The following is a 258,343-nucleotide window of genomic DNA, read 5'->3' as shown; positions in this document are numbered from 1 at the left end:
GGGATATTTAAAAGGAATACATTTATACACTTATAGAATTGCAAAATAAATCAACTATAAAAAAGAAATTAAGAGAATTGGTATGTTGATTACTTGTGTGTTTGCAAATAGGTGCCATTGTCCATGTTGAACAGGTCATTAAACTTGTTAACTATGCAGAGGCCTAGCTAAAAAAGGTGGCACATTAACTATGTGAATTTTAAATGGGCATTTTGTGCAGTTCATTAAAAGAAAATCATCTATGGATAGAAACCAGAAAACTTACCAAACACACAAAAAAATAAGCTGCTGCCATAATGACTATTTTCTACTGTAGGCTGCTTTGAAAATAATAATTCCCATACCCTTGCTTTGTAAGTTGATAATATCACTATGCATTTCTTACATTTTATAAATTTGATTTATGCAGATTTTGATACACTGTATGTTTCTGTAGAAATTGTATAATATTCAAATTTTATTAGGGATAAATTTGAGAAGCTTATGTATATCTTAATTCTGGGTTGCTTGTTTTTTAGGTGAGAAACCAAATAAAATACTGTATTTTAATCAATGGGCTTTTTTCAATATTTGTAATCATTTCTAAATCTAAACACTGAGCATTTAAAGGGATTTACTTGCTATTGTTTATAAGATTTACTCATCTAGATAAAATATTATAAATCAGAGTTTTAGGTTTTGTGTGGTTATGTGTTGGTTAGAATTCTGATACATGTGCTCAAAGCTCATTTATCTGTGAAAAAGAAATTTTATAAACTTATTTTTACTAATGGTTGTCTATGCATAGAATTTTTTAAAAGCATGTATCCAATTAATTCTAGCAACACTATTAATCAGCTGTTCTACTGGATGAGGGTAAGTCAAAAGTATTGCTATAAAATCATAGAAATTTTTATTAAACAAAATATCCAAATGCCAAACTATTAGTTCTCGACATATCTTCCATCTAAGTCTATATACTTCTGAAAGCATTTTTCCATGCCTCTGACCTTTCCATAAAGGATTTTGGGCTCTTTGCACCACACCAACACAGCAGGTTTGACATCCATCCCCAAGGGAGTTAAAACTTGTTTCTCCTCAGTGTTCTTGGGTTTGGGGAACCAGCAGAAAGATGAAGAGGCAAGATCAGGGCTGGCTGTAGAATGGAAGGGCTAAAGTTTTCCAGTGGGACTCAGAGCAGCTCCTGCTGTCCTCAAAGAATAATAATGGGGAAACTTCCTCAGCTCAACTTTCCTGGCCTTTTGCTTGCCAATAGCTTTGATTATTCTTAAACTTCTTTGTAAAAATCCCCATGATGGTGAGGGGGGGCGGGGGCAGAAATGGGTAGTGGGGGAACCAGGGCTCTAACCCAGCTAAGGGGAGGGTATTGTTTATATCTCCACAGGGAAAGAGGGACCAGACTTCTACCTGGTGCTCCAAGATGTGAATGCAGCATGCCAGCATGGAGTAGGGAACCAGTGGGAGGTCTGAGGGGCCGGCCCCAATCCCAACTACGTGGACACTTGCCCCTCCCCACAGAAGAATTTTTTTCAGAAGACAACACTGAATCTGAAACTCCGGGAGAGGGACATGTCTGATCAGAGCACACAGGAGCAAATGAAGGTGAAGTAAGAGAGAGTGGAGCGCATCCTGGCCCACCAATCCTTGAGGAAGATATTCCCACTCAGGGCAGCCAATCCACAGAGAAAATCATATGGTCAGCCCCACTATGAGACACGACATCCCTCACTGACCCATCAGCAAGGGGAACAAAGCAATTAAGTCCTCAGGGAATACCAAAAATAGACTTTGGGGCCAGGGTGTGGCACCCCATCAGACTTGTTCAGAAAACATTCCCAAAGGCCAACAAACAGTCCTTGAACTAAAAACAGGATTTTCTTTTTTGTTGTTGGGTGGAGTTTTTTTGTCGTTGGCTTTTTGTTGTTTTGTTTTCTTTTGTTGGCTTGGTTTGCTCTGTCTTGATTTTGTGCATGTTATCTCCACAGGTCTGTCTAAATAAGAGGCTGGATGAACAATCTGGAGGAGAAAATAACAGACCAACTGTTCCAGGGGGACATGTGAGAGGGGAAGTTGGGGGGAAGTGTAGTGGTGTTAACAAACCAGGGACAAAGGAACAACAAGTGATCCAAATAGGTAGTGCAGAGGCTGTGGAAGGCCTGCTAGGGTGCCATCAGGGCAATGAGAGGAATTACTGAAACCCAAATGAAGGCTGAGCCTGATAGTGGAACAAGAAGAAAGTAAAAGGAAATAGAGGAAAGAACTAGGAGGCAAAGGGCATTTATAAAGGTCTAAATACAGCCATGTACATATGTAAATATATTTATATATGAGGATGGGGAAATCTGCATATATTTATAGGTTTAATATTAAAGTAGCAGATGGACATTGGGCCTCCACTCAAGTACTCCCTCAATGCAAGAACACTTTATTCTATTAAACTGACATTCCATGATGCTCACCTTCCCAACACAATCACTGAAGACAAAGTGGGTGCATAAGCAAATGTGGTAAAGAAAGCTGATGGTGCCCAGCTATCAAAAGATACAGCATCTGGGGTCTTAAAGGCTTGAAGATAAACAAGCAGCCATCTAGCTCAGAAGCAACAAAGACCACACAGAAGAAGCACACCAGCCTGTGTGAACATGAGGTGTCGAAGGGATCAGGTATCAGACATCAAAGAACAAAATATCAAATCATTGTGAATGAGGGAGAGTGCAGACTGGGGAACCAAGACCCATCTGTAGGCAACTTGGACATTCCCTTACAGAAGTGTGGCCAAGAGGAGAGAAGCCAGTCGGTACAGTGTAGCAACAATGAAACATACAACTTTTCTCTAGTTCCTAAATACTTCCTCCCCACCCCTCCACCCCCACTATCATGATTCCAATTCTACCTTACAAATTCGGCTAGACCAGAGGATGTACACTGGTACAGATAGCAACTGGAAACAGGGAGTCCAGGACAGATGATTCCCTTCAGGACCAGTGGTGAGAGTGGAGATACCGGGAGGGTGGAGGGAGGGTAGGTTGGAAAGGGGGAACCAATTACAAGGACCTACATATGGCCTTCTCCCTGGGGGATGGGCAACAGAAAAGGGATGAAGGGAAACATCAGACAGTGTAAGCTATGGCAAAATAATTCATAACAAGGGTTCATGAAGAAGAGGGGAACAGGGAGGGAGGGGAAAATGAGCTGATACCAAGGGCTCAAGTAGAAAGCAAGTGTTTTGAGAATGATGGTGGCAGCAAATGAGCTTGACACCGTGGATGTATGTATGGATCGTGATGACACTGTACAAGCCCCCATTAAAATGATAAAATATATAAAGGCCCATGATCATTTTATGTCCTTCAAGAAAATCTAACAAGATTATGCCTTGGGAATTACCACCATCACCACCACCACCAAAAAAAGTTGGCACAGCCTTCTGGACTGCCAAAAGAACAAACATCTGTCTTGGAAGAAGTACAGCCAGAATGCTCCTGCCAAGTAAAGATGGTAAGACTTTCTGACATACTTTGGACATGTTGCCAGTATAGACAAGAAAAAAAAACAACCAAACTAATTGGCAGCAAGTCAATGTCAACTCATGACCCTTAGAACTGCCTCTGAGTTTCCATAAAATTCAGTGAGGGTAGAAAGCCCAGTCTTTCTCCCTCAGAGCAGGGAGTAGTTTTGAACTGCTGACCTTGAAGTCAGCAATCCAACTCTAAGCACTATGTCACCAGGGCTCCTTAGGAGAGATCAGTCTGGAAAATAACATGATTGGTAAAGTGAAAACAGGGAAGACTTTTGACTAGAAGGATTAACACAGCGACTAACAATGGCCTCAAAGGTAACAATCATGAGGATAGCCCGGAGCAGGCAGTGAGTGTGTCCTCCGAGTAGGAAGCTGCTGGCCAGCACCTTCTGAGCTGAATTCTCTGCCTTGCAGTCAACTGACCCAGCCAATCTCCTCAGAAACCACTGCTTTGATTGGGCCTTGTTCTCTGGATATTGTTGATAAATCTAAAATTCTTGCTCTGGTTATGATTCTTTCTATAAGATCATCTTTATAGCCTCTATGGTTTTTTGCCCCTATTGTTTTTACTGTTCAGTGTCATCAAGTCATTTCCAACTCTCAGAGACCCTTGTACAACAGAATGAAATAATACCTGGTCCTCCTGTGCCAGCCTCACAACTATTAATTTTGAGCCCATTGTTGCAGCCCTGTGTCCGTCCATCTTGTCAAGGGTCTTCCTCTTTTCTGCTGCCCTCTACCAAGTATGATGCCCTCCAGGAACTGCTGTCTCCTGAGAACATGTCCAAAGTACATGAGATGACGTCTACAGAGCATTCCTACCTCTAAGAAATATTCTGGCTATACCCCTCCCCCCCCCCAACAGATGTGTTTGTCCTTTCAGCAGTCCGTGGTGCGTGCAATATTCTTTGCCAGCACCAACTTTCACATGCATATGAGGCCACTGGAAATGTCAGGACTTGGATCAGGCACACCTTAGTCCTCAAAGTAACATCCTTGTTTTTCAACGGTCAAAAGGTTTTGTGCAGCAGATTTACCCAATACATGCATCATCTGATCATCTGACAGCTGCGTCCATAAGCAATGATTGTAGGTCCAAGCAAAACAAAATACTGGACAACATCAGTCATTTTTCCACTTGAGAGGATTTGGATTTTAAGTTGCAATCCACAGTGAAGGATGCAATCTTTGTGAGCAAATCCTTGATCTTTACCAGCAAAGATCTTTGATCTTTATCATAAAGTCTTCACTTTCAGCGAGCAGTTGTGCCTTCTGCATATTGTTAATAAGCCTTCCTGAAAGCCACATTCTTCATATAATCCAGTTTCTCTGATGATTTGCTCAGTATATAGATTGAATAAGAATGGTGAGAAGATACGACTCTGACACACACCTTTCCTGATTTTAAACCATGAAGTATTCCCTTGTTCTAGTTGCACAACTCTCTCTGGATCTGTGTACAAGTTCCACATAACACAATTGTTTTGGAATTCTCATTCATAAGGCTGTCTGTACTTTCTGATCCACAATCAAATGCCTCTGCACAGTCATTAAAACACAAGTAAATGTCTGGTATTCTCTGCTTTTAGCCAAGATCTATCTGACATCAGCATTGACACCCTTTGTTCCAAATTTCCGGAATACGGCCAGCATTTCTGGCAGTTCCCTGTCAATGTGCTGCCAAAAGCTCACTGAGGCCGAGATGTGTTTAAAAGTGGGAATATCAAACCATATGAGATCCCAAATTCAGTAGCTACATCAATAGTTAATTCTCCCACCCTTATTTGTATGTCAGGCAGTTTCTTCATTCAATGGGATTGATGGCGGTCTTCCTCTCTTGGGTCTCTCAAATCTTCATCACCTTCCCTAAAACACTTGCTCCATCTGAAAACATATTTTATTTGGGGAAGCATTCCCATAAATTTGTTGGAAAGCTTCCATGATTTGGGAAAATGTCCACTTTTGTTTAAAATTTTATATTTAGACCTGAAGGTACCCTAATGAGACTAAGACAAGTGTATTCATTGTATGAGAACTTGTCTGAAGCCATCTACTGGTCACAAAGACATGCTTAAATATATTTGTAATCCATGCATGTATGAACTGGAACTCCAGTAGCAATAGTTTTTGACTCACAATCACCTAGTACAATTCTCTACAATTTGACCGATCCAGTAGATGAAGAGAAGAGCACTCTTAAGGGAAATTAGAAAGAGACCACAGCAGTTTCTGGAACCACACACCATATATTACGAGACGCTCTGGCTGCTAATACATTCAAGTGGCTATGTTTGAGGAATGTTTTTTCTTTCCACTGGCTTGTCTATGACCATGTCTTCCAGTTCTCGGCTGCTATTCAGATAGGCTAAGAAACTGAAAACTAGGGCACCAGATCAGTAAATAAACCAAATAAAACTCACTGCTATCAAGTCAATTTTGACTCATAGAGACCCTATAAAGGCTGGGTAGAACTGCCCCTGTGAGTTTCCAAGACTCTCAACTCTTGAAAGGAGTAGAAAGCCTCCTTTTTCTTCGCTGGAGTGGCTGGTGGTTTCAAACTGCTGACCTTGTAGTTAGCAGCCCTACACATAACCAATCTGCCACCAGAGTTGCTAATGAGTACGTGGGGCTCACTTATTCCTTAAGGATCGTGTCGCATAAGAATCTTGGGTTATATCATTACTGGAAACATTGTCATAGCAGAAAAATATTTACATACAATTCAGTTAAAATATGTTAACTACCCAGCCAGAGTCAGGAACCTAGCAGGTCAACAGATAGAACACTAAAAGATGCCTATGATTTATAGGACTCAATTTGTGGCAAGAAAATGAACCAAAGTCAGAAAGAATGATTCTTGGTGATCACTGTCCCCTGAAATTAGATACAGTAGAAACCCAGTACTGGACCGCACCAGTACTCGGCATAGATTTTGACAAGAAATGACGAGAAAATTTTGCATTGGAGTTCGAACAAGACATCTGACACCAACCTGACACACGTGATTTTTGTAAACAAAACCAGTTTGTGTTTCGGTCACTCAGCGTTAGTTTGCGTTGCTAGTCCATGTTGTTTAAACCTTTTGTGGCTGTGTTCCAAGCGTTTTGCTATCATTTTCTTAATTTTTGTTGCTTTTTATATTGTTTTTAGATTTTAAAAAAACGTGGGTCCTGAGTTTTGTTTTGTTTTTCTGAGTGTTTTTTTTTTTTTTAAGAATCATCATGATAAGAAACAGGTTAACCGTGTTATTGATACTGGTAATGATAATTGAGTAAACCCTTTTAGAAAACAGTTAAGGAAACGCCAACAGCAGACACTTTAGAGAGTTTTGTTTTGTTTTTAAGTGAAAGCCAGCCATGTTCTAGTGAAAAAAGGCAAAGAGGGGAAAAATTCCTGAAAAACAGCTACCAGTTGATATTATGGAAGAAGATTCCCCTTCCAAACAATGACTCTCTCCACACCTCCTCTCCACATCCATGTCCACAGATCTAGATCTTCATCAGGCTCCAGGTATGGATCATATTGAAGTTATTAAAACTTTTTAATGTGTGTTTCTTATTTAAATTATATTATTATAAACTTATTCACTTTGAAATTGTGTAATATTTTGTATAAAAAGGCCAGGTTGGAGTAAAAACGTGGTGGTTGAGAATGGATTAATACGTTTCAGTTATTTCTTATGGGAAAAGTTGATTCAGAACTCAACTGCATCGCATCTCGACGTTCCTTCTAGAACAGATTAGCGGTGAGGTCCAGAGTTCTACATACTGTATTAAAGGATTGTCTTTGAAGTAGTTTCAGAAACTGCTTTTAAATTATGATTTTTAAAGATTTTTAAGTGTCCATAATTGAGCTAGTGGGTTTCAGTTTTCTGAACTAGCCTGGGACCCCATTGGAGCAGATGTAGGATGAAAAGGCTTATGTCCTCATCTGTTCTTCCAACCATGGTAGTGGATGGCAGATCCTGAAGTCGGAGTCCTAGTTCAAGTCTCTGTGCTGCTTATAAGTTACCTATTTGACCTGAGACAAGATATTTCACCTATGGCTGTTTCCTCATTTTAAAATGAAAAAAATATTAGTACTTGTAGAGTTGTTATTAGAGTTAAAATGCATTAATATACTAAAGGACTTCCTCTTCTGGCTATAGCCCATTATTTCTGCCGTCATAAGCCTAAAAAATTGGGTAAAAAACATGGACAATTGTTGCCAGAGGCAGGGTAACCAGCAAGCCAGACTGAAATTTGATAGAAGGGAAACACAACCAGGGAAACCTTCCCAACTCGGCTGCAAGGAAGCAGAGGTCAGCTTGGTGGTATAGCCAGCTTGAGGCAGAGAGGGTGATTTGGGGCAGCTGAGAGAGTCCTGGTGCCGTCGTGGATTAAGTGTTGTGCTACTAACAGCAAGATCAGCAGTTCAAAACCACCAGCTGCTCCTTGGGAAAAGATGAGGTTTTCTATTCCTTACAGTCTCAGAAACTCACATAGGCAGTTCAACTCTGCCTTATATAGATAGAGTCACTATGAGATGGAATTGACTGGGCAGTTGAGAGGCAGCTGAAATTTACTGGCCAGGATCCTGAAAAGGAGTGCATTTGAATCCCGGGAGACCTACAGAAATCTTTTTAATACTATTCAAAGTATCAAAAGCCCTAAGTGGATGTTAACAAACCCAGGGACATGGGAACAAGAAGTGACTGAAAATCGCTGGTGAGGAAGGTGTAGAGTTCTGGTAGGGCTTGATCAAGGCAATGTAACCAAGAAGAATTACTGAAACCCAGATGAAGGCTGACATAATAGTGGGACAAGAGGAAAGCAAAAGGAAATAGAGGAAAGAACTAGGAGGCAAAGGGCATTTATAGAGATCTAGCTATAGGCATGTACATATGTAAATATATTTATATGTGATGATGGGGAAATAGATCTATGTACATATATTTATAGGTCTGGTATTAAGGAAGCAGATGGACATTTGGCATCTACTCAAGTACTCCCTCAACACAAGAACACTATGTTCTAATAATCCAGCACTTTGAGATGCTCACCTTCCCTACACGATTACTAAAGACAAAATGGGTGCATAAGCAAATGGGGTGAAGAGCTGATGGTGCCCTGGCTATCAAAAGATACAGCGTCTGGGGTCTTAAAGGCTTGAAGATAAACAAGCGGCCATCTGGCTGAGAAACAACAAAGCGCACATGGAAGAAGCACGCCAGCCTGTGTGATCATGAGGTGTTGATGGGATCAGATATCAAGCATCAAAGATCCAGAGCAAAAAATTAAAATGTGAATGAGGGAGGTTGTGCGGAGTGGAGGCCCAAAGCCAATCTGTAAGCAATTGGACGTCCCCTTACAGAAGGATCATGGGGAGAAGACAGACCAGTCAGGTTGCATTATAGCACCAATGAAACATACAGCTCTTCTCTGGTTCTTTAATGCTTCCTCTCCCCCCTACCCCACTATCAATGCCCTAATTCTATCTTACAAATCTGGCTGGACCAGAGCATGTGCATGGGTACAGAGAAGAGCTGGAAGCACAGGGAATCCAGGGCAGATAAACTCCTCAGGACCAGTATTGAGACTGGCCATTCAGGAGGATAAGGGGGAGGTAGAGGGAGAAAGATGGAACCGATCACAATGTCCCTTCCTATAACCACCTCCTAAGGGGATGGACAACAAACAAGTGGGTGGGAGGGAGACATCAGACAGCACAAGACATGAAAAAATAATAATAATTTGTAAATTATCAAGGGTTCGTGGGGAAAGGAAAAAAATGAGGAGCTGATACCAAGGACTCAAGTAGAAAGAAAATGCTTTGAAAACGATGATGGCAACATATGTACAAATGTACTTGAGACAATGGATTTATATATGGATTATGATAAAGAGTTGTATGAGCCCCCAATAAATTTTTTATAAAAAACAGCAAAAGCCCTGGAAATAGCCTTAGTTTCATCAACAAAAACCAAACAAACAAAAAACAACCACTCGCTGCCATCAAGTAGATGCCAATTCATAGCCATCCTATAGGACAGGATAGCTGTGAGTTTACAAGATTCTTTTTTTTTTTAATTATTTTATTGGGGGCTCCATACATCGATTATATCAAGCATATTTGTATATATGTGACCATCATTTCCAAAACATTTTCTACTTGAGCCCTTGGTATAAGCTTCTTTTTTCCCTCCCTCCCCTGCCCTTGTGAATCCTCGATCAATTATATATTGTTATTATCTCATATCTTACACTTTTCATTTTCTCCCTTTGACCCATGTCTGTTATTTGTTCCCTTCTGGCGGGGGCTATATATCTAACCTTGTGATGAGTTCCCCCTCTTTCCCCCCTCACCCTCCCCAAACATTCCCCTTACCCTTATGATATCGCTATGCCCACTACTGTTCCTGAGGGGTTTATCTGTCCTGAATTCCATGTATTAGAGCTCTTACCTGTACCAATGTGCTCTCTGGTCTAGCCAGATTTTCAAGGTAAAACTGGGTCATGGTAGTGGCGGGGAGGAAGCATTCAGGAACTAGAGGAATGATATATGATTCATCAGTGCTATACTACACCTTGGTTGAATATCTCCTTTGGGGGGGATATCCAATTGTCTACAAATGGACTTTATGTCTCCACTTCAACCCCCCTCGTTAGCATCAATATAGTTATTTGTTTGGGCTTACTTGCTTCCCTGCTAGATGGCTGCTTGTTTAACTTCAAGCTTTTAAGACCCCAGACACTATTATCTTTTGATTCTTGGGCACCATCTGTTCTCTTCACCACATTTGTTTATGCACCCATTTTGTCTTCAGCAATTCTGTCGGGAAGGTGAGTATCAAAGAAAGCCAGGTTATTAGAACAAAGTGTTCTTGTGTTAACGAAGGCCTTAAGTAAAGGCCCAAAGTCCGTCTGCTATCTTAATGCTAAACAAATAATATGTACATTGGCCTATATCCATTTTGTTATAAATTAATATATATATACACATATACATACCTATAGCCATACCTCTATAAACAGCTTTTGCCTCCTTCCTTACAAAAGTAGAAAGCCCTGCCTTTCTCTTCCATCAACAAGAAAATGCATAAATTGTGGTATGAATCACACACTGGAATGTTACACAATAGTGAGCACAAATGAACTACCACACATACTCAAATATTAGCTGACCCGAGTATTAGCTGAGGTACCTAATTATTACCTGGGGAACCAGAAAAACTGATTGACTCAAGCATAAGCCTAGGGTGGGAAATGCAGGATGTGAATTAACACAGAGACCAGAGGGGAGAGACAGAGCGCAGCCACAGACACATCCTTACCATTTCCGCTGCCAGCGTAAGTGAATCACTATGAGTGCTTCTGTGAAAAGACTTCCTTCAGCAACCCTTTCTATACATCTCAAACACTAATATATATATATATATTAAAACACATTTGTGAGAGAGGCTAAGTAACTTGCTCAAATACACAAATTTAGTAGTTAGTATCAAGGGTAGAGTCCACTCAAAAGTAACAGTCCCAGTCCCCTGTGGTACAAATTAGTATTTGGTGTTGGGCAAAATCTCTTCAAAAGAACATGTTTCCCATGTGCTTGCCTCAATTTACTTTTCCTCTCTAGCCTATTCAAGAATCTCAAGTGAATACAACACCCATCATAGCAACTATATTAACTTTTACATATTAATAGGTATATATTTAGCTAGCATCTATTATTATTTACGTCACCCAGAAGTCTTAAATATTTTATTTGATCCTGGAAAAAGAACTGAGCGTACAAGCACATTCAGTTTACTTGCAGGTTAGACACCACAAATGAGGAAACTGAAGCTGAGGTTAATGACTTATCTGATTTTACCCCCCAAAAAGAAACAGAACTCTACTCTCCCGATTCCCATATTTCATCACTACACTTAATTTTTTAAAGTCATGCATTTTCCTTTGTTTGTATTTTAATGGGAAAATGTAGAGAACACACACACAAATGTGAATTATATATTCTTATTGCCCCTTCCTTGTCCTAAAGCCAAAAAAAAAAAAAAATACCTGCCACTGTGTCAATTCCAACACGTAGCCACCCCTGATCAACCTTTCCATGGAGCCTAACACTGACCTGACCACCATGCCACCAGAGTAGAGCTCCTACCTTTTCCTAAGAGAGTTCACACTAACAGTTACATCTTCCTGAATACTGCACCACAGATCATTTCCAGTTCTAAAATTTGATTGATTAAAAGGACTATTCTTTCTGTGTAATGTGAAAGTCTAATGATGTTCTGTCACCATTCTATTGGGATAGTTAACTCAGGATGAGGCCCACTAAGTGTGCACAACAAATTGTAAAGAACAAAGTCCCAGGAACAGGAGGTTCCATTAAAACTTGACGATACCGGGAGGGAAGTGGGGGGGGGGCGGGTGTAAAAGGGGGAACTGATCTAGGTGATCTACATATAACCTCCCTTCTGGGGGATGGGCAACAGGAAAGTGGGTGAAGGGAGACGCCGGGCAGTGTAAGTTAAGATAAAATAATAATTTATAAATTATTAAGGGTTCATGAGGGAGTGGGGAATGGGGAGGGAGAGGGAGGGAAAAAAGGAAAATGAGCTGATTCCAGGAACCCAAGCGGAAGGAGAATTTTGAGAATGATGAGGGCAACAAATGTATAAGGGTGCTTTACTTAATTGATGTATATATGGATTGTGATGAGTTGTATTTGCCCCAATAAAGTGATTTTTTTAAAAAAACCTTCAGAAACCTTCATCTTTTCTACAAAATAATATTAGATGTGCTTATAATCAGAGCAAAAAGTTAGACAACTGTAAAAATAATGCTCAACTGGAGTAAATTTTTATTTTAATGGGGGCTCATACAATTCTTATCACAATCCATATATACATCCATTGTGTCAAGAACATATGTACATTTGTTGCCATCATCATTCTCAAAACATTTGCCTTCTACTTGAGCCCTTAATATCTGCTGCTCATTTTCCCCCTTCCTCCCCACTCCCCCGTACCTCATGAACCCCTTATCATTCATAAATATTTTGTCATATGTTACACTGTCCAATGTCTCACCCTGCCTTCTTCTCTGCTGTCCCTCCCCCAGGGTGGAGGCTATATGTAGATTCCTATAATCAGTTCCCCCTCTCCACCCCACATTCTCTCCACCCTCCAGGCATTGCCACTCTCACCACTGGTCCTTAAGGAGTCATCTGTTCTGGATTCCCTGTGTTTCCAGTTGCTATCTGTACTTACGTACATCCTCTGGTCTAGTCTGATTTGTAAGGTAGAATTGGGATCATGATAGTGGGGGTGGAATAAATTTTTAAGAAATATATATGTCTTTTATCACCAGAAATGTGTATTGTGTGCTCAAAATGTGAAAAATCTTGTGACTGGGCCTGAGCCAGAATCTGCTTGATGACAGACCTGAGAACTCAAGATTATAAAGATCTATTTGCATAGGCATATTAACTTTAATAGAGGTTCATAACTAAGAAGCTATCTTTTTTATGGGGCAGCGTAAACACAGAACCCACTGCCACAAATTATGCAAATTTCCTATTTATGGGGAAATCGCAGGGGTCTGCACATTTGGAGCTGTTTTATTGCTGCTTAAAAGTGGCCTTTCTCTCTTTTCCCTCAGGTAGAGGCTATCACCAGCCAAATTCAAATTTTAAATTAAAAAGTTATGAATAGCCCCTCCAAGTGATTTTACTTACTTCTGTTGTAAGAAGCTATAGTGACACAACGGATTAAGTAGTGGGCAGCTAACCAGAAGGCTAGCAGCTCAACCCCACCAGTTGCTCTACAAGAGAAAGATGAGATTGTACCCTCCAGTACAGATTTAGTCTCAGAAACCCTAGAGTTCTACTCCATCCTATAAGGTGACCGTAAGTCAGAATCAACTTTATGGCAATGGCTTTGGTTGGGTACATTATAGAAGTGAAAAATTGGGCAGAAACTTTAATATATTTTCTTTGACCCCCAAATCTGAAGTCACTACCAGTATTTTTAAGCCAGCTGTATATACTTTTTTCTGGGTTTAGTTAAAATTAAATTTCTTGCTGTATCAAAGAACAAGAAATCATTGTGAATGGGGAGAGTGCAGAGTGGGACCAAAAGCCCATCTGTAGGCAACTGGACATGCCCTTACATAAGGGACGCAGCAAGGAGACAGCCAGTCAGGGTGCAGTGTAGCAACAAAGAAACACATAACTTTCCTCTAGTTCTTAAATGCTTCCCTCCCCGCAACTATCATGATCCCAATTCAACCTTACAAATCCAGCTAGAACAGAGGACGTACACTGGTACAGATAGTAACTGGAAACACAGGGAATCCAGGACAGATGAACCTTTCAGGACCAGTGGTGAGAGTAGAGACAGAGGGTAGAGGGAAGGTGGGGTAGAAAGGGGAAACCCACTACAAGGATCTACATACAGAAAAGTGGGTGAAGGGAGACGTTGGGAAGTATAAGACATGGCAAATTAATAATTTATAAATTATCAAGGGTTCATGGGGGGTGGCGAGGAAGAGGGAAAAATGAGGAACTGATACTAAGGGCTCAAGTAGCAAATGTTTTGATGAGGGCAATAAATGTACAAATGTGCATAAAAAAAGATGTATTCTATGAGGGCAACAAATGTGCTTGACACAGTGGATGAATGTATTGATTGTGATGAGTTGTACCAGCCCCAATAAAATGATTTAAAAAGAATTTTAATTTAAAAATCCTAAACCTTTTTTAATTTAGCAGCAGTTAAAATATATAGCCGTCCCTTTATCGTGGCTACTGAATTATCCACTACAAGATGTCCAAAGTTCTAGAAAAAGACCCATTTTTTCTTTCCTTCCATTTTCCCAACTTTTTGAAACTCCCTCATATTTGTAGATTTTTGGACAACAGGGTCACTAACCAGTTGCGTCACACCCACAAAGTCAATGTACATCTGAGCACAACTGCATTCTGATTTTCAATGGATAAATTTTCTGACGTGGATCACCAGGCAATTCTCCCAATGTGCCTCTGGAGGGCCTCAACCTCTAACCTTTCAGTTAGCAACTAACTGCATTAACCAATTGCAAGACCCAGGGACTTTCACTGGGGCTCGATTCTCAAAGCTTTCTTCCTTGTAATGCTTACTTCACCAAACCCAACCCTTTTCTGTGCAGCTTTTATAGCTCTTTGCCTATGTAGGTACCCCATGGAAATCTCATGAAGTTTGAAAAGTATAGAGCAATATATTATTTTAAAAGGATTGGATCTTATATAAAAATTAGTTTTGAAAAACATTTAGGTTTAAGGTCAAGCTACATTTGCACTATTCTAGGATGACATGCTAATGACTACAATAAAAGATAAAATACTTACAAAGATTGTCATCTGTTGAATAAATGCTTTCAAATATAAAAGGTTGTAGGGTCTACTCCGATACCCTTTTATAGATTAAGACAAAAAGTAGTGGCTGACATCTGGAAATAACTTCTGAGTCCCTATCTCACTCCTTACACAAAGATAAATCCCAGAAAACTTAATTTTTATTTTTAAAAGGCAGTTAGGAAGGACATTTAGTCTTTTAGTGAGATTTTCTAGTCATTAAAGAATTGATAAGCATCATTCACAAATCAAAAAGCAAATAAGGAAAAAAAACACACCTCTGTGTTCCCAAGGACCATTGTCCTTAACACATGATACTCACTCCTAGAGAAACTAGAAACCAAATTGCCATCAAGTCATTGCCAACTCAGAGGAACCCTAGACAGGGTAGTTTGCCCTGGTGGGTTCTGAACTAACTCTACAGGGGTACAAAGCCTTATCTTTCTCCTATGAACTATTACTAAAAAAGTTCAATGAGACAAGATTCTAGTGAAGAAAAATACAAATAGTTGTTAAGACACCACGTTTGTATTAGGAGAAATAGTTGTTAGAGAATGACTGTATTGGTGAGATGAGAAAACAGGCACGCTTCTCCATGGTGTGTATGGAGTCCTATTGAGTAACTTTGGCAGACTTAACAAAACATAAAAGCAGTTAGTGTAAGTGTAATACCTCCTTTGGCCACATTCCACTGAAATTTACGTTGTGTTCACATGTGTAAAACCACATAAAGGATATTCTGGCAGCAAAATTATACAAACAACTTATAGTTGTTTTCCAGGACTATGCAGCCAGCTGTTCAAGTGATAGTTGCTATAGGCTATTTCAAATAAAAACAAGGTGCTCCTCCATGTGTTATATACAAACCCATGATCATTTATGCATGGTTTTGAAAAAATAATTTATTGTACAAAATGTGTTTAAACATGTCTCTGCCACCAGTGGATAGCCGAAAACAAGTTCTCTCAGTAATAGTGTTAGTCTGGGTCAGGATACCTTCAAAAACGATCCACTGAAAACAGTGGCTTCCAGGGAATTGTCTCGCTTGTTAAATTCAATATTCATAAAATTATAGCAAAAGATTTTTGTACTCCAACGGGGTAATCTTGATTGTGACAGAGTAGTTACAGGGCCTTAAATTTTCAGAAAATGAAAGATTACACTGGTGAGAAAAAGGCCAAGGTTAAGCCAATTTTCCCCACAAAACACTTGCTCAAAGACAGCAAAGGCTGATCCTGCAGGAATTTCATTGAGATTTAACCCATCCAACCTACAACCCTGATCATGGTTGTAGTGTCCCAACTTGCAAAAAACAATGGAAAACAGCACCATTTAACTCCCTAGAGGATGCCTCAACAATGTTGTCTAGAAATGGGAAATTCTGCCTTCAGAAGTATATAGGCCTAGGTGGAAGATATCAAGAACCAAGTATCACATTTGGATCATTTTAATAAGTTTCTAATTTTGCAATATTTTCTCATACATACTTTACAAAATGATTCAACAAGCCAGATGGCAGTTTATACTAGTTTGTGGCAAAGCCTAGAGCATGGCAATCTTCTAAATCTTCAAATTTACTAACTCAAATCCTACTGTAAAGCTTCCCACGACTTACAGGAACAGCCGTTTCTCCCAGACTGGTGGGCTTAAACTTCTGACTAGGCAGATAGCAACCCAATGCCTAACACTGCATTGAAGACAACCTATAGAGCAGTACTCTTAATACCGGTCGCAAAGAATTGAACAAGTTAAAAAAAAAATCCTTCAAAATGTGTAGATCAAAGCTTTTAAATTTCAGCTAACTTCTGAAATTATGAATTTCATTTTAGTTTGTGAAAATCTTAATGAAAAGGATCTTAATCATAAAAGGTTTTATGATTAAGAGTATCTTTGGACAAACTTCCAGTAAATGACACTGCTTAAACAAAGTCTTGCCAACTATTACAAGAGAAATCAAGTTTCTATAGGATTGTTTTTATATTAAGACTTTGTAAGTAACCCAGGATCATCAGCTTATATGTAAAATTATAAAAGATCATTATTTTTCTCTAAGCAATTGTCCCCCAAAGCTTATCAGCAGAGCACCTTTGAAAACATGTTCAATATTATTTTCTTAGCTTGTGGTTCTTCAGAGTTCTAAGGTGTAAAACCAAATTTTAACAAGTGACCTAACTTACTTACCTTTTAATGTTATGTAAATATGCCTTCACTCTTAAATAACTAAACTTACTTCCACCAAATTCTTCACTATCACTTTACTCGTAGCTCATGCAGCTTTTAAAACTGTTTTAAAGCTTCAAAGGCTTTTCTTGCACATGAGGTTATGTAAGAACTATATACACCCGCTGTTCTAGCTTAAGTACAAATGTGAATTAAACACACTTAGGAATAGATCTTATTCATAACCAAGGCCTGTACCTCAAATATGGCTTGTTAGGCTCAAATGATCAATAAGAAATTCAAGTTTTTAAATTATGTGCTTTACATCAAATTAATGAGAAATTGTTTCAAATAATAAAGTGGAAAATCAATAGGCCTTGTGAGGAACTTATTGGCTAGTAAATGAACACGTTAGCTAAGAACTTGTTTGCTTTGACTCACTGCAAAATACCCATTTTTACAAAGCAAATTCTGTAACTAATTTTAAGGGGTACTTTGCATAACAAATTAGGAATTTTGGGGGGTGGATTTTCTATTAACTACCAAATGTTGGTTTTGTTTTTAAACACAATAAACTGTCTAAAAAGTATTAGTACAAAAAATATATATCATTCTAGGTAATAATTTTTAAATCAAAGGTGTTTAACATACTAAGACCAAGACGATAGAAATAATATACATAATTTTATTACAAAATTTTTTTAAAAAACAAAATGAAACATCCTAAAAACCCCAAAATTTACTATTGATGCTAATTCCTAGGAGTTTGCTGTGCTACCACACATAAGTCAAGAAATTAAAGAACCATTAAATATTTTAGAAACATTTAACATCAGAAGCTTTATGATCTAACTATGTAGTAGCCCCTCAAAAAGCTACAACCTGCATTTAAAAAAAAGTATTTCCTCTACCAAGAATCTTATCAAGCTATACAAAATTCTGTACAGTTTTTTATACTTAAGCTAATATTGAGCTGCACTTGAATTCACATTCTTAGCTAAACAATTGCCTGAGCACACACGCATACTCCATACATTATTACAGGATAGCCACTTATTCTTCATCTTCATCCTCTTCTTCCTCATCATCTTCATCCTCTTCCTCCTCCTCCTCTTCATCTTCTGGTTCATTCTTCTTCTTTGAACCTGTGGGCCTGCCAGGGCCCTTCTTTCCTGCTTCACTTTTGCCCTTGGCGCGGTATGCAGCAATATCCTAAAAATTGTCACACACACAAAAAAGCATCCGGTATCATTACTCAATTATGTAAACCAATTCAACAACCTAGACTATTGACTAATCACTTTGGTGAGCACTTGTTCCCTCTGAGACTTTAGAAAGCTAATGATGTAAGATGAGTTGCATTAGGTCAGTGCCCATATGTGCATCAATATCCACTTTCTTCATCCAGTTCTCCTGTAACATTACATCAAACTATTCAGCCGTCCATTTCGGAAGACTAAGAAAACTACAAATTAAATTCTATATATGCAGTTCACCAGTACAACAGAAATGAGGTTTCAATTAGCTTGTGTTGCTTAAGCATGTAATTTTCAGTAGGCTCTTTAAAAACATCTTTAGAAATCATTAAAACAAAATTGCTTAAGCTCCTCTACTTTTTAGTTTGCAAACTAGTTCTTATAAAGATCTACCCAAATTGTACTATCTCAGCCTAAGAAAAGTACCTTTTCATATTTCTCCTTTAGCTTGGCTGCTTTCTGTTCATAGGGTTGTTTATCTTTGGCTGATTGCTCAGACCACATTTCACCCAATTTTTTTGCAGTATCCCCAATGGACAAGCCTGGGTGTTCACTTTTGATCTTTGGGCGATGTTCGGAGCAGAACAGGAAGAAAGCAGATCTGAAGAGAGTGACAAAGTTAATTAACCACAGGGAAAAGGGCCAAGTGGCAATCTGGTTGATTCTAAAACAAACTTACGGCGGTCTTTTAGGGGCATTGGGATCTTTTTTCTTTCCCTTCTTATCGCCTTTGGGAGGCACGTAATTTTTCATCTCCCTGTCATAGCGTGCTTTGTCACTTTTTGCCATATCTTCAAACTTCGACTTCTCCTTTGCAGACATGGTCTGGGGGCAAAATTTCCGAAATACAGATTAATCGGATCCAAACAGAAACAAAATGGGTGACTCCGGGACGACAGCAGTTGCATTTGTCAATCTTAAGGTTTAAAAAAAAAAAAAAAAAGGCCCATAACCCAAAGGTGTGGCTGGCACTCAGCGGCCTGAAAACTGGAAGTTACCAGTTCCCTGCTTGCCTGTGGGGGGCGGGGGGGGGAGCCCAGCCCTGCCCAGCCCCCCACCGCGCCCCGCCTCACCTTCCATCTCTCAGAACACTTCTTGGAGAACTCGGCGAAGTTGACCGAGGAGTCCGGGTGCTTCTTCTTGTGCTCTTCCCGGCACGTCTGCACGAAGAAGGCGTACGAGGACATCTTGCCCCGCGGCTTGTTGGGGTCTCCTTTGCCCATCGTGACGCTCGGGCTGACTGGAGCAGGAGGCGGCGGTCGGCGCCAAGCCCGCGGCCGCAGGCGGGCGTGGCGGGGCCGCTTCCCGCCCAAACCCGCTCCCTGCCCCCCCACCCGCCCCGTGGCCTCGCCCCCGCCCCCGTCCCCCGCCCGGCCCGAACCGCCCGGCCCGCGTGACCCGTCGTCGCCAGCTGCGCCGGGGCCGAGTGGCCGGGCCCCGGGTCCGGGAGGGGGCCCGCCGCGGGCGCCCTGTACTCCTTCCTGACAGGAATGCTCCCCCCGCCCCCACGCCGCGCGCCCCGGCGCAGTCGCCCCTCAGACTTGTCGCCGCGCGAGCGACCCTCGCAAACGACGCGACCCGGGTCCGGACGTCCCCCTCGCCCTTCCGCCTGCTCCGGTGACCAGCCTTCCAGAGCCCTGGCCGGCACCCCAAATCCCGCTGGCCGGGCCGAACCGCAAGGGCCACTGCGCCGACTCCCAAGAGAGGGCCGGAGGGACAGGAGGGCAGCGGGCCCGTGATACCGAGGGGATACGCATCGATTCTTGCCTGGTGCGAGCCCAGAAGCTTCTCCTCAGTCCCGCGAGGCAGTCGGATCCGCCAGAGACGCTTCCTTCCACAGGCTCCGGCGTGAACTGGTTTATCGCTAACGCAATGCCCAGCCTCTTGTTTTGCAGACTTCTCCGCGCCACGGCAACTTGACGAGTCGGACCTCAGGCCACACCCCCAGCTCTCCCGATTGGTTCTGATGATTATTCAAACCCGTAAAGGCCCCGCCTTCTAGCCACAACTGCTTCCAATTGGCCGGTATCTCGCCAGGCCCGTCCCTCCTGCCTCAGCCTAGCAGGTTCGGTGGGTCGTCCAGGTCGTTAACTCCCAGACCCGTTAGAACCGGTCAGGAGAGGAATGTAGTGCTTGATTCTGATTGGTGGCAAGCAAAGGGTTTGAAAAATGGCGGGCCTGGCGCTGAATGGCCAGCGCGGGAAACTGGGGGAGTGGTTGGCTTGAAAGGGAAAGCCCCGCGAGATTTAAAAATACGAAGTCTGCAGGTTAGGCGTAGGGCCCGAGGGGCGTGTGGCGGCGACTGGACGTCGGGGCGCGGAGGTAACCAAAGCAGCCGGCGGGCCAGCCCCTCCCCCGGTCTCCCGCCAGGCGCCGTCTCTCCTCCACTCGCGGCCACTCAGCTGCGTTGTCTCCTGGGAGCTGTAGTCGCTCGGCCCTGTGACCCGCACCTTGCGGAGAAAAACAGGAACCGAGAGGGACTGAGTTGTTTGTCCTGTGGGCCGACTGCCCGGCTCGGCCCGGCCTCGCCGAGGCTGCGGGTGAAGCTCGGGGAAGCTGAAGAGGGGCGCGGGCGGGCCGCCGTCCCGCCTCTTGTGGGGCGTTGCTAACCGACCTCTAAGAGCCGGTGGCGTTTCCTCTGAAGGACCGACCCGCCCTCTCCGCTTTGTCTCGAACGTCGAGAGCGGAGGTAAACGCGGGCGGCCGAGGGCGGGGCGGCGGCGACTCCGTCGGGCTCGGCCGGGGAACCGCTCCGGAGGCCTGGTCGCCGTCCGCCACCGGGGGCGGCAATTTAGGAGTCACCTTGGTGGTTGCTACCGCGTTTCCCTTATTTGGGCTGGTCAGGTTTCTCTGTGCAATGTTAAGATACCGATGAGAATCCGATAAAAGCGCTAGATCCTCTCCCAGGCACCACCACCACCCCCCCCCCCCGGCTCCCCAACTTTTTAAGTTCAGCAAACAGTGCCGACAGCGAGGCTTCAGGTTCCCGCAAGCTCTGGTTTCAATCTGTTGGGGCGTCTGCCGAGAGCGCACCAACACTTTCCTCCGGATGGGACTTCCCTCGAAGTTTTAGTGTGCTGTTGCCGTGTGTGTGTTTACTTGTGAGGGTTTATTTGGTTATTGACTCCGAAGTTGTACTGACAGTTGGTTCCAACGTGGTGTTTGCCCTCGTGAAGTCGCTGCTAATTGGTTAGATCGTGCCCCTCTATTTCACACGTTGTGTGTGCTAAGTCCGTTCCGATTTAGAACTACGCCGTAGGGTTTCCTTTCAGGGAATTCCAGGTCTTTAGTTCCACAGATCCATTGATGCATTCAAACTGCCAACCTTTCCGTTCAGGGACAACCACTCAGCCATTGCACCACCAGGCCCATTATATTTGGTAACCATGCTCTTATATAAAAACCAGCAGCTATTTAAATTTACTAATAAAAACTAGGCTTTTAAGAAAATTATTTCCGTGAGCACAATTATATGGATCAATACTCTTGGTCTTTACTTTAACATTTTATATACATGAAGCTTTTATATCTGCAAAGCCTGTTACAGTATAAAAGTATGATATAAAAAATTTTAAATCCAAATTGAAAATTAGCTCATGATATTACTCAAATAGCAATAGCCAGGTCACTAATGTATTAGGTATTTTTAAAAGCTTTAATTGTGTACACCTTTTCAGAATGTATATGTATATCTAGCTATGGCAAAAATAAATTGTGTTTATATATTTTCATTGGGAAGTTACATTGAATCTGTTATGCATTAAGGCTGGCAGTAGAAATATATAGGTGGAAATTTGTGCCCTCAGAAATTTATAACCTGAGGAAAGAGAAACATGGGAAACAAGAATATAACATAGTTAACACTGTCCAGTCGGAGCATTAGATGACCGCCTAAGGCAGTTTGGACAGTAGAGAAGCCTGGGAAGATAGCATTTGCACTGAGTTGAGGATGTCAAGCAGGGAAAATAAAGGCTTAAAGGGTTTTGAAAAGCCTCCATTATTAGGGTCTACTAGAATTTCAGTATTACAGAAGCTCTAGTTGTGAGCAAGAGATGTTGGATGGGCAGGTAACTTAAAAAGGAGTTTACTCCTAGGCGAAAGAATCCTGAAAACTGGGATGAAAAAAAAAGTGGATGGATAGTGAAATCATTTGATTTACATATTAAATGGCTGTGGCTATGACAGGAAATGAGGTCAAGGCTAGTTAGAAATCTATTCATTATCATTATGAAGGCTCTAATGTAGAAAAAGAAGTAATGACATTAGATGTGAGAATTTCATATATTAATGCATGTATGGGAATTCATATATGAGGTAACAAACTTAAAGATAGGCTGGACAACCTTGTTTTTTCCAGGCCTTAAAAGCTTTCTATGGAGGCCTGGTGGTGTGGTTACACAGTGGGTGTGGTCATCATTGCCCAAGTTCAAAACCACTAGCTGTTCTGGGAGAAATACGGGCTTTCTACTCCCTTATACAGTTACAGTCTTACAGCCAATTTTTTTACCCTGTCTTATAGGGTAACTATGAATGAGTGGACATTGACTCACTGGAGTTTGGGGTTTTTTTTTTTATAAGCTTTCTCCCTTTGATAGTGTTCAGTATTACCACTTTTGTATTATTTGTTTCTGTGGAAAATATTACAGTTTTCCTAACCCCAACAGGTTTCTGAGTTTTGTAGGTGGCACAATGATTAAGTACTGGACTGCAAACCCTAAGATTAGTGTGGTTCAAACCCACCAATGCCTCTAAGGGAGAAAAGACCTAGTGATCTACTCCTGTAAATTACAGTTCAAAACCCTGTGAAGCAGTTCTGATCTACTGTAGGGTGGGACATGAGTGGGGACCAATTCCATGATGAACAACAACATACATACACATACATAGACTTCACCAAATGGAATTACAAGATAATGGAATTTTCACACAAACTTCGAAGCCCCCTCTTACTAGTGCTGTTGAATTGATTCATAATGATCCCAGGTGTGTCAGAATAGAAGCAAGCACCATAGGGTTTTCAATAGCAGGTTTGTCGGTGAGCCTGGCTGTATAGTGGTTATGCATGGGGCTGCTAACTGCAAGCTCAACAGTTCAAAGCCATAGCAACTCCGCAGCAGGAAGACCAGGTTTTCCACTTCTGTAAAGAGTTATCATCTTGGAAACCCACAGGGCCTGTTCTATAGGGTCACTGTGATTATCAACAGGATGGCAGTGAGTTTTGAGTGTACTTTAAAATAGTATTTGATGAGTTAGATAGCTGTCCAGTGGAATGAAATAAGTGGACCAAACTTTAAATTATTTGCTCATACATGGTATTCTATTAAAATAATCTCACTATGATTTGTTTTTAATTCTTTGCATGACACATGACACCAGTATATCACTTTGTTAGCCATGCTGCCTGAGTTCAGTATCCAGTGAAATGAACAGAATAGCACTTAGCATTAAACTAATTATGGATTATGATTGAAGCTGTTTTCAGAGTAGTCCCTGATTCTCGTCATGTTTATGACTGTTCTGTATATAAATTGGAGTTTAGCTGCAGCAGAATCAGCCTGGAAGGATTGGAATTTGCTAATTATTTAAATTTCTATAATTTACTAGGTCATTTATCCTAAAAATCTGGACTTCGGTCATCACTAGTTTGGGGTATCTTCATGGAAATGTGTGTGTGTGTGTGTGCGTGTGTGTGTGTGTGTGTATATATATATATATATATATATATATATATTCTCCCATCAAAAGACCTATTGACATATTGAGTAAATAATAAATTCTCACTTGCTGTTTATAATTAATTACCTCATACAGTTATAAAAAATTACCAGTAAGTATATTTATAGAAAGTTGCATAGGTAATGAGAAAAAAAAACACTCTGAACACACAGTTTCTCAAAGATAAAAAGTTTGAGTTTAGTATTTTTCAGTTTTAAAGACAGGGGAAAGTGAACTATATTACCAAGCAGACAATACCTACTTGTGGGTAGATCAGTGATTCTAAGGCAAACTATGCTCACAGTACTGCAATGAATTAGTTGAAGTGTTCCATCTAAGCATCAACTTTTACTCCAACAGAGTTACAGTGTCAGAAACCCATAAGACTGTTCTGTACTGTTTTATAGAGGCACTTCGAATCAGAATTGACTCAATAGTAGTGAATTTGAGCCTTCATTTTAATAACTTCTACCAAATGACAGGGTGAAACTCCAAATGAGGCATTTGGAGCCAACCATGGGGATTGAAAAACTTGTAAGGTACATGGCACCCTTTTGGAGCGGGGCTATGCATATAAGGTGTATGGAATCTTAAAAGGAAATTGGTCAACTTTGCCATCCCACTATGTATAAAATGAGCCATCTCAGAGGCAGATAGGGAATCTCACTACCATCACGCACAAAAAGCCAAGAGTGGAATGAGATCCAACACTGAACCTCCTTAGCCCTGGAGACAGCTATACTGTCAGAACTGATGGAAAGCAGTGGCAGAGATACAAGGCAGATTTGGAGAGAAGGTGGGTTGTCCAGCTTGTGGGTCAAAAATGCTGAATATCTTTGAATAGGAGACTTGGTAGCAGGGTGGAGTGACGTAGGACATTTGTCTAGAGAGGTTTCCCAAAGCATGGATCTAGAGTTAGGCTGTCTTTGGACCAAGGCTTACTGTTGGAGCAAGGTGACTGAACACATAATTGGCAGAACTAAAAGATTTTTAACTTTAAGACCCCAGATACTATATCTTTTGATAGCTGGGCACCATCAGCTCTCTTCACCTCATTTGTTATGTACCCGCTTTGTCTTCAGCGATGGTGTCAAGAAGGTGAGCATCTCAGAGTGCCAGATTATTAGAACAAAGTGTTCTTGTGTTGAGGGAGTACTTGAGTAGAGGCCCAATGTCCATCTGTTTCCTTAATACTAAACCTAAAAATATATGTATATAGATCTATTTACCCATTGTCATATACAAATATATTTACATATCTACATGCCTGCATTTAGATCTCTATTAGTGCCCTTTGCCTCCTAATTCTTTCCTATATTTCCTTTTACTTTCCTCTTGTCACACTATCATGTTCAGTCTTCATTTGGGTTTCAGAAATTCCTCTCGGGTACATTGCCCTTGATCAAGCCCTGCCAGACCTCCTACACCCTCCTTGCCATTGATGTTCAGTCACTTGTTCCCTTGACCCTGGATTTGTTAACACCCACTTCCTTTCCCCCGCCTCCCCAGTACCCATGTCCCCCCAGGACTGTTATCCTGTTGTTCATCTCTTCTGGATTGTTTATCCCCCCATCCCATCCAGATAGACATGCAGCAACCACAATATGCACAAACACAAGACCAAGCACAACAAAGCAACAATAGAAAATAAAACAATAGCTAGAACAACAACAAAAAGGTAACAACAACAAAAAAAAAAAGCCTAGAAATAGTTCAAGTTCTATTTGTTGTCTTTTACTAGTATTTTCCAGTTGAGTCTGATGGGGCACCATGCCCTGGTCCCACAATCTATTTTTGGTGTTCCCTGGGGACTTCATTGCTCTGCTCTCCTTACTGCTTGTTGCATGCCAGAAGATAAATAAGCAGTCATCTAGCTAAGAAACAACAAAACCCACTTGGAAAAAGCGCATCAGCCTATATGATCGTGAGGTGTTGATAAGATGAGTTCAGGTATCAGGCATCAAAGACCCAGAGCAAAAAATTATAATATGAATGAGGGGGGAGAGTGCAGAGTGGAGGTCCAAAGCCAATCTGTAAGCAATTGGCCTTCCCTTACAAAAGGATTGTGGGGAGAAGACGGGCCAGTCAGGGTGCAGTATAGCACCAATGAAACAGCTTTCCTCTAGTTCTTTAATGCTTCCTCCCCTCTTCCCCCACCCCACTATCATTACCCTAATTCTACCTTACAAATCTGCTTAGACCAGAGCATGTACATGGGTACAGATAAGAACTGGAAACGGAATATATGACAAATAAACTCCTCGGGACCAATATTGAGAGTAGCCATACCAGGAGGGTAAGGGGAAGGTGGGGAGAGAAAGTTGGAACTGATCACAAAGACCTACCTACTTATAACCCCCTCCCAGGAGCATAGACAACAGACAAGGGCCTGGGGGGAGACATCGGGCAGTGCAAGACATGAAAAAGTAATTTGTAAATTATCAAGGATTCATGAGGGAGGGAGGGGGTAAATGAGCTGATAACAAGGGCTCAAGTAGAAAGAAAATGCTTGGAAAACACTGATAGAAACATGTACAAATGCACTTGAGACAATGGATGGATGTATGGATTGTGATAAGAGTTGTACAATCCCTCAATAAAGGTTTTTTTAAAAAATATTTTTAACAGCTGCTCATCCAAGGGCCAGAGTGTGCCTAGAGACATGGCGGAGGAAGCTATCCTGATTAAAGAACCTTAGCCTAAGTGTTTCTCACCTGAATTGTAACTGCCATAATACACTCCAGAATCCCAAGTATTGTGGGTTCTGTGTGGCCATTGCAGTGGATTGCCAGGCCCAGCAGGGAAGTACAGTGTTCCATGGTAGAGATGGTTGATGTCTGGTGCTGAAAGGACGGAAAGATGGAGGCATGTCTGCCCTCCACCGCATAGGAATTTATTCAGCCTTGAGGTAATGGTGATAATGATTCTTCTCTTCCCCACTTGTGAAAGTAGAGGAGGCCAGACATTCCCGTCACCATTTTTGTACCTGCTTAATTCAGAGATTGAATTGATATAGTCTACAGAGTATTTTTCTGGAAAACAAAAGAAAAATTAAAAGATCTCACTTTGCTAACATTTAGAATGAAATGTAAAAGTTAATGTTTTTTTCAAAACACTAATGTAAATTAGAAATGTATCTGGAACCCTAATAAAGAGATTAGTCAATTTTGTTATCTCACTAAATATAAATGAGCCATTCCAGCGGCAGAAAGGGGAATCTCAGTACCGTGGAAGAAGAGCTAGCAGTGCGTGTGTGTATCTTTTGTGTCCAGGATCCTGCTCTGAAGCTCATTCCTGGAGATAGAAAGCTGTGATACCAGAAATGCCATTTGACATCCTCTAACTTCACAAGGGGAAGGTAAAGACTTACCATTGTCGACATCAACTACCCAAGGCAGATTTCTATACCACACTATAGTTTGACCTGCCTCCACCCTCCCATCATCCTGCCCAAGGCACTGCCTCTCAGCTGGGTTCAGTAGTTCACTGCCGTGGTCATACAGACCTCTCAATAACCCCCTTGTGGGGTTTATTAGGTTAACTGGTTACAATTCAGATAAAGTAATACTCAGAATGTATGTGTTTAGTCAGGTCTATTTCTGTGCTATGCTCACAGGCAGGAATGTCTCTGGCTCTCATCCTCTTGACGCGGCTTCTGCCCTGCTTGGGCAATGTTACAAAACATTAAGGCTGCTAATAAATACCCAAAGGGGATCTACTCCACTATAATCCTTAAAAAGAAGGCAGTCAGCTCCAAGTCTGTGGTTAGCAAGCCCAGCTCCCCTAATTAAGTACCTCGAGGTACCCTACTCCACAAGCCAGCCTCCTGCCCCCAAACACTCAGCTTTTCTAGTCTGGTGACATAGTAGTAACACATTCCACTGCTAATCTCAGTCAGCATTTTGAAACCATCAGCCCCTCTGTGGGAGAAAGGAATTTCTACTCTGTAAAAAGTTACATTCTCAGAAACTCACAGGAGCAGTTCTACCCTGTCCCACAAGGTCACTGAATCGGAACCGACTTGATGGCAGTGAATTTGTTTTCTTATAAATTCTGTGGGCTGGGAAGGTCACCATTCCATCTCATGCTCTCATTCCTGCGGCTGCTGCTGCTCCTTGGCCAATCCTCTTGTCTCAAGCTGTTTCCTGGATCAAGAAGTTTCAATACATAGAAATCTTGGGATCCAAAGGATTCACCCTGCTTCTGGCTCTTCTCATGCTAGTAGTGAGATTCCACCTGCCCTACTTCTAAGATGATTCATTTTATGCTTAGCAGGATAGCAACCACAATCCTTTTAATCATTCACAGCTGAATCAATATCTAATCACTATCTTCCCTTATGTTTTTACTCAGATCCATCAGGAAAATGAAGGCTATTTGGTGGGAGTATCAAAGACTATGCTAGAAGAACTAGATTAATTGCTGCATTAATATTTTTGTGTAACTTTTTGTGAATTTTAACAAATCCAGGTACCATCAGTCAGCTCAATCTCAGAATAACTCTTTATATGTCCAAGTAGAACTGCTCTGTGGGGTTTTCAATTGCCCATTTTTCAGGAGCAGATCACCAGGGCTTCCGAAGTGCCTATAGGTGGGCTCAAATGTCCAACCTTTTGGTTAACAGATGAGCTGGGACCCTCTAGTGTATCTAGGATAAGCCAAATATCAAAAAATTTACTTCCTATAAGCCCCCACTACAATTCAAGGTGAAAGGAAATATTGCAAAAGATCTGTTTTTAAAGCGTTCAAGAATTGTACACGCTACCAGAAGATAACTTGCTGAACTAAAATTCCAGTCCAAGAAGAGCTCTTCTTGGGTATGTAGATTTTGGGGGGACATTTGTAGACTTTAGACGTGGAATTTCTGAGAATCAATCCGACTTGGATCAGTCTGAAAGAAATCTACAAACCTAAAGAGAACCCACCAAACTTGTTAGTAGTGTACAGTTCACATGGTAAATGGGAGAGTAGAGGATGCCTAGTCATACATAACGACCTGCTTTTTCACATAGATATTTCCTGAGGATAGAGTGAAATCTCCCAAGGTTTCATTGTGTGCTAGGGGAGAAATATTGCTGACTTTTATTTCAATGTCCAGGTGAAATGCCAGAATTTAAAATGTTTCAGATAGACAAAAGCTGACAGAACTTATTGTCAGCAGTACTGCCTAAGGAAAGTGATTGTAGAAGTAAATGACTGCATGGACTTCAGAGGAGCGTAGAGGGAAATCCCAATGCAGGTAGCACTGTACCAAAGACCTCAGTATTGCCTATTTTCAAAGGTACTGATTGCAGTGTTTTATGGGGTTTTAAAGTATGTGGACTGAAATGTGTGACAACAGCACAAAGTAAAAGAAATAAAATTTAAAACTGGTGTACAGTTCATCTTTCAAGAAGTAGTTAATGATTATATTGAACTAATAAGCCCAATATGCTACTCCTTGATTTGAATTTGAGTTAGTTAATATGTATTTTTTCATGTATTATATATATTAAACATTTTTAAGTGTTAACAAATCTTTGTTTTAGTAGCTTATTCAATCGCTTTAGATAAAGTAAAATATTGCAAGAATTAAAATGTACAAATTGTACAACCTGTCAAATTACTTTTTAAAATTATAGACCATTTACAATGTTGTCCTTGGTTGCCATGGAACCAGTTCCAACTCATGGCAACCTTACGTTTAATAGAATATTGCTCACTTGGTCCCGTCTTCATGGTCCTTCACATGTTTGAGTCCAGAGTTAGTCTGTACCAAAAAGCCAGCATGCCGCCCCTCTGTCATGAGTGGTTTGTCTTGCTGTGGTGGTTTGCCTGATGTTGTGATGCTGGAAGCTTTCAAATACCAGAAGGGTCATTAAGACAAACCTAGGACTTGTGATCTCTTCCAAAAATTAGCCAATGAAAACCTTATGGATCATAACATTTTTGTACCCAAGCAATCGTGGGAATCCTACAGAAGAGGTCATTTTTTCCTTCCACAATTCGTCGTGTAGCTATGAATTGGACTAACTCGAGGCACCTAACATTTCCACTCTGCAAGTGGAAAATTAAGTCATCATTGTTAACTGGTTGAATTGGTCCCAAGTTGGGTGACCTTCATGTACAGCTGTAAGACAGGTGGTGGCCGCAAATCAGAACGATAAGCCCGATTAAACCTAGATATTTCACATAGAAATCAAGAAGTACACTATGAAACCACTGTTTTTATACATCGAAATTACATGTCCCCATTGCCACTGAGTCAATTTTGACTCAGAGTGGCCCTATACAACAGGGTTTCTAAGATTGTAAATCTTGATGGGAGCAGTCGCTGGTGGGTATGAACCATGGACCTTTCAGTTAACAGCTAAGTGTATACCCTCTATCCTACCATGTAAAGGCTCTTTACATTCAAAATAATCTAGAGAAATTTAAACCCTAGTAACGAGAACTGTGGAATACAAATGAAACTACAGGATCCTTTGAAAAGTGAATACAACTAATCTACAGAACTGGAATCCCTCGCTGTCTGATGCAAATGCTTAAGCACCTAAACGAATAACTTCATATACAAGAATTAGCACAAGCCCAGTTCCTATGGTGCAGAGATCAAATATATCCCAGATTTACACGTTCTTCACTATGCCACTCTATCTCTGACTCCAGCCGCTCTTCCCTCCCTCATTTGGGTTTAGCAATTTGTTGCAACTGTCTCAAAGAATTCACACTATACTAAGAGGTTTCGTAAGAAACGGTACAACTCAGGGTTAGAAGCATATAGGTAAAATCTCCCTCTGCAGGACCTCTCTCTTAGCTCTTCTGGATCATGCAGGCTTCCTCATGGCTCTACTGCCTGTCACCCAATTCTCTCCCAGGCCTCTTGTCTGCACTTTTACAGCCCTTGGTCAGTCTTACAAATCTATTATGAAGTTCCTTGCTTTTCTCTTCTTTCTTCTTTATGCTTCTCTTTGAGCCTGCAAAAGTTTAATGGGATTGGTTGCAAATAAGGGGTTTCAAAAAGTTTATGGGAAAACAAAAGATAAATTTTCCCATGAACATGTTAAATATCCATTATATAAAAACAACTCCTTGTCAGTTCCAAAGCCTGGCCCTTCCCTATGGGACCACATACTAACCAAATTCTGGCTTGGTAGGTCATAGACACTTCATTTGCATGTGCATGACTTGCAGGGTACACACCAATCACAGGGTAGGAAAAAAATCAAGTTTGCAACGTACTCAGGTATTGTTAATGATAAAAGTAGCAAAATCTTTGGGGTATAAACTAGGGAAATAGTAACATAACAGTTTAGGAGAAAAAATTTCTCATGCCATTTTTCAAAAAAATTTAAAAGGCGAAAGGCAACGTAAAGCAAATCATTTCACCATGGCATCTGACTACTACTAGACAAAAAATTGACACTTTAGACCTACCCAAGGTCCCTCAGAAGGCTTGGCAATCTATTTCAAAAACATGACAGCCTTGACTCTCAGAAATAGGGAAGGATACAAATACAGAGGAGTCACAAATGGACAAGTGGGATATACTGAAGATAAATCACCTTGTGTACATCGAAAGAATTCACCAAGAGAGTAATAAGAGCCCACAGACTGGGAAAACATCTTTAGCAATGACACATCAGACAAAGACCTTTTTACTAAAATATATAATACTTTGCAAGCTTACAATAAGAAACTAACTGCCCACTGAAGAGGTAGGCAAAGGACCTGAACAGAAGCTTCACAGGGCCAGAAATCGGAATGGCCAATAAACAGGAGAAAATGTTCCTGGTCATTAGCCATAAGAGAAATGCAAATGAAAACAACTATAAGATACCACCTAACACCCTCAAATATAGCCCAATTCAAAAAGTCAGAAAATAAGTGTTGGAGGGGCTGTGGGGAGATAGGAACTCTTGTCCACTGCTGGTGGGCCTTTATGGAAATCAATTTAGTGATATCTAAAGCAGATGGAAATTGAGCTACCATATAACCCAGCAATCCCCCTACTGGGCATATACCCAGAAGAGGCAAGAAACAAACCATGGACAGGCATCTGTTCTCCAGTGTCCATCGCAGCACAGTACACAATTGCAAGGAGTTGGAAACAACCCACATTTCCACTGACAGACGAATGGATCAAAAAATTGTGGTACACATGGAAGAAGCACACCAGCTTGGCTGACCATGAGGTGTAGAAGGGACCAGTTATTAGACATCAAAGAACTAAAAATCACATCAGTGGATGCTCACCTCCCTGATACGATCAATGAAGACAAACGTGTGCATAAGCAAATGTGGTAAAGAAAGCTGATGGTGCCCAACTATCAAAAGATACAGTATCTGGGGTCTTAAAGGCTCGAAGATAAACAAGTGGCCATCTAGCTCAGAAGCAACAAAGCCCACATGGAAGAAACACACCAGCCTGTGTGACCACGAGCTGTTGAAGAGATCAGGTATCAAGCATCAAGAAACAAAAGATCATATTGAAAATGTGGGTGAGTGCAAAGTGGAGACTTAAAGCCCAATGGTAGCCAACCGGACACCCCTTACCGAAGGGTTGTGGGGAGGAGATGAACCAGGCAGAGTGCAGGGTAGCAACGATGAAACATAACTTTCCTCTAGTTCTTAAATGCTTCCTCACCCCCACTATCATGATCCCAATTCTACCTTACAAATCTGGCTAGACCAGAGGATGTACATAGGTACAGATAGGAACTGGAAACGGAATCCAGGACAGATGACTCCTTCAGGACCAGTGGTGAGAGTGGCGATGCCTGGAGGGTAGAGAGAATGTGGGGTTGAAAGGGGGAACTGATTACAAAAATCTATGTACAGCCTCCTCCATGGGGGAGGGACAGCAGAGAAGGCGGGAGGAGACATTGGACAGTGTAATATATGACAAAATAATTTATGAATTATGAAGGGTTCATGAGTTAGGGGGCAGTGGGGAGGGAGGGGGAAAATGAGCATCAGATATTAAGGGCTCAAGTTGAAGGCAAATGTTTTGAGAATGATGATGTCAACAAATGTACATATGTTCTTGACACAATGGATGGATGGATGGATTGTGATAATAATTGTATGAGCCCCCAATAAAATTTTTTAATTGTACATACAGTGGAGTACTACGCGTCCCTAAATGCAGTGATGACCACATGAAGCACGTTGCCGCATGAGAAGGACTGAAGGGAATCATGCTAAGTGAAGGTAAGTCAAACAAAAGATCAAGTACGACATGAGTCCACTGAAGTGAGCTTTAAAACAACGGGGCGCAGGGAAGCTACTGTACGCGCACATCCCTGGGGAGAGGGCCAGCAACGATGATGGGCCAGCCCAATCTGGGACACGTACGGAAGCCAACTAAATAAAAGGGGAAAGAGAGAGAGAAAGACATGGGTAGGTGGGGAGCAGGGCACTAATCCACCCAAGGGGAGGATATTGTTTATATCTCCACAGGAGGAGAGAGACCACGCTTCAGGCCGATGTGCCAAGACAGGAATACAACATACCAGCATGTTCCAGAGAATCAATAGAGAGGTCTGCGGGGCCTGCCCCAAAACCAATTATGTGGACACCGCGCCCCCCTCCTCAGAAGAGTGCACTTCAGAGGACAGCACTGGGGCTACAGCTTGGGGAGAGAGGTACATTGGATTAGAGCACATGGGAGAAACACAAAAGGACATCCTAGCCCACTAACCCCCAAGGACAATGTTTCTGCTCAGGCCAGACAACACATGGGGAGAACCATAGGGCTGGCCCCACCACGGGACACTGTATCCCTCAGTGAGCCATGATGCTGTGGGGGACAGCACTGGAAATAGTGTGGGAATAGTGCACAGTCTGGCCCCATCATGCTGGGACGAGGCACTGCAGGCATGCAAGCGGAACAGCAGGGGGAGCAGAGTGATGAAACCCTGGGGAATACCAAAAATAGACTTGGGGGACAGTGTGGCACCCCATCAGACTCAACTGGAAAACACTCGTAGTGGCCAACAAACAGTGAACTAGTTATAGGTTTTTCTATTTTTGTCAATGGCTTTCTTTTTGTTACTATTTTGTTCTTGCTTTTTGCTGTTATTGTTTTGTTGGTTTTGACTTCCTTTGTTGTTTTATTTGGCTTTGCCTGATTTTTGCACTTATTAATGTATCTGCATGTCTATCTACATAAGTAGGCAGGATAAATAATTCAGAGATGAAAAGAACGGGACCGATGGTTCCAGGGGGATATGGGAGAATGGAAGGGGGAAGAAAGGAAGTGGGTGGGGGAGCCAACCCAGAGACAAGGGAACAGTAAGTGAACTAAAATCAATGTAAGGAAGGTTGTAGGATGCCTGGTGGGGTTCAATCAAGAGCAATGTAGCAGTGAGGAATTACTAAACCTGAATGAAGGCCAAACATGATGGTGGGAGAAGAGGGAAATAAAAGGGGAATAGAGGAAAAGAACCAGGAGGCAAAGGACATTTATAGAGGCCTACATACAGGCATGTCCATAAATATATGAGGGGAATAGAACTCTGTAGTCCTCTATATGTTAAGAATTAAGGTTGCAGATGCACATTGGACCTCTACTCAAGTACTCCTTTAACACGAGAACACATTGTTCTAACAATATAGCATTCTGTGATGCTCACCTTCCCAACACGATCATTGAAGACAAATGGATGCATAAGCAAATGTGAAGAAAGATGATCATGCCTGGCTATCAAACAACATGTCCATAGTATGGATGTTAGTCTGAGTACACTAGAGAAACAAATCCATGGACACACATATGTCTTTAAGAAAGAGATTTATATATAAGAGCAATTGAACATTGAGAAAACATCCCAGTCCAGATCAAGTCCATAAGTCCAATATTAGTCCATATGTCCAACACCAATCCAAAGTCCTCTTCAGACTCAGGAAACACATACAATGATGCTGAATGTAGAAGATCACAGGTCAGTGGGTAGACAGTCTTTGGATCCAGTGGCATTGGAAACATCTCAGCGCTGGCAGGGGTCTCTGCATCAGGGTGGGTCCATGAGTCTTGCCAGCTGCTATGTCTCCCAGGGTGTGAGCAGAGTCTCCCACTTCCAAGGAGGAAAGACCAAATTTTCCAGAATTCTTAGGAGAAGGCCATGCCCACACAGAAGCCTCATTGGCTGTGATCTGATTGCCAAGCTAGACTCCACCCCTACACTCTTAATCCTCAAATTGACAAATGATTATTTAACTACCACCGTGTGTAAGATGTAGTCTTGCCATCCTTGCCTCTAAGGAGCACTCTGGTCATACTTCTTCCAAGACAAATTGTTTGTCTTCTGACAGTCCACGTGATACTTTCAAAATTCTTTGCCAGCATCACAATTCAAATTCACCAGTTCTGTGGTTTTTTTAATTCAATGTCCAACTTTCACACACATATGAGACTATTGAAAATACCGTGTCAGGCGCACCTTAGTCCTCAAAGTAACATCCTCATTTTTCAGTACTCCATGAAGATCGGGTGTAGCAGATTTACCCGGGACAACACAGCTTTAGATCTCTAGACAGCTGTTTCCATGAGCACTGACAAGATCCTTGACAACTTCGATCTTTTCTCCATTTGTCATGATGATACCTATTGGTCCAGAAACAAACACACTGCCATCAAGTTGATTCTGACGCATAGTGACTATAGGACAAAGTAGCACTGCCCCTGTGGTTTCCATATCTGTGACTCCTAAGAGGAGTATAAAGCCCTGTCTTTCTCCTCAGAGGAGATGGTGGTTTTGAACTGCTGACATTTTGGTTACTAGCCTGATGCATAACCATTGCACTGCCAGGCCTCCTTACCTAGCTGTGAGCATTTTGGTCTTTTTTACATTGACTTGTAATCCATACTGCAGGCTGCAACCCTTGATGTTCATCAGCAAGTACTTCAAGTCCTCCTCACTTTTAGCAGGTAAGTTTGTGTCATCTGTGAATTGCAGGCTGTTAATAACCCTTCAATTCTGAAGCCACATTCTTCTTCATATAATCCACTTTCTCTGAATATCTTCTCATCACACAGATTGAATGATGGTGATAGGATACAGCCCTGACACACATCTCTCTTGATTTGAACCAGGGAAGCATTGCCCTATTCTGTTCGTTCAACTGCCTCTTGATCTTTGTCGAGGTTCTGCATGAGGACAGTGAAGTGTTTTGGAATTCTCATTCTCCTTTGTTAAGCTCTACTCAGTCGCAGGCCTTTTCATAGTCAATAAACATTTTCAAGCCTAGTGGATGACAAAACTGACCAATCCCATCGCTAGGGTCCCATGCACCTCATTGGCAATGTCTCCAAGGATGCCATGTAACACTTTATTTACATTTTAGCAAGTTTCTCAGCCTGGGAGGCCCACAAGCACCTCATAATTGTACAGTTCTACCCAGTCGTTTGGTAGAAATTACCAGGACTATAGCTCAAAAAAAGTCCTGTTCCATCGAGCCGATTTTGACTAATATTGACCCTAGATTGTTTCTGAGGCTGTAATTCTTTAGGTAACCAATAGCCTCATCTTTTCCCACAGAGCAGCTGGTGAATTTGACTCACGAACCTTGCAATTAGAAGCCCACTGGTGACGACAGCGGCACTGTAACTCCTGCTAGAAGGATGACATCAATAATTTACTTGCACCGCCCCCCCCAAGTTGAATTTCTGCATGCAATGGGGATCTTAATAAGCAAGGCTATGGTGAACAATAGGTTTTCTACACAAGCCCATCAGACATGAAGGACAGATCAATTATTTGCTGCTTTTACTGTTCCAGCTAGGTTTACATTTTAAAAATCTGTTCCCAGATTTCATGTGTGTTATAAAGCATTAATGTTTGACCTTCTACTGTTATTGCAGGCCTAATTAAAAAACATAGGTAATAAGTACAAAGGGGTACACCCCCCCAAAATAATGGAAGCTCTGCTGGGCGAGCATCAAGCAACTCGCTCTGAGTTGGTGCACCCAGGGGGGTTGCCTGGGGTGGTTATCTCTGGTCACAATTTTTTCATAAAAACAGTTTCGTTCTAACCTCATTTTTTTGTGATGGGCGATTTAAGAGAAGAGTGTGTGGTTGTGAAATTTGTTTCCTGCTTGTGGGGAGAGGGAGGGATGCCACAGAAACTGTTGTGATGTTGAACACAGCTTACAAGACAGCGCTGTGGGAAACACTCAAGTGTACGAGTGGTTTTCTTGTTTCAAAGAAGGTAAAATGTCCATGGTGATAAACCTTGTTCTGGATGTCTGTCAACTTCCTGAAAGGACAAAAATGGTGACTCAGTACATTTGGAGTTTGTGCCACCAGGTCAGAATGTAAATCACGCTTTCTATTTGGAAGTTCAGAAAAGATTGCATAGCATTGTATGACAAAAAAGGCCTGATTTGTGGCAGATGGGGGTCTGGTTTTGCCACCATGACAATGCACCTACTCACACAGCCATCTCATTGTGCCAGTTTGGGGGAAAAAAAACAAACCAGCATGCCTCTCTTCCCCTATGCACCTTACTCACTTGCCCTCGCTCCATGCAACTTCTTATTGTTTCTTCAAATGAAGGGGGACATGAAAGGACAGTGACTTGATGACATGGAGGAGGTAAAGGAAAAAACAAGGGAGGTGCTGTCAGCCATTCAAACAGATGAGTTTGAAAAATGTTTCCAAAAATGAAATTGGCAGATTTGACAAATGTATTAAGTGTAATAGAGAATACTTTGAAGGTGATAAGGTTGTTTTGTTAAAAAAAACTTTTTAAAAAAATACATAGCTTTTGGGGGGAAAATCCAGATTTGGGGAGAAACCCCCTCACATATTTAAATTCCATCCATTTGTATATTTATGTTCTTCATTACACATTGGCTTCAATCTTCATAGTAAGCAATGCAAAACCACCAGCAGGTCTTTGGGAGACAGATTGGGCCTTCTACTCCCATAAACAGTTCAGTCTCAGAAACGCACAATGGGGTCACTCTGAGTCAGCACATTGCCTCAATGGCAGTGCATAGAGCAGAAAGGAAGGGCACTGTAACAATACTAATCTCCTAGGTTCATGTAGCTGGTCCACAGACTCTTGAGGCTCTCTCATGATCAAATAGGAATTGAATTTGTTAATCCCATATGTCAAGATAATGGCTTTATTCAGCAACACTCAAGGTGTAGCTTCATCCATATGTTGGGAGTAGGTTTTTATTAATAAGTAATTATAGGAGCTCTTGTTACAAGGCTCTTCCATTGTTTTTGGATTGAGATTAAAAAAACTCAATGAAATTATTACAGAACCAAAAACTTAGAAAATATTAGCAAAGTACCTGGTAACAGGTTTGGAGGAGGCAGGGTAGTTTGAAAAGTACACTATTGTCTTATTTTCAGAACTGGGATGAGGGAAGAATAAACCAGATGAAAGGAAGACAGACTGATTACACTGAATGAAAAGAAAGCATTCCTTGGGAGAACATCTGGCTTTTTGAGAAGAAAGGTTTCAGGAAGTCAAACTAGAAAGATACGTAGTGCAAACTAAGATTATAGGCATCAGGATTAATTTGCATAAAAGGGAAGTGGAGGTGCACCTAGATGTAAATATCCTTAGAGAAAGTATGAGAGTATGGGACAATCTCTTTACTGTTATAAGATCAGAAAAATAATTAAAACCCAAATAAATCTAACATAAGAGATACAAAACCCTAAATGTGGGAAAAAGAATCAGGATCTAGGAATATAGAGTTAAGGTGCTAACTGGAAGGTTGGGGCTAGACTTGCAGAAGTTTTAATTAGTGTACTCTGATTTTTCCATGGGTATTTGATAATTGGAGTTGGGTTGTAAGCAAATGTGACATATCTCTGTGCTGTTGGGATTTTATTATTTTAATTTTCACTTATTTATATTATTTTACTAAGTTTTAGAATAGATTTATTTTGAAACCTTTATGGGTTAATTTGAGTTGTGTGTAGTGTGACTTGATCTAATTTGGGGTTCTAGTTGTTGTGAGGTGTTCTGACACAAAGGAGCCCAATGTTCAGCAGAGCACAACAGGGCCCAGACCTGGGTCATCTGGCTATTTGAACCCAATGTTGTAGCTACTGGATCAATTCAGCTCATTGAAAGTCTTCCTCTTTATCACTGACCATCTTTCGCACGCATGATATCCTTCTCCAGGGACTTGCCCCTCCTAATAATATGCCCAAGGTAGGGGTGACTAAGTCTTACCCAAGAGGCTGAAAATGGAGGATGGGGCTGTGCAGCGGCCAGAGGAAGGCTGGGGCAGCACAGAGACCCCCTCCTGTCGGTCCCGGGTTTCAGAACCAAGATGAGAGGTTGGAGATGGAGGCGCAGAAGGAGACAAGGCTCAGTCAGGAATGAGAAGTATAGAGAGGCTTTATTAAGGCGAGGGAAAGCTCCCGGACCAGTTCCACAACCCAACGAGTTAGGTCAGGGAAGTCGTGCCTGGTAGTGAGGCGGTGGGACATATATAGGGCTTGAGCCGAGGACGGATGTGCTGATAAGAGGGAGGGAGGCCTTCTGGTGCTGCAGTTGCAGGGTCTGAGTCAGGACATGGTCTGTGAGTAAATCATCCTGGAACACTGAGGGAAGGGGTTGTACAGACCCGGCCCAGAGTGATAAGCTCCTTGGAATGCTGGAGGCAGGGACTGCACAGTCCAGTTCTGGCCTTGTGAGGCGGGGGAAGTGACCGCCCAGTCCAGCTGGCTATCTTTCGGGAGAGCTGAGGGAAGCGGCAGCATGGTCCGGATCCGATTCAAACATCACCATCCTCACTTGTATGAGCATTTTGACTATACTTCCTGCAAGCCAGAGTTGTTTGTTCTTCTGGCAGTCTGTGGTACTTTCAGTATGTTTTGCCAAAACCATAAATCACCCCCATGTCAGTTATTCTCCAGTCTCCCTTATTCACTGTCTAGCATTCACATGCATATGAGGTGAGTAAAAATACATTGTTTGGGGCCAGGGTACCTCCGCCTCAAAGTGACATCCTTGCTCGTTAATACTTCAAAGAGTTCTGGTGCAGTACATTAAAAACCCAATACAATTTGTCCTTTAATTTCTCGACTGATATGTCCAGGAGCATTGATGATGAATCCAAGTAAATTAAGTCCTTAACAATGTCAACCTTTTCTCCGTTTATCATGATGTTGCTTATAGGTCCAGTTGTGAAGATTTTTTAAAAAATATTGAGTTGTAATCCATATTGAAGACTTTTGATCTTCATCTATAATTGCCTCAAGTCCTCCTCCTTGTCAGCAAGCAAGGTTGATATCATCTGCACATGCAGGTTGCTAATGAGCCTCCCTCTAATCTTTATGGCACATTATCCTTTATCTATACCAGTTTCTTGGATTATTTGTTCAGCATACAGATTGACATCAACTGCAGAATTCAGGGGTTCCCAAGATTACCCTTGGATTTGCTAATTCACTAGAAAGAGCCACAAAACTCACTAAAAGTGTTATAAAAAAGTAGGGATTAATCAATTTTCTTAAAAAAGAAAACCTAATGTCTAGCTACCTGCGTCTTATATTCGCTGTTGTTGTTAGTTGACAATCAGTCGGCCTCCAGCTGTTAGGGTTCTCACGCACAACAGAATGAAAAGTTGCCTGCCCCAGTACTCTCCCTGGTCAGACGGAATCAGACGGCTGTGATCCACAGGGCTTTCACTGGTTGGTTTTCATCAATATGTGCCAGGTGTTTCACCTAGCCCATCACAGTCTGGAAGTGCTTGTAAAACTTAGCATCGTGGCAACATGCAACGCTCCACTGAGAGACAGACAGATGGTGCCTGTGCCTGAGGTTCACTGGCCAGGAATTCAACCTAGTTCTCCTGAGTAGAAGATGAGAGTACTACTACCCCTGAACCATGAGTTATATATTTATAGTTATTCACCCAACACACTGCCATTGAGATGATTCGCAGTCCACATGACAGCGACCCTACATAGGGTTTCCAAGACTGTAAATCTTTCGAATAGCGGTTCTCAACCTGCGGGTCACCACCCCTTTGGGCGTTGAACGACCCTTTCACAGGGGTCACCGATTCATAGCAGTAGCAAAATGACAGTGATGAAGTAACAAGGAGAATAATTTTTATGGTTGGGAGGTCACCACCACATGAGCAACTGTAGTAAAAGGTCGTGGAATGAGGGAGGTATCATCTGTGGAGCGGCTGATGGTAATTTTACTTCATAACCATAATTGCTCCATTAACTTTTAAAAATGTATGTTGGAATGTTGGGTTATAAACATCATTTGTTTTATGATCATTTTTGGTAAAATTTGATCTTCTAAGGAAATTGTGCTGCTTTGCTCCATATTTGACGTCTTATATATTGAATGAATACTATATTTGTCTTCCTCATACTTGAATGAGTTGAATGTTCTTGGACTATTAACAGAAGATGGAAAGAAGGCCAGTTTAGCGAGCGCATCTCGAGGGCACTCTCCTGTACTGCTACACCCTCCCCGCAAACCCACTGCTATCCGGTGGATTCAGATGCACAATGACCCGATTAGAGAAAAGTACGACTGCCCCTTTGGATTTCCAAGGCTCTGAGCTTTATGGAAGCCAACTGCCACATTTTTCTCCCTCAGAGCTGCTGATCGGTTTGAACCTTTTGGTTCACAGTTCAGTACTTTAACCACTGTGCCACCAAGTCAAGGAATTTCTCCTCAATGTCTGCCAACTCTGTGAAGCCCATTTCCTCTGCCTCTCAGCAGCTAGCCTGTTTCTGCAGTTCATACAGGAGTCCTGGGCTTCCTCCATCCGTCACCCACAGCACAGACACAGACCTTGCCTCCCAAAGGATTCATCTCATTTTCAGAAAGGCACTTTCCTGGTGCTTACTAAGATTCTATCTCTGATTGAGCATTCTTTATTTCCCTTTTCCCTCTCTGCTGTTTGAACCCTATCTGATCTAAACCTAATTTACTGTCAGGGTCCAAAATCCTTCTCGCTTCTAACTCTTCCTCCAGGTATTCTCTTGACTTCTTACATGAGCTTATTGCCCAGTGCCCCTGGTCTCAGTTGACAAATGTAGCAGTTGTATGTAATTTTGGATTTGGGGGATATTCTTGGTCAATTATCTTTAAAAAATCAATTTCTGCACATTTATTCAATGTAAGGAGACCTTACATTAATGGCTAAGCAGTAGTAGACTACTGTGATGGTTAGATTCTATGTCAACTTGACACTCTTGGGTGAAGGTAGGGGTGGAGCCCAAACTATCAATCAGATCAAAACCTAATGACACCTTCTGGGGATATGACCTTTTCTATAAGAGTGAGACAGAGCAGAGTGGCGCTCACGTTGACCCTTTGCCTTCTGCTAGAACTAGATCCTATATCTGGTTCTTCTATCTCCCATTGCTTGCCTGCCAATCCCAGGAGCTGTCAGGGGACTACCAACTGTGGATTCATTCAGCCAACCTCAGATAAATTTACCTCTGCATCCACCAACCTGTGCAACCTCAGTCCCCTCCCTCACCATAGCCCGACTCTACCCTTGGCCCTGTTTCATCTCCCTACTTCCTGTCGGCTTCCAAAGATACACGAGTCAGGAGAAGCCTGACTTGAACCAGGCTGGACTCACTAATTTCTGTCTAAGTCATTTCTTGATATAAGTCTTTCTATGTACAAACACACAACTTCTCTAGTGATCCAAATTAATGTAACTGTTAATAGAAGGTTGGCCACTGGAACTCACACAGTGAGGTCTCTTCAGGTTCCTCTGATTTGCTTCTTTCAAGAACACAGCCCAACACCACTGGATCCAGAAGACTTCCAGCCCATTGGCCTGCGCTCTTCCTGCATTCAGCATCATTACATGTGTTGGGTGAGTCTGAAGAGGAATTTAGATTGGTATGGACATATGGGCTAATATCAGACTTATGGACTTGATCTGGACTGAGCCTAGATGTTTTCTCAATATTCAACTACTCTTGTATATAAACTTTCTTACACACACACACACAACAGATCACAGCCTAGGAAATCCCATGGGGCAGTTCTAGTCTGTCACCTGGTGTCTCCATGAATTAAAAATCAACCTGACAGCACCTAACAAAAATAGCACGTTTTCGTTCCTCTGGTTCCATCTAGATTTCAGAAAAGGGGTTCAACTTTTAGCAGCTTCCATACTCCTATAGAATACTGATGGATTTATTTTTGTTCCACATTTTCAAAAGATATGAAGAAATTCTCTTCAAGTATTATGACTACTCACTTCTGAAATGAACAAGAATGCTATTGTTATCAGAGGCCTCATTAAAGCCCATCGTATAAATTTTCACACCTGCTGTGACATGACATTAAGGCTGTGTCTGAAAAATAATACCGGGGGATAATTCTAATAAAAGATCATTCCAGACATACACTGCAGATAAGTACAATGTGAAGTGTAAGAGCCTCTGCTAGAAGCACCATTTTATTCTAGTATATTAAAAAGAAGGAACCCCGGTGGCATAGTGGGTTGCATGTTGTGCTGCAAACCTCAAGGTCAGTGGTTTGAAACCAAACACCGTTCTGCAGGAGAAGGTGAGGCATTCTACTCCTGTAAACAGTTACAGTCTCAGAAACCCACAGGCACATTCTTCCCTGCCCTTACAGGATCACTAAGAGAGTTGACTCAATGGCAGTAAGATTTCTTTCTTTTTTGATACCAAAAAGAGGTGTATAGCCAAAGTGTGTTTCCTAAACCCAGACAATCAAAACACTGTCCAGGACTTGGTGAGAGGATCTCATTCCAATCCACTTCAGACTAAGAATGAGAGGTGTCCCAAGATTCTTGATTTGGTTGTGAGGATCTTAAGTTACACTAATTTTTTTAATTGTGGAAGAATAGATATAACTTAAAATGTGTCTTTTAAGTCATTTTAAAATATATAATTCAGTGGCATTAGTTATATTTACAATGTTGTACAACCATCATTCCTATTTCCAAAATATTTTCATCACTCCAAAATGGAAACGCAGTCCTCATTAGACAATAATTTCCCATCCTTCCTCCTCTCAGCCTGAAGTAAAATTACTTTTGGCTCTATCCAGTTTTCTCTAACGCCTACGTGATTACGTGCGACCATGCTAATAAAATGTAGAGGACTTTTGCCATTCCTCTGGGTATAAGAGACACCTGATGGTGCAATGGTTACATATTAGGCTGCCAACCTCAAGGTCAACATTTGAAACTACTAGCTGTTCCGAAACACCTGGCTTTCTACTCCAGTAAAGAGTTACAATCTCAGAACTCCACCCAGCTCTATCCTGTCCCCTAGACTCCCTATGAGTTGGAATTGACTTGCTGGCCGGGAGTTGTGAGTTTCTGGGTGTGAGAGTGATCTCAGAAGCAGGAACAGAGACTCCCAAGAAAGAAGAGCTACCAATGGAGTGTGCGTGAGATCGCTGTCTGAAGTGGCAGAAGTTGCCCAGGAGTCCCACCGAGACAGAGCAGAGGAACTGAGCCTGTGTTAGGCTGGGTTGTCGAGAAACAAAACCGGTGACATTGGTACATGTATAAGAAAGACCTTCTACCCAAGATATGACCACCACCATGATTTCTGTCTCTTACTGCTCTTTTCTTACCATTTAAGAAAACGTATCTGTAAGCAGTATGTGTAATACTTTTATTAAGTAACAGCACTCAAAAGAAATATAACATGACCAACATGTATCATTTTGAATATTCTAGTAGCCACATTAAAAAGTTAGGTAAAGTGAATTCTAGTAACATTTTATTAACTCATGTAAAAATATAATTTCAACATGTAATAAACAAAAAGTATTAATAAACTATTTGTTTTTGTACATAGAGTTTAAATTTCAGTATAGTATATATGAGAATAAGTAAAATATTGCTATGTCATACAGATGTTTACTAAACAAGTGTATCAAAATATGAAGCTACTATTTCTCAACATATGTTCCATCTATGTCTATACCCTTTTGAAGGCAGTGTTTCCATCTCTCGAAACTTTTCCTGAGGAATTCTATATTCTTCAGTTTATATATGTCAAATAACAGTCTTGGTCTTGTTACCAGTAGGGCACTCAAAAGTCTCTCTGCTTGTCATTTCTTGTTCCACTGGCAAGAACGATTTCAGACAAGGGACAAAAGATTTCAGACAAGGGACAGAGTCAGAAAAAAAGGTTTAAGCATAAAGAATATGTTTGTTAAAAGGGGATACTTTGGGGGCGGAAATCCAAAGGGCCTTTAGCTAGTCTAAAAGGCCTAACAGAAAATGTAAAACTGTACCTTATATTCTGCCAATGGCTGACCCTCCCATCATAGGCTGTCATTCTGGTGGGCTTTCTGCTATTGACTGGTCCTCTGTAGTGTGTGTACTTCCTCTTTACATATGTGCATCCTAGCACCTCAGGCTTCATGCTGTGCTCTTGTCTCAGATCCCAAATTCAAGGGACTATTCATTGTGGGGGTAGTGTGAAAATCTTACCTTTCTTCCGCTGGTCATTTCATTATCTCCAATATCTCAGGGTCTCTTCCATTGATAAAGAAATGTATTTTCTTCTGCCAGTCACCTTCCTTTGTGCTGGAGGGGTCTGTGTAGAAGCCTGTCGTCACCTCTCTTAAGATTCCTCCCATCATTCACCTCTTCTCCCCTTGCCAGCCTCTGACTAGCTAACATCATCTTCAAGGGGCTCAACTTGTGCTAATTTACAATGTTCCTATTGTTGTTAGGGGCAACAACGTTGGTTCATGCTCACAGCTACCCTATCTGTGGTCCTGTGCTGTCCTCCGAATGGTTGTTTGAGCCCACTGTTGCAGCCACCATGTCAATCCATTTCCTTGAGGATCTTCCTCTTGTTCATTGCCCTTCCACGTTACCAAGCATAATATCCTTTTCCAGGGTCTTTCCTGATAATATGTCCAAAGTACATGAAATGAACTCTCACCATTCTTGCTTCTAAGGAGTATGCTGGCTTTGCTTCTTCCAAGACAAGATTTTTTTTTTTTTGGTTCTTTGGCATTATCAATATGGTACTTTCAATATTCCTTGCCAGAACCATAATTCAAATGCATTGATTCTTCTCTAGTCTTCATTATTCAACACCCAACTTTCACATACATATACGGTATTTGAAAATACCATGGCTTGGCTCAGGTGTAACTTAGTCCTCAAAATAATGTCCTTGCTCTTCATTAAAGAGATCTTAAGCAGCAAATTTACTCAATGCAACACATTATTTGATCTCTTGACTGCTGCCTTCATGAGCATTAATTGTGGATCCAAGCAAAATTAAATCTTTTTATGATTCCATTTATCATGATGTTACCTACTGGTCTAATAGAATTTGAATTTTCATTACATTGAGTTGTAATCCGTAGTGAAGGCTGCAATCATGATCTTTATCAGTAAGTTGCTTCAAGTCCTCTTCACTTTCAGCAAGTTAGGTTGTATCATGTGCACATGGCAGGTTGTTAACAAAGTCTTCTTCCAAATCCGATGTCACATTTTACTTCACATAGTCCAGCTTCTTGGACTGTACACACCCCTACAGATTGAATAAGTACCCTTAGAGGATATGTCTCTGATGCATATATGATGCATACTTTTCCTGGTTTAAAACCATGTTCTTTGGGTTTTGTTTGACAAGATCAGAACTAGGGGCCTGGGGTAAGAATTCCCAATGAAATGATCATAGGAAGGCCCTTACTGTGCTGAGTCAGAGGAAGAATGTTGTCATCATGAAAATCCTCAGTGCAACTTCCCAGGCCCTTTTTCTCTCCAGTGCAGTTTTCACTGCTCTAAACTTTTTTTTTTCCCCACAATTTAATGTGCCCTAGGCATGAAACAGCTCTGGCCACGATCTAGGCATCAAGCTAGGATGAACAAAGGGCTGCCAGTCTGCTCTGCCCCTGACTGATATAAGAGCACCACCACCAATCAGGTGTCTCTTTGCCCATAGCCAGGGGATTCTAAACTTTTTTTTAAATTAAATACTTTTATTGGGGGCTCTTACATCTATCACAATCCATATATTCATCCAGTGGGTCATGCACATTTGCACATATGCTGCCATCATCAGTTTCAAAGCATTCTCTTCCTACTTACGCCCCTGATATCAACTCCCTCTTTCTTCTCTCCTACCTGCCCTCCCTCACGAATCCTTGATAAGTTATAGATTATTTTCATATCTTACATCCTCTATCGACCCTCACTTTTCCATTGCTCGTCCCCGTGGGAGGGGCTTAATATGTTGATCCTTCTTGCTCTAAACGTTTTCTCAATACGCTGTAATCATCCTGTGTCCTTTGAGAAAATCTATCAAGATTATGCTTTTGGAATTTCAAAAACGGTCATCATAGCCTTCTAAGCCAACTTTTCTGCTTTGAATTCTTCTTTCAAATCATTACAACTGTTCTTAAAACACGATTCATGTAAAAACTAGGTGTATGAACAGCATTCCATAAACTTGTTCCAATGTTTCAATGATTTTCAAAGATTTTCACTTGAGTTTTGTTAAAAAACATTTTGATGAGCCCTGAGTCAAAATCATTTTCCTCTTGCACGCGCACACACACACACACACACACACACACACACCTTTTTTTTAAAAGCATCGTAATGAAACTAAGACGTGCATTGATGAGAGAGACCTTCTCTGTAGCTATCTACTGAGTAAAGAAACCTTTTAGGAGGTTTCGTAACCCTACTAAACAATGCTTTTTTACTGACTCCAGTACTTATACACATATCAATTCAGATGCCAGATTTAGTTTTCTTAAAAGTAGGAAAAATAGTCATATATCTAACTTGTTCCAAATATATTCAAGAAGGTCTCATTAACTGAATCATGTCAGTTCTTAAACTTAAATTATTTCCTTTTTCTGTCACAATAACTATAAACTGCTCCTTGGTTATATTCAAGCATGGTAGATCACACCCTTATTGGGCAGTGCAAAGTTTACAAGGCAAAGCACTCATTCAGCGTCTTTTTTCCCATTCAATTTAATAACTATTTTAGCTTTTTCTTTTTCTATAACCTAGAACTAAAATATAGAAGGATGACTTCGAACAGGAGCGTACATGGAATTTTCAAGGCATTAATAAAATCATCTTTCACTAAATGATAGTCTAGTAGTACTTTATGGGGTCAAAACCCTAGTAAAATAAAGTCAGTATCTTTGTATAAATACTGAAATTATGAAACAGGGCCACAAACCCACAGTCCATTGGGAATTATAGCCACTCTTTAGGACACTAGCGTAGCGCCCTACACGTCCTGAGATAGTCTTTACAGAGCGGACAGCCAGATCTTTCTCCCCAGAGCACTGGACGGCTCACACTGCTGATCCTGCGGTTCAGAGAAATGACTCACTGTAAGTTAATGTAAAAGGGCAGCTTTCATATTAGGCCCTCCCACCCTTCTGCCCCGCCCTTGGCAAGCACAGGCACGCACACACAAACACACGCACATGCACACGTGCATGCATGCACATCCACAGTAATGTGGCTCCCTTTCCCCTCTCAGGCGATCGAGCTCGGGCTGGGTAGCCTGGAGCACGGCAGCTGGCGCGGTACCAGCGGCGGTTTCACGTCCGCGCAGACTCTTCCCTGCTCCAGATCCACGAGAGGAGGGACTGGGGAGGTTGGGACGGTGGTGAAACGCAGCTTTGTTATTTGCCAGCTAGTCGGTAGCTCCGCGTCAGGAAGCGGCTGACTGCGCTCGAGAACAAAACGTGTTCCTGGTCGGAATCTGCAAGGGGTTCGCAAGGGTCCTCAGCGAGGCGTTCGTGAAGGGGGTCAAGGTCGAGGGATCGGAAGGAAGTTCTCCCCATTACTTCGTGAATGAACGGGGCTGCTATTCTCCTGAGTTGTTGGCTGCCGGACCTCCGAGAGCCAAAGAACACCAGGATGCCCGACTTCCTCCTCTAGGAACAGTCTCACCCCAAACTGTTCTCCTCAGCGCCAAAAGCGGCCCCGAAACTCCCCCCTTCCCCTGCCCCGCCCCCAGGTTACGCCTCCCGCCTCCTTTGGTGCTTTGCCGCCGGGGAGGTGCTCCGCCGCTAAAATCCCAAGATTAAACCACAGTGTAACTTTCCGGGAGAGACAAACGTGGAGAAAACACTACAACCCACCCACTACACATGTTTACCCGGTGTGTTTTGCTTGCTTGTTTGTTTGTTTTTTAAGCTCCGGAGATTCCGAGGCCCGCCTGTCGCCTCGCAATGCATGCTAGGAAGAGTAGTTCGTTCACCCCCTCCAGATGGGCGGGGCCTGGGAGGAAGCTGCGGTAGCGACGTAGCGGAGAACTACATATCCCGTGGTGCGCCGCGGCACAGCGGCCCGAGCGAGAGGGCCAGGCGCGCCTGCGCGGCTCTAGCGGCTGCAGGGAGGCGGAGGCACCGCGATCCAACTGCTGGAGCCTGTCCATGTGACAGTAGCAGGGTCGCTGTTCCAGGCGCCGCCCGCTCCCAGCCCCTACCCCAAGCACTGTCTGCTGTCCCGGAGCCAGGAGACACCAGCAGGTTCGGGACGCTCGCGATTTGGCGGCGCCACTGCCGGGACTCGGGGTGCAGAGTGAATTGCTACCGCTCGGGCAGGTGTTTGAGGGACCCAGCTGGGACCCCGGCATCCTCCCCCTGAGCAGCCAAGCGCGGGTTTCTGTCCGCGTCGGCGCCACGGAGCGCTGAGACATGAACGGCTTCACCCCTGAAGAGATGAGTCGCGGCGGGGACGCGGCCGCCGCCGTGGCCGCCGTCGTGGCTGCGGCCGCCGCCGCCGCCTCGGCGGGGAACGGGGCCGGAGCCGGGGCCGGGGCGGGCGCCGGGGCTGAGGTGCCGGGCGCCGGGGCGGTGTCGGCGGCCGGACCCCCGGGAGCGGCTGGGCCGGGCCCCGGGCAACTGTGCTGCCTGCGGGAGGATGGGGAGCGCTGCAGCCGGGCGGCCGGCAACGCGAGCTTCAGCAAGAGGATCCAGAAGAGCATCTCGCAGAAGAAGGTGAAGATCGAGCTGGACAAGAGCGTAAGTGCCGGCGGGACGGCCTGCCCTGCCCCCGCGGGGCTCCGGAGGGCCGAGCCCGGAGCTGGGGTGCTGGGCCGGGGCTGCCCGCCCCCTCCCTTCCCCTCCCCCTCCGCGGGCTTGCCACCAGTGCTGACCGGTTGTGGGGTCCGCGGCCGGAAGCAGCTCGCCGAGTCCCAGCAACTCCGACGGTCACCCCAACACGCGTACAGACAGCTACACCCCGACACGCGCGCGCGTGCCGCCCCGCCCCGGCCCCTCCGCGCGCCCCTGCCGCGCGCTCGGCCCCCTGCCTCCTTCCTCCTCCGCCACGGCCGGGAAGCAGACAAAGGGCATCGCCGCCCCGGGGCCGCGGGCAGGTTTCCTGCAGCCCCGCAGCCCGCTCCGGACCAGGCGCCTTTGTTTTGCGGCCGGAGCCGGTGTTTGGCCCCCAGGGAGCAGCTCGGAGGAGTCTCGGCTGGACTTTACGCCCCCGGAGCCGGACGCCCCGGTCCGTTCCCGGGCGCCGTGTGGAGCTCGCGAGCGGAGGGGTGCCGCACCCCAGGCCAGCAGGCGGGTGGGGGGCGCTGGCTGCGGCGGCCGAGCGTGCGAGCAGCTCGGAGCCCCAGCGGCGCGGCGCGGCCCGCCGCCTGGCAGCCATCAGGATTCCGTTTTCCCTGCTTTTTGTGCGTCCGCCCCCGGGACCGGCCGGGAGGCGCGGCGAGGCCACCAGGGCCACCTCGCGAGCTCCTGCGCCACGGTGTAAGAACACAGGAGGCCGGGCTAGCTCGCGCGCGCCCTGGGCGTCGTTTTAGGTTGCAGTTAGCCCGCAACAAAATCTTGCAAATCTACGCACCCCGTCCCGCTGGTCTTAGGAAAAGGCAGGAGCGGGCGACGTACGCGGGCTGCCTGTCCTGCGAGTTTTGGAAAAGTTCATTTGCGATGCTTTCCGCCTGCTGAAGGCACGCTGCAGGCGCGCTGCGGGCAGGATCCTCCCTCGGGTGAAGAGATTCCTTGGAGCTTGCTTGGATTGGAAACACGGCCTGGGGCTAATCCGGTGTCATTTCAAACTCAGAAGAAAAGTTTGAAATTTACCTCGGGTTAGGCTGTAACATTGAGAGCTCATCTGTAAGATGGGTGGCACTTTTGTACCGGAGGAGGGATAGTGTACATGAAGCTGAGAAGAAAAATCCGCACGCGTACATTAGACTACTGCTAACATACGCACTTAGCCAGAGAGAATATTGTAAAATAGATAGTAAAGTTGTGAGCATATTAGCAGTTAAAAAAATCCAGAAGGGAACTAATTAATTCAGTTCCCCCCTCGCTGCAATTTTGTTAACTGAACGGTGAATTGCCATCTCTTATTTCTCCGCCTCCCCCCTGCACTAACGGGCACCGCTCCCCTTCGAGCCCGGTCACAGTACCGCGGGTAGACTGCGCCTTCCACACCGTGGGGTGTTCGAACCTTCGTGTTTCGAGGATGGGGGAGGGGTGGAGGTTAAGCTTTTATCATCAGTAAGATGCATGACATTCGACGGGGAGCCTACAATTTGCTGATGTTATCCTCACATGTTCCCCTACAGATAGATGTTCAGAGATTAGGTTTATAAGAAAACTGATCATAAAAGGCAAGAATGATGAACATTTTCTTTTGAATATTTGACTTTTGTCAGCGCAGCTTAGGACCAAGTTGTTGGCATGGGACCTTTTCCTAAGTCCCACGTTGTCAGACTTGTGGGTTTTGACAAAATGAAGGGAAGCCTTAAAGACTCGACGTCATACGGCTTGTTTTTGACGGTTATTTTTAATACTGACGTTTCTCTTCATCAATATTCAGACATAATACTTGACAGTAATCTTAAACAGTGTGTGAAATCTTCTCTGTTGCAGGCAAGACATCTTTACATTTGTGATTATCATAAAAACGTAATTCAGAGTGTTCGAAACAGAAGAAAGAGAAAGGGAAGTGATGATGATGGAGGTGACTCACCTGTTCAAGATATTGATACTCCAGAGGTAGGTGCACGTTTGGGGGGGAGTGGGGAAGAGGTTGGTAGATGGAAGTTTTTGTATGTTAAATGTAAACCGTAAGTAGTCCATTTCCAAAGTTTAATAAAAATTTATCATCAACCTTTTAAATGTTGAAAACATTTGGAAAATATGAAAATGAAAACCAAATTAATTATCAATTAACATGCAGTTAAGTAATTTGACTTGTTACATTTTCATTTGATATTTTTATAGCTCTATTTTATAATCTCATTTCCCCCATTATTTACTGTTTATTTATTTTATTTTTTTACTGTTTATTATTGCATTTTATTTTTAACAGTTCTCTTGGCCTATAGTTTGCATATCATACAATTCAATAGCTCATTCATATTAAAGCGAGTTGTACCATCATCACCACAATCAATTTTAGAATATTATCTTCTTTCTTGTGCTCACTATTAGCTCCCTTACCCCCACCAACTTCTCCTGTCATACCCCCAATAAACTGTTAATGCAGTTACTGTCTCTACCGATTTACCTTTCCTGAATTTCATATACAGAAAAACAGAAAAAGCAAAGGACTCGCAATAATACAGCATAACAGAAAAACCTCAATAGAGAAGAAAGAAAATACTAAAAACTGAAACAAATTTAAAATGAGTCAAAAGGGGGATCAAATGACAAGCTTTAAATTTTAACCTGACTGCATCTGCAGTAAGATGTTTTCCAATGCACTCTGCACGACAGTGAGGCCATTCACAGCCCTGGTCTGGGGTCAGAGGGGGTTCACTGGTGGCTCATTCCAGGTGTGTCCCCTTCACTTTGTTTTTTAAAACTGAACAACTGTAAAATGGATCAGAAGGGATTCCTCCGCTTTTTAATATTTTTATCCCTAAAATAAATGTTTACTGCATTCACAATTTTAAATATGTAAGACCTTTTTTTATAATATTACATTTTTATTGTGCTGAAATGAAAATGTAATTATACATACTAGTAAGTTTTCAGCAATTTGTAAGAATTAATTCACACATGCTAATTCTTCCTAGGTTGATTTATACCAACTACAAGTAAATACACTGAGGAGATACAAAAGACACTTCAAGCTCCCAACCAGACCAGGACTTAATAAAGCACAACTTGTTGAAGTATGTATGAATTTTAAACTATTTAAACTTTGAATGAGCCTGTAGGCAAAAGCAATGAGTTAATATATGTTCATGAAATTATTAACAGTATCTATAACAATACATTTCAATCAGAGAGATGAAAGTTAGTAAAGTATCTACTTTGGAAGACTTCTCTATTAATGTTGGTATTCCATGCAGAAAATTCCTTTATATAATAACTACTTGATGGTGTGTGATCTTCTTTCCCGTTTCTAAAGCTGACTTCTGGAAACAGTGCAGTTTTCTATCCTTATTCTAGAAATAGATTCGTCTAAAAATGTCATTCACTCAGTACACATTTATAGAGCACTTAATCAAGGCATAGTAAAAAATAATAAATTTTAAAAATACTTAATGTACATAGTATAATTTATTATTTGAAATTTCTGGTGGAATAGATGAGCTCCTTTATAAATAGTGTTCCCATAACTTTCTGATTTAACTATTTTGGTATTGATCTTTTTTTCTGTTAGTTTTATGTGGAGAGTAGAATTGCTCCTTGGGATTTCCTTCCCTAGGCAAGAAAAATCTAATTTTTCCTTACATTCATTGTAGGACTAGTCTTTGGATTCTATAGTACCTTAACAATATAAATCCGTGTGATGAGCTGACAGTGACCGGAACGCTGAGTTTAAGCAGCAGTGATGGCCAGGTTGGCTCAGGAGCGGGCAGTAGCGCTTCTTTCTGCTTAGAGAGCTGCCTGCGGCGTCAAAACTCGATGGCACTAACAATGAAAACCATGTCGAGTTTCTCCAACTACATTTAAATGTATAAATAAACCTGGAATTTTTGATAATCCAACCACCTAGAAACAGCTATAGGATGTCAAGAGCTATTTCATTTTTTAATGAAAAATAACCATAATTCAAATACCCTTGAAAGCCATCGCTTGCTTGGTCAAAAAGGCAGATGTAGGAAAGTGCCCCCAGGTTTAGTTGACTGTCCCAAGTCTCTTCCTTGTGTAGATGGACTGTTTCTTTAAGAAGCTTTGCTTTCTGGATCTAGATGTGCACGTTGCACCCCAGTTTAGTCTAATGTACTTCTATGGGTGGATGTAGTGCACGTGTGAAGTTAGCACAGCAAAAGCGCGGTGAAGCAGAAAAACATCCTTCAGTGTTCTTCTCTTACCTCCTCTCAATTTCTCTTCATAATTTTTACTTAGCAACTTTTTTCAGAGACTCTTAAAAATACTGTCAATGAATGAATATAAATTATAATGGCTATATTTAAAAGATATGGCCTAGTTCTCTTACACCAAGAATATTTTGAACTTCATATTGATCTTTTTATGTGACTTGGACCTAAGCTATTACTGCATGATGCAGATGTTTTATTTCACTGATATTTAAGTGTGAAAGTAAAAATATTTGCTTCCTAATCTAAATTCAAATGATAAAATTTAAAATAAATTAAAAATGTGCTAATCAATGTATATTTGAGTGAGTTGAAGGTTCCTTTGAAATCATACTATTTCTTGTTCATAATATCTTGCTCTATTTTGTTAACTACAGTACTTTCTTCAGAGGCTACAGTTCTTGTTATATAACATTTTATTTTAATGAACCTATATATTTAACCTAGTTTGAAACCTGTTTAATACCTGTAATTGAATTTCCTCAAATTTTGCCCCCTTTGTAGATCGTTGGATGCCACTTTAGGTCTATTCCAGTGAATGAAAAGGACACCTTAACCTACTTCATTTACTCGGTGAGGAATGACAAGAACAAAGCAGATCTCAAGGTTGACAGTGGGGCGCACTAGAAGAGACGGAATTGAGACTGAGAGCTGGATGTTCAGATGCTGAGACTGCTCACTGTTTTTCACATGTAGAAATGTTTCTTGTGTATTTTTCCTACAGAGGTTTTTCTTTGTTTTTATTTTCCTTGCTTCTGAGTAATAATTAGGTGGAAACTCATGTAAAATGGGCTTTCCTAAATTGACATATTTTAAATAAAAAGTTATTGCTATTATTGTTGTTTCAGTGTATTTTATGGAATGGTGTTTCTTTTCAACTGAATTTTAGAGACTGGTATTAATTGCAATTAAATTATAAATGTTCTTTATTTTGTGCCCTCCACCTCCCCCTTTTTTTTAATTCTGAGTAATTAGCAGGTTAAAAGAATAAACCGATTGCTTCTCGGCCTTTTGGCTAAGATCAAATGTAAAAGAATAAATCAATATGGCACATTTGCTTTCTTTGGCGACAGTCTGAGTTGGGATTTAGGATACCCTACATAGCATTGTTTTTTTAAGTGTTTTATAGAGCTAGCAGATATGAAAAATCAACTTCCACTGGGATAGAATTTCTTAATTTCTTTTTAAAATTCTTACTACTTGATGAAGCATCAGAAAGAACAAACAGCTTTATTTAGCTGCCCACCTCCTTACAAAGAAGACAATGCACCAGCAGAGGTAAATGATACTTGTTTACCACGAAAGTAGTAAGAGCATAGAATTGGACAGTTGTTTAAGATTTGTCGTATGAAAATATACATATATACATCTATATATGGCATTAATCTAGAAAGTACTTCTTTAATGCCTGTAAAAAAAGTTGGAGAGATCTACAAAATTTTGATACTAATTTTTGCCACTCTTGATTTTTATTTGCTTTTAATGTTTCATTCTGTCAGTTTTATAGTAAAACATTTTTTAACTGTTCCCTTTTCTGAGTTTATATTGATTAGCCAAATCCTTACAGTCACATTTGTAGTTCGTAACATAAAAAACAAATCTGCTTCCTTGAACTGAGATACTGAGATTTTTAGGCTTTCAATAGATGGAACCAATATTGTAGCTCATTCAGGGTTTTTCAAGGTTGACAGTTTAGGCCTGGATAATTCTTTGTGTGGGAAGTTGTAGGATGTTTAGCAATGATAGCTACTCACTAAATGCCAGTAACCCCCCAAAGGTGTTATCTCTGCACATTGCAAATAGCCCACGGGGGCAAAATCTCCCTGGTTGAGAAGCCACTGTTATAAACTCTAAAGCACTGGTTCATTAGAAGGCAAGACCGTGTTTCTATTCTGAGTGTATTGACAGCTGAAAAATGAAGTGAACAATATGCATCTGGTCTATGTTCTTGCTGAGAGTTTTCTTAGGATTTTCTTACTGCTTTATTGACTGACAGGTTATAGGAATTGGTATAGACAGCTTATTTCTGGTGTCCCAACTAGCCAGGTGAGAAGTTGTTTTCTAGCTTACTGAAATGAATTATGTAGCTCTCAGATGTGGGGGTTGGTTTGAGTAAAGTGTGTACTATAAAGATCTAACTTTTAAATAAATACTGTAGCTAACATAAAAATGCACTCCATTTTGGGGGGGGGACTTGAAGTTATTTGGTTGCATTATAGGGTCTGAATGTAATTTGTTTAGTGATGGTGACTTAAGAGTTAAAGTGGTGGCTATGCAATGAAATAAAGTAATTCTAGAGCAATCTAAAACCTGACAATGAGCCCTTGTTAGTTGAGGACTTTTCAAACTTTTATCAGTGCTGGGAAAGTCGATTTTTATTTTAATTTTATGCTATTAGGCCTCTAAAATTATAACCTAACTAGAAGCCTTTCTACTCACTTATATTTGAAGAGAAAGTAAATAGAAATTTGTATTCACTATAGGGCAAATACCTGTAATACCCAATTGATGTATCTTTGGCTTCTGTAAATACCTGGAAATAGAGATTATATGTGTTCTTTTTTGCTGAAAATTATAAAATTCTTAGGCTTTGAATGCTACATCTATGCTATTCATTTATCTCTAAATACACTACCACACGAAGATGAGCACATTGTGAAACCATTCTATAGTGGTACTCTATAGTTTTTTGTAGGTTTTTTTTTTGTTTATTTATTTTTAATCGTTTTATTAGGGGCTCATACAACTCTTATCACAATCCTTACATACATCAATTGTGTCAAGCACACTTGTACATTCATTGCCCTCATCATTCTCAACACATTTGCTCGCCACTGAAGTCCCTGGCATCAGCTCCTCATGTTTCCTCTCCCTCCCTGTTCCCCCCGCTTCATGAATCCTTGATAATTCACAAATTATTTTTTTGTCACATCTTGCTCTGTCTGATGTTTCCCTTCACCCACTTTTCTGTTGTCCGTCCCCCAGGGAGGAAGTTATATGTAGATCCTTGTAATCGGTTCCCCCTTTCCAGCCCACCCTCCCTCTACCTTCCCAGTATCACCACTCACACCCCTGGTTCTAAAGGGATAATCCGCCCTGGACTCCCTGTGTTTGTAGTTCCTAACTGTACCAGTGTCCATTCTCTGGCCCAGCCAGACTTGCAAGGTAGAATGGGATCGTTCGTGATAGTGGGGAGGTGGGGGAAATGAATCATTAGGAATTAGAGGAAAGTTGTATGTTTCATTATAGTGGTACTCTATGGAGAAGTTTGTATTAATTTAATTTTGTACTGTTAGTTTTCCCTCAAAACTCAGATTAAAGCTTAAGTGTCAATTAAAAATTGATTTTAAAGTATATCAATTACTTTTCTTTTGGGGAAAATTATTTTAAAGCCCATAGTACATACAGGATTATTTACATTTTAAAAGCACCTGCCCTATAGATATATTTACAAATGGATGGTTTATGGTAAGAAATACCTGTTGGAAATTATAAAGAAAGTTACAAAAGGATCTATAAATGTTCTTACCTGCCCTTTCTCCAAATATTTGTTCATTGTTTTGGTTCTCCATGTCACTCCCAATTCTCTAAAATAATCTTTTAGGATCAGTAACTAGTCCTCGCAAATGCAAAATTTTCAAGGAACCCCTATGAATAATGATGAGGAAAATAAAAATTTTACCAAGTAAAGATAAGCTATTAGTAAGTATCACTTCAAAGTTGGACTCAGAACCATGAGATTCAAAATAAGAACAAAAAAAAAAATCGAAGTTAAATATACAGAAATTGTCATTTAGTAAACATTTAACAAATATGAGATATCTGAAAAATACAATAATGTGTCTCATTTAAACGTTTGTTTACGGAATAAGTAGATTAGTTGATACATTAAAAAACTGAGTCAATATTTCAAGGGTAAATTTTGCCACTTTTAAAACCTGATTCAATCTCACATTGACAATGTAACCTCAGACTAGCCTTGCATTTCTGTCCAGAGATCAGGATAATGCCATACCACATTTAGTTGTTATAAAACTGTTTTTAGATCAATGCCTGATACATAAATTCAAAACTGAACTGCCATCGAATTGATTCTGACTCAGAGACCCTGTAGTTGCCTGATACACAGCAAAACTTAAATAAGCAAAAGCTTAATTGTCTTTTCGTGGTAGCGGTGAAACAAATGGTGGATTCATTAATATTGAATGGAAGTTGCTGTTAAGAAAATTTACCAAGTCAGAAAAAGTCTAAGGTAAATTCTGTGAACATTCATGTTTTTACACTTAATAATTTCTCAAAACTCAGTGCAATGGAGTGGATTCTGACCCTAACAGGTCAGAGCGACTCTATAGGACAGAGTAGAATGGCCCCTATTGGTTCCGGAGGCTGTACATCTTTATAGGAGTAGAAAGCCTCATCCGTTTCCCAAGGAACGGTCGGTGGAATCAAACTGCCGACCTTGGGTTAGCAGCCTAGTGAGTAACCCACTGTCCCATGAGGCTAATGTGATTGAATTTCATATTACAATGTGACTTCCATAAAAAGCAATGCAGTGAAAAATCAATCTATATATTTCCATAGATAATGTATTAGCTTTTTTTTTTGAGTATTTTTCTCATTAGGTTTTAAATACACCTAGGGAACTTTTATTTTAAAATCATTGTTGCTTCACATACATATTTATGTTTGTGAAATAAAGATACTGCATCTTTAACATATTTATACCAAGTATAAAATGAAACAAGCTTATTGATAGGTTTCTATATTTACCTATCTCAGGCACTAGATAGGAGACATATTATTGAGTTAATCTGATTTTAATATTAACCAGTTCAGTAAAGGAAAAAAAGTCCAATCAAATCACATACTATGCTGATAATGCTATTATTTTTATTTCTTTTGACAGTTCTACTTCCTTATTAATTTGCTGTGGATTGTACCATTTAAAAACAGGTTCTGATTGTGTTTGTCTATATCTGATGAGGAGCTAGATTCTAACAACCTCAAAATTGTTTGATTCAAGTTATGAACACTGAGTGACCACATGTATAACAGCTACTGCTGAGTGTGGTCTTCACAAATGGATCAGGGACCCCAGAGGCTGTACTTCAACTAATTAATAGCATAGTTAGTCAGACAATGGTCTCTCTTAGCTTGACTGCCTGGTATGGTGCTTCTCAACCTTTCCCCACAACAATACTCTTCCGTCGCAGGCTTCACTTTTATATATCATGATTTACTTATCCTTATCACATGCATTAAAATGCAAGCTAGGCCCCAAAGAGTAGATGCATATTTCTTAAAGGTCTGGGAGGCATAATCCAAAGCTGACTTGAACTATCAAAACATATCTTTAGAGGCACTGATTTTATTTTTTAGATTAGTGTAGCTTGCAATTTTTCATTCCATTTCTTTTCTTGTTATTTTCAAGAAAAAAGTCTATCTATCCATGGTTTTGATGTGTGTGTGTGTGTGTGTGTGTGTGTGTGTGTGTGTGTGTGTGTGTGTGATTAAGAATGAGGATGTTTGAGGTGTGGTAGTTGAGAATTTTTCAGTTTTAGAAGTAGGAATATTGGAAAGAATATGGAATTTAGAATTAAAATTTTGTTCAAATTCTGCTTTGATTTTTAATACATATCTTATACTTGAGCTAGCATTTGATAGGTAGATCTGAGAACACTTACCTTGAAATTGCTTTTAAGAAGGTGAGATGAAAATATGCTTGAAGTACTTAGCACACATAATATATGTTCAAACATTGGCTATTTTTTCCTGTTTTACTAGAAAACTTGCTGCTTCCCTCCCAAGAATTTCAATATATACCTAGTTCATTAAGTCTTCATTTTCAATAACTATCAACTATGAACTCAAAGTTTTCGTCGGGATTGTGGCTGTACAGCTGAGAGAGAACAAACCAGTCTTACAGATTTTTGTGAACAACCTTGTGGATATTATTTTAAAAATGCAAAAAAAGTCCATAAGGAAAAATACATTTGAATTAACTTTTATTGTTGAATACAGTTTTACTTATCCTGGACAATTAAGAATCTATAGACTGTGACTGGTGGCATTGCAGAGAAATGACAAACACATTTGAATTGATAGAGTGTAATTTGTGGGAATTCAGGGGTGGTATTTTCCAGAATACATGAAGATTTTCAGGGTTTGTTGCAAGGGATCACAAAAGAAATCTTTGGTCCAAAGAAGATATCCCTGAAAGAAATTAGAATAATAATTAAATTCAGCTAGATGCTAGCGTATTTGTTAGTCTTTTCTGGGCTAGAAGTGGAGAGTAATTTCCAGTATTTCAGATATAATTACTCTTTTTAGGTGAATAAGGTACAAAGAGAATGAGTGAGAGGATTTTCTGCAGAAGCAACAGAATAAGAAGGCAATCAACTCGTCTGCTTTCTCATTAGTCATTAGTGATATGCTATAACTTACCAATAAAGTAAAGGAAAGACTAGGTAATTTCCAAATCTTTATAATCATATATTAAGTTTCCTTTGTGTAATATGGGTGGAGATGGGCTATGAAATATGCTCATCTGCAAGTAAGCAACAGAAGATTGGAAATTTCTTAGGAAAATAATTAAATACTATTCTAAATTTTATAAAGGAGTCAAAAAAACCCATTGAATTCGCCTCTGGTTGGAAAGATACTATAAGGTATCATGTAGAAAAATTCATAGAATTATGCTAAGACTAATTAGAAATATAATTATCAAGGTAAATCAGTTCCTACTGGGAAAATAGCATCCCCAAATAAAATTACTTTTACATGTCTAAGTTGCTGTTTTCAGTCTTAACACAGTTAATGACAAAATTATATCAAGATAAATACAAATCAATTTCAGTAATTTGGTTTCAAGTCATACAATTACCAATAAAGTAAACACAATATTTTAATATTAGATGGCATTTCATTTCTGTAGGTCAGGAAAAATACGGTCAATCCGCATGCTCTATTGATTCAAATTCTTAATTCCAAAGTTTAATACAGTGATTCTCAGCATCATTGGAGGGTTTGCTAAAAGAAGGTTAAAAAAAAAAGATTGCCAGGACCCACTCCTAAGGTGTCTGATTCATTAGGTGTAGGACGGGGCCCAAGGATTTGTACCTCAATATACAGTGAGGTGGTGTTGACTCTGGTCTTGTGGGAAACACAGTTTGAGAAGCAGTGGTTTGATAGGAGGAAAAAATATAGTTCAAGTCAGAAAACCTGAGTTCTAGTCCTGGAATGGATATTACCCAGCTATTTATGATAATGTGTTTACATTTTCCTTAGTTAGAAGGTGACTTCTTAATACCTCACAGGAGTCTTAAAAGAATAAAATATGATGACATGCATTGAAAGGCACTTGGATATGAAACATCCAAAATCATAATGCTTGAAAGAGTCTCCAGTAATCAGAGAAGGGTAATTTTAAAATCAAGAACTAAAAATATTTATTGGTGTATCTCCTATTGCTTATACTGAAAATATACCCGTTATTAACTAGCAGAATTGTAAGGCTTTGACTATTACTGAGCTCTTCTGTCCAGCTATTTGCAGGTAGTCTCTGACCAATGCTGTATTCTCATGACCACAAATTGCACTTCCAAACGTCCATTTTTAACCCCTTGATTGTAAGTAACATGTACTACATACAGTGTTGCAGTACATAGTTTGTTAATGTTATCCCCATGCTAACACTCAAAGACAAAGAGCAGATTTATGACACTGATTGCCAATGGCAGCAATGGGAAAAAGTCATTTCCCTTAATGTTAGAATAGCCTTAGAATTTGCTTATGGAATGAGATCCTGTTGGAAGTTGGGGATTACCTGTACTTGATTCCATCTAAAGCCTTTTATTAGTCTTCAAATTGGCTTAAGAGGGCAACCTGGAGATCCACTTCTGCTACCAGTAGATTCTTTTGGGGGGGGGGGGAATCTGTTTTCAATTCCCCATCATATTTTTGCACAAAAATATCTGATGGGAAACAGAATTTAATGGATTGGAGTGTTATTAATTTGGGATTTCATTTTACTAAACTCTACCAAACTTGATTTCTTAAAGGAAAATATTCAATAGCTTACACAATCGAATGAAATGATAGAACTCCTAGAAAACAGTTGGGTTCTTAAAGTATTTTACTAACAAGCATGATTAATTTCAGCAACTTCATTACGAAGGTGTCTTAAAAGTAGTTGATATATATATATATATATATATATATTTCATAGCAACACATTTCCTGATTGCATTTTCTTACTTTGGGCAGCAGAGCAACTCCCTGAAGTTGCAGTAACAGATCATCTCACATCCCTTCCCATTCCAGAAATGATCCTGAACATTGGCGTCAATCTGTGTCAGGTCAGCTCCTCCTTCTGGAAGGTTGTGGCAGTTGCCATCTTTGAGCATCTTTCTGTAGCAAGAGAGTCGGCTTGCAGGCATGGCTTGGCCTCCTAGCAGCAAAGTTAGGCCGACAATGAATGCAAGGCCCAGAAATTTCATTTTGATTTGGGCCCTGAGAAGAAAAACAAAAACGTGTCATTATTAGTCATGTTAACCTGAATGTAGATTCTCATATCATTCTCATGATCTCTTCGATAGAAAAAAATGGGGAGTTAGTCTCGAGTGTCTGCTTTTTGAATGCGTTTGTCAAATTGTAGTATAGTGACCACCTACAATAAACATCACTGGTAGCTTGGCTGGGTAAACACTGGGCTGTTAGCCTCAAGGTTGACAGTACAAACCCACGGAAGCTCTACAGAGAGCAGGTGAGGCTGCCTGCTCCCATAAAGAGTTAATCGCTGAACCCTTCAATGGGATCTCTGAGTCGGAATCGACTCCACCTCAGCGGGTAGGGTCTGACAAATCAACTCACTTACATTGAGTCGCTTCTGACTCCTAGTGGCCCTATGTGACAGAGTAGAACTGCCCCCGTGGCAGGTCCAAGACTTTAAATCTTTACAGGAACAGACAGCTTCATCTCTCCTCCGTGGTGTGACGGGTGAGTTCGAACTGCTGACTGTGTAGTTACTGCTCTATGTGTAGTCTAGGACGCCACCGGGGTTCCTGAAGCTCCACCACAGCAACATATTAAATGAGAAAAGTTGGGGGCATAAGAGCCAGAATCTGCATCTAATAAGTACCAAAGATATTTATTTAGTTTTTGTGTGTTTGATAGACAGTACTTGCTTTGTAAGATGGTATACATTCAGGGACATTGTTAAAACAGGTACCATCGCTGAGCGCAGTGATCCTTGAGTTTACATGTTTTACATCATGTTTTACATCATAGCAACATTGGGTCTCAAGCTGACAGAAACAAAAAGCCCATCGATGCTGACATGGACAGATGACATTCTAGATTCAGATTCACGTAAGTTTCAAAACTTTTCAGAGTTATTTTTTGGAACCCCTTCTTAGGACAAATTATTTAGTGATGCTATGGATTTTTACCCCAGGGAGGCTATTTTAGCTTAGCCTCGGTCGAAAAAAAGAAGCTAAAATTCCCCTCAATAATCATTCGGCTCCTTCTCGAGCATCCCTCATAATGGAGTGTTTATTGCTGACTAGGCCACCATAATCTGACACAGCTCCAACTGTGTCCCTTATTGTAAACTATTTTCTGTTGCTTCTTCCCACCAGCCTTACTTTATGTCTCTGGGGTTGGACCAAACAAGTCTAACTCCTTTTCCTCTTTAGTATCTGCGGACAACTATGGGATAGTTGATGAGCCTAGTGGTGTCGTAATTAAGGTACTCAGCTGCTAACCAAAAGGCCGACAATTAAAAACCAAAACAACCCAGCAGCTGAAACCAGCAGCCATTTCAAGAGAGAGACAGTCTGTTTTCCATGAAGATTTACAGCCGTGCAAGACTGGGAAGCGGCTCTGCTCTGTCCTACGCGGTGGCAATGAGTCAGAAATGCCTGACGACGGTGGGCTTTTGATTGTGGGATATTCATTAACTATCAGTCAGGCCTCTGGCTTCCATATTTAACACAAAGAAATTGGAAGCTCTTGTAATAAAAAAGGATAGCAAAATAGTGAATCAATATCAGAATCCATGGCCATCCAGATTCCATCTGCTGAGAGTCCCCAACAATCTTTCCTACTATGGAATATTTAAAAAAGGAAAAGAGATAAAATATAGTTCCTTTTACATACTTACTTAGAAATAAAACAGTATTGGGGGAGTAAATTTTAGTATGAGATTTACAGTTGTTACATGCATCTGAAAAATCAATCATTTTAGGTAAAATAGTGAGTTTTTCAAAAAACACAGTGAGTTATTTAATATGCCCATCTACTTCGTAACTCCCACCAAAGGACTCTCTCCTTATAGATCTGGGTAAGAAAGTAGAGGAAGATTTTGATAGGATGATGATCAGCTGTGAGTGATTGTTAACCAGGATTAAATGTGACTGCCATCCTGCTGAGTATAAAACAAACCATCCCAGAAAAGGAAGGGCAATCTTGCTACAAGCAAGGGAGAAGAGCCAGGGGTAGGGCATATCTTGTGGACCCTACGATTCCTGAGCACGGAGCCTCTTTGATTCAGAAGACAGCTGTGACATCAGGAGTGGCAGAGGAGTAACAGCAGCAGAACCGAGATCCAAACCACGGAGCAGAGCAGTCGATTTCCCAGTCCACTGAGCAAGTAAAACCGAGCACTTTGGGGGAGGAGGCTGTCTTGTGGAGTGGGGTGCCTCCAGGCACTTAATTGGAAGAGCTCGATTTGCCGACCCAAAAGGGAGCTAGAGCTGAGTGCCTTCAGGCTGAGGCATATGGCGCGATGGCATTTCTTTTGAGCACTTACTCAAAACAGAGTCCACTGCAATTGAGTATATACTAACTCCCTGCAACTCGATGTAGGGTTTCTGGGGATGTAAATCTTTCTTCCAGTGAGAGGCTGGTAAGTTTGAGTCACCTTACGGCTAGCAGTGCAATGCTCACCCTAAGCATTGGCAGCCCTGAAAGTGCTTTGTTACATTGCACAGGCAGGGCAGAAGTCAGTGAGGAGTGCAGCAGAGAGAGGCCTGTTTTCAGGCACCACCCACTGAAAACAAACTGTCCGGTCCTAATAATTGTATTCTGAGCAGTTGCGACCTGGTAGCTTTCTTAATAAACCCCAGAATTATATTGTCCATGGGTTCTGTGTGGCCACTGTAATTAATTATGGAGCCTAGTTGAGATGTAGTAAATGCATAGGAGGGATGGCTGGTGTCAAAACTGATCAAGAAAATTGGAGGATGGAGGCCTGTCTGACCTCAACCTCACAGAAATCAGCCTGCGTGATGGTGGTGGGGATTTGATGTTCTTCCTCCTGGAGAAGTTAACAGAGGTCACATGACTCCTCCCCCACGCCATTCTTTTTACACATACTGCTCTCTCACGTTCAATGCGAGTGAGGGAAAATACATTCATCCTGCTAAAGGAATTGCAGATTTCCTTTCATGTCCTATTTGAGTTAGTCATATTGATTTTACTCAGTTATTAGAATTCTAAATATTAAGCTTAACTTTTATCCGAAATGTCAGTAAAAGAAAAAAATGGGGTCTGTTTCACTGTCTAGTTTTTCAGATTTGATGAAGTAAGGCATGACAGGGTGATATTACTTGCCAATGCATTACATACAGGATAAAACCTTCCAATATGCTTGCTGAAGACTATAAGTTTCGTATTTTTGACGATATAATTTCCTGAGGTACTCTAGTTCTCAATTACTTTAGATTAGGACTGTGGTAGTTCCTTAATCTGTTGTCAGTTTGAGACTTAAGTGTGGAGGGGTAGAATTTGGCCTGTCAATCAGGTCGCAGCTTGATGACCTCATTTGGAGGCTCTGAGATAAAAAGCTCACTCCCTGAGAGACATTCCTGTGGAGCAGACACATGGAGCTACTCTACAGCCCTGGAGCTGAAGGAGCCACGTGGAGACCCCTGCCAGCACTGAGATGATTCTGCTGCTGCTGGATCCACAAGACTTTCCACCCTCTGGCCTGTGATCTCCCTGCATTCGGCGTCATTGCATGTGCTGTGTGAGTCTGAGGAAGAATTTATAGATTGGTGTCGGACATATGGGCTAATATCGGACCTATGGACTTGATCTGGACTGGGCTGGGATGTTTTCTCAATATTCAGTTGCTCTTGTATATAAAGTTCTTTCTTATACTCATGTGAGTGAGTGTCTATGAATTTGTTTCTCTGGTCTACCCAGGACCTTAGCTACATCCACAATGTATGAATGTAAAAAAATCATATTTCATTACATATTTCTGTTTAACTTTCAAGGAAGTGCAATTAAAGCTACAGTTTACTGAGCTTTTACCTTGTAATCAATCATTATAGCCATTAAGTATTTAAAAAACTGGTTGGGGCATAGGCTAAACCCTATAAACGAGCAACGTTTTAAAAACAGGTTTATTGGTAGACCATAAACTGCAAACAGTTATAGTACGTATATAAGATTTGACATAGGTATATATATGCATGAAGCCATACCAGAATCAAGATAGTAAACATACCTATTATGTCTGTTTCCTCATGCCCCTTTGTAACTTATCCCTAGTACTCTTCCCTGTCTCCTACACCCAGTCAGGCAATTGCTGATCTCTTTTTGACACCACAGATTATTTTATATTTTCTAGAGTCTTATATAAATGTAATCATAAACTGTTTCATTTGTTCAATGAGATGAATTGATACAGTGGCTGCCACGTGGGTCTTAAGCATATCAATTGTGAGGATGACACAGGAACAGCCAGTATTGTGTTCTATTCTACCTCTGGTCACTATGAGTTGGACAAACTCAGTGACACTTAATAACTATATATATATGTATATATATATGAATGACATCCATGCTTCTCCTTTGGTGAAATGTCTGTTTAAATCTTTCAACCGAAGCTCACTACCATCACACCCATTCTATCCCGCAGCAACACTATGGGTTAGAGTAGAAGAGCCCCATAGATTTCCAAGGCTGTAAATCAGGACAGAACCTCACTGCCCCATCACTCTCTCACAGTGTGCCTCCTGGGTTTGAATTGCTGACCTTTAAGTGAGCATCCCCGTGCTTAACCCCCGCATCACCTGGCTTCCATGTACAACGAGGCTTCAAAAAAGTTCATGAGAAAAATTGGAATAAAAAAGATGATCAGATTTTTCCCACACACGTGTTGAAGTCCCCTCTTGTGTATGCGCGTGTGTACTTCTCAAATAGTCCCCTTGTATGCGTGTGCTGATCAGCTTCCTCATGTGAACACTTGCGAGCGGCCTCTGCCTCCCTTCAGGGTTGCCTGTGTCCCTCTCTTCTCTCTTGTACTTTGCCTGTAAACTCTGGCTTCCTTGGTATCCCGGCCTCACGGCTCTGTTCCTCAATGGAGTGAGCCTGCTTGACTTCATTTGCATTCCCTCGCTCTCTGCTGCGATGTAGAAACTCTTTCAAGGTAGCAGCCTGTGGAAATAGACTGACTTAATGTTTTCTCTCAGAGATCAATGGCCTTTTTTGCTTCAAATCCAACGTCTCAACCCATATTTCATATCTTTATCTGGGGTTGTTTGTTTGTTCTTGCAGTTTCCAGAGGGCAGGGTCATTTGGTTTCTGTTACAACATGTAGGTAGAAACAGTTCTCTCGATCATTCTTAAATATGTAGTGACATTTGCATTATTCTGGAGAACACAGAGGCACGGTGGCACGGTACTGACAGGATTCCCAAGGCTATACGTCAGGAAATGATGAACATAAAAATGAATAAGGGATGAAGGCTTGGAAAGCTTCCTTCTGCTTGTAAAATGAAGGACTTATTTTTTTCAGTTTGCTCACTTTAATACCTAGGTACAGAGATCCACTTATTACAAACAAATCTGTCTTGGAAGAAGTGCATTCAGAATACTCCTTACAAACAAGAATGGTGAGACTTCATCTCGCCTACTTTGGACATGTTATCTGGGGAGAACAGTTCCCGAAGGCCATCATACTGGGTCAGCACAGAGGAGGAAGATCACCCAGGAAACTGATTGAGACAGTGGCTGCAACAGTGGACGCTGAGAGCACTGACTGAGGGTGACAGGGACTGGGCAGTGTTTTGTTCTGCGTGCTCAGGGCTGCTGTGGAGTCCGCCCAACTGCACGGCGCTAACAGCAACTTACTCTTCCTAGAGAGTCTGAGCTGGCAAAGCCTTCCGTGCACTCAGCGTCAGGGGCTCAGTTTTCTTTAAACACTGATGCTAAATAATCTGAAACCGAAATGTTTTTCAATTTCTGGTTTGTTTTTCGTTTTTGGTGAACACCATGTTTACTTTGGCAAACTAGTTCATACCTGACTAAAAGAAATACGTGTGTGTCCATTTGTCAGAAGGCTCAATAACCATAGCAAATGCCACTTGCCTTTTTTCTGATCTTTCTCTATCAAAGAGTTGGGAGCTCTATACCTTTTAATCTCAATTTTCCCCTAATGCATTTAAATAATTTCCCTAGGATTTTACATTTGGGGGCATGTTTTCTGCAGTTTTGAGCTTCCTAAGTTTTACTGTGAATAATATTGTTCTTATTTTTAATAATCTAGGTTAACTCTGCCTAATTAAAAAAACTAGTTTTATTGGCATGTATTTCGCATATCACACACTTCAGTTAATATTAAAAAGAGTGGTATAATCATCACTACAAGTAATTCTAGAACATTTTCTTCCCTCTTGTACTAATTATTAGTTCCTCATTCTCTCCTCCCATATCCTCAAGCCCTTGACCTACCTACTGATTCTATAGATTTACCTGTAGTAGAGAGTAGATTCCATATTCTAGAAAACATCCACCCATCCACACCACCACCAACAACAACAACAGCAAAATAAACCAGAGGGAAAAAACCTCCACTGAGGAAAGAAAAACAGGAAATATTAAAAACAGGAACAAATTTAAAATGGGTAAATGGCAGATCAAATGATCACGTATTGCACTGTGACCTAATTACAGCTACCACACATCCCTCATCTACGGTCCAAGGGGATTCACAAGAGGCTTAGCACACGCAGGGACTCTGCAAATGAATTCTGGCCTCCCAATGTTATCCGTAGCCTTCGGCAAAGCAAGTGTTCACAGTTTAAAGTGTGACACCAGTCCCTTCTTCAGATTTGGATTATATTACTTATCATCCTTGGATCACACCGGCTAGTGTGTTTCTTAGTTGACACTTCACTCAGGTGGAATTTTGCCCAGTTTTTGTGTAGCCCATGTGGCCCCATTACCACCCTACAGGTCCCGCATGCTGTTCATCTCTAACTGTTCACTGCTGACACACTCTTTCCACAGGATAGTTCTTCCCCTGAGTCATAAATCTGATTGATTTTTAATAAAGCAAAGTACTTTACTTTTAAAAAAGTAACATATACTCTCTGTAGACAGGAAAAATATAGAAAAACATTATCTAGAATAAAATTCAACTAGAGGAATAATGTGGAAATACATTTGTTAACATTTGGGTGTGCTTTTTTTATATGCACAGTTGAGCTGTTTTCACTGAACAGTGTAGCTTCAGCATAGCATCAGCTTTGCTAAAAGTTTATATTCTTAATCATGTCAACCCATATTTTTATTTCGGATATTGAATTTGATTTTTTAAAGTATAAAATATTCTTTATTTTATGAAACAATGGATTTTAGAGGCAGTAGGTGTTTTCCTCGTTCTGAGCATGCCCTGTCTCTCCTCACACACTGCTGGTTTCCCCAGAGTCCTCCTTTTGGAAAATGGCCACAGAGTCGATACTGAATCATTGCAGCCCCTTTAGGACAGAGTGGGATTGCCCTGGGGATTTCTGAGACTGCACATTTTTACAGGAGTACCAAGCCTCATATTTCGTGCACGGCGTGATTGGTGGTTTTAAACTGCTGACCTTAGGGTTAGCAGCTGACTGAGTTAGCCCACTGCACCACCAGGGCTCCTTCTAGGAAATGACAGAGATTAGAAATAGTACGTCTTTTCTGAAGTCTCAGGCAATAAATAAAGAAACTTGGTCAACTTATTTTGGATTTCCTACTTTTTAAGAAGTATACAATTCAGTGACTTTTAGTAAATTTGTAGTTCTTTCTGATTATGGTAATCCAGTTTTTAAGTATTTACATCATCCCCCAAAGTTCTCTCATCTCCGGCTACTGTTCATTTCTGCTCCTGTCCCCAGCCCAGGGCAGCCACTGATTGAATGGCTAGCTGGATATTTTGTATAAAGTGAATGCTATATCATCTTTTTGTGTCCTGGCTACCTCCACTTACCACCATGAGGTTCTTGGATGTGTTGCTACATCGTACCAGTAGTTCTTTTTAATTTCTGAATACCAAAAAGCCAAAACCAAACCCACTGTCATGGAGCCAATTCTGACTGCTAGCCACGCTCCAGGAGGGCACAGAACTGCCCCTGTGGGTTTCTGAGACTGTACCTCACTATGAGAGCTCAGAAAACCTCGTCTTCCTCCCAAGGAGCAGCTGGTTTCAAATGACAGCACTTGTGGTGAGTGGCTCAGCATGTAACTCACTGGGCCACAGTACCCTGTTCTATGAGTGTGTACATCACATTTAAAAAAATCAATTCATTAGTTGACAAAACATTGGGATTGTTTCCAGTTTGGGGTAAAGTGAATAAAGCTGCTATGTGCGTTTGTGCACAACTCTTTACGTGTGTTCCCTCCCCCCCCACCCCCCGGGGTAGATTCCTGGGAGCTTGCCATTTTTTAATATTTTTAGAAACTGTTAAAGTCATCCCGTGGGGCTCCACATTTTGCATTCACATCAGCAATAGCTGAGGGCTTAGCTTCCCTATTTCCTTACGAATACCTTCAAGATGATAGCTGCTGCGGGGGTGGGTAGGAGCACATCGTTGTGGATTTAATTTGCATCTCCCTCAGGACTAGTGATGTTGAGGGTGCTCCATGTCCTTATTCGCTTGAGTTGGATAATTTTTCAATTGTTTCCTCTAAGCTTCCATCTATCTTCATGTTCCCAACCCGTGCTTAGAATTAAATGAAAATAAACTCCAATAAAACCTCTACCCTATTTTCTCTTACAAAGTGTCTCAGTACAGAGTACTTCCCATCCGAGTGTTGCCCGATGACCACACCTGTCTTCCTTACACCCACCAGCCACAAAGCTTCAATGATTGTGGTATTCTGACCAAAGGCCACGGTCATCACTGGTCCAAACACAGTCTTACGCACTGTGGCTTATTTTGTAGAAATATCACCTTAAGTTTTAGAGATATTTACTTTAATCTCAGTTCATGCAACATTTGCCCAGAGTGTTTACAAAGGAGAAGGGGAGAGGGCTGGGGGGCTCACCCAGGGAAGGGAGCGTTCATGGACTGGGTGGGAGACAAAGCAGGAAACGGAGAAGGGAATGCCAGGAAGGTGGTTAGGAGAGCGAGGAGGAGGGTCCGTGATGGGAAGGCTGCGGCTCATTCTTGGAGGTCTCTTCCCTCAGCATCTCAACTCCATAAAGGCGGATGGATTCAAAATCGACATACCACCGCTTCCTGACCTCTCTACAGTCTTGTGTTACTGATTACACACGTGATATCCCCATTCAGTCAATGATTTGTCTTGGGATGGGTTTTCTTGAAAGCAAAACCAGCTCTCTCTCTCTCTCTCTCTCTCTCTCTCATCTCTATCTCTATCTCTAACTAGATCTGTCGCTATAGATTTGAGAGAAATTTGATCCCACCTCACATTCCCAAGGCTTCATGAGAACAGTCTATGTTGTTCCTCACCATATATACAGTGGCTAATACAATACTTATATATGGTTAGCTTTAAGTGTAGGGGATTGGGAAATTCACTGAAAGCAAAGTAACCATTTAATAAATTAGTTATTCCATGAATTCACCTAGAACCAGGAAGGGAGATCTGGAGAGATCATAAAGGCCTTATGGGACACGATAAGCCAAAAAGATTACTGCCCTGGACTCGATGCTGACTCATAGCGACCCTATCAGTGTAGAATTGCCCGTAGGGGTTTCTGAGTAAACAAATACCGTTTACGGAGCAAAAGGCCCTGTTTTGCTTTCGAGTGGAGTGGCTAGTGGTTTTGAACTGCGGTCCTTAAAGATCATGACTCAGTGAGTTAACCAATACACCACCAGGGCTTCTCATGGGACATACTATAGTTTAAGTTTATTGAGTACTCCTAGAAGCCACTGAACAATTTTTATGGAATAGTGAAATGTCTTTAAAATGTTTTTCCTACCTGATCACTCTGTGAAAGTGCATTGTGAAAGGGCAATAACGGAAGTGGGCAGAGACGAGATTATTGGTGAGAGTTGATAGAAGTTTAGAATAAAACGTTACAAGGGCGGTGGTAATAATCGGATTGTAATACACTTTAAAGTTGGAGCCAATAAGATTCAAGGCAGGGGGATGGATGGGAAATTAAGGTTAAAGATCAGGTGTTGGGCACTAATGGTTTTGCCGTTTTATTGAGGTGAGGACGATGGGAAGGAGCCAATTTCGGGGGAGTTCAAACGTGAGGCTTTGGAGCAGTTGAATTTGAGGACCCGATTAGACGTAAGAGTGGCGGTGCTGAGGAGGCTGTGGTGCTTGAATGTGAAGGTCAGTCCTGGAGATGAGAAATTTGAGTTATTGGGATATTAATTACGGTATATCTGGCTGTCGGACCTCTTGGGAAAGACGGAGGATAGACTGAGAAGAAAAGGGGACTGATGTCTAGGGAAGTCCAGGATTCTGAGGACTGGAAGGTCTAGAATTCGGAGGTCTGGGGTTCAGAGGAGAAGTCAGCACACACCAAGACTACAGTAAACCGAGGCAAGGACGTGGCCGAGGCCAGGCTGCACTTTCTCCTTCTGTGTGCTTCTCTCGGTGTGCCTGCTTCCAGGCTAGAAGCACAGTGTTCAGAAACCAGTCCCTGAAGGAAAAAATGAACAAATAAAATGCTGGAAAAGCAAGAGGGCATTCTGCCATGGCATACACCTCTCTGACTCTCCATGCCAGAGCATAAAATAGTGTTCCTGCCGCAGCACCAGTCCCTTCGGAGATGGAAAGTTCCACACCTGGCAAGCCCTTACTGGGAGGTGTTTTTCTCTCTTTTTTTTAACACTATAAATTACAGGTTTGGACTACAGCCTTCTTTTGCTTAAGTGCAGAGAAATAGCTTTAACTATTTACAAGCAAATGGGAAGCTATCAGAATCAGTATGTTTCTGTGGTATTGGGTTTTTGTTTTGTTTCTTCATTAAAGGACACCAACTGTCATCCTTGGCAATCCATCAAGACAATATTTCTAATGCCAACAGGAGTGAAATGACTTGGGGCCAATTTGAAACAAATTGCTCTGTTTTTTCTTTTCTTTCTGTCTCTCTCAGGTGAAGTGCATGCCTTTAAAACTCTTCCTGGAGTCCATCCAATTTACTAACGAAATCACAGGCCCCACATGGAAACTCTGGAAGAATAGTAAAAGACCATGAAATAGTTTACCCATTGGTTCTTGGGTTCATTTTTGTGTCATTAACATTTTCCCTAATGTTGTTTGATACCATTCATGGTCCAGTAATGGTGTGATTTTTTTTTTAAGATCGGTGCAGAGAATATGAAATTCTAAGCAAAACTTTCCCAATTCAGCCCTAAATCATTGCCACCACAGATAGGAAAATTGCAAGGTTTGGTTCTTTAAAAGTATTTGGCACTAGCAAGTATTTCAATGACTGGAGTTAAATGGAGACTTAAAAGAAAACTTACTCTACTTCATGGCAAAAACTCACAGGGCCATGTACTGTAAGGATTCAGACATTTACAGTGCAGGGCTCGTACAGACTGCTGACGTCAGTTCTGGGCACTGGCGTTAAGAGCGGTAGAATGAAATCGAGTTGATGAATTAGACAGAAAGGGCAGTCCGTTTCAAAGTGCTTTCAAAAGACAGTACGAGAAAAACAAAGGGCTGCTGAAGCAAATTAAACCTTGACGGCCCTCCAGCTGACATTTGAAATATCAAACGCTAGCTGGGAGAGATGGAAGGGGCTGCCCAGTCTGCGATGTTTCTCCTTTGTCTTTTCATTTGGAGGATGAGCATCACTATTAACCAGGAACCTTTTTTACTTCTTTCTCAGCAAGTGAGGCATGCACTTGCAGACTTCTAAAGTGAAACTCCTTCAAGGTCTGTTAAAGCCACAGACGTCTTTCAAACACCCTGCACACGGTGGTCAGACCCCAGACCAAGAGCCCTCCCGCCAGACAGAGAATAAGACCAAATCCTCCCTGAAGCTAATCCGCCTGCAGGCCTCTGAGACAGCGAGAAGATGGCATTAATGTTCAGTCTCATGTCATCCGAATGGTCTTCCTGGCCCCAAATAAGTGCCATCCCTGGAGAAAAAGAGTCGGACCCATGCGAGCTTTGGCACAGCCTGTGCCACTACGTTAAGGAACTGAACAGAAACTTTTTCTAAAGGGAGAAAGGTTCCCTGTATCTTAACGGTACAGCACTGAGTTGTGTTTCTTGGTGAGGACACCAACGATGAATCCCATGAATTCCCCCTTTGTATCACTCACGTCTGGCAGTTCCTTTTCAGGAACCAGGCAGTTTAAAAGCGGCGAACACTGGCGGTCTTAGATACTGTGGTTAGTTTTATGCAGAATATAAAATATGGAGCTCAAACTACCGCAAGAATGGAAACCCCACCTCCTTCATTATCCTTCTGTTGCTCCGACGGGGTGGGGGGTGGGGGGCGCAATGAGGCCCCAGCGGGCGAGACCAGAGTCAGAGCTGCTGTGGACACGAAGCAAGAATCCCCACGAAGAAGCTGCCTCTTTCGAAAAGCTATGAGTAAATGACATTCCCCCATCAAGGAATCCACATTTTCTATTCTCTCTCAGGCTGATTCTTGGCTATATTCTAGGCAGTAGAATCTTTTTCGCAGGGCAAGTACCATCTCCTCAGGAAAACGGTTGGTCTTTCTCTTCTGATTCAACACAACCCAACATTTATGCTCGCATCTTTAGCGACAGTTTGGTGTTGAATAAATAACGCGAGACTTACCTTTTTTGCCTTCTTCTTTACTTTTAGTATTCTTGAGAGAGGAATGGTCTTAAATGCTCCACTTCACAGCGTGGATTTGGGCTAGAGAAGAGAGGAGGTTCTGGAAGGAGGTACTTCACAAATGAGCCTTTGTCTGCCTTGTCTCCTGCCTGGATTGACAGGCAGGCTCCCTGCTCCAGCCAGGACTGTGGGGAGGAGGAGAGTGGACAGAAGACAGCGCTGTAAGAACTGCCTACTAAGACCCTTCCAAACCAGGCAAAAATGAACTACAGGGCTTCTTTGCAGAAAGAAAGAACTCGTCTGTACAAGAACCTCAAGAGGCAGCTTCTTGGAGCAATAAAATATAAAACCTGAAAGATTTCCAGAGGATACAAGACGGTGATTTTGCCTTAACATTTAGGGAGTGGAGAGAAAAAGTAGAAAAATAATAAGGAGGAGAATTGCTGATGTGATTTTAAAAGACAGCTGAGTATCTCTGCTCTCTCAGGGGGGAGGGGGGCGGAGAGAATGAGGAAGAGTGGACGAAACGGGATGGGTGATAACATCTAGGATGATAGCTGAGCACCTCTTCTCGGTTCAGAATCTCTCTCTCTCTCTAGCTCTGTGTGTCTCACCAAGTCTGCCTCACCAGCAAGAGCTCTTTGTACACTATTTTGATGGAAAATAAATTCCAACTCAGAGCTCATCTCTCCAGCTCCTCACCCAGAAAATCACTGCCAGTCAATAGAAAGCAACACTATAAGGACTGAAAAAGAAGTCTAGTCTGTGTCTCAGGAATAAAGGCGCACCTGGAATTTTACTGTGTTGAGAAAACTGTACTGAAACCATACCATCTGTTAGTTATCCTTTCATGGTTTGTTATGCTTTTGTGTGTTTTTTTAATTCCATTTGGAGAATTCAAAATGTGCTGCAGTTGGAAATGGTATGACAGAGTAGGAATTATCTGGAATGAGAATGAAAGCAAAGGGGGCTGGGATGATATTAACACAGGTATGAAGATAAAGGAGAGAGTGAAAACTTTAGGAGAGTATCGGTCGTTTAGAGAATGAGTAGAAGCCAGGGAGATAAAGTTAGAGAGCTAGAAGGAGGCAAGTTCATGAGTGAGTTAGTCCGGGTAGACTAGAGAAATAAATTCATAGACACACATATGTGTATAAGAAAGAGCTTTATGTACAAGAGCAGTTGACTATTGAGAAAACATCCCAGCCCAGTCCAGATTAAGCCCACAAGTCTGATACTAGCCCATATGTCTGATACCAATCTACAAAGTCCTCTTCAGACTCATGAAACACATGCAATGACACTGAATGCAGGAAGATCACAGGCCAGTGGGTGCAAAGCATCTCAGTGCTGGCAGGGGTCTCCATGTGGCTCCTCCAGTTCCCAGGGCTGCCTCAGGGTAGGTCCATGGACCTTCTCCTCAGGGATGTCTCGCAGGAAGTGAGCAGAGAGAGTCTCTCCTGCCTCCAAGGAGGAAATCCAGGAGTTCCCAGAATTCTCAGGAGAAGGCCATGCCCACACAGAGGCCTCATTGGTTATATCTTGATTGACAGGCCAAACTCCACTCCTTCACTCGTAATCCTCTCAAATTGACACCAGGTTATGTTACTACCACAATGAGGCACCTCATATGCCAGGTAAAATTTCTGAATTGTATCCTGAAGTTGATGGCCAATGATGAATACTATTAACAAGAATGTCCACCCTGGCTGCAGTGAGAAAGAAGGACAGTGGGGAGCAGAGAGAGAGGAGACAGAGATAACAGAGGCCCTGCCATAATCCAGAAGAAAAGCTGTCTAGGAAGTAAAGCAAAGGGATTGGTGCTTACCTTTAGGGTTGAGGTACTTGAAAAATGGGAAGACGGTTTTCTGGACTTTGAAGGCTTGGGTGGATGGTGCTAATAGGCAGTGAGGAAAAAGAAAACTATTTGAAGAGCTGTTTGGTTGGAGAAAGAATGAGGTATAAACAGGGAGGAAAATGTCTGTGAATGTTAAATTTCAGGAGTCATATGTCCATATTGCAATGCTCATTTGGTCACGTCTCAGAATCCCTAGCTTTTCACAATTGTTCATTCATTTCTCTATACAGTAATAATAAAACCCATACACGACAGCATTGTGCTCCTTGTGTGCGACTTCAGGCTTCTGGATCATGTTTCTGGTCACACTGGAAAATTTCCCCTTAAGAAGCGCATTAGGACCGTGACTTCCTTGTCCCTGTTCTAAAACATCTACCAATTGCAACCTGAACATTCTGTCATCTCTAGAGAGAATTATTACACATTGTTATGTTTACAAAGGTGTCTTGTTATATCCTCAGGAGGTATAAGAGCAATGGCTAATGGTACTGAAGGAAGAAATCCAAACTACACTGAAAGGATCAGACACAGTCAAGGTAACATGAATTGACAGAACACCAAATGAAAAGTTGCAGCAAGCACGAGAAATACTCTTTCAACTATGTCAGGAAATTTGGAAGACAGCTACTGTTCTTGGCCAACTGATGGGAGGAGATCCATTTTTGAATTCATTCTCAAGAAAGGTGACCCAGCAGAATGCTCAAATTACAGAACAACATCAGGAACATCACGTGCAAGTAAAATGCTGCTGAAGATACACCCAAATCAACTGTAGTAGTACATTGAAAGGGAGCTGCCCGAGGTTCAGGCTGAATTCAGAAGAGGACGTGGAACAAGAGATACCATTGGTGATGCAAGATGTCTCTTCGCTCAAAGCAGATAATACAAAAAAGATACTTGTGTTTTATTTACTATGCTAAGTCATTCCACTGTGAGGAGCTTAAGAAACTATGGATAGCCTTGAGAAGGATGGGAACTCCAGAAAACTTCAGAACCTCTAAATAGAAAGCTTGATTCACAGTCTGACCTGGTGGAACAAACTCCAAATGCACTATGAGTTGACATTTTTGTCCGTTTGGTGAGTTGACGGACATCCAGAATGAGATTTGCTGTCAATCAGCATTTCACCTTTTTTGAAACAAGAAAGCCACTTGTATACTTGAATTTTTCCCTATAGTGCTCTCCTTGCTCAACATCACAAGAGTTTCTGCAGCATTTTCTCAAGTAGGAAACAAAATTTCACAGCCGCATGCTGTTCTCTTAAACCGGCCATCACAAAAAAATGAGGTTTGAGTGAAACTACTTTCATGAAAAAATTCACTGTGAACAGAGAGAACCTTCTGAGGCAATGCCACTGGGTGCACTAACTCTGAGTTCAGTTGTTCAAAGTTCACCTAGTGGGGAAAATGCAAAATTCTCACAAGCGAACCAATCGGTAACCTCATGATAATGGAGAAAAGATTGACATTTTCAAAAATGTTTGTCTTGCTTGAATCCACAGTCAATGCTCATGGGAGCAGCAGTCAAGAAATCAAATGATGCATTGCGTTGGGTAGACCTGCTACACAAGACATCTTCGGAGTATTGAAAAGCAAGGATGCTACTTTGAAGACTAAGGTATGCCTGACCCAAGACATGGTATTTTCATGTTGCCTATGCTTGTGAAATTTGGATACCAAATTTGGACAATTAAGAAGAATTGATGCATTTGGATTGTGGTGCAAAAATATTGAACTGTCAATAGAACAAACATCTGTCTTGGAAGAAATACAGCCAAAAGGTTCCTTTGAGTCAAGGCTGGTATGACCTCATTTCATGTACTTGAACATGTTGCCAGGAAAGACCAGTCCCTGGACAAGAACATCATACTTGATAAAGTAATGGTGCTGGGAGAAAAAAAAAAAAGGAAGACAATTGACAAGATGGATCGACATAGTGGCTGCATCGATGGGTTCAAACATAAGGACCATTGAGGGGATGGAACAGGACCAGCCGGGCTTTGGTGTGCATCACTGTGAGGCCGTCCCTATGGGCTAGAATAGGGCACCTAACAACAAGCACTGCTACGTCCACCCTCCTCACGCATGCTCTTCTCCGAAATCTCTTTTCACTGGTATCATCACATGTAACTATAAAGTGCGGTGTACGTGTGAAGATTGGGAAAATGGCGAATGTTTTGTTAACTAAATATTAACAAATTCCCCAAATACGTATATTTTGCCAAAAAGAAAAACCTAATGAAATTCATCATGGTATTCATTCCAGAGTTGTCCATGTGGGACGGAGTTGAATAGCAAAGGGACAGGAGAGTTTGCCCTTGTGAATTTTAATTTGGACTCATCTGAAATCACTATTGGCTTTCTTTTTCCTGAAGAAGCCTTTTTTTTTTTTTTTAATCTTGCTTGATTACTCAAGTGTCTTGCTGAACCCTGGGTTTTGTTGCTCTGGAGATTGCCTGTAGCTCTGCAGAGTCTCCCAAAAAGTGTCTTCTGTGACCCTAATGGTTCTGGTAGGCTGTTCAAATACACTGTGAAGATTGCTTTTAAATACTTATATCTCAAGCAATGTTTTTAAGGGATTCTCTAACAAACAAACAAATAGTGTGTGTGTGTGTGTTGGACATATTATCTGATCACTCTTATGTCCACTCAGGTTTGTTACAGGTAGACACTTCCCTCCACTTATTTAGCAATAGCGTCAACTCATGATCCTCTATCATTTGTATAGAACTTAAGGAATTTTGTCTGCATGTTGGTATTAAATCTGAAAAGTGGTCTGATCAGCTTTTCTTTGGAAAACAGTCATCCCGGAACAACAAAATACTTCCAACCGGATGAAGTTTCATATGTTCCGATATCAACCACTTCAGACACTGCGCATCGGTAGCTGCTGTGTGGAATGAGGACACTCGTCACTTAACGCTCTTCCTCTGGTTCCCACCTGGGAGCTCAAGCAAGTGCCCCATTTCCAATCTGCTGTCCCCCGTTCCGGCATTGACCCCTTTCTCTCCCTTCCCTCAGGCTGTCATCCTTCTGGACTCCCGAGAGTAGCAGCGCAGGGAGAAGCGACAGCTGATTTCAACCTTCATGATTCAGATCCCCCCAGGAGACGGGGAGGGCCTGTTTATGTGTGTATCCTTGACCAAAAGAAGTTCCAAAACAATTAGACTGATGGGAAGCTACGTGCAGTACATTTGTTGGAAAAATAATGAGCCTCAGACCAAATTACCTTTGAAAATTACCTTTAAAATTTACCATCAGTTAGAAAGAGACAATTATACTCCTTTATGAACTTGGTTGTTTTTCAAATCAGCAAAGGAGTTTTCCTTTTACTGTTTTGCTGTTTCCCTGAAGATTTCCTCTGGATGCGCACTGGTGCAGACGGAACTGGAAACAGGGAATCCAGGGCGGACGATCCCCTCAGGACCAGAGGATGTGCACTGGTGCAGATGGAACTGGAAACAGGGAATCCAGGGCGGACGATCCCTCCAGGACCAGAGGATGTGCACTGGTGCAGACGGAACTGGAAACAGGGAATCCAGGGCGGACGATCCCTCCAGGACCAGAGGATGTGCACTGGTGCAGACGGAACTGGAAACAGGGAATCCAGGGCGGACGATCCCCTCAGGACCAGAGGATGTACACTGGTGCAGACGGAACTGGAAACAGGGAATCCAGGGCGGACGATCCCCTCAGGACCAGAGGATGTGCACTGGTGCAGACGGAACTGGAAACAGGGAATCCAGGGCGGACGATCCCCTCAGGACCAGAGGATGTGCACTGGTGCAGACGGAACTGGAAACAGGGAATCCAGGGCGGACGATCCCCTCAGGACCAGAGGATGTGCACTGGTGCAGACGGAACTGGAAACACAGGGAATCCAGGGCGGACGATCCCTTCAGGACCAGAGGATGTGCACTGGTGCAGACGGAACTGGAAACAGGGAATCCAGGGCGGACGATCCCCTCAGGACCAGAGGATGTGCACTGGTGCAGATGGAACTGGAAACACAGGGAATCCAGGGCGGACGATCCCTTCAGGACCAGAGGATGTGCACTGGTGCAGATGGAACTGGAAACAGGGAATCCAGGGCGGACGATCCCTCCAGGACCAGAGGATGTGCACTGGTGCAGATGGAACTGGAAACAGGGAATCCAGGGCGGACGATCCCTCCAGGACCAGAGGATGTGCACTGGTGCAGATGGAACTGGAAACAGGGAATCCAGGGCGGACGATCCCTCCAGGACCAGAGGATGTGCACTGGTGCAGATGGAACTGGAAACAGGGAATCCAGGGCGGACGATCCCTCCAGGACCAGAGGATGTGCACTGGTGCAGATGGAACTGGAAACAGGGAATCCAGGGCGGACGATCCCTCCAGGACCAGTGGGGAGAGTGGCGATACCAGGAGGGTGGAGGGAGGGTGGGGTAGAAAGGGGGACTCAATTACAGGCATCTACATATAACCTCCTCCCTGGGGGATGGACAACAGAAAAGTGGGTGAAGGGAAATGTCAGTGTATTATATGACAAAATAATAATAATTTATAAATTATCAAGGGGGTTGTGGGGAGGGAGGGGGAGAAAATGAGGAGCTGATGCCAGGCAGGAGATTGCGTGGAGAGCAAATGTTTTGAGAATGATGAGGGTAACAAATGTACAGATGTGCTTTACACAATTGATGTATGTATGGATTCTGATAAGAGTTGTATGAGCCCCCAATAAAATGATTGAAAAGAAAAAGATTTCCTCTGAAATTTGGACATTTCTTCTTAGCATGGTTTTCACAACTGGATTAAACAGTATAACCTCGATTAGCCAAATTTAGCTTTATGTCACCTAAATGAGACTTAGGTACACAGACTCCGCTGTGAAGTCTCGCGTGAGCTCCTGGTGGAGACAGCAGAATGACCAAGTCGTGTGGGGCGAGCTGTTGAGTTGACGCTCCTACAAGTACTATGCTTCCAAGGAGCATTCGGATGGGAATGCAATTTCCGTGCAATGATGTCTTTGGGGACTGCAGGGATTCCACCCAGACAGCCTTCGCGATCATAGGTGGTAGCCGGGGGAATGTTGAAGAAAGGTTTAGGCAGCATAGCAAACACGAGACTCCTTTTACCTGGGCTGGCAAGAGAGGCATTGACCGGGAGTGCTCATTGTTTTCTTACACGGAGAAGCTGGGAGTCACCAGGAGTATCCTGCTCTTGACTGTGATAGACATGAAGTCAGAAAAATTAGCAGGATGAGAGAAGCGGGTCAAAAGGAAAGGTTGCTGCCTGGTCTTGGCAAAAGGGACTCCATTTTGAATCCGGTGCCTTCAGCTTGGCTCTCAGAATTCACCTCTCATAGACTTCCCTTTCACTGACCTCCCTCTCTCACTGATCTCCCCCTCCCCTGCTCAACCTTCAAATTCCTGGAGCCGGCTCCTCCTGAGCCAGAATGTTTTCTGAAGATATGCACACTCCACTCTACCTGTCCTTGGCATATAGATAAGGTCAAAGACCTTCTCCCTTCTGAAGCACCTGTGTGCACAGATCCTCCCCAGCTTGGACCCTTCCCAGTTGTGTCTGCCAGCAGGGGTATAAAAACCGCAGCCTAAATTTCCCAAAGTGCGGTCAATAGCTCAATTCCCTGAGTTGCTGAATCTGCCCGCAAGCCTCCCAATAAAGCCTGCTTCTAAATTTTGCCGATTGGATCTTTGGTTCTGTTTCGCACCCCCAAATTCCTTACAGTTGCGTTTTAGGAGCCTGAGGGCTAGTTCAAATGAATAAGAATGCTAACGTGCAATGCAAGCTAGCAGACATGCAGTGGCCACGATGGAAAGAAATTTGAAAATAGCCCTTTGATATCCTGGCAGCCTATAAGAAGCATTGGACTAGGAGTGCCTGAAATCACAGCCGAGGCCCCAGCAGGAACTCTGTGGTGTGTTGGCAATGAACCTGTTCATTTATCAAGCTTAGATTAAGAATGCCAGTATTGGCTTTCACACATCCTGAATTTGGGCCCTAAACTTCCCAAATTGGTTTCACAGGTTCAGGCATCTAATAATTAGTGGAGTAAAAACAATGACACTAACTGCCCGGCAAGAATGCTAAATGCAAATGTTGGCTCCTGTAATCCTAACTGGATGCTTACGAAAACCCATTGCCACCAAACGAGTCTCAAGGCATCGACAGGATACCAGCTGGGATGTTTTAACAAACACATACAACTTGCGGTACGCAGATGAACACCATTGCTTGCTGGAAGCGAGGCAGGCTTGAAACACTTGCTAATGAAAACCAAGAACTGCAGTCTTCACTGTGGATGGCAACTCAGTGCAAAGAAGACTCACTCTTCCAACGGGACCAACGAGTAGCATCATGATAAGTGGAGAAAACGTTGAAGTTGCCAAGGATTTTGTCTTGCTTGGCTCCACAGTCACTGCTCATGGGAACAGCAGTCAAGAGATCAAATGACGTGTCGCTTTGCATAAATCAGCTGCACAAAACCTTTTAGAGTAAAAGCAAGGATGTAACTTTGGGGACAAAGGTGCACCTGACCCAAGTCATGGTCTTTTCCGTTGCTTCATATACTTGTGAAAGTTGGACATTGGATAAGGAAGACTGAAGAAGAATCAATGCACTTGAGCTATGGAGCTTAAGAAGAAGATTGAAAGTACCTTGGATGCTAAAAGGACAAACAGACCTGTCTGAGAAGAAATACAGCCAGAGTGCTCCTTAGAGGTAAGGATGGTGCGACTTCATCTTACATGCTTTGGACATGTTGCCAGGAAAGATAAGCCCCTGATAAAGTACTGGGTCAACAAAAAAGAGGAAGCCTTCAATGAGATGGATGGACACAGTGACTGTAGCAATGGGTTCATTCGCAGCAGCAATTGGGGAAATGGAGCAGGTCAGGGTAGAGTTTCACTCTGTTGTGCATAAGGTTGCTAAGAATCAGAACTGACTTGCTGACACCTAACCACCTCGTACAATGCTGGAAGTGTTCGCTGATCCATGCCAGGAAGTTTGGAAGACAGCTACTTGGCCAACCAGCTGTAAGAAACGCAAATTCATGCCCATTCCAAAGAAAGATTATCCAACAGAAAATAGAAACTATAGAATAATCTATCACATGCAAGTAAAATTTTGCTGACGATAATCTAAAAAGAGAAAGAGTTACAGCAATATATTGATAGAGAATTGCCAGGAAATCAAGCCAAACTCAGATGAGGATTTGGTGAGAGAGACAGAGAGAGAGAGAGATATCTTGGCTGAAAACATAGAATGTCAGAAAGATATTTTCATGAGATAGTGACTACTCAAAGGCATTCAACTATGTAGCTCATAACAAAGTATGTATAACATTGCAAACAATGGGAGTCCAGCACTACTTATTGTGCTCATGAGGAACCTGTACATAGACCACGAGGTCCTCCTGTTAATGGAACCGGGTTGTATTCTATCACCATACTTACTCAAATAATCCCCCAGAAGCTGGACTATATGAAGAACAAAGCAGCATCAGCATCAAAGGAAAACTCATGAGCAATTTGTTATATGAAAGTGATACAACTTTGCTTGCTGGAAGTGAAGAGGACGTGAAGTACCTACCAATGAATATCAAAGATTACAGTCTTCAAGATGGATTATACATCACACAGAAAGATTAGCACAAAGAAAACAAAAATCCCCAGAACTGGACTAATCAGCAATATCTTGATAAATAGAGAGATAATTGAAGTTATCCAAAATTCTGTTTTGCCTTGACCCGCAGTCAAGGGCAGTAGTTAAGTATCAAATGGCATACTGCATTGGGTGAATCTGCTGCAAAAGACCTCTTTAAGGGGCTAAAAAGCAAATATGCCACTTTGAGGACCAGGGTGTGCCCAAACCGAGCCATGGTATTTTAAATCACCTCATAAGCATGCAAAAGCTGGACAATGAGTAAAGAAGGCCAGAGAAGAATTGATACTTCTGAATGATGATGTTAGCAAAGAATATTGAATATACTATGGATGCCCAGAAGAACAATCAAATCTTTGTTGGAAGAAGTAATCCAGAATGGTCCTTGTCAGGGAGGATGGGAGACGCTGGCTTATATACTCTCCTGATATGTAATCAGGAGGCACCAAGCCTTGAAGAAGGACATCATGCTTGCTAAAGCAGAAGGCCAATGAAAACGAGGACCCACAATGAGATGCACTGAATTGACACAGTGGCTGCAACAATAGGCTCATACATAGTAATAGTTTGTTTTGTTTTTTCTTACTTTTATTAGAGGTTCTTACATCTCTTATCACAATCCATACATTCATCCAGTGTGTCAAGCACACTTGCACATATGCCGCCATCATCATTTTCAAAGCATTCTCTTCCCACTTGAGCCCCTGATATCAGCTCCCCATTTCTTCCCCCTCCCTCTCCCACGCACCCTCCCTCACAAACCCTTAATAAGTTATAGATTATTATTCTCCTATCTTGCATCATCCTTCCTCGTCCCTCACCCAGTTTTCCATTATTTGTCCCCCTGGGAGGGGGTTCAGAGTTGATCCTTGTGATTGATCCCCTTTTCTCCCCCCACCTTCCCCTACTCTTCCTGGTATCCCTACTCTCATTGTTGGCCCTGAGGGGTTTATCTGTTCTGGATTCCCTGTGTTTCGGGCTCTTATCTGTAGCAGTGTGCGTGCTCTGGTCTAATACGATTTGTAAGGTAGAATTGAGGTTATTATAGTGAAGGAAAGGAAGCACCAAAGATCTAGAGGAAAGTTGTGTGTTTCATCGGTGCTATACTGAACCCTGACTGGCTTCGTCTCTTCTCTGTGACCCCTCTGTGAGGGGTTGTCCAATTGTCTACAAATGGGCATTGAGCCTCCACTCGATGCCGCCGCCCCCTCCCCCCATTCACACTGGGTATGATTTTGTTCTGGGTCTTAGATACCTGATCCCATCCCCACCTCATGATCACACAGGCTGGTGTGCTTTTTCCATGTGAGCTTTGTTGCTTCTCAGCTAGAGGGCGGCTTGTTTATCTTCAAGCTTTTAAGACTCCAGAAGTTATATCATTAGATAGCCGAGCACCATGAGCTTTCTTCACCACATTTGCTTATGCACCCATTTTGTCTTCAGCAATCGTGTATAGCAACAGTTTTAAGGGTGATACATGGCTGGGCAATGCTTCATTCTGTTGTAGAGAATCAATATCCATCAGAAGTGACTCGACAGCACCTAAGAAGAACAAGAACCGCCTCGAAGGAGGAGACCTCATGTTGGCTAACACCACTCCTTCCAGAAGGGGGATGAGGTAATTTTTCTTAGGACTATGCTATTTGCCCAAAATAACTCAGCTGGCAAATAGTGGAGCTGAGAGTGGAAACCAAGACACACTCCCAAACGATTTCAATAAACAGAGAAAGGGATAAATGAGAGATTCGAGGATCTAGAATAAGACTATGCAAAATCATGCTTATCCTACAATTTAAGCAGGAATGAGCCGTACATACCATCTGTGAATCCTAGAGCCAACATTCTTAATGTGCCTCTTCCATCTATTTTCTGATAATATTTGACTTGAAACAATTGTTACCTGGAAACTTCTAAATGGAAATCAGTTGGATTGAGTTTCTAAACATCAGATAAGAAAAATTATCAGAATTCCAAAATTCCAAAATTATCAGAATTTCTAGAGATTATTATCCTAAGAGCAAAATTATAGTGCAAGCCACTCAGGAATTAATTGTTGAATGAATGTAATTCTTGGGTATCAGTTAGGTTTTTGGAGATGTTCACAATTCAATGTTTTATTTATTTTTATTGCTTGCCATGAGCGATACTGTAGTGTCACTGAGGATGGAGTTCGCAGCTAACCACACTGATTTTTCAAGACTTATTCTAAGATGTGGCTTATCAGACTTGGCCGCTACACCCTCCTGTAAGGCCCCAGTTTTCTCACTTTTAAAATACGAGGTTTGGTTAACAATCTTTATGGTCCCTTTCATTTTGCACTTTCTTTGGATATATAATTCTCAATATTTATCTTTAAATAAACTTTTTATTTTAGAGCCGTTTCATATTTACAGAAAATTTGCAGCAATCATTCAAAGACCTCCTATTGACACCTCATTTTGTTTCATCTACCCGTTACTCCTTACGTTCGTGTCAGCATTGACGCACCCGTGCGGCTACATTACTGCTGACAAAGGAGTGCCGAATGGCACAAGTGTTAGTGTGCTCGAACCAAACGTTTGGAGGTTGGTGTCCCCCCGGAAGATCGTCAGAAGTGGGGCTTGGTGATCTTCTGAAAAGTCAGTTATTGAAAACAGATGGAGCACAGTCCATGCGAGCACACACGGGGTCACCGTGAGCTGACTCCGTGAAACCTGGGGTTCTTACTAACGTCCCTATGTAACTCCGGTTTTCTGACTTTTGACTTGAAGTCCCCTTCTAGGATTCCATCCAGGATAGTACATTGCATTTAGTAGTTCTCTGAGTTCCTCTCGACTGTGACAGCCTCTCAGACGCCCCTTGTTTTGAGAACCTTGATAGTTTGGTGGCATCGTGTGCCGTTTTGTAGAATGCTACACAATTGGGATTTGTCTGATGTTTGTGTTGTGATGAAATGTGAGTTATGTGTTAAATGCCATTTTTATAATGTCCCAACAAGGATGCACGTGGCCAGCTTGCCTTATCACTGTTGATATTAATTTTTATGATCTGGCTACGATGATGTGTATGAGGTTTCTTCTCCACTGTAGTACTTGCTCTTTATTCCCCTCTTCCCACACTGTACTCTTTGGAAAGAAGTAACTATGTGAAGCCCAAGTGTAAGGATTGAAGAATTACGCCCCACCTTCGTAGGGACAGAGGAGCCTGGGTATCATAATAGTTACACATTGGGCTGCTAACTGCAAAGTCAGCAGCTCAAAACCGTCAGCCAATCTGTGGGAGAAAAGTGAGGCTTTCTAATCCCATAAAGAGTTCCAGTCTCTAAAATGCACAGGGCATTCTATCTTGTTCTATAAGGTCATTATGAGTTGGCATTGACTCCTTGGGAGTGAGGTTGTTTTTTGTTTTTTTTGGTTTGTTTTTATTTTCTTTAGGGGTTGAGTGCCTCCCTAAATTATTTGGAATTCTTCTGCACAATAAGTTTGTCTCTTATCAATAATTTACTTATTTATGAATTTATAAATATTTGTTTTATATTTTGAATATGAATCCAGCATTACGTTTTTTTATTGTTTGGTTTCATTTTTTCACCCAATTGATGCCTGCTTTGGTCACTAGAGGTTCTTTTGATTGCTCCCTCTGTCCCTTGATATACTCCAAGCAAGATGGGCTGTTTTGATGGTGCTCAGCTATCAAAGATAGAGCGTCTGGGGTCTTAAAGGCTTGAAGATAAACAAGCGGCCATCTTGCTCAGAGCAACAAAGCCCACATGGAAGAAGCACACCAGCCTGTGTGACCACAGGGTATAGAAAGGACCAGGTATCAGACATAAAAGAACAAAAAATCATATCAGTGGGTGCCCACCTTTCTGACATGATCACTGAATACAAATGTGTGCATAAGCAAATGTGTTGAAGAAAGCTCATGGTGCCCAGCTATCAAAAGATATAGTGTGGGATCTTAAGGGCTTGAAGATAAATAAGCAGCCATCTAGCTCAGAAGCAACAAAGCCCACATGGAAGAAGCACACCAGCCTATGTGACCACGAGTGTCGAAGGGATCCGGGATCAGGCATCAAAGAATAAAAATTCATATCATTGTAAATGAAGGTGAGTGCAGAGTGGAGAATCAAAGCCCACCTGTAGGCAACTGGACAACCCCTTACTGAAGGGTTGTGGGGAGGAGATGAACTAGTTAGGGTGCAGGGTAGCAATGATGAAACATATAACTTTCCTCTAGTTTTTAAATGCTTCCTCCCCCCACTATCGTGATCCCAATTGTACCTTACAAATCTGCCTAGACCAGAGGATGAACATGGGTACAGATAGCAACTGGAAACACAGGGAATGCAGGACAGATGACCCCTTTCTGGATCAGTGGTGAGAGTGGTGATGCCTGGAGGGTGGAGGAAAGGTGGGGTAGAAAGGGGGAACCGATTACAAGGATCTACATATAACCTCCTCCCTGGGGGATGGACAACAGAAAAGTGGGTGAAGGGAGACGTCAGACAGTGTAAGATATGACAAAATAATAATAATTTATGAATTATGAAGGGCTCATGGGGGAGGGGAGAGAGGTGGGAAGGGGGAAAATGAGCTGATGCCAAGGGCTCAAGTAGAAAGCAAATGTTTTGAGAATGATGATGGCAACAAATGTACAAATATGCTTGACACAATGGATGGGTGTATGGATTGTGATAAGAATTATACGAGCCCCCAATAAAATGATTTCAAATAAAATAACCCTTGGCTTCAACAACAACAACAAAAAGAAGTGCTTTTTTTAAAAAAACCACTCTAATATTACAAGGTGCTCTAGTCTCAGCCATCTCTCCAAGGTGTCCTGGTTTTCCTTTTACGGGAAGACTGTACTAGAAACCCAGAATTGGTGCTCGGCATGTGTGTTGATACTGGCGTGTCATGGCTTCTAGACATTCTTTGCTGACATAGCAAGTGTTTACTAACCTATGTATATGCCAAACTCCAACACTAATTCACTGCCATCAGTCGATGCCTTATAGGACACGGTAGAACTGTCCTTGCGTTTCTGAGACTGTCACTCTTTACTAGAGTAGAAAGCCTCTTCTTGCCCCCGAGGAGTGGCTAGTGGTTTCGGACTGCCTACCTTGTGGGTCACAGTCCCAAACATAATCAGGATGCCACCAGGGCATTTATACACAGATCCATAAATATTTCTATTTGTAGCAACTTCGTTCTGTATGGAGCCCTAGTGGCACAGTAGTGAAGTGCTTGGCTGCTAACCCAAAAAGTTGGCAGTTTGAATCCACCACTACGCCATGAAGATTACTACTTGGGAAACTATGAGGCTGTTCTCTAACCTCTAGAGGTGCTGAGTTGGGTCCGACTTGATGGTAAGGTCTTTGGTATTTGCATTTGGTATCTGTATCCAGCCAAATTGTACATTGTTGCTGCCAACCCTCATCCATTACCACAAGGATCATTCCATACCCCCTTCTCTTGTTTATCTCTAAACTCCCAGTGAAAATCTGGCTCCCATCCACTGTCCTATCCCCCCAACCTTCTAAATAAAAAAACTCCAAATAACAGCAACCAAGTCGATGCCAACTCATAGATTTGCCTCTGTGCCATAAAAGTCTATGTGCCTGTGTGCTATGTGCCTAACATCGCATTCTCATGCAGAATCATCGCCTGCTCCTCACCTCGTCAACCTCAATCTCAGGAAACCATTAATCACTTAACCCCTAGATTTTTCTTTGCCAGAATGCCATCTCTTGAGCATGTACAGTATGTAATTTTTTAGACATCATTCTTTCATGGGGCAATATGGACTTACGATTCACTCATTCTTTTTTGTGCCTTGATAACTTATTTTTATCACTGCATAATTTTCCACGAATATAATTCCAAAACATAGCTTTTTGTAGCAGAATATTTTCAAATAATTAATATGTACAGAATCTGGCATCACTTTAATAAAAACACAAACAATGAACCCTTGATTATTTTATGAAAAAGAATCCTAAGTATAGGGCAATTTAACAGTATTTACATTGAAGGCTCTTTGAAATATGAGCAGACTGATAGGCTGCCAAGACTCTCTTTTATGTTGCAAATAAGGAAATTCAAAGGTGTTAAATTAGCTTCATAATTGTTTCTTTATTGCTCCCTAAACGCAATAAACACTTTAGAAATGACATGTTTGGAAATGCAAGTGAAAGCAAGTTGAAATAATAAATAGTATAAGATAACTCAAACCAGCTCCAGTGGTGTGTGTGTGTGTGTGTGTGTGTGTGTGTGTGTGTGTGTGTGTGTCAGACAAGACAAAATGCCAAGAAACAGTCCAAATGCCCCAGGTCCCAGCCCCACTACCACCTGGGCCTTGTTGCTAGATAACTTGTGGTCTGACACACTATTTGCCAATCATCGGTGTTGCTATTGATGGAATAGCCACCTACGCCCTCTGAGTAGTTAAGAAAGTCTTCCATCATGGTCTCCAAAATACGTTAAACCAAGGCCATGAAAGGCTATTGTCACCAATCTCGTGTCATCTAACATTTCTTCTTCTGGTTTCTCAATTTCATAAATTGACTCCTATACTGATGCGTTGATCCCTGGAAGCTGCTTTTTAAAGGACATTTTCCCTCTTAACGTCACTCAAGTGGTTGCCCTCCCGACTTCAGGAGAGAAGCTCCTCCGTTAGCCTGAGTGGCACCAGTTGCCAAGGCTGACTTTTTCTTATCCATTTTTTATTAAACCATTTTACTGGGGGCTCATACAACTCTTATCTCAATCCACCCATCCATCCATTGTGTCATGCACTATTGTACATTTGTTGCCATCACTGTTTTCAAAGCATTTTCTTTCAACTCAAGCCCTTGGTATCAACTCCTCATTTTTCCCTCCCTCCTTCATGAACCCTTGATAATTTATAATTTTTTTCATGTCTTGCACTGTCCAATGTCTCCCTTTACCCCCTCGTCTGTTATCCGTCCCCCTGGGAGGGGGTTATAGGAAGGACATTGTGATCGGTTCCACCTTTCTCACCCCACCTCCCCCTTGCCCTCCTGGTATGGCTCCTCTCGATATTGATCCTGAAGAGTTTATCTGTCCTGTATTCCCTGAGTTTCCAGCTCTTAACTGTACCCATGCACATGCTCTGGTCTAGCCATATTTGTAAGGTAGAATTAGGGTCATGATTGTGGGGTGGGGTGTGACCGGAGAAAGCATTAAAGAACTAGAGGAAAGCTGTATGTTTCATTGGTGCTATACTGCACCCTGACTGGCCTGTCTTCTCATGAACCTTCTGTAAGGGGATGTCCAATTGCTTATAGATTGACTTTGGGCCTCTACTTCCCACTCCCCCCCTCATTCACATTATGATTTTTTTGCTCTGGGTCTTTGATGCCTGATACCTGATCCCATCGACACCTCTTGATCACACAAGCTGGTGAGCTTCTTCCATGTGGGCTTTGTTGCTTCTGAGTTAGATAGCTGCTTGTTTGTCTTCAAGTCTTTAAGATCCCAGATGCTATATCTTTTGATAGCTGGGCACCATCAGCTTTCTTCACCACATTTGCTTATGCACCTTCTTTGTCTTCAGTGTTCTTGTGCTGAGGGAGGACTTGAGTAGAGACTGCCTTATTCTTATGACCTCTTTCTCACAACACCCCTGAGTGCCTGGACGACCAAACCAGAAAACAGCAGGGGTATCTCACTGCAACAAGTGATCCTGGTCTAGAGCCCATCGCTTTCTGGATTGAGAGGGCACTTTGATTCTCTGTCTTCTCCGGTTAAAATCTGCCCCCTAATCAATCAGGAGGCACCCTGCGGGTGTCATGGTTATGGATTTAGCTGCAATCCTCAAAGGCAGCACTTGGAAACCACCAGGCCTCTTTGGGGAAAAGATGAGACTCTTTTTCTCCTGTAAAGAGTGACAGCCTCAGAAACCCACTGGGGCAACTCTACCCTGCCCTACAAGGTTACCATGAGTCAGAAGAGACTTGATGGCAGTGACTTTGGTTTGGGGGATCGTTTAGGAGCTTACAAAGAGATCTTCCATCCCACTGACGTAGGGGACTCATGCTTAACCTGGAGGGATATCAGAATTAGCCTGTGCGTGCACCTGGCAGAAAGACTACGGAAATGGTGCCATAGGCAGCTGGGATGTGCTCTCAAGACTGAGACCCTTTGGCTTAGGGCTCTGTTTGGGGAGAGGCCGTCTGCCCCTCTTTTGCCTCCATGGGATGACTGCTTAGGAAATGCATATCTGGCTTCAGTGGTTGGCCCTGAGCCACTGACCACTTCTGGGGACCACGCCTCTGAACCCTGATGCGCAACTTCCTTTAGGTTGACACCACAGGTTGCATTTCCAAATCATTTTAAACAACAACAACAACAACTTCACATCACACGGAAACCACTTTTCATTGCTCCATTTCCTGGAACCTACACCTGGCAAGATGCCGAGGACAAGATGTGTTCAATTCAAATCAAAGCAAAGTTGTGCTGGAAGAGGCAGATGGCCCACCTAAGGTGGAAAAATTACTTTCTTGAGGGCGGGTGTTTAGTTTGCTTCTTGCCTGGGGGCAGTAGGGATGTGGGTGGGCAAAACAAAGCAAGCATATGACACGCACTCCCAGATGAACAGACGGATCTGTGCCGGATGAGGCTACAGGAGACATCTCTGTGCCTCTTGGCAGACCAGGGGGCTTCATCACACACACACAGGAAGCTTCGAAAAGTTTATGGAGAAATGGAACTGCATGATAATGGAAGTTTCCCACATGTTAAAAAAGTCTCATTCATATTCAAGTGCTCCCCCGAACTGGGAAAACATTCTACCAGGACCTAATTGAAAAGACTGGCCATCAGCCAACCTTTCTGAGAGCTGGTAATGAGGGACTCAGCAGATTGAGGATGAGCAGCGACTAATGCAGACGAGTGGAAGACAGATTCAGGAAAAGAAGACGGCGTATAAAGCAAAGCAGAGTTAGCTGTGCTCGCCACGTGAAGATAAACGGGGTCGGAGGTGTGGTAAGTACGTCATCTGCATCCCTTTGGAAAAGGAGAGATGAAGCCATAATTTGTAGCTGGTTTTCTACCCCTTTCCAAAGGAGAGAGACAATTGTCCTGGTTGATACCAGTGTTCAGGTCCCTTGGAACACACCTTCCACTCAGCAGTGTTTTTTTGTTTGTTTGTTTTAAAAAGGTTCTTTTTAATACTTGAACGAAGCGCCCTCTTTGACCAGCACCATTCTGATTGGGGATGTGTTTTCCCAGGTACCTTGAGAATGGACAGCATTCCGGTACCCTGGATTGAGGACACAAGTTGTGAGGTCCCTGGAAAGCTGTGTAGTGGCCCTGCGACGATTAAATGTCTTCTGTGTGATATGTCTACCGCTGGAGAGTCCATTGAGTCTGGTGGCCTATTTGCCAGCAGTCCACACAAATCCACTCTTTGGCCGTGCTCAGAGTGCTGTGACCATGCTTGCATGCATGTGTGCATATATGTGTGTGCGTGCGTGTGTGTGTGTGTGTCCTCTGAGCCCTGCTCAAGCCTCCTTCCCTGGCATCTGGGCTACCCTCAAAGTTCCAGCCAAGCAGTCCCCTGTGCCTGTCTTTTAAGTCAGCAACGGAGAATTCCAAGTAATCCTCCCTGTCCTGTATTCTCATGTCGCCCAGTGTGGTCCCTGCTGTCCTCTCCATCTTGTCAGGGTGGGTCACATCTTTGGGGGGTGGGGGTGGGGGTGTTTTAATGTACTTTAGCAAGGGGTGGGGAGAGAAGAAATGCTCTATCAAAATCCAGTTCCCACCCAGTTCCCCTCGGGCCCCTGGATCCGGTCACTTGGAAGGTGGAGTCGTTTGGATTGAAAGAAGGCAGAGCAGGGGGCTTCTCATGCAGAAGACGAGAACAGGCTGGCTCTGCTTCCGTTGTCGGCTCTGCCCGCCTTGACCCCGTCCTGGAGAGCGGGAGGTCCTGAGCCTTGTCAAGGTGGAACACCATCGTCTCAACGATTTTCCCTTGGCTGCTTCCTTCCCAGGGAGTCGATGGTCGGCACTGAGGGCTTGATGGTAGCTCCTGCCAACGGGTTGGTCTACTGTGGGCTGGGGGACATGGTTCAGGGGTCCTGGGGTGACCAAGAGTTTTGCCCACTCCCAGAATGAGATGGAAGCAACAGTGACCCAACTCTGGAAGTGACCTGCCTCCGTGCATCTCAGAAATGGCCCTGTCTCCATTGCAAAGGAGCCTCTCTTTGCCTGCAAAATGGAACTATTAACATTGTAGATATTTATTTTGGAGAGTTGGAAAAAAGATTAATAATGATAACTGGTAAAAATTCTCTCAGCATTGCTGGTTCATAAACAAGCTAGGAGATGCATTCACCACAAACCGAGATTTAAGACCCATGACAGTTCTGTCAGGGGCAACATGGGGCTGCAATGCGGCATGTTGTCACAGGCTGTGGCCACTACCTTGTGTGGCAAAGTGTCGGTTGGCTGGCGCTTGAGCAATTGCAACAGAGAGCCTTGTGTCACTCCTTCCCCTTTGCCTTCATTTGAACCAGGGGGTAGCCCATGCCTCAAGTCGAGACCCACTTAGTAGATTCCACTTTTTGAGTATTTCAAATGGTGAGCTACTTACAAAAGCAGTCACAGATAAGTACGGCCACTCCACCTGTCTCTGAGCTGATGCTGGATGTGACAGACTCACACCAAGCCATCCTAATTGTTTTTTTTTTATTTTAAAAATAATTTTATTGGGGCTCATACAATTCTTATCAAAATTCATCCATCCATCCATCGTGTCAAGCACATTTGTACATTTGTTGCCATCATCATTCTCAAAACATTTGCTTCCTACTTGAGCCCTTAATATCAGCTCCTCCTTTTCCCCCTCCCTCCCCGGTGCCCCTCCTTCACAAATCCTTGATAATTTATAAATTATTATTATTTCGTTATATCTTCCACTGTCCAACATCTCCCTTCACCCACTTTTCTGTTGTCCATCCCCCAGGGAGGAGGTTCTATGTAGAACATTGTAATCGGTTCCCTAATTGCGTTTTCCTGAAAGAGGTTTGTCGGAGCTACTTACTCCATAGGCATTCGACTGCTTCCTGTGGCAAATCTCTGCGGCTGGAACGATTTCCCCACTTTACGGATGGGGTTATAGAGATTCAGAATACCTTATCCAAGGCAACTGGTAAGCCTAAAATACACGTTCTCTTCTGGCCAGTTCTGTTCAGAAGTAGAACGGTCGCACTGGATTATATTATTTAAACGCGGGCTGATGTGATGCTAGAGCAACGCCACAGGATTTAAACCATCCTCAGAATGATTATTGCAAGACAGAATTGTGTTTTTTGGAAAAGGCTGGAACTTTGTTGCTCTCCACAGCAGAGGAAACTCTAGAAGGGCCTTTTGGGACCAGCATTTGTATATCCTGGGATGTCCTCAGTCTCAGCCAGATAGAAACAAGCATAGTCATATCTAAGCGTATTTGCAATGTACAGGAAGATCAGTACAATACAGACCATCTTCCTGATTTCTGCCAGGGACCCTGACATTTGCCTAGTTATCCAGGAGTCATCTTTTTTTTTTAGGCAATTATATTTATTTATGCGATAGCCTGCTTGTTTTTGATCAAGTTGGATCAACAAAAGATAGTACATGTACTAAAGAAGAGTTCAACCTTTTCTGCAATTTTTTTCTTGAGTCAAACCTCTTTGGGTTTAAAAAAAATCATTTTATTAGGGGCTCATACAACTCTTATCACAATCCACACATGCATCACTTGTGTAAAGCACATCTGTACATTCACTGCCCTCATCATTCTCAAGACATTTGCTCTTCACTTAAGCCCCTGGCATCGGGTCCTCATTTTTCCCCTCCCTCCCCCCTCCCTCATGAGCCCTTGATACTTTATAAATTATTATTTTGTCATATCTTGCCCTGTCCGGCGTCTCCCTTCACGCACTTTTCTGCTGTCCATCCCCCCAGGGAGGAAGTCACATGTAGATCCCTGTAATCGGTTCCCCTTTCCAACTCACTCTCCCTCTACTCTCCCAGTATTGCCACTCACACCCCGGGTCCTGAAGGGATCATCCGCCCTGGATTCCCTGTGTTTCCAGTTCCTATCTGTACTAGTGTACATCCTCTGGTCTAGCCAGACTTGCAAGGTGGAATTCGTATCATAATAGTGGGGGGGAGGAGCATTTATGAACTAGAGGAAAGTTGTATTTTTCATCATTGCTACATCGCATCTTGACTGGCTCATCTCCTCCCCTAGACCCCTCTGCAAAGGGATCTCCAGTGGCCGAAAAATGGGCTTCGGGTCTCCACTCTGCACTCTCCCCCAGCCCATTCACTATGGTAAGATATTTTTTGTTGTTGTGATGATGCCTTATACCTGATCCCTTCGACACCTCGTGATCTCACAGGCTGGTGTGCTTTCTTTCATGTGTGCATTGTTGCTTCTGAGCTAGATGGCCGCTTGTTTACCTTCAAACCTTTAAGACCCCAGATGCCATACCTTTTGATAGCCAGGCACCATCAGCTTTCTTCGCCACATTTGCTTATGTACCCATTTGTCTTCAGCGATTGTATCATGGAGGTGTGCACCCAATGATATGACTTTTTTATTCTTTGATGCCCGATAACTGATCCCTTCAGCACCTTGTGATCACACAGGCTGGTGTGTTCTTCCATGTGGGCTTTGTTGCTTCTGAGCTAGATGGCCACTTGATTACCCTCAAGCTTTTAAGACCCCAGACACTATATCTTTTGATAGCCAGGCACCATCAACTTTCTTCACCACATTTGCTTATTCACCCGCTTTGTCTTCAGCAGTTGTGTCAGGAAGGTGAGCATCATAGAATGCCAATTTAATAGAAGAAAGTATTCTTGCATTGAGGGTATACTTGAGTGGAGGCCCAATGTCCTTCTACTACCTTAATACTAAACCTATAAATATAGGCACATAGATCTATTTCCCCATCCTCATATATAAATATATTTGCATATGTACATGTCTTTATCTAGACCTCTATAAATGCCCTTTGCCTCCCAGCTCTTTCCTCTATTTTCCTTGACTTTCCTCCTGTCCCACTATCAGGGAATCATCTTTTCTAATGACCTAGCCAAGTCCAAGGAATACTTATGGCCTAATGGTTACACTTGGGGCTGGTAACCACAAGGTCAGCAGTTTCAAACCACCATCTGCTCTGTGGGAGAAAGAGGAGGTTTTCTCTGTCTATAGAATTACAGTCTTGGAAACCCTCAGGGGCAATTCTACACTGTCCCATAGGGTCGCTAAAAATCAGAATCAACTTGATAGCAGTGGGTTTTGGTTTTGATTTGTGCCTACTTCAAGCCTCTTTATTTAAGACCCCCCCAAAAAAGGTTCTAGATATTCTATTACTACATGTTACTCATTTCTGTCCCCATTTTCTATTTCCAACAACCCTGGCTCCGATATTAATGGTAGTGTTTTATAATTTGAGCATTCTGCTGGGTCTATTTTCTTTGGAATGGGTACAGACATGGGTCTCTTCCAGTGAGTTTCCCATGTAGCTGTCTTCCAAATCTCCTGGCACAGATGAGTAAGTGCTTCCAGTGCTCCATCAGCCTGTTGAAACATTTCAATTGGCATTCCATCAATTCTTGGTGCCTTGCTTTTGGCTAATGTTTTCAGTGTAGCTTGACTGGCTTCCTTCAGCTTCTATGCTGCCTCGTGAAATTGTGGAATGTCGAATATTTCCTTTTGATACATTGACTCATGTGTATTCTTGGCATCACTTTTTGATGCTTCCTGTATCATTCCAGAACCTTGGACATGTTGTCAGGAGAGACTAGTCCCTGGAGAAGGACATCATGTTGGTAAAGTCGAGGGGCAGGGGCAAAGAGGAAGGCTCATGAGAAGCTGTGGCTGTGTCCACGGGCTCACAGACAAGAATAACGGTGAGGATGGCCCAGGACCAGGCAGTGTTTCACTCTGTTGTACATAGAATCGCTGTGAGGTGCAACCAACTAGATGACCCCTGACAACCACCACAATATCTCAGCTGCTTGTCATGCAGATTCTGGTCTGCCTTAATAGCCTCTTTTACTGGTTATCTTCCTTGATACCACGCCTTCGTCTCACCTAAAGGTAACACCCTAAAGCACAGGCTAGCAGTTCAAACTCACCAGCCTCTCTTTGGTAGAAAAGCGAGGCTTCTTGCTCCTGTACGGATTTGGAGACCGACAGGGCAGTTCTACTCTGTCCTAGAAAGTCACCATGAGTCAGAATGCACTTGCTAGCAGTGAGATTTTTATTTCCTTATTATTTTTTTTACATTTTATTAGGGGCTCATACAACTCTTATCACAATCCATACATATGCATACATCAATTGTATAAAGCACATCCGTACATTCTTTGCCCTAATCATTTTCAAAGCATTTGCTCTCCACTTAAGGCCTTTGCATCAGGTCCTCTTTTTTTTCCCCCTCCCTTATTTTTAAAGCACATGCCTGTGGAACCCTGGTGGCGCTGACAGTAAATTGTACATAGTTGGACTGCAAACCACAGGTTGGCAGTTCACACGCACCAGCAGCTCCTCCAGAAGAGACGAAGCTATGTGTCTCTGCAAAGGTGTGCAGTCTTGGAAAGTGCTTACAGTCACCATGACTTTGAATCCACCCAATGGCAGTGGCTTTTGGTGGCGAAGCACAGGTCTGGTTATTTCCTATGCCTACGAAAAAGGAGAGAAGCTGCCACATTCCAAACCTGAATCCTAGCAGAACCCTTGTCTGGGGGCACTCTCAAAATTCTGTGGGTCCTTTCTCAAAAAGTGAGGCCCTAAGATTAGAAAACGCACTTTGTATTTGGGGCTGCTGTGTCTTCCAATTCACGCTTCCTTGGCAACTATCAAGTGCGAGCATTATGCTTCCTGCCGATCTGTAAGACTGAAGCGAAACTGGTCTGGAAGGCTGGCGCTTAGCGGAAGCCCAGCGGGAGGGTGCCGCGAAGCCTGTCCGCTTTCAGTAACTTATTTTCTGGCGCCACCTGGTGTTAAAACTGCACAATAAGGGCTCAGGCCGAAAGCAAGTGTTCTGAGAATGATGAAGGCAACAAATGCACAGATGCGCTTGACGCCATCGGATGTAGGTATGGATTGTGAACAAAATTGTACGCGCCCCCGCCCCCCAAATGATTTTAAAAACCTGAACAACAGCTTCAAAAAAGCGAGAACTTAATTGAAAATATTTTTATCAGAAATGGGGTCTCAGCTACTGGGAAGAACCGTAGATATCATAGAGATAGATGGCTGTCTCGTCTTACAGATTAGAACTTGTCCATGATTTAGAATCAGAACTGAATCCATATGGTTTGAATCCCAGGCTCCTGAATTCCCCCACATGTCCAGTAGTATCCCGAGCCCCTAGGGGAATTCGGCCAGAGGATTTCCATATTGGACAGGCAAAAACATTTATCAGTTCCTTATAACAAGCCTGGGGAGCCCTGGCGTCACAGCTGTCACGCTCTCGGCAATTAGCCCACAGGTAGGCAGTTGGCACCTATAGGGGACTCTGTGGGACAACGATGTGGCGCTGTGGGTCCAGCCTTGGAAATTGCATGAGTAAACTTTGCTCTGTCCTATAGGATCCCTTCGAGTTGGAATGGGTTTTTCATAACGGCGACTGTATCAAAGGCGGTTACCATCACGGCCTCAGTTATTCTCCTCAGGGAGACGTCCATTATTCCCTGGTCCCAGATGGAGGAAGCAAGACAGAGGCTAGGGACTCATTCAGGGGACAGAAGAGCCTCATTACACGCTTCCTCCCTGGCTCGCCCTCGCTGTGATTCTGGGTAAGTAGAAAACACATCTGTCCCTAATTTCAGTCATTGGAGACCCCGCCGACGGTTTCTGAACAAGGTAAATGGAGAGGAGAGGGACACTTCGGCTTTGCCCCAGTCAATGCTCCCGAAGCGCGCATCGCGTGAATCTGCCGCGCGAGGCCTCGACAGCTGTTAAAAAGCAAGCACGTTTGAGAACTGGGTGCGCCTGCCTCAAGCCACGGCGTTTGCAAGATGCATGTTGGACATTGAATGAGAAAGACAGAAGAACGGATGCTTTCGAATTCAGTCACTGGTAGAACGTAACAGACCGCCAAAAGAACAAACAAGTTGTCTCAAAAGAACTAGAGCCAGAAACCTCCTTAGCGGCCAGGATGGCAAGACGTTGGTGGACGTACTGTCTGGAGACGCTAGTGGAGGGGCATTGAAAAAGAGGAAGCCCCTCAGCGAGGTGGATTGACCCCGTGCCTGTCGTGTACATGGAGTCAGTATGAACCAGAACCGACTTGCTGGGACTGAACAACACGAACGTTTCGTTAGATCTTATCCTGCTGAGATTCTCAGCCAGGCAGTTCCCTGAGGTTCCCTGAGGACTCAACGTGCTTCTGCAACCTACTCCCCTACCCTGCGGCCTCACGCCTCCAAATCCCCCTGCCAGATCTACTTTTGCTCTTTGAAAAAACACTTCGTATCTTCGACCCCACAGCCTGCCACTGAGTCAAGCCTGACTCGTCCTGACCCTATAGGGCAAGAACACATCTGCTCCGTATAGTCTGAGACTGTAAATCCTAGGTTCCCAAATTTATTTGGCTCACCATCTCCTTTTCAGGAAAAAAAAAAATTACTCAGTGCCCCCTAGCAATTAAGAAGGTGTGCACTATGGCCTGGAATCCAGGATAAAGTAGGCGGCCTGCCCCCTGCCCACATAGTTACCGTGTGCCCTCTGCAGGAGGGATGCCGCCCACCTTGGGACACATAGTTAAGTCTTTCCGGGAGCAGACAGCCTCATCTTTCTCCCACAGAGAAGCTGGTGGGTTTGAACCATGGGCTTAACCTACAGTGCCACCAGGGTTCTTGATGATCTTTTAAAGCAGGGCTGTCAAAGTCAATGAAAACGCGGACCATTTGGCGTAACAGGCAAGATTCACACGGACCGCATCAATTGTACACATTTTGGTAAATTTATATTTTGAAGCGAGGATTCCGGAATATGGATAGGATAATTAAAACACCATATATTTGCTTTTATTTAAACAGTTATTTTATTTAATATATTTATAAAACGAAATTTATTCTTTTTTACCCCGAAACTTGCCAGTGCTTTCCTCCAACTTACCTCTTATGTTGTGACCCGAAAACATAACAAAGTAATAAAAAACACAACATGTTGGACAGCTGACAAACGCGATGCACAATGGTAATGGCTTCCCTTTAAAAATGCTCACTAGCGCTGCCGCTAGATGTGATTCATAACAGCACAACGCTATTGGGAGCTGCTTACATGACGTGACACTGAGAGTGGCAGACACATCGCTTCCAAACGTGGCCCTGGACTGAGTCAGCGCGTTTAGACAGGTCCACAGTCCCCCAGGAAAGGCACTGGGCCCCGTGTAGACTTCGTCTCCAGTAGTTAAAGGGTTAGCGAGGGAATTGTGTGTCAGGCATTGCCTGGATCTCCCCTAAGCGCTATTTTCTTCATAACATTTTTTTTCTATTTTCATTTTATTTCAGAGCATTGCGGGCCACAAAAGCATTACCTCGGGGCCGCCACTTTGACACCCCTGTTTTAGAGTATTCTGTAATTCACTTACTTGTACCAAGCCAAACCCGCTGAACTGATTCCGACTCACAGTGTCTCTCTCTCTCTCTCTCTCTCTCTCTCTCTCTCTCTCTCTCTCTCTCTCTCTCTCTCTCTCTCTCTCTCTCTCTGTTAGCAGCCGAGCACTTTAACCACGTGGCACCAGGGCTCCACCAGCAACATGCGTATAACGTAAAGGTCTGCCCTGGAGCGTTTTGGACTTCTCTAGAACCATGCCTGCCTGGCAAACAGTTCGTGCTAACAAAGGATTTGCTCCGTTGGAAGCGCTCCGGAAGGAACGAACGCAGAAGAAAGAGAAGCTCTCTCCGCTGGCAAGAACGAGCCCCGGAACCCCTCGGGGCAGGTCTGCTCTGTCCTTCCAGGTCGTTCGGAGTCCGAAGCGACTGGACAGCAGCGAATTTGGAGTCCAGTTCCCCGGACGAGTCGTAGCGGGTGTAGTTCAGTCACGTGGCCAGTAGAGGTCATGGGCGAGTTCTTTAGCGAGACGGATCTCCGTTGCTACCAGGATCGGTTCCTTCGATATCCGGTGAGTGAGGTGGATGGCCACTGGATCAGTTGAGGGGTGGCAGTCAGCATACCACTGCCATCAGGTCGTTTCTGATTACAGCGACCCTACACGGGGTTGCCGAGGTCTGCACCTTCGGAATAGCAGACAGTCTTCGCTTTCTCTCCAGGAGAAGCGCTCAGGGGGTTGAACCGCAGACCTTGAGGTTAGTGGTTCCACCCGTTCCGACAGCGCCTCCAGGGCTGGCGCAGGTCACGAAAACGGAGAGTTACGAACAAATATGATGCCACAGATGGGCTTCCTCTCTGTTTGTGGGTAGGTTGCCCCTCCAAGAAAATAAGCACAGGATAATGTGTGCTTGCTTGCTAATCTATAATAAAACCGCCCCCCGCGTGAATCGGTTTGCTACAAATGTGTAAGTAAGCGCAAGTGAGCCTGTGCAAGACACATGTGAAGTGAATCACCACAGATTACTAAGTAAGCCCAGGGAAACCTGCGCTTCCCATGGTTACCAGGTAACCCAGCGCTGAGGAACTGCTCTCAGGAGGATGGGGAGCAAGTTGCAAACAGGACCGGGCAGGAAGGGCTTGCTGTAAGGCCTATTTGTAGAAATTGCTTATAAATAGAATTTCAGTTCAAACAACCAGAGACAGCAAATGCTTATTTGTTAATTGCAAAGTTATTTATTTGCTTGTATTAACAACCCCTCCTCTCCAAAAGTGTGCGCGTGCGTGCGTGTGTGACCTATTATCTGTGAAGACTAGGGCACTTGACTGGTTTCTTTCCCTCTTTCTTTTACAACAAATAACATCAGAAGCCATGATTCTGATTGAGTGTGGTAATTTCTCCCCGACTTAATTGTTCATCTCTAAATGTTTTAGAGCATCCCCCACATACGTGTACAGGCAACGAGGCACAGGATCAGATGGGAATCATTTCCTTGAGATTGCATATTGATTTTCACGGATTGATTAGCACTTGAGAATGAAGTGAATTTTCTTTCATTGATTGCTCCCACAAACCAGACACTTTGCTAGGCACTCTAACTCCCTGAAGTGAGCAATTATTAAAGACAGCACTTAGAATTAGTCCAGAAGCTCCGTAACAGCTGAATGACTGAGCGGGTAAACGCCTGCTGGGAAGAAAGAGCTGCTGTTTTGCGTTGCTCTGTTCTGTGTGAGGGGGTTGCTGCATTTCCCCGACAGAACTAAATCTGGTTCAAGGCCAGAATGTTAGCACAGCATTTCTGGGTTCTTCATTAATCTTAGGAGCCTCGGGGTATAGTGGTTATGCTTTGGGCTGCGAACTGCAAGGGCCACAATTAGAAACCAGCAGCAACGCTGGGGATGAAAGACGGGGCTTTCTACTCCTGTAGCGCATTAGTCTCAGAACTCACAGGGGTAGTTCTACCCTGTCCTGTAGGGTCATGATGATCCGGCCTCAACTTGATGACATTGAATTCTTAATTTTACCAGTTGCTCTTGGATTGAGTCCAATTCATGGCAGCCCCATGTATGTCAGAATTGACATATATGTTAGAGTTTTCAATGGCTTTTTTTTTTTTTCAAGTAGCTCCCAGGCCTTTCTTCAGAGGCACCTCTGGGCGAATTAAAAAACTCCAACCTTTCTATCAGCAGCTTGAGCACTTAACCATGGCCACTATCCCAGGACTCCTGTTATCATTTATTGTTCTGGTGGGTGGAGATCTGAGATGAGTGGGTGTTTAGCCGACCCCTGTTGGGATGATAGACCTTTCTCTCTCCATCTTGTATGATGAAGAGATCACATCACTCCTACACTTTGTGCTTCCGGAAACGCCACAGAAGAAGCTAGATACCATATTGGAAAGTTATGTAGTAACAAGAAAAGAGGAATGCTCTAAAATTGATCGTGGTAATGATTACATAGTTCTTTAATATGATTGGCCCGTTGAATTTTATGTTATAATTATATGTCAATAAATCTGTTCAAAAACTAAATGGGACTGTTGGTCAATAAGTGGGGTTTCCTGGCTAATTTTTGAAGGCGTCCATGGAAGAAAGAGTGCAGCTAAGTCACAAACTGCATCCAGCACTGGTCCCCCTGCCTGGTCTTGTCTAGAGGACAGACAAAACAGAACAATAATCTCTATGTCTCACGTACCGACACCCAGTCTGCCCCTCTGGGTGGTATGGCATTCCGGGCAGAACCCCACTGGGTTGGAATGTTCAGAGAGGATGGCTTTCTGGAGGTTGGTCAAGAGACACAGAACGTGGTTTCCCTCTTTCAGGAGGATACAGCAACTGGAGAAAAGGAGGGTTGCTGAATCCCGCTCAGCTGAGCCCGGCTCAGTCACAGCTGAGCCACAGTGCGCCTTCAGCCCTCGAGAAGCAGGAGCAAGAAAGAAACACTTCTTGCATCAAGGTAAATGCAAAGGTAGATTCTTTCTTGCTAAAAGATCAGTACAGGGGTAACTCCTCTTGTGTGGCGAAAGATGATTTTCAGCGTGGGGCAGGGGAGGCGGGAGGATGGGAAAGGGCAGTCCTCCGGAGGCTTTTCCTCCGGGAGCCTGCTTCTCCGAGTGTACTGAGGCAGCAGCAGAACAGCACCGCTTTCTGCCTTTCCTTCCCCACCAGCACATCCAAGTTTAGCCGAGTCAGGCATGTGCCGTGTGCCGAGAAAGCACAATCACCACGTAGAATGTAAAGATGTCAAGCATACACGAACAAATTAGAAGCTCTTAGTCAAATCCAAACAAATATATACCTGATAAGGGCTTTGCTGAAATATATTTTTATATTTTATAGTGTGTTCACATTTGCCAGTGGTTAGCAAAGATTAAGCTTGCCAAGCTTTAATGTGGTACAAATGCCATGTTCAAGGCAAAGTAAGTGGACTGTTACAGGATCTGGCAAATCAAAAGCATTATCAACAGCTGCGGTTTTCAAATGGCTTGTGAGACTGGAGTCATAAAGTACATGTGCATTTGCAGTGGATATTAATTCTCCCACTGGCGTTTTAACCCCACCTCATGATCACTGGCAGTTTCACACAGTTTTGCAGTTATATTTGATTAGATGTGGTAATGGCCAGAGGCAAAAATTGATCAGCGAGTCCCTAGTTAATTCCCAGACTTTAATTACTTGATTGACTAATTAAGCATATGATGAGTGACTGCTATGTTCAGAGTCTCCTGCTTGGGTGCTAATCGTAGCTAATCGCTTCACCCCTTACCCACATATACTTTTGTCCAAATGGCCTTGAAGATAAGTGTTTGTTTGATTTTTATCTTGTCCGTCTGTTTATCACCACTGACACATCCTTAGAAATTAAAAAAGTCTGAAAGTAGGAGAGTTGGCAGAGAGATAAAGAAAAAAATTGCTCTAAATGGTTAAGCCATTGACCTGTGTTGAATAGTTTGCTTCTGACTACCTGATGTCAAAACCCATTTGAAAAGTGACCAAAGAGAGCTGCGTTGTTTTCTCTCGAATTAATAAGATTCCGAGAAGAATCTGACAGTATGTGATGAAGATCATGATCTATCAACATCCTAGGTTTCCGTTATCGTTCGGAAAAACCGAACCCACTTACCCTAATTACAACCCTGTGCAATTCATAGAAAATGGTGTGCCAGAGACGATGCAAAGTCAGGTTCTCCGAGGAGGGAGAGAACTCCCTACTATCCTGAGAGCACACTCAGAGGACTGCTGTTTGCCTTTGGAGGTGGGCGTGGTTGCCGGGTACTTTTCAGAAAGCCCACGTGATCCCTGACTCCCCTAAGTTACCTTCGCAAAACAGCGGGGCAGGAACCGCCAAGGACCGCTGGACAGTGGGGTGATAGGAAAAGAAATGAATCTGAATTATTAATGTATTTTTTTCATTGTGCAGTTTAAAAAATGTGAAGTAATATAAGTCATTACAAATATTTCAAATACATACGTCATAGCTACAAAGTTGATCCACTCACCCAAACTGTTGCCTAGTAAAATCTTTTGCAGATGTTTTTAATGCATAGATAACTCAAATGCACAGTTTGCAAACATGAGCGCTTCAACAGAGAATGAACGACTTCCCTGACCCTTGTGAAGCCCTCTGGAACAAATTCCTACGGCATCTGAATGGCCAAGTGGTCACTGTTCTCTTGGCGGCCAAACACCTAGTCTGGCTTCATAAATATTTTTTTCATGGAAATGGAACAGGGTTCCCAAGAACAGATGCTTAACCTTCTTGCTTCTGTAACTATTCTTCACTAATAGGATTAGCATGTTCATTTGCATGGTCGATGAATAACATGTTTGCTAAAGTAGCTAAGATTTTAACAATCTGGGCAAATGATTGTAAATCTAAATTTGGTTCAAGTGATTCACAACAAGAAAATCACTTCTTTGTATCTTCTTGGACCGGAAGGAGCCCTGGAGGCACAGTGTGCTGTGCACTGGACCGTTCGCCACAAGGGCAGTGGTTCGACCCACCAACCCCTCTGACGGAGAAAGACGAGGCTTTGTGCTCCCTTAAACATTTACATTCTTGAAAACCCAAAGGAATCTTCTCCTCGGTCCCCAGGGTCATTGTGAGTCACCATTGCCTCAGTGGGGGTGGGTTTTGCTGTGCATACAACGTTGTCTTTCATATGTTGGGATTCTTGTTGTTTATCTTGTGATAGCCAGAATTTTCCTGCGGAGGCTGCAATCTTGCTGATGGAGCCTTAGCACGCTGTTAGTTCATGCTGGCCTAGGCTTACAGGGGGAAACCAGAGCAGACCACAAAAACTCGCTTTCTGAGGACAAAGCAAAATTATACTTTTTCTTAAAGGGTGAAACAAGGATGTAGGAATTTTTCAGGGCAACAAGCCCCTCCACTATAATTGCACACCTCCATCTTGTGTCAACTGGGGGAATATAAATATATAAATATATATTCCACTTCTTCCCCTGAGCCACCCAGAAGCATTCGCACTCATTGTCATTGGGCTGGTGCTGACTCACCCTCACAGAAGCGGGAGGAGAAGGAAGAATTCGCCCTATGAGTTTCTGGCGCTGGGACTCTTAACAGGAGTCGAAGCCCCTTGTTTCTCCCCAGAAGAGGAGCAGGTGGTGGTTTTGAACTGCTGACCTGGTGGTTAACAGCCATGTACCCGCGATGCCACCGGGGTCCCTTTGACTGAGCCACAGGAACGGGCTTTGTTGGGCCACATGCCTGTGATTTGCACAAGGCACTGCGCTACAGCGCAGCCGATTCTGAAGCATCAGTCGATTCTGAGCCAGCAGTCCGCAGGTCATTTGTCGTGCACACTGAGGGGAAGAAATGTGTGGAGCCTGTCACACTGACCGATTCACCAGCCAAAGCAGCCAAGATGCTGTGTAGAAATCGTCCATCATTATCTATTTGGGGAGTCAGCGTTCCCGCGTTCTGTGCCAGTGTCAGGCAGGCACATGCATGTGCGCGGCATGGTTCCTTAGCCCAGAATCTGCTGCTGTGGACATGCTTTTAGGATTCTGGGACCCCACCTGAGACTTTTAAGACTGCATACCCCAGAAGTAAAAACATCCTTTCAAAGACAGAGAAAAGCAGTTATCAGCAATATGCCAATGTTCATAACGACTGTTTTAAAAATTTAGTCTTAGAACATTCTTTTCCGGTTCTGAGAGATTTACCATCACTAATCAGGAAGCTTTGGCTCTGACGTTGCAGTAAATGCAGAAGGTAAAGCTATTTAAAAAGATGGACTGTGTGCTTTTTTTTTTTTTTTTTTTGCGACGAGGATGGGATGTATGCTTTTTTTTTTAATTAAAGTATCTGACTTGACTCAACCACGGGACCATTTTGTCCGGTAAGCCTTTCCTTCCAGAGTCTTGTGCCTGCGTCGTGCTTTTCGCCTCTCTGGTTCCCTCCTCCTGGTGGACTCGCGGTTGGATGTGCTGCTTTGGTCGTGGCCCCTTCCTCGTGACCCCAGCACTGCTGTGGAAGCTGAATCAGCTGTCTGCTTGGCCTCTACTTGGAATCTTTACGTTTGCTTTTTGACAATGACGGCCCTGGTCTGGGCGGCCACAGGCTCCTCCTTGCCAGCATCGTTCCATCCTGCCTCTCACCCACAGAGCTCGGCACGCTCTTCTTGCCTTTGACTCAGTAGCAAGGAATTTTCGGGTTGTGTTAACTGGAAGCTGGCTGTCCAGCAGTTGTCCGATAGTAATACTATTTTATTCCACTTAATCGGAAAGATCTACACTTCTGTGTGTCTTATATGTCGCCTGTATCTCCTTTCAGTGTCCCAAAGGGAAGAGTCGTTTGGACTAATGCATTTGCCAGCCAAAGTCCTTTCTCTGGACTGTTCAAGGTCTACATTCTTTTATTCTCTTGGCTCCAGGCCCACTGGGACTTCGCTGGTCATCACAAGGCCTTGCTTTGAACTTGCCCACCGGAAGCCAGTATGCCTCACCACTCTCTCAACTTCGTAAGCTCTGCCCGTGCCATTTCACCCTGCGGCAGTATTATTGCACCGAGTAGTCCTTTGCTTTTCTTCTTACCCATCGCTTTCCTGTTACATCCCTCCTGCCCTCACCCTTGCCTCCTGACTCTTCCCCAGACACACAAGAGAGGGTTTCACAAGTTGCTATAAGGATAACAATTGCTACCTGTTGCTAGGGGAGCCTCTGATGCTGTGGGCTGAGCACTGGGCTGTCTTCTTCCCTCTTCTGCATTTTCAACTTCTTCCATCTCAGGTCCTCCTGCTCTGTATGGGGGATGCACTGAGAACACTGTGTCTTAGGCATCCGGTCTCTTGATAAGGTTTGCCCAAGAAGCCTGGATGTCAAGATTGTTGCCTGCAGTCGATTTAGACCTCCGATTGTGGATAGCATCAGCTCTGGTGGTACAGCAGTTCAAGTACTCACCCATGAACCAGATGGTTAGTGGTTTGCGTCCACCAGGGGCTCTTCTGGAAAAAGAGGTGCCAGTCTGCTGCTGTAAAGATTTACAGCCTGGGAACTCTTTGGGGACCACTGTACTCCATTCTCCAGATCTGACCCAGGGCAATGGATGTAGGTTTTCACTTTTGATATTTTGAATACCAGAAATAAAATATTGGCTTTTAAAATCTTTTTGTATTCCTGCTGCGTCCCTCCCTATTTCTTTGCAGATATGTGACACGGGCAAATAGGATACCCAACACTGCCCACTGATCTATTTATGAGGGGGATTTCCCTCCATTCATTTACATGCACATTTGAGTTTATCGTCTGTCTTTCCTCAGCGATCTAAAAATGTAATCTTCCTGAGAATGTAGACTTTACCCTGGACCTATTGAAATAGTACTTGACATGTAAACCAAACAACAACAACAACAACAATAACCAAAGACAGTTGCCATTGAGTAGACCTTTCCTCACAGCGACCGCAGAGGTGTCTGTGGGGTGATTTGAACCACTAACCTCTTGGTTAATAGCTGACCATTTAACTGGTTGCACTACCCAGGGACACCCCCAATACTGGTTGTTAAGTGCTGTCTAGGCACTTCTGACTCATAGTGACCCTATGTACTACAGAACAAAGCACTACTTGGTCCTGGGCCAGCCTCACACTTGTTAGGCTTGAGCCCACTGCTGCAGCCACTATGTCAATCCATCTTGTCAGGGCTCCCTCTTTCTCGCTGCCCCTCTACTTGAGCAAGCATGGCGTCCTTTTCCCGGGACTGGTTGCTCAGTAGGTGAGACCAAACCTTACTTCCAAGGAGGATTCTTGCTGACACTTAGTAGGTGACTAATAAATACTTATTGGATGAATGAACAAAGTCGCATTTCACAGAGTGGACAATGAGACCCCAGTATTAGTGTGCTCCGTTTACAACGTGGATTGGGATGCCAGAGGTCGTTCTGATCTCAGGTGAGCCCCGTGACCCTTTCATCACTGTCCATCTCGCCAGCCTGCTCTCTGAAAGCTCCCGCAGCCCTGTTAATGTGCTTTCTGCTTTCAAAACTTTGGTCTCAGAGTGGAAAAAGCAAGCACATAAATTTTACCGTTAGCTTTTTGGCTCCATCAAGGGGACTTTTCAACAACAAATGAAAGAGAAACCTGACAGGAAACAAAGAAAGAATAATTCAAAAACACAAAACCATCATGTGTAAAAAGTACTGCTTTATGATCCTACAAAACCAGCAGGCTCTGTTCTGTCCACCGCTGGTCTGAGAGTCCAGCCCCAAGGCCCCAATCAGGAGATAAGCTAGCTTGGTCAGGGCCACAGGTGGTCTAGAGAGAGCTTTATGTGACAGGGAATCCAGGACAGATGATCCCTTCAGGACCAGTGCTGAGAGTGGCGATATCAGGAGGGTGGAGGGAAGGTGGGGTAGAAAGGGGGAACCGATTATAAGGATCTACATATAACCTCCTCCCTGGGGGACAAACCACAGAAAAGTGGGTGAAGTGAGACATCAGACAGTGTAAGATATGACAAAATAATAATAATTTATATATTATCAAGGACTTTTGAGGGAGGAAGGGCAAGGAAGGAGGGGAAAATGTAAAGCTGATACCAAGGGGTCAAGTAGAAAGCAAATGTTTTGATAATGATGATGACAACAAATTTACAAATGTGCTTGACGCCATGGATATATGTATGGATTGTGATGAGTTGTATGAGCCCCCAATAAAAGGATTTTTTTTAAAAAAAGAAGAAAGCTTTGTGTGAATGAGAAAAATTATCAAATTTAGAACCACCATCCATTGCTGACCAGGCACAGCTTCGTATTTCAGGATAGGCAGCTTGGAAAGAGAAACTAAGACTCAACTTGTAGCACTATTTGCCACTTGGGCAACGCGTTTTCCTGGAGCGAACAATTAATACATGCATAGATAATGGTCCCTGTCTTGGTAAACTTGGCTGTGGGGCAGCATGTTGGTAATACGCACTGCCATCAAGTGGATTCTGACTTGTAGTGACACTACAGGACAGAGTACAGCAGCTCCTTAGGGTTCCCAGACTGCTCATCCTTATAGGAACAGACAGCCTTGTCTTTCCCTTACAGAGCAGCTGGTGGGCTCGAGCCACCTTCTAAAATTTGGAAAACTTTCTTGCCTCCTTTTTAAAAAGTTTTATTGACACTGCATGCACATGCCATACAATTCAATAATGCGGTGATATCAAGAAGAGTTGTGCTATCGTTACCACAAATAATTATAGAAATGTTTTTCTTTCTTATACTCATTGTTATTCACGTAATTATTTTTATAATAGTGGCAAAAATATACACAGCAAAACATTCTCCAATCCAACAACTTCTACATGTATAATGCAGTGCCAGTGATTGTGCTCTTCATGTTGTACAACCATTGTTGACGTCCTTCTCCAAATTACGTAAGCTCCATGCTCCCTACGCAACAGCTCCTCCTCCTTAACCCGGGGCAGCCAATGGTCACGTTTAGTTTCCTTCTCTTGTTTTTGCAGTTTTTTTCGTTTTCTTAATATAATAATTTTTGTAGTTGTCTTAATATAATATTCAAGAATATATTTTATTGTAGCTTTCTTGATATAATATTCACATAGCATACGCTTCCATAGTTAATTCACTTTTTAAAGAGTTTTAAGTACATTATCATGATCCGTTCTACTGCTCCCTCCCGCATTCAGTGTTTGCACCCCAAACTGCCTTACCCTGCCTACCCCCACCTCCTCCTTGCTTTCCTTTAACCACCACTCATTCTACGGCTGGCATATGGGCATCCCCCAGATCACCTCCCAGGAAAATTGCTCCGAGGTTCCCTTCCCTTCTCTATGTCCTGCTGCCATAGTCAGGATTCTCTAGAGAAATTGAATCCAGTGGGGAGTGTGTGTGTGTGTGTGTGTGTGTGAGAGAGAGAGAGAGAGAGAGAGAGAGAGAGAGAGAGAGAGAGAGAGAGAGAGAAGGGGGGAGGGACGGAGGGAGAGAGAGAGAGATTCCCAAGGATTGGCTCACAGGGAGCTGGAAAGCAAACAGTTCATAGATCCAGTGGCAGCCTGGAGATTTCTGCTGACTGATGGGAATGTGTGTCCAAATATGTGTACCAAGTGGCAGATTGGAGACTCCTGCTTTTCTCCCATCATCCATAGTTCCAGTGACAGGAATAATGTACTCCAGAGAGTCAGAGAAAATTCTGCCAAATTATTTATAGTCTAACGGCATGCCACACACTAAGTAAACTCCCTTTTCAATGGATTGAGAAATTATAGCAAATTACATTATAGAAATTGATTACATCACATCACAGAAAGCAAGTAGTCTGGTGTTTGACAGAACTGCTGAGGACCAACGCCTAGCTAAGTTAACACCTAGTCTTAGTCATCACACTGATGCAGGCATGCACAAAGTTTTCTATCTTCCTAAGTCAACCAGGCGTGCATGCGTAACATTGTCTAGACTTCCTAAGGGCCTCTCGCTAGAGTCTAGTTTCATTTTTCTAGTTGGCTATTAGTTTTCAGGGTAATGTAACCTTTAAGGCAGTACAAAATAAAATTTTGTAGGTAGAATGCTCAAAAGAAGACAGTTTTAAAACAAAATAGATGTAGATTCAACGATACTTTTACCACTAATTGCCTGTATGGCTTTAGGCATTGTGTTAGTCTGGGTTGACTAGAGAAACAAAATCCATAGACACGCATACCTGCATAAGAAAGAACTTTATGTCAAAGAGTAATTGTTTAAGAAGGGAAGATCCCAGTCTAGTCCAGATCAAGTCCATAAGTCCAATTTAACTCATATGTCCGATACCAACCTATAAATTTCACTTCAGACTCACACAACACATGTAATGATGCCAAGTGCAGGAAGATCACAGGTCAATGGGTGGAAAATCTCATGGATCCAGTGACAGTGGAATCATCTCCGGCGGAGTCTCCACATGGCTCATCTAGCTCCAGGGCTCTAGCATAGCTCCATGTGTCTTGTCACCAGGAAGATGAAGCAGAGAGTGACCTCCAGTCAGCTATTTATCTCCATTGAGCTTCCAAATGAGGTCATCAATCTGTGACCTGATTGACAGGTTAGACTCTACACTTTCTCAAGTTAACAGGTTATGTAACTGCCACAGGCATAAACTGTAATCTTCCTATGATTCATTTTCTTTATTTATAAAAGGCTAAGACTTAATTTACAAAGTTGTAACAAAAATTAAATGTGTATCGTATGAGATGGAAAAAGAGAATTAAAAGATGAGGGAAATTTTCCACAAACATGTGTAAGCTTCTTTGTATAACGGATCTAGCAGAAATCCCGGGTTAGAAGAACTTAATAAATGGCAGCTGGTATAGTTGGAAATCAGTTTCTCTTCTGGTCTTTCAGCATGATTTTGTGAATACATGGTTACTCTTTGAGATTCATGGGCCTACATGAAAGTAAGTACAGAAGTGTTGCTATGAAATCATTGCTTTCTCGCTGCCATCGACTCAATGCTGATTCACGGCCACCCTAGGGAACCAGGGAGAACGGCCCCTGTGGCTTCCTGGCCTATGACTCTTTCCAGGAGTAGAAAGCCACATCTTTCTCCCATCGAGTGGCTGGTGGTTTTGAACTGCTAACTTTGCAGTTAGTCGCCTAACACAAGACCCACTACTCCACCAGTGTTCTTTCCCAAACCCATAGAAAGATTTATTAAGCAAAACCATCAAAAGGCAAAGCTGTTATTTCTCAACGTCTCTTCCATCTAGATCTATACATTGGATGGTGGCGCTTTCATCTCCTTTTCCTTCCCTGAAGAAGTCTGCACCCTTTGATATCCACGCCATCCAAACAACAGATTTGGCATCCTCAAGGGACTCGGATCATGTTCCTTTAAAATGTTCTTTGAGTTTTAGGAGCTAAAATAAACCTGGAGGGGCACGATCAGGCCTGTAGGGTCAATGAGGCAAAGTGTCCCAATGAACTTCGCACAGGGAAACCTTGCTGCCTTTAAAGAATAAACAAGGGCATAGTTGTGCTGGAGAAATTTCCTCCGCTCAACAGTTCTGGCCTTTTTCTTACCAATATCATTTTGAATTTTCTAAAATAATTCTTCATAAGAAGATCCTATGATCAACGAGTGTCCTTAGAGAATATCTCTCTAGATTACCCCTTTGGAGCCTCCCCAAAACCCTGCCTGGAATGGAACTGACCCAGCAGATTCCCCCTTGGAAGCCACTGTTTGGAGTGGGCCCTTTTAACAATTATTTATTTAAATCATTTTATTTGGGTCTCATACAGCTCTTATCACAAACCATACATATATCTGTTGTGTCAAGCACTTTTGTACATATGTTGCCATCATCATTTTCAACTTGAGCCCTTGATATCAGCTCCTCATTGCCCACTCCCTCATAAAACCTTGATAATTTAAAAATTATTTTTACCCCTCATGTATTACACCGAACACTGTCCCTCTTCACCTGCTTTTCTATTGTTCATGCCCCAAAAAAGTGGTTATATGTAGATCATTGTGATTGGTCCCCTCTTTCTCCCTCCACTGTCCCCTTACCCTCCTGGTATCTCTGTTCTCATTATTGGTCCTGAGTGGTTTATCTGTCCTTGATTCCCTGTGTTTTGAGCTCTTATCTGTACCAGTGTACATGCTCTGGTCTAGCCAGATTTGTAAGGTAGAATTGAGTAGTAGGGGAGATGGTAGTAGGGGAGAGGAAGCATTAAAGAACTAGAGGAAAGGTGTATGTTTCATCGGTGCTATGCTGCACCTTGACTGGCTTGTCTCTTCCTTGTGACCCTTCTGTGAGGAGATGTCCAGTTGTCTACAGATTGGCGTTGGGTCTCCACTCCATGTCCCCACCCCATTCACATTGATATGATTTTTTGTTGTAGGTCTTTGATGCCCAATACCTGGTCTCATCGATGACACCTTGTGGTCACACAGGCTGGTGTGCTTCTTCCATGTGGGCTTTGTTGCTTCTCAGCTAGATGGCTGCTTGCTTATCTTCAAGCCTTTAAGACCCTAGATGCTGTAGCTTTTGATAACTGGGCACCCTCAGCTTTCTTCACCATATTTTCTTATGCACACATTTTTTCTTTAGTGATCATGTCGGGAAGGTGAGCATCACAGAATGCAGGATTATTAGAACAAAGTATCCTTGCATTGAGGGAGTACTTGGGTAGAAGCCAAATGTCCATATGCTACCTTAATACTGAACATATAAGTACATAGATCTAATTCACGATTGCAATATAGAAGTATATTTACATATGTACATGCCTGTATTTAGACCTCTGTGAATGTCCTTTGCCTTCTCGTTTTTCCCCCTCTAGTTCCTTTTACTTTCCTTGTGTGAGCCAAACTTTTTTTACAAGCGCGTCCTAATACGAAGAAGAGTGCATCCCTGAGAATATTTGTCTGCAGCTATTCACCAACTGCAAAGACATCTTAAACAAGATTTTGTCCACAATAAACCTGAGTAGATATGAACGGGAACGTTATCCGCAACAGTTTTTGTTGTTGTATGGTGGTGGTGCCTCCCAGGTAGTCCTGCCTTAGGGAGACCCCACGTCTTGTGGAAGGCTGGAACTGCTCCACAGGATTTTCTTAGCTGTAACTAAAAAAAATAGTTTTATTGGGGGCTCGTACAACTCTTGCCACAATCTGTACATACATCCATTGTATCAAGCACATTTGTACATTTATTGCCCTCATCCTTCTCAGAACATTTCTTTCTACTTGAGCCCTTGGTATCAGCTCCTCATTTTTCCCCTTTCTCCCCACCCCCCTCCCTTATGAACCCTTGATAATTTATAAATTATTATTTTGTCATGTCTTACACTGTCCAATGTCTCCCTTCATCCACTTTTCTGTTGTCCGTCCCCAGGGAGGAGATTATATGTAGGTCCTTGTAATCGGTTCCCCCTTTCTACCCCACCTTCCCTGCATCCTCCCTGTATGGTCACTCTCACCACTGGTCTTGAAGGGATCATGTCCTGGATTCCCTGTGTTTCAGTTCCTTTCTGTACCAGATTGCATCCTCTGGTCAAGCCAGATTTGTAAGGTAGGATTGGGATCATGATCACTGTGGGGAGGAAGCATTTAAGAACGAGAGGAAAGTTTGTCAGGCCTTTTCTTCTGTGCTGAATGGGTTTGGCCCACCGACCTTTAGGTTAACAGTCAGTAGCAAATCACCGGGACCAGCCAGGCTCCTCAATGGGAGATTACAGAGGGCCCATGTGCAGGAAGGAGGAGTCCTTGTTGGCTGCTACCAGCAAGGTCAGCAAATGGAAACCACCAGTCAGCTGAAGGAGAAAGACGAGGCTTTCTGCTCCTGGAAAGAGTTACCCAGTGGGGTAGTTCTACCCTCTCCTATTGGGTCGCTGTGTGTTGGCATCAATTTGATGGCAGTGAGTTTGGATTTTTTGGGTTGAGGGTGGGGAACAGAAACCAAGGTGGAACACCAGCAATGTGTGATTGGCTGCAAACCCAGAAGTTGGTGGCTCAAATCCACATAGTAGCTCAGGGAAGAAAGGGTCTCATGAACTCTCTCTGAGCAGCCCCCAGAGTGCAGCTGTGCTCTGTTTCCCAGGGGCTGCCACGAGTCATGATGAACTCAGAGGCAATGGACAGCAACACCAATGTGGGGAAGATGAAGTAGAAAATGTGGCCATGTCCAGAAAGCACTGGACACTGGTATCAATTATTACAGATAATATACTTCATGTTTGTATGTGCATTTGGGGTGGAGTGGAAGGAAACAGCAGGGGTGCAGGGATGGTGAATAGATGTGACAGAATTTCATTATCCAAACTGACTGATTTTGGATTGACTAACACTCCATTTCACTTTACCTTGCAAACAGAGTCAAAGAAAGAGAATCCAAGTTTACCAATTTGAACCATATCATGTGTGCAGGCAACAGTCAGCATTGTTGGTTTAGAGCAAAAGAGAGCCTTAGAGAATCAGCTACTTTGTTTCAGGACAAAAAACCCTCAAATGATAATTATTCCACAAATAGCATTACTTGGAAACACTTACTAGAGGAACATTTTCAAGTCTCTCTGTGATCTAAATATGATATATTTTCTGTGGTACCTTTAGTTTCAGTGTATTGTTTGAAGAAAACTTCCCCCTGTTAATAAAACTAGAAAGGAGAACATTATATTCATTAGTTCATGAAGGGAGACATCTCTTTTGATCTTGAACTTTTCCCTTCAGGATATCCTCCATGGCAGCTGGGTAACTAAGACAATGTGATGGAATGCATGGCTGAGATGGTGAGGCTTCAAGGAGATGAAGGGTTATTATATAAGAATCTGGTCTCCATTAAGACTAGACCAAGAGGAAATACGTTTGAATTGCAGAAGGAAGAATTTAGGTTGGATCCAAATACTCGCTCACTGTGTTGGTAATCAGTAAAATAGATGCCCAAGAGAGGCTAAGCACTACCATTCCTATGATAGAAATTGAATTGCTTAGAGTTTTCAAATATTGAAAGGCCATTTGAGTACTCTCTCAGCATAGGAAATTTACACTTCCAGGTGCATTTCCCAATGCCAATCTTCCTAAATAATCCCTCTGATAAATGTTACTGAATTCAATAATTTTTTAAATGATCCCAGGATTTGATAAAATGGGTCAAATCAAAAGCTAAATTTGATGTTGTAAAAGAATGGTCTTAGATTTTCCTACTGGACGATTTCCACTACGGCTGAGCCAAAGAGGACTGGAAAGAGTTGCAAACATTGACCTTAGGCTTAAATCGTCCTGGATTTCACAGGGAGAACATAGATTTCTTTGAAGTCAAGGCTGTTCCCTTTTCCCCCTCTGCCCAGTCCCCTTTCCCAAATCAGGCTGTTCCTAATCCCGAGAACCCTTCCAATAAGGAAGCCTTCGCGCGCCCGTCTTGTTTTTCAGAATACTGAAGAACTCTGAGCTGTTCTGAACGGTGAGCAGTTTCTATCTGGACTGTTTTCGTTGATGGAGGCCCGCTGAAAATGGCAAAAAGTGTTCATTTTGCCTAAGAAGATATGTTCAAAGTAAGCTTCTAAAAGATTAAAATTGGTTGTTAAGCACGTCCATTTTCAGAAGTGATTTCCTATCCAAAAGAATCCTGACAGCTACCAAGAACAGAAATGTTCAAAGTATAAGCACTTGACAAATAACACCACAGGGCTTTCATTTCCAGTTAACTAGAGAATGTGAAAACGCTCCCACTCTAAATCACTTAGATATGTGGGGTAAATACACAGCGTGCATGGTGCGTGCTTTCAAATGCTAATAAGAAGCTAATATTTTGGTTGTTCTGGTGGATTGTTTATTTTGTTGCCAATCTGGTAACAATGATTTTGGCATAAATAATCATGGAGGAGCAGGAGACAAATCTTTGGGCTTTTTCGGGCAGAAATTTGGAACTCAACTATCAACATTGTGTCACACAGTTGAATAACTACATATCGGTGAAAGAATGGAACTGAAGACATTTTTCACACATAATTAAGGGAGACTTTTTTCTTATTCCCATCTCTTGATTGAAAGCAGGGGAGGCCAGAGAGCCTGAAAGCATATCACTTCAGGTTAAGGGTTTGAATGAACACTCTGGAGACTCTCGAAAGAGGAAGTAGCGGGCTATGTGGAGTGCTACAGTACTGGTGCCCCAATAGCAACTTGTTTTCTTTCGAAAGACATGTCTTCAACCCAAGCTACCCAGATTCCTATAAAGTCCCATTAAACGTGATTGCACAATCCTAAATTAAAAAGTACATGAAGAAAGAAATCAGAAATAACAAATGATATCATTAACCCCAAGCAGAAATACAGACTATAAAACAAGTATATATGACATCATTAAAGATAAAAAGGATGCATTGCTGAACAATTTACTAGGAGTAGTCTTTCAGCCACCTCTAGTTTGTCAGTTTGTGGTACTGTGGTGGTCTTTGTGTTGCTGTGATGATGCTGGACACTGTCCACCGGTATTTTAAACACCAGCAGAGTCATTCTAGGTAGACAGGTTTCAGCAGAGCTTTCAGACTAAGACAGACTAGGAAGAAAGAGTGTGTTCACTGAAACCTTCTGAATCACCGGAACACTGGATGAGGTTCTAATCAAACAGCGACTGGGAAAGAGCTGCCTCCTCATCGTAGAGTTGACCTTCGTAGATGGAGTACAGTGTTGGGGCACTTCCTTTGCTGACATGGCATAACTCTTTCCAGGAGGAAACAAATGCAAAAACTCTTTAATAATTGAATATTAAAGGCATGAGACCCGAATCCAGGGAAATTGGAAGTTGTTAAAAATGAAATGGAATAAATAAAGATTGGTATCTTAGGCATTAGTGAGCAGAAGTAGATTAGTATTGACTATTTTGAATTATAAATAGTTATATGGTCAACTGTGATGAGAACGACAACTTGAAGAGGAATGACATGATATTAATCCTCAAAACTAGTCTTTCAAGACCTGTCCTGAAGTGCAGTTCTGGCAATGATAGGACAGGATCCACATTCTTAGAAGGAAGGCCAGCGAGTACGACTATTATTCGATTGTATGCACCAGCCACTAAACGAGAAGGAAATTAAAGATTTTTTCCAACACGTGCCTTCTCAAATTAATCAAACGTGCAATCAAATTGCACTGATTATTACTGGTGATTAGAATAAGAAAGTTGGAAGTAAATACTAGGATCAGCAGTTGGGAAATATGGCCGTGATGATCGTAACAACACTGGAGATCTCACGAGAGTCTTTTGCAAGGCCAATAATTTATTCACAGCAAGTCCTTTTTCTCAGCAACACAAACAGGGACTATACACATGGAACTGACTAAATGGAACATACAGGAATCAAATCCACTACATGTGTGGAAAGAGACAACGGAGACGCTCTTATTGTCAGTCAGGAGAGGGCATGGGGCAAATTTCAGAACAGACCATCAACAGTTTATATGCAAGTCGGAGCTGAAAAATAAAACCAAGTGGAACAAGTCCATGAACGCCAAGATATGATCCTGAAAATATCCCATCTGAATTCAGAGAGCACATCAAGAATCGATTTGACACTGAAGACTAGATATGTTGTGAGATGACATCACAGACATTATACATAAATAAACCAAAAGAACATTAAAAAGAGTAAAGAAAAGCAGAAAAGTGGGTGAAATGAGACAGCAGTCAGTGTAAGACATGAAAAAAAAGAACAATTTATAAATTATCAAGGGGGCATGGGGAGGGAATCGTGGGAGGGGGAAAATGAGAAGCTGATGCCAGGGGCTCAAGTAGAAAGAAAATATTTTGAAAAAGATGATGACAACAGATGTACAGATGTGTTTGGCAAAATGGATATATGTATGGATTGTGATGAGTGGTAAGAGCTCCCAATAAAATAAAATAATTTTTAAAAGACAAGAAAGAAAGAAAATGAATGTCAGAGAAAACTCTGAAACTTGCTCCTGAACGTAGACTAGCTAAAACAAAAGGAAGAAATGGTGACGTAACAACTGAACAGATTTCCAAGGGTAACTTGAGAAGACAAATAATGAACTGTGCAAAGATCTGGAGGTAGGAAAGGGAAGACCATGTACAGAATTCCTTAAGCTGGCAAAAATGAAGGAAAACAATCAAACCTGGAGTGGCGATATCGAATAATTCTACAGGCAAACCGCTGAACAATGAAGGAAGCATTAAAAGAAAATGGAAAGAATGGAGTCATGTGCCAGTGGAAGTGGCTAGTGTTAACCATTTCAGGAAGTAGCCTGTGATCCAGAACTGATGGTATCGAAGGAAAAAGTCCAAGCTGCACTGAAAGAACTAGCAAAAGAACCAAGGTTCCAGGAATTGATCGATGAAATACCAATTGAAGTGCTTCAACAAGCCAAGCAAGCACTGGAAACATAGTCAGTGCCAAGACATTTGGAAGACAGCTACCTGGCCAAGCAAGCAGAAGAGATCCATATATGTGCCCATTCCAAAGAAAGATGATCCAGCACAATGCGGAAATCATCAAATACATTAGACTGTGTGAATCATAACCAATTATGCATGATATTGCCAAGAATAGAAGTTCCAGTACACTTGGCTGTACTCATCGGGAACCTGTTCATAGAGAAAGAGGCAGCCATTGGACAGAAGAAGGGGGGGCACTGCGTAGTTTAGTATCAGGCAATGTATGCTCAGGTTGCATCCTTTGACCATACTTCCTCTATCTGTACGCTGAGCACATACTCTGAGAGGCTGGACTGCACGTAAAGCAGCGCGTTGGGATTAGAGGAAGACTCATGAACAACCTTTTATATATAGATTACGCAACCTTGCTTGCTGAAAGGAAAGAATATTTAAAGCATTTATTGATAAAGGTCAAAGACGACCACCTTCCATGTAACTGCACTGCACACTCTACATCAATAGGAAGAAAACAAAAGTCTTCACAGCCAAACCAATAAGGAATATCCTGATAAACAGAGAAATGATGGAAGACTCCAGGATTTCATGCTCAAGGAAGCAGCAGTCAAGAAGTCAAGTGATATATTGCTTTGGGGAGATGTGTTGCCCAAGACCTCGTAAGAGTGTTAAAGAGCAAAGATGTCACTTTGAAGACTGAAGTGTGACTGATCTGCGCCAAAGTATTTTTTGATCGCCTCTTATGCACGTGAATACTGACAATGAATAAAGTAGAACAGAGGAGAATCGATGCCTGTGAATTATGGTGTTGGCAAAGAATATTAAGTCTACCTTGGAGTGCCAGAAGAACACATAAATCTCGCGAGTACAATCAGAATGCTATTTAGAAATGAGGATGATGAGACTTGTTTCATTGTGTTAGGCCAGGTTGTCTAAAGAAACAGATTCAGTGATTTATATAAGAAAGAGCTTTGTATCAAAAAGTGATTATGTATCAAAAAGGCATCCCAGCCCAGTCCAACTCAAGTCCATAAATCAGACATGCGTTCGTAAGTCCCATCTCAGACTCATGTAAACACATGCCAGTGACTTAGTGGGGAACCAGGAAGCAGGAAGATCACAGGCTGGTGGGAGCCGAGTCGTGCAGATCCAATGTTGGTGGAAACACGTCAGGGTTCCAATAGCTCTTGGGTCAGCAGCTAAGTCTCAGCAAGCAGGACGGTGGGGAAGGGGCAGAATGAGAGGGAGGTCCGCAGGTTCTCCACTTAGAAGAAGCTGCGCCCTCCCCAAGCCGAGGCATCACCGGGCTGGCACTTGATTGACAGGTTGCATTTCACCCCTTCACGTTCATAAAAAATTTGAGTTGATGTACAATCATTTGACTACCATATTTGGGTGCTTCAGACATGTTATTATCAGGAGGGACCAGGCCCTGGAGAAGGACGCGGTAAAGTGAGGGGTCCGTGGAAAAGAGGGAGACACCACAAAATGAGCACAGTGGCTGCACCAAGGACCTCAGTCGGACAGTCGTGAAGATGCCACAAGACTGGTTTCTTCTGTTGTGCACAGAATCACTGTGAGTGGGAGTCAACTTGAGGGTACGCAACACAAACGACCAAATTCAGGCCTCCAAATGGGTCCACTGCACACTGCCGTTTTTCTTTATTAAATAACCCGGAACCAGAGTTCACCATAGAGACAAAAGAGTCCCTGGTATTTCCAGGCCATCCCCTCCCGTGTAGACGAGGGGGTCAATGAGCAGAATGGAACTGATAGGAGGGGGATGTTGACTTGCAGTTGCGAGCCACTGAGTATAAGGTTCAATCTGTATTCCAGATGAAGTCCAGCTGGGAAAGAAGACTAATTAATTCCAAAAGGAAGAGAGAGAAGAGCAAGAGCCAAATGAAGGGGAAGCAAGAGGGAGTCAGGCGGTGGAGGCTCTGGTTTTCTCTGTGTCAAAGGAACACGCCTGGAAACAGCCTTCTCTGAGTCACCTGCAGAGGCGCCAGAGGTTCGGTGCTTGTTCGGCATGAGGCAGAATTGTAAGGATGAAGCGAAGCCAGCCGCAGTGAAAGAAATCTACTTTCCAAAAGAAATTCTGTCCGCTAGCGAGGGTGTTGGTAGAAGATTTCCATCCCAGAATTGTCCACATACAACTCGGTTTAGTTCCGTCTGTAGGTGCCCCGGAACTTCGGTGCGTTGTTCTCTGGAGTCCTCTGTATCAGCTCATCAACTCTCAAATGAAGGGGACAGAGAGGTTTCTTAGCATCAGAATTGGGCCTTGAAGAGTCATGAAGTTTGAGGATCACGGCAGGACGGTACACAGCGCGTCACGGGCCTGGAGATAAGCTGAAGTCCGGTGAGTTACTTTCAGACACATTCGACTGATGTGAATGTTCTGTTGCCTCTTTTTAGGATAAGGAATGGAATTTTTAATTAAACAAAATAATCTTAAATGGCTTCTGCTTTGTCAGTGAATATTATTGTAGATTTTTCCTAGCAACCAACTCCCATTGTTTGTGTAACTAGCTTCCAGCCACGAAAGGATTTATCCTTTACAAGTGAATAATTCAGGCATTGCCACATGTAGTTAGCCTACACTGGTCCAATATCCGTCTCACAATTGTGTTTTAAGAATTAGTACCAGGAACTAATGAATGACAATATTGATGGAAGATATTTATGCTCCAGGGTTATGATCATTAAGACTCTCTACCATAAATTAATGAGGAAGGCTCTAAGGGGAGCCAGAGAAAGATACAAAAAATAGATGGAGGAATGGATTTGGGGCTCATACTAAATACTCGCTCCAATTTAAGAACAATTAGTTTTTACATGATGGCCCTGCTCAATACTCACCTTCAGGAAAGGAACACGGAAGATATGGTGCTATAGCAAAGTATGGTGAAAATTAGATGGTGCCCGCCTATCAGATAGAATGGCATCTGGGGCTTAAAGGCTTATTTCCAAACAAGTGGCCATCTAAGTGAGATGTCACCTAAGTCCTCATGGAGGAAGCACACCATCATCTGTGGCTCAAGGAATGTAAATCACATGAATCCAAAACGGAAGGCCCTCCTGGTTTGCAGAAGGCTGTAGATGACAGTGTGAGATCGACACAGGAAACAAGCCTCTGGTGATTTCCCTTTATTCATAATGGAGGGAGGGGAACAAAATGGTGACCAAACAGAGAGTACTGAGAGATCAAAATGATAAACCTGACTTGAAGTTAATCCTTTACTTGATCCCCTCGCTGATGCACGTTGGGCCTGATCTGATTTTCAATCATTTCTGATCCGCCCCCCCCCCCAATATTGGGGTTTCTCTCTCATGCATTTTGTCATTGTGGGTAGGCCTCTTAAATTTTTGTTGAATGTTTTTCTGATTTGGGGTATATGAAACCCAGGATTGGTGAACCTATAAAGACAACACGTATCATAAGGGGGCCTGGAGAGTACAGCGAGGGAGAGGAGGAAGACGGGAGCTGATATTAAGAAGTTCAAGAAGAAAGAAAAGGTTTTGAAACTGATTGTGGTAGCAATTGTGCAATACTGCTTGATGTGACTGAACTGTGGTTGTCCGTTTTAGCTACCAATAAAAAGATTTTTGCGGGGGGCGGGGGGGAAACCTTTCAGATTTAAAGACAGGAATCTTCATGCGAAAGAAATTAAACTATGAGGCACAAGCTAGATTAGCATAACCTGGTTGGGGACATTTTGATTAGTTGGACATCTCGGCAATACAGAAGGAAACGCCCTAAATCGGAGTTATTAGAGGCAGTTCTCATCGAATCTGGAAAACCATGAAGCGACTTCTTTTTTCCATCCCTCCCTCCTCCTTTTCCCTCTTCCTTCCTTCCCACTGCTCTCCTCCTCTCGCCTGTGGCTCCTTTCTTTGAGGAGCTCTCTTGACAGAAAGCCTTTTCTAGCCTGCCTCTGTACCTGCCCAGTTGTGACCCCGGGCCCTGTGTCGACATAATCAAGCTGACTCTGCATCGGCCAGGTGCTACGATCAGAAACCTCTTCCCGTCTGAAGCAGGCGTGGATGGGCCAGAAACCATTGTCATCTCAAGCATCGTAGAAAGGTGGAGAGTGGAGTTTTAAAATCTCCCTCAATAAAAGTAGAATTACTCTTTGCCCCGCAGGAAGCTTTTCAAGCCGCTTTGTGTGTTGAAAGGCTCTGGGCATCCAGGGCATGGTGAGATGATGCCTCTTTTCAGATGCCACTCTCAGGTGTTAAGCTGGCAATCTTTGCAACTGTTCCTGGTTAGCGATTCCAGGCTGAGTGAAGACTTTTTACTGACACGGTATTAGAAAGGACAGCGAAGGGTCTTCTTTAGAAATACTAAAAAGCATGAAAGAAATGTAGTTACTTTTCTAATTGACAGATCGAAATCTATTTGCCTGCCTAATGCATTTGTGGCCTCAGGCCCCATGTCTACAGATTCATCCCACTTAGATACATTCCCTTTTTCGACACATTCCTTTTGGCTAGTTTTATGATGACAGGTTAAAAAAAGTAGATTAGTCTTAGGTAATTGTATAGTTTAATTTTGCTTTAGAAACAGGATTTACGACAGCGTTTTCATAGTCTGTATTTTATTCAGTTATTTGTGTAATATAGAATATATGTTTGTATGGCATCTACACCAAGTATATATTAGAAATGCTTAATGAAATAAAATTAAACAGGTTCCCTGTGGTAGGACTTCTCAGATCCTTTACTAGTGTAATGGGCACCGTGACCCTAAGAGTGCATTAGAAATGCACAGGTTTTCCTAATGTATGGACCACTGGGGAAAGCATAGGCATGCAGGTAAGGTTCTTGAACGTGTTCCCACTGAGGCGTTTTCCACTGCATCTTCAGCCAAAGGATAGCTTGATTCTTGAGTGTGTCATTAGGCAATTGTCTCTTGAAGCAAATCCTTCCTTCTAGTCCCTGCTTGGTGAGACAGGGGCTACGACTCTGGAAACACATTTCTCTTTGATCAGCTGGCTTCCCGTTAAGGGGTCCTGGTGGGCAAATGGACATCAGGAGGGGGACCGAAATCTTCTCCCTATTTGTTTGCTGTTTCTATCAAGACTTTTCACTGGGCAGCAGTAGTTGATGCCGGTGTTGAGTTTCTGTCCTTGCACCCAGAACCTCATTACAATCGATCAGAGGCAGTGACCCTCCTCAGAGATTAGAGTCACAGGGGTCTTTCCCGGGATCCTGAGGTAACAGCTAGGTTAGGCTGGACCTCTAAGTGACCCTTGGCTAGCTTCCAGTTCTGATAACTCCAACCTCTACCTTTTATTTTCCTCCGATTTTAGTTATTTCCTACGTTTATATCTCCATCAGCTCAGTGTACTTTTCTTGCTATTTCAGTCCTCCGATGCCTTTATCAATTATTCTATGTCAGGAAATTTGGAAGACAGCTACTTGGCTAACTGACTAAAAGAGATCTATATTTGTACCCATTGCAAAGAAAGGTGACCCAACAGAATGCTCAAACTCTAGAACAATATCATTGATATCAAATGCAAGTACAACTTTGCTGAAGGTCATCCAACAATGGTTGTAGCAGTACACTGACCGGGAACTGCCAGAGGTGCAGAAGAGGATGTGGGAAAAGGGATATCATTATTAATGTCATATGGCTCTTGGCTGAAAGCAGAAGATACCAGAACGATGTTTACCTGAATTTTACTGACTATCCAATTTTGTGGATTACAAAAAACTATGGATAGCCTTGAGAAGAATGGGGAATTCCAGAACACTCCATTGTGCTCATTGAGAACTTGTGTGAACAGAGCAAGGGAAAGCTGCATGGTTTAAAATCAAGAAAGGTATGCGTTAGGATTGTGGGTCAGATACAATCCTTCCACTATGCTTACTCAATCTGTACGAGGAGCACATACTCAGAGAAAATGGAATATATGCAGAACAATGCAGCATCAGCATTGGAGGTAAGCTTATGAACAAGGGATCATGTTCCTTTTCAGTGTTCTTTGCGTTATGGGAACAAAAAAGTCTGAAGGGGCAAAATCAGGGATGTAGGCAAGTTAAGGTGAGGTTTCCTTAAGAAGTTCTTATAGGACAGCCCTGGCTACTCCCCAAAGAATGAGCAGGTGCACTGTTGTGATGGGAAAAAAATTACTCAGTATCATTTTCCTGCCCTTGTTCTCACCAGTATAGCTTTCCATTGTCTTAGAATGCCTTCATAATTGGCCCCCATGATCGTCTTCTCTGCTTCAAGAAAATCTATCAAGGTTATCTCTTTGGTATTCCAAATCAACAGTCACCTTAGCCCTGAGCTTGACCTCTTAGTCTTGAATTCAAATGGCCAAACAGATCCCATTAGACGCCACTTCTTTCTTTTTGTGTGTGTGTGTGTGTGCATTTTTGTTTTTATTTTTTTTAAACATTTTATTAGGGGCTCATACAACTCTTATCACAATCCATACATATACATACATCAATTGTATAAAGCACATCTGCACATTCCCTACCCCAATCATTCTCAAAGCATTTGCTCTCCACTACACCACTTCTTTGACTAGAGCTGCATTCGAGTTTAAATTTCTTAGCACTGGGTTTGCAGAAGGCTTTAGTTTACAGTAGGAGCCACAAACCCATTCATGAGTCTCTATAATTTTCATCTCTATTGAATTCCTTCTGACTGTTAAGCAGCGTTGTAAATAGCCTTGCCACGAGGCACACTACGTTAGAGTGTAGATTACTTTGACTCTCCTACATGGTTTGTAGAGAAGAGGAATAGACGTTAGGGACTTTGCCTGGGTGTGCCTTTAATGGAATTTAGGGTACCAGACTTCCATATTCATGAGTCACATCCTGACTCTCTTGGTTGGAGGTATCTGAACCAATCTTGTAAGATCTTCTGTCTAACATAATGTAACAAGGTGCCAATTATGGTTGGTTTCTGATTCGATAGTCCCAACTGTAACTGTGATGTCGTGTTGTGCCCCAATCATGCTTTTGTGACAGTGTCCTTTGCTGTCCTATGTCCTTCTGAAATCGCTGCAAAACCTTGGATTAAGACCTCGGCTAATGGTCTCCCTCATCCAGATGATGTGTCTTCGTCTGGTGTTTTCCTGTTTAAGACTTAATAAATGTTCTCCTTAAATGATATTTTTTATTTGGGGGTTCTTTTGTACCCCAAAATGGACTTTGCTCTCTGAATTGTATTGGTAAGTCTAAGACTCTTTCCAGTTTATGATTAGATTCATAAATTCATATTCATTAGCTTCTACCTTGCTTACAAGAATGAGAGATCAGTTCTTGCAACTAGCGGGTCTTCCTGCATGCTTTTGCCACCTGTAAAACCAAAAGGGAAGCCAAGGTGTTTGCTGGAAATTGCTAAGCCATGTAAATTCTCAACCTCAGTAACCATCACATCCATTATAATGCTAGATTCTTCACCCCTCGTTTTTGGTACTTTGGCCACATTTTCTTTGTTCGTTGAGATTCATGGGCTTCTTTCTCTTGAGTCATCTGTGAGGTCTTCCTAACCTTATTTCAAACACTGCTACATCTAAAAACCGTTATTTGGGTAGCATTCTCTTAAACTTGTTGCAGAGCTTCAAAGATTTGGGAACATGTTCTTTTGAGTTTTGTTAAAAATTTGTTATTCACTCTGACTTCAAAATAATTTTTCCTGTGGAACAATTTCGTCTAACTAGATTAAGATAAGTATATGATTGAGAAACTCTGCAGCCATCCATTGAACACAGAGACATATTTAAACATGTTTTGTTTAAAAACACGTTTTAAAAGTTTATGGCAAAATGGAATTAAAAAATAATGGAATTTTCCCACAAACTTTTTGAAGCCCCGTGAATGAACGGAACCCTAGTAGCAATACGTTTGCCTTACCCTCAGATCAGTTAAAATCAGTTACAGTTGGTTTCAAAAATAACTAAACCAAGATTCTAGTTCTCAAATATCGGGATCATTAGAATCATCTGTTGGGAGGGGAGTGGTGCAGCCACGTGAGTTTGACCACAGACAGACTCACCTGGGTTGGGCCCCTGGAACTGGTATGTTTTGGAAAATCTTCTTATATGATCAAGGGGTTCTGATGAGCTACAGGTGTAGCGCTCGTTGCTATATAGACAGTCCCGAGGTGGTACAGCAGTGCATTCGCTTGGCTGCTAACCAAGAAGTTGGTTCTTGGAATTCACTTGGTGGGATCTCAGAGACAAAGGCCGAGTGATCGACTTTTGAAAATGCTATGAAGCACATCACTTTTCTGGAATCATGACGTCACCATGAGTTGAATCAGTTTGATGGCAACTGGACACTGAGCTACATAGAAGAATAAAGCTGATTTGATCACATTTCATTTTAATGTTTTTAAAGCACATCGATCCATATATATATATATATTTTTTTTCTTTTTAACCATTAAAAGTCTGAGTTAGATGGAAGCACAGCGTTGACAGTCCCTGTCTTGGTAGGAGGCCATGAGAAAAGCCTGTATGGAAGAGATGATAGACAGCAGAGCTTCCCTCAGCGGCTGATTTGTGAAGAGCTTCTGATCCTTCTCCACCCAGCGTCAAAGCCAATCATGGCTCCCGAGAACCAAGGCCACCTTGGCAAGTTCTGTTTCCACTCTGAGCCACCATCTCTAGCCGATCGTCAGGATGCCGGGGACGCTGCAGTCAGCGATGGGCCTTCCATCCCACCCATCAGGGCAGCTTCCTCGGGTTATCTCTCGGTGGCTTTAAGACCCCACTTTATTTCTTAAAGAAGCAGTCGAATGTGGCCACAGATCTGTTGGGAGCAGATCGACCCCGAGGAAACAGAAATAAATAGAAGAACCAGTTCAAGCAGAGTCTTGTTTAAATTTAGCCGAGGCTAGTTTTCTTGCTCGGACTTTAAAGTGAGGAGAGCCTCGGTGCGTTTTTTAAAGTCTGTGAAGAAGGGGGAAATCCCATTGTTTCCTAACTGATCCAATCGGCCAATCACCCAGTGGCGTCTGGTTTGCATAATCTCGCTGGGGTATTTAGTATGAAACAGTGAGTCCTGGATTTGATCAGGAAATTCACCAGGCGTGTGGCTTTTCAATAGCGGAATCTGTTGACACGAAAAATCCTCAGCACACTGGGCGATTCAAGCGCACTTTCATAATTCGCTCTCCTTTTACCCCCTTTGTTATTTCCACATTCCACAAGAATCCATCACTTCTCTCTGAATTATGTGCTGCTCAGAACTGATGGTCATACCACCCACTCAGTGAGGGCAACCCCAACTTCTTGAACTCACAGAGCCTATTGTTCTGTCCCCTTTCTACCCTGGGCTGTCCCTGCAGCCCTCGGCCTCCAGCCGGAGGGCAGGGAAGGACTCCCCAGAAAGCCATTTATCACAGTAATAAATGTGCTGTGTTTAACGAAGTTTCCTCAAAGTTCACCTCGGCACCCAAGCAAAACTATCCTTCTCTGTGCTTTCTTTTTGGTGTAAACATGAACACTGCCCAAACCATGTGTACTTGTTTAGCTATGTTGGATGGGCAAACTTAAAGTTGTGTGTGCATCTGTACACAAATTGGGGGTGGGCTGTGTTTGCATGATTTCAGAGTGTGGGAGCATCTGGCTGCAGGCTGCAGTGCAAAAGTCACCTTGATGTCTGGGAACCACCAAGTGCAGGGGCTTCATGCACACATAGCCACTGCTTAGATGTTTGGATTTTAATGAATTACTCTTTCCCACTCCTCAACCTCCCAGGTTTGTTGATTTTAATTGCTTCGCTCACTCTGACATCTCTAAAGATGATTAGATGAGTTAGCAGCCAGCTTGCTTTGGGCTTTCCCCTCCCCCCCCTTTAGCCCACACACCCGAATTGACCGGAAACAGTCATGGCTCAGTAATGAGGCTGGGATTCCTCTCTGTGGAGTCCAGGAAGACATAAAAGGCAGCCTGTCTTTACGTTCACATCAGCTTCTGCTTTCATGGTCCCCTTTCTCTTACACACTGCCGACTTATTTTAGAAAGTAAGCAAACCGGACCCCAACATTTCAAAGCATTCAGTCAAAACAGAACAAAATGGTCCCAACCTACCCTGAATGTTATGACAGGATGGTTTGGGGTGTCACTTTTTGTTTGTTTGCTTGTTTGTGCTTAAATCACATTTGCTCAATAAGCGCATTTCATCAAGTACTGCCCACTTATTTTGTCTGTCAGTATTTAACGCAGTCACTTGCACAGAAAGGAAGGCCCGAACACTTAGCCACAGATGGCATCAAATAAGGGAAGGCTTGTAATAATGGCCTATAATTGAACATTTAGATTTTAAGAGATGCCATGTTAAGAAAAACAAAAGGGCTCATTAACTCATTTGCCCTCATTATTAACTCTATTTTTTAATTGACTCAGCAAACACCCAATTAGAGTGATAATTTATTAGGGTCATACATTAGCTAAAAAGAAAAGAGAGCAGAAAAGCTATCGCAGAAGCTGGCAATTACCACCAACTTATCTTGTTGCAGTTCAGTTAATGCAAGTATGTGCAGGGAGCTCAGAACCCACCAGCTGGAAACGGCTGCCATACTAGGAAATTGGGTTCCCCAAACTACTGGTTGATGGAACACTGCTCACTGATCAAAAATATCCATCTGTTTGATCAAGGAATACATTTATTTTACATTGAACCACTGAGAGTGTTGTACTTACATTTTATTATGATACAGCAAAGCTATGCAGCATATAAAAGGCATTTCATGTGTATCAAATAGGTGGAGACAGGAGTCCCTAAGTTGTGAGAATGGTTAAGCTCAGCTACTAACAAAAGGGGTGGAAGTTTGAGTCTACTCAAAGGTGCCTCCGAGGAAAGGGCTGGCAATCTATCACTTGAAAAGTCAATTATTTAAAACTCTACTTCTATGCTGTCATATGTGAGGTCATTATGAGTTCAAATCAACTAAATGGTAACTGGAAAAAAAAAGTGAAGATATGCCCTTACCTCCTGCCAATACAGCAACACATCGATAGAGGAGCCTTATTCCTTCTCTCTGATGGCAAGAACATGGGCATGGACCTTGAATCAACCCATAAGACATTGCTTCCTGGACCGTTGACACTTGGGGGTGTGACTCACTAAATTATTCTTATTTCCTCAGAATTGTTTCTCTTCTTCAACGCTAATGTCCTGATATCCTTTCTTCTTAAGTGATAGCCTCTTTTCTAGTGCTCCATCCAACCTAATCAAGTTGCCCACAGTGTCTAGGTGAAATTTCAGAGAAATACTTCTAAGATATTAAGTATATTTATGCAAATGTGTTGTAACATTTCTGTGAAAATTAAGAGGCTAATTTTTAAAATCGTTTTATTAGGGGCCCATACAACTCTTATCACAATCCATACATACATCAATCATGTAAAGCACATTCATTGCCCCCATCATTCTCAAAACATCCACTCTCCACCTAAGCCCTGGCATCAGCTCCTCATTTTCCCCTCTCTCCTGTCTCCCCCCACTTCATGAACCCTTGATAATTTACAAATTATTATTTTGTCGTATCTTGCACTGTTCGATGTCTCCCTTCACCCACTTTTCTGTTGTCCATACCCCAGGGAGGAGGTCACATGTAGATCCTTGTAATCGGTTCCCCCTTTCCAACCCACCCTCCCTTCACCCTCCCAGTATCGTCACTCACATCATTGGTCCTGAAGGGATCATCCACCCTGGATTCCCTGTGTTTCCAGTTCCCGTCTGTACCAGTGTATATCCTCTGGTCTAGCCAGATTTATAAGGTAGAATTGGGATCATGATAGTCAGGGGGTGGGGGAGGAAGCATTTAGGAACTAGAGGAAAGTTGTATGTTTCATCATTGCTACATTGCACCCTGACTGGCTCATCTTCTCCCAGAGACCCTTCTGTAAGGGGATGTCCAGTGGCCTGCAAATGGGCTTTGGGTCTCCACTCTGCACTCCTCCCCTTATTCACTATGATATGATTTTTTTGTTCTGATGATGCCTGATACCTGATCCCTTCTACACCTCGTGACCACACAGGCTCGTGTGCTTCTTCCATGTGGGCTTTGTTGCTTCTGAGCTAAATGGCTGCTTGTTTACCTTCAAGCCTTTAAGACCCCAGACGCTATAGCTTTTGATAGCTGGGCACCATCAGCTTTTTTCACCACATTTGCTTATGCACCCATTTGTCTTTAGCGATCGTATCAGGGACATGAGCACACAATGATATGATGTTTTGTTCTTTGATGCCTGATAACTGATCCCTTCATCAACTTGTGATTATGCAGGCCAGTGTGCTTATTCCATGTGGGCTTTGTTGCTTCTGAGCTAGATGGTCACTTGTTTACCTTCAAGCCTTTAAGACCCCAGATGCTATATCTTTTGATAGCCGGGCACCATCAGCTTTCTTCACCACATTTAGCTGTTCACCCTCTTTGTCTTCAACAGTTGTGTCGGGAAGATGAGCATCAAAGAATGCCAATTTAATAGAAGAAAGTATTCTTGCATTGAGGGAGTACTTGAGTGGAGGCCCAACGTCCATTTGCTACCTTAATACTAACCCTATAAATATATGCACATAGATTTATTTCCCCATCCTCATGTATAAATATATTTGTATGTGTACATGTCTTTATCTAGAGCTCTATAAATGCCCTCTGCCTCCCAGCTCTTTCCTCTATTTCCCTTGACCTCCCTCCTGTCCCACTATCGTGCTCAACCCCCACCAGGGTTTCAGTAATTTCTCTTAGTTACATTACCCTTGATCATGCCCAACCAGGCCTCCCACACCCTCCTCACCACAGATTTGGATCACTTGTTGTTCCCTTGTCCCTGGGTTTATTAACACCACTACCTTTCCCCCCACCTCCCCCTCTCCCATTTCCCCACGGAACTATCGGTCCCATTGTTTTCTCCTCCAATTGTTCATCCAGCCTATCTTATTTAGACAGACCTGCGTAGATAATAACATGCACAAAAACAAGACCGAGCACAACCAAGCAACAATATACAACAAAACATCAACAAACCAATGACAAAAACAAAACAAAACACAAGAAAGAAAAGCTTGTAGTTAGTTCAAGGATTGTTTGTTGGCATTTAGGAGTGTTTTCCAGTCCAGTCTGTTGGGGCACCACACCCTGGTGCCAAAGTACACCTTCAATATTCCCTGGGGACCTCGCTGCTCCATTCCCTTGCTGTTCTATTGCACCCCCTTAATGTTTTGCTTCGCTGTGGCGGGATCCAATCAGGTGTAATTTCCACACCGTGTCTCCAGTAGGGTTATGGGTCAGTGAGGAACGTCATGTGTCATAGTGGGGCCGACTATGTGGTCCTCTCTGTTGATTAGCCGCTCTAATTGGGAACATCGATCTCCTGGCCTGGTGGGCCATGATGTGCTCCACTCTCTCCTCCTCCCCCTTCATCTGCTCCCATGTGCCCCGATCAGATATGTCCCTCTTTCAGAGCTGTAAATTCAGTGCCATCCTTTGAAATAAATTCTTCTGAGGGGAGGGGCAGGTGTCCACTTAGTAGTTGGTGTTAGGGCCGGCCCCCAAACCTCTTCACTGGTTCCCTACTCCATGCCAACATGTTGCATTCACATGTTGGAGCACCTGGTTGAAGTCTGGTCTCTCTTTCCCTGTGGAGACACAAACAATACCCTCCTCTTGGGTGGGTTAGTGCCCTGTGCCCCCGCTACCCTTTTCTTTTTTATTGTTATTATTTTTTCCCTTTCCCCAAGTCCTTTATAGTTATCTACCATGTGTATCCCTGTATTTGGTCTGGTCCATGCCATATTACTGGGTCTTCAATCCAGGAATGTTTGTATACCATAACTTTTTCCCTATTCCCCTTTTGGCTTTTTTTTTTTTAAAGCTTACCTCAGCCGCCTTTGAAGTCGTTCTATATTTAAGTTAATGCTATCTTGAAGTCTGTTTTCTCTTTTTTGCCTTCTGGGTGAGGTTGTTCTATGTGGTGGTCTCTTATTTATGCTTGGTGAGTGTTGTTCTTCTGCCCAAACTGGGTCAGCAAGGATCTTTTGTAGGGCTGGGTTTCTTCTAATGTATTCCTTGAGTTTTTCCTTGTCTGGGAAGACTCTTACTTCTCCATCTATCTTGATTGATATTTTGGCTGGGTAGAGTATATTTGGGTTTACATTGTTTTCCTTCAATTTTTGGAATATGTTACTCCACTCTCTCCTCTTCTTCATAGTTTCTGCTGATAGGTCTGAGCATATTCTTATTTGGGAATCTTTATATGTGAGTGCTTGTTTTTCCCTAGCTGCTCTAATGATTTTCTCCTTTTCCTCAAAGTTGGATAATTTAACTATTATGTGCCTTGGTGACTTCTTCTTGGGATTCAGTCTAGCTGGTGTTCTTTCAGCCTCCTTAATAGTTGCCTGATTTTCATCCATTAAGTTGGGGAAGCTTTCCTCAAAGAATTCTCTCACTATTGTTGCAGATGACGTCTTTGTTGTGTCTTCCTCCGGTAAGCCAATAATTCTAATGTTGTTCCACTTCATAGCATCAGACATAGCTCTTAAGTTTTCTTCAGGTTCTCTGATGATCTTACTAGATTTTTGTTTGCGTTTGTTAAAGTCTGCTTGCTTGTCCTCCAAGTCACTGATGCGGTTCTCTGCTTGCTCCAGTCGCTTCTCGAGGTCCGTGAATCTGCTACTGGTTTTTGTTATCTCCTCCCTAAGCTCCTGTATTTCTCTTTGGTTTATGGCTTTTACCTCTTGTATCATTTCATCCTTTTTCTGTATTGTTTCCCTCATATCCTCTATGACTCCAAGTAGCATTCTGAAAATTTTTTTCTGTGGCAGCTCAATGTCTGCTTCTTCTATGCATATCGTTATGTTTAGGACATCTTCTGCCATTGCCTTTTGTTTTTCCCGTTTTTTCGTTGAGGTCATTGGGGCTGATGGCTGTTTGTGTTGGGTTGTTTTAGAGGAGCCAGGTGCTGTTTTCCAGGGAGTCAAAGAGTACTGGCTCTCACTGGAAGACTTGTAGGAGTGCTTCTTTGAACTGCCTATAGCTTATTTCACTATGGAATTAACCTACCACTTTATCCTCCTGTGGCTTCCCTCTCAGGGGAGTGATCCAGAAGGTTGGTAGGTTACCTGCTTTGGTGTTGTGGAGGTTGGGCAGAGGTTCCTGCTGCAGCTTGGAATTCCGTTGTAAGATGTTGAGCAGAGTATCCCCTGGTGGGGGTTGGCAGGGCCACAGGGTGGAGCTCACCTAGCTGGATGTGGCTTGCCCTAGGCTGAGGGGAGTGGTCCGAAGGTTAGCAGTAGTGTTTGAGAGACCAAGAAACAGACAAAGAGGAGGAAAAAAAGTTTAAAAAGCAAGCTGGCTGAGCCTGTGGGGGCGGGGGACTGGAGTATATAGTGAAGAGATGGAAACAAAGGAACAATGTAGCTGAGTCATGATCCCGGTCAGTGGAGCTGCAAGGGTTTAGTCCCTGCTCCGAGGCAGCACTGGAAAGCTGTGGCTGTGTTGAGAAAAGGCCCCTACACAGCCCTCCAAGATGGGAGGGGGGGACAGAGAGGAGCTGCAAGGGTCCAGTCCCTGCCCCAAAGTGGGCGGCGGAAAACTGTGGCTGTGTTGAGACCAAGCCGCCCTATAGGCTCCAAAATTGTCCCGGGCTCCATCAGAGATAGTGGCAGGGTCAAGGCTAAGCCCCAGCCAGCCTCCACTGAGGTAAGCCAAAAGCCCCCATCCCCTCAGAACCCCATGGGTCTGTGCCTACTTATCTTTATGATGCTTCTCCTGCATTCCAGCAGTTAAATTTCCCTCTAAGAAACTCTCCTGGGCTGAATTCTACAGAGTCCCTCTGGTATGTGTTATTCTGTCTCCATCTTGCCGGAAGTCTCTCTGGGTTTGTTAACACCACTACCTTTTCCTTATCTCCCCCTCTCCCATATCCCCCCCAAAACTGTCAGTCCTATTGTTTTCTCCTCCAGATTGTTCATCCAGCCTATCTTATTTAGACAGACCTGCAGAGATAATAACATGCACAAAAACCTGGCAGAGCAAAACCAAGCAACAATATACAACAAAACAACAACAAGAAACCAGTGGCCCAAAAAAAAAAAAAGAAAGAAAAGCTTGTAGTTAGTTCAAGGACTGTTTGTTGGCCTTTAGGAATGTTTTCCAGTGCAATGTGTTGGGGCACCAAACCTTGGCCCCAAAGTAAACTTTTGGCATTCCCTGGGGACCTCACTGCTCCATTCCCTTGCTGTTCTGTTGCACCCCCTTAGTGTTTTGCCTCAGTGTGTTGGGATCAGATCTGGTGCAATTCCCATGCTGTGTCTCCCATGTTGTCCCCTGTAGGGCTATGGGTCAGTGAGGGATGTCATGTCTTATAGTGGGACTGGCCTTGTGGTCCTCTCTATGGACTGGCTGCTCTGAGTGGGAACATCTTCCTTGAGGCTAATGTTTTAAGGTACATAAACAGATTTCTTAGTTTCAGGCCTAGAAACTGACAAACTCTACATTGCTTTTTTTCAGAACACTCTACAGTTAAGGAAGGAGCCTGGTGAGGCGGTCAGGTTAGCATTGAATAGGTAACAGCATGGTCTGTGATTCAAATCTACCAAGCAGTCCTCAGGAGAAAGTTGAAAGTTGTTCCCAAAAAGATTTACAGGATTGGAAAATTTATGAGTTGTTATGAGTCAGAATCCACTGGATGGCAGTGGATTGGTAGTGTTTATGATTGAGGCCAGTAGTTTCACCTGATTTACCACAAACAACCCCCTTTCTCATTTTTCTGCTCTACAGAGTGCTTATATAGATTGAAATATTTTAAATTTACTAAATGCTTTTATTAAGTATTCGTGGACTTCTGTAATCTGTTACTTCTTTCTAACACCATATCATGGAATAAATGGTGAGGTCTGTGGAGTGTCCAAAACTCTCAATGCCATCAATTGAATTTGAATTCATAGTGACCTACCGAACAGAGTTGCATTTCCTCCTTTGAGTTTCTGAGACTGTAAATCTTCACAGGAGTAGACAGCCTCATCTTTTTCTCACCCAGTAGCTGATGACTTTGAACCTCAGACTTTGTGGTTAGCAGCCTAACTCATTAACAGCTATGCCACCATGGCTCCTTGTTGGAGTGTAGACATGGTTTAGTGAGCCTTAGTGGCTCAGGGGTTAAGGGATCTGCTGCTATCCTGAAGGTTGATGGCTTGAACCCATAAGCTGCGCCTCAAGAGAAAGTCTGCTTCCGTAAAGATTACACACTCAGAAACCCTATGGGGTAGTTCTATTGTATCCTATAGGGTTGGTATGGTGAAAGGATGCAACCCTGCTGTACACCTTTCTTGATTTTAAGCCATGTACCATTCCCTTGTTCTGTTCACACAACTGCCTCTTGAGCCATGCACAAGTTCTGCATGAGCACAATGAAGTGTTCTGGAGTCCCCATTCTTCTCAAGGCTGTCCGTAGTTTGTTATGAGTCGCACAGCTAAATGCTTTTGCATATTCAATAAGACAAGTCAACATCTTTCTGATATTCTCTGCTTTCAGCCAAGATCCATCTGACATCAGCAACGATATCTTTTATTCCACATCCTCTTCTGATTCTGGCCTGAACCTCTGGAAGCTCCCTGTCAGTATATTGCTGCAGCCATTGTTGAATGATCTTCAGTAAAATTTACTTGTGTGTAATACCAATGGTATTGTTCTATAGGTTGAGCATTCTGTTGGGTCACCTTTCTTTGGAAAGGGTACAAATATGGATCTCTTCCAGTCAGTTGGCCAAGTAGCTGTCTTCCAAATTTCCTGGCATAGAAGGGTTCAGTTTTGTTTGCATGAGGACTTTTAATTTTGGTAGACAAAAAAAAATTTAAATGTGCTAATCATATCTCTAGCAGTTTCCTTTAAAAGTTTTTTTTAATTAGGTATTGTCTTAGGTGCTAAGAATACAGAAATGATAAGACATGGCTTTGCCTCAAAAATTATAATCTAGAAAGGCGACATATGCACAAACAGAAGTTCAGTCTGGGGCATAGGGAATTGTAAGGGGCAGGACTCCTAACCCCAGTGAAGGAAGGTCAGAAAAAGGATCCAAGAAAGTTTCCTTAATAAGGAGAGAATAGTTAAAATAGGAACAATCTAATTAATTGCCTAAGCATAGAAAGCAGATTTTAAAGTGCCTCCTACATAGAAAATGTTAGTATATTATTATAATGAGGATGAAATTCAGTTTCTAAACATTTACTTTATCTTTCTCCTCTAGCAAGTAGCCCTTCATAACACTAATCCTGGCAACCCTACTTGATTCTCAGTTGTGAAATATTTAGAGTCCATGTGCTAAATACATATCCCATTAACACTTCCTAGAGCAAGAATCCCTCTGTAATCCCAGACCAATTGGCCTCATTCCAACTGTGAACTTGGAACACCTGTAGAACTCCCAATTCCTTATGATTTGGGGTCTAGATCTGTCCTTACTCAAAAGGAAGTGGAAACATTCACCATGGTATAATTTAACCTGACTTCATTCCCTCATTCTACAAACTTTTTTGAGTATTAATTATTTGCGTGCTACTGTGCTTGATATGGAGGAGATGAAAATGATAATATAATATATGTCTTCTGACCTCATAAAGTCTAGAGTTTAATGTGGAGAAAGAACAGGTAGATATGCAAAGATACACCATAAAATTCACGGTGAAGTGTCAAACTTCTTTATAGCTCTAGTTCCATGCCTAGTTCAATTTCTGGCAAACAATAATTAATCAAGAAATATTTGCTGAATTGACTAAAAATATCTAAACATTATCAGACAGAGGAATTATTTCTGGTCTTAAACTCTGTAAGAGTGGATGCTGGGGATTGTGTCCCCAGATCTTTAATTCCTCCGGCCTTTGGTAGCTCCTCAGTTTTGAAACTCAGTAGGGTGAGATCCCTGCCACTTTGTCATTTTTGTGCTGTGACTCTCACCCATGTCTTAGGTGTAGTGTGAAGATACGTTACTTCCCAGGAAGAACCACATCTCAGATGTATCTCATGGAACTGCCTGCTACTGAGGTGAGAGTCACTGCCGGAGCAAAACACTTTTCTTTTAAAAAAATCATTTTATTGTGAGCTCTTACAGATATTGTCCCTTAGATCTATAATTCACTTAGATGAAACATAATTGTACAATTGCTACCGCCATCAGTTTCAAAACATTTCTTTTCTTGAACTCTTTGATATCAGCTCCCCTTTATTACCTCCCTCCTCCACACTACCTCCCCCCCCAGGAATATATATATGTATATTTGTAACTTATACCATCTAATGTGTCCATTCACCTGGAATTCTGTTATTCATTCCCTTTGAGTGGGGTTATACAGTTATCATTGCTATCAAGTTCCCTTCTCCCTTTCCTACACCTCTCTTCCCATATCCTCAAGGAATCATTGCTCCTGTTACTGTTTCTGACGGGCTGTCTATTTTTCATGTATCAACAGATCTTAATTATACAAATGAACATACGCAGGCCTAACAAGATTAATAAGGGAAAACAAAGACCATAATATTAAGGGGAGGAAATATTAAAGAACTAGAGAATAGTTATGTGTTTCATCAGTTCTGTGTAGCCTGTCTGAGAGGGACTGTCCAATTATCTTACATTTAGGTTTTAGGTCTCCAGTTTGTCCACATGGAGCAAACACTCTTGATTATTTGGTGGGATAAACATTGGAGCCCCATTTCTCTCTTTTTTCCCTAAACAATTATAATTGCTTTCCACCTAGTTCTCACCTTATGAAATTCATGAGAAAGCTTAAGTCATCACCTAATCCTCAAGCTTTGACTTCTGGAGTTCCATAGCACAAATGGGATAGGAATTGGAATAATATTCCCCATATTCCTATATCCTTCCAATGGTTATCCTTGGGCACCATCCTGAGTGCATAATATTGCATTTAAAGGGTCATGTTAGGAAAGTGCCTAAAAAATGATACATCATTTTGAGGATAAAAGGAAATAATTAGCTTCCTTCCGAATTTAGCTCCAGGATTTTCTGGTCTCCAGTCCTCTGGATTGGAGTGAGGCATCTAGCGTTCACACAGTTCTAACACGGATGGAGTGCAGTTCTTCTTTTGAGGCACCTACATGGAGCTAGGTCCGATGCCACAGGTTTGGGAGGCACCATGACACAGCGAGTTGAGCCCAGAAAAAAAATTACTACAAGCCTCCTCAACTGCAGGAGAAGACATATGTGGCTATCTAGGGTTCTTGAACTTCCTGGGATTTGGGCATTTCAAATAACTCTGCAGATTCTGGGTGGCAGGACCCATCCCTAGTTATCAAGAACCTGGTTCCCGGAAATTATTATGGGCACATCATGGCCTGGGAGTGTGAGAGGCTCGTAATGGTTGTGGTTGAATAGTGGGCAATAATCAGCTGTTAAAGTACCAGCAAAGTGCTTAAAACTGGGAAAAAAAACATTTTAAAGAAAATAGTATTTCCACTTATGTACAAATGTGCTGGACACAATTTCTGTATATTTGGATTGTGATAAGAGCTGGATGAGCCCCTAATAAAATGATTAAAAAATAAAAGAAAGAAAATAGTATTTCCTCTAACGCTATCAGTACACCAGCTACAAGTACAAGAGTCCCCAGGATTTCTTCGTTTGTGACCTGTTGGCTATTAATCTGGGGTTCTCTCTATCACCTGAGGTTTGATAATTTGCTAGAATAAACCACAGGATTTTAAGAAATTGCTATACTTAGGATTATAATTTTATTATAAAGGATGCAAGTAAGGACCGATATAAAAGAGATGCCCAGGGCAACATCTGGGAGGGTCCTATTTGAGGTGTCTGTATTTCTGGGGTCACATTATCTAGTGAATCAATATTTACCACCAACCTGAGCATCAGTGGCCTGAGTCTGCATGGGGATTTCATTTTTCTCTGCCATCAAGTCGATGCTGACGCACAGTGACACCATAGCAGAGGCTAGCACTGCTCTTATGAGCTTCCAGCCAAGATTATAACTGCGAGAGTAGAAAGTCCTATATATTTTATGTGAATGTCCATCCCCTGTTCTCTTTCCAAAGATCAAGCTGAGATTGTGTGCTGGGTTTTCCTATTGTGTCCAGTCCCCACTGTGAGTCACCTTGCTAACTAACTTTCAGGTGTGGTCAAGAGTCCTCCACAGTGACAAATGCACTCCAATTACCTGGGTTATTCCAAGGTTGTAGAGGTTACCTCGTAGGACTGGGACAAAGGCCAGATTTGGGGGATAAAAGTTTTCACCCGCAACCGCCAACCATGAATGCTTTTCTGATTCATTTTAAGATGTTTTAGTAGGGAGAAGGGGAGCAAAATGTCACAGAACTAGGGGAAATTATATAGGACTTGCCCCAACAAAGATAAAATTCCCAGTTTTGAGTGTGTGTGTGTGTGTGTGTGTGTGTGGTGTCTGGAATAGCTGTGTGTTGCACAATGATTAAAGACATCAGAAATACCAGGGGGAGTCCTGTTACAAAGCCAGTGTCACGAATGGAGAGATGCCAGACTGTCCTTCTACACACTGCCCACTTGTCTTTTGAGAGGAAACAACACAAGGAAACTGACAGCAGTCTATTTAGCTCATGATTCTGTCTAAATGTGTCATGAGAATCCATGCGCTTTGAAAGTCCTTCTGTCTTGCCTTTATTCATCACGTTCTCCTCTCAGTTCTTACAGCACTTGTAACCTTGGACACACTACATATTCGGCCATCTCTCCTGCTCTGTCCACTCACTTTATCTCCACAGTGATTGCCACTCAACAGCAGAGCTTGCATTTCAGAGCCACACTATGGTAGAGTAGTCATTGTTGTTGACTTGCCTTCATTTATCTTGCCCCCAAGAATTCTCTAAATCAGAGCTCGGCAACAAAAAGGGAGATATAAAATATGTTTCTGAAGGTCGGCCACTCAGACACTCTCTGTTGTAACTAGTCTACTCTGTGATTGTCATGAGAAAGCAGCCACAGACCCTATGTAAGTGAATGAAGTTGACTGTGTTTTGTCTAGGTCAATGCTAATCATGCCTTTCCAGTTTAGGAGTAGGCATGTTTTGTGTGACCCCATTCTAGCCAAGGAAGCATGAACAGAAATCTGATGAGAGCCTTTGGGAAATGCTTCCTTGATTCTCCCACAACCAACTTCTTATCTATCTGACAATGACCCGACACTGGGAGGTCGAAACAACAAAACACACACTCATGCTATTGAGTCAACACCGCTCATGTCCACCCCATGAGGAACAGAACAGACCTACACTCCGTGGGGTTTCTTAGTTTTGTTCTTCATGAAAGCAGATCACTAAGTCTTTCTACTGTGGAACTACTGCATGGGTTTGAACCACCAATCTTTAGGGTAACAGTTTGTAACAGACTATTTGTACCAGCTAGGGGGCTTGGCAGGAAAACAAAGCTGAGAGAATCATGGAGAGCAGAGGGGATGCTGATGACCTTGACCTGAAGTCCACTCCACTTTGTTCTCCTAGTTATACAGGTTAATAAATATCCTTATTGTGTAAGACAGCTAGAGCCTTTCTTTCCCCTCTGCAATAGAAAACAAGGTAATTGATACCGCTAAGTCCTGAAAGAGGATGTTAAAATGCTACTGAAACAACATATGTTGAGTCTGACTTTTCGACAGGGAAACATTATACACTCTGTATTACATTTCTGATGAAGAACACAGTATTCAATTTTTATAAGAATAATCACAGTTGTCATATTGAACCAACTATAAATTTATAGATTTATATATCATATTTTACAGAACATATAAAGTGATCAAGAAAGTATAGCATCGGTTACTTCAAATTCAAATTAACAGGCAATTGTACTATGTAAAGTTCTTATATCTTCACAGTTCCTATTTCATTTATACTGTTGGCAGTGTAGTGGTTATGCCTTGGGCTGTGATCTTCAAGGTCAGCAGTTCAATACTACTGGCCATTCTGAGGGAAAACATGGGGCTTTTTACTCGTGGAAGCAGTAAACTCACAAGGGTAGTTCTACCCTGTCCTTTAGGATCGCTATGAGTCTATATCAACTCAATGGAAGTGAGTTTGGTTCAGTTTTAGATTACAGAAAAAATAGAAATTATCCACACAGATCACAGAATTGAATTTTTAGGAACATTTTAATAAGATTCTCGAAGAGCCTTAAGATTTGCTCCTATGTGACATGTTCTTGAAGCATCACACACCACCCCCACCACCCCCAGTTTAAAAAAAAATGTAGATACTCTGGGCTCATTTATTTATTCATTTTTTTAAAATCAAAAAGTCATACAGAATCATCTTTTAAATTGAGATAACAGCTATAAAAAATGGCTTCCCCTTCATGGCCCTCAGAGGATTACCAGTTATTTTGTTTTTCATCATTATTAACAAAAACTCTCAGCCACCAGGGTGAATTCCAGCTACAAGACAGAGTAGAAATGTCCCACAGGGTTTCCAAGGCTGTAAATATGGAAAAAAGAGGGCCATACCTTTCTCTCACTGACAGGCCATTGGATTGGACCCATCTATCTGTTAGCAATCAAGTGCTTTACCATTGTCCCTAGGGCTCCTTTTATAGTCACTGTTGTGGTTGCTGTTAGTGTTGGGTGTGTACAGTTGGTTTGATCCATAGTGACCCTGTGTACAATGGAATGAGACACTGTCTGGTCCAGCCCCACCATCACTATTGTGATGTTTGAGTCCATTGCTGCAGCCATCATGTCAGTCTATCTCGTTGAGGGGCTCTCTCTTTTTCCTGCCCCTCCACTTTACCATGATGTTCTTTTCCAGGGACTGATAACATGTCCATGTTCATAATGAAATCATGCCATCCGTGCTCTTATGGAACCTTCTGGCTGTACTTCTTCCAAGACAGATGTGTTTGTTTTTTGGGAAGTCCTTGGTACTTTCAATATTTTAAAATAGCACCATAATTCAAGTGCATTGATTCTTTTTGATCTCCTTTATTCAGTGTCCAACTCTCACATGCACTTGAAGTAACTGGAAATATTGTAGCTTGGTTCAGGCATAACTTAGTTCTCAAAGTGACTTCCTTGCTTTTCAACACTGTAGAGAGGTCTTGTGCAGCAGATTTACCCAATGCAATGCTTTGTTTAGTCTCCTGACTGCAGCTTCCATGAGCATCAATTGTGGATACAAGTAAGATGCAATCCTTGACAATTTCCATCTTTTTTCCATTTATCATGCTGTTACCTGTTGGTCCAGTTGTGATGGATTTGGTCTTCTTTACATTGAATTGATATCCAGACTGAAGGCTGTAATCATTTATTTTCACCAGCAAGTGCTTCAAGTCCTCCTTACTTTCAGCAAACAAGGTTGTATCATCTTCACATCACAGATTGTAAATAAGTCTTCCTCCAAATCTGATGCCACATTCTTCTTCATATAGTCCAGGTTCTCTGATGATTTGCTAAGCATACAGATTGAATAATTATAGTGAGAGGATATGTCCCTGATACATCTTTCTTAATTGAAAGAAACTTAGAAATGAATTTTACTTCTCTTTTCAGCCTACTTTATATATAGCACAATGTAAGCACAAAGTAAAAGCTTAATTATGTTATTAATTGGGACTCTGTGACAGTATAACAGTACTACTGGTCAGGGCCCTGGATTTCTAATATGAACTGAATGATAATGAATTCAGTTTATCATGAATGATAAGTTCATGTTAGAAATCCAGGACCTAACCCGCACTATGTAGACTATATAGATACTTATGAACTCATTTAAGCTAATGGATAACCCAACCATTCTGAATTGCCTAAAAATTGGTCTTCTATTGGGGTGATTCAATTTTTTTCAGTTTTGGCCTTAGTGGTTGGTGTGAAAATGTGAATAATAGTAACATTAACTGGCCTTCCTGGTAGGCATATTAAAAGTACCCTGTCGCTGACATTGCTGCATTCCAAGATAGTCCTTGAAATGTCCTTTTTGACAATCAGTGTGACACCATTCCTCTTCAAGTTGTCGTTCCTGGCGTAGCAGACCACATCATTGTCTGATTTAATATGTGTAATACCAGGCCATTTCAGTTCACTAATGTGCCTCAGATATGGCTCTTCAATGTTCCACTTCATTCAACTCAAAACTCAGTCATTTAAACAGAACAAGACAAAGGGATACTATATACCATATGTACTCATGTATAAGCCAAGATTTTTTAGCACATTTTTGTGCAGTTTTTGTGGTAAAATTAGGATCCACAGCTGATATTTGGGTCGACTTATATTTGGGTCGAGTATATATGGTACTCGAGTATATATGGTAGTTTAAAAATCAGAGAAGTATATCAAGGTTCTGTCCTTTCACCTTATTCAATTGGTGTGATGGTTACGGTTGTCTGTCATCTTGGCTGGGTTATGATTCTTATACATGATTATGAGGTAGTCATCCACCACATAAGATGACTGATATAATGTATTCCTCTCCATGTGATGAGATGGGTAATACGCAGCGAATCAACTGAAAATGGCTTATTTGGGGGTGTGGACTGTTTCCAATATGTATACATGGAAGTTCTGGTAAAGCTCTCTTGCTTTTGGCTAGATCTGAATCCTCTGTCTAGCTCAACATCATCTGACATCCACTTCTTTGGTCTTGAACCATTAGCCTGAATGTCTGTATTTCCTGATGATCCTGAGATTCCTTAACCTTTGTAGCTTGGGAATTGGCAGCCTGCCAAATCACCTTCTGGCTTTAGATTCATTTGTCTTTGCAGCTAGAAAGCTGGGGTCTGACTTGTTTGCCTAGATCTGATCAGCCCCTGCAGCTATGTGAGTTCGAGAAGTCTCTAGTCAGGCCAGCTGACCACACACTTGTAATGCCAGCCTCTGCAACCTCGTGAACCATTTCCTTGAACTAAATTTGTCTTTCCATCTGTCTATCTGTCTATCTATCCATCTATCTATCTATCATCTATCTATATATCTATCTATTTATGTATCATTTATCTATGCCTCACTGACTCTGCTTCTCTAAAAACCCAGTTTAAGAAAATCTGTATGCTGATTAAAATAATCTGAGATTCTGCATGATATGAATTAGAATCTCTCATCAAGATTGAATGAAGACTATTAATAACCTGTGGTATGTACAAGGTATAACTTCGTTTGCTGGAAGCAAAGAGGCTTTGAGGCTTAAAGATTACAAGCTTCGGTATGTTTTATACCTCAACATACGGATAACAAAAGTCCTCACAACTGCATCAGAAAGCAATGGTCTGGTAAATGGAGAAAAGACTGAGGTTGTCAAGGGTTTCATTTTACTTGAATCTGTTATCAATACCCATAGAAGTAGAAGTAAAAAAAATCAAATGCTGTTATTACATTGGGCAAACCTGCTGCAAAGATGTCATCTTGAGGACTAAGGTGCACCTGATCCAAGCATATTCAATCACTGTATATGCATTTGAAGACTAGACAATGAATAAGGATGATCAAGAAGAATTCATATTATTGGGTTGATGAAGAGTACTGGATATATCATAGACTTCCAGAAGAATGGCCACATCTGTTTGGTTTTTTAATATTTTATTGGGGGCTCGTACAATTCTTATCACAATCCATCCATCCATCCATTGTGTCAAGTACATTTGTTGCCATCATCACTGTCAAAACATTTACTTTCTACTTGAGCCCTTGGTATCAGCTCCTCATTTTCCCCCTCCCTCCCCACTCCCTCATGAACCCTTGATAATTTATAAATTATTATTATTTTGTCATATCTTACACTGTCGATACATCTGTTTGGGGGTAAGTACAGCCAGAAGATCTCTTGGCAAGACTTCACTTACTTTAGACATGTTATCAAGAGGGACTAATGTCTGGAAAGCCACATGTATGGTCTGGGAGAAAGAACAAAACGGAGGACGATCCTCAGAGAGATGGATTCGAACGGAGGCTGCAACTCTGATTCCAGACACAGCAGCACTCGTGAGTCTAGTGCAGGACCAAGCGGCATTTTGTTCCATTCCCCATAGGGTTACTATGAAGGCACTTGACAATACCTGCAGTCACTAACTTCCCCTGGTTTGTTCAGGCCTTTTCTGGTTTTAAGCAGTAAAATTCCCATATCGAGGAACTCTCCTCATGCCCAGGTTGAACAGTTACCTTCTCCTACCCAACTTACTTTACGAGTAAAACGTTTTTCCTTCATTTTAGTTTGACTTGGCTTTTCTAACTGAGCCTCCTTCCTAAGCCAATCAGAGTTAAATCAATTTATCTCTTGTCCGGTCCATATGACCTGATGTTCTACATCTTTTCCCCATAAATGATCAAGATGGAATGAAAGCTCAAGTATACATAGACAAGGCCCCAAACCTATAACATGGCTATAATTGTCACACACACACACACACACACACACACACACGATCCTGGCTAATTCAACTGCTCCTGTGTTAGTCCAGATAGACTAGAAAAGCAAATCCATAGAAATTCATATGTGTATAAGACAGAGAGAGTTTTATATAAAGGGTAATTGTACATTAAGAAAGCATTCTAACCCAGTCAAGTCCAAGCTCATAAATCTGATATTAGCCCATATGGCTGATACCAGTCTAAAAGTCCTCTTCAGACTCACGAAACACATGCAATGACCCTGAATGCAGGGCAATCACAGGCCAGTGGGTAGAAAGTCTTTGGATCCAGTGGTGTTGTAAGCATCTCAGCACTGGCAGGAGACTTCATGTGGCTTCTCCAGTGTCTAAGACTGCATCAGGATAGGTCCATGTGGCTTCTCCTCAGGGATGTCTCACAGGAAGTGAGCAGAGAGGCATGTCCCCAGCCTCCAAGGAGGGAAAATCCAGATTTCCCAGAATTCTCAGGAGAAAGCCATACCCACTGAGAGACCTCATTGATTATATCTTGATTGGAAGGTCAGACTCCACCCCTTCACTCTTAATCCTCTCAAATCCCAAATTGACACCAGAATATGTAACTCTCACAGCTCCTTTTCAGTTGAGTCATCAAACTACTTGGCTCTATGACTTACTTGTGGTATTGGCAATGAGGTATACTGTATATACCATGGACTGCCTGAAAAATGAAAAATTCTGTATCGGAGGCAGTACTTCCAGAAGTTCCTTAGACATAAGAATGGTAAGACTTCACCTTGTTTTGGACTGAAGAAAGGTATTATTCATGGTAAAGGAGAGGGTGAGCAAAAAGGAGGGAGTCTCTCAAGAAGATGGCTTGACACCATGACTTCATCTGTGGGCTGAGATGTAGGTCAGTTGTGAGGATGGTACAGCACTGCGCAGCGTTTCATTCTGCTGTGCTAGAAGCCGGCATTACATGGACAGCACCTAACCAAAGCTCACAGAAAGACCGATGCACCTAAAATAGCCATGCTAAGCAAGGGTTTTAGGCCTCTAGAAAAAGCAAGTTGTGCCCTCCCCCGAGAATTCTAGTCTTCACGTGAGCAAAAGAAAAGCTCATTTTTATTTATTTTTGCATTAAAAGAGGAAAGGATATGTCACCCATGTCCTAGACACATGTTAATTTGTGGGTTTAAAAAATGTTAACCTTCTTAATTAGATGAAAGCATGCTGCTGATTATTTATGAATCTCCAGTTGTACCAGGCATCATTTAAAATGTGCACAGCTGTTCTGCTGCAGTTGAACTTGGCAGATGGTATCAAGCCATTGAATTGTGTCATTTATTTGTAGATACATACAATAGACCCCTTGTGCAGGTCCTTCAAAATTCCTTGCAGAAATGGTTTGTCACCAGGCACATAGGAAGTCCCATAGAAAAAAATTAAAAAGAAGTCCCATAGTGGAATGTATTATTTGGGAAGCTATTCAGAGTTTCTAGCATGAAGCCTGTGATAGTATTTTGTGCCGTTGATAAGTTCCCAAGGGAATCGCAGACAGGTGAAAGTGGAGCGGTTAACCGTTAACAGAGTGAGAGGGCTCAAGCTGATGCTTGGAACGTCATCTAGGACATGTTCCTGCTGACAACAGTCTCACTTTTCTAATGACATGTCACAGGGAAGCAGCTAAAAGAGGGGAGTGATATAATACAAGTCACTGCAGTCATAAATAACTTGAGAAGCTCTGTTAGCAATTAAAAAAACCTCTGGTATTCACAGGAGTTAACAACACTATCCAGATTGAAAGAGCCCTGAGAGTTGTCCCTGGTCTCCTTTGTAGTCAAGGATGATACTATTCATATTCTGGTTATCCCCTTATGCGAGTGTGCCTGAAAATACCCGAGTGGCAGATGATAAGGCCGTTCTGCTAAGTGTACGTGGAAACCCTTTTTTTTGGCTTGTGTCTGTTGGCCTCGCAGGGCTTGGTTTGTCACAAAGGCACCAGGTCTCTGTCGGGAGCAGATTCGGCAGACTTGTGGTCTCCAACCTCCACCGCATGCACTTCTCCCCTCTTCAGACCTTGTGGAGATTGCATGGCTGCCTAGTGGGCTGAGAAGCTTTGGTGGTGTGGTGCATTATGAGTTGGTCCATAGCTCGGCAGTTCAAATCCATCAGCCACTCTGTGTTAGTCTGGGTACTTTAGAGAAATAAATCCACAGAAACTCATGTATAAGAGAGTTTTATATAGAGGTTAAGTGCGCCTCAAGAAAACATCCGAACCCAGTGCTGCCCAAGCCCACAAGCCCAACATTAACCCATATGTCCGACACTAATCCACAAAGTCCTCCTCCATCTCACAAAACACACACAATAATGCCAACTGCAGGAGGAAAGCCAAGTCGGTGAATGTGAAAACATCTCAGCGCTGGCAGGGGTCTCCACACGGGTGCTCCAGCACCCAAGGCTGCATCGGGGTAGGTCCATGTGGCTTCTCCTCAGGGATGTCTCACAGGAAGTGAGCCTTGCCAGCTGAAGCAGGGAACTGGCTAAGGTAGCTGCACCCTGGTTCGACCATCACAAAGCAAGAGACCCAAAAACATGAAAGGCGAGGCTCACTGAGCCATTTATCTCTCCGCCCTTCAATTAACCCCATATGTGGCACAGGTTGGCACAGTAAACTATCTCACACTCCAAGGGAGAAATATGAGGCTTCCTGCTCATTGTCAGATTTACAACCTTGGAAACAAGAGGCAGCGGTGGGGTTTTTGTTTTGTTTTTGATTGTAAAGATCATTTTATTGGGGACTTTTACACCTCTTGTTGCAATCCATACATAAACGGTGTCAGCCAGATTTGTACATACATTCTCTTGTTCTTTTTCTAGATGTTTACTTTCTGTTGAGCCCTTGGGATCAGCTCTTTTCTCCCTTCCTCCTCCCGCTCCCCTCGTGGCCCCTTGACAGATTACACATTGTTATTATTTTCATATCACACTTACTGCTCTCTCCCTTTCCTCTGGTTTCTATTATTCTTCCCCCTCCTCCCCTTCCCATACCCTTTTGGTATCGCTATTCCCATTCCTGTTGCTGGATTCTGTGTGTCGTGACTTTATCTCTTGTCTATACCTTTGTACCTGTCCCAGTCTAGTTCAGAGTGGGAAGCAGCACTGGGGTCATGATAGGGGGTGGGGGGGGCGCGGTGAGGAAGCTTCAAGGAACCAGAGGTATGTTGCATGATCTATCGGTACTCTACTGCACCCTGATTGACCCATCCCTTTCCTGTGATCCCTCTGTTGGGGGATGTTCTATTGTCTACAGATGGGCTTTGGGACTCTGCTCCACACTCCCCTTGTTCTCAACAAAGTGTTTTTGTTTGTTTGTTGTTTGTTATGAATCTTCTGATGTCTGTTACCCAGTCCTGATGACATCTTATGGTCGCACCAGTTGGTGTACTTCTTCCATGTGGGCTTGTTGCTTCACTGTTGGATGGCTGCTTGTTTAACTTCAAGCCTTTAAGACCCAGATGCTATATCATTTAATAGCTGGGCACCATCCTCTGTCTTTACCACATCTGCTTATGCACCCATTGTGTGTGGTGGGCGGGGGGGGGGTGGCACAGGGGAAGGCAGGGTTTTAAAAAACTGTTTTATTGACATATAATTTACATATCATATAATTTGATATTGCAATCATATTTTTAAAAATTATAAAAGCATCACTACGATCAATTTTAGATCATTTTCTTCTTTCTTGTGCTCATCATTATTGGCTCCCCATTTTCTCCCAACCTCCCCTGCCCTACCCCCAAGAAACCATAACCTAGTGACTGTCTCTGTAAATTCACCTATCCTGGATTTCATATGCCAACAGCAGCATTAACAAAATAAAACAAAGAAAAACCTTAATAGAAAGGAAAGCAGAAAATATTTAAAAACTGGAACAATTATAAAATGAATCAAAAGGAAGATCAAATGATAAGGTATTTTATTTCAGTCTGTCTATATCTGCTGTAATCAGCTTATCAATTTTACTATGTGCTGTGTCTGATAGCAAGGCCATTCCTATCTGTGGGTCAGAGGGAATTCACTGGAGGCTTAATCCATGAGTGGACCCTGCAAATGGATTTGGGGCATCCACTGTCATGCACAGCCTTCTGCAAACCGGGTGTTCACAATTTAAGCTCTGATACCATTCCCGTCTTTTGATTTATTTTTTAAAGTCCTTAGACCACACAGACTGGTGTGTTTCTTCCATGTGGACTTAGTTTATGCCTTACGTAGATGGCTGCTTGTTTTAAGCCAAGTCCTTAAGACCTCAGACGTGATAATAGCTGGGCACCATCTAGTTTCTTCACCACACTTTGCTATAGCACCCATATATTCAGTGATATCTTCATGAGGGTGAGCATCAATCAAGGCCGTGTCATGAGAACTAATTGTTCTCAGATTGAGACTAGAATTAAATATGAACCCCTGACCCATCCATATATCCATAGTTTATATATGTCTCCAGTTCATTTTAGAGACATCGTTATCTTTTTATGATCGAGAATACTATCAATCACCCACCTAGGGCATACTTTGATTGATCGTGTCATTAACTTAACCAACAGTATAGAATTTAAAGCACTGTTGAGGAAAGGATATTATACAGTGCATATAGTATTCAATACATGAATTGTTGACTTGGGTAGATTAAACTCTTAAGTGACTAGGCACTATTTATATAAACAACGGGGGCTGATGATGCAAAACTTACAATAACATCAATTCACAAAGGCCTACCAGATTAATACTTGTCAAAATAAACCAAGGAGGGCATTCAAATAGTTAATAAACTGTTTGTCCCAGGTGACCATTCACTGGGCAGGGAGCAGTTCTAACTGACTCCAGGGCAGGGAGTTTTACCTGGTTGGCTTGCTGTCTCCACAGCTAATGCTCACAAGGAAGGCTTCTGAGTCTTGTGCCATCCAAGAATCCATTGTGGACTGGACAATTGTTAGCCATATGGCTTTGAGAAGTAGATATCTGTCTGGCTTAGAACAGAGAAGTTCCTTTGGGCCAACAGTACGCTTCTCCTATAGGTATACTAGTTGTACACTTAAACACTTTGTTGCCTTAAGAAAAAAGTGTTTCCATATTAGTCTGTATTCAACATAAAATTTTTTGGAGGCTAAAAATTTCCAAAGCATCGTCTCTGAAGCCTCAATAATGCACTTCCATAAGTCATTGTGAATAACTTAGAAAATTTTTCTGGGCTGGCTGCTTAGGCATCTTGCTTTTAGAAGCAATTTTATCAGGTTAGGGGTACAATTCAGAGAGTTCTCTTTCCCTTCCCTGCTCTTCCGAGCAGAATTCTAAAGTGCTTACTTTAAAGTGTGACCTGGCAGACAGTAAGCTCTGTAAGTGGAAAGACCACCGACTGAAGAGTGAACCTGCACTGTACCGGGGGGGTGGGGGGAGGGTGGGGTGGGCTTCAAAAAGTTCGTGGAAAAGTCCATGATCTTTTAACTCCATTTACCATAAACTTTTTGAATCCCCTTTGTATCCATCATTGTCGACTGAAATAGTAAATGTTGTTAGTTGCTGTTGAGTTGGCTTTTCTGAAAGCACTAAGTAGAATCCAGAACTCCTGGTGATAATTCCAACGCTTCCACCATGGTACCCTTTGTCCACTCCTCCATGTCAGCACAGAAGCATTTAATAAGCATCGTATTTTACATAAAAAAGCCCGAGGAATTGGTTGTAACCCTGCTTATCTATGCGTTGGAGCATCATAGGCAAAGAAAGAAACTCTTCTCAGGAAATATGATTCTTAGGAAATATGACCTTAGACTTATTGAAAATTATATATGTAATTTAGTATTATGTTCACTTGTGTGAAAGAACACCCCCCCCCAAATGACAGTAGTTTAAAGGGAATAGAATTGTATTTCTCCCTCACTTAAAAGAGGTCGAGGTAAATTCACCGTCTTTTAAAGGCTCACGTGAAGCCTTCATGGTGTCAACGCCTCACTCTCCTTCTGCCGTGTCATTCCGCTGGGCACGTGTTTCATTTCCAAGTTTACTGCATGGTCTAGAATGGGTCCTACAGCTCCAGCACCTTCCTCTCCTGCCAGGCAGCAGGCAGGAAAGTGGGTGAGATGCAAAGAACTCTCCCCTTTTAAGGGCACATACATGTAGAACCTGGTGACCTAGCTCTACCTGATGGACATTCAACCATCAGGAGTTAGCATATGATCAAGAGCCACTGGTCATGAAGGAAGAAGTCCAAGCTGCAAAAAACGGGTCTCTGGGAAATGGAGCGATACCAACTGAGATGTTTCAGCAAATGGATGCAGTGCTGGTGGCACTGACTCACCAACAAGAATTTGAAAGGCTGACTGGTAAAAAAGCCATATTCATGCTTCTTCCCCCAAAAGTTATGATAGTTAAGATTCTGTGTCAACATGACTGTCCCAGGATTGTCAGTGTTTTTGTAATTAAGATATAATTATCTTCCATCGTGAGGCCTAACATAATATAATCACCTCTGTGGTGAGATCTACCACAAGCATCCAATCAATTGAAAGAAACTGTCCTTGGGGGAAAGTATGGTCTACTTTCAATAGAAGGGGGCAGTGTGGAAAATTTCACTTGTCTGTTGCTGGTTTGGATCCTTCATCCAGCTCATCATCTGACCTCTGGGCCTCTGCCTTGGAGCCAGCAGCCGCATTGCCTGTCAGTACTGGGGATTTTAGCATCTTCCATCCGATCATGTGGCATTGGATTTGGTTGCCTGTACTGCCACGTAACCGACCAATTTTGGCTTCAGCAGCACTTGCAAGGACATGAGTCAGGACAAGGCTAAGACCAAAGGAGGTCCAACAGCATACAGAAACCATCAAACTTATCATTAGTAGCACATGGAAGTAAACAGTTGCTTCAGGGAACTAAAAATCAGATACAGCAGTACATCGATAGGGACCCAAACCCCAAACTTTTCCAGCCAGTTAAATCTGACTCTTAGAGACCTTATAGGACAGGGTAGAACTATCCTGGGTTTTTATGACTGTACCTCGTTATCAGAGTACAAAGCCTTGTCCTTTTTGAGTGTAACAGCTGGTGGTTTTGAACTGCTGATCTTTCCGTTAGAAACCCCACATGTAACCACTAGGCCACCGGAAATTCAAGGATTCCGAAGATGATACAGAGTGAGTGATATCAGGTGGATCTGGGCTGAAAGCACAGAATTTCCGAAAGATATTTACCTGTGTTCATTGACTTGCAGAAGCATTTGACTCTGTAGGTCATAACAAATTATGGATACTATTGAGAAGAATGAGAATTTCAGAACACTTGATTGTGCTCATGTGAAATCTGTACACACGCTAGGAGCCAGTCATGCAAACATCAAAGGGGAAACTGAGTGATTTCAAATCAGGTCAGGTGTGCATCAGGCTTGCATCCTTCCATCATACTTAATCTTTTTATATGTTAAGCAAATAATCCAAGAAACCGGATCGTATGAGGGAGAATATCTCATCGGGATTGAAGGAAGACTCTTTCGCAAGCTGAGATATGCAGATAACACCCACTTGCTTGCTGAAAGGAAAAGAACTTGAAGCACATATTGATTCAAATAAAATGTTACATCCTTCATTATGGGTTATAAATAAAGAAAACAAAAGTCCTCGAAACTGGACCGGTAAACAGTATCATGATAAACAGAAAAGATTGACGTTGTCAAGGATTTCACTTTACTTGAATCCACGATCAAAATCCACAGAAACAACATGCAAAAATGAAAAGATCTGCTGCATTGGGAAAATCTACTGCAACAGGTTTGTTTACCGTGTTGAATAGCAAAAAATGTCATTTTAAAGACTAAGACGCACCCGATCCAAGCCATGGTATTTTCAGTGGCTTCATATGCATGCAAAAACAATTAATAAAAAATACCAAAAAATTAGCAATTTCCTTTGACAATTGGACATCCCCATATGGAAGGGTCACGGGGAGGAGATGAGTCAGTCAGGGTGCAGTGTAGCGACGATGAAACATACAACTTTCCTCTAGTTCCTATATGCTTTCCCCCACCCCACGCACCAACTATCATGATCCTGATTCTACCTTACAAATCTGATAGACCAGAGGATGTACACTGGTACGGATAGGAACTAGAAACACAGGGAATCGGGGCAGATGATCCCTTCAGGACCAGTGGTGAGAGTGGCGATACCAGGAGGGTGGGGTAGAAAGGGGGAAGTGATTACAAGGATCTACATGTGACCACCTCCCTGGGGGACGGACAACAGAGAAGTGGGTGAAGGGAGACGTTGGACAGGGCAAGATATGACAAAGTAATAATTTATCCAGGGTTCATGAGGGAGGAAGGAGCGGGGAGGGGGGGGAAATGAGGAGCTGATGCCAGGGGCTCAAGCAGAAAGAAATGTTTTGAGAATGATGAGGGCAATGAATGCACAAATGTGCCTTACACAATTGATGTATGTATGTCTTGTGATGAGTTGTATGAGCCCCTAATAAAATGATTAAAAAGAAAAAGAATTAATGCCTTTGAACTGTGGTATTGGTGGTGAATATTAAAAGTACCATCTAAAACTGTATTGATGACTGTACAATGCACGTTTATATGTTCAAACCACATTTAATTACATACGATGTGAATTATATTTTGATAAAACTGATAAAATTGCTTTTTTTAATTTATGAAAATATCATGAACTGGCAGAAGAAGCCACCAATCTGCACTGGAAGAAAGATGACTAGAAAACTCCTTAGAAGCAAAGAAGGCAAGACTGCATCGCACATCCTTCCCACATGTTCTCAGGAGGAACCAGTCCTGAAGAAGGACATTATATTTGGTAAAGAGCCATTGAAAAAGGGAAAGACTCTTCAGATCCATTGACACACTGGCTGGTTGCAACAGTGGACTCAAACATAAGAACGATGGTGAGGAGAGTGCAGGATGGATAGTGTTTTGTTCTGTTGTCGCGATGAATCAAGGACACCTGAACAGTAATAATAACCTCGTGATACAGGTGTGTCCTGGCTGAAAATGCATTCGTTTAGCTAGCCATCATTTTCTCAGTTAAAATAATGGAAAAGTGGGTGAGGGGGGACGGAGATGATGTAAGATACGGAAAAAAACAATCTATAACTTATCAAGGGTTCATGAAGGAGAGTGGGTGAGGAAGGGAGGGGGAAGAAATAGGGAGCTGATATCAGGGGCTCCAGTGGGAAGAGAATGCTTTGAAAATGATGATGGAGGCCTATGTGCAAATATGTGCTTAACACACTGGATGAATGTATGGATTGTGATAAGAGATGTAAGAGCCCCCAATAAAAATATTTTTTAAAAAAAGAAATTCTAGAGAACTGGGAACCTTAATATTCAGGGGGAATTGTAGAATTTTCACCGGGGTAAAAATAATATCTGGCGGGAATTAGAGGTCCCTACCACAGCTCGACCTCCAATTGTACCCCAGCATACTGTTCCCTATCCTGGCCCACATTTCTCCTTTCCCCCTCCCTCTTGTACTTGTGCATTAAAAACACTATCAACTAAAACCTTTTATGCTTCAGAATCACGTAGGGCAGAGAGGACTGAGTATGGCTGTAATTGGGTCACAGGCATATGAAAGTTGGACGTTGAATAAGGAAGACTGAAGAAGAATCCATGCATTTGAATTGCGGTGCTGGAGAAGAATATTCAAAGTGCCATAGATTGCTGAAAAGACAAGCCAATCTGTCTTGGAAGAAATATGGTCAGAGTTTCTCCTTAGAGGCAAAGATGGGAAGACTTTGTCTTACGTTCTTTTGACAAGTTGTGCGGAGAGCCCAGTCCCTGGAGAAGAACCTCATGCTCATTCAGTAAAGAGACAGTGAAAAGGACCAAGGCCCCCAGAGATGGAGTGACAGTGGCTGCGACAATGGGTGAGCACCTAGGAACAACTGTGACGCTGGCCCAGGCCCAGGCAGTGTTTTGTTGTCTTGTACATACAGTCGCTATGGGCCAGAACCAACGAGACGGTTCCTGACAACAAACAACAACAGAGATCTTGCTATTATGTTGACTTTGCCTTGGTGGCAAGATCATCTACAGCATCATCACTAAAACAACGTGCGTTTAGAATATACAGGGAGGTTAGAAAATATGTAGCATTCTCGTGATTAATACCTGAACTTCTAGTTTCAGGGAGAGAAGAGTCTCATTGAAAGATGCTGTGGGGAAATGTCTGAGCTTGTGCGGTATTTGCAAGGTAACCAGTTAGTGTCACGGATGCTGGCACAAGATTCGTGGAGCCGAGCTGATAGGCTTGATTACTCACAGCAATAGAAGCAGTAATAGCATCAACTTTTATAACAAATCTTTATGGAACGTTAGGTAGGGGTTACCATTTCAGATCATCCGCTTTGTGCTCAACAGTTTAAACTACTAATCAAAATCCCCCAATAGTTTATCCTTCACCTGCTCCTTGATTGTTCTTACCTCCCTTGTAGACTACTATTTCTCATCTCACCCAAGTTAACATCCATCAACAGTCCAGTCCATTCTTTTATCAACCCTCCCTGGCCCTCCCCCCATGCCCCCGCAAACTCCAAAATCTGTGCCTTGGGGTATGAAAGTCTTGCCTCCCTGCTCATACATTTGGTTGTTTGTGATGTGGTCTCATCTATTTGGTTGTTGGTGATTGGCTCATTCCACTCAGCATAATGTTCTCCAGGTACATCCATGCCAGGAGGTGCTTCATGGTTTCATCAGTGTTCTTTAGTGATGCATAATATTTAGTTGTGTGCATGTACCAATGTTTCTTTATCCATTCTCTCACAGACTGACATTTAAGCTCTATCATCTTGTGAACACTGCCACACTGAAAAATGGGTATATGTATGTCGGTTCATGCTAGGCTCTTACTGGACATACTATAAGTTATATACTATACCCAGGAGAGAGAGTGCAGACTTGTTTGAAATTCCTCTTCCCAGTTATCTGTAGCACCCTATCCCTTTCCATAATGCTAGTACATATTTACAGTCCCAATACCAGTGGAGGAATGTTCCAATCTCTCCATATCCTCTCTAGCATTTGTTATTTTCTGGCTTTGTTTGTTTTTAATTGAACTTGGCTGTTGTCAGTGTAAAGTATTATCTCTTCATTGTTTTGGTTTGTATCTCATCGATAACAAGTGATCAGAAGCATTTCTTTATGTTTATTGGCCATTTGGACGTCATCTCTAGTGAACTGTCTGCTCCTGTCCTTTGCCCACTTTTTAATTTGGCTATTCATCTTTTTCTTAATGAGGTGTTACAGCTTTCTAGAGATTTTAGAGATTAGTCACATATCCAGTATGTCATAGCCACAGATTTCTCTCCCATTCCATGGGCTCTCTTTCTACTCTTCAGATGAAGTCTGTCGATGGACTAAATGTCTTATTTTTAGTAGTTTCAACTCATATCTTTTGTCATTGACTGTATGTATTTCTTTTGTTATAGATGATAGAACACCAATCTTTTTTGTGGGTGGGTTTACCAATCCCCAGTTTCCACAGGGTGATGTAGAGGGCCCGGAGGGTGACACACAAAGGACTGCATTATAGGAGCCATGAGTTTAGGGACCCACATCTTTTATAAAGGGCTGTAAGTGTGTGCTTTGCTCCAGAATGAGACAGTCTCCTTTGTCCAAGGCTATGTAAAAATAACGTTGCTATCAAGCCAGAGTATAGCTACTCCAGGCATTCTCAAGGATGTGAAGTTCTAGAAACAGATGAGTGCAGGGTAGTTTCAAAGCACTAGCGTCTTGATTAGTACTCAAGTACTTGACCAGTTGTGGCACCTGCGGACTCATAAGGGGAAAGCTTGTAATATCCATGAGTGAGATGTGGGCACTGGGAGTTGAACAGTTAGAGAGGCAACATGACCTTGAAGAGAAGAGAGAAGCTGGGCCAAGGGATATGAGAGCATGTGGAAGTGCGGAGACAGAAATGTTCGGATGCATTGGAAAACCTACCAACGACCGGTTCTGATCCGGTGAAAGCGAGTTTAGGAGAGCGGAGGAGGGTCGCCGCTGTCTGGAGGACCTGGAACACCCAAGAAACTTACTCCTCGAGTCATTAGAAGGCAGAGTAAGAATGGGAACTGACATTACAGTGTAAAATGGGCCACAGTGAAGGAGAGTAGAGGCAAGGCAACAAGAGAGAGTACAATGGGCTCGCATGAAGTATTGGCTACTTGGATTTTTTCCGTGTGACAAGAAAATATATTTCTATTGGTTCTTTACTAAAGAGCACTAAGGATCAACTTTTGGGGGTTCCTGTGGGAGGAACGCTAGTGACACAGTGAGTTACACATTGGGCTACTAACCCTGAAGTGATCCGTTTGAAACCACCAGCCAGCAGTTCACAACCACCAGCCACTCCTTGGGAGAAAACAGAGGCTTTCTACTCCCCAAACGACTTAGTCTGAAAGCCCAGAGGGGTAGGTCTACTCTGGCCTACAGAGTTGCCGTGAGCCAGAATCAGCGTGAGGGCACGACACTTTGCTATATTTTGTTTTATTAATGTCTAGGACTGATTTACAACATCGTTAATAAATCTATTACCCTACGTGTCACTTGGAATCTCTGGGTGATGTAAATATTAACCCACTCGGTGGACAAGCCTGAAGGTTGGTGATGTGGGTCTATTCAGTGGCATCTCAGAATAGAGGGCTGACCATCTATTTCACAAAAAGTAGCCGCTGAATTCCCTCTAGAGCATGGTTCCGTGCTGGCACCCATGGGATGACCGTGAGTTGGAATCAACTGGACGGCACAGAAAAAGTGGCATCAAAGTAGACTTTCCCAGCCAGCAGAGGGCCGTCCAAATGTACTCGGTGCTAGAGTCTATGAAGTAATTTGGAAGCAGGCCATTCACTGACGAGGTCAGAGGCCAGTCTAAGGGACCTCAGGGATCTTTTCTGGTCACCATAGAAAGGCTTTGGTGTGGCGGCAGACGGCTAGAACTGACCCCTCGGGTACCTGGGCGACAGTCACAATATCAGCTCTCAAAGGGAGAAATGGAGTGCAAGAACTTGCTTCCCCGACCCGCTGCAGCCCTCCCAGAGCTAACAAGCTGAGAGACTTGAACAGAGTGACTCACTGGTGCCAAACTCTCAGCGCTTTCACTGCAAGACCAGAGCTGAAATTCTTATGGAGTCTAAGTGCCTTGACTTAGCTGTAAGAAATGGGCCTCTGAGGCATGTCTCCCAGCTGCCTCTCCACAAATGAGACAAGTGACGCCTGCCGTGGACCCTCGCTTGCATCATCCTCTGGGGTCCTCTCACCCTCCTGCGCCCTCAGTAGGCTCACAAGCGTCCACTCACTCATTACTGAAGGCCTGGTTAGACCACAGTGTAAGCAAACTTCCAACATTTCTTACAGAGCCTATAGCTGACAGCAGTCAAACATTATATATTACGGAGGGATTGAAAATGCAACTATTCTCCATTAACTTATTATGCACATGTCCAAAAACACAGTACATTTGTCAAGGCACATACTCCGTATAGTAGACCTTCCGAGGGGAATAAGCTGACACTTAGCTAATGAGAAGGCTGTGGTGGGGGTGCAGATGTCCAGTTACGCAGAGTGGCAGCACTGAGGCGGAGTCACCGTTGGTCACCTCTTTTAATGAGACACCTCCAACACTTTTGGCCACCTGTTGTGTAGGGGGCCACAGGTTAGGAACCCTACAGTTGGTGAGGGGGCAGCAGTCTCTCTGGCTTTACTCAGCCCCCTCCTTACACTGTTGTCTAACAGTGAGCCTGGAGGTCTTCATGCCAGGGAGCGCATAAGCCTTCAAGTAGAACTGCAGGAACTGGAGGTAGAGGCTTATGGGAAGCAAAGCAACCCACAGCCAGTACAAAGGCCAGTAAGATAAGGTGCCAATTGACTGATCGAATATGCACCCGCCTTGTGCCCTGTGTTGGACTGTGAGTGCCACACTTTAGAAGGGATATAAACAAAAGGCTATGACATAGTCAGAGGAAGTGATCACATTGGTAAAGGGGCACAAAATTGTGTCATACTGGCAACAGTCAAAGAAGCATGATCCAAGCGATGGGGAGAAGCCTGGGTCTGACAGCTGTTTTCAGATACGTTTAGCGTTTCCAAGAGGAAGATTTCCCCATGGGGCAGAGAGGTGGTGGAGAGTGGAAACCGCTGAAAACTCATTCAAGCTTCAAAGAAGGGGGAGGACACTCTTAATAGAATTCTTAAGAAAATGACTTGGGCCATTTGGGAGATATCAAATTCCCTGTCATTTGAGACTTTCAAGAATTCACTGCCCAACCACATAGGAAAAATGTCATGGAAAGATGAAGGCATCTGGTCATCAAACTAAATGATTTAAAGTAACTTTTCTACTCCAGAATTCTGGAATCTGAGGTACAATAGTGTGTTAGTCTGGGTACTTTAGAAAAACAAATCCACAAAAACTCATGTATAAGAGAGAGTTTTATAGAGAGGTTAAGTGCACATTAAGAAAACATCCAAACCCAGTGCTGCCCAAGCCCACAAGTCCAACATTAACCCATATGTCCAACACCAATCCACAAAGTCCTCCTCCATCTCACAAAGCAGACGCAATAATGCCAACTGCAGGAGGAAAGCCGAGTCAGTGAATATGTCAGCATCTCAGTGCTGGCAGGGGTCTCTACATGGCTGCTCCAGCACCCAGAGCTGCACTGGGGTAGGTCCATGTGGCTTTTCCTCAGGGATGTCTTGCAAGAAGTCAGCATTGCCAGCTGAAGCAGGGAACTGGCTAAGGTAGCTGCACCCTGGTCCGACTATCACAAAGCAAGAGACCCGAGAACTTGAAAGGCAAGGCTCACTGAGCCATTTATCCCCCCGCCCTTCAATTACCCCACATGTGTTTATCGGTCAGGCTGGCACAATAAACTAACTCAAATAGCCTCATGACGTGTTCTGAATGAAAACTTAAACTCACAATATATGTTAGATTAGAAATTCAATAAATTTTTACTTCGACATGTACTTCATGGCGGAAAGGCAGGCAAAAATATTCTTAAATTAAATCGTAGTTAATCCTTAAGTTATTCTCAATGAAGCTGCAGGTGTGAATTTGCTCATCGTTGTTTGCTGCGCCCAGAGCCTTCTCCTGGGAAGGCCCTTGTCCAGTGTCAGCTTTCATTTTGTTGTCTGCCACCGTCTAGGACACACACACGTATCTCTGTCATTAATACTTTGAGTAGCTTTGTAAGGCGCAAAACCAAGAGGCATTTCTCGTATAATGCCCACCCGTGTACACGCCCCTCTTACTCAAAGTGCCAAAAGTCACATAAGGGAAACTCTGGATTTCTAATATTGACCAGGCACGGGACCATATCAAGCAGCTTAAGGTGTGTTCAATAATAAGAAGGAAGGAGAAATTAGGTGCCAGAGCCAAGGGAAAGGAGACCGGAGGAAGTAGTGCGCTGCCAAAGAGGCAGAGCATTTCGTCTGGGTGTTCTGAAGGTGCCGTGGCTTCCTTGGGCTTCATCAAGGTGGAGGTGATACATGTGACCTCCTCCCTGGGAGATGGACAGCAGGGAAGTGGGGGAAGCGAGACTCCAGATAGGGCAAGATATGGCAAAATAACAATCTATAAATTATCAAGGGCTCGTGAGGGAGGGGGGAACAGGGAGGGAGGGGGGACAAAAGAGGACCTGATGCAAAGGGCTTAAGTGGAGAGCAAATGCTTTGAAAATAATTAGGGCAAAGAATGTACGGATATGCTTTATACAATTGATGTATGTATATGTATGGATTGTGATAAGAGTTGTATGAGTCCCTAATAAAATGTAAAAAAAAAAAAAGTGAGAAGAGGACTAAATGAGCCAATGTGGCCAAATCTTTTTGGAAATTGCCTCAGAATCGCGGTTGCTGAATAAATGCAGTGTTTTATCATGAAAAAAAAAAAAAAGGTGGAGATGATGGCAGGGCCAGGTGCCAGCGGTTCTTTCTCCCCTGGGCTAAAGACGTGTTATGGGTTAAATTGTGCTCTCCAAAGGTGTGTTGGAACCCTGTATCAGTGGAGAGGAGCCCGGTGGTGCAGTGATTAAATTGCTGGCTGCTAACCGAATGACTGATAGTTTGAACTGAGCCCTGGCAATCTGCTTCCCTAACAGTGCAGTCTAGCAAGTCCTATGGACAGCATACATGACAGCCCTAAATACTGGTAACCTGAGATGCCTGCTCCTCTGCCTACTCACACATTACAATTAAAGCTATGAGATAGATAGATATACATGTGTATATATGTATGTATTATAGCTAGGCGTGATGTAATTTGTTAAATAATGTCAATAAATTCCCTTTTTTTTAAATGTCAGGCTGAAGGGAAATGATAAATAAAATGCATTTACATAATGCTCATGATCTAAATCTTCATCTAATTGGTTTTCCATCTCCTTATAACAAGATACATAAATATTCAGGTTTCATTTGGTTATCTAAAATATAAATGTCATGTTCTGATAAACACCCCTCTTTTGCTTTCTTGTAGGACAAATGAAAAGAAGACACCGAGGCTGCAAAGCAAACATTTCGCACAATAAAATCATATTGAACTTTGCATGCTCTTCATGTGGCTAATTCCTGTTTATTAGTATCTATAGAGTAATGATAAGCACTTGCATCCTGAGCAACAAACAATAAATAAGGAAGCTCATCTGATACATAAAGCATTTCATGTTAGGAAACAAGCTTTCCATGTTAGGTATAATTAATACTTCCATTATACTGCTACCTAAGTATTATATTAAATTATCGCCCATGCTAGCATTATATTAAACATATGTTAGATTGAATCCAAGTGTATGCTAAATGTTCATATAAATGGAAGTGGATTGCCATGTCTTTTTCCTACTGAATCACTGGTAAAGTGAATTACTGACCTTTCTGTTCGCAGCCCAGTGCTTTGACCACTGTACCACCAAAACTCTTGGTTGTAAATATGATGGTTTCCAAAACTTAGGGCATAACTCTATCTTCAGGCTATATGGTGCAAATGCAACTTGGGTTGAATTAATTCCAGTGGTCAATTTATTCGTGTTTCCTTGCTTTTACAAGTCATCTGGGACTGGAGTTCCCATTGACTGTTTACCAGGACATGCAAAAGAGCATACTCTATGTTTCTATCATGTAGCTGGAGTTGATGTACCAGCAGATGCGGATGTATAAGATGATTCTCTCCAAACAGAGCAGAGGCCTGTTATCTATTAAAACAATCCGCCCCTGCCCAGGAACTACTCATGTTGGATCTAGTTGCATATTAGAATATAGCTAGAGTTAGACTTAACACCCCTCTCTACCTCTTGTTTATTAGAAAGAAATAGTAGACTCCCAAGAGACCCACTAAGATAAGGCATTTCCATTACATGAGAGAGGGTTGTGAGATACAGATGTCAATGATGGTGTTAAAGTGGTAGGAGTCTTATAGTTTATACGGCCTTGTGTCTGAACATCCTCCCAACCCTCCATGAGCTTGATTTCGAGACAGCATGTTGTCATGTACTAGCGCTCTTACCATTTCATTTAATGCCCGCAAGTTCTCTTTCACGGTGTGGCTGGCCTTGTGTCTTGTCTGCTTGGCATTTATGAGTCCTTGATTTGGACAGCTGGTGGCCTCTTTTGATGATCTAAGCATGTGTTTACCTTGCTTATTGGATAATTCATCCCTGCCCGTGAGCATTTCTGCTGTTACATGGGGTCTCAATGAATAAGAATTGACAGGATAGCAGCTAATCATAATGCGCCAGTGGATGTACTCTTGTTTGAAAACAGGGCTTTCTTTCTTATGTTAAATAAACTACATCTAAGTAGGGGAGGATCCTGTACTAAGTAAAAAGGACAGTCAGATAAAATATCAATTTACTTACGGAATATTTATATACCTAGTACACTAAAATTGAGTCAGCACAAATGTGGCAAAGAAAGCTGATGGTGCCCACCTACAGTGTATGGGGTCTTAAAGGCTTGAAGGTAGACAAGCAGCCATCTAGCTCAGAAGCAACAAAGCCTACATGGAAGAAGCACACCTGCCTGTGCGATCGCAAGGTGTCGAAGGGATCTGGTATCAATCATCAGAACAAAAATATCATATCATTGTGAATGAGGGGGAGTGCGGAGTGGAACCCAAAGTCCATCTGTAGGCAATTGATCATCCCCTTATGGAAGGGTCGCGGGGAGCAGACGAGTCAGTCAGGGTGCATTGTAGCAATGATGAAACGCACAACTTTCCAATAGTTCCTAAATGCTTCCTCTCCCCTACCCCCCAACTCTCATGATCCCAATTCTACCTTACAAATCTGGCTAGACCAGAGGATGTACACTGGTACAGATAGGAACTGGAAACACAGGGAATCCAGGGCAGATGATCCCTTCAGGATCAGTGGTGAGAGTAGTGATACTGGGAGGGTGGAGGGAGGGTGGAGTGGAAAGGGGGAACTGATTACAAGGACCTTCATATAACCTCCTCCCTATGGGACAGACAACAGAAAAGTGGGTGAAGGGAGACATTGGGCAGTGCAAGGTATGACAAAGTAATAATTTATAAATTATCAAGGGTTCAAAAGGGAGGGGGCAGGGAGGGAGGGGAAATGAGGAGCTGATGCCAGGGGCTTAGGTGGAGAGCAAATGTTTTGAGATTGATGAGGGCAATGAATGTACCAATGTGCTTTACACTATTGATGTATGTATGGATTGTGATAAGAGTTGAATGAGCCCCTAATAAAATTATTTTAAAATAAAAAATAAATTAAAGGTATATCCTTTTAGTAAGAGACAAAAATTGAGTCCATACCGGGTTATAAAAAGAGGAGGGTAAGATCGACACGATCACTGAAGAAAAAGTGAGTGCGTAAGCAAATGTGGTGAAGAAAGCTGATGGTGCCCAGCTATCAAAAGATATAACATCTGGGGTCTGAAAGGCTTGAAGATAAACAAGTGGCCATCTAGCTGAGAAGCAACAAAGCCCACAGGGAAGAAGCACACCAGCCTGTATGATCATGAGGTGTCAATGGGATCAGGTGTCAGGCATCTAAGACCCAGAGCAAAAAATCATAATGTGAATGATGGGAGGAGTGCCGGGTGGAGGCCCAAAGCTAATCTGTAAGCAATTGGAAATCCCTGGAGAAGATGGGCCAGTCAGGGTGCAGTATAGCACCGATGAAACATACAGCTTTCCTCTGGTCCTTTAATGCTTCCTTCCCCCAAATATCATGACCCTAATTGTACCTTACAAATTATGTAGACTAGAGTATGTACATGGATACAGATAAGAGCTGGAAACACAGGGAATACGAGACAGATAAACTCCTTGGGAATAGCCATACCAGGTGGGGAAGGGGAAAGTGGGGGGAATGAGGGAGAACCCATCACAATGACCTACGTATAACCCCCTCCCAGAGGGATGGACAACAGACAAGTAAGTGAAGGGGGACATCGGACAGTGTAAGACATGATAAGTTATCAAGGGTTAATAAGGGAGGGAAGGAAGGAAGAGGGAGGGGAAAAATAAGTATCTGATACCAAGGGCTCAAGTAGAAAGAAAATTCTTTGAAAACGATGGCAACATATGTATACATGTGCTTGACACAATGTATGTATGTATGGATTGTGGTAAGAGTTGCATGAGCCCCCAATAAAATGATTTTTTAAATTAATTTTTAAAAGAGGAGGGTAAGATAGTTTTGCCTTAGTGAATAAATGTTTTTGAGAATTTTGTCTGTGTCTAAGCCTTGTTTTCTTACAATGTTCAGTCAGTTAAGTTTTTAATCTACATAAGTGAACATTCCACTATTTAATCTAAAAGGCTTTAATGCTTTTATATATATACACATGTGTTTGTCTTCTCTCAATAGTTCTCAACATTCTACACCATTGGCCAGATTAATGATATTCTTACTGGAACTACCAAATGCCCCTTGGCAGTTATTTACATTATTTCTCTGGAGTCTGATAATGCTACCTCTAAGGTGAACCAGGGATATATATGTAAACTTTAGATGTGCAAATAGACTGAGTTTGGGGGTTAGATTTTATGTTAACTTGAACCTGTACCTAAGTGTAGGAGTGGAATCCAACCTGTCAATCTGGTGGTGGTAGCCTGGAGAAGCCTCCTTGACCTTTTTATAAGAGATAACTGGAGCTTGCTGCTCCTCTTCTTGTCCTTCACTCTCTGTGGTTCTGTGCCTGCCTCATGTGGGTGGCTGACCTGGAAGTCAACTGGGGAGAAGTCAGTACTCTTCCATGTTCCGACAGTCTTGGCTCCATCTCACTCTGCAACCACTGGCGTGTTATGCCCCTGCTTCCTGCTTCACCGTTCTATGCTGTCAGCCTGTAGCTGTGTGAGTCTGAAGAGGGCTCTGTCTAGCCTCAGCCCCATGGACTGGAACTAGACTGGGATGCTTTCTTGATATAAAATTACTTCTTGATATAGAGCTTTTTCTTATACCTATCTGAGAGTCTCTGGTTTTGTTTCTGTAGACAAACAAGCCTAACACACTGCTCTCAGAAGTGTGTCTAGCGATACGGCCTGACTCAATACTTACCCTCATGGAGTGATCACTGAAGATATGGGCTCTACAGCAAAGTGTGGTGTCTAAATCAGAAAGAATCATGGCTGACTGGAAACTCAGGGCCGGGACTGGCCCAGGCTGACCCTGTGACACTGAGGAAGCACACTAAAAGCGTGCGACACAGCAACCATGGGAGCAGAGCAGGGAGCCCCTGAGGGAGTACAAAGGACAGACTCTGGGGCCAGAGCAGGATACCCCATTGGCCCTGACTGAAGGACACAACTAGAGATCAAAAATCAGACCTTTATCTATTTACAGATTTTTCTTTCTTAAAAAATTTTTTTCTTTTAATTAATTTATTCTTCTATGGGTAATTGGTTTCCCTTTTTATTGTCATAGCTGTGTTCTCACTCATTGCCTATCTTGCAATGACTTGGTTTTTGGTGCATATTATTGTCTCTACCAATCTATCTAGATAAGATGGACTGGATGAATAATCTGGAGGAGAAAACAACAGGACCAATGGTTCTTGGGGGACATGGGAGAGGGGGATGAGGGGACAGGGAGATGGAGCTGACCAACCAAGGGACAGGGGAGCAATAAGTGATCCAAAATCAGTAGCAAGGAGGGTGTGAGTGGCCTGGTAGGGAGTCAGCAAGGGCAAGGTAACCGAAAGAAATTACTGAAACCCAAATGAAAGCTGAGCATGATAGTGGGACAAGAGGAAAGCAAAAGGAAATAGAGGAAAGAACTAGGTGACACCTAGGCAAAGCACTGGGGGAGTGCAGTGGAACAGCAAGGGAATGGAGTGGCAAGGTCCCCAGGGAATGCTGAAAGTGGACTTTCATGCCAGGGTGTGGTGCCCCAACAGACTATACTGGAAAACGCTCCTAAGGGCCAGCAAACGATCCTTGAACGAACTACAAGCCTTTCTTTTGTGAAGTGTTTTGTTTTGTTCTTTGTCAGTGGTTTGTTTTTGTTGTTTTATTGTCTGGTTGTATACTGTTGCTTTGTTTTCCTCTGTCTTGTTTTCATGCATGTTAGTGTCTCCACAGGTCTGTCTGAATAGGACAGGCTGGATGAACTATCTGGAGGAAAAACAATAGGACAGACAGTTCCGGGGGGGACAGACAGTTCCGGGTGGGGGAGGGGAGGAGGGTAAGGAAGTAGTGTTAATAAACACAGGGACAAGGGAACAACATGGGACCCAAAATGGTAGAGAGGGGGTAGTGGCAGGCCTGGTGGGGAATGATCAAGGGTAAGGTTGCGTAGAGAAGAGGTATAGCTGTAGCCCAGGTGGGGACAGAGCATGGTGGTGGGGCAGGAGGAAAGTCAAGGGAGATGGAGGAAGGAGCTGGGAGTCAAGAGGCATTTATGGAGGTCTAGACAAAGACATGTACATGCAAACATATATATGAGGATGGGGAAATAGATCTAAGTGTCTACATTTATAGGTTTAATATTAAGGTGGCGGAGGGACTTTGGGCCTCTACTCAAGCACTCCCTCAATGCATGAATACTTTCGTTTATTAAATTGGTACTCTATGATGCTCACTCTCCCGACACAACTGCTGAAGCCAAAGTGGTGAACAGGTAAATGTGGTGAAGAAAGCTGATGGTGCCCGGCTATCAAAAGAGATAGTGACTGGGGTCTTAAAGGCTTGAAGATAAACAAGCGGCCATCTAGCTCAGAAGCAACAAAGCCCACATGGAAGAACACACCAGCCTGTGTGAGCAAGTGATCCCAAAGGGATCAGTTATCGGGCATCAAAGAACAAAAAAACATCATATCATTGGCTGCACACCTCCATGATAGGATCGCTGAAGACAAATGGGTGCATAAGCAAATGTGGTGAAGAAAGCTGATGGTGCCCAGCTATCAAAAGAGATAGTGTCTGGGGTCTTAAAGGCTTGAAGATAAACAAGCGGCCATCTAGCTCAGAAGCAAAAAAGCCCACATGGAAGAAGCACACCAGCCAGTGCGATCACGAGGTGCCAAGGGACCAGGTAAAAGGCATCATGCAAAAAAAAAAAAAAAAGAATACGTATATATATATATATATATATATATATATATATACACATATATGTATATATATATATACACCATATTGAATGAAGGGGGAAGTGCGGAGTGGAGACCCAAGGCCCAAGTGTCAGCCACTGGAGATCCCCTCATAGAGGGGTTTAGGAGAGGAGATGGGTCAGTAAGGGTGCAAGGTAGTACCAATGAAGAGCACAGCTTTCCCCCGGATCCTGGATGCTTCCTCCCCCCAACTACCATGATCCGAATTCTACCTTGCAGGGCTGGATAGGGCAGAGGTTGTACACTGGTACATATGAGGGCTGGAGGCACAGGGAATCCAGGCTGGATGATACCTTCAGGACCAAGGGTGTGAGGGGCGATGCTGGGAGAGTGTAGGGTGAGTGGGTTGGAAAGGGGGAACTGATTACAGGGATCCACATGTGACCTGGGAGAGGGACGGCAGAGAAGGGGGTGGAAGGGAGACTCCGGATAGAGCAAGATATGACAAAATAACGATGTATAAATTACAAAGGGCACATGAGGGAGGGGGGAGCGGGGAGGGAGGGGGAAAAAAAAGAGGACCTGATGCAAAGGGCTTAAGTGGAGAGCAAATGCTTTGAGAATGATTGGGGCGGGGAATGTATGGATGTGCTTTATACAATTGATGTATGTATATGTATGGATTGTGATAAGAGTTGTATGAGTCCCTAATAAAATGTAAAAAAAAAAGAAAGAAAAGAAAATGATTAGGGCAAAGAATGTACAGATGTGCTTTATACAATTGATGTATGTATATGTATGGACTGTGATAAGAGTTGTATGAGCCCCTAATAAAACATTTAAAAAAAAACAAAAAAACTAGGTGACAAATGATATTTATAGAGGTCCAAAGACTGGAATGTACATATGTAAATATATTTATATGGGTGTGGGGAAACAGATTTATATGCATATATTTAGAGGTTTAGTATTAAGGCAGCAGATGGACATTGGGCCTCCACTCAAGCACTTACTCAATGCAAGAACACTTTGTTCTAATAAATTGACATTCCAGCATGCACACCTTCCTGACACGATTGCTGAAGAAAAATGTGTGCATAAGCAAATGTGGTGAAGAAAGCTAACAGTGCCAAGCTACCAAAAGATATAGCGTCGGGGTCTTAAAGGCTTGAAGATAAACAAGCGGCCATCTAGCTGAGAAGCATCAAAGCCCACATGGAAGAAGCACACCAGCTTGGCTGACCACGAGGTGTAGAAGAGACCAGTTGACAGATATCAAAGAGCTAAAAACTATAGCAGCGGGTGCTCACCTTCCTGACACAACCACTGAAGAAAAACGTGTGATATGCAAATGTGGTGAAGAAAGCTAATGGTGCCTGGCTATCAAAAGACATAGCGTCTAGGGTCTTAAAAGCTTGAAGATAAACAAGTGGCCATCTAGCTGAGAAGCATCAAAGCCCACAAGGAAGAAGCAAATGAGGCTGTCTGATCACAAGGTGCAGAAGGGACCAGTTATCAGACATCAACCCCCTGATACGATCAATGCAGTCAAACACGTGCATAAGCAAATGTGGTGAAGAAAGCAGATGGTGCCCAGCTATCAAAAGATTTAGCGTCTGGGGTCTTAAAGGCTTGAAGATAAACAAGTGGCCATCTAGCTCAGAACCAACAAAGCCCACATGGAAGAAACACACCAGCCTGTGTGACTGATGTCTGGTAAAAGCATGGACACCCTTCCCCCAAACTGAGTTTCCCAGAGACGGGCTAGTTCTACAAGCAGCTGCATCCTCTAAAAGCACAGACCGCCCATTTCATTGTTCCTAGAACTAGAACAGGCTGACCTGGTACAGCGAGCAAACAGGCATGTACGCCCCACTGAGCAAAACCGCACCTTACATCAGTGGAAAGTGCCTAACTCTGCAGAAGCGTCAACAAGGGGGCGTATAAAAACCCCTCAAGCGCTCCCCTGGGCGCGGCTTCCACAGCTTCACTTTACTGTGGGCTGTTGAACCCATCTGCTTGTCCCCAATAAGCCTGCTTTTTAATCAGTCCTCGGTGAGTATGGTCCATCTCTTCTCGTTTTGTGCCTCAGTTTACCTAACAACCATGAGCTGTCGAAGGGATCAGGCATCAAGCATCAAGGAACATAAAATCATATCATTGAAAATGTGGGTGAGTTCAGAATGGAGACTCAAAGCCCAAGGATAGCCAACCGGACACCCCTTGCTGAGGGGTTGTGGGGAAGAGATGAACCAGGCAGGGTGCAGGGTAGCAATGATGAAACATATAACTTTCCTCTAATTCTTGAAGGCTTCCTCCCCCCTACTATCATGATCCCAATACTACCTTGAAAATCTAGCTAGACCAGAGGATGTACATAGGCACAGATAGCAACTGGAAACACAGGGAATCCAGGACAGATGACTCCTTCAGGACCAGTGGTGAGAGTGGCGATGCCTGGAGGGTGGAGAGAATGTGGGGTAGAAATCGGGAACTGATTACAGGAATCTACATATAGCCTCCTCCCTGGGGGAGGGACAGCAGAGAAGAGGGCAGGGGGAGATGTCAGACAGTGTAATATATGACAAAATAATAATAATTTATGAATGATGAAGGGTTCACAGGGTGGGGGGAGTGGGGAGGGAGGGAGAAAATGAGCAGCAGATATTAAGGGCTCAAGTAGAAGGCAAATGTTTTGAGAATGATGATGGCAACAAATGTACATATGTTCTTGACACAATGGATGTATGGATGGATTGTGATAAGAATTGTACGAGCCCCCAATAACATGATTCAAAAAATAAAAGAATCGTGGCTGAGATCTTAAAGGCTGTCTTCAAAGCAGCTGCCATCAACGTGAGGTGTCAGCTAAAGCCTCTTGGAAGGAACACACCAGCCCATGTGATCCAAGGGCCATAAATAATAAACACCATCCGAAGAGATGGCTGTGAGAGGCTGAAATCCATGTGCAGATGAAGCCTCCCTTGAAGGCCCTCAGACCATTGAGCAGGGACATGAATAGCCTGTGCTCAGACAGCGTGGATTTAAAAGTGGGTTGCTGCAGACATCACACTTAAATCCTCTGTCATCGAGTTGGTCCTGACTTTCCGCGACCTTGTAGAGTTGACGGGCCCGTAGGTGTTTTCAAGCCTGTGGCTCTTCCCAGGAGGGGGTGGCCTTGTTTCTCTCGGGAACCAGCTGGCAGGTTGGAGCTGCTGACCTTACCACGGGCAGCCCGTGTACCAGCCGGGCTCCTGCTGAAGAGACACTTAGGTCAACATTGAACATCTTACATGTGGTTTTCCCTTCTGACCCATTTTTACTTTGCTTTAGTTTTGTTCTTTTGGGCTTTCTTTGGGACTGAGGCTTTTCTGTGTTTTATTTTGTTGTTGTTGTTGTTATTGTTGGGTTTGTTTTGAGTATGATTTCCAGGCTAGGTGACTAAAGAAACAGTAACCGGATGAATAGTTTCTTAGGGTGGTGGCAAGGGAGGTTAAGGGAGATGGGGAACTAATGATAGGTACAAGAATGAAGAAATGTTTTTAAGTTGATTGTGGTGATGATTGTGGTAATTTTGAATACGTTTGAAATATTGAAAGGTATGGTACTTGAATTATGGATCAATATCAAAACAAGACCAAACTCACTGCCATTGAGTCAATGCTGACTCAAAGCAACCCCGTATGGGTTTCTGAGACAGTAACCGTTTATGGGAGAAGAAAGCCCAGTCTGTCTCCCGCAGAGCTGCTGGTGGTTTCAAATTGCTGACCATGCAGACCGCAGCCCAACGCATGAGCACTACATCACCAAGACTCCCTAAAAACCTGTTAAAAAGCACAAAAGAAGCAGGGTAGATACAGACACACAGAGAGGAAGACAGATGGTATGTGAGAATTGCCAAGGAACCAAAGGATGCTTAGCGCTATTGACAAGGGAAAAAAATCAACCAAGCTAAGACAGCCCTAGTTACATCCTGGTTATGAGTTGAACTACTTGTGGGGGAAGGGTCAGCCCCCCACAACTGATCATGGGTTCAATAGGCACAAATGTACAGTTAAGATATATATATATATATATATTATAATAAAGTCATAGAGAATGAGAGAGATAGGGAGAGATGGGAGAAAGAGTAAAATAAATAAGTCAGACACATTTCATACTAGCATGCTCACCTCCTGATGGCCATGATCTCAACAGCCAGGGCCATGCCCAGCACAGGGAGAGAGCAGGAGAGATCCAGGGAGAGATTTATTGCTAACCAAGGCTTCTATCTATTTAGGGGACATTATTAGAGGTAACCACACACGTCACAGGAAGGGGCTGCACAGCAGGCAATACAAGCAATTGGAGGGGGATATACGATAGGCACAAGCATGACAGGAAGCAGATGAGCTAGGGGTGTGCACGCAGTAGGAAGGGGAGGAACTAGGGTGTACATGTGACAAGAAGGGTGGATCCTCGATTCATGATGTGATCTAACCTTGGTCATCCTTGAGTGGGCTTGACTTCCCTGGGCTCTCCTTCAGGGAAATAATCTACTACTGTCCTTATCAGAAGGGAGTGGGCCCTACTTACTGTGGGATAAACAGTGGTGTCTGCTTGCTCTGGATGACTCTTAGGGAGAATACCCTCTGACCTGCTTTTCGTTGACCTCCAGGTGCAGTCATTTGCTATGAGTAGCAAGCAGCTAGGTTTGGCATATATTTGGGGGAAACAACTTGGGAGAAATCTTTCTGTTTCCCACAGCTACTAATCACAAGGCCAGTAGTTCAAAACCACCAGCCACTTTGCAGGAGAAAGACAGGTTTTCGACTCCTGCAAAGAATTATCGTCTCAGAAACCCACAGGGGCAGTTCTACTCTGTCCTATAGAGTCGCTGTGAGTCAGAATCAACTCTATGGTAGTGAGTGATGACGCTGATAGGGGCGTTTAATCTCCAGAATGGTGAAAAGCAGATGTATGTGCTTTAAATCACCACGTGTGGCATTTCTGTTGCCGCGACTCCTGTAACAGAAACAAAGGCAGGCCCGACCCCCACCATGGAAGGGAGGACCACAGAAAATGAAAACAGACCGTCTGGTGTGGGGAAGGAACTGACCCCCCACGCCACACCCAGAAGGAAGCTGAAGCAAAGGAAGGAGGAAGAATGGAGCGGAGCACACCTGGGCCCACCAAGCTCAGAGGATTATAGCCCGGCTCGAAGGGCCCATTGTACAGAGAGGACCATACAACCGGCCCCACGGCGAGATGCAACATCCTGCACTGACCCATGGCCCCACACAGGACAGCACCTGAGACACAGTGGGGGGTGTGCGACTGAGCTGACCCCACCACACTGAGGCAAACACTGGGGCGTGCAATGGAGCGGCGGTGGAAGCAGAGCAAGGAGGTCCTGAGGGAGTATAAAGGATGGAATTTGGGGCCAGGATGTGGCACCCCATCAGACTCATCCAGAAAACACTCCTAAAGGCCAACAAACAGACCTCAACTACTAACAGATTATTTTTGCTGTCTTTTTGTTTTGTTTTTTTCTCTTTTAAATTTTGTATGTCGGTGGCTTTTTTGTTGGTCAGCGTGTCGGTGTTGCTGCTGTCGACGCCACGTTCTCATGTGCCACTTTGGTGCTGTCAAAGCCATCGCATTTTTATGCACACATTACTATACCCACCTAGATAAGATAGGCTGGACAAACAATGTGAGAAGAAAATAATGGGACCAACGGTCCTGAAGGGACATGAGAACGTGGGAGGTAGGGGAAGGGAGGAGGTGTTGGCCAACCCAGGGAGAAGGGAAAGATGAGTGGTTCAAAACCAGTGGCAGGGAAGGGATAGGAGGTCTAGTAGGGAGTGACCAAGGGCAAGGTAACTGAGAGGAATTACTGAAACCAGTATGAAGGCTGAACATGGTAGTGGGACAGGAGGAAAGCGTAAGGAAACAGAGGAAAGGAGTAGGAGGCAAAAGGCATACATAGAAGCCTAAATACAGACATGTACATATGTAAATATATTTATGATTATGGGGGAAATAGACCTATGTGCATATATTTATAGGTTCAGTAGTAGGGTAGCAGGTGGACATTGGGCCTCCTCGCCCACACTCCCTCAATACAATAGCACCTTGCTCAGCTAAACGGTCATTCCATGATACCCACCTTCCCAACATGATTGCTGAAGACAGATGTGTTCATAAGCAAATGTGGTGAAGAAAGCTGATGGTGCCCGGCTATCAAAAAGATATAGCATCTGGGGTCGTAAAGGCTTGAAGGCAAACAAGCGGCCATCTAGCTCGGAAGCAACAAAGCCCACAGAGAAGAAGCGCACAAGCCTAAGTGAACACGAGGTGTTGAAGGGATCAGGTGGCAGACACCAAAGAACAAAAACCATCATTGTGTGATCACCTTCCTCACATAAATGCTGAAGACAAATGTGTGCATAAGTAAATGTGGTAAAGAAGGCTGATGGTGCCGGGCTATTGAGAGATATAGCATCTGGGGACTTAAAGGCTTGAAAGTAAACAAGTGGCCATCTAGCCAAGAAGCAACAAAGCCCACATGGAAGCAGCACACCAACATGTGTGATCATGAAGGGCCAAGGGGACCAGGTTACAAGCAACAAAGGCGGCAGGGGGCGGGGGGAGAATTATATCATTATGAATGAGGGGAGTGCATTATGGGGACCCAATGCCCATCTGTAGACAACTGGACATCCCTTGCAGAAGTATAGTGGGGAGGAGATGAGTCACTCAGGGTTCAGTGTAGCAAAAACGAAACTCAAAACCTTCCTCTAGTTCTTAAACGCTTCCTCCCCACAATTATCATGATCCCAGTTCTACCTTGCAAACCTGGTTAGACCAGAGGATGCACAGCGTGCAGTAGGGATTTGGAAACAGGGAATCTAGGACAGAGGATCCCCTCAGGACCAATGGTGAGAGTGGCGATACTGGGAGGGAAGGGTGTGTAGAAAGGGGAAACAGATCTTGGGGTACTACATGTAACCCCGATCTACATAGGCAACAGGAAAGTAGGTGAAGGGAGACGCCGGGCAGTGTGAGATAAGATAAAATAATAATTTATAAATTATTAAGGGTTCATGAGGGAGGGAGGAGTGGGGAGAGAGGGGGAGGGAAAAAAGGAAAAATGAGCTGATTCCAGGAATCCAAGTGGAAGGCGAATTTTGAGAATGATGAAGGCAATGAATGTATAAGGGTGTTTTATTCAATTGATATATGTGTGGATTGTGATAAGAGTTGTATGAGCCCCAATAAAATGATTTATAAAAATTAGTATCCAAGAAAAGAAACACAGACAGCTAGTGCTGTTTGCTCTGAAGTCAACATTAAACTTGCAGCTCAGAGAAACTGTGAAGGTGGCGCAGGAAGGTTTTAGTCCAGCTCTGTCAGAGGCCGGACGAGAGTTAGGACCCAAGCACTTCGGCTGTGTTATCAAAACTAGCATCTGATCTGCGTGTGCGGACGGCTGGGTGGCTGAGCTGGGCCATGACCTGCAGAGGAGAAGGCCCCAGATGGCCGCCTGAGAGGCTCACCCAGGATGCATCTGGAGCCATGAAGAGGCACTTGCAGCACTCTCGGAGGAAAACTCAGCCAATTCTGAGAAAGACCCACAATAGGTGGTCTTTGTGTTGATGCAGATAATGCTGATGACGACAATTAGTAGCAAAGAAAACGGGAGGGCCTCACATTTTAGAAGATCCATGGACCGGAGTCAGTTTGTTCTGCCCACCCCACCCCCACTTGCTTTGCTGTGATGAAAGCTCTTTTTCTTTTTTTTGGAGGGGGGTGACTTTTATGTTGTTTGTCTCCCCCATAGAGTCAAAACATTGGGCAATCTCTTTCTCATTAAAGTCACAATTCATGCTTAGGGGGCCTCAGGGACCTGCAGGGACTCCCCACCCCTGCCCAGTGAGGCGGCTGCTGTTCCTGGAATGTGGGAAGGGGAAGCTTGCACTCAGAAGCTTGACTGGGTCATTGCTTTGAAACCTGTTTGCAGATGCTCTTTGGTTGATCCGCTTCTAACTAGGGTTTTATGGAGAAGGCTTTGTCATGTACAGTACTCTAGGTATATGGATGTGCTAAAAAGAGTAATCATAAGCTTGTAGTTAGCTCTAGAGTAAGGAAAGTTGGGTCTCCCCTACCGGAGCCTTTGACTAACAGGTCCTGCTCATCCTGTGTTTGCGTCTGTTGCCTTTCTCCTCCCCTGCCCTCTTCCAGCGCCCTCCCCCTGTCACCATGGTGGGATCACAGAGTTTCCCCATTTCATGAGTCAGAACATTCAATATTTGTTCAACTTGTGTTTGTCTCTAAATTCAACGGGCACTGTGGGTTGCTCTGGATTCCGGCCTCCCTGGCACGGTGCAAAGGCACTCTCGGGGGCAGAGGTTTGATGGGATGAAAGCAAAGTGTGTGGTATTTAATATGTTCCCTAATTGAGATGGGGAGTGTGACGATCCTAACTGACCTCAGGACACTCAGGACTGTACAACATGGCCTGAACTCAGAAGGAGTTCAATGCGCACCTAATAGGATCTTCATGGGTATCCAGTATGTCAGGGTGAGCCCAGACATCCTAAGGAGATTTATGCAATCTGAGGGGATTTATGAAAACCAAAACCAAGCTCACTGTCACCAAGTGGATGCTGACTTAGCATGACCCTATAGGACAGGGTAGAACTGCCCATCTTCCTCCATCAGTGAGACTGGTAGTTCTGAACGGCTGACTTTGTACTCAGCAGCTTAACTGGGAACCATGTCACCACCAGGTTTCTGCTGAGGGAAATTTAAGAGCGCTAGTCCAGTCCCTGAAAACAAATATAAGACAAACTGACTGCTTTATCAACTGTCCAGCAAAATGTATCAAATATCAAGCACATTTCCTGTGGAATACAATGCGATGCAAGCCCCATCTGTCATTCAATAGTGTCCTCAAAAATAGTAAGCAAACAAACAAAAAGAGGTGAAAGTAAGATTGCTACATTCCTCCCTAATCCCTGCACAACTAACTGACTGCTCATATCAGCTCACATCATGGGGAGTGATCACATCATTAAATAACAACAGCCAAATCATAGAGACTCATGACCTATCCAAACAGACACCCATTCAACCAATAACATCAACTAAGGCAACCTCAATTGTGCAGGGGGCGTGGGATGAATCAAATGGTACTCAATGAAAGAATCGTCAGTGGGGTGAATTGACCACTTTTTAGTCAGTGTGGAGATGATACTGGGAATGAGACTTCCACGTGATTCTGTAAGAATCGGAAACTCTGCTTCCACTAGGGCTGCATCTACTAATAAAATGGTTAAAAAAAGACTGCATCTAGATACACAGAGCAAAGTAGAAAATTGAATTATCTGGATAACTAAAAAGAAATCACATTATCTCAACTATCCATCTACTTTATGGAAAATACTTGGAAGCTGTCTCAGTTGACTTTATTATGACTTATCCATCACAAGGAATAAAATGTACTTTAATGACTTTAAGGAAGTCTTTGGTTTAGTGGTTTCAGAGGTTTTGTTGCTGAACATTCAGCTGGAAAATCTATGAAGTATACTTTCTGAATGATCAAAAGAGCTACAAATTAAATTAAAATTTTCAAAAAGGGAACCCCCAAGCCCGCTGCAGTTGTCTCAACACTACATCAGCCGATACATTCAAAGATGCAGACAGCTTCGTCTTTCACCTACGGAGAGGCTGGTGTGTCTGAACTGCCGACCTGGTGTGTGGCAGCCCACCAAATAAGCAACATCACTAGGAAATTTCCTATCTTCTGTCAAAGTGCAATTTGGAAAATGTTAATATAGATGTGTGTAGACAACACATACACTGTCCCAATCTGATCTTTTGGTGCATGGAGCAAGTGGTCTGTCTTCACAGGTGTGAAAAGACCGTCATTCCCCCGCCTCCCACCCCCGGAATCCTTCTTTGCAACCGAAGGGAAAATCCCCCGCAAGAAGGAGAGTTGGGCAGTCGCTTAAAGCCGGGCTCATTCCCTCTTGGTTTCAATAACATTTATGAATACACTAGTCGGTTGGAAGTCTAAAAAGGTGAGGGGCTTAAAAACTGGGGCGGGGGGGGGGAGTGATGAAAGCTAGAGCACGGAGTGCAGACACTTGCAGTCAAATGGAATGGGTTTCTTTTTTTTATTTGGTCCATCAATTTGTCTGCAGTCATGTAGTCACAGGGAAGATTGCCAAGCTGGGTCTAGAGTCATTTGTCATGCTAATCGTGATGTATTTTCTTGCCTTGAATAGCATCAGCTGGAATATGTTACATTCCATCCTAGGAAGGGAACTCAAGAGAACAAAAATTCCCAACAAACAATTGTCCTGTCTATGGCAGAGTGAGAACTTCTAAGTCCCTCCATTACTGTTTGCCCCCTTGCTCCCTGGTCTCTCAGTTGGGAAGTATGGTCTACAGGAGGATTGCAGTCTGGGATCGTACACACAGTTCTGACACAGACAGAGGGGATGGAGAGTCTCATAAGAAGGCAATGCTGGGTGTGGTACAATGCACACCCTCTCCTCCCTGACCGACTGTCTCCTTATCCAACATGTCACATTTCCGACAATAGTGAAAACTCCACTAGCTGATTCTTCTGTGTTAACCATATATGTCTAGCAGTAACAAACACCACAGTTTGGCAAGGGGAACATGGGGTGTGATGGTTAAGGTCATAGCTCAACCTGACTGGGTCATGATTCTCAGTGGCTTGGCAGTTAAGGAATGAGGTAATTTGGCAGTTATATAATGATGTGGTCTTCTATGTTCCTTTAACAACCTGGTAGTTGGAACGTAACTATGTCAATAAGTGAGAAGTGAGTGCATTCACTTCAGAAAAATGGAAAAAATAACACGTCCAATCTGATAAATGTTTAGTGTGAACATACAGAAGCCAAGGTTTTAACTCCGTCTCTGTGCAAAGTACTGTAAGTCTGTGATCTCTGGATAGTCTAGTAATGGAATCATAGCATTCAGTCATGTAGTATTTAGGACAGTAGTGTGATTACTGCTCCTAGCTGCCAAAGTGCAGTCAGTTGTAAAACTGAATATCAGCTTGAAAGCCAGACCAGATTTTAGTGTTCTGTTTTTTAATGTTTTTCTGAATATGAAACCCAGGAGAGGTAAATCTATAGAGACAGTCACTGGACTAATGGTGAGGGTATGGCAGCGGAGGATTGAGGGGCAATGGAAGAATAATAACAATGAGCACAAGCAGGAAGAAAATCTTCTAAAATTGATTTTGGTGATGATTTCACAACTCTTCTTAAAATGATTGAACTATTAAATTGTATGATTCTTTAATTATATGCCAATAAAACTGTTCAATTAAAAAACACAGAAAAGGAAAACAAAATACGAGGAAGTATCAAAAAATCGATAAAAAATTGTTTACATTGACCATATTTATTAAAGTTATTTCTAGAGCCATTTTAGTAGCATTATCATACTGGTTAAAATAAAATTTCTTCATCTAAAAGTAGAAATAAACATCAAATGTCAAATTTTGTAATACTAAAATGTTATTGTGCTCACTTACTTCCTGTGACATAATGTTTATCTCAATGCATTGATGGAGTCACCATGCCCTTGACTGTTGACCCCAAAAAACAAGCACACTTCCATCAGGTGTGTGGACTCACAGTGACGCCATATGTTTACAGGGAGAAGGGGGGAACGCTATACTTTACTGTGAACTAACTCATCTAGTCTGAATGTCATGAAATATGCGTTTTTCTCCCAGTCTTCTAAACTTGAGCCTGACTGCTGTCAAGCAGCGCACTGAGACTTTGAAAGATGGGAACTTACGGATCACGAGATTAGAAAACCTTCCCCAGTGTCACAGACTCACACAGCCAATTAAACAGTAACTTTTAAAAATGTATTTTCTTCATGATAATAAGTTAATTCCCTCTATTATTGCCTTGCTTGGATGTGAACAAATAGTCACTGCAAATTGGTATGTTCCTTTTATACTAGAAAATCACATCAAGAGCTTTTAGGCATTGGCTCAGAATCTGGATATCCTTTATGTTATTTTCAAATAGAATTGATAGAATTTAATTTAAGCAACTTTGCAACAAACGGGATTAAAAGTGAAAGAGTGGGGGATGGACAGCAGAGAAGAAGGCAGGGGGAGACGTTGGACAGTGTAACATATGACAAAATAATAACAATTTATGAATGATGAAGGGTTCATGAGGTAGAGGGAAGTGGGGAGGGAAGGGAAAATGAGTAGCTGATATTAAGGGCTCAAGTAGAAGGCAAATGTTTTGAGAATGATGATGGCAACAGATGTACATATGTGCTCGACACAATGGATGGAGGTATGGATAGTGATAAGAATTGTATGAGCCCCCAGTAAAATGATTTTTTTTAACAGTGAGAGTCCACACAGGAGACAGGTCACCCCAGGGGCAAAGCCGTTGGTCCTTGACGGTGCTGACTGGGGCCTTCTGAGGGTCCTCCTATGTGCTTGGGGAGAGTGGAAAGGTGGGATTTGTTGCCTAAAACTGCCCAGTCACCCAAGGTCAGATTTTGCTTTGGATTCTTTTGCAAGGACTTTGCCAGTAATTTAGAAAAGATGGTAACGTGTGCCTATAATGCGACATTTGCTGATAAGTCCTATATGCCCTCCCAGCTGGAACTAACTACTAGCATTAGAACACTCACGTTAAAATGGCCCTCGGAGGTTTAGGACGTCTGCGCTGAGTGAGTCTGCTCCCTACTCCATTCCACCTGCATTTTAAAAAGTTCTTGCATCTTGATATTCCAATTATGCGGAATCAAGTTGAATCAGCCACACCAGCCAATTTGGGGAGTTAGTACAGGAGAATGTGTCTATGTCAGGTAAAAAGAGCATGAGTTTTAATGGCAAAAGAGTGGAGAGTGAGACAATTTCCCTCAAGTCATTGGACCCCCGCCAAAAAAATTAGGCTTTTATAATTTGAAAAATTGAAATATATTGGTAGGAGTCTAGATGTTAAGTTAAATAGTGGCTTCTTCTATATTTTAATCCATTAGAACTCATAAAACTACCCTTTTCTCCCTTTACTGATGGAAACCTCTCTGGAATAGTTACTGTATGCCAAGCAATTAACCCCCTTGTCCCTAACTGGAGTCCGTCGGATAGAGACTAGAGTAGAACTGCCCCATAGTGTTTCCTGGGCTGTAATCTATCTTTTTTTTTTAAAACGTTAGACCATATATATTACTCTTTTTTTAAAAATAGGTCATTTTATTGGGGGCTCTTACAGCTTTTATAACAACCCATACATCAATTATATCAAGCGTATTTGTATATATGTTGCCATCATTACTTTCTAAACATTTACTTTCTATTTGAGCCCTTGGTATAAGCTCCTCTTTTTACCCTCCCTCCTCCCTCCTACCCTTGTGACCCCTTGAAAAATGATAACTCATTATTATTTTCATATCTTACAACTTCTCCCTTCCCCTGTGGTTTCTTCCCCCCTCCTCTCCCTTCCCGTACTCACATCTTTCTCCCGTGGAGCCACTGGTGGATTCGAACTACACACGGACCTTTTGGTTAGCAGCCAAGTCCTTACATACTGCATGACCAAGTCTTATACTAGAGTGTTGACCAGTGCTGGTGTGTAAGAGAAATGAAGAAAAAAGTCACTCCCTGGCCATGGTACGCACAAGATTCTCAAAGATGGCCCAAGTCAAATGTCATAGACTGGATTGGGTCTCCCTGAGAGACATGTGGAAATTGTTTGATAATAATGGTTTTCTTTACTTATGTTGATGAGGTTGGGTCAAGTAGCATGGGTCTTAAACTTAATCCCTCCTGAAGGGAGTAAAAAATAACAAAGCAGACCCAGACACACACAGAGGAAAGACCAATGTCATGTGAGCACCTGCCTAGAAGCAAAGGAACTGCAAGACTGTCCTCAGACATCAGATGAAAAGAGAGCCACCAGAACTGTAGGAAGCTAAGATTCTGTTCTGTAAAGTCACCCATTTGTAGTATTTGTTGGTTTTGTTACAGGAACCCTGGGAAGTTAAAATACCAGACTCGGGCATTTGCCTGTGTGTTCATGCAAGTTAGTGACTCAGCGACTCTACCACTGATATTTCTCTAGCAATCCAAGAGGAGGAGATTATGATTCATTCCGAATGTCCTTGAAACTGATAAGTATCAGAACGAGATGGCTGGAGTCTCAAGTGCTCTAAGGGCACAGGTATGGCTTGTAAATGAACTTGTCTCTATTGTGGAAGTCATTGATGAAAAGCAAACCGTCTATGTCTAGAGACACAATGCCATTAACAGTTCAAGGGCAGGGGCTGAGCCTCATCCATCCTCGCGCCTGCCCTAGTGCTTTGCTCAAAGCAGGTACTCAGTAAATTGTTTGATCCGAAGTGAACGGAGCAGAAGCCTTGTACATGGAGCAATGGACTGTAGAACACGACAGAAGTTTCTCTGGTCCCCCCACGCATGTAACCTAACGTTACTTTGCCACTGGCTATAAATACAGACTGCCTGAGGTATTTTCATTTCATTTGGAAGTTACTCAAGATAGAGTTCAGAATTTTAAAACTTTATATTACCTTGGATATTGGTGAGAAGCCATCAAAATTAAATGGGGTCCTTTAAATTATGAATAATTTTTTAAACATTAGTAATTATCTAGGGTGGGGGAATGGCAAAGAAAATATTTTATATGCATTTATTTTTAAATAATTAAATTGAGACATGTAACTAACTCAGAATCTTGTCATAAAATAAAACTGCCAATATAATCATATAAATAAATGTAAAAATAACAATGTTTATATATTTTTTCAAAAGGAAATACAAGCTCTATCCATTTATCCCTCTATAGCCTTCCAACAGTGTAATGTATAAAATAATATGTGCTCCTAATAAATTATTCTAAAGCCAAGCCAAACTCCCTGCCGTGGGGCCAATGCCAGTTCCTGGTGACTCCTCTATAAATTATTAGGATTCTGTTCAATTGGCAAGGTCTCCGATTTTGTGTCCTTTTCTTTGGTGGGAGGTAAATTCTATAAGCGCCTTTTGAAAGTAGGCCTTTTGGATGTGAGTGGTAGTCTCCTAAGTGGATGAAAAGTGGTGTGGGAATGAGTGCATCTAATGTTTTTATCAGCTGAGTTTTCGAATCATAAGACACTAGCAAAACAACCATTTAGGAAAAGAGACGAGAAAACTACACTCCCACTCGTACATTCTCTTTCTCAGAGGATTTAAAGACATTAAAAAGAATTATTATTTTCCAGTTTCTTCAGAGTTTAAGGGAAGCATCCAGGGAGGCTTGTTAGATATCTTCATTTTCTATACCAGGCCACTGGTTTCAGTATCTGTGTTAGGCTGGGTGATCTGTAGAAAGGAGACCAGCGACACTCATATATGTGTAAGAATGAGCTTTCTACCAAGAAGAAATCTTAAATCAAGAAGGCGTCCCAGCCCAGATCAACTTAAGTCCTGGGTCTGATGCCAGCTGGAGCCCTCTCCAGACCCAGATTGCTGCTGGCCGATGACACAGAACAGTGAAGGGAGATGTAGGAAGGTCACAGGCCCAGAGGTCCAGTGGACCCAACATCAGTGGAAACTTGGGGTTGGACTGCCCACCTGGGAAGCAGGCAAAGTCCTAGCGAGCAGGAAAGGGATGGGGCAGAAGGGGCAAAAAGGTGTCCCCAGGGTCTCTCGTATAAAAAGGCGATAGCTCCCAGAAGGCATCATTAGACTATGGCCTGATTTGTAGATTGGACTCCACCACTACACACATGCAAATTGACACACAATCTAACTGCCACCGCATCAAAGGCACTTCCTGCTATAAGACACTTGGTAGCTACCCAGGTTGAGTGTGTGTGTGTGTGTGTGTGTGTGTGTGTGTGTGTGTGTGTGTGTGTGAATGAATGACACCCTTAAGGATTACCTGGGTGGTACATATGGTTAAGCACTGGACAACAAAAAGTCGGGGGTTCAAACTCACCCAGAGGTGCCTCTGAAGATACGCCTGGTCATCTGCTTCCAAAAGGACACCGCCTTGCACACGCAGGGGTCACCATGACTGCACACATGGGGTCACCATGACTGCACACACAGGTGTTATCATGACTGCACATGTGGGGTCACCATGACTGCACACGCGGGGTCACCATGACTTGGAATGGACTCAAATCAGCACCCGTATGCAAGCATCTGACCCAGCCTTGGCAAAAACGTAGACAGGGCTGGGGGCTAGGGGAACATTTTGTGTTTATTGCTCCCTTCTTGTTTTTGCCTCCTTTTTGGTTGTTGCTTTTCATTTTATTTCTCTCTCTCTCTTTGTTATTGATAAGCTTTTTGCTGATGATTAAATTCTAGGTCCTAGGCAAAGCAGGAAACCATGTTGGTGTGGCAGTTATGCACTGGGCTGTGACACACAATGGAGGAAGACAGAGCTTCCTATTTCCATAAAGAATTACATCATTGACTATGGAATGGTACGATATCGGTATTAGCTCCCAATAAAATGATTTTTTAAAAAAGAATTACAAGCTCAGAAACCCAGAGAGGCAGTGCTATAAGGACCCTGCCTTACAAGGTCACTCTGAGTCAGAATCAGTTCAATGGCAATGAGTTTGGATTTTTTTCCCATCTAAGCAGGTGTCATGTGCCACCACAAAGAATCCTCCAACCACCTTTTGAGCTGAGTTATTAGGTTCCAGGGATAGCCTATCTAATGTTTGCCAAATAAATCAACTGCCACCTCTCTGTCTGCTATTCTGATTATTCTTTGTGAATTCATGTCTTTCTCAGAAGTCGATTTTTTCATTTTGGGTAAAACCATGGCATCTCAGAAATCCCACAGCTAGAGAAGCAGTGAAAATTCATCCATAAGTGGTTTGTATGGATTGTGATGAGTTGTATGAGCCCTCAATAAAATGATTTTTAAAAAGAAAGAAAAGAAATGACCAAGTACAAATAAATAAAAAGAATAAAATTTGAATAGAAAAAAGAGTTTAAATTGAGGCTCCATTGGGAAAGGCCTCCCATCATGGCTGCCTCCCTTCCTCTCTCAATGACCCTTAGGAAACACCGCACAGGCCCATTTTGCACCAGCACACCAAGGAAGGGGACAGGACTTTGTATACAAGGACCCCTGTGATGAAGTTTCAGAATAATGTAGTTAGGTTAAATCAGCAGTTCGAATCTATTAGCCACTCTGTCTGTGGGGGGTGGGGATGCGTCTTTTTAATCCCACAGTTACAGTCTTGGAAACCCAAAGGGACAGTTCTACTCTGTCCTATAGCGTCGCTATGGGTGTCATCTGTTCGTGACTTGAGAACATTTATTTCATAAGTTTATCCCTTATTTCCTCTAACTGTTCACTAACTATTCACATTCCTGCAATGCACACAAGGGTGGAGGCAACACTGCCACTGTCTTCCATTAAATGGGATGCAGCTGTGTCTTTTTTTTTCTATGAGAAAATTATTTAAACATTATATAATTAATCACTTTAAAAAAAAGGATTTGGGAATTTCTGGTGGTGCACGTGTTCAACATACTTGGGTACTAACCAAAAGGTTGACAGTTCTAGTCCACGAAGAGGTGCCACGTGAAAAAGGCCTGGTGATCTCATTCAAGAAAGAAACAAAATCCAGCATTGAAAACCCTGTGGACACAGCCGTCCCCTGCCACACATGGAGAGGGTGTTCAGGAACTGACCCCCCCACCCAACCCAGAGAGTTGTGGGTGAGGAGCCCCACCCCCCACCCCAATCCAGAGAGTTGTAGATGAGGAGGCAGAGTCTTAAGATGAAATGAGTTCGTAAGGCAGCAGCCAGGTCTTTGGCATCAAAGTCTCTAACTAGTTGGGGAAGCAGTTCACTTGAACTTCAAATGGAATTTGCAAAATGCATATGGTTTAAATGAAGTAGAAAGAACCAAGAGTTCTTTACATCTTCAGAAAATGTAACCTTCCAAATTGTATCGGAATCCTCATTATCATGTACCGGGCACATCAGTGATCAGGGATTGGAGCTCCAGCTGGGCTAAGGAAATCACTCACAGTCATGGTGAAAGTACACTGCTTTTAGGGGTGAGTGCCCTCACTTCCCACTGGAGTTACTTGAGGTGTCTGACATCAAGTGACCTGCAAGGTCACAATCAGTCAGTGCACACAGCTCACTACGCTGGTAACACACACACGCACATACACACACACCCGTTGTATTGATTCATGAACACAGTTGTCCCCCAATCACTCAAGCGAGTGTGATGAGAAGCCGGCATGTGGTAAGCTGATGTTCTGAAATGTTAATGTCTCCCTTTCTTTCTCACGCTGGCTATCTCTTTTTGATTCAATTAAATGAGGCCATCCTCTGATAATTGAATCAAGGAAAGACGGTGACAGTAATGTAGCCAAAAGAAAAATTAATGCCACAGACTTGGAAGTCTAATTGGGCAGCTTCCCCTCACACTTTGGAAAGCATTCGAAATGCATCGTTGTGGAGTGAGGTGTTTCTCCCAACTGGGAAACACTGGGCAAAACAGTGGAGTCACCAGGGCTCCTAACGGCTATGCAATGAGTGGGCCACTCCTGTAAAATGTAAAGGGTGGACCCTATGTGACAAGTGTGCTTCTTTGAAATCCCTGATGGAAGAGACACTATATTGAAGGCGAGGCTCCGACCCTGAGACCAAAGTAGGATTTCCATGCTGGGAGAGGGAGAAGACAGGAAAGCACAATAGGCAGGCAACAGGGGTTCCTGAGGAAGGGCCCAGCCCCCTGCTCCCGGAGAAGGGAATGCCATCGTAGGCCTGAGAGCTAGAGAGAAATTGGGCTTCGCTTTCCGGGGAGAGCCCTGAGAATAGCAAGAACCCTGACAGTGAGACAGACCAGCTGTGTGTCTCACTGGGCGATGCTCTGTGCACAGCAATGGAAGGCCGGGCAGGTGGAACTAAAGGGGCCTCCAGTACCAGTTGCTGTCTAGTCAACTCGATTCATGCAACTTCGGTGTGTCAGAGCGGAGCCGAGCTCCACAGGGCTCCTAGTGGTGGAGTTTTCAGAAATTGATCATCAGGCCTTCCTTTCCAAGTGCTTCTGGGTAGACCCAAACCTCAGCTTTGTTTGACCCACACAGGGAACTCTTAAAGGTTCCGTTCATGGCCAAAGTGAACTCAACTCCGGTTGATAATCTACAACACGGAGAACAAGATGAGCCCCTCAGGACCGTGGTTCTAAGTGTGAGCCCCAGGACAGGGGAAACCGCAAATCAATCGGAGAGTGTTTGCAATAGAATTTAGGCTGCCCAAGCTCCATCTTGTCGCAATGAGTCCCGACCTGAGATACGGTCATCCTTCCTCTTCAGACGCTTCAGCCACTGGAGTTGTTCACGCTAATGTGGCACGGTCATTTTTTTTTCAGTTGAATGAGATTTTTTATGGATAATGACTTCAATTGGGATCTTTACGTAGTCCCATATCTGTTGGTGATTTAGTTTACTTGGAACAGAAGGAAAGAATTGTCGGCCCAAACTATTTTGAGACTTTGAAGTTGAAAATGGCTACAGTGCAGAAAAAAAAAGTGTGCTCAAATGAGTCAGGAGATAAAAGCTGGGAAGCCTGCCTCCCTGGGCCCTTCCAGATAAACCTCTTCAGCAAGAGCTCAAGCGACAGCTCAGTGAAGAGACCTTGCTGAACTGAGGCCTTGCTGGGATGAGGCGTGCCTGCATCCCAGGTGCGGTCTCAGAAAGGTGTTCATTCTGGCTTTCTTGCAATAACGGGGAACAATAACTCACTGAAGGCAAACCAAAATCCACCGTCATCTAGTCGATGATAACTCAGAGAAGAACCGCCCCATAAGAGTTTCCAAGACTGCCCTCTTGACCAAAGTGGACGGTCACAGTCTTCTCTCCTGAAGTGGCTGGTGGGTTCAAGTCACTGACCGTTCTGTTAGCACCTGAGCACCTGGCCACTGAGTCCTCTGGGCTCCTCCATTCACTGGCAAAGGAACAGAACTCCCCGCCCCTCTTCTCTTTCCTACCAGGTATCGGCTTTTCTGGGTTCCTTCACAATGTCTCCATGCAACACGCATGCTGTGCCTGGATGGGAGACTCTCTTTTCCAGACAGTATCCAGCCCAGGCAGGTTTCTGTTCTGGGTGACTATTTTCTATTTAAGAGTCAAAGAAAGGGAGGTGAGTGGAATGACTTATAATAGAGCTACTGCCCCGAGATATTTTAACACTTTATTATTTTTTAGCAGAATGATTCTAAACCCCAATGACTATGTTTAGCTCCCCCAAACACTTGGGTTTTTACTATCTGAAAAATTTAATGATTTGGAAAAACATAATTCCTACTTAAATCCATCTTTCACCTGATGATAGCAATTTAATATGATTATTCCCAGTGTTAATTTCAAGTTCTAAACATAGTCACATGTAATAGCTGGTGGATAAAGAATCTCCGTTCTTCCTTTTACTAATTCTGCCACAGACACATGTCCCCTGGGCTAGTCAGGCAAATCCTTGTAATCCTAGGAATGTGTTCTGTAAATATCTAACTCCTTGATGGAAAAAAATTTCCAGTCCTGGACTTTATCATATTTCTATACTCGACTGAGCCCAGGTTTGGGCAGTTTCCAGCTTTCTAGTGCCTAGAGACTTCAGCTGCCTGTGAGACTTCTGAATTTGCTTGCTTCCCTCACATGCCTATTGTGGACCCTCTCACAAGCTCCCCGACCTGTTCTTGCCCCCCTCCCCCCACCCCACCCCCAGTGCTCCCTCTGGGAATTAAAGGTATGCGCTGTGCCGTCACAATCACACTGGCTTTTAAGTGAGACCACAGTAGGAAGTAATAGATGAGATGTTCAACAGTGTTTGAAGTGGGTGCAGGCCATGTTGTACATTTCAAGAGTGATGTTCTTGCGGAAGCTATTGTGGAAGATGACGAGAGGCAAATTAAGCACAGATGAGGGCGAAACAAAAACAAGTGAAATGAAGAAAATGAACAGACCTAGATTTTAGCAATTATTTTTATTCCCAATTAGGCTTAATACCCACCCCTCTTTTGGTTTACTGGTATGTTATTACGTACATCTTTTGACCTTCTTAAAGAAAGAAAGAAGTCACTCACTTTTCAACTCCAGTTTGTGGCCCAATTACTTCACAGTAGGAGTCTATTGGACATCGGATGTAGGCCTGATTTCTTGTTGGGCGGGGCACTTCCGGTCTCACTTCATTAGTTAGGGAAATACGGCATTCACTTCCACACACTCCATTTGTCCCATCTCTGAACTTAGTATGCACTAGTCACACACACACACACACACACACACACACACACACACACACCCTGAGTCGGGAAGGGGACTGTAACATAGAGCTTTTGAGGCCCACTAATGCATGACTACACTAAACCACACTGGAACCAAGAATTACAAAGATAAGAGCGGAATGAAGAATGACCTCAAGGTGTAAGGCTGACACCAGTTTATTTTCACAGTTTTTAGTAGAATAGGCAAAGCTGAATAAAAGCCTGGAAAGAAGCTTGATATATGCTTTTAGAAGGAGGCCTGGTGGGGTAGTGGTTTACGTGTGGGGCTGATAACCAAAGTGTCAGCAGTTTGAAACCACCAAGCACTCTGCAGAAGAAAGATGAGGCTTTCTGCTCCCATGAAGATTTACAGCCTCAGAAACCAGCAAGGTTTCTACCGTGTCCAGGAGGTCGCTGTGAATTTCACTGATAGCAGTGAGTTTGGATTTTATTTATTAAAAATATGTCAAAATAACTTGCTTTTAAAAATGCACATGGTAAAGAAAACAGCCGTAGCTGCCACCATCGGGACTCAGTGGTCACCCTTGGCATTAGTGGGACAAGTACCCAGCTACTGATGAGTCAACTCTGCCTGAGGGTGAGCTCTTGGACGTCAGTAAAGAGCGGCGCTCTGTGGGGTTTGCAATGGCTGACTGTTGCTTTAAGTGGGTGGCTAGGCCTTTCTTCTGAGGTGCCTATTGGAATACTCCAGCCTCCACCCTCTCAACAGTCAAGGACAGTAACTGCCCCACCCAAGACAAGACTTTGGATATGCTTCTAATCCCATACAATACAAAGTACACAGTCTCCCCTTTGGAGTGTATTTTCAAATGTGCAGCCTCGATCAAACTTATATATTTTTAACGGATAGGTATACAGGAGATGTAACCACAAGTTAAGTCACAATAAAGGATGAATCACATAAAAAAATGCCAGAATTTGAAACAGCCTATAATTGAAGTGGTCTAATCACTTCAAAAAGTAAGTAGCAAGAAAAAGGAGCCGGTTCTATATTTCAAGAGACGTAAGACACACAATTGTGATAGGTGGTCCTTGAGTAGATTCTAAATTGTGGGGGTGGGTAAGCTATGAAAAGAAGGCTATTGAATTGAAAGGAACTGAGTACTAGGTATTAGGAAAGTATTAATAATTTGGAGCCCTGGTGGTATAGTGGTTACACATTGAGTTAATAAGCACAAGGTCTTTGTCGAAAAAAAAAATAAGCACAAGGTCACCAGTTTAAAAGCACCAGCAGCTCCTTGGAGAAATCAAGACTTTCTACTCAAAGAGTTAGTGTCAGAAAGCCACATGGGTGATTCCAGGCTGTTCTAGAGGGTCGCTCTGAGTCAGAATTTTCTTCAAGGCGTGCGTAACTATTAATTCATTAAGTGAGGTAGAATTAACTTTGGTTAGCTAAGTGGATGTCCTTTTTGAAGAGGTATTTAGGAGTGGACCATCCCTGTATCTTAAGTTTTACTTTAAGTTGGTTTAAAGTTATCAAACACAAAGCATACAGATAAACAGATGATGCAAAAATGGTAAAATGATCACAATTTGATTTAGATTCTTGGGTAATGGGTGTTCATTGTATTTTCCCCCTATTTCTCTGTGTATTGGAGATTGTTTTTTAAAAGGCAAAACAAAAAACTTACCTTTACTAGTTAATATTATGAAACTTGACTGCCCCAAACCAACTGGTTTCTCCCTCTCTCCCTATTTCGACTAGATTAATCTATCAAATTCATCCATGTAAATACTTTTTTATTATTTAAAAAGAAGAACTATAATCTCTCATAATCTTTCATATGGAACATTATCCACTGGCAAAAGTAGAAACAAGTAGTACAAAAGGGATAATTTAAGCTAAACAACATTGGTTTCTCCTTAACTATATCTTATAAGAACTTAATAATGCCCTATTTTAAAATAAATTAAAATCAATAGAAGTTGAAAATCGATACTTGCTATTCTTATATTCAATGATTCATAAGTAAATGGCTGCGACATGGAAAAACAGCCCACTCCCCTCGAGTCGACTGTGACTCACAGAAACCCTATAGCACAGAATAGAACAGCTCCCCAGCCTTTCCGTGTTTGTTACGGAATCCAACTGCTTCGTCCTTTTCCCATCGAGAGAGGCTGGTGGGTTCAAAATGCCAGCCTTTCCGTTAGCAGCCTGACCCTTAGCTCACTACACAATTGGCGCTGTTTCTCAAAAGTGAAAACATTCCTGTTAATCTCAAATTATTTTTTAATCAATTTTCCATTGTGAGTTAACTGTAGCATTAAGTACCTGTCAGCAAAAGAGGGTTAGACTTAGGAAACTGCCTATACCGTAGACATAATCAATCCAGTTTGCAAATTAATAATTTATTCATTGTATTTATTATTTAACTTTTGTTCTTAGGTGCCACCCACTGAAGCCATTCCGACCCATAGCAACCCTGGGCACAACAGAAGGACATGCTGCCAGGTCCTGACCAGGCTCACAATCGTTCCCATGCTTGAGCCCAGTGTCGCAGCCACTGGGTCAGTCTATCAAATTGAGGGCTCCCTCTCTTTTGCTGCCCGCTCTACTTTAACAAGCATGATGCTTCTCCAGGGACTGGTCCCTCCTGACAATATGCCCAAAGTCTGTAAGACAAAGTCTCACCATCCTCGCGTCTAAGGAGCACGCTGGCCGCACTTCGCACAGGATGGATTTGTTTGTTTTTTTGGCAGTCCAGGGTGCTTTCAATATTCTTCTCCAGCACCGCAATTCAAATGTATGGTTTGTGGTTGTGTTTTTGGTGCACATTTCCTTAGTTTGCTGTGTCTTCTTGAGCTGCTTTCACACTTCTGTTCGGCTCTCTGACTCCCTCATTTCTCCCGTTTGCTGAGCAACTCCAGGAGGAAGAGGACATGTCAGGGGCCCTTCTGACACCCTCTGCTATTTCCATTCTTTCCTGTCTTTTTGCTCTCTTCATGGACGATGTTCCTCGTGTCCTCCTACAGGTCATCGAGTGACGCCCGTGTTGGGTTTCCGACAGCCCTTTTCATCATCTAGAACTAGCATCCTCCTAGATTTAGTCTTTGGGGCCCTTTTCTGACATATATTTGACAGTTGGTGGTTGGTTTTTTTTTTTAATGCTGCTTTTTCTAGAGTGCTTTTCACGTTTTATATGTGCCATTTAAAAATATCTGATCTCACAGACAGATCGCTGCAAGAAGATAGTGAATCTTTTTGGCAACCTTCTTCCACCCCCTCATTTAGTTATTTTTCCCCTACTTTGGGCTCTTTACAATAGTAGCATCAGAATTTTGTTTTTGAGGACTCTCTCTTGCGTCATTTTTGGAATCTTGGACCAAAAGGTCAAAGCCAGACTTTCATAATTTCCTGAAATATTTTTAAGTCTCAAGCTAACTGTGTGTGCATCTGGCAGTGACTGCATCCCGCTGGAATCTTCTGAGGGCCAGGTGGCCCTCTTCCAGGATTCCTGTCACTTCTGATTTTCCATTCAGGGCCCCTGAGTTGGCCAGCATTAGAAGCAGAGCGTCAATCGCCCTCATCACTTCCTCTCCCTCCCGAAAGATGAAGTTATCATGCGGGTCAATGGCTCTCAAGCAAACTGGGCATTAGAATCACTTAGGGCACTTAAAAATATATATACCAATGTCAGAGTCCCATTCTGAGAGATCCTGCTTTAATTGATACGATTTAATTAGGATGAAGAGAGAGCACACACACATTTTACACTAATTCTGGTTGTCTATTTTTAGGTTATTGTAAGATGAAAAATAATGGCTAGGAACGTGATTTGAAGTAAATTACAGATTTATCAGATGTTCTGAGTTTAGTAAAGGAGACATCTGGCAGATGCCTGGATAGTTGAAGCCCCATCATTAAGATTTCAAATGATTCTCTTTCTCTACACCATGAAATTTTAACACTGACAATCTAATCTCAGCATGTCCAAACAGGGTAACGACAACCAGAGCCATGATATTACTTTCTGATTGTTGATGTTAATCTCAGTGCAGCTCCAACATCTTTAAACAAGATGAGGCTGACAGCAAAATAATAATAATAATAATAACCTTGAAAAGTTCAGAAGACAGTCAGGGACATTAGCTTTTCTGAAATTCCACATAACGATGACCTATGTTGTTCTTGATTTTCCCCCCTTATTAGCTAAGAAAGTAATTGAACAAAGTAAGCACAGTTAAAATGAGAAAATAAAACAAAATAATTTTCTCTCCTTTGGTCAGTTTTCAAGGTGCTAATTCTTAGTCAAAAGATATTTGAGAGATCAAATTCATTAGATTTTGGGGGGAAACGTTCTTTGACCTTACAGCCTCCCTCATACACAGTTGGCAAGTTCATAGGTTTAATGACTTTGGTTTTGAAAGGTTCTAATTATTAACTATTATCACCAAGTATGCAAATACCATTGTCCATAAGGCTATTGTCTTCCTTTCTCAATAGAAATGGCATGTTTCTGTGTAGGGCCCGGGATCATGTTGGTGCCATTTTCGAAGTCAGGCTAAGTGTTGGGCAATGTGGGACATTCGAGAATAGCCAGCCAGTCAACCCTGAAGTTCCATGACATGGAAGGCACATCTCCCCAAAGGACCAACCAAAGGCATGCTATATGTTGACCACGGCCAGAGCATACTTGGAATGGATCCGCAAGATTACATGATGTAGTAGGGGTATGCAAGGGAAATCCAGCCTCCTATGAATTAGAGATGACCGTGGGAGAACCTGGGGATGGGCTTTTCCTGAAGACTCGCTTGAGGCATAAAAAACATATACGTAGTGTGTTCTAAAATTCTAGCCCTAGTCTGTTCTGAATTAACTGTGGAGAAACTGCTATCTGGGGACAGAAGTGGAGAGGACGCTCTGTAGGATCTGAAAACAGACAGGCAACAGAATGGGTAAGCAACATTTCCTTCTGAAACACTGCAACTGCTTTCAATCAAGCAAGCCCCTTTGGAATCCCACACATTTTGTCAATAATTCAGTTTTGCGAATGTTTTGCAATATGGTTCCATCTAACTTTTGATATTGTATTTTTCCACTTTTGAAAGAAAGTACACATATAAAATGGTGTCCAATAACGTTAAAGGGTGTGTTTTGAAACTGTGGACATGAAGAAAACTAGCATTGGTTCTCTCTCCAACCCTACCTCATGCCATCTTGAGGTAGGACTTCAGGAGTCTAAGAACAAAAGATGAGAAGATGGTGGACTGACTGAAAAGGGGTGACCAAAAAACAAGAGAGAGCTCGCAGCAGACCGAAAACAGATTCTATAGGGTTTCCTAAACTGCCAACAAAGTGTTTCTTTAATGTCTGTCATTGTACACAGATAGCAAAACACCAAACTCATATGACTCAATTATGACTCATGGAGACCCTACAGGACAGGGGAGGATTGCCCCTGTAGGCTTCTGAGACTGTAACTCTTTACGGGAGTTGAAAAGTCTCATCTTTCCTCCAAAGTGTGGCTGGTGGTTTTGACCTGCCAACCTCCTGGTTAGCAGCCCAATGCCCAGCCTACTATGCCACCAGGACTTTTCTTTTACATAGAGACACACATCTAAACACACACACACACACACACACACGTTTCGTTATCCTCTGTGAAGTAACACCACTGGAAATAAGGTGTACTTGGTTGCTGTGCCAGGGCACAGATTGCAGATTTCCAGTGTGTTGTTATTGTTGCTTGCTTGCTTGCTTTGTAAGGAATACTGTCTCCTGAATTTGTCTTAAAACAGTAGGCATCCCTATTTGTCATAATGTACTTGGGATTGCACAAAAAAACCTGAATCAAAAGAAGACAGAACCGAGTCAGATGTGAATTCATTTAAAATGTCACACTTTTTTTTTTAGGTAGCACAAGATTAAAAAAAATACTATTATTAAAAAGGAGGAAGACGCAATTCCAACTTGAAAGCCATTGGGACGGAAAGCCACATTGATTTGCATGTGCGGCTTCTGAGAGCGTTCCAAGGAATTCTGCGTTTTGTGTCTTAGATTGTTTATAATGCGTTTCCTCTTTATTCCATCTGCTAACATTTCCCAAAATGATGGAAGATAAAAGTTAGAAAAATATTAATGCATTCGGGTTCTAAGAAAATTACTAATTGCAACATCCACTCCAGCCACAGTTCATTAAGCAGGTGATTGTGGGGAGAATAAAAAGGATGTTGTGAAGGCAGTAAAACTCATATGAATCCAGCTAATTCTGTGATAGTGTCCAGAAGTCTGACACTTCAAAATCATCCATGTCAAATTTTATGACACAATTTCACTAATAAAATAAGATAAATTGGATAATTGGGACTTCTTAAAAATTAAATATGCTCATCAAAAGAGTTGCCAAAAGAGTAAAAAGAGAGGCACCCGTTTGGGGACACATTTTTGGCAACAACTTATCTACCAAGGGTTCAATTCTGAAATATAAAGAAACTTCAGCACCTCATCAACCAAAAACAAATAATTCAGATAATAAATGGTCAAAGGACACGAATAGATTTGTTACCAAAGGAGGATTCAGGAAGCTAACAAACACATGAACAGATGTTCATAATCATTAGCCATTAGAAAGATGTAAATCAAAAGTCCAGAAAGGTCATCTTACCCTTGTAAAAAATGGCACTGATTTAAAAAATAATGAACAGAAAATAGCAAATTCTGGCAAGGTTCTTATACACTGCTGGTGGGACAAAGCTGGAACTGGAAAGATGTGATCACGCAGTCTCCCTCCAAGCTAGCTGGCTAGCCTAGAGAAGGGAGAACTGTGACATAAGCACAACCGTGCTCGCTGCAGCATCTTCCACAAACGACTGAAACGCTCTACATGTCCATGAGTAGATGAACAAATAAAAAAAATGTGTTGTTGTTGTTGTTAGGGCCCAGTGTTGACTTGGTTCCAACTCATACAGACCCGATGTCCAATAGAAGGAAACGCCACCCAATCCTGCTCTCTGTCGTTCGTATGGTTGAGCTCTCTGTGGTAGCCCCGGGGTCAGTCTATCTGGTTGAGGACGTTCCTCTTTGTCACTGCCCCTCTACCACGCACGATGTCCTTGTGAAGGTTCTGCTCCCTGCTGACAATATACCCAAAGTATGTAAGACAATGTATCCCTGTCCTTGCCTCTAAGGAGTATTCTGGCTGTACTTCAGACAGATTTGTTGGTTCTTTTGGCAGTCCGTGGCAGGTACTTTCAATATCCTTTGCCAGTACCATAATTCAAATAATCAACTTCTCTTCTGTCTTCCTTATTCAATTCCAACACTCACATGCATATGATGCAATTAAAAATACCATGACTTAGATGAGGCATACCTTAATCCTCAAAGTAACATTCGGGCTTTTCAACGCTTTAAAGAAGTCTTGTGCAGAAGATTTACCCAATACTATTAGTCCTTTGGTCTGTTGACTGCTGCTTCATTAAGCATTGATTGTGCACCCAAGTAAACCAAAATCCTTGACAACTTCAAACTTTTTACCATTTATCATGATGCTACTTATTGGTCCAGTTGATGGAATCATACTGAAATGTGGTACATACATACGTATGATGGAATACTATACGATATCATATAATGGAATACCACTCACAATCAAGAATAATGATGAGTATACAAACCATCACATGGATACATCTGGAGGACATGAGATAAGTGAAGCAAGTCAATCACAAAAAGGCAAATATTATATGATACCACTTTTATAAAAAGTCAAGAATAGGTGTATACACAGAGAACAATGGTCTTTTCTTAAGATACTGATGGAAGTTTATTTAATATTTATTTTCAAATGAGGGTAATGTTTTCAACTAGAGAGTGAAAAATGTTCCAGAGCAAAAAAACATTTCACAGATTTTCCCCCTAATTTTTTACTGTGAACTAGGTTAATTTTACAAAACAAGTCATCAGTCTTACAATCGGTGATTCATGCACATTTGCATCAACTCAATAGCTATAACTCCCTCGATGTCCATCACGTATCTCACTTCCTCCTGTGTTTCTTCTTGCTTCCTTCCCCCCTTCTTTTCTAACCCTCTGACCTTTGCCCTTGGGTAAATATTGTCCTTTTGCTCTTAATGGTTGATTATTCTACCAAAGTCAGTTCTAGACCTGAAGGGTAAGGGCCCGAGTCTCGGGGGCCTCATTAGTTGCTATCCAACCAGTAAATCTGGTCTCTTTTATAATTTTGATTTTCATTCTGAATTTTTCTTGCACTTTATCCAGGACCTTCTAATTCCATCCTTTCCAGAGCAATGGGTAGTGGTAGAGTGGTAGCTGGGCATTATGTAGTCCTTTGGTCCCCAGAGAAAGCGATATGTTTGCTTATGGTTACCAAGGGAGGGGTGGGAGGGAGGGAGAATCACTTACTAGAAAAAAACGATACCAAATTCACTGCCATTGAGTCCATTCCAACTCATACAGAGCCCATAGGACAGGGTGAAACTGCCTCTGTGAGTTTCAGAGATGGTAATTCCTTTTTGGAAGTAGAAAGCCTTGTCTTACTCCTGCAGACCAGCGGGTGGTTTCAACCTTACGGTTAACAGCCCAACATCACCAGGGCTTCTTCCAAAACCAAACTCACTGCCGTGGAGTCTATTTTGACCCAAAGGCCAGTGTTAATTCTGGTGAAGGGAAAGGAAATACATGACATGGGTAATTCAACACAATGTAACCAAGGTACAAGAAGAGGCTACAAAAACAAAGGACGCTGATCAATGCGATACTGTATATAATTCTGCAACGTCAGCAATTATGAGTGGTCACATGGGGAGAGAAATGTACAGTATAGGCATAAGAAGTATATGTCCATCCATATATAATTACAGTTATGGGCATGACATACACATATTTGCATGTGCTATATGAATATTCACACCAGTGGTACAGCACCCAGGATACCAGTAATGGAAACTCTGACATAGCCATGTATCTCAAATACCTCATGGAAATGAGTTATTGGGCCTGAAGGCCAAGGACTATAGTCTCAGGGGACAACTATATCAATTGGCATAAAGTAGTGTAGTTATTCTAGACTGCAGGATATGAATCGCACAGAATCCTTTCTTTAATGTCAGGTTTTATTAAATCACTTACCAACGTGTCAAATAAAACAAATCTATGAATTTAAATCCATCTTGACTAGGTCACCAACTTTTCAATTGAGCAGCTATTCTTCTCACTTTTAGGTTAGTTCCTCCCACATTTCAGGTTCAGGTACTGCTCGGGAAGAACGTGGGCTTAAAAAAAAACCCAAAGCCATTCCCTTCTGAAACCCAGTAGGGGGAGCATCACAGTGCTGGAAAGCCACAGGACATCAAGTTACCATGAGCCAGGTCCTTTGGGCCAAGGGACATCTTGTTCCTTGACAGAAAGTTGGTCATATTAATGTTTTCAGGTTCCAATTTTTTAATTGAATAAGGACTGATACTCTATTGCAGTAATATGCTGTTACCTTTATTTAATGATAATGATTAGGATTATTGTTCATTACGCTTTTAATTCAATGCTTTAATCTGTCCCTTGGATTCTACCCTTTAAGTTTATAATATACAAGCATAAAACTAAAACAAAAATTAAATAATGGGGGTGGGAGAGGTGTAAAAAAATTAAATAATGTGTTTATGGCTTCAGATCCTCAGGTTTCTAGGTATAACAAATAGTTGTAATACATTGCTAACCTTAATGCCTGGCAATTTGCATCCAGCTGGTACAGGAGAAAGAGCATGCTTTCTATTCCCATGAAGAGTTACAGTCTCAAACCAGCCCAAGGACAAGAGAACAAGACCTAAAATCAATTGAGAGAAGGGTGTGTGATGCCTAGATGCAGGGCAGTGTAGCAGTGAGGAACTGCTAGACCCAAATGAAGGCCAAACATGATGGTGGGACAAGAGGAAATTGAAAGGAAATAGAGGAAAGAGCCAGGAGGCAAAGGGCATTGATAGAGGTCTAAATACAGGAATGTACATATGTAAATATATTTATATATGGGCATAAATCTACATACCTCATATCTATATGTTAAGAATTAAGGTTGCAGATGGACATTGAGCCTCAAATCAAGTACTCCCTCAACACAAAAACACTTTGTTCTAATGATCTAGCGTTCTGTGATGCTCACGTTCCTGAGACAATCACGGAAGACAAAATGGGTACATAGCAAATGTGGTGAAGAAAGTTGGTGGTGCCCGGCTATCAAAAGATATAGCATCTGGGATCTTAAAGGCTTGAAGATAAACAAGTGGCCATCTAGCTCAGAAGCAACAAAGCCCACATGGAAGAAGTACACCAGCCTGTGTGATCATGAGGTATCAATGGAATCAGGTGTCAGGCATCCAAAACCAGAAACAAAATCATACCCAATGAGAAAGGGGGGTGGGTGGCGAGGAGTGGAGACCTCAAACCCATCTGTAGACAATTGGATATCCCCTCACAGAAGAGTCACAAGGAAGAGATGAGCCAGTCAGGGTGCAGTATAGCACCGATGAAACACACAATTTTCCTCTAGTTCTTTAATGCTTCCTCCCCACCACTATCATGACCTCAGTGCTACCTTACAAATCGGATTAGACCAGAACATATATACTGCTACAGATAAGAGCCCCCAACACAGGGAATCCAGGATAGATAAACCCCTCAGGGCCAACAATGAGAATAGAGATACCAGGATGATTAGGGGAAGGTGTGGGGAGAAAGAGGGAATTGGTCACAAGGATTAACATATAACCCCCTCCCTGGGAGACAAACAACAGAAAAGTTGGTGAAGGGCGACAGAAGATGATGTATGATATGAAAATAATAATAATCTAGAACATATCAAGGGTTCGTGATGGAGGGCAGGCAGAGGAAGAGCCGATATCAAGGGCTCAAGTAGAAAAAAAACTTTGAGAATGATGATGGCAATATATATTCAAGTGTGCTTTACATGATGGATGGATGGATTGTGATAGGAGATGTAAGAGCCCCCAATAAAAGTATTTAATATAAAAAACCCACTGGGGAAAAATTAAAATAAAAAAAATTATAGTCTCAAAAACCCACAGAGGCAGTTCTACCTGGGCCCATAGGTTTGCTATGAGTTGGAATCGACTCAATGGCAGTTGATAGTATTAGTGGTATCACAGAAGAAAGGCCTGGTGATCTTCCATAAAAACTATAGCCAAGAAAACTTTTCGAAGCACAGATCTACTTTTGTAACACATGGCTTGCCGTGGGTCAGATTCAACTCTGGCAATGGGTTTGGTTAGGTATCTTCTGATATTCCTATTCTGGCAAATTCCTTTTAGTTACTTAGGGAGCCTAAGTCCCTTCTAAAATCACCCTTTCTCTCACCTACAGTTTTTAGGGGGGCATCGGTGGATAGAGTTGTAAGAGTAAGATAGACTAGGAGGAAGACGAGGTGATGGCCTTCCAGCAAAGCTGCCAATGGTAACCCTATGAATCACAACAGTCTGGCCCACAGCTGACCGTGAGAATGGCTCAGGACCCAGCAGCATTTCACGCCACTGAGTCACTAGGAGTGGGGCGGGCAGACTGACAGCAGTGAACAAAAACAATCTCAGCTTTGCGGGTGGCAGCGACCTCTCCTGGACCAAGGATACTGCCCAGGCTTCTCCCAGTGGTGGGCAGTCTTGTCACCACCTGTACTCAGAGTAATCAGGAACAAGGCACCCAGTCTTGTTTCCTGCATCAGTCGGGGTTCCAGTACAGGAAACAGAAAGCATTGTAGAGCATTGTGGTTCTCAACCTTTCTAATGCCACAACCCTTAAATCCAGTTTCTCATGTTGTGGTGACTACCACACCCAACCATAAAATTATTTTCATTGCTACTTCATAACTGCAATTTTGCTACTGCTATGAATCGGGCAACCCCTGGGAAAGGGTCATTTGATCCCCCAAAGGGGTCGTGACCCACAGGTCGAGAACCACTGTTGTAGATCTTTCAAGCACAGAGGATTTAATAAAAGTTATCAAGTGGAAGAACTAGAGACTCGGGGACAAGAGTAGACTTTTAGTGATCAGGGCACATCTTACTGTTAACCTACCACTGCCATCAGAGCCCCCACACCTTACTTCCCCGCTCACCAGGCTGGTAACTGGACAAAGGACTATGGTATGCCTTGATTGTCCATATTCATGTCTCCTAGAGCCTTCGAGTGTACCCACACAGCCAAAATAGAGACTATCCACTTCTATCTTTCAAGTACTATGTTTACATTTCATTATCAGATCCAAGTTTTAGGTTTAGAAATAGAAAACAAAACAAAAAAACTCATTGTCATCAAGTCCATGCTGACTCATCGTGACACCCCACCCCCACTTTATTGGTTTCAGAGACTGTAGTTTCTTTCTCCTTTGGAATTGCTGGTGGTTTCAAACTGTTGACCCTGTGGGTTGCAGCCCAATTTGTAACCACTACCCTACTAGGAAGGTTACATTCGGACTTGGGCTGGGCTCAACCAACTCTAGTGTCTGGAGTAGATAAAGAAGGAGATGTTTACATTCTTAATACATGTCCTAACAAGTCCAGGAAATAAGAGGGAGAGGTCAACTGAATTCATGGTCTTTAAAACACAGAATGTCCTGCCTTCTCGTAAACATGGCCTCATAGGTGTTCTGGGACGTGAACAGTAACAGTAACATGCCCTGCTCTTGCACACCAGATGTCCTTAGCCTCAGGACGCTTCTACCTGCCCCCGTTAAGATACAGGTTTTTTTACTTCTGGTCACTCCTCCTTCTTTGGCCAACCTATAAACACACACACCGGTTACCATGGAGTTAACTCTTACTCATCTTGGAGACCCTACCAGTGTCAGAGCAGAACTGTGCTCCATAGGGTTTTCCATGTCTGCTTTTTTAGAAATAGTCATCACCTCTCTCTCTCTCTCTCTCTCTCTCTCTCTCTCTCTCTCTCTCTCTCTCTCTCTCTCTCTCCCTCCCTCCCTCTCCTCCTTCTCTCCCTCCCTTCTTTCCTTTATTCCTTGATTTCTTTCTTCCTTTCTTTTCGGAGGCACCTCTTCAAATTGAGCATGCTAGCAGTTTACAGGGAGAGTCTCTGACCCTCCCATGTCTAGTGTAAATGACCACCATTCAGGTCTTGGCTTCAGAGTCCCTATTGTCATAGTCTTAAGATTGCCACCAGTCCTTCCCTGCACCTGGGCACAGGGCATTTTTCTCCCTGCGGAGAGGACAGTGGAGCTCCACGGGGCAGCAGGGCCCCCAGCCTTGCCTGTACCTATCGCACCGATGGGAATCTGCTTGGAGAAAACAGGTTAGGGGTTTTGTTTTGCTTTCCCTAAAACCACAGCCCTCAAACTTAGGGGGAAATGACTCCACCATTTTATACTGCCACCCGGTACACACAGGAAATAGCTGAAGCACTTCACGGCTTCTAACTAAGCACCACTTGTCATACTGTAGCTGACGCATTTGTCCTCCTGACCCATTCTGAGCAAATGTCCTACTTCAACCTGAAGGAAATGAAAGAGAACGGGCGGGACACATGACTTCTTAAGGTTCTACCCTTTGCAACACTGAGGGGGTGGGGGGCGGGATTCATGAAGGAACCCTTATCCCACCCCTCCTGATATTTTCTATATTTCATTTTGTAAAGTGCTAGTCACACGCGGTTTGTTATTGATTTCATCATTTACAGACGTTTCTGCAACCTTGCCCTTCAAAAGCCCAGCTCTAAAGTGCACTCCTCAATAAACACACCACCAGCACGGCATAAAGGCCAACATTAATAGCAATATTGTCATCATTCCTAAATTGCGGATTCTTCTGTGTGTGTGTGTGTGTTCTTGTCATTTCAATGAAAGTCTTAAAGCTGCTAAGGGTCATAATACCAATCCTATGCCCATCGTTTTCCAGTGAAAACAAACAAAAAAAAGTTACTTTTATTGGACTCACCTCTCGATTTCATCTTAACATCAGATTTGGAGATTGTTTGCCACCACAGCTATGCGGATGGCTAGGTTTCTACGGCCAGTTTCCACGTTGAAACCAACATTTGTGCTCCATAGTTTGGTTTTGATCAAGTTGATCGATTCCATCATGTAATGGGGTCCCTACCTTCTCCCGGTGAAACCATGCTGATTGAAAGAACCGTTTTTCAAAAGAATCAGAGAAAAAAGGGGGGCTTTAAAAGGGAAACAGGCTCTTCCCAAAATACATTTGGAACTTCAGCGACCGAGGGTGCTTGGCAGGGGGTCCCCTTTTATAGTGGGGTGATTTCGGGCTCTTCATCAGCATATATATGCTGCCACTTGGTGTTGCTCCCTAGTCCACCAGACACCCAGAGACCTCATTGAGCCAGCACCTGTAGGTGCGAGCACATCCAGGCGCCGCCCCCCCCCCCCCCCCCCCGCCTTTGTCATCTGCAGCACAGACAGACACAGGATGCCGGTAGATTGAAACCGGCCTTAACCTCTCTCCGCCCCCTGTCCCCCACCCCCCGGCCCCCCAAAATCAAAACCCACCGTAAACACCCGAAGAGCCTGGAAACCTGGCCGCTTTAATCATTTCCTTTCCCCGAGCTCCATGTGGCACACAGGACACCCCGTTTTCCTGCAGGCTGGCCGTCATCCTGCCAAGGGTGCGGGAGGAGGAAAAGGCGCTGCATTCTTCCCCGGCCCGGCTGGGTCGGGCATCCCGCACCTCCAGGCTCCCGGGCGCCGGGCCGCCTCCTGCCACGCGGCCGCGAGCTGGCGCCACCTGGCTTTGTAAAGAAGCAGCAGAGGCGGGCGGTGAAAGCCGGGGTCCTGGGCCCCAGCCGGCTGGAAGGTGCGCCTTCACTTCAAAGCCCTCGGCGGGGCTGGCAACCACGCGAAGGAAGGGGAGGCAATTACCCTCTCAGGAATTAAAAAAAACAACCCCAAAGCCTAGGGTGTTTCCTCTTTAGCCAGGAGCGGATTGCAAATTTCATGTGCAAAAATACATGTGGTACTTCAAGCTTCATCAATAAGCATGGCTCATCTCTATGCTGATCAGTCAGTCGCTCATTGTGTGCAAACTTCCTACTTGGATCTGTGGAGGGAAGGGAAAGGAGAAACGCTCTGGAAAGTGCTGATGTCCACTCTACCAGGACAGTGGAGAGGGAGGCCAGTGGCTCAACAAACCCTGTGTGGCTCCGTTGTTTGCCACAGAATGGGGCACAGGGCCTTCAGCAAAACTGCTCCACAGAACTGGTCTGAAAATAAGTGAAAAGCGGAGCTGGGGAGGCAGGACAGGAGACGTCCATACAGTCTTGCAGTTTCTGGTCTAGTAGTAGTGAAAAACAGAAATGGGGCAGATCGTATGCATTAGATGCCGTATAAATTTGCACTAGAATGCACTATATGCTATGTAAGTTTTCATTTGTATGTATAGATGTAATGAACATTGTTCCAGATGCTTAATATAGAACACGGGCTAGTGCTTAAATGTCACTGCCCATTTCAGCAGAGGGAGTAAAGGGTAGAATCAGAGAAGACATGCTTGGAAACTGCCTTGCCAGGTCAACTGTAAATGGCCTTCACAAGTACACTGTACACCATAAAGCGTTACAGCCTCTGAAACCCACAGGGGCAGTTCTGCCCTGTCCAAGGGGATCACTATGAGTTAAAATGGACTTGATGGCAGAGAGAGAAAGAGACATGGATACACACATCGACACACATGAATGCATATACTATGTACACAGTAAGTGCAAGGACGAAAATGAGTGTATACATTTACCACGTGTTACACAACTTAAAACAAAAAAGATCTACTTTACATTCCACCCTCACATTTCCAATGAAAAGACTCAGTTGCCCAACTCCTGGTGTGTGCAAACAGAACTGTGACCCACAGGTGTTTCAGTGGTTGACTCTTCAGGAGGGATTGCCAGGCCTTTCTTCGAGGGCACCTCAGAGTGGACTCAAACCTTCACCTCTATGTTCACAGACAAGAGCACAAACAGTTTGAACCAGCCAGGGGCTCCTCACAACATCAGTGGCATGATTAATCCCCACTTACGGAGGCAAAATCTGGGGTTCAAAAAAACCTTCTAAGCTCAACGACAATCTGCAGAACCTTCATTGAAAATGAGCCCTGGGGGAGCTGTGGGGTGGGCATTAGACTGCGTCTCACAAAGTTGGAAGTTGAAAGCCACCAGCTGCTCCAAGAGAGAAAGATGAGGCTGTTTACAGTGTCAGAAACCCTAAAGAGCAGTTCTCCTCCATCCGAGAGGGTCACCGCGAGGTGGAATTGACTAGACGGCAATGGGGTTGGTTTCAGTGGTTTGGTCATATTTAGCAAACTTGATCAAACACCTACTGTGTGTCAACCACCATGGTCACAGAGGTTGAAGACATATTCCATTGCCTTTAAGGAACTCACACCTAGTGGAGGAGAGAAATTGCAATCCTGTAATTCGAAGCCAAGAAGCTCTGGTGACATAGTTGGTTATGCATTGAGTTGCTAACCACAAGGTCACCAGTTCAAACCCACCAGCTGCTCTGGGAGAGAAAGATGATACTTTCTGCTCCCACGAAGATTTACAGCTTTGTAAACCCAATGGGGCAGTTCTTTTCTGTCCTACAGGGTCATGAAGAGTCAGAAAGAACTTGACAAGACTGGGGCTTTTAGTGAGGATCTATGCCCACGAGGGAGACCAATTGGAAGTTTCTGTGGAAGCAGGGGAAATGGTAGAATTTGGGGGCCAAACAAAGTCCGCTATTACTAAGGAAAGTGGGAAAAGGATGGTTTGAAACATGCTTAGGACATTTGCCAGGTTACTGATCTGAGCACTAAGTCGGTAGGGGAAGTTTTCACAGAGACGAGATGAGATTATAAATGTGCCATGTAGACTAGAAAGAAGTTCGGTTTTGACCAGGTGGAACTTTAAAATTCTAAGTACGTTTATGTGGAGATGTCCTCCAACAAGAAGTAAACTATTCGGGCCTGGAGATCCATGACAATGTCTAAATTATAAATAGATACTGGTGTCATTCAATCATTTCAAGAAGTAGTATATGATCAAGAATTGATGACACTAAAGGGAAAAGTCCAAGCTGCACTGAAGGCATTACTAAAAATTAAGGCTCCAGGAATTCACAGACTAACCATTGGAACGTTTCAACAAGCTACTGAAGTACTGGAAGCACTCACTCATGCCAGGAAATTTGGAAGATAGCTACCTGGCCAACCCACTGGAGATCCATATTTGTACTTATTCCAACAAAATGTGGAAGTTATTGAACAAAATCATTAATAGCACAAGTAAAATTTTGCTAAGGACAAAGCAACAAGAGATGCAGCAGTTCATCTACAGGAAGCTGTATTCAAGGTGGGTTCAAAAGATGACGTGGAACCAGGGATATCATCGAATGGCTATTGGTTCAAAGCAGGGTATGCCAGAAAACTATATACTTGTATTTTATTGCCTATGCAAAGTCATTACACTGCTCAGATCATAACAACTTATGGATAACATTGAGAAGGATGGGAATTCAGTACATTTTGTCATGCTCATGTGGAACCTGTACATGGACCAAGAATTCGTCTTTCTAACAGAACAAGGGAATGTTGACAGGTTTAAAATCAGGAAGGGTGTGTGTCAGTGTCGTACCCTCTCATCATACCTATTCAATCTGTATGCTGAGCAAATAATCGGAGAAGCTAGATTATTTGAAGAAGAATGCAGCATCAGAATGACCAATGCCAATCTTCACCATGCCAAGGATGACTTGCTTGCTAAATCGAGGACTTGAAGCCCTTCCTGATGAAGACAAAGGACAGCAGACTTCGGTATAGACTGCACCTCAATGTAAGAAAACAAAAACCGTCCCAATTAAATCAGTAAATGATGAATGGAGAACAGATTGAAGTTGTCAAGGATTTCATCTTGCTTGGGTACACAATCAAGATTCATGGGAGCAGCAGCCAGGAAACCAAATGATGTGTTACATTGGGAAAATATGCTTTACAAGATCTCTTTAAAGTGTTGAAGAGCAAAGATGTCACTTTGAGGACTAAGGTGTACCTGGCCCAAGCCTCAGGATTTTCAATAACCTTATAATCATGTGAAAGCTGGAGACTGGGTGAGACTGAAGAAGAATCAATGTATTTGAATTATGGCGCTTCTAATGCTGCCAGAAGTACAACTAGAATGCTCCTTAGAAGTGAGGGTGGGTCAACTTCATCTCTTGTACTCTGATCACGTTATTAGGAGAAACCAACCTGTGCAAAAAGACATTATGCTTGGTAAAGTAGAGGATCAGCCAAAAAGAATAAGATTATTGACAAGATAGCTTGCCACAAGAGTTGCAAAAATGGGCTCAAACATAACAACCACTTGAGAATGGTACAGGACCAAGCATTGGACCAAGACAGCACGGGACTGATGGCACCAAGACTTGCTGGCCCCTGGTGTAGTGGTTATATGTTGGGCTGAGACCAAATGGTCAGCAGTTCAAAACCACCAGCTCTGAGGAAGAAAGAATGGGTTGTCTACTACCATAGAGTCTTGGAAACCCACAAGAGGACAGTATAAATCGGCATTGACTGGCTGGCAGTGAGAGTTTGAGAACAACAACAATGAATGTCATCAACGTCAAAATGGAAGCGAAATCCAAAGGATGGTCATGAGGATGATGATGCTTGTTAGCACGCACCGAGTACACAGTCTGTATATGGCACTGGCAGAGCACTATTAGTAGGTTAGCTAAGTTCATCCTACAGCCACCTCAGGACTTACTACAACTAAGCATTGCCCCTGAGACGATTTCAATCAGGAAAGGTCTCCGACATTGTCCTGAGGATGACCTTTAAGAATGGTGTGCAGGCTCTCACTACTATATTGCAGTTACAGTGACAAAAAACAAGTGAGCTTGCTACCGTACTTAGAGGCACCACGACCTTTCCTGGAGAACACTGAGCAGTCTCACACCGCAGAGCTGACATTCTGAGCATAGGTGCCATTTGAGAGAAATGGAACAGACTTCACCGTTTGCTTTAAATTAAGGTGACCAGACGGCCTGATTTTTAACAATTTTTCCCACATCACATGGCGTTTTAAAAAGTCCTGATTGGCTGCCATGTGGTTATTTTGCCAGGATATGAGTTTTATCAATGGTGTCCCGCTTAACCAATGTTAAAATCTGGTCACCTTACTTTAAATCCCTACTTCTGAATCTAGGACAGATATAGTCTGGCCCACTTATTTCTGATCTGAATGAGTAAGTAAGATAATAAAGTTATCTTAAAGGCTTGACCCAGGCTCATCTAAATCTATCACAGAGATTAGTGGGCCTTATCTTTTCAGTAATTTTCTTAAAGGAGTATAGCACTGAGCATGAAGCTTTGTGGGTTCACCAGTGTGTGACCTGAGAAACGACCTTTCTGAGCTTCAGTGTATCATCTGCTCAAAGATGGAGTGAGTGGAGCATCTCTAAAGCCCCTTTCAGGCTTTATTTTCCCCGAGTACTTAAAACAAGACAAAGCTGAGTTCTAATGTGAACTCAAAGGAGTCCTGGGTGGCATAGTTGGTTAAGCATTTGCGCTGCTAACAAAAAGGTGGGAAGTTCAAACCCACCAGGCCTGCTGAGAAATAGGAGGCCGGAGCACTTCTACTCTGTCGTATACTATAGTTATGCATCCAAATTGGCTAGGAGGCAGTAAGTTTGGTTTTGATTTAGTGTTGACTCTGCTACTTCCCCATCTAGTATCAGTAAGGTCATTGTACACTGGTACAGTCATAGTACATAGTATAACCTCTGAGAATATGAGAATGGAAATTGGATTGATGGGCCAGATTACCTAGATTTTAAAAATTGGTAATAGGTACCTATAGATGCATAATATGCTGTTGTTAGGTGCTGCCCAGTTGATTCCGACTTATCGCAACTCTGTGTGTACAAAAATGAAACACTCCCCGGTCCTGAGCCACGCTCACCAGATTTCTCAGGTTTGAGTCCTTTGTTGCAGCCACTGCAACAGTCCACTTTGTCCAGTGTCTTCCTCTCTTGCACCGCCCCTCCACCTTACCAAGCACGATCTCCTTGTCCACGGACTGGTCTCTCCTGACAACATTTCCAAGGTATGTGGGATGAAATCTCACCATCTTTGCCTCTAAAGAGCATTCTAGCTTCTGAGACAGATGTTTGTTTGTTTTTTCACAGTCCATAGTATTGTCAATATTCTTTGCCAACACCAAAATTCAAATATAGAGAGAATACTATATACATACATAGAGAGAGATTGAGTTAAAGAAATTTACTTAAAACATACCGAGCCAGGAATGGGTTTTGGGTTCACACTAAATTCTAGCTTCAACTTAGAACAACTTGTTCTTTACATCATGGCTCTACTCAATACTTGCCCTAAGGAAGGGACCACAGAAGATAAAGGTGCTATAGCAAAATGTGGCAAAGAAATTAGATGGTGCCCGCTGATCAGATAAAATAGTGGCTGGGGTCTTATAGGTTTGTCTCCAAAGAAGTAGCAATCTAAGATGTCACCTCAGTCCAGATGGAAGAAGCATACCATTATCAGTCACCCACTGAAGGATTATACATCATATAATCCAGAGTCAAAGGAGGGATTTGTATCAGAGCCTAGATTGTGAGAATCCAGTTTTCAGAGGTTATGGATAATTGTCTCCTGGTGGCGCTGTCGGGTAAGCATTGGACTGAGAACTTCAAGAAGGCTATGGATGACAGTGGGAGCCGCGATTCCTTTGTGGGAACTACATAGGACCTAAGCCTCCAGTGAATTCCCTCTATCCCCAACTGAGGATGGGAGGGAAGAGGGTCCTATAAAGTGCATTTGGGAAATGACTATAGATCAGAGGGATAAACCTGACTGGAACAGTTAAAAATTTGTCAGTTGATCCCCCTCTGATGCATGGTGGGCCTGATCTGGTTTTCAGTATTTTCTGAATTGTTTTGATTTTCATATTATCACAGAGGTGTTCTGTTATTGGAGGTCACCCTCAAGAAGTTGTGCCGTTTTTCTGTGTTTTGGTTTATGAGACTCACGATTGATGAACCTAGAGGTACAGCAAGTAGGATAGGGGTTGTGGCAGGATGTGTGTAAACAGGGGTGGGGTGGGTGGGGACGTGTAAAAGGGAGACAATGTCAAGGAGTCCAGGAAGAAAAGGAATGTCTGGAAACTGATTATGGTAACAATTGTACAATTCTGATTGATGTGATTGAACTAAGGAATGATATATGTATTAAATCCCAATTAATAATAAAATTTAAAAATATTTTAAAAAGAAATTGGTTAAAATATACACCTGGTATAAATTTTCTAAATACTTGACAGGTAATTTCCCCACTAGTGTTTCTAAGTCACATAAGTCCCTAGAACACTGTAAATTTGATGAGATTCATATTTAATCAGCTCCATGTGTGGAGCGCTTCCTCAAACCCCCTCCCCGCCTCCCCCCGCCCTATCACTATTGCCTTTTTTTAAAGCTATATGTTCTGGTGACAGCATGGATCTTTTTAAAAATGGGAGCCCCAATAATTTGCCCCTGCCTTTTATATTAACTCTGTATGTAAATTTGTTGAAAGATAATACCTGAGATTATTTTTTACAGGTGATGAATGGAGTCCATTTAATTTAAGAGGCTAAAAGAGAGGTCACTATCTGTGTCTTTTTGACAAGGGTAGTGCGAAGGGGCAGTAGAACCTGGGAGAGACCCCACTTCCTCCACTGGCTGTGTGTCCTGGTCAGGTAACATCAACTCTTCTTGGAGTCTTTGTTTTCTCTTCAAAGAAACATACCCCGGTAGAACTAGATCACTTTGATTGCCTCCGATATTCTGAGATTTCACTTGAAAGAATTTCTTAAGCAAACTACCTAAACCTTTACCCCAGTGTCCTCTGGCTCTGAGAGGTGATTAAAACAATAGCAGTTAATGATACACAATAGCAGTTTTGAAACAAGGAATCTTGCTTATAATTGTCAAAGTGGTTTTCCAATCGATTGCCTTTGTCTATTTTATTCGAACAATAATTAGTAGGTGCTCACTAAATAGCTAGCAGTGTACTACAGTCTGGGTTTATAGCCAGTCTATTTTGAAGGAAGCAACAGAGAAATGTGCTTTGCAAATATAATGCCCTAATCATGAATCTGGGCCTCAACTCAACCACAGCCAGCTCCGAGCTGTGGGCAAGTTCATGGCTCTTGGGCCTAACTCTGCAGCCCACTATCTTCAAAGCCCCTTCCTGGGCTAGACTGTGTTCAGGAAAGGCCTCATTGATCGCTTTCCTACCACTGCCAACGGACTCCTGAGAAAGCAAGACGCCCTAGGTAACTTGAGCTTACAACTTCCTCCCCATTTTGGGAAGGAAAAAAACTAAGGGTGGGGCGGGAGCGAAAGGAAAGGGAAAAAAAAAACCAACCACTGAGAAACACGTTTTGGCAAGCAAGGCCTTCAGAGAATACCATATGTGCTCCACATTGCGCAGCCCCTGGTCTTTGATGTTTTTCTGAATGTAAAGACATTATTCTTTCCGAAACTGCGCCGAAGTACTACAGACAATGAAACAATAAGGCTAGAACGTGCAGACAGACGCTAGGTGTTCAATTCGTCCAAGCGCTTGCCACTGGTCCCCTCCCCGGTTTGCACCCTGGCAGATGGCAGTGCTGCCAGCCCCTCTCCAGACCCCTTTAAGGCCAAGGTTTGCTGGACCCGTAGACACGGAAGTAGGCACTTTCCCAAACACCGGGGTAAACTCCCCAGATGTTTCCTGCGTCAGAGGAGCGTGTCCAGATTGGGTCTGAAGCATTCTTAAGATGGCGGTGTCGGGTCAGGGGTCCGCACCCAGCCCAGCTCCCGGAGGGGGCGGCCCGACGCAGGGGTGTCCACTGATAGGTGCAGAATTGGGATCCGCAGTCCAAGAGGCGCAGTAAATTGACACTCTAACCTCGGGGGGTTATTAAAGAGTCAACGCTCACGCAGATTGTCAATCTCTTCTGTGGATCTCCCGCTACACGTCATCAAGCAAAACCAACTTGAACGTGGGATGTCAGGCCGCGGGGGCCCCACTAGGGAAGGGTCCTTTCTCTCCCGAGATGTCAGGAAGGACCCGGATGTGGGCATCTGCCCCGTTGGTGGGCCAGGGGGCAGCGGTGCTTAGAACCCGCTCGGCGCCACCACGCGCCCCGACGACTGAGGTACCTCCAAGGTGGGCGGGGTGAGGAGGGCTCCCCGCGAGCGCCGCGGCAGCTCGCTCCCACTACTTCCGGGTCTCGGCAAGTACTTCCGGGGTGTACGACAGCCGGCCGGGGCGTGCGCCCAGCAGCAGTTACAAAGGGTCAAGAGGAAGGAGCGGCCGCCGAGAACGTAGCAGAGAGCCTGGCGAGTCGTGGCGCCTCGGAGATTGACACCAGCGCCCCGCTCGCCGCCGCCCGGCACTTTAACCTCTCCCCTCGGCCGTCTTCCCGGGAGAAGGGGCCGCGGGGGGCCCGGCCCGGCGCCCTTTGACCCGGGCGCTGACGCCGGGCGCCGGAAGAGCAGCCTCCCGGAGGGCTCCCGTCGCCGGTGGGAGCGTATCTGGGCTCGTTGGGTGGGCTCCTCGCCCGGCGGCGGAAGGCCGTGTGTCGGCAGGGATGTCTGCCCGGGCGAGCGGGTTCCCTCGCGGCTCGCAGGCCTTGTTTTCCGAAGAAGTGGCCTGGAGCGAACCCCGGAGGGAATCTGGTGTGTGAGCCCGACCGACAGTGACCGTAGGGGCACAGGTTGCTGACACACAGTACCTTTACTTCCAAGTGCCACTCGGTCTCCCCGATGTACTGTCTGAGCCCTGGTCCTTCCGATCTTTGGCAAGCTTCCGGCCCAGGCCTGACAATGAGAGCCTTAGCCAAAGGGCGCCCACCTCAATGCCTTCTTGGCCGCCACTTTTACCTGCAATGAATCAGAGGCACCGGGAAAGAATATAACATTGCACGTCTTCGTTGGGCTCCGCTTCCTTCTTCTGACCCTTCATAAACCCAGCTTCCCTTCCCTCGCCCCCCTCCCCCGAATTCCCTTCGCTTCCCGAGGTAGGGGTGGGAGGGTGAACAGCCAGCGCAGGTAAGTATGGGAGCCACATGGTCTTGCGAATGGAAAACAGGAAAATCGCCTCCAAATGAAACCCTGCAGGTGGAGGCAGGTCGAGGCTGAAAGAGAAGAGGAAATCTGAATAACCCCGAAGGCGGCAGATGGGGGTGAGGTGTGAGAAACAGTAAACATTTGGAGCACTAGAGTCAAGATTTTTTGGCAGCTGTAGATAACTTCCTGATCGGCAATAAAGCTCACATGGCTGAGAGGATGTTTCTGCAACTCCATTGCCTGCCTCTTCTGTATGCTTAAAGATTTAACTCAATACTAGTTAAATGGGCGACTTGGTACTAGCAGGAGCCCCAGAGACAAGGATCTGTTCTAGTCTGGCAAGAACAGTTAAGAACTCACTGCTCTGTTGCTTCCTCAGCCCTCACCTGTAAACTTCAGTAACACTGATGTCCCGCTATTTGGAAGGAGGAAATGTAGAGTCCTATTTCCTGACGAAAGCACCAACCTGAACCCGATTCAACCCAAACAGCCCAAATCAAACATTATCTGTGTGAAGCTTCCAAGCACACTGCAGCTGGCCCCAGCCGGACCCTTGGGGAGCATAAATCTGAGCACCCAGTGTTTGCATCATGGTTCTGACGATGGAAATATATTTGCTTAGTGGAAAAAATTAAAAGGCGGCAAGGCGCACCTCAGAGGTCTTCCTGTGAAGGGGAACTCTGCTGGGAGAGGCAGACACTCCCTAGACCAAGAACCCCGTGTGCCTCCTGAGGAAGGCAGGCATGGGGGAGAGGGTGACCAAGTCCAGGTGCTCTCACTGGGCCTTTTAGGTGGGGTCAGGCATCGCTGAGCTTCCATTAACCCTTGAAGGTGTTGCCTCTTCCCTGTTCTTGGAGGTAGGGGAGACAGCATCTTGATTGGCTGTAGAACTGGCAGAAGAGCAATGGAAATTGGCAAAGGCACTGGTTAACCTACTGGACCTTGCCCTTGTGAGCTCAGGGGAAGCAAGGGGAATTCACAGGGTCCTCAGTGAGTGAGGGGCCGGTGGCCAGGGAGCTACACCTCATGGTACAAAGGGCAGGTGTCAGGGGGCTGGTAAGTTTCTCAGAGACACGAAGAAACACATAAAAAATGATCGCCAAGAGGCAGGAGAAACTCTTTCAGACCCCATCCCCCCACCCCCAAAGAAATGTTCATGGTTGGCATACTCGAAAAACATACTCAGGCCCAAGGGTGTGCTCACTTCAAGATCACAAAGCCCAGAATAGTCAGCCCAGGTGTGCCAGGCTCCCAAGCACAGTTAATCACTGCCACTTGCTCAACCTCAAATGGGATCTTGGCTGGCATTACTATTTAAGAAAGTTCCTGGTCTATCAACCCCACCTGTAGGCTTTTAAGGGGATGTCAGCTACAACAAAGAGGACCAAACCCCACACTCACCACCCTCGGGCCCATTCAACTCAGCGACCCTATAGGAAGTGGGGAGGGACTCCCTATGGGCTTTTTGTTTTGAGACTATAACTCTTTACAGGACTAGAAGGCCTCACCTGGTCTTTCTCCCTCCTCTGGCTGGTGGTTTGGAACTGCTGATCTTGAGGTTAGCCCAACACATAACCACTACACAGGGCTCCCAAGCAAAGAGGCCACTTACTCCGAATCTACTGAGAACACAGTTTTGATTTTGTTTTGAATACCAGAAGTATCTTGCATTTCCTGCCAAGTATAAGCACCGTATAGGCTACTCATTTCTGCCTATTTGCCTTCCAGTCTTACACCACCGAAAACTGCAAATTGCTAAGCGAGGGCACCTCTGACACCTCTTCCCCAACACGAGGTGTACCTGAAGGAGGGGGCTGTGAACTGCATTCCCAAAGTAATCTCCTTTTCTCAGAGACTCGTAGAGCCACACTGGTTTTCTCATTTGGATCTATTTCTTTGGGGCCCTGGCATATGAAATGCTCATTAATAATTGTAATAAGGGCTTGAGCCATCCAGGAGCTCAGAGGCTGGGGGTGGGGTTCGATGCAAGGGTGGCACGCAGGGCCTGTAGCTAGGTGTGGGGAGAGCTTGGATAGAAGCTGCCTGCCCGCTAGAGGGCTTTCCCCATCCCCACCAGCCCCCACCAAGAGCCCCTCTTTCCCCTCACACCTCCAGGGTGGCAACGATGTCATTTTTACCTCAGATTCTGTAAAGGGCGCTAGAAATCAAGGGGAAACCCCCCCCCCCACTGACGCAGAGACAAAAGTGCCTTAGTGTCTGGTATTAAAAACTCAGGCAGAATTCCTAAAGCTCTTCAAATTCTATTAGCACATATTTCCCTTTCCCCTTTTTTTCTTACAATTTCTTGTTCTTCTTTTAACATCCCCTTTCCCTTGGAATGCTTGATATCGCTTGATATCTTTGGGCTCTCAGGCCGCTGGAGAAGAGACCTCACTCCTGGTTCCCTACTAGCCTCATCAGAGGAGACCAAGTTCAACAGCAATTGCTGACCCACAAGCCCAGCTCTGCGGTGTGGTCAGCCTCTTAGGCCCTGCACACCTCCAAGGTCAGTGTGGCAACACCAGCCACAGGGGTCAGCAGAAACCATGACAGAGGTTAGCAGGGTGAAAAGAGAAAGTTTAAAATGCCATACCACTCTCTGAAATCAGTTTTCATTTGCTTGTCAGCCTTGTTTGTTCACACTGGATTAAGTAACTGTTTGTAATGGAGGAAAGAAAAATCAGGTGGGGCGGGCAGAGAGGAGCTAGTGGGGGTTTAGGTATCATTCTTCCCTCCCTCACTGCCAGGACTGTCGAACAAATTTACTGTGGTAAACTTCTAAAATCACATTAAATGGCCACTCATTTAGCCAACTGCAAGTTTTGAATTGTGCTCCAGGGGCAATTAAGGCCAGGAGCTTTTAGATCAACCAGAAATTCAGGAAATGGGCCCAATGATACCCTCCAAAACAGTTCCCTGATACTCTCAAAGGGAACAGGATCGCTCAACAGTGTGGTTTTAGGGCCAAAGAAAAACATTTGACCAAGTCTAAGGAAGGTAGTGGGATAGGGGGACTCTACAACAATTGACCCTTAAAGCCCACGTGGAGAGGGTGCCCTGTATAGCAGATTGCTCCAGAGAATGCTATAGAGCACCACTCTCAATTCTTCTAGCACAGCCTCGGGGTCACAGCATGAAGAAAAGTGGACCATGGAGAGAATCCCTCTTTGGACCCTGTTTATGTAAGAAAGAAGAAGACAGTGACATCTGCCTCCCCAAGCAAATCCCACACCATAATTCTTCCAATTCTGCCCACTTTCCTTGTTTGTTTCCCACCCTTACCCCTTCTGCTTTGCGCGTCTATGTTCTGCAAACCCTCCAAATACAAAGTCTAAAGCATCTTCTCTAGCCTGTAAGCCAGCAGCCCCCAGATAGCCTCTTGTGGACAAGAAGGCAGTCCACACGCCATCCAGCCGCTACTGCACTAGAGCAGGCAGAAGGAAGTACACCCAGCAGTGCTTGGCAGTGGAGGGCTGGGGCTACTCTTCCAAAGCTTGGCACATCATCACTTGAGAGCAAAAGGGAAATAGGTGTCCAGAGTCCTGTACCCCATCCTCCTCCAATTTAGGGGTGGGTGGTCCCTTCTGCTCCCCGGAAATATTTGGTCCTGACAAATGGAAAAATGGCTGAAGTGACACTTGGAAGTTAGGAGTCAAGTTACTGTTGATCCCCTCCTAGATCTTCCCTGGTGGTGCTGTTCTCCTGTTGTGTAAGCACTGGACCATGATTTGCAAGGTTGATGGTTCATAAGATCAGTTGTTCTGCAGGGGGAAATGGGGCAATTTACTACCATGAAAATGTATAGCCCCTAGAAACCCTATAAGACCCCTGGTTGCATAGTGGTTAAGTGTTGGGCTGGGGGTCTGAAGTTGGTAGCTTTGAGGGCCTCTGCTGGAGAGAGCGGGGCTTTGGACTCCCTGTTAAACAATTAGTCTCAGAAACTCACAGGAACCTTTCTACCCTGCCTATAGAGTCGCTATAGGCCAATATTGACTCCATAGCAGTGCGTTTGATTTCAGTTGGGAAGCCCTGTGTAGAGTGACTGAGTCAGAATCCTCTGGCCTTAGACTTTCCCAGCCTTCGAAACAAGAGGGCCCTACTTTAGACTGAAGCCAGAAGGGGGCTTGAGACTCTAGTAAGACGATGGATGATGAGTCAGTGATTGAGTTTAAACTTTCTCCAACCCTGGTAAGGAGAATCAAGAACAGCTACACTGAGGTCTTATACACAGCAGACCATTTCTCTGGTTGGTACTCAACCTGGGAAACCTGTACTTTCAGAGATATTTTTGGAGGAAGTGGTATAAAGACCCTCCCTGCCTAAAACGGAATGCCAATCTTCAATTCCTCAGAACCAGCTGTTCCCCTTACCTAAATCACTCTCTGGGCATTTGTGAGGAACTCAGGGAAGGGAGCCCGATGATTCCCGTTCCTGGTCACCAAGCCACTCTGGCAGGTCTGTCTTGACCACCCCTGAAGTTTCTTTTGCAGGCACACTGGGTTGTGAAAGAACCTCCTTACAGTTGGTGTAGCTTAGCAAATGGATAGCACTTAACAGGCGCTCACTGAACATCAGCTCCTTACCCCCATGCCCTGAGGGCAGGGGGCAGACAGACTTCAGGGCGTCTTTTCTTGACGGCCTAACCCAGGCAGGGGGGATCATGAGGGTCGCTAGCAGTCCACTCACTTTCTCGAATTTAAGTTTCAAGGTCATGAGCCTCAGTCCAGACAAGGTGGCAAGGTCGCAGACTCCCCCTCCACCTCCCCACCCACCCCCGCGAGCCCGCCCCCGCTCCATCCCTCCCCACCCTGGCTGGGTCCTCCAGGCTGGAGGGCTCAGTCCTCTCTAACCGAGTCCAGAGTTCAGCCCGCGCAACTCTGGCCGCCGCGGGGGGCTGGAGAATGCTCCAAGGCCAAAGGCCCAGCGGCGCTGGGGGTTCCCGCGGGCCTGGCTGCTTTCTCCCGGGCTCCGCCGCACCCTCGGCCGCCCGCGCCTGGCTCGAACCAGGTGCCCGGGTTTCCGGCGCAGTCGCTGAGCTCTCGTTGCTGCGGCGTCCGGGCGGCACCCATCAACGTCCACCGGCGCCCATCCTCCCCGGGGGCTCCGGGTCCAGTGGAGCAGGCCCGGGGGCGGTGCGGACGAGGACGCCCAGAGCGCTGGCCCAGCTCAGGGCCTGCAACAAAGAGCTCGACCTTTTCCAAGCCGCCAGTGAAGTCTGTCTTCACGCCGCTTGGCGGCCGTCCTTTCCACCAGCGCCCCTTGCACCCGCTCCCAAAGCGAGGTCCAGCCGAGGGCCCCCACCCGAGGGCCCCCACCCCGCCCCACCCCCGCGGCAGCACCCCTGCACCACGGAAGCCATCATTCTATTACCCGTCGAAGGATGGGGCGCTGGAGGAGAAGTCGGTCGCAGGAGGGCTGGCTGGGGGCATGGAAGTATTTAGCAGTTTCAGTGCCGTTACAGCCTAGCAGGGTGTGAAAAGCAATAGGAATGTGAAATACTATGGGAAAATGGAGCGTTTCCAAGGAGGCCCCTCCGCGGGCCTGGAGGCTCCGAGTCCTTGCCGCCCCTCCTTTCCACCCCACGTGTGGCTGCGGGGGAATTGCTACTGGCGAGGACCACAGAGGAGACCCGGGGGCCCTCGAAAGGTGGGGGGGGGGGCACATCGCCGAGAGGAGAAGAGGAGGCCTCCCGGAAAAACCGCCAGAAATCGATCAGCGTCTAAGGTTTATTGGAAGTCTCCCACACCTTAAGAACTCGCCCAGCCCAGGCGTGAATGTGAGGAAAGGCTGGGGTCACCGAAGAGATAGGATTATGCTGAAAGCCAGGTTGGGGACAAGATTTCCCCAATTTAATACTCATGCCAGGGGGGCAGCAAAGGCGAGCGCTCTCCTTCTCAGCAACAGGTTCTCACAGTGCCCAGCAGACAAGGCCCTCTTCCCTGTCATGTGACGGTCACCACCCGCGTCGCCCGCTGCCCCCTCCCAGCAACCACAGAGCGGCTCAGGGCCACCTTCCAGGCCACTGCATTCCCGAGTCTCAAGCCACAGGTCAGCGACAGGGGGAGCCAGACCACGGACCTCACACCCCGAGCTAGTTTGATGCCCAGGCCCCTGCTCTTGGGAACCAGGCGGCGCCCCAAGGAAGACACTTGGCGGCCAGGGGAGGGGAGCGCCACTCCCCTGCCCCCCTGCTTGTTTGCACACCCTTGCCCCTTCTCATCCCGGTGGGAATCAATCCGAACCTGCAGGAGGGGGGCTGTATTCTCGGGGCCCTGGGCAAAGGTGGGCCGGTCTCCTCGTTGCCTCCCATAGCTTACAGTCAGTTTGGGGATGCTTCTGCCAGCGCCCTGCTGTTTCCTGCTTACCCTCGGAGAGAAGAGGCGCTCGCAGCCCGCCCTTGGCAAAGGGGTTCCCCAAACCCGCGTGCGGAGGAGCAGCTGGGGCCTTGCGGGCTTTGGACCTCGCAGCCTAGGATTATTTGTGCGTCACAAGGACGAAGATGTATTTACGCACGCATGGCTGGCCGCGTTCCCCCTGATTTTCTCCTGTGAATCCTTCCTGGCTCTTGCTGTGCAGGCAACGCCCCAGGCCCCGCAGCAAGAGCTGGCGACTCGCTGGTGACTCACGAAGGGAGGCGTGCGTGTGCGTGTGCGTGTGCACGGGCGAGAGGGACACTGACGGGAACCAGGCCGAGACACTAGCGAGCATCCCGCTCCTGCCTTCGAGGCCTGCGCCCCGCGCCCCTTCTCCCCGGGAGCACGGAGGACAGCCCGCAGGGCTCGAGATGGCGTCGGGCCCAGGCATTTCCCAAAGGCCAGCCTGGCGCACCGCCTGGTCCCAGGTCCCCAAGGTTCCTCCCGGGCCCACCCGGACTGCTGGCCCCAGCTCCGCACGCGACCCGGGGGCCCAGTGAGCTCCCTTCCTTTCGGCTCGCTGCTGGCGGTCAGCGGGCGCGGGCCCCCCACCCAAGGCCTGGGACACCCCCTCCCTCCACGGGCGACGAAGGGGGCCGGGAGGTGGAAACCTCGGAGAGGCCCGGCCACCGCCGCCGGCCTTCCCACTTTCCTTCCCTCTTTCGTCCCCTCCACTTTCTCCTGCGTTGGGCCCTTTAGTTTTCCACACGTGTTTTAAAATATTCGTCTGCGGGCGCATTTCAAATGAAATGTCTCCTTTCAAAGTCGGCAGCAGCAGAGGGAGAATTACAAATAGGATTGGATTTAATTAGATGGTAATGCTCCACTCATTCCCCTATAATTAAACAGAGATCCGAGGGGCGCTTCGGGGCCCACAAGTGATTATTACAAACATATTTTACATTTACATTAAAACGCTGTCCCCGGGGTGTAATCTAGGATCTGCTGCATGCATTTGGTTTTCCAAGGAGAGCGCTGAGCTGAGGTCAGAACAAGGCTCCCCAGCAGGGCAAGGATGACAGAGAATTGTGATTGTTATTTGTATTTTTTCCCTTTTCTGGCTTGATGGATGGGGAAAGATAGTTGATGGTACCTAAGGCCCCTCATTATTCCCAAGCTTTGAGGCCCACTAAGACACCCCACCCCACCCATTAAAAGCCTGCATCCCTGATGCAAAACCCAGGGGCTCCGCAGAGAACCCAGCCACATTCTGTAGCCTGGGTAGGGATCTGACTGCCCTGCAGAGGGAACCAAGAAGCTCCACAATCTCTCTTTCTCCTCACGTCGTCTTTCTCCCACTCAATTCCCTGCCATAGCTGGGAATGGGCCTCGACTTCCAGCGGGGGACGCAGGCTCTTTTGCGCATTCTCCGGATTCAAAATTAATCTTGCCAGACCCAGGGGCGCTTTTGATAGAAACTGCTTCCCTTTTGGAAACACCACTCTCTTTCCCTAGGAAAAGAAAACCTGCCCTTTCAGACTGCCTTAAAAGCAACAGTACACAATATGACAAAGTATTGATGGTGTGGAAATATCAGTTTCTAATAGTAGTCTTGGAGTAAAGATGATGAGGAAATAGTGGAGCCAGGCCTGGTTAAGTAACTGGCCTCCAATTAGGTAATCATTCTCTCCATACATCTACTGGGGGTGGGCTGGGGTGGGGTATACACTGTTTTTATTTGCCTTAAAACATTTTCTACAGTGCAACTTCCTTTCTACCTTTGCCTTTATCTTCTGTAAACAAAGGATCCCTGGAAATAAGGGGCCCTGACTCCAACCCCCTCCAGAGACAGCAATTAGTGGTATCAGGTCCATGCTTCTTTGGGCCAGCGCCTTCTTTTCTGTAAAGAAGGGTTTAGACTAGGAAATGTAAAGGCACCTTTCCATTCTTAAGTCCAGTGCTTTTTAGACAAAGCATTTCTTCTATATTCCTGAACCGTTAAAGAGACTAGACATTCCAATGAAATTTAGCGCCAAGATGTAGATACAAGAGGATATTTTCAACATTTGGAGGTTCCCTCTTTGGTCCATTCCTCCCATTCAAGACCTCTCTTCTGGCCATGGAAAGAGACTCTCAGGGCGGAGGGTCTGAACCTAGTCAACATCCAAGTCCCTTCTTGCCATGATTCATTAGGAGCCTTAATCCTCATCAGAGTGCTAGCATCAGACTTTGTGACCCTGCCGATTCAGGCACCGCCAGTGCAACCCCATAAAACCCACCAAGAGACTGGCCAACATATGCACACATTAATTAGAGCTCTGTGAGTCTTTGACTTCCAGTCTGATGAATAGCTCCAGGGCTGCAGGGGCAGGGGGCTCAGGGTCCTTTTCACCCACCAATGCCCTTTGGTCCTACTAGGGCATCAGTTGAACGCAGTGGGTGATCTGAAAGCTTTGAAAGGGTGGCTTAGCCACAGTAACTAAGACCACAATGTTGGTTATGTTCCTCAGAGAGACAGGCAAGAATCTGTCTAAGAAAGGAATAAAGATTCAACAATACATTTTTGTTGGTATTGCTGCATCTGGTATTATGAGAAAGACAGGGAGAAGCCCAAATGAAGGAAAGAGAGAGAATATATATATATATATATATCCAATGGAAGATATGATACTTTCTTACACACACACACACCACAGCTCTATAATTTCATCCATAAGGTAAAAATGCTTCCAACCTCATTTACCTTAGTACAAGGAAGGTGGTGAAAGGAACCCGCCTGGCCTGGAGACAAGGTAACAACCCTGCTCCCACCTTCTCCTTGCTGCCTAGGTAGGTTCAAGGAGTACACAGAACCCCTTAAATAGCAAAACTGTTCCCAGCCCTGGGAAACAACCCTCTATATTGCACTTTCCATCAAGCTGTGTCTTCTCATCCACTTTTGACACCTAGAGGGAGATGATCAGTTAGTCCATGTCTAGATTAAACTGTCAAATGTTTGAATCGATATTACTGAAGGTTCTATCTGTCCAGCATTGGAAGGGACCCAGTAAAGCTTTATCTGCAGCTCTTTTTAAAATTTCTATTTATTTATTTATTTTTTGCAGCTCTTTTTTAGTTGCAGAAGACAAAATGCCTTCAGGTCTATCAGCATGTGCTAACTACTCAGCAAGGTGATCCCAGTGGTGTTGAAACAAACAACAAAAGGAGATTTCCCAATCCCTCTCCATCCCAAGCAGCCACTCCTACAAGTTGGAGCATGTCAAAAATAATTTTGCTATTTAATTGCTGTGTAACAATTTATTACATTTTGGTTTGAGTTGAAGAAGGCACATCAAAATAAAAATAAAGAAAGGAGGAGCTACCGCGCCACAACTCTAGAATTCTATACCCTCATGTTTATGCAGGTTTTCTCACCCACTTTGCCCTTATAATCAACTCCATTTAATGGCTGTGCTCCTCAGTTATTACAAAATACAGTGAGGAAGTACCTCATGTCCTCACCAGATTGTGTTGGGTGTGAGCCTCTTGATGTTCTTCAAAGCCTCCAGGGACCCCACCAACATCAGAAAAGATACGATTGGAGTAATCTACACCATTCTGGATGCACAGAGAGTATATTTTTATTTATTTTACCCCACATATTAAGATGAACAAGAAGTGAGCTACAGTGTGAGGATCATGAGGTGATAACTGAACAGACATTGAAAGAGGCTCTCACGTGTACATGGCGTATTTTTGAACTATGAGACTGGGATGCTTGTTGATTAGAAATTAGTCTAATCATCCGGGTATATGAGAAAGTAGACACTAAATATATTTAGATAGCCTATGATATGTTGAGAAAAGGCATCTTATCTATTGAAAATATGGGATTGAAAAATGTAATACATTATTTTTGTTGTTCAGTCGGTCACACTATGGGAGATCTGATGAGAATACTTCTATCTCTACTATTCTCTTCCCTTATCTTCCCAAGGAGGAGATTTGCTCACTGAAAACCATTTGCTCCTCCAATTAAGTCAGGTCATGAAGAACAGAGATTTGTAGCACTGACCAAGCCCCAGTTGAAAGGATAAGTCAGAACAGAACTGGAAAAAAAAATGGATCAGTGTTCTCTAGTCCGGTGTTAAAAAATCAGCAGTCTCTTACAAGGAAGACAAGTCTTCCCTAGAAATAGCTGCTGCCTCTTAGGTGACACCCCTCCCCCCCTTTCCTACTAAGGGTGTGGTGAACATTGCCCCAGGACCTCTGCCCTTAACTAAGACTTCAACCAGTGTAACAGTTCAGGTGGGGCACCGCTTATTCAAAAAATGGAATATTTTATACTGAATTTAAAATAGCCCTAATGATGTAAACTCAGAAAGAAAAGGACTGGTTCCAGCCAGAAGGGAGTTTAATCATTCACTCCACCCCTAGGTCTCACGTCTCTCTAGATGCCCCAAAGTCTGTAAGTTAGGCAAACAAACAAGTAAATCTGCTCCACGGAGCAGGATGGATGTTTATGTCTCCTGCAGCTTGTCCTGTTGCCTATTCCCTGCTAATAAATAAGGAGGTTGTTCTCATGGTGATGGTCTCATTGCAAAATACAAGGGACGTTAGAAACTGTCTTTTTGAAAGGTGTGCTCTGTAGAAAACACCATGGGTAGTAATTCTGGCTTGCCTTCTTGGGTTAATAAACATCTCTCCACCATATACACACACACAAAAATCAGATTGCCTTTCCCCCCAGAAAACAGGTGGGTAACTATCTGATTCCTAAGGAGGGGTTACCTTGTTATATTGAAACTAGGAGGTTATTTCAGAAGAGCAACCAAGACAAGTAAGGGGCCCAAATTTGTGAAACTCCGCCAGCCAAAGAGTGCCTTTGGGGGGAAACCTGGAGGAAAGGGAAGGAAGTTGAGGGAGCATTTGGCTGCAGCAGTTGTTTGCAGAAGATGGAACATATGGTGCCAGGGTTTTCCAAAGATGACAAGGGATCAAAAGTAAAATTCATTTTCCCACAAGCCACGCCTTCTCCCAAATAAAGATAGAGCTGGAGGACTCCTCTCTCCCCGCCCACCCACCCCCAACCCTTTCACAGTGAAGGAACATACGTGTCTCTTAGAAACAATTCTCATCGTTTTGTAATAATAATAACAACTGAGTTATTATTACAACAGGAAAACAACGTATTAAAACAACAACAAAAAGCTTGAAGTTTGGGCCTAGTCTGAAAGGGGGGCAGGTATATATCCAACCGGGTTCTTCATATTTCACGTTTTACAGACCCCCTTTCCCCTGAAGGGTATATTTTCATTAGGTCATAAATGTACCAACAGATGAGGTGGGTCGAGGACCTGTGTATGTGTGCTCAGGCTCCAGCGCTCTCCCCACCCCTGCGCTGTGGCCAGTGATTAGAGTTGGGGTGTCCCTCAGGGAGGCATCCTAGGGCTTTGCTTTGGCTTAGTTCTTAGACTTTCCATCAACACCTCTATGCTGCCTAAAGTCAGGTATTTACTTGCCTGAAACTATAGGAAGGTGTGTGTGCTTTGTTTTGTTTTTAAAGGAGGGCTTTTTAAAGAGTTAGTTAAAATTGAACTCAGGGAAACTGAGGCCCCAGGGCCTGTGCCTAGGCTGGAGGAAAAGGTTTTCAGGGAGGCCTTCGATCTGTATTCTCTTCAAAGGGGCAGGGTGGGTACCCTTGAAGGTGAAGGCCCTTGATCTCCCAGCCCTGGAAGCCAGACAAAAGAGGTCTTGGGAATCACCTTGTCTCTGCAGGTCACTCAGACTTCTTTCAGCGCATTTCTCAACAGGAGTCCAGATTACGTGACCAGGACCAATTTAGTGGGTCCCTCCAAAGCCAGAGAACGCTTCACTCCACAGTACTCATTCACATTGAGAGGTTAGTAGGGGTTGCAAATAGACACATATACTGCAAAATAGCAAACACCACCGGGGAACATTTTATCTGCTTGGGTCAGATGAGCAAACACACACGTACAGTCTTTGCTTACATCACTCCCTGAAATGCAAAGAGGTATATTTCAATAGGGATCTGCGTGCGACAGAGAAAAAAAATCGAAGCAATAATCAGAGCCCTCTTTTTCTGATTTCCCTGTCCCTAAAAAAGCGTTGATATCAAGCAGTGCAGAGTGGATGAAGCTTAGGAAAGGGTAAGCAGAGCGCTCAAGCCCGACCACAGTTCAGTTCGTGGCTCAAGGAGAACGGCTTTGATTTGACACTGCGCGTATTCCTCTGCCCTCTGGGGCTGCCTGGGCAGAGATGCCCCAGGAGCATTTATTTCTAGGATTGAAACCCAACAACTAACCCGACTGCTGCATAAGAGAGCGCTCTAAGATGGACTGCCAGCGAAAGGCTTCTTGACCCCTGTGGAAATTAGTCATATTGACAGACGCCAAGGGAAGGTAAATTACCCCGCGAGCTGATGTTATGCAGAAACGTGCCTGGTTGGGACTCTGCTGCGGCGCCAAGGGGCCAGGGGCTCCGAGTTCTTGTCCCCCAGTCGCGACAAAGCCGCACTGGACTCGGCTGAGCCTGCGGTGGCAACGGGGAGGCGGCGGGAGAGAGCAGTTAGTAAGTGCGATGGAGGAAGAGGGTGAGGCAAACCCGAGAGCCAAGTGCTGAGCGGTGCTGAGCCCGGAGCTGGGCCAGTGGGGGAACCAGGGCGCAGCGCCGCCGAGACGCCCGCCCGCCGGCGGGGAGAGGGGGAGCGAAGGCTGGCTTCTGAGCGCCCAGGTCTGCCACTTGGGAGGTCCCGGCCTCCACGCGGGCTGGCCCGCCGCCCCCTCGGGAGGCGTGCGACTCGGGAGCGGGTCCCAGCTACACTAAGGCTCCAGGCGGTGGCTTGCAACCTGGCGGCGGCGGCTGCAGCCTAGAAGGCAGGCCTGGCGGTCGGGAGAGGAGGGCCGGGCCGCGCAGGGCAGCATTTTACAAGGCTTGTGCGTCCAAGGGGGGAGGGGGGAACCAAATCAAAACAAACCGCTGGCTCCCAGCGCCGGCCGGGCAAAGGGAAGCGGCCCCCGAGAACTGCAGAGCGGGGGTTTCGAAAAGCGCAACGTGTTTTACTTTTAACTGAAACAAGGGGTCCCCAGGTCCCCCAGCAAAGCGGTTGGCGCCTCAAAACTGCCAGCAACCGCGTGCATCCAAACCATCCGTTGTGCGGATCGACCGGAGGAGAGGAGACGCGCGGCCCGGGGGTTTCTGCGAGAATACAGGGTCTGGTCAGCCCACCGCGTTGCTGTCTTTACATCGAGTCTGCAAAAAGGGGGCGATGGGGGCAAGTGCCTCCGCTGATGTCAGAGACCGACCGGCGGGCTTCCCCGAAAGCAGCCCCCCGTGGCCACACCAGACCCAGTCTGAGCCGCCGAGGGAAGCAGCTGCCCGCAGCTCCAGCCCAGCTCCAGCTCACAGAGGGGCCCCTAGCGCCGGGGCCTCCCCCACCTCTCTGGGGTCGGTTCCCTGGTGGCTTCCCAGCTACCCTCCCTCCCTGGGGCTTAGGGATAGAGGTAGCTGCCACGGGTGTTTTGAGTAAGAAATACTGATCTTTCCATGAAAACAGACCCTAACCCCCCCTCCCGCCCCCGCCGCCCGCCTCGCTCCTCTCTTAGGAGGTCTCCCTGGGCTGCTGGCTGGGGCCCTCCGCTGTGGCCCTCCGCAGGGACGAGGACCGTGGGGGCAGGGGTGAGTGGAACCCGGAAAGCCGCGGCTCTGAGGGGTCCCCCCCGCACCCCTCCTCTCTTCTGAGCCGGGGTGGGCATCCTCGGGTGGGCAGGAGAAGGGGGAGAGAAGCCGGGCTTCCACCCGGGAGGCAGAGGAGCTGGGCATTTATTTAAGACGTTTATTTCCTTGTTTCAATGAAGGTTTTAAAAATAAGCCTCGTTGTTCCTCTCCGCTTCATGACCAACCCAAAGGGTCTCGAGAAATGAGAAAGTTGGGGCCCAGACTGGCCCCATCCACGTGACGACTGTTGACTGCGCGCACAGCGGCGCCCCTGGGCGCCCGGTCCCACTCCGGAGAGGACCGGGCCCAGCCTCCAGGGGGGGAGCCGCCGCGGGGCCTCCCGCCACCCCTCGAGGGACCCCCCTCGCCGCTTTCGGATCCCAAAGAAACTCCCACCCCGGGCTCCGGGAGGCCGCTCCGGGCTGCCCCGGCGGGCGCGGAACGTAAAGCCGGCCCCGGCGCCAGGCCTCTGCGCCCCCATTCCCTGCTCGCGCTCAGCGAAACCCCACTGAGCTTCTCGCCGAGCGCCCCGCGCGCAGCCCGGGGCTCCCCGAGGTGCCCGAGGCCCCGACGCCGCGCCCCTACCCACCGGATGGTCCTCTGGAAGGAAGGGGAGGGGGCGTCGTTGCGGGTCGGTCTGCGCGGGGTGCGGGCCCATCGCGTGTGCCCTGCGGGAGAAGCAGCTCAGAGAAGTGTAGAGGAAAAGGAAGGGGAACCCTAACACACGCACACGCGCACACGCACACGCGCACTCCCACAAACCAGCTTCAGGGTTGGCCTTTGTCAGTTTCGCACGAAGAGACCTGGCGTGTCTGGAGAAGGTTTTTGAAGACGTTTAGGAAGGAGGCTGAGTTTTCTGCTGAGAAACTCAATCTGCCATACAGTAGCGGCTCCATCTGGGATCTGTCACTGCTGACAGCACCACAGGGCACCGCCGTGATCTTCCGCCCAGCCTGCGCTCCCCGAAATACCCTCCTTAATCAAAGGATGTCTGCGCGCCTGGACGCAGCTGACCGCGCCGCCCGAGCAGCTCGGCCACGGATTCCCCGCGGTCCCGCCCCTCCCCACGCACACAGCCACGGCCTCTCTCCATTTCTCAGCACATTAATTAAAGGGGAAGGCGGGGGGGGGGGCGAGGCAGGGGCTGATGTCATGGTTCTCAGAAGACCATAAACGTAAAAGAGTCATCCTGTGAGAATCCCTGAAAATGACTTTAATGAATAATTTCAGAGACAGTTATAGCTTTGGGTGATTACTGAGCAAGAATATGAAAACCAGATTTGCGGAGCGCAGGCCATCGTCAGGCGGCTTGCCCACCACTTTCTCCCATTTAAGACCCCCACCCCCACCCCACCCCAGCTTCCTTCAATGCCAATTCCAGTTCCAGGCTTAAGTTGCGTTTTCAGATTTTCGTCGTTAAAAACAAAAGCCACAGACACATCTGTCCGTTTCTGTATTACTCTAAAGACATAAATGTCAGCTCAGGGCGCTATCACCACCCCACCCCCCTTAAATGGAAGGCACTCCGCCGCACTGGTGTCAGGGGCCACAGATTTCCATCCTTTTTACAAAGAGGGATTTACAACCATCTTAATTTAGAATAATATCTATTCTGTTCTCTTCTCTATAACAATGCACTTAGTGAAGGTTGGGAGGAAATCTCTGTCCCTGACCAAGGGCATCCTTTGTTCTAAAGCATTGGGTTGGAGTGTAAGTAAAGGACCTGCCTCCTTCCGGAGAATGCACAGGTCTCCCTGACTGCTTAGAGCTTTTGTTCACAACTTATGGAAAGATGATTTGCTGCTACAAAAAAAAAGACTAACATCTTAAAACACATTTTCTTGTCACTGAGGAGCACAGAGTTGGGTCTGGTAGCTCCTGATTGCTAGGAGGAAACAACTAGGGTATTAGTTAGAGTGCTGTGGGGTGGGGTGAAGCTGCCGGGGGCTCTGAAATGGCTTCACTGCTTTAAACTTGGAAATATAAACTGGGACTCTCTGGACCTATGATTCCTGTGGAATCATCCCATCTCATTATTAAGTAAATGCTCATTTATGGTTAAGCATGTAAGTATTCCAGACAAAAGCAATGCTTGTTTGTTTTTTGTCTTGACTGGTGTGAATGACTCTAGCAATTGGTTCTTGGCCTGAGCAGACTCCACCAGGAGGGCAGATCTTGGGGAACCCACTTACCAGTTCAGAGCAACCTGTCCCTTCCCCTCCAGAACCACTCTAGGCACTCCAAGTCATTCAGGCAGAATTGTCTAGAAGCTGCATTCCCCACCCCTACGCCCCAAAGGACAGAGCTCAACGTTTCCTCCCCCTTGGCTGGGGTAGGGTTGAGTGGAGAAGGAAGGAGCCAAGCTCTGAATGTGACGTTTCCCTATACTTAGCCCAGGAAACGGTCCTTTTCCGTTACAGATTGCACAAAGGCACTTTGAATGTTGTGGTGTATTCAGTTGCGACCAAGAAACGAGGAGAGGAGAACATTTGGGAAGTTTCCCCAACTGGATTTCCTCTTTATTTTTACTCCCTCGCCCTTCCCGCTCAAATAGATCTTAGTCCACCCAAGTCGCAGGCTGTTTCTTCCCCCCTCTTTAGGTTCCTTCACTGCGGCCTCTGATGGTGAACACAGCTTGCCCTCCTCAGCCTGTGAGGAAAGAATCAGCATCTTCCATGTTGGCTCGGAATCCTTCGTTGTCCATTGAAATCCATGTGTGGAGCTGGTGAATTCTCTCCCCGAGAGACTTCTCTCGACCCCCTCCCCATTCTTAATAAAACCGTCCCCAGTCGAGCCGACCAAAGCTTGCCAAGGCCCGGATGCCAGACCTGGCGGGAGGGGGGGGGGGGAGGCTGCCGAGCATGGATGTGGCCACAGGCAGTGGTTCCTGTTATCTGCGTTTGAGAACTAGACTCCGATCGAGTCTTTGACATGAGTCAGAGTTTTGAGATGGGGAGTAAAACAGGGACTAAATGTGCAATTTATGGTGTTCCCAGGGACTTGAGATGACTAGGTAGGTGTGGGACGCTTCAACCTGAAAGCTCCCCCCTCTGACACAGGGAACGGACAAGAGGTCTGGGGGGTCCTGGTCTTGGTCCCAGGAATTACACGCATCCACTCAGCCTCTGCTCTGGGCGGTGAGACCTAGGAGAGAACCCAATGCTGCCAGCCATACCTGCCTGCAACTCTGACAGGGGAGTGGGTGGATCTAGCGCCTCGTTTGCTAACCCATTGGGCTTTACTAGCAGGTGCAAAGGCGACCGCTGGATCCGGCGCTTGGCAGAAACGTCGCTTACTGCAATTAGGGTCTGTGGGGGCTGCCACGCCAAGCACAAACTCCTACCACTTGGGCTAAAGTCCGTAGAGTCGAGGGGGTGCCAGCTTTGCCCTTCCTTCCCTCCCCCGCGCTGGGCCAGTCCGGGCACCGCGGCCAGGCCGCAGCCGTAGGGGTAGGAGCGCGGCGCTCCCGCGCAGGGCCAGCACAGCAGCTCCTGTCCATCAGGAGCGGACGTGGGACGCTCTCCTTGGCAGGATCCACCAGACACAACGAGTTGCAAAATTCAAAGTGGGAAGGGGGCAGTAGGAAGGTTAACAGGAGGCCTCGCCTCACCCCAAACAAGGAGAACAGAAACGTCTTCTCGGCTAAAAATACATATTTAGAAAATCCCCGTGCGCAGGCGGGCGGCGCGTTCCAGCTGCCGGACTGGCCCCGGGAAGACTTGGCCGCGCGGACGCGCATTACACCCAGCGCGGCTGGGATGGCTCCGAGCCGTCTGCCCTGACGTCAGCGAGACTCCGGGCCCCGCCGCGGCCAGATAGGCGAGCGCTGCCGGGCGCGGGCGCGGCGCTAATCACTCCCAGATGTCCCTAATAGCGGAGATAAAGACGGACAGAGCGCCCGGGAATAAATTTGTAATCAGGGCTCTACCATCTGATCATCAAAGCGGCCCCAATGCCCCGCGAATTAGAAGGGAATGCGTGTGCAGAGAGAGGGGGATCACGGCTGGGGAAGCAGGGGGTAGGTGGGGGTGGGAGGAGGGGGAGGCGGTGGCGTCCTCCTAGGGAACGGACTGGGACAGCGTGCAGCGGGGAGAGAATCCTGTGCCTTCAGTGAGCGTGTAAATCAGATCCCCAGTGCGCTTCTTGAACCCCTCTCAGCCGGGCGGCTGGAAATTACCCAGCTGCTTTAGGCCAATAAGCTGGGGCAAAGAGTTGGACGCTTAGGAGGGGAAGCCTCGCCTTCATTCCGCACTGCTAGTAGTCACACTCAAAGCTGCGTTCCGCCCCCTCCCAGCCCCCTGGCGGAATTCGTTTCCTCTCTCCAGAGGGAGGGAGGATGGGGGCGGGGAGGGGAAGGAGAGACCTAAAAGATAGGACTTCATCTGCCCTCTCTCCAGGACTCCTTCCCCATGAGCAATTCCGCAAGCAGCAATTCAGAGCCACAGTTGAGCTGCTTCCCGAAGGTGCTGCGAGGGCCTAAGGTGGGCTCCTGGCCCACCAGAAGTGTTCTCTCTGAGGCTCAGACAAGGAGGGAGTCCTCTGCGCACAGGAGATTCCTTTGGCGACCCCACCGAGAGCTAGGATCTGAGCCTTAGGAGCTGGTCCCTTTGGAGAGGAGTATCCTCCAGTCCACCCTCATTGACAATGAGTCAATGCTGACTCATAGAGACCCCCTATGGGTTTTGGAGACTGTAACTCTTTAAGGGAGTAGAAAGCCCAGTCTTTCTCCCGGTGAGCTGCTGGTGGTTTTGAACTACGGACCCTGTAGATCACAGCCCAACGTGTAACCCCTCCAGCACTCCACTCAGGTCCACGCACGGATCCAGGAAAGCTCGTTGGTGCCCAGGATTTAGATTCAGTCCTGTTCTTGACTACAAGCCCAAAGGCCTCTTTCCAAATCAGTCCAGTTGGTACTCTAGCCAGCCTGATTTCCAAACCCAGTCTTGTGAGTGTAAGAAACTCACAGGCACGGAGATGGAAGGGAGCTTCCCGAATAGTGGAAGAGAAAACCCCATTCTGGAGCGCTCAGCGTTAGGCACAGGGTTTCCTGAAAGCCCTTTCATTGAGCAGTTTTCAGCGCTTTGTAGACCTGTAGTGCAAGCGCTGGCCTGGCCTTCATGGCATTCTTGGCGGGTTTACCGTCCTCTGCTCGACACCCCAGGCCTTCGCAACTGTACAAGATTCTACCTGGAAATCAAGGATACTGGAATACACTCCTGGGCCTCTTGCCCCCTCTGGCTTAGCATTTGAACTCTCGCTTTCTGAGCTTCATCACCCCTTCCTACGAAGAATTCTGTTTGCAAGTATCTTTAAGTACTCCCAACTGCTTCCTCCCCGCCCCATTTTTCTGCCAGGTGAAAGCTCCAAGCAGGGGTGCAGCTCTGGAAGGGTCCAGACCCACTCCGGACTTGGCCTGTACTTTGGATTCAACCCAAACACTTTCCAAGGAAGCCTGAGACTGCTCTCCCCTGGGCGAGGGCCGCATGCACTTTCTATTGGAAACTTGCTGGCTGCCAGCTCTTTGGAGACCCGAGGAGGGCAGCCTCTGCTGGAAGACCTATCCCAGGTGACCCTGCTTTCTGGCTAACCCACCCTGAGGCTTCCCACCGAGCTGGAGCACCGTTCAGAGGGCAGCAGAACGTTGAGCTGTCAGTTGCTAGACTTCAAAAAGCCTTGAATGCTGCTGTCAGTACCCTCATGTGGGGGTGCAAACCTTGGGAAATTGCAATTAGGAGCAAGCCCCACTCTACGGAATATTCTCAACTCCTTCCCAAAGGCCACTGAGAATGGGTCTGTAGCAAACGCAGACACACACACACACACACACACACGAAGCCCCCTCCCCCTCTCCAGGGTTATCAGGCACTCGGCCCACTCGGCGGTCTGGGGCCAGGGCCTTGACAGCCAGATCTACCATCAATTTACCTTCCGCCGCCCTGGCTTCCCATTTAGCTTTTAACGTCAAATCCTACATTTTTGTCGGCTCCGGCCTGTCTAGAGAGCTTGTGATTTCGCTGCAGGAGTGATTGCTCTTAACGAAATGGCAGCAACCACATTATGCGAGCAATTAAAACAGGCCTCTTAGCCGGTCCCACAAGGCAGGAGTTTGGCAACCGTTTTTTTTTTTTAAAGAAGCAAATAAGAATGGTAGTTAAAAGAGCACTACTGTTTGTGGAAGAGGAAAATATGGAACTCGGACAGAAAGCAGATAGATGTAGGGTGGCTGGGAGCGTGGGCCCAGTTGAGACTTCAGGCTGCCTGGTGATGTATATAATCCGGGTGTCCTCAACCTGCCTGTTGAAGGGCCCACTCAGTTGGGGTGTGCGACACATTAGAATATCTGACAACCTGCAATGACGGGATGTTGTGTAGGCCAAAGTGTTGGACCGACTAGGTGTCCAGCTAGTTGGGCTGTTGAGACTTGGGGTACCAGAGTGGAGCAGAAGGGGGTGCTACCAGGGATGTGGCATGGCAGGCGAGGGAGGGAGGAGGTATAGGGCCAGACAAAGAGGCCAGATTTTTTGGAGTATGGTTTTAAAAAGCATGCGGATTAGCCAGACAGATGAATGCCAGTGCCTTCCTGGTTCTGCTCCGCTAGCCTGTAGTAGACCAGAACCAGAAGGTTAAGCCAGCCGGACGCGTACTAGGGCCCCAGGAGATAAAGGCCCAGCTAACTCAAGGCCGCACAGGCAGAAGAGCGCGCGGAGAACTCCTTTCTAGCTCCTGGCTACCTCCAGGGCCTAGTGTCTTTCGACTGAGCGTTTATAAAAAGTGAAGAAACAGAAAGCGGCGGGAAGCAGGCTGAGGTGGGAGCCACTCAGTCAAATGGGCAGAGATCCTGAGAGTAACAGAAAATCTGGGCGCGCCTCCTACCTCCGCCCCCCATAGCCCCCCCTCCACAGTGCTATAAACAAAGGCAAGTGTCAGTAAACACAGTGTCTCGCCCACCGGGCCGGCCCAGCGCCCGCTGACCCGAGGGGAGAAAGTTCAGATCGCTTTGGCCAGTTGTTCTAACCCCTCGCCCCGGCGTCGTCAGCCGCTGGCAGAAGACGCCCGCAGAGTCCCCGGGTTCTCTCTCCCGGGACCTTGGCGAGTTCGCCGCCTGTGCTGGGCCTGGCTCTGTCCGTTTCAGGCGGAGGGCTCCGGGTGGGAACTCCAGGGAGACTAGGGTGAAGGGTAGGTGGCCCGCAGCCGAGGTGTGAACATCAGACCGGCGGTGGGATCTGAGACGGAAACCCCCGTGAGCTTATATAGGTGCTTGTTTCCTGCAAGAAACAGCTTTTGGATATTTTCCACTTTCCTTCCCCTCGCCCCGGAAACCCGTTCGACTTCCCACACGCTCTGCTGGATCCGTTAAGACATTTCAATTTCTCCGGTTCCTAGAACGGATAGGGGCTCTAGCCCAGCCCGTGGGCACTGCGGCCTCCGGACGGACTTACTTTCGGAATGTGCTGGAGCCAGAGGGACCCAAGCCCTCCCTGCACCGGGTGATGCCCTGGTGGCCGGCAGCCAGGGGAGGAAAGGTGGGAAGCAGCCGCCGGAGGACGCTGGCGCTGGGCTCCACCGGCTGCAGCCGGAAGACTTCATACGCCTACAGTTAATATTGAGTTCCCTGTAGCTCCTTGTAAATCTAACTCTACCCTTTAAATCTGTGGTCTTGTTCGCGATTGCTTACTTGACGTCAAATTCCCAGTTACCTAATCAGAGACTTTTCCCCGAAAGCCCTCCCCCACCAACCCAAGTCCCAGATTTTGCTCAGAGGAGGATCCTCTTGGTAGAATACAGGGAAACACCTTCTGTTTTCTTTGGACTTTCCCTAGGACGAAAGTCCTATCATTGGAATGAAACACAGCAGACTAGTGGCCATGGTCCAGCTAGTGCCCGGGACGCACCTCACACCTCCTCCACTGAAAACATAAACCTCAAACAAAAACCGAAGTCAACATCAGGGAGAAGGGCCTTGGAGGATTTCAGAAAAACATCGACCCCCTAGAATTCCACCTCTGAGCGAACTGCCTAAGCCAATTGTCAGGCCCAGAAGCTTCCCCTAGAGACCGCTAGGTGTTCTCCTGGCTTGGTGTGCTTGGGGACAGGGAGAGGGAAGGGGACACCACGGGGACATAGCTCAGACCCTGTATGTTTCCTTAAGAACCCTTTCTGGGCCTGCTAGTACTGGCATCACGTTTAGGACTGGTCGCAACCTTTGACTCTCTTAAATAAAAGTAGAGGCAATCGTGATAATTTAGTTTACTTCTGAATATTTTAAATAGTATGAAAACAAATATAACAGCTTTGTTTTCAAAAACTCTTTTGAGGTATCAACCATTAAAAGATTGGGGATTTTGTAAAAAAAAACACACAGTGGTTTATTGAATACTTACAATGTTTACACCTTCCATATTAATTAAATTTCACGTATTTTTAGAGGACGGAAGTGCACAAAACCAGTAGCTGCTGGAAACATCTTCCATAAGAAAGAACCACAGATGAAACGACAGCACTAGAACTGACCCCAACCAATGTTAGCGGCCCTATTTTCTGCTTTGAAATAAAACTTTGTAATCCCTAGGAATATTTATATCCAAATGGCCCAAAAGATACACTTCACATAGGCACTATTGTCCGCTGTCTTTAGCTGGAAAAGGTTGGGCAGCTGGGGTGGGGGGTGGGGGAGCCAACGCTGATGTCTACACAGCCAGGGGGAAACATTCACACACAGAATCTACAAGACAGATGACGGGATCCCTTACCACGCGGAGTGTCCTCTTCATATTAAAATATGGAATGCTTTTCTTCAAATATCCACTTTTTTTGGAGGGGGTGGTGGGGAGCGGATTCCTCAAAGGGGGCAAAGAGAGGGGAGGGAAATTGCACATAAATAAACCGGATGAATCCAAATGCAAGAAGTCCTCAGAGCGCAGCGTGGAGGGGTTGGCCGGAGTCCTGGGTCGGTATCAGGCCCCTCGGCTCCGGCTAGCTCGCGCTCTTTTCCTCCTCCTCCTCCTCCTCCTCTCCCTCCTCTTCACTGCTTGAGCTCCAGGGCCCAGACGTGCTGCGGCCAACCCGTCCGGCCTTTGGTTTTCTTGTCGTTGCTGCTCACTGTGCTTTTCAAGATTTCGTTCTGGGCAGAGGGGAGACGAGGGGCAGGGGAGTAGAAAGAGAAATTCAGAGGGGGGACCCGGTTCTGTGTTATCTCCCCACCCCGGCGCTTCCTAGGCCTGAAGAGGGTGGGGGGAGGAATATTGGGAGTGTGTGTGTGAGCATGGGGGTGGGGGGAGGTCCAAGTCCCACTTTGTGCCGCAAAGCTAGGAAGGTTTGCGTTTCTCTAGTTACAGTTTGGATTGCCCGCGCTTCACCACGCTCAGCTACCGGCTCAGCACATTTCTAAACAAGTGGCCGTTTTTTCAATTTCTTTATGGAGGAGCTGGGCGCCTCTTCTTAGATTCTGGGCATCATCAAGAGCTGGGGCTAAACCGGCTGTCCCTGTTTTCCCATCACAATCCCAGCTACTTGCTCTCGGGAAGACGAACCCAGGGCCCCTCCACCAGGGCCTGGGCCTCACCATGGGTTCTCAGTCCCCTCCTCAACAGTGCCTCTCCCCCAAGGTCTCTAAAATTCCTGCTAATTTGGGAGTTCCCTCCATTAAGTAGCAACCCCAAAGAAGAAAAACTCTTGACAAATAAAATTACTCCATGACCTCTGGTACACCAGTCCTGTCTGGAACGCTCAACACATATGGGCACTTAGTACTGTTACCAAGAGTAACAACGACCAGAGTAGTATTAATTTACTCTCTTTTTAAAAACGCTAGTAAAATGTACAGAAATACCAGAGGGCACAATCTGGAAAATAGCACTTAACTTCATTGCTAAAGACAAACTGGAGCTGCATTTGGAAGTTCAAAGTACTTGCTTTTGTGTTTACCTTTGCTTCTTGGGGACACAGGAGACCCACTTGAAAACAGGAGGGAGTGGGGAATATGATCAACAGAGAAACAATTGCAAACTAGCGTTCCTGGGCGAATTATTTTTTTAAAGAAATATCTGAAAGCAAGGTCATATTGGAGGCCAAATGACGTTTCTAAAGGGCACCGAGTGAAGGGCCCAGGCCAGAGCGGTGCGAAGATGAAGGGCCGTACTAAGCGACTGAGTGAGGGGGGACAGCAGAACACTTCTTTCTTTTCCGTGTCCCTATCCTCCTCTTGACTGCTGTCCCCACTCCTCCCCATCTCCTCCACCTAGGCAGCAAACCATCCCCACAACCAGATGCAAACAACCTTGGCCCCACTCGCGGCCCAAGACAGAACCTGCTATGCTACTGCCCAGCCCCATTGCAAAGAGGCCTGGCGGGCCAGTCCCCTCGCCCCCAGAGCACCCCCTTTCCAGTCCCCCATCGCCCCTAGAGTACTGACCAGCTCCTTCTTCCTCTTCTCCTCCTTCACGTCGGTCTTCTTGATCTCTGCCTTGAAGGCCTCCGCCTCGCCGTTTTGGTCGTCCTTGGCCAGTAGGTCCATGAGGTAGGCGATGTAGCTGGTCGCCAGCCGCAGCGTCTTGATCTTGGAGAGTTTCGTGTCGGCGGGCACGTTGGGGATGCACTCGCGCAGTTCGGCGAAGGCGCTGTTGATGCTCTGAGTCCTGCGCCTCTCCTTGCGGTTGGCGGTGCCCCGGCGCTTCACCGGGCGCGGCCCCCCCAGGCCCGGGGGCCCTGCGCCCGGCGGCACCCCCCCGTAATGGGAGTGGTCCAGGCCCGCGGCGCCGCTGGCATACTCCGGGCTGTACGACAAGGCCATGCTGTAGTCAGGGGGCGACATCTCGGGGTGGCCGATGAGCCAGCCGTGGAAGTAGGGGTTCTCCTCGTGGCTGCAGCGGCTGGCGGCGGCGGCGGCGGCGGCAGCGGCGGCGGCGGCGAACGGATAGCCCTCATGGTGCACCACCGGGTGGTGGGGGAAGCCCCCCACCAGACTCATCTCGCCGGGCGGGCCCCTCCACGCGCCCCAGCGGGCACGCAGCCCAGCCGCGCCCTCGGCCCGGGCCCCGGCTTCGGCGCTGGGCGGCCGGCCCCAGCCCGCGCCTCCGGGCCCCCGGGCGCCCGGGCCGGCCCGGCAGCCGCAGAGGGGGCTGCCGCAGCCCGGGGCCCCCGCCTGGCCCGCGGGGCCCGCCTCAGCAGCGCCGCGGCCGCCGGCTCCCCATGGGGTGCGGAGAGCTGGCCCCGGCACCGTGCGCCCCTGGTCGCCGCCTCCGCCTGCGGCCCCCGCCTCGCTCCGCGGCCCCCGTGCCGGCTCCTGCTTCCCGGGCAGCTGCGGGGACGCGGCGTCCGCTCGTGCGCATGCAAAGGCGGCCCGGCTGCCGCGCGGCCGCTCGGCCCAGTCGCCGGGCCCGGGGGCCCCGGGCGCTCGCGGCGCGGCGCGGAAGCTCGGCGGGAGGCCGGGGCGAGAGTCGGCCCAGCCGGGAGCGAGGCGGCGGGGCCGACTGCTCAGCGCGGAGCTACCTCCAGGCGACCCTCCCCTCCCCGCCCCTTTCCCTCCCCCCCCAGCCCGGTCTGGGTTCTTGGGCGCTTATTGTTTTAATGATTTTTTTTGGTGATGGTTATTGTTTTGATCCTTGAATGTGATTTTAGCCGCCAGCGACGCGTCCTCTCTTCTCCGGCGCGCTCTCGGAAGATTTTCAGGGAGCAATCCGTGCATCCATTTTCCGCGATCCTCTCCTTCGGGGGGAAGGACCGAGGGCCCGGTCGTCGCTGCTGGGGCGCGAAGGTGCCGAGCCGGGTGCTCCTGCTCCGAGGGGTCTGTGCAGCGCCGTGGGCTTCCCGGGCGGCGGCGGCGGGCTGGGGATGGACTCCGCGAGGGGAGCAAGCGTCTCCCCGAGCCAGCTCTCCATGTACAGCTACATCTTGAGGGCAGCTCGGGTTAATATATGTCGTCAGAGGCTCCGCACGCCAATCCCGGGGCGGCGGGGGCGGCGCCTCCAGCTCTCCGCAATAAAACTTTTTTGATGTTCAAGTTGCTAATTGCCGAGGTCCTCTTTCAGGATTGGCTGCCCCTTCATAATCATAAGATAATTAAAACGAGGGGGGGCAGGGTTTAAAAAAAACCCACCCTTTTTATCAGCTAGAGGTTAATGCAAGTGTTTAACAGATGCTCCACCATTAAACCCCCCCCAGCCCCCCGCCCCCCAGTCTCCAGCCTTGGAGCATCTCCTACCAGGGACAGTATCGCGCCTCGGTCTTCAAGGGCTGAAAGGAAGAAACTGTTTTCCAAGTGTTCGGTGGGCGATGGAGACCCGAGAATGAGCGAGCCGACTCCGGGCGGGGGTCGTCAGCCGAGACGGTAGGAGGCGGGGTCCCCACAAAGGCTGGTGGGAACCCAGCGGCCGCGGCCAGCCCGCCGGGCGGGGAAGGCGGCGGCGGGGCCTCGCGGCGGGCTGGAGACGTCCGCTCCATCCCGGGCTCCTAGAGCCTCCCCAGGCCCGCGGGGCAGGGCAGGGCAGGAGGGAGCCCATGCTCTTGGGACGGCTCTTGGGGGCCTTCTTTGAGACCCCTGGGCGGTGGGCGGATCGAGCCATCGTAAATGCTCTCGTGGCTTTATTCTTCAGGGACGTCCACGCCGAGGTGGACCGCGGGGCTGATTTCAAAGCGCTGGCACCCCGGTTGCCCGAATCCGTGGTGTGGCGAATATCGGCGTTCCCATGGTTTAACTAGCCTGTTTGGTAAGTAACTGAATATTTTTTACAGCGTGTTCAGAGCTTATTTTCCAGTTTTTATGAACAAACATATAAATATATCTCTGCATTCCTGCCGCCCCCATAAAAGCGGGCATCTGTGGAAAGCAGGTTTAGTTATGGGGAGGAACCATTAAACGCCAGTTTAAGAGGCAGGCGGGGAAGACGGCTCGTGGATGTTTAGACTGCTCTGCTCGCCTTGGTGATCTTGAACGCATTACAACGGAAAGGGGCTCACCGCTTGTAAGTTACCGGCCTCCGGCGGGGCTGGTCCTGGGCGCCCGCTAGGCGTGAGGGTCTTTGGAAAACTCCAGGGGTGAGGGCTTGGGCGGGAGCTGAAAGCGCCCCAGGGCTTTGGCCCCTAACGCCAAGGAAAGCTGCTGTTGAGCTGGGGATTCAACCTGGTGGAGTTCCGTGTGGAAAAGCCTGCCAACCAGAGGCCGAGCAGAAGAGAGTTACTGGGAGAGGAAGGCAGAAGGGGTAGGAGCCTGGGTGGGCTGGACTCCCCGCTGGGCCTGAGAGACTAACAACCTCCCATCTTGCATATCGCCCTTTGGACCGAGGCAGAGCCCACCCAGGGCTACTCAGGCGCCTCACACCTGAGGGACCACGGCCCTTTTTCTGGGGATGGGAGATTTGGCAGGAGAAGGCAAGGGTCACCAGGAAGGGGGATGCTCGAAGCACCTAGTGCTGCTCTGTCAGGACCTAGGATTCTCAGGATTAACCCCAAATCCCCGCTCCTGAACAATGTTTCTACGCTTGTGAAATCTGGGCCACAGGCAAGGGGAGTCCATAAAACCCCAAGCAAAGCATTCATCCTGGGACCATTCTACCACCTCTGCAGAAGGCACAGGCCTGCAGGCTCCCAGTGTCTTAAGTCAGAAACTGGGCTAAGGAGTAAGCAGCCTCTTTGGCCGCGCTGTCTTGCATTTGTGTTCAGGCAAGACCAACTAACGGCAACCTACAGCTTCCAACCCTAAACGAAGTGGGTCTGCAGTTTCCCCCACCCAAGGAGAGCCTTTTTGAGACCTGGCTGTTCAAGGAAAAGAATACAGGTAGTGTGGTCCAGGTACTCTGTTTACAGTCTCACCAGGCAGGGGAATTCTGGATGTGTAAATATGTGGAGTTCAACACTATGACATTTGATACGATTTTTAAAAGTCTGTTTATAAAAACACTTCTAGGTCTTGGAAACAGGTAGACAGAGCAAGCGATTGGGTACAGCCAGCCTGGGAACACAACAATTCAGGGGAAGTAGTTCAAACCCAGATGGAGTTGTGAGGCTGGAAGGAAAGGGGACGGGTTAAGTTAAGGGCTTGTTGTTGGGGTTGGGAATGTTCTGTCCACAAAGGGTGAATGACCTCAGAAGGGAAGGCCCAGAACGGACAAAAGCAACCTTTCTCATGCTCTTTTCGCTGAAACAAAAAAAAAAGAAAAAGGAACCACTTCATAGTTGACCAGATAGCACTAAAAAAGAGTAAATAAATGAACAACCTTGGGTGGTGGAAGTTATAAAAGATGCTAAGCTGAGCATCAGTCTTCACTGGCAGCATCACTATCATCTAATTACTGTGGTTCTTCCCAGGAGTCTAGAGATGCCTGCATCTCAGAAAATCAAACTCAGAGGCTGCCTACCACTTCTGGATAGAGGAACTAATTGGGCAATGCCAATGGTTTCTTTAAAAGTAATGATTGACCAAGAGGGGCCAGGCTCTTGTTTTACCCAAATACACCCTACCCTGAATGTATAACCCCCTACACACACACACACACACACACACACACATTTTTTTGTTTCTTCTTTGGCACATTTAGCTCCAGATCTCCTGGGGCTGCTGAGTTAGCCTGTTGCTTTGGAAAGCATGGAAGCAAAGATGTCATCTTGGGTTTGTCCCCAGTTGAATTGGTGGTGAGAGAGATGTTGGGGCTGAGGAGCAGAGAAGTGGTGGGAGGGGTGTGGAGGCCACAGCCCTTGGTTTAGGAGTCAGCTAGGGCACTGCACGTCCTGATTTACTCTAGAGGACACATGGTCAGAGACCTCAAGTGCCAAGAGGACTTAGAGAATGGCAACTTGGGGCTGCCTTGGGTGCCAACAGGAGAGACTATGGAGGGCATGCTACTGCTCTCCATGGATCTTCACCCAGGTACCTTCACCCAGTCTGGGGATCCCAGTCACAGGAGGTGCAATGAGATTGGAGCCCTGTTTGTGATTCTGTGTGCCTATTCTTGGCTGTATCGAATCGTGAACCCCCTTTGCCTTGCATTACTTTGTCACGGACTAAAAAAACCCTACTGAATTTAAAGAACGATTTTTTTGCTTCCACATCTCTTGCCTGTTCTGGCCATCCCACTTCCCTTGGACAAGATGCAAACAGCGTGGTTGGGCATTCCCTAGCAAACATTTTGGTCTTGTGAGATATTACTTGAAAAATCAATCTGGTTTACACTCATATATTTTTAAACTACAGTTCGCTTTGAGGGAAAATACAGATCTTTTTGTGGTATTTATTATTTCAAAGGCAAGGACAGCTTGTATCTAATATTTTGCTCATGAGAACTCAAAATAAATTGGACCTGAAAAGAACCAGGCCAGAGGGCCGTAAACACACACACATTATGTTTGTAGGAATTATGGCTTGATTCTTCTTGCAATTTCTCAAATCTGGCCTTACCTTGTTTTTCTAAGCAATATAGGAGAAATGACTTTGAACATTTCCCTAACTAGCCAGTCAAGCTCCCTTCATTTCAGATGAACCCCAGACAATGCTAGGAACTGGAGGCAGAGCATCCCTGAAGATGACCAGGAAAACAAACAAAACCAAAAAACCCAAAAAGAAGTGTGCTGAAGCTGCGCCCTCAGCCGCACTCACTCCAAGGATTTCAGTTCCCTGGGTAGCGCAGCGTTCTGGCTGTCCTGGGGTGGGACGGGCCATTTTACATAGTAGTTAGTTCCAGAATCTTTTGAAGACCCAGGATGAAGTGTTCAGGATCCTATTCAACTGGGGTTTTGTAACCCATCCCTTCCTAGTTGCCCTTTGGGGAAACAGTGGTTGTCTAAGGACATGGCATTGGAGTGCGGGTTCCCAAATTTTGCTGCCCAAAGTGCACGTTTACCAACTAGAATCAAGTTCAGGTGGACCTGAGTGTCTCTTTCAAGACAAAGGGGCAGGAAAAGCTGCCCTTGGCTTTTAGAAGATTGTATTTCTTCTGATCAGTTCTTTCGGGAGTCAAAATTGGAGGCAGGGTATTTGGTGAGGGGGCCTTCTTCCTCCTCTCCCGTTCCCATCCAAAACAGACTAGTGGAGATTGGAGTTTGGAGAGTCTAACTGCTGTGGAGACGTGGAAGAGCTGCTTGCTGATGGACCTTTCAGTCCGTTTCTGATCCGGAAACCTTTAAGTCAGTGTGTGTGTGTGTGTGTGTGTGTGTGTGTGTGCCTATAAATCCAACCCTTTCTTCTTCTTCCTCCTCCTCCTCTCTCTTCTAATGTGCCTTCCAGTGATGTTTGAGTTTACCTGGTTTCTGACATCACTGGAGGAATCTGAGGAAGAAGAATGAGATGCTAGTTCATCTGTAAGATGGTTGAGAAAGATTTTAATATATAGCATTGCCCCACAGCCAATGTCCAGACCTCCCCAGGTGAACAGTTAGACCCACACGCGGTTCTGGAAGCTTTTTGATGATCATGGGAACTCGGTAATTTGCCAGCTCTTCCAGACAATACCCAGTCTCCAGACAAAACGAAACATAAGGCAGAACAAAATGATACCTTGAAAAGGTCTCACAAGAGGTACTGTGATGCATGCATGAGAGGAGTTATTAGGGTCATTATATTGGTCCTTAAAGGCATGGTAAACCTGATATTGTTACGTTGTCGAGAAATACAGAGTTGGGAACAGAAGTAGCATAAGGAAATATATCCCACACCAGCATTCCTTTCAAGCAAACTACATACAAAACAACAACAAAGACCAACTGAAACAAAAGATCTGCTACCCTATGGACTCCCTCTCAGCGACCCTATAGACAGAGTAGGATATCCTCCCCCATTTCTAGGACTGTAAATCTTGATGGGAGCAGCCAGCCCATCTTTCCCCAGACAACATCCAATCCACTAGCACTATTTTCTTGCAAGGAAGACGGCCAGTGTTCCGATGAAGAAGTGATTGTGAGTTTGCATACACACTCCTTGATGGACACAGCAAGGAATGGGCATCGGTGCAGATTACAGTGCAGCCTGGGTCTCCAGATAAAACGGGAGTGAAAATAAAATAGAGAAAAGGGCAACTTGAAAGGTAAGGCTTTGGAAAAGCCATTTATGTGACTGAAAAACTCGCTTGTGGTTCGAAACCCTGGCCTATTTTCCATTGCACTGCAATGTTACTCACGTTTCTGGGGACTTGTGCTCAGTATTCACATAGCTGGATTTCTTTTGCCCTGGCACTTTCTTCCCAACCTTTCCTGCTTTCTTCTAGGGCCTTTGCTTCTAGACAAGGGACTTGAGCCAGGATGGTTAGGTTTCAGGTTAACAAAAAGGAACACTTTTATTGTCAATATTAATGGAAAACTTCGATTTTTACAAGGTGTGGGTGCAGCAGCACGAGCAGATCAAAAGCAGCTTGGCTTGGTTTCTCAATAGTCTCTGGAGCTTAGACAATTAACTGCAATTTTTGCTCCCAAACGAGACAACACACAAAAAAGTTAGTTCCAGAAATATGAACGTGAGTCTTTAGGCAGAAATTTCTACCTGTGTGCAACATGTGAGAATCTCATAAACAGTGCCCATGGAACAAGAGCTGCATTTTGAAGGGCACCTCTTTAAGAAAATGTTGTGTGAGCAGCGGCCCCCAGTTGCAAAGTCTGAGAGTGCATTCCATGCTCGCCTTTCTGGCCGAGCAAGGATCCGGCAGACTGGGGTCTCCCTGGTAATTTGGGTACACCGAGTCTCCAGTTAATGATACATAATCAGCCTTTGGGTCATTCGGTCATTCTCTTATTACAAACCCCTCCTGCTCTCTCTGATCTCCTTTCAAACTAAATTTCACACAAACAAATAAAGCAAGACAGGGACATGCTCTCAAAAAAATAAAGAGGGGAAAAATGAGGGAGAAATATTAGAAACTCCTGATACTGCACTCTAAACAAGCAAAGGCAAACTAAAAGAGGATAGGAAAGAACATCTTATCAAAACGAACATGTTGTGTACAAAACATTAAAAGGAAAGGCTCTGGTTTCTGTTAAAGTGACAGAAAATTAAAATAAAAATAATTACAGGCAGAAAAGTTCTAATCTAAACAGAGAAGGCAGGATGCTTGCTGGAAACATGCAGCACAAGGGGGCTAATTTGTTGTCACAGATTATGTTTCTGCCCTCTGATTGGAGAGGCGCTATTTTATGCGTTTCTCCAGAAGAAAATGGCTCTTCTTTTGAACACTTGCGTGAGTGCCCACTTGAGTTATCATAGGCCCAAACCTCGAGGAACAAAATATGGAACTGCATTCTGCTTGCAAAGCATCCAACTTCAAACGGAGGAATTGGCTGCACTTAAAAAAAAAAAAGAAGCAGAATTCCATTCAGAATGTGGAGCCTTCACCAAATCCGTGTGACTGATTTCTTTCTTTCTTTTTGCTGACAGAAGGCACAGATCATTCTTCTGGGAAGTACAAACGAAACCTTCATCAACCCCCTTTGGGCGGGGTGGCTTCCACATCCTGGTCCACATGTGCCTGGTACTCCAGAAAGACAGACTTCAGAATGGCTAAGGTACACCTCTGGCCGGATTCCACCTGAAAAGCGGGCGAGATTGCTGTTTGATAGGGGCTCCTTTGATAGTCCCTCTGGCCCAAATCCAGGGCAGGGGCAGCAGGAGGGTCAACATAGCTCCCCTAAACTCTAGGTTTCCAATCCTAGGAGTAATTGGATCTATGGCTTCTGGTGTGATCAACCCCTCTCTCTCAAAGCTAGAGGTGGGTCAGAAAGGGCAGCATAGTTCAATATAGTCTAGCGCCCACTGATCTGCCCAGCACCCATCTCTCTTTCAGAACCCACATTCCGTTGACTTTTCAAGGCTCATCTTAAATGCCACCTCTTCCAGGAAGCCCCTCCAAATATTGCTCCCATCTTTCCTCACCCAAATCAAGTCTCTCGCTTCTTCTGAACTCTCCTCTTGCTTCTATGCCAGAGGAAGCATCTTTGACCTCCTGTGACTTGGGGGTCCTTGAGGGTCCAAACAAGTGCTTGTACCCAACAGGCCCTTAGACAGCCAAAGAGGGATGCCTTAGAGAGACTCAGGTTGCCCCAAGTACCTACCCCGATTGCAATCAGGTTTATTTCCCTTATTTCGAAAGTGATGAGAGTTGGTGGGAGAGTAGGAGTCATCCCTAGGAACAGCCCCTCACCCTCCTCTCGAAGCACCTCCCGCTCAGTGGAGCTGGCATGGGGCGCTGGGTCGGAGGGCGCCAGCCCGCAGCCTTGACCTGACCTCCTGGGAGCTGCCCCGGGCTGCCGAGAGCCCGTGGGCGGCCGAGGAGGGGAGGCCGGCCAGGTCGTCGGTGCCCTCGGTTTAGCGGTGTGACTTTGGGCAAGCCCGTCAGTCTTTGGAGTCTTTCTCCTCAGCCGCACATTGGGGCTAAAGACACCCAGCCCTGGGATGTGTGGGCAAGATGGGACTGAAAGCGGACGCCAGAGACAGAAGCCTGGCTGGCTCTTGAAGTATGCGTTTTTTCTTTTTTCGGATCTCCCCTTCCAGCCCGACAGCGCAGGAGCCGCCCGGCCAGGTACATGGTCCCCGCGGCCCCCGCGGCTGCAGGCCGAGCCCAGCCTCCACTCAGGACTGTGCCAGCCCTCAGTCCCCTGGCTCGTGGGCGCCCGGGAGCCACACTAGGCTGTAGGATCGAGGTAGGATGGGGGGTCCTGGGTGCAGCCAGGGGGGTGTCACTGCGACACAGGCCGCCGACGCGACGCCCAGCCCCCTCGCCCCGCTGCCCACGGTGGCGCAGGCCGCTCCTTCCCTCCGCGTTACCTTCTCCGTTCAGATCCCCCCCACCCCCTCGTCCTCGCCGCCCAGGAGGCCGGGGCCGGGTCGCTCGGGCCGGGCGAGGTCGCCGCCCTCGGGCAGGGTGGCCTCTCGGCTTCCGGGGCTCGGCTCCGAGGCCCTTTCGCCCGAGGCGGGCAGGAAGGGGTTAAGCACGGTCCCCCGCCTCCCCTCCCCCGCAGCCCCGGGGGCACCGAGCGCAGGCCGCCGCCTCCCTCCCGAGGTCTCAGTCGGGAAACCCTGGGCGCGCGTGGCGACGTTTCCTCAATCGGGGGCCGTTAACTGGAGCTGCGCGCACACCCGGGCGGCCGCGGCGGGGCTGGGGTCCCGCGCGGGGCCGCGCGCCCGGCTCAGCCTTGTTTGCTTGGCAATTACGGGCTGGCGGGGGGCGGCGCGGCCACCGGGGCAGAGCTGCGGCTCCCCGCCCCGCGGAGGCCGCCGGCGGCGCCCCGAGGGCCCTCGGGAGCCAGAAGGCAGGGTGCGGGGGCACTCCAAGGGCGGTGGGCGGGGGACCCTTTTGGAAAGCTCCAGGCCGGCGCGCGCCGAGCCGCGGGGTCCCGGGTCCGGGCTGCGCCCGTGCCGTTCCCACGTGGGCACCGGCGGGCCGGGGTCGCGGGCGCCGTGGTCCGCCGCGCGCGGTGGCGCTGCGGGGGCGTCCCCTTCTCCGTGGCCCTGAAACGGCCCGCACGACTGGTTCCAGGGCCAGAGCTGCTCCTGCCTGCTGGAAGGTGTGCCCAAAGCCACTTTGTGTCGGCTGCCCTGCCGGACGAATAAAGCCCCCAGCCCTTCGGACGGGCCCCTGGCGGCGTGCGGGGACTCCCGCCCCCCGCTCACGTGGAGATTCTCCGGAGAGGCCTCTGTGCCACACCGGCGGCGGGGGCGCGCTGCGGGCCGCGCGCGCGGACGCAGCCAGTTTGCCTCGGCACCGCAGTGGTTAAGTCACGTCCTAAGCCTAGTATTTCACAGACAATTAAATCCTGGCGGCTGCTTAACAAAACCGTAATATTTACGCTGCCCTCCACGGAGGAGCGCGTTCACAGCACGAAACAAACACTGCATTTCAAAAAGAAAATACGATAGTAAATCTCTTTTGGTGGATTCTCTCTCGGCCTTGGTGGAAAGCGCGTGATTCACAGGCACCGCCGAGGAGTTGCAGAAACGGGCTCTTAGCACGCAGTGTCCATCTCTTCCAGGAGCACCTGCATTCCTACATTCAATTCAGTCGCCAAGGTTTCACACCCTGTTCCCATAGCTACCACTGAAAAAAACAAAGATGAGCCAGTCCTCGAGTCTTGCGTGTGCAATCGCAGATGAATTCGAGAAAGATGGTCGGGACTTGGCTAGTTATTTCACAACTGCTAGCTAAGTGACTGCGCATGCTCCTTTGAGGTGAACTTCCGAAGGAGGTGGGAAAGTTGAGAAATATTTTTATGAGACTCAGATACATGTGGGAATTACTTCTTGCATCTTTAAAAAATTATAAGGCAGGGACCTATATTTGTTTGTTCTTGGCCATAAAATAAATTCAGAGCCATTTTGACCAATGCTCAACTCTTCCACACTTAATTTTTTTGAGTTTATAATGCCACTGACTCGCATCTTCTATTATCTAGATAATCGTCTATTTCAATCTCATAGTTTCCAATCTTATATAGAGCAAACCTCAGAAATTTGTGAATTGGCAAAAACACAGATTATTCCAAGTTGATATAGACCTCCACGCCCGTGTATTAGTTCAGTCATTTTCCTCCTTAACTGTTTAGTATTGCAAGAAGTGGAAAGCAGTAGTTAGAAATGATTTCATAAAAATGTTTCTCTTCACCGCCCCCCCCACGCCAAATTAGTCTGGCATTTTATTAGATGCACAAATTCTATGACTACTTCCCTTTGTTGACTATGACTACTTTCATGAGTGTTAATCTGTTTAATATGAAAACTGTTGGCTTGCCTTCACCAATAATGCACTTTGCTGCCCACTCTCCAGTGGGGGCTCTCAGATAATTATGAAGATTTTGATGCTAATCCCATGTTAAGTGAATAACTCTGAAAATAACCTTCAAGTATTGCTATTCTCATATAAATGCCAACACATACAATTGCAGACGGGACGTGATTATTTTTTATCTGACATTATCCTATAAGGATATGGCTACACGGATTTCTTTTAAAATTAGAACGGTTTTCAATTGCTTTTAACAGAGTTTTTCCAATGCAGCATTTTGAAATGCCCTGAAACCACAGTAACGTTCTACTGACAGATACATAAAATTTCTACATTATTATTCATTAGCCTCTTTGCAAAGCCATTAAGTAGGACAATATTAAAAAGTATCAAAATATAAAGAACAAGCACTATGCTCTATGTATTCATTTAGGTAAGTCAATGTTATTAAAATTAAAAACATGTGCCTGGCATATAAATGCTTCTTTAGGAATTATTTTTGGATACACAGTTATTATTTTTTAAACCAATTCAGATTTTCAAATACTGATTTTTTACTCTAAACAGGCCTTGCATTGTTTTAAACAGTAGCTCCTGGAACAATACTGCCCTTAGTATTTTAGATTTTCAAACAACAATTGCAATTGGATAAATGCTTTCAGCTGGGAGCACTTTCCTAATACCTTTGTAGGTAATAGGATTCCCTATTTGTGCTGGGCAACAAACAGACAGTGCCCTGGACAGACTGCCTAAACTCTGTAGGACCTACCAGAAACTGGAGTTTTCCTACAAGATTGTGTCTCCTGTAAAAGAAAAATGTCGTTAAAATGCAACATCAGAGAAATATGCAAGTGATCTCTCTAATTACAGTTATCAGATGACGGCTTAAAGAAGAAGGCACACATAGGACAGGAGGAAAGCAAAAACACAAAGTCTGAAAAAGAAAGTTCGTGTGGCAGCATCTGCTCTGTGTATACGTAGGAGGGTGGTGTGTTGGAGCTACATAACCAAATAACTACCCGCCCCCCTTCCAGTCAGTGGTTTAAAAAGTCGCTATGCATCGAGAATTTCAATCAAAGATATATGTGGAAGTTCATTTCTCTGGGAAGATCTTAGTTACTGTGATGTTAATTTAGGACATTGTCCTATAAGGATATGGTAACAATTGTTATTTTGATGAGGATAGTTTTTAATGGTTTGTAGAACAGACTTTTTTCTAATGTATCATTCTGAGATGCCCCCAAATCATAGCACTTTCGATGGATGACACATGATTTGGTTAAAGTAAAAGATTTTAAAATTCACTCTAAAATTGTTCTTCTCACTGAGAGCATGATCTAATAGTTGGTGTTAAAAGGAATTGCATTTTTTCCAAGCTGAGCATAAGCTAGAGTATTAAAACACACCTGTGTGAGTTGATAAACTCTGACTTGTTGAGTAGAAAGTGAGAAAATATAATTTTTTTCCAGGAAGAAACCAGGCAACTTGAACTGTTATTAATCTGGAATAAAACAGGAAACTGCCTCCTTATATTTCTAGTAATTCTTTCTGCCTTTTGCAAACATTATTAAGTTCTATGTATCTTGTGCTATTCAAGTAAAGATGATGTCAGTAATAAAATTACAGAATCTAATCAAGTGACTATTTTTGCCTTATTATGAAATTTATATATTATATTGGGCTGTTGAATTGTTTAGTTGTTTGAATGCTGATTTTTTCCTTTTCAGATACAGTAATATTTAATAATGTGTTTATAAAGATAAATCTGATGGTTCATAACAGATTAAATAGTGACTCAAAGTGGCCTTTGAGTTTGTATGGTGTTGACTGAGCTTTGTAAGTTATAGTTCTTTTAAAATCACAATGTGGATACTTATATATGAGAAGAGAAATCCTCAACTTGCACAGCCAAGAATACATAACCACAAAGAGGAGCTTGCCGTCAGATGTGTTTTGCAGGTGAAATTGTCATCTCTTCCCCTCACCCTTTAGGACTTCCGCTTTCAGCATTTTACAAAACAGCCACAGAATCAAGAGTCTCTGCCACTCACTGGGCATTTCTCTGCCTTTCCTAAACACGAACAGAGCTCTTTTCCTCTCTTGTCTTTCTTTAAGCATGAGTAGAACGACATTATATTTGATTAAAAATTCACTCTGCTGCCCTGTGTCTTTTCTTCCCACTGTTAATTATGTGCATATTGAGAAAGAGCCCAATTGCTCACTGCATTTTCCCCTTTGCTTTGGATGCCAGTAGTTTTGGTGCTTCTAGCCTTAGCTACGTCTGAGTAAATAGTGGGTTATGCGCATTTTATTTTATTATTATGTTTATTGTTTACTCCCTGCTTCATGTCAGAAAGGATTTAAAGCAGTTGCTTTGAATCTTCTTGGTAAAATGGATTAAAAAAAATCTGTTGGTAAAAATAATTCCTGTGAATAAGCAGTAATTTACTTTTGATGTTTATTATAAGCCCAGTGATGTGTTCTGAGAAATGGTTGGGTCCCAAGATGAAACAAAACCACATTTAGGATGCAACAAATGTGTAAAACCGACTCCGAGTCTATCGTAAGGAAATGTTAACCATGGCAACCTATAGAACTTACTGTGAAGGAAAGCCGTGGAACACAGTGTGAAGATCAGACCACGGTTTTGAATCTTGACTACTGCACTTTTCACAGCAGTGATGTGATCTTGGAAACTTTAGCTAATAAATGTCTGCTTCAGGGGCCACATCTGTAAATGGGGGACAAAAATTTAACCTCTGTCACAATGTCAGGAGGAACATTTAGTGAGAAGACTCACCTGAACTTCTTAGCAGGGCATCTGGCACAAAGTAAGTGCTTAATGAAATTAGTTTTTTGTTTGTGACATCTCTTTGCAATGTTCCAGAGTGACATAGCACCGTTATGGTCCCCAAAGTCGTTTCCCAAAAAGTAATGTTGACAGCAGACCTACTTCCTGAAGTTTTGTGCCATGAGTGTGCGCTGTCTTGTAATCCTCAGGGTTGACAGTGTCAGGACAATGGCTGCTGGCTACGTGAGCAGCTTAGAATTGTCTGGGGAGATGATCCTGGTGATAACAAGCACCAGTTCAGATTACCAGTGGGACTCCAGCTCTTCTGCTCTCCTTGCCAAGTCAATCTTTACAGGCCTAGCAAGCCTCGACTTTCTCTGGAAGACCAGCTGGGGGTTTTGAACTACTGACTTTGTGCTTAGCAGCCCAACACTTAATCCACCCTGAGTTAGAATCATCCAGATGACAGTGAATTTCTTTTTTTGTGGGCAATATTTTCTCCACTGTTTTGGTTGGTTTCTGCAGTTGTTGTTAGGTGCCACTGAGAGGGCCCCGGCCCGTAGTGACCCTGCACACAACAGAACAAAGCACTGCCTGCTTCTGCGTGCGCCCTCACAATTGTTCCTCTGCCGGAGCCCGTGGATGCAGCCACGGTGTCAATCCATCTTGTCGAGGGCCTTCCTCTTTTACATTGCCCATCCGCTTTACTAAACATAATGTCCTTCTCCGGGGACTGGTCTCCCTGACAATACGTCCAAAGAATGTGAGACAGAGTCTTGCCAACCTCGCCTCGAAGGAGCGCTCTGGTCTAGCACGCCAGAGACTTTCAATATTTTTCTCAAGCACCACAATTCAAATGCATCTATTCTTCTACAGCAGCGGTTCTCAACCTTCCTACTGCCGCGACCCTTTCATACAGCTTCTCATGTGGTGGTGCCCCCCGCAACCATAACATTATTTTCATTGCTACTTCACAACTGTCATTTTGCTACTGTTATGAATTGGGCGGCCCCTGTGAAAGGGTCATTCGACCCCAAGGGGGCCACCACTGTTCTGCGGTCGTCCTTATTCCGTGTTCAACTTTCACATGCATGTGATGTAAGGGAGAATACTGTGGCGTGGGTGAGGCCCAGCTTAGTCCTCAAAGTAACATCCTTGCTCTTCCATACTCTGAAGAGGTCTTGTGCAGTAGTAAAACGTTTTGTATTATTTGGAAATTACATACACACACACATACACATACCTTCTTTTACTGATGGAGGGAAGCCTGGTAGTGTAGTGGTCACACGGCAGGATCAGTAGCTGGAAACCACCAGCTGCTTTAGGCGGGACTAGGCTTTCTACTCCGGTAGAGTTTACAGTGTTGCAAACCCACAGGTGCACTTCTGCTGTGTCCCGTTGGGGGTGCTGTGGGTCCGAATGGACTCAATGGCTGTGAGTTCGGTTTGAGTGAGTTACTGATAAACTATGTGCACAATGAACCTCTGGGAAAAGAAGAAAGAAATATAAACTGAAGATGCATGAAACAATAAGATGGAAGTATCTCAGGATGAAGTATCTCAGTGCCAACAGTTGTGGCTACAGATCCATATTTCAAGGCTTTTTTGTTTGTTTGTTTTTTTGGTTCTTTTGGCCAGTTAGAACTATTTTGGCTAATTTACTGTGGATTCATGTTGTCAATTTGTTTAGCTTGTTTTGCTCTTCTTAGCCAGGAAAGAAGTGTCAGTTCTGCGATTTTCTTATTGATTGTTTATGTCTGTATCCTTTGGGTTATCTTCAGCTGAAGATTCTTTGAAATAATATTTCTAAGCTCCTTGTCCAATTGGCAAGGGATTAGTTAAGTTAATGAGTCCGTGGGTGGTGCCGACAGTCAACATGCTTGGCTGTTAACAAATGTTGGAAGCGCCAGCTCACCAGAAGAAAGACCTGGAGATCTCCTTTTTAGAGAAGCAGCCATTGTCCAGACACAATTGCTGAAGACAAAGGGGGTGCATAGACAAATATGGTGAAGAAAGCTGATGGTGCCCGGCTATCAAAAGATATAGCGTCTGGGGTCTTAAAGGCTTGAAGATAAACAAGTGGTCATCTAGCTGAGATGCAACAAAGCCCACATGGAAGAAGCACACCAGTCCATGTGATCATGAGGTGTCAATGGGATCAGGTATCAGGCATCACAGAATAAAAATATCATATCACTGTGAATGAGGGCGAGAGCAGAGTGGGGACCAAAACCCCACCTGTTGGCAACTGGAAATCCCCTTACAGAAGAATCGTGGGGAGGATACGAGCCATTCAGGGTGCAGTGTAGCAACGATGAAACATACAACTTTCTTTTAGCTTTTAAATGCTTCCTTCCACCCACTATCATGATCCCAATTCTACCTTACAAATCTGGCTAGACCAGAGGATGTACACTGGTACCGATAGGAACTGGAAATACAGGGAATCCAGGACAGATGAACCCCTCAGGAGCAGTAGTGAGAGTGGCGATACTGGGAGGGTGGCGGAAAGCTGGGGTAGAAAGGGGGAATGGATGGCAGGAACTATATATAACCCCATCCCTGGGGGACAGACAACAGAAAAGTGGGTGAAGGGAGACATTGGACAGTGTAAGAATGACAAAATAATAATAATTTATAAATTATCAAGGCTTCATGAGGGAGTGGGAAAATGAGCTGATACCAAGGGCTCATGTAGAAAGAAAACATTTTGAGAATAATGATGGCAACAAATGTACAAATGTGCTTGACACGATGGATGGATGGATGGATGGATGATGGATGAA

General features: G+C 44.4%; 4 protein-coding genes, 2 long non-coding RNA genes and 1 other non-coding gene across 8 annotated transcripts; 3 read left to right on the top strand and 4 right to left on the bottom strand.

The window, feature by feature from the left end:
- Nucleotides 1–17,721: 17,721 nt before the first annotated feature.
- HMGB2 (high mobility group box 2) lies at nucleotides 17,722–20,232 on the bottom strand. The gene is made up of 5 exons (XM_075556872.1): nucleotides 20,074–20,232; nucleotides 19,380–19,546; nucleotides 18,986–19,131; nucleotides 18,733–18,907; nucleotides 17,722–18,262 (listed from the first exon to the last, which is right to left on the bottom strand). The coding sequence occupies exons 2-5, from the start codon at nucleotides 19,527–19,529 to the stop codon at nucleotides 18,104–18,106; spliced, it is 630 nt and encodes a 209-aa protein (XP_075412987.1). The 5' UTR covers nucleotides 19,530–19,546; nucleotides 20,074–20,232; the 3' UTR covers nucleotides 17,722–18,103.
- LOC142455206 (uncharacterized) lies at nucleotides 19,666–39,158 on the top strand. Its single transcript, XR_012785750.1, has 5 exons — nucleotides 19,666–20,995; nucleotides 33,125–33,213; nucleotides 33,463–33,647; nucleotides 35,877–35,932; nucleotides 36,543–39,158. It is a non-coding gene; the product is annotated as an uncharacterized LOC142455206 (long non-coding RNA).
- Nucleotides 39,159–46,790: 7,632 nt separating this feature from the next.
- LOC142455892 (small nucleolar RNA SNORA48) lies at nucleotides 46,791–46,934 on the bottom strand. Its single transcript, XR_012786003.1, has one exon. It is a non-coding gene; the product is annotated as a small nucleolar RNA SNORA48 (small nucleolar RNA).
- A 2,447-nt stretch (nucleotides 46,935–49,381) lies between these two features.
- Nucleotides 49,382–55,090, top strand: SAP30 (Sin3A associated protein 30). The gene is made up of 4 exons (XM_075556871.1): nucleotides 49,382–49,983; nucleotides 51,853–51,978; nucleotides 53,004–53,102; nucleotides 54,762–55,090. The coding sequence occupies exons 1-4, from the start codon at nucleotides 49,657–49,659 to the stop codon at nucleotides 54,882–54,884; spliced, it is 675 nt and encodes a 224-aa protein (XP_075412986.1). The 5' UTR covers nucleotides 49,382–49,656; the 3' UTR covers nucleotides 54,885–55,090.
- Nucleotides 55,091–60,273: 5,183 nt separating this feature from the next.
- On the bottom strand, nucleotides 60,274–232,006 carry SCRG1 (stimulator of chondrogenesis 1). Of its 2 annotated transcripts, XM_075556869.1 has the most exons (4): nucleotides 231,668–232,006; nucleotides 216,673–216,820; nucleotides 62,514–62,768; nucleotides 60,274–60,470 (listed from the first exon to the last, which is right to left on the bottom strand). In XM_075556869.1, the coding sequence occupies exons 3-4, from the start codon at nucleotides 62,753–62,755 to the stop codon at nucleotides 60,416–60,418; spliced, it is 297 nt and encodes a 98-aa protein (XP_075412984.1). In that variant the 5' UTR covers nucleotides 62,756–62,768; nucleotides 216,673–216,820; nucleotides 231,668–232,006; the 3' UTR covers nucleotides 60,274–60,415. The 2 variants fall into 2 exon arrangements, with proteins under 2 accessions (XP_075412984.1, XP_075412985.1); XM_075556870.1 differs by lacking the exons at nucleotides 216,673–216,820; nucleotides 231,668–232,006 and adding an exon at nucleotides 75,276–75,449.
- Nucleotides 232,007–239,850: 7,844 nt separating this feature from the next.
- On the bottom strand, nucleotides 239,851–242,180 carry HAND2 (heart and neural crest derivatives expressed 2). The gene is made up of 2 exons (XM_075556867.1): nucleotides 241,490–242,180; nucleotides 239,851–240,199 (listed from the first exon to the last, which is right to left on the bottom strand). Exons 1-2 carry the CDS (start codon nucleotides 242,042–242,044, stop codon nucleotides 240,101–240,103), a joined length of 654 nt encoding a protein of 217 aa, XP_075412982.1. The 5' UTR covers nucleotides 242,045–242,180; the 3' UTR covers nucleotides 239,851–240,100.
- A 424-nt stretch (nucleotides 242,181–242,604) lies between these two features.
- Nucleotides 242,605–254,410, top strand: LOC142455202 (uncharacterized). The gene is made up of 5 exons (XR_012785749.1): nucleotides 242,605–243,403; nucleotides 243,669–243,782; nucleotides 249,428–249,555; nucleotides 250,541–250,689; nucleotides 251,526–254,410. It is a non-coding gene; the product is annotated as an uncharacterized LOC142455202 (long non-coding RNA).
- Nucleotides 254,411–258,343: the final 3,933 nt, after the last annotated feature.

Source organism: Tenrec ecaudatus, chromosome 8, assembly GCF_050624435.1.
Source record: "Tenrec ecaudatus isolate mTenEca1 chromosome 8, mTenEca1.hap1, whole genome shotgun sequence".
Classification (NCBI taxonomy): Eukaryota; Metazoa; Chordata; class Mammalia; order Afrosoricida; family Tenrecidae; genus Tenrec; species Tenrec ecaudatus.
The sequence above is the reverse complement of the archived record's forward strand: the minus strand, read 5'-3'. Positions and strand labels throughout refer to the sequence as shown.

What these genes read in the sequence shown, in the direction of transcription:
- SAP30 (XM_075556871.1), top strand. Translation starts at nt 49,657, where the DNA reads ATGAACGGCTTCACCCCTGAAGAGATGAGTCGCGGCGGGGACGCGGCC. An exon ending in AGATCGAGCTGGACAAGAGC is followed by an intron (nt 49,984 to 51,852) that starts GTAAGTGCCGGC and finishes TCTCTGTTGCAG; the next exon opens with GCAAGACATCTTTACATTTG. An exon ending in ATAAAGCACAACTTGTTGAA is followed by an intron (nt 53,103 to 54,761) that starts GTATGTATGAAT and finishes CCCCCTTTGTAG; the next exon opens with ATCGTTGGATGCCACTTTAG.
- SCRG1 (XM_075556869.1), bottom strand. Translation starts at nt 62,755, where the DNA reads ATGAAATTTCTGGGCCTTGCATTCATTGTCGGCCTAACTTTGCTGCTA. An exon ending in GAGTTGCTCTGCTGCCCAAA is followed by an intron (nt 60,471 to 62,513) that starts GTAAGAAAATGC and finishes AATTTCTTTCAG; the next exon opens with GGATATCTTCTTTGGACCAA.
- HAND2 (XM_075556867.1), bottom strand. Translation starts at nt 242,044, where the DNA reads ATGAGTCTGGTGGGGGGCTTCCCCCACCACCCGGTGGTGCACCATGAG. An exon ending in AGAAGAGGAAGAAGGAGCTG is followed by an intron (nt 240,200 to 241,489) that starts GTCAGTACTCTA and finishes CCCTCTGCCCAG; the next exon opens with AACGAAATCTTGAAAAGCAC.
- HMGB2 (XM_075556872.1), bottom strand. Translation starts at nt 19,529, where the DNA reads ATGGGCAAAGGAGACCCCAACAAGCCGCGGGGCAAGATGTCCTCGTAC. An exon ending in AGTGTTCTGAGAGATGGAAG is followed by an intron (nt 19,132 to 19,379) that starts GTGAGGCGGGGC and finishes TTTTGCCCCCAG; the next exon opens with ACCATGTCTGCAAAGGAGAA. An exon ending in AATGCCCCTAAAAGACCGCC is followed by an intron (nt 18,908 to 18,985) that starts GTAAGTTTGTTT and finishes CACTCTCTTCAG; the next exon opens with ATCTGCTTTCTTCCTGTTCT.